Source organism: Artemia franciscana, unplaced genomic scaffold, assembly GCF_032884065.1.
Source record: "Artemia franciscana unplaced genomic scaffold, ASM3288406v1 Scaffold_712, whole genome shotgun sequence".
In the NCBI taxonomy this organism is placed as follows: Eukaryota; Metazoa; Arthropoda; class Branchiopoda; order Anostraca; family Artemiidae; genus Artemia; species Artemia franciscana.
In genome coordinates, this window is record NW_027067255.1 from 49,772 (window position 1) to 324,579 (window position 274,808).

Sequence of the window (274,808 nt, forward strand, 5' to 3'; positions counted from 1 at the left end):
TCATTTAAGCCCCAAAACAATAAGTTGAACATTTTATTGTGATCAAACAGTTCGTGGTAACGAACTGTAGTAAGGAGCGACCCGGCTCAATAGTAACCAAAACTCTAAAAAATGGAATTTTGGTACCAATAGCTACATCAAAAGAATTGCATTTTAATGCTGATTTTAAATATATAAGTTTCATCAAGTTTAGTTTTACCCATCAAAAGTTACGAGCCTGAGAAAATTTGCATTATTTTAGAAAATAGGAGGAAACATCCCCTAAAAGTCATAGAATGATTTTCTTAACGAAAATCACACCATCAGATTCAGCGTATCAGAAAACCCTACTGTAGAAGTTTCAAGCTCCTATCTACAAAAATGTGGAATTTTATATTTTTTGCCAGAAGGCTGATCTCGGATGCGTGTTTATTTATTTTTTTTTTCCAGGGGTGATCTTATCGACCCAGTTGTCCTAGAATGTTGCGAAAGGGCTCATTCTAACGGAAATGAAAAGTTCTAGTGCCATTTTTAAGTGACCAAAAAAATTGGAGGGCACCTAGGCCCCCTCCCACGCTAATTATTTTCCCAAAGTCAACAGATCAAAATTCTAAGATAGCCATTTTATTCAACGTAGTCGAAAAACCTTATGACTATGTCTTTGGGGACGACTTACTCCCCCAAACTCCCTGTGGGAGGGGTTACAAGTTCAAAACTTTGACCAGTACTTATGGGAAGTGTGCAGGGGTTTTCAGGAAGATTTTTTGGTTGGAGGCAGGGGTTGAGAAGAGGGGGATATGCTGGGGGAACTTTCCATCGAGGAATTTGTCATGGGGGAAGAAAATTTCCATGAAGGGAGCGCAGGATTTACTAGCATTACTTAAAAAAACAATGAAAAAATAAATATGAAAAAGTTTTTTTTCAGCTGGAAGTAAGCAGCAGCATTAAAACTTAAAACGAACAGAAATTATTACCTATTTGATGGGTTCACCTCCTCCCAATGCCTCGCTCTTTACGCTAAAGTATTTTTAGTAATTTCAACTATTTATTCTGCGGCTTTTGTGATTCAGGGGTCATTCTTAATGAATTGGGACAAAATTTAAGCTTTAGTGTAAAGAGCGAGGTACTGAAGAGGGGGCGAACCCCCTCATATATGTAATAAAAACATGAGAATACAAAAGTTCTTTACGTAAGCTAATTTATAAGTTACGTATATCTTTTACTTATAAAAGATTCGTAAAAAATCAAAAGTTCTAGTTGCCTTTTTAATCAACCGAAAATCGGAGGGTAACAAGGCTTCCTCCCCGCTCTTTTTTTCTCGAAATCATTCGATCAAAATTATGAGAAAGCCATTTAGCCAAAAAAAAAATAAATATACAAATTTCGTTTTAATTATTCCTCTGCTGAGAGCCAAAATCAAAACATGCATTGATTCAAAAACGTTCAGAAATTAAATAAAAAAAAGTTTTTTAAATGAAAGTAAGGAGCAACATTAAAACTTAAAACGAACAGAAATTACTCCGTATATGAAAGGGGCTTTTCCTTCTCAACGCCCTGCTCTTTACGCTAAAGTTTTTTACTGTTTTAAAATGTAGAGTTAAGAGAAAGAGTCAAACTTTAGCGTAAAGAGCGGGGCGTTGAGAAAGAAATGCCCCTTTCATATACGGAGTAATTTTCGTTCGTTTTAAGTTTTAATGTCGCTCCTTGCTTTCATTTAAAAAACTTGTTTTTTTTTATTTAATTTTCTTCAAAAGGAGATTGGCTGACTACTGAATTCAGTTCCTCATTATATTTATTAATTATCTCCGATTGGCCCTCCACAATATTCTTCAAAACCAGAATTTCAGATTTAACTGTTGCGAGTTCATTCTCAAACACATTATTTTTATTTTCTATCGATGTAACACGATTGGTCACTGCACTTATATCAGATTTTATCTCCAAGACATTATGTTGGAGTGCCTCAATGTTTGTATTTATGGACTGCACCATTTCCAGAATTTTAATAATATTTTCAGCATTTGTTCTCTGACAATCAGTGAGAACGTTACCATCAGAATTATTTGTCGAATTCATCACAGGGTCTGATAAGCCCGCTTCAATTTGGTTACATTTACCACTGCCTTTCTTTCCCATAGTAATGGTAAGAAAATAAGACTATTCGCCTACCTTTATATAAACTATATTTATATTTACCCACACTAGTTCCAGCATGTAATGTACATATGCGTTAAAAGGGCACGTCTTACATTCAAATAAATAGCTTTCTTAAAACAGAAATCGCTGGCCAAAAATTACAGGATACAGGAAACTCCTTCTTATCCAATTATCAATTAAAGTTATTTTAAGCTATCACGAGTATAAATGCATACGTTAAATGCAGTCAAACAAGTTCACTCATTGACTGCTGAATGAGAAATCCTGCTAATTTGGTGTTTGACTAACTTAACAATGCACATACCAATGCTTTTCTCAGTGGCTCATAGGGTTTAATAAACGTGCCCGGAGTTGATGAAAAATTTAGGGAAATAATTTATTTGAAAGGGGTATGATTTGAAAGCTTCTTTTGGACTTAATTTTAGCACTTAAATTGCTTTCTGTCATTGTTTCTTTTAATCAGTTTTTGGGTAGTTCTTGGTTAGTTTTCCAGCGTGATTAATGCAATCAGTATTTTCCCAAGCAAGTTTTCTTATAAGCCTTTATTTTAGTTTTAGTTTTTTTAAGAGAAAGAGCAAATGAAAGTTAAAAACGAACAAAAAATTACTCCAAAATAGGAGTTGGACTAGCACCCCACTAAAAATCCCAAAGGCTAGAGTGTCAGGACAATGAATGAGGGATTAGTTTATCCTTTGCAAGGAGTCAGGCACCAGCTTAGACTCAGCTTGTTTTTCGAGAATGAAAGATTGTTGTCCTGACAAGGCTATATAGTTTTTGCTGAGCATACAATGCCTACGTGCAACCTAGTTGCCTATTTCCGGCATGCAAGAAGAGTTTGAAGGTACACTTCTAGCACGGTAAAGGTTGTTCACTGTTTTGAGTTTTAGCTGTAAGAATTTTCGTTCGTAATTCCATAAATCCTTTGATGCAAGAAGCATTATAGGTTGATCCTTTGAAGGAAAATTATAATCTCTCTCTCTCTCTCTCTCTCTCTCTCTCTTTTTCTCTCTCTCTCTCTCTCTCGCTCTCTCTCCCTCTCTCCTGTCCACTATTTTACCATTCATCTAATAATGTAGTTTTTTATTCGCTCTCGATTCATCCAGGTTTGAAATAACGTAACATAACATAAATAATAAAACCAAAAAAAAAAAAAAATCAAAAAAGTTAATATACTTCAGTGTACTCTTGACAATTCTGTTAGCCTAGCTTGATATATTGAACTATATTTGCTGTTCGGAATCAGAAAGCCTAGTCGTAAGCAAGAATGGTTCGTTAGCATAGCAACACTGATTGACTTGTTCTTAATTAATTACTACTTACGTTTAGAACGAAAATTTTCATAATGCTACAGTGATATTTTATATTTTACTCTACAAGCTATCCAAAGAGACGCTGCGTATTTAAAAATGGACGAAAAGATGCATTAAAAAACCATAGTGGCAACTATTTTTGGTATAATCCCATCCTTTTGCTTTTTTTATTTTCAACTCTTTTATACATTAGTACCTTACCAAACACTATCTTAATAAACTTAAAGCTAATTCCCTTTGTATGAGATATTAAAAAAATAAAAATGTTTGTGAGAATAAGCAAGACTTCTTCACTTTGTTTTTTGACCCATTAGCTGAAGTTTCTAAATTAAAAGTATATGAGATACAACATATGTTTTGAAAAAATATCTCAACTTCCAAACGATAAAAGAGGGTAAATTCAAATACATAGAAATATTTTCAGACATTCAAACTACTTAACGGTAAAACCGGGGCAAGTTACAATTAAAAAAAAAACAACTTAGGCACTGTAAACTGCTCCTTTCATGAACTTCTCATTTCCGTTGGGCCACACTTTAACTGAAACTGGACCTACAACCTTTTACCGAAAATAACAAATGAAACTTTGTTCCTAAGAAAGAAAGGGAGTTCAAATAAATTTATATCATAAGGTAAGGCCCTCATGCCTTTTTGTTTGTAGTCGTGGTAACCTCACTTTATAAAAAACATCACTTAATACCTAGATGGACTTTAAACGTTTTTTTTTTGCTGAATGGATTCTGCCTTTCAAACCCTCAGTGTTGTGCCCTGTAACTAATAACCCCTTCGACAGTGTTGGCACTTCTTTTACTAACCTTTTTAATTTGTTGTGTTTTCTAAAGTGTTGTTTTAATACAGTTGTTGTTTCATATTTATTTTTTTCTATTGAGATACTGTAAATTTGTACCTGCTGTTATGACACCTTGCAAATGTGTCAGGAAATGCCGAAATATAGTTGACAATATAGATTTCTATTTTTGCTGTAGTATAACTTTGTCCCTTGATTGTTATTTCTGCATTAAAAAAAAGTAAATGTGACTTTTCATTTCTGAAAAAGCTACCCTTCAAGTTCATAAAAATCATAAATAAAGCTGAAAATGATTGTTGGAAATAGGAGTCAGTTACACTATCGTGATGCACAGAGATGTGACAATTGAAGAGGACCACGCTAATTTGGTGTTTTACTAACTTAAAATTTCAGGTACCAATGCTTTTTTCAGTGGCTCATAGGGTTTAATAAACGTACCCGGAGTTGAAAAATTTATGGAAAGAATTTATTTGATAGGGCTATGATTTGAAAACTTCTTTTTGCTTTGAACATCGAGGATGAAAGATTGTTGTAATGACAAGTTACTTGTACTGACAAGACTAAAATATTTTTAGCTGAGTATTTAATGCTCACGTGCAACCTAGTTGCCAATATCCAGCATGCATGAAGCACAGTTATTCAAATTTTATATATACAAAAATATGGATTTTTAGTAATATAGTTATTTACTTTTGTTTTTATATCACATCCTAGAAATTACTAAGCTATTTTGCCATTCATCTAACAATGTAGTTTTTATTCGCTCTCGATTCATCCCGGCTTGAAATAACTTAATGAAAAGCAATAAATGGAGAAAAACGAGTAATATTTTCGGCCAGTGATAAAACAGGACATACTGCCAATATTTTGGACTATTTTGGACAATATTTCAGGTTTGCTATTTTGCTTTAAAGACGATGAAATAGAATTATGATGTTGTAGCAATCTCGTTTTTAAATTCTGGTTTTTACGTCCCACATAAGAGCTTCCACAAGTACATGGGATTTTATAAACCCCACTTTGTTGCTCTACGGAAGTCCGATCCTTTCCAGAATTTAAAAAACTAGCCAAAGTATTACTATCTCTTAAAGCTACCTTTAAGCCATTATTTTGTAAAGTTCTTTTAAGTTTTCCACTCAAACCTGGAACATATGGTAGAGAACAAAAAATATACTTCTTTTCTGTTGTTTCCAGAATATCGTCCGAAAATTCTAGAAATTGTTTCCCTCTTTTCGAAAAAGTCTGGTCAATTAACCAACCCGGATAATGGTTACTTATTAAAGTCTCTTTTAACAACAATAATTACTCCTCAATTAATTTTGGGGAACAAATTCTAAAAATGTTGTCAATTAAGGATATGATTAAACCAATTATTACTTGGCGAGCATGACCGGAGAAAAACGACAAAAATCTGTTATTGTTAGTAGGTTTTCTGTAAATCTTAAAATCCAGACTATTTTCATTTTTTAAAAGAAGGACATCCAGAAAAGGAAGTTTATTATCCTCTTCTAATTCTATTGCAAATTTCAAATCACCTCTCCAAAAATTAAGATGTTCTAAAAAACTTTTTAATTCCTCCACCCCATAATTACATAGATGTTTCTGTGCAGAAATACGGCTTTTTTCAAGGAAATTGGGGAAATCTCAATTTTAGATATCTGCAACATTTTCAAGCGCATTTTTCTAATGATTGCCCTTGAGCTTTGTTGATGGTGATTGCAAATGCTAATCGAATTGGGAATTGCAATCTTTTAAATTGAAAAGGCAGATCCTTTGGAATCATGGGAATGCGAGGAATAAGAAAAACCTCATCCTCAAAAGGCCCTGTCAAGATTGTCGGCAAGTCGGCAAGATTTACGGCAAGTCGGGTGCCATTGCAAAGCTTTGGTCGTTTGATGTTTTGTAACAGTATTATTGGTACGCCTATTTTTAGTTGTAGCACGTGTGGTGGAAACCCTGGGAGATCCAGGGAATTTAGAAATTCAGATGGATAACTAACCGCTTCATTTGGCTCTAGAACTGTGTCAACTGACTTGCAAACGACTGCCTGGTCTCGAATCTTGGTCAAAATAATATTGGTATTTTAGTGGACGTCTTTATTCTTGGCTGCCAGAATTGCTCGTTCACTTAGCCATTTATGATTTTTATAATTGGTTAGAATATTCGGAAATACCTTTTCAACCAATTAATTTTTGGACGTCACTAAATTACAGAATTCAGCAAGCAGTTGTATACGTCCTGAAATTGAGTCTACTGGGAGCTTTCCGTTGCCAATTGTCAGCAATTGATCTGAAAATGTTTGACCAGAGTCATCGTTTTGCAATCGGACATGGATTTTTGATTTGGGCACCAAACGACGTCATTTGGAAACATGAGTTATATTTTCTGATGTTTAACAAAAAACACTTAGATTCTGACGTAGCTCCAGTATGCAAAGTCTTCAATGGCTCTGGTGGTGTAGCCAGTTGAGGAAGTTTAACTTTTCCTCAGGCGCAATACATTCCCATTGTTTCACCATTAAATTTCAAGGCCTTGCAATAGGGGCAAATTTTAGACATAGTCCCGATTTGAACACATCTACTCAAGCTATAATCATCGAATGAGCTGTACCTGAATGCCAGGGGATAATTTTCAGGCAGCTCTTGTGATTCCTCGCCAAGCTTCCTTTTGGCATTATCTCTTTGAGCCTCAAGCCTGTTTTCACGTTGTTCTTGCGATTCCTCGGCACGCTGTCTTTTGGTAATTTCTCTTTAAGACACAAGCCTGTTTTCACGCTGTTCTTGTGATTCCTCGGCATGTTTTATTTTCTTACTTTCTCTAATAGCCGCAAGCCTTTTCGAATTATCTCTTTGAGCAGCTTCCTCGGTTGTTTTTTTGCCATTTTAGGATTTATGCTAAAATTTCTCTTTGAATTAACTCTTTGACCAGCTTTCTCGGCACGCTTTCTTTTGGTAATTTCTTTTTGAGACGCAAGCCTGTTTTCACGCTGTTCTTTTGATTTATCGAGACGCTTTCTTTTCTTACTTTCTCTATTAGCAGCAAGCCTTTTGGCTTTAACTCTTTGAGCAGCTTCCTCGGCTGTTTCTTCTGCCATTGGAGGATTTATACTAAAATTTCTCTTTGAATTAACTCTTTAAACATCTTCCTCGGCTGTTTCTTCTGTCATTGTAAGATGTATACTAAAAATTTCTCTTTGAATCGCCTTCTTATATACTTATAATGACGTCATATACAAAACTCTTGACGTCATATACAAAGCCTTTGACGACATATACAAAGACTTATATACTAATAATGACATCATATGCGGACAAACAACACACATATGCAAACAAACACAAAACATTGACAAACTTACAACTTATTTTTACATTATTTTTATATACTTTCTTTTCTTACTTTCTCTATTTGCCGCAATTCTTTTTGCATTAACTCTTTGAACAGTTTCCTCGGCTGTTCCTTCTACCATTGTAGGATTTATACTAAAATTTATGTTAGAATTAACTCTTTGAGCAGCTTCCTTGGCACACTTTCTTTTGGTAATTTCTCTTTGAGACGCAAGCCTGTTTTCACGCTGTTCTTGTGATTCCTCGGCACACTTTCTTTTCTTACTTTCTCTACTAGCCGCAAGCCTTTTGGCATTAACTCTTTGAGCAGCTTCCTCGGCTGTTTCTTCTGCCATTGTAGGATTTATAGTAAAATTTCTCTTTGAATTAACTCGTTGAGCAGCTACCTCGGCACGCTTTCTTTTGTTAATTTCTCTTTGAGCTGCGACCCTGTTTTCACGTTGTTCTTGTGATTCCTCGGCACGATTTTTTTTTGTAATTTCTCTTTGAGACGCAAGCCTGTTTTCACGCTGTTGCTGTAATTCCTCGGCACGCTTTCTTTTCTAACTTTGTCTATTAGCCGCAAGCCTTTCGGCATTAACTCTTTGAGCAGCTTCCTTGGCTGTTTCTTCAGCTATTTTAGGATTTATACTAAAGTTTCTCTTTGAATTAACTTTTTTAGCAGCTTCCTCGGCTGTTTCTTTTGTCATTGTAAGATCTATACTAAAAATTTATCTCTAAATCGCCTTCTTATATACTTATAATGACGTCATATACAAAATTTTTGACGTCATATACAAAGCCTTGGACGTCATATGCAAAGACTTATATATTTATAATGACGTCATATGTGGACAAACAACACACATATGCGGACAAACACAAAACATGGACAAATTTACAACTTATTTTTATATCTATAGAGTTAAATGTCATCCATCTTGGGACGAGATACAGTAACTTTTACTTCCTGGATAATCGCTGATTCATAGACAAGACCTTATATCCCGTGTCTTCCGGCAAAAGTTGCAATAACTAATAAATTTCATAGTAAAACTTAAAGTGTTTAGGCCAGTGCGGTGCTAGGTGTACTCAGTGGAATGGCAAAGCGAGGAGTGCCAAACGCATTTCATAAAATTGCTTCTAATGAGACAGACGATGTGATTTCCACTGAAATACATTATGTAAATGTCGATAGGGGCTTACAGGACATTTTGATAAAAATATGATGCATGGACTTTGCCATGAACTGAATGAAAATTCACCATGCATGGACAGAGGAAGTTGCGCAAAGCAATATTCCCGACTTTTAGTACCTAATACGATTACCGGCAATGATGGATACCCTATATATAGAAGAAAGTCTACCAAAGATGGTGGAAAATCAGCAATCATAAAGCCGCGTGACTGTTAAATAAAAGTAGATAACAAGTGGGTCGTGCCATATTCACCTTTTATACCGAAAACATACAATGCGCACACAAACGTGGAATATCGTAATTCCGTAAAGATAATCAAACACATATGTAAACATGTCAACAAAGGCAGTGACATGGCAGTATTTGGCTTGCAGTCCGAAATCAGTAATGTCGATGATGTCGTACAATATCAGGTTGGGAGATACATAAGCAGTAATAAAGCTGTGTGGCGAATTTTCATTTCCAATAAATGGGCGAAGTCCACCTGTTGTTCACTTAGCGGTACATTTACAGAATGGTCACTGTGTTTATTTATCAGAATCCAACATGCAACAAAGAGCCTTGAATCCACCGGAGACAGCTTTAACTACTTTCTTCGCCTTATGTCAAAATGACTTATTTCAGAAAAAACTGTTGTATTCTGAAGTGCCTACAAATTACACGTGGAATACTAATAAAAAATCATTTGAACGTCAAAGTTGGGGTGAGACGGTCGACGGCCAACCTAAAATCTTCAAAGAAACCACGATAGGAATAATCTACCCCATTCACCCCAATCAAGACGAATGCTTCTTTCTCCGCCTGTATTTGGTTAATGTACCCGACCCGACGTCCTTTGAGCATTTGAGAACTGTAAACGGAAATATACATGACACTTATCGAAATACATGATGAGCTCTGAATTTATTGGAGAACGAACAACACTGGGATAATTACATCAATGAAGCATGCGAAACGTCAACTCTATGTCAAATTCGTGCATTGTTTGAAATCATATTGACAACTTGCTCTCCTTCATCTCCTCCAGAGCTACGGGAGAAATACAAATCGCGAAGCGATGGTGGGTTAATATTTTTGCAACAGTATTATCGGTATGCCTATTTTTAGTTGTAGCACGTGTAGTGAAAACTTTGGGAGATCCAGGGAATTAAAAAATTCTGATGGATAGTCAACCGCTTCATTTGATTCCAGAACTGTGTCGACAGACTTGTAAATGAATACCTGGTCTCGAATTGTGATCAGAATAGTATTATTGATTCCGTGGACGTTTTTGTTCTTGGCTGCCAGAATCGCTCGTTCAGTTAGCCATTTATGATTTTTATAAGAGGTTAGAATATTCAGAAATACGTTTTCAACCGAATCATTGGTTCACGTCACTAAATTACAGAATTCAGGAGGCAGTTGTATGCGTCCTGAAATTGAGTCAACTGGGAACATTCCGTTTCTAATTGCCAGAAATTGATCTAGATATGTTTCACCAGAGTGATAATAAAATAATTTATTATTCAAACAGGACTTACATCTTTAGGTTGGATACCTAAAAGCATGAAAATAAAGGAACCATAAAATACTAAAAACAATTTAATGCCGGCAAAAATTCCTATAAACACTGAATAAAGAACATGATAATCTTGGATTATAGACATTTTACAAAGAACATAAAGAATATTCAGTATTGCAAACAGAAGCATATATATTAAATCTATTTGATATGCTTTTGAATAATGTTTATATGCATGTACGCAATCAGAAAACCAATAATCTAAGTGCAAGTAGAAGATCCATCCATAGATCATTTTGAAAGAAGCTAGACCGAAAACAGGCAGAACTATCCATTGAAATGGTGGTATTATATTTTGCAATATCACAGTATAGCTTAATAGCATTAATATAAACGCGCTTTGCAACATGTGCAGAATTAACTCAATGACAAGAAGATTTCCTATCTTATCTTTAGACAATGGCTTAAATATATCAACCGTCATCTTTACTTGTATTTATTTAAACTACTTTGCATTGTAATATCACATTATATTCCTTAGGTTATCTTGATGATAGACCAGAAAGAACCCTTGCATAGTTTTGTCTCATGAATCATAACTATTTTGTGGGTACATGAAATGGAATTGATTGCATAAGGAATAATTTTTGTATTTCTCGAATAATAGTTTGAGATTCAGTTATCCTGATAAAGAACGTTGTTAAGCAACATAATAACTATAGCGTAATTTGTTTCAGGTATGTAGGTAAGTAGTTCTCTAACCGCTTTGCAAAATTACAACCCAATGGATAGCAATTCCAGCATTTCGACTTCTACGGATCTATGAAATCCGAACTCTTATTTACAGATGCGCTGCCATAAAAGTGAAACATCACGCCAATAGCTCTTTTTTCTTGTGAAAATGCTTCGGATGTACGATTTACCATTCATTCAACGAATTGTGCCGATAAAAGTGCCGATTCTAAAAATTAAAAAGCAACCTCCTCAAAAAAGCCCAAAGTGACGCAATTGCACCCCATATGGCCATTCTACTACAGATGTCCAACTGAAATAATTTTGTCTGTGCTACAGATAGAAGAGCGCAGTTGCAGAATTTACGGTAAGAGCATAATTCCATTAAAAATGTCATATTCACCTTCTCTTTATAATATTTACCCTAAATCATCAGAAAATGCTGCTGCAAATGGTAATTTTTGGTAAGAGCCTAATCCTATTGAAAATGTTAACAAATTATTTGACATTTTATAACAAAAAATTGTTATATTTGACATTTAACAAAAAATTACCAAAAAAAAGTCAAATAATCCCCCAAGCGTAAAACTAGCAAAAAAACATCAATAAATAAATGAAACCCAAAACAAACAGAAATTGTAATGGCTTCTGGTTTAACCCTGTCATGTCGAAAAAATAAACGTTCAAATGGTGATAAGTCCATTTATTAGACAGTGAAAAATGACACAAAAGTCTGGATATTTTGATCAAATATACAGTGATCGTAAACAGAAGAAATACTTAAGCATTAAAACTAAAACTAACATATTTACACAGAACAAAATAATTAAGTTTCGGTTCATTCCCTAAATTGGTTTGAGAGAGTTCAAAAACAGGATTCATCCAAAGTTTCGATTTGTACATTTTCTTCTCTAACATTACCTAAATGTAAACTGAATTTCCAATGAAGGTGGTAAAGTCCTCACCATCTTCTAATTGCAAAATAAATGTTGTACTTATAGTTATATCCTTGATCGGTAACATCTTCCCGTATATACGACATGTTTCGACATAATACCTTAAAAAAAAATTTCTAAGACCACACTGCCTATCTATGACGAACAAATAACCGTTCAATTGGGGATGAGTCTATTCATTAGACAGTGAAAACAGATAGAAAAGTCTGTATTTTTTTTAATCACATCTATGACGATGGCAATCGCTGTATATGCAATCGAAATATCCAGACTTTTGTCACATTGATGAACTCTATCCTCAATAGCACAGCAAGATTATTAAAAGGACACGGAATCAAATGGAGGAGTAAAACTCTCATAGACTTTATTATTGAAGTCTTTTATTAGACTTTATTATGATGATTTCAGCATCCCAGATGAATATGTCAGGAAAATGAAAGAAGTTTTGGAGGTTTTACGAAAAATGGAGTAGCTTTTGATAGATGTTTTCGGGGTAAATTGCCTACCGAGTTTTCTGGTCGAGCCAACTGACTTACTGTATCTCAAACAGTAAGATGTACCAAAAATGTGGCTCAGCTCTGCGTTCTAGGTTTATAATGAGAGAAAGGCGGAGGTGGCTAGGACAAGTTTTGCGGAGGAAGGATAACAGATTCTCAAAGTTTTTCCGTTCTGTCTACCGTCTACGGCTAAACAAAAAGTAGATCACCCCAAATTTGGGTGGAAGGATATCGTGAGAAAAAGATGTAAGTGAAACGGACGTTCTTGGGAAGTTATCATGAGGGAATCATTAATCGGGACGGGGGAGCGTGCGTAGCTGTATTAATATGAGGTGGGTTGGTGCTACCATAAGTTGCTAGTAGTAGTAGCAGTATGCGCCTTGTGCACTCTCTGTTTTGGGATCAGGGAAAGTCCATTAGACGGAGAGTGTGTAACCTCTATGGAATATTTACCTCTAGTGGTACAACAGTTAATCTCCGTTCTAATAATGTTTTAAGGGGTAATTCTGGCGAGTTAAGGGACAACTCTTTCATATGATTAACTTCAGCTCAATTTTGCTTAAATATATTTGCTCAACCCCCTCCATCCGAAACCTTCAAGAGACATAAAAAATAAGTATTATAAAGGCTGTAATTTAGTGTAGCAGTACCAAGTCGCTTGGCACATTTACACTCAGCGGTTATTACTATTCATACTATTCATATAATTTACTATTTACTATCTACTATTCGTATACTTATTATTCATATAAATGACGAACGGGACACTCAAAGAGAAATTACAGACTGGGACATGGGGAAACAAATAACGACCGGGACACAGGGAATATAAATGACGACCGGGAAACAGGGACACAACTACAACGGGGACGCCTGGGGACACAGGGGGGATATATAAATGACGACCTGGAACCAGGAAATTTTCGATATATATATATATATATATATATATATATATATATATATATATATATATATATATATATATATATATATATATATATATATATATATATATATATATATATATATATATATATATATATATATATATATATATATATATATATATATATATATATATATATATATATATATATATATATATATATATATATGTATATGGTGGTATACATATATATTTAATATTTAATATATTTAATATATATATTGGTGGGGGCCCTTTGCGCCCCCCAAGCCCCCCCGCACGCGCAAGTCGTTACGCGCCATATTAGTTACGCGCCAATGTAGTTGTGCCCCTGTGTCCCACCTGTGAATATAGATATATATATATATATATATATATATATATATATATATATATATATATATATATATATATATATATATATATATATATATATATATATATATATATATATATATATATATATATATATATATATACTAGCTGTTGGGGTGGCGCTTCGCGCCACCCCAACACCTAGTTGGTGGGGGCGCTTCGCGCCCCCCCCAAGCCCCCCCGCGCGCGTAAGTCGTTACGCGCCATAATAGTTACGCGCCATTGTAGTTGTGTCCCTATGTCCCACCTGTGAATATAGATATATATATATATATATATGGTTTTAACTACGTAAAACTTGCGAATATACAACATTCTTTGCTGTCCCATTGTCTTTGCATATAAATAGATTGTCAGGTTATCCCCCTGTTTCCCCCGGTGTCCCCGTTGTAGTTGTGTCCCTGTGTCCCGGTCGTCATTTATATTCCCTGTGTCCCGGGTCCCGGTCATCATTTGTATCCCGGTGTCCCGGTCTGTATATACATTCGTTTTTTAGTTTTGTTTTTCTCCTTTATTTTTTTCCTTTTTTTTTCTTTTTTAGCTTATTTAGATTTTTAGATTTTTTAGTTTTTTTTATTAGTTTTTAGTTTTTATTTCTTTTTAGTTTTTTTGTCCCGGTCGTCATTTATATCCCCCTGTTTCCCCCGGTGTCCCCGTTGTAGTTGTGTCCCTGTGTCCCGGTCGTTATTTATATTCCCTGTGTCCCGGTCGTCATTTGTATCCCGGTGTACCGGTCTGTATATACATTCGTTTTTTAGTTTTGTTTTTCTCCTTTATTTTTTTCCTTTTTTTTCTTTTTTAGTTTATTTAGATTTTTAGATTTTTTAGTTTTTTTATTAGTTTTTAGTTTTTTTTTCTTTTTAGTTTTTTTGTAGTTTTTACCTTCTTTTTAGTTTTGTTAATTTTTTTTTTTACTTGTGTCCTGGTCGTCATTTATACTCCCTGTGTCCCGGTGCTTTGTTGATTGCTAATCGAACATTCCTTTTGTCCTGGTCGCTTTCTCTTTGAGTGTCGTCATTTATTTTTTTCTTTTTTAGTTCTTTTAGTTTTTACCTTTTTTAGTTTTTTTTTAGTTTTTAGTTTTTTTAGTTTTTTACCTTTTTTTAGTTTTTTTAGTTTTTTAGCTTTTTTATTTTTTTTATTAGTTTTTAGTTTTTTTGTAGTTTTTGCCTTTTTTTTTAGTTTTTTGTCCTGGTCGCTTTCTCTTTGAGTGTCGTCATTTATTAGTTTTTTCCTTTTTTTTTTTAGTTTTTTATTGGTTTTTACCTTTATTTTAGCTTATTTTTCAGTTTTTTCCTTTTTTTTAGTTTTTTTTTATTTTTTATTTTTTTTTAGTTTTTTACCTTTTTTTAGTTTTTTTAGTTTTTTTAGTTTTTTAGCTTTTTTACTTTTTTTATTAGTTTTTAGTTTTTTTTGTAGTTTTTGCCTTTTTTTAGTTTTTTCAGTTTTTTTTTTAGTTTTTTATTGGTTTTTACCTTTATAGTTTTTTTAGTTTTTTAGCTTTTTTATTTTTTTTATTAGTTTTTAGTTTTTTTTGTAGTTTTTGCCTTTTTTTAGTTTTTTCAGTTTTGACGTCACCTAATCCAGTTTTTTCAGGTGACGTCACCTGACACATCCATCCACACATCCATCCACACATCCACAGACAGACAACTTATTTTTATATATATAGATATATATATATATATATATTTTTAACTACGTAAAACTTGCGAATGTACAACATTCTTGGCTGTCCCATTGTCTGTGCATATAAATAGATTGTCAGGTTTACCGACTCTTGAACATACAACATATAATTGTCCATGGGAAAAACAATCTGTATTCAGATCTATATCTCATTATTCTAATGATTGTCCTTGAGCTTTGTTGATGGTGATTGCTAATCGAACTTTCCCTGTGTCCCTGTCGTCATTTATATATCCCCCTGTGCCCCCGGCGTCCCCGTTGTTGTTGTTTCTCTGTGTCCCGGTCGTCATTTGTGTCACGGTGTCCCTGTCTGTAATTTCTCTTTGAGTGTCGCGGTCGTCATTTATATTCCCTGTGTCGCGGTGTCTCGGTCGTCATTTTTGTCTCGGTCGTCATTTGTGTTCCGGTGTCCCGGTCTGTAATTTTTCTTTGAGTGTCCTGGTCGTCATTTATATTCCCTGTGTCCCGGTCGTCATTTGTGTCCCGGTGCTTTGTTGATGGTGATTGCTAATCGAATATTCCTTGTGTCCCGGTCGTTTTCTCTTTGGTCGTCATTTATATTCCCTATGTCCTGATGTCCCGGTGTGTAATTTCGTCAATCAACAAACATGACGTCACTCGACACACAGACAACTTATTTATATATATATCTTCTATCTATCTTCTATATATATAAAAATAAGTTGTCTGTCTGTCTGTGGATGGATCAGGTGACGTCACCTGAAAAAACTGGATCAGGTGACGTCAAAACTGAAAAAACTAAAAAAAGGCAAAAAATACAAAAAAAACTAAAAACTAATAAAAAAAAATAAAAAAGCTAAAAAACTAAAAAAACTAAAAAAAGGCAAAAACTACAAAAAAAACTAAAAACTAATAAAAAAGCTAAAAAACTAAAAAAACTAAAAAAAGGCAAAAACTACAAAAAAACTAAAAACTAATAAAAAAAATAAAAAAGCTAAAAAACTAAAAAAACTAAAAAAACTAAAAAAAGGTAAAAAACTAAAAAAACTAAAAACTAAAAAAAACTAAAAAAAAGGAAAAAACTGAAAAATAAGCTAAAATAAAGGTAAAAACCAATAAAAAACTAAAAAAAAACTGAAAAAACTAAAAAAAGGCAAAAACTACAAAAAAAAACTAAAAACTAATAAAAAAAGTAAAAAAGCTAAAAAACTAAAAAAAACTAAAAAAACTAAAAAAAGGTAAAAAACTAAAAAAAATAAAAAATAAAAAAAAACGAAAAAAAAAGGAAAAAACTGAAAAATAAGCTAAAATAAAGGTAAAAACCAATAAAAAACTAAAAAGAAAAAAAGGAAAAAACTAAAAAAAATTTTCATCTAAAAAACTAAAAAAAACTAAAAAAGGTAAAAACTAAAAGAACTAAAAAAGAAAAAAATAAATGACGAAACTCAAAGAGAAAGCGACCAGGACAAAAGGAATGTTCCATTAGCAATCAACAAAGCACCGGGACACAGGGAGTATAAATGACGACCAGGACATAAGTAAAAAAAAAAACTATCTATATATATAAAAATAAGTTGTCTGTGGATCTGTGGATCGTGGATCAGGTGACGTCACCTGAAAAAACTGGATCAGGTGACGTCAAAACTGAAAAAACTAAAAAAAGGCAAAAACTACAAAAAAAAACTAAAAACTAATAAAAAAATAAAAAAGCTAAAAAACTAAAAAAACTAAAAAAAGGCAAAAACTACAAAAAAAACTAAAAACTAATAAAAAAACTAAAAAACTAAAAAAACTAAAAAAAAGGCAAAAACTACAAAAAAAACTGAAAACTAATAAAAAAAATAAAAAAGCTAAAAAACTAAAAAAACTAAAAAAAGGTTAAAAACTAAAAAAACTAAAAACTAAAAAAAACTAAAAAAAAGGAAAAAACTGAAAAATAAGCTAAAATAAAGGTAAAAACCAATAAAAAACTAAAAAAAAAACTGAAAAAACTAAAAAAAGGCAAAAACTACAAAAAAACTAAAAATAGTAATAAAAAAAGTAAAAAAGCTAAAAAACTAAATGACGACACTCAAAGAGAAAGCGACCAGGACAAAAGGAATGTTCGATTAGCAATCAACAAAGCACCGGGACACAGGGAGTATAAATGACGACCAGGACATAAGTAAAAAAAAAATTAACAAAACTAAAAAGAAGGTAAAAACTACAAAAAAACTAAAAAGAAAAAAAAACTAAAAACTAATAAAAAAACTAAAAAATCTAAAAATCTAAATAAACTAAAAAAGAAAAAAAAAGGAAAAAAAAAAGGAGAAAAACAAAACTAAAAAACGAATGTATATACAGACCGGTACACCGGGATACAAATGACGACCGGGACACAGGGAATATAAATGACGACCGGGACACAGGGACACAACTACAACGGGGACACTGGGGGAAACAGGGGGATATAAATGATGACCGGGACAAAAAAACTAAAAAGAAAAAAAAACTAAAAACTAATAAAAAAACTAAAAAATCTAAATAAGCTAAAAAAGAAAAAAAAGGAAAAAAATAAAGGAGAAAAACAAAACTAAAAAACGAATGTATATACAGACCGGGACACCGGGATACAAATGACGACCGGGACACAGGGAATATAAATGACGACCGGGACACAGGGACACAACTACAACGGGGACACCGGGGGAAACAGGGGGATGTAAATGACGACCGGGACACCGGGACAGGGAATGGTCGATTAGCAATCACCATCAACAAAGCTCAAGGGCAATCATTAGAATCATGAAGTATAGATCTGAATACAGATTATTTTCCCATGGACCATTATATGTTGCATGTTCAAGAGTCGGTAAACCTGACAATCTATTTATATGCAAAGACAATGGGACAGCAAAGAATGTTGTATATTCGCAAGTTTTACGTAGTTAAAACCATATATATATATATATATATATATATATATATATATATATATATATATATATATATATATATATATATATATATATATATATACATATATATATATATATATATATCTATCTATATTCACAGGTGGGACATAGGGACACAACTACAATGGCGCGTAACTATTATGGCGCGTAACGACTTACGCGCGCGGGGGGGCTTGGGGGGGGCGCGAAGCGCCCCCACCAACTAGGTGTTGGGGTGGCGCGAAGCGCCACCCCAACAGCTAGTCTATATATAAAAATAAGTTGTCTGTCTGTCTGTGGATCAGGTGACGTCATGTTTCTGTGTTGACTGACGTCATGAAATTAGTTGTCGTCATTTTTGCTTTGACGGTGACGTCATCTATATATATATAAAAATATCATTTTTGCTTTGACGGTGACGTCATTCAAGATATTTAAGACATATGTTCACGTAGAAATCTATTAATGTTTAAGTTTAAAATGACTGATGAACTTACAATGGCAAAAGCCGATGAAGATGCTCAAAGAGTCTATGCCAAAAAACTTGCTGCTGATAGAAAAAGTGAGAAAAGAAAGCGTGCCGAGGAATCAAAAGAACAGCAAGGAAACAGGCTTGAGGCTGATAGAGAAAGAAAGAACAGAAAGCGTGCCGAGGAATCAAAAGAACAGCAAGGAAACAGGCTTGAGGCTGATAGAGAAAGAAAGAACAGAAAGCGTGCCGAGGAATCAAAAGAACAGCAAGGAAACAGGCTTGAGGCTGATAGAGAAAGAAAGAACAGAAAGTGTGCCGAGGAACTACCAGAGCAACGCGGAAGCAGACTTGCTGCTAAAAGAGAAAGTGAAAAAAGAAGGCGTGCCGAGGAATTACAAGAACAGCAAGAAATCAGGCTTGCTGCTGATAGAGAAAGTAAGAAAAGAAAGCGTGCCGAGGAATCACAAGAACAGCAAGAAATCAGGCTTGCTGCTGATAGAGAAAGTAAGAAAAGAAAGTGTGCCGAGGAATCAGAGCAACCTGAAAGTTATCGCCTGGCATTCAGGTACAACCCAGTCGATGATTATAGCTTGAGTAGATGTGTTCAAATCGGGACAATGTCTAAAATTTGTCCCTATTGCAAGGCCTTGAAATTCAATGGTGAAACGATGGGAATGTGTTGCACCTCAGGAAAAGTTAAACTTCCTCTATTGGCTGCACCACCAGAGCCATTGAAGACTTTCCTTACTGGAACTACGTCAGAATCTAAGCGTTTTTTGTCATAAATCAGAAAATACAACTCATGTTTCCAAATGACGTCGTTTGGAGCCCAAATCGAAAATCCAGATCAATTTATGTCTACTTTCAAAGTAAAAGGGCAAATTTATCATAGAGCAGGGTCCCTTCTACCATTCTCAGGCGAGAATCATAAATTTTTACAATTGTACTTCATCAGTGATAGAAATTCTGAATTGAATGCACGTAGCGAAATTTCTCCCAACGTTGAAAGGACAATCGTTTCCCAATTGCAACATCTTTTCCACGAAAATAATAATTTAGTGCGAAACCAAACTTGCACCTTGATTATTCTGCATTGATCCTAAGATAAATCTGAAAATGATTTATTTATATATATATATATATATATATATATATATATATATATATATATATATATATATATATATATATATATATATATATATATATATATATATATATATATATATATATATATATATATATATATAGCTTGTATATACATATATAGAAGTATATTTACAAAAAGTGGGCACATTTGGTTATAATTTCCAATCGAACTTAAAAAAGGAAAAAAAATATATTGTGTTTAGGTCTTGTGGCTCCGTATAAGTTAATATACTTCAGTATACTCTTTACAATCCTGTTAGCCTAGCTTCATATATTGAACTATATTTGTTGTTCGGAATCAAAGCCTAGTCGTAATCAAGAATGTTTCGTTAACATAATAACACTGATTGACTTGTTCTTAATTAATTACTAGTAACGTTTAGAAAGAATATTTTCATGATGCTACAGTGATATTTATATTTTACTCTACAAGCTATCCAAAGAGACTCTGTGTAATCAAAAATGGGCGCAACTGTTTTTGGTATAATTTCATCCTTTTGCTTTTTTTATTTTCAACTTTTTTATACAGTAGTATCTTACCAAACACTATCCTATTAAACTTAAAACTAATTCCCTTTGTATGAGAGTAAAAATGTTTATGACAATAAGCCAGACTTCTTCACTTCGTTTTGAAGCTTTTGGAGAATTTTGGTTTTTGACTCATTAGCACAAGTTTTTAAATAAAAAAGTATATGAGATATAGCATATGTTTTGAAAAAATGTCTCAACTTCCTAACGGTAAAAGAAGGTAAATTCAAATAAATAGACATATTTTCAGACGTTCAAATCACTTAACGGTAAAACCGAGGCAACTTTAAAAAAAAAACTTAGGCACTGTAAACTGCTCTTTTCATGAACTTCTCGTTTCCGTTGGACCTCACTTTAACTGAAACTGGACCTACAACTTATTTCTGAAAATAAGAAATAAACCTTTGTTCCGAAGAAAGAAAAGGAATTCAAATGCAGTTATATCACAAGGTAAGGCCATTTTGCGGGTTTGTTTGTGGTCGTGGTAACCTTATTTTATAAAAACATCGCTTAATAACTATATAGACTTTAAACGCTTTTTTTGCTGAATGAATTCTGCCTTTCAAACCCTCGGTTTGCTAACCTTTTTAACTTGTTGTGTTTTCTAAAGTGTTGTATTAATACAGTTGTTGTTTCATATTTTCTTTTTTTTCTATTGAAATAGTGTAAATTTGTACCTGCTGTTATGACACCTTGCAAATGTGTCAGGAAATGCCGAAATATTAGTGACAATAGGTTTCTATTTTTGCTGTAGTATAACTTCGTCCCTTGATTCTTGTTTCTGCATTAAATAAAGTAAATGTGACTTTTTATTTCTGAAAAAGCTACCCTTCAAGTTGATAAAGATCATAAATAAAGCTGAAAATGATTGGTGGAAGTAGGAGTCAGTTACACTATCGTGAAGCATAGAGATGCCACAATTGAAGAGGACCCTGCTAATTTGGTGTTTTACTAACTTAACAATGCACGTACCAATGCTTTTCTCAGTGGCTCATAGGGTGTAATAAGGTACCCAGAGTTGATGAAAAATTTAGGGAAATAAGTTATTTGAAAGGGCTATGATTTGAAAGCTTCTTTTTGCTTTGGACATCGAGAATGAAAGATTTTTGTCCTGTCAAGGCTAAATATTTCTCCCTCATCCCCTCTCTCTCTACAGATTTCTCTCTCTCTCTATATATTTCTCGCTCTCTCTCTATATTTCTCTCTCTCTCTATATTTCTCTCTCTCTATATTTCTCTCTCTCTCTCTCTCTCTCTCTCTCTCTCTCTCTCTCTCTCTCTCTCTCTCTCTCTCTCTCTCTCTCTCTCTCTCTCTCTCTCTCTCTCCATTATCTATCCTTGCTCTCTCCTGTCCGTATCTCATGTAATATTTGAGACGTTCCTCTTAATTACCTGTGAAATCCTTTGATAATTGTTGCTGTTTCCTACACAGTATATTTACAAAAAGAAGGATTTTTAATAATATACTTACTTACTTTTGTTTTTATATCACATCCTAGAAATTTTACCATTCATCTAACAATGTAGTTTTTATTCGCTCTCGATTCATTCCGGCTTGAAATAACTTAATGAAAAGCAAAAAACGAGTAAAATATTCGGCTAGTGATAAAATAGGGCAAACTGCCAGTATTTTGGACTATCATTAGCTTAAAAAACATTAAAGAAGGTATTAAAATGACCTTAACCACCTGGTCAAAAAATGATCGGAAGAGCCAATCGTCTTACCAAGAGGAATAACATAACTGAATTTTGTTGGGCTCTGCCTGAGAGTGCTAATTCTCTGTTCATTTTAATATATTTGATGTTTTACATGTGAAATCGGCTGACACCTCAGTTTTTGTAGGATTTAAGTTATCTGAACTGAAATAATAACTGTGGCTTACTGAGTCAATTTTTCTGCTGGGCACTTAGTTTTAGACCTGTAGGAGCATAGTTTGTATTTACAGCATTGAATGTACCCCGTTAGGCTGAAGGCAATAAAATCGTACATTGTCTTATAAGGTAGAATTTTGATACAAATACAATATCATTAAAATAGAATTATTTCATTAGGTTCATTAGGGTCAGATAAATGGCCTAACTGGATATGGGCACTAATTTTCATAGCTATAGCTGTAACTGTGGTTGCTCTCTTTGCTGTTGGTTTTTACTGTCAGAAGAAACACAAAGGTAAGATTAATTCTTTGTTTGTTTGTTATTTTTGTGTGTTTTTGGCATAAGATAAAATATAGAAAAAAATATATACATAAAAAAGAAATATATGAAACATAATATATACTACTGCATGTCGACAAAACCACCCTTCAAAAAAAATTTCTGTAGAAATTTTACTTTATTTCTTTTTTTATTTTTTGTTTTTCTTTTTTTCCATAGGCTATAGAAAAAAAAAAACACAATTGAAAATTAACCAAATTAGAAAAGACTTCTTTTTTTTATAGCAGCTTCACAAAGAATAACCTCATAAATACGATATATTTTCAGAGGAATTGTATAAGGTTAGTTTAAGGTACCCATTTGATGTCAAACAAAAGGCTGTACGGAAATTGTGGTTCACTCCTTCTTTCTAGGGCTATAATGAAAGAGGTTAAAGCGGTTAGGCCAAGTCATGCGTATGAGGGGTGGAATATCTTCTGTTTTCACGGATAAATAAGCAAGGTTCATAGTATGGGAACAAACTCAATGCCAAGGATAAGTCTGGTATAGGCTGTAGTACCGGGTAACTGAGCATCGCTCGTTAAATTGATTGTATTAATGAATACTATGTCTTCTGTAACCCCCTACCCGCGGAAAATCCCGCCATAGAAATACACTTCCCCCATAACCTGATTCTCTTGAGACAATTTCTTTTTTTTTTATAGATTTAGCTGTGTTGACTTCCTTTTCTTTTTACTTAGTCAGTTTATGAATTGGTGCCCTGGAATTGTACAAAATAAAAACAAGCTTACTGAACTAAAGAATCTAGTCCAAAATAACAAATATTTAATTGGATATTTTTCTAAGATCATGCTCAAAATCAAATTGATCTGTTGTGATAATCTGCAAGGTTCCATGACCTGCAAGGTGGGTAATTAATTAAGCAATCACTACATCCATATCTGATATAAACAGGAGATCAAACAGAACGCAAAACTAACTGAGTATAGATATCAAGGAATTAGGTAGCTTTGGCCAGTTTAAGTCTGATTTATGTGTGGAGGTACTCGATGGGTATACTTTTGAAACAGAGTAACTAAAATAAATTTTCCATAGTTTATTCATTTGTAATATATATGTATTTTTTGTATGTTATTTTTTTGTCTTGGGGTCACGCAAGGTAATGCATTGTTGGTTTTTTTTTTTTTTTGTTGTTGATTTCGGTATATGGTCTCATTCTCCATATTCTTTCTTTATTTTCCTTGAACTTAGCACGGCCTCGCAAGCTTCGCTTATGTTATGCTAATGATTAAGAAATGTTTATTTCTAATAAAATTGTTCTACTGCTACGCTTCTACTACAAGGACATAACGTTTCAGAACAGTAATGACGTGGTTGATATTCACTCATTCTTGTCCAACTGTCAATCTTCAGGTAGCAGACGATTTAAGAAAGAAGTATTAAGGGAGCTGAGAGAAATAATTGAGTTTTTCCAACTCAATTCAGAGATTATAAGAACAAGCTGGCGATCATAGACAGACCAACGGAAGTTCAACCAACCCGAAAAGTGGCAAACATTAAGTAGTCATCAAAACATCTAGTATTTAGTTGTCAGTGGTGCTAAATTAAAAACGGCCTTAGGCATAAAAACAATGATAAGTTTGTAAAAAAAAAAAATTTTTATTCCAGGTTCTCGGTGCTGCTCTTCTGAGGAAGATAAGAACAGCGGAAGATGCCACAATTGAAGAGGACCCTGCTAATTTGGTGTTTTACTAACTTAACAATGCACGTACCAATGCTTTTCTCAGTGGCACATAGGGTGTAATAAGGTACCCAGAGTTGATGAAAAATTTAGGGAAATAAGTTATTTGAAAGGGCTATGATTTGAAAGCTTCTTTTTGCTTTGGACATCGAGAATGAAAGATTTTTGTCCTGTCAAGGCTAAATATTTCTCCCTCATCCCCTCTCTCTCTACAGATTTCTCTCTCTCTCTAAATATTTCTCGCTCTCTCTCTATATTTCTCTCTCTCTCTATATTTCTCTTTCTCTCTATATTTCTCTCTCTCTCTCTCTCTCTCTCTCTCTCTCTCTCTCTCTCTCTCTCTCTCTCTCTCTCTCTCTCTCTCTCTCTCTCTCTCTCTCTCTCTGTCCTTGACAGGACAAAAGATTTTTGTCCTGTCAAGGCTAAATATTTCTCCCTCATCCCCCCTCTCTCTACATATTTCTCTCTCTCTCTATATATTTCTCGCTCTCTCTCTATATTTCTCTCTCTCTCTATATTTCTCTCTCTCTCTCTCTCTCTCTCTCTCTCTCTCTCTCTCTCTCTCTCTCTCTCTCTCTCTCTCTCTCTCTCTCTCCATTATCTATCCTTCCTCTCTCCTGTCCGTATCTCATGTAATATTTGAGACGTTCCTCTTAATTACCTGTGAAATCCTTTGATAATTGTTCCTGTTTCCTACACAGTATATTTACAAAAAGAAGGATTTTTAATAATATACTTACTTACTTTTGTTTTTATATCACATCCTAGAAATTTTACCATTCATCTAACAATGTAGTTTTTATTCGCTCTCGATTCATTCCGGCTTGAAATGACTTAATGAAAAGCAATAAACCGAGAAAAACGAGTAAAATTTTCGGCCAGTGATAAAATAGGGCAAACTGCCAGTATTTTGGACTATCATTAGCTTAAAAAACATTAAAGAAGGTATTAAAATGACCTTAACCTCCTGGTCAAAAAGTGATCGGAAGAGCCAATCGTCTTAACAAGAGGAATAACATAACTGAATTTTGTTGGGCTCTGCCTGAGAGTGCTAATTCTCTGTTCATTTTAATATATTTGATGTTTTACATGTGAAATCGGCTGACACCTCAGTTTTTGTAGGATTTAAGTTATCTGAACTGAAATAATAACTGTTGCTTACTGAGGCAATTTTTCTGCTGGGCACTTAGTTTTAGACCTGTAGGAGCATAGTTTGTATTTACAGCATTGAATGTACCCCGTTAGGCTGAAGGCAATAAAATCGCACATTGTCTTATAAGTAGAAATTTGATACAAATACAATATCATTAAAATAGAATTATTTCATTAGGTTCATTTGGGTCAGATAACTCGCATATCTGGATATGGGCACTAATTGGCATAGCTATAGCTGTAACTGTGGTTGCTCTCTTTGCTGTTGGTTTTTACTGTCAGAAGAAACACAAAGGTAAGATTAATTCTTTGTTTGTTTGTTATTTTTGTGTGTTTTTGGCATAAGATAAAATATAGAAAAAAATATATACATAAAAAAGAAATATATGAAACATAATATATACTACTGCATGTCGACAAAACCACCCTTCAAAAAAAATTTCTGTAGAAATTTTACTTTATTTCTTTTTTTATTTTTTGTTTTTCTTTTTTTCCATAGGCTATAGAAAAAAAAAACACAATTGAAAATTAACCAAATTAGAAAAGACTTCTTTTTTTTATAGCAGCTTCACAAAGAATAACCTCATAAATACGATATATTTTCAGAGGAATTGTATAAGGTTAGTTTAAGGCACCCATTTGATGTCAAACAAAAGGCTGAACGGAAACTGTGGTTCACTCCTTCTTTCTAGGGCTATAATGAAAGAGGTTAAAGCGGTTAGGCCAAGTCATGCGTATGAGGGGTGGAATATCTTCTGTTTTCACGGATAAATAAGCAAGGTTCATAGTATGGGAACAAACCCAATGCCAAGGATAAGTCTGGTATAGGCTGTAGTACTGGGTAACTGAGCATCGCTCGTTAAATTGATTGTATTAATGAATACTATGTCTTCTGTAACCCCCTACCCGCGGAAAATCCCGCCATAGAAATACACTTCCCCCATAACCTGATTCTCTCGAGACAATTTCTTTTTTTTTATAGATTTAGCTGTGTTGACTTCCTTTTCTTTTTACTTAGTCAGTTTATGAATTGGTGCCCTGGAATTGTACAAAATAAAAACAAGCTTACTGAACTAAAGAATCTAGTCCAAAATAACAAATATTTAATTGGATATTTTTCTAAGATCATGCTCAAAATCAAATTGATCTGTTGTGATAATCTGCAAGGTTCCATGACCTGCAAGGTGGGTAATTAATTAAGCAATCACTATATCTATATCTGATATAAACAGGAGATCAAACAGAACGCAAAACTAACTGAGTATAGATATCAAGGAATTAGGTAGCTTTGGCCAGTTTAAGTCTGTTTTATGTGTGGAGGTACTCGATGGGTATACTTTTGAAACAGAGTAACTAAAATAAATTTTCCATAGTTTATTCATTTGTAATATATATGTATTTTTTGTATGTTATGTTTTTGTCTTGGGGTCACGCAAGGTAATGTATTGTTTGGTTTTTTTTACTGTTGTTGATTTCGGTATATGGTCTCATTTACCATATTCTTTCTTTATTTTCCTTGAACTTAGCACGGCCTCGCAAGCTTCGCTTATGTTAGTCTAATGATTAAGAAAAGTATATTTCTAATAAAATTGTTCTACTGCTACAGCTTCTACTACAAGGACATAACGTTTCAGAACAGTATGTCAATCCTCAGGTAGCAGACGATTTAAGAAAGAAGTATTAAGGGAGCTGAGAGAAATAATTGAGTTTTTCCAACTCAATTCAGAGATTATAAGAACAAGCTGGCGATCATAGACAGACCAACGGAAGTTCAACCAACCCGAAAAGCGGCAAACATTAAGTAGTCATCAAAACATCTAGTATTTAGTTGTCAGTGGTGCTAAATTAAACACGGCCTTAGGCATAAAAACAATGATAAGTTTGTAAAAAAAAAATTTTTTTTGTTCCAGGTTCTCGGTGCTGCTCTTCTGAGGAAGATGAACATATTTTTCATACCTAAGTTTCATACCTAGCTTTTGCTCTTTATAGTAGAACACAATTATTCACTGACTATGAACACGGGAACATTTGATCATCATTCCATTTTTTTATGTTCTTTTTTAACTTTGTATGATTATCTAGTTACTGCTCTTGTGGCATAGTTATCAATAAATAAACATGATTTTGCTTATCTGTGTAGTACTTTCATATTTTATCAAAAGATGGCCAGCCTTATCGGAATTTTTTTTTAACTTGTTAAAAACCTATTCAAAATCAAATATTTCTAATATCAAGTTTTAGCTAATGCTAATTTGAGCCAATATTTTTCATAGGATTGTCCGGAAAATTCTGATTGGCTCAAATTAGCGCTAGCTAAATCTAGAAATTAGTAAAATATCATTATAAATTGATCTTGAAGTAGTATATGGTTCGTGATTCAGAACTTAAACCGTTTCTATACTGCATTGAAGTCTTATTTACTTCTTTGTAAAACTGAATTATTGCGATAGACAAAACTTAATGCAGAAAACTCAACTTGAAACTTCAGTGGAGGCCCTGAAGTAAAGAGAAGAACCCCAACCTCGAAGAAGATGGTGTAGTATTTCGTTTTGGGTAAAGATACCCACACCATCTTTTGTCAAGACGAAGGCAATCTGAAAAGTAAAATCCTTAGTAAATGTTCTCATCAATCTTTCCAGTAGTAATTTTCCAGTGGCAGCTAAGGTAAACAATTCTAACTATCTTTTATTAGTAATCAGTACATCTACGAATTATTCTGAGTACCCAACTGACTGACCGTATCTAAAATAGTAATCTGTGTGAAAAATAGGGTTCAATCACGCTTTATAGCGCTATAATGAGAGAATGGTTGAGATGGTTTGGACACGTTTAGCGGATGAATGATGACAGATTGCCAAAGACCGTCCTTGTCGGCCAACCAGCTAGAGTCAGACGAAAAGCACATTGTCCCCGAAGGGAATGGAAGGTTGTAAACGAAGATTTAAGGGAAATGGGAAACTTTTGGGAGAAAAGAGGGCTTTGAATAGATTTGGGTGGAGGAAAAGATTGCGTAGCTGTGTTCGTCTCAGGTGGTTTAGTTCTACAGTAATAATTAGTAGCAGTAATCTAATGTCTAAAATCTATTGATCAGTGTTGTAACTAAAAAAAATTTCGGTGCTGGGTAGACTGTAGTTTTCTTTTTATTTTATTCTCAAAAAATGCAAAAAAGTAAGAAAAAGAAGGCTAAATCGACATATTAATTTAAAAGTGGATCTTTCAGTGAAAGGGTTTTGTTTTCTGCCAAAATGGGATGACAATCAGTAGGAACGCGGTATCTAGGGCTAAAAAAAGAAATCTAGTAGTCGGAAAAATATAATCAGAAATGAAGCACTACTAAATTAAGCAAGTAAGAAAACTAGCTTAGAGCTCAAACTAAGACTTACTGAGAACTCGCATTTTCATGTAGCAGATTTGAGAGCTTTCTCGATTGACATGATGCCCAACAAGCTATTACTGAAACTGCTCGGAAATGTGGGTAACATAAAATTTGTCACGTGGAATACTACCACTCATTAAGGTCATGCCCCTTTTCTTGGAATTCTGAAAATGTGATATGGGTTTTGTGGATTTTAAGTAAGCTCTGATGTTGTTTTAATAAGTATTTTTTCCCATTTTTTCGCTCACAATTCGTTTGTTTCTCAGGAGTCAAAATTAGTCAGTAAAGTCCCTTTTTATGCAAACAGTCCCCAAAATCCCCTATTTGGGAGCACGGTATATTAGAATACTAAACCTTGATATGCTTGAAATATTCTCTTTAGTTTATATAGCTTCTCCACTTATACGGTTGTACCAATCTCTTGATTACGCCGTCGTAGTTCGGAAAGAAGCAACAAAACAAAGGGAACTTCTGTCTGTGGCCAAAGTGTCTATTAACTGTTGAAAACATAGGCATCTAATAATGGCACAAAATTGACCTTTGTGTTGCGTGTAATAGATGGTTACACTGTGTTACCATTCAAGGATAGAGTGACATTGGTCTATAAGGGGGATGGGATGGATTGGTTATATTGAGGTAAAGTTCAAGAATAGATATTTCCCTGGAGCTTCAAAAATCGAAAATTGCTCGAACCGACTTGAATTCCAATGGCACAAATTATATAGTATATCTCTCTAAAGGTTTGTTGATAAACTACTTCTAGGTTGAGTGAGAAGAGGAGAATATCATGGATGGAATATTCAGAGGCCAAATTTTTATTCTCAGTGTTTTTCCTGATGTATTTAAACTTACTTGTCTTTAGTGTATTTAGGACAAATTTTGGATTGGCAAGTACAAATTTTGCCAATTCTGGTTAACTAGAGAAGACACGAGTGGAAGAAAGATAAATGAATGGTGGAGGATTGGTGATGATGAGTTTTCTTTTTACTACAAAATATGAAAGAAAAACCTTAGCTGTCATAAAGGCTTTTACACCTTGAATCAGTATGTTTTGTCGGACGAGCACAAGAAACATATTGCGATCCGTCTCACTTCCCTATAGTTACGATTGTGTGGATCTGCTAGGTAACAATGCCTCAATCAGAACAGCCATCAGCTAGTAATGGAAGTAAATCTTTTGAGATGTTTTGTGACAAAGATGCTGCATAAATAATCTGAGATCATCTGGGTACTCTAATCCTTGCGATATTCTATGTCCGCAGTTCTGTGTGATGGAATCAATGATGTCTTTGAAGCCATATTCCTTAAAAAGCTACCGCTCGGGATGTCGATGAGCTCAAAGAAAGATATGTGCTTGATAACTGATGCATTTATTTGATTTCATCTAGCAGGGCCGAAATTCTACCAACAGGCGTCACAAACTAGTAATTTTATACTGGTGTTTCATCTGTTTCTCTATCTACCATACATTCAGCTCCAGTAAAAAACAAAAAAAGCTTTAACTTCTTTCGCGAAATTTTATTCTATCTCAAATACGACTTTTTTACTTTTATGTGGCAAATGGTCAAGAGTGAGATAGCGGAAAATGATTAATGGGCAAATATTTTCTCGATTTTTTATTAGGATAAAATTTCAGAGAATCTAAGGGTGATTTATTTTTCATATTATACTTTAAAAATACTAAAAAAGTACTTCCTAACTAAAACACGTATTTTCAAAATTCCAAGCGGCAATAATTTCCCTCTTCTTCTCCTCCCACAATGTTGCCCCTTGTTTTCGTAACAAAGCTCCACGCTCTTGAACTATCAATGAAGTTAGGGTAATATAATGGGGTAAGCAGTTTGGGGGTAATGCTTTCTTATTAAATTGACCTCTTGTGAAGTAGCTTGATCTAGTTCAAAAAATTTTTTCGATATGAATATCAATTTCCGAAATCTCCACAGGGCTTGTACGTAAGACTTTAGGCCCTGAAAGTAGTATGCATATGGGAGTGAGACACAACCTTATAAAACGGGAAATCATAGAACAAATAGTAGATGTTATTGGAATAATTTCAGAAATCTGATCTATTTAGGGTAATGGTTAGTGAACCAAGGTGATGAAAATATCACAGAACGCAGATACTGGTCCCCCTCTCACCGAACTAACTACTTGGAGTGAGGAAATCAAATGGATGGAACAGAATGTTTACCTAGGAAGTGTGCCGACATCCACTAACGACTCCTCAAAACATATCAACTGCCTCTTGCCTCCGCATACTCTATTTCACTGCGCTCTTTTTAGAAAAATAAACACCAGAATTAAATACATTTCATTATTTTCGAGATTCTGTCTGCTTCCGAAGTTCCCCTTCGAAACAGTCAACTTTGACAAAATTGATGGACGAAATCCTGCTTTTCTTTCCAGAATCGCTCTCTTGAGTTTTTAGAATGTGGTTGCTCAAACACCTCCAAAAACATAACACAAAATGAGAGTCCAACTAAAAATTCTACCGAAACCAGACTCTGAAGGCCTTCTAACGATTTTCAACCAAAAATCGACGATGTCATCCAGTTTCCTTGAAAAGAAAAGTAGAAACAATGAATAAGTTACGCATGATAAGTCTTTCGGGTTGACCACTAGCATCATTTCCTATACCAAACTTTACCATTGGTAAAACCCTTCAAATATTGTATTTAAAAAATCGCATTGGTACATTTCTTCAAAAATTGATGAAGCTGCGGTTGAATTATATTAGTTTTGTTAAACTAAATAGTGTTTTTGATTTTTTTTTTTTTTTTTTTTTTTATAGCATAAACAATGTTAGATATTCATAAATTAAAATTTAATTTGTTCTCTATTAGTTGCAAATTTTTAATCACGAATATTTTATAAAAAAAAAAACTAACTAAAAATTAGGTGCAGGACTTCCAAGGAAAGAATTAATAAAGTAATGAACTGATTGGAGGGGTTGGCTACTCCATAGTTGAAATTCATAAGTTCTTGCGGTAAAGTGTTTTTGAAAATGAAACGGGGGTCAACAGAATATAATATTTTAAGCTTAAGGCTAGCATAAAAATCGTAAAAAATAATTTGTTAATTTTGGAATTACGAGTAAAGTTGGCAGGTTTAGGCTTCAAATTCTTAGTCGTGGAAATTACAAAAGAAACACTACTAAAATAAAAATGTAGAGACTACTATAAAAAAAAGTAGAAACATGAATAAAATAAAGTTTGGCTTGGAAGAAGGGAGAGGGGAAGATTATACAATATGTAGAGTAGGAAAAGTATGATCTATTACCCCAAGCCCTTTTATATAAATATTCTATAGGTAGTTAGGAGGAAAAATCCAAATGCTTTCATTTACTTTTGTCCCAATTACTCTAGCAGCAAAAAGGTTTATATTTGACCTTTTGACCTAGTAAATCAAATAGTTCATGGTAATAAACTGCAAGTACGGAGCGATGCGGCTCAATAGTAATCGAAACTGTAAGAATCAGGGTCTTGATAATAGTAGATATATCGAATGAATTGATATTTGATGTTTATTCAAAGTATTGAATTCATGAAGTTTTATGCTACCCACCGAAGTTTCGTGCCTGAGAAAATTTGCATAATTTTTGAAAAGGGGGGAAACGGCCCCAAAAAATAGAATTTTTTTTCGATATAAATATTAATTTCCGAAATCCTCACAAGGCTTGTACGTAAGACCATTGAGCCCTGAAAGTGGTATGCATATAGGAGTGAGACACAACTTTGTAAAAAGGGAAATCATACAACAAATAGCACATGTTAGTGGACTAATTGGAGAAATATGATTTCTTTAGAGTAAGGGGTAATGGACCAAGGTGACGAGAATATCACAGCAGGCAGAGACTGGTGACCCTCTCGTCAAACCCACTACTTGGAGTGAGGAAGTCAAATGGATGGAACAGTTTATTTACCTAGGAAGTGTGCTGACATCCACTAGCGACTCCTCAAAAGACATCAAACGACGTCTGGTTCTTGCCACCACATGCTTTATTTCACTGCTCTTTTTTTAGATAAATAAACACCTACCCTTAAAACTGAAGATGGAGCAAATCTGAAGTCCATGGAGCAGAGACATATTAAAGCCGATGACAAGCACCGACTGGCGACATTTGAAACTAAATCCCTCCGAAAGGTCCGTGTTACCACTTGCGTTGACCGAGTAACAAACGAACAACTACTGTCCTCCTTGGATTAACCACAAAACGTCATGTATATCATCCAACTCCAAAGTTTCGATGGTTAGGACACGGAAATTAATTAATTACTATTAATGAATAAATATGATTAATTACTATTTCTTATCTATTATCTATTTCTTAGGTGGTCGCCTAAGAGGACGACCACCCAAGCACTGGCGGGAAAATTTTTGTGACCATCCACCTCAGTACTGCTGAGGACTACAAAAAACATGAAGGCATATCGAAAATATTTTAACACTGCAATTAGAGGATGCCATCGGCAAACCCCGCGAAGTAGGATGCCATCGGCCAACCCCGCGAAGTTAGCAAAAAGAAAAATGTAATATCACTTGTGTATTCTATATACTCCTAGATTTTAAAAGAGATGAAAAGATAAATATTTATCACATATTTGACCTGTACTGGATAATTGAGAGTAGAAGTGTAGAAACATATCCTAATAGTGGTAATATTTTTTACCGTAATATTACCAATATATGGTAATATTTTTTACCATAAAGTACTTTTATTGCACTTTAATAGTAAGAAAAAGTCCCTTTATGGTACCAAATATTTTTTTTCAGTTTTTATTGTCACTTGATTTACGAAAATTGGCTCCAAAAACATATAAAAACTGTCATTCATTTTTTCTCCTTGATGCATGATAAGTGTTTTCCTTTTTCTTGTTTTTTTTGCTTTATTAGAGCCTAATGACACAAAATTAGTGGGGGGGGGGGTCAAACTGTAGTCCATCGAAGCTGTCTTCAATAAGACATTTTGTGTGAGGTGTGCAAATCAAAACAGTTTGTAGTAAAGAACTTTAAGCAAGGAAGGATGTGGCTCAATGGTAATAGAAACTCAAATAAATTTTACCAATCACAAGTTACGAGCCTAAGAAAATTTGCCAAATTTTCAAAAAGGGAGAAAACCCCAAAACGTCAAGTGATTTTAATGAAAATCAAATCATCAAATTCAGCACACCAGAGATCTCTACTGCAGAGGTTTCAAGCTCCTATATACAAAAATGTGGATTTTTTCAGCATAGTAAAAAAATCTATTAATTATGTCTTTGATGATGACTTGAACTCCTAAAGTCCCCGGGGGAAGGGCTGCAGGTTATGAACTTTGCCCAGTGCCTGCATATAGTATTGGTCAGTTGGGAGCATACTGACGTTTTTAGGGTAGATTTTTTTTGTGGATAGGGGGGGGGTCTTGCGAGGGTCTTTACATGGATATATTTGTCACGAAAGAACAAAATTTTCTATGGAAGGAAAGCTAGATTTGACAGCGTTTTCAACTGAAAGGAAAGAGCAATATTAACACTTTAAACGAACAGAAATTATTGCATATAATAGGGGGGTCGTCCCCTTGGTAGTACCTGCCTCTTCACGCTAAAGTTGTTTTTAGTACTGATAAAAGAGCTTTTTGTTCTAATTAAACAGCCTTTGTTGTTCTTAAAGAATCTCATTCTTAAGGAATTGGGACGAAATTCGAACCTTAGCGTAAAGAGTGATGTATTGATGAGGGTGCGACCCCCCTCATATATGTAATCATTTCTGTTCGTTTTAAGTTTTAATGTTGCTCCTTACTTTGAGTTGAATTTTTTTTTATTTAATAATGTTATTTTATTTTATATTTTTCATTTTTTATATTTTATTTTATTTTTTTTATTTTATTTAATAATAAACACAATCGACAGTTTGATTTCTTTAGTTTATTACTTTGATTCCTTCTTCATGAGTCGTTTTTCTTTTTACAAATTCTAAAAAATCTACTAAAAAATTTTCATTCACTAAAAAATAGTCATCAAAGGGAGTCAAACCCCGAATGATCAATAATGGACCATGTCCATCAACAAACTTTTTATCGCTAAACATGATTTTAGTTTAGTTTTGTCACTCGAATATTGGTAAATTAAAAACAAGAAACTGAATGGTAATTTTAGAGACGATTCTGTTACTTTCGTAGAGACAAGGTAACCACATAAGAAGCAGACTAATCTCGATCAGAGCTTGTTAGACCCATTTAGAAATACAAATTATAAGGTTCATTTATAGTTAATTATATTTCTTATAACTTATTTTTGAATAATTGTTGTTTATTTTTATTATTAATTTTAATTTTATGTTATTGTTATTATTTTTTTGTTATTCTTTTGATTACTTTTTATATTATTTTTAGTATAACTGTTTTTATTTTTACAGATATTATCAATGTTTATCTTCTAATTTATCATTTATTTTTCAATTAATATAAAATTAAGATTTACAATAACAGAAATTTAATCTCAAGTCATCACTAGGCACAAGTTACCTCTAGTTTCCACAAATTATAAGAAAATTTATTGATCCTAAGGACAATTCTTAAAAACTTTAGAAAACTGAAAACAGATCATAGATCATAAAAATAGATACTCGAATAAATTGCAAATAAATAAATCCAATTATAGTAACTAAAATACAATAAAACCATTGATAAATAAGTGACTTCAACACTTTGATTAATACAGGCTTGGTATAATTATAAAATAGACTTACCGTAACCTAGCCTAAACTATAGGCCAGAGGCTTGATAAAATCATAAGGCTTATGTTGGACCTTCTTTTTGCTATGTCTTTCTTGTCTATCTGCACCATTAATAGAGGTCACTGTACGGTATTCAAATTTTCGGCCAAGATTATTTTTTGACGGGCTCTGCATTTGGTTTTTGAGTGGTAAACCTGGCAGTCCAAAGTGGTGGCATTCTGATACATAATAGATGTTGTTTATTGTTGGTTTTATTACCTGAAAAGACAGAGAATTTAAAAAAACTTCATACGACTACATATTTATGTAATTTTTTTTTGGAGAAATCGCCTTGGAAAGCAGACTTGTTAGTGGTATTAGGGTGGGAATGTAAAATGTTAGTTCTAAAAAGTGCTAAAAATTGAGCCACGCTTATCAAAATCTGAATCTTAAAAAATCTTTGTCCTAATTACTTTATGTATTATTTGAATGAATAGATGTATGTGCTCTATTCGCCACTTTAAAGGCACAAAAGTAAAAGTGGGGTAATGAAAAAAAAAAACAGGAAAAAATCCGTTAAAAATACTAAAGATTAACACTAATAAATAAAACAGACTTATATAAAAAACTCAATAAAGAAAAATGTAACTTATCCATACTCTGCCAAAACTTAAGAATTATTTTCTGTATACCCAGATACGGAGGCTAAAAATGGTAAATTACACTTATAATGGAGTCACTTTATCACGGAACAAAGATAACAGAAACTTTTAAAAATGATAAGAACTAGACCCTAAGGTACATTTATTTTTATGCCTTACGGACTTCATTCAAATCAACTAATAATAATTTTCTTTAATAAATTATTTTTTTGTATATCAAATTTTTCGACATACAAATAAAACTATTTTTAAAGGACAAGAAATATAAGCAACAATTAAATCCACGTTAAATTCTAAAAGAAGCATTTCATTTTTGGATTGCTAAAATTGTCTTTGACTTAATTTACTGTCTCGTTTGGTCGTCTAAAAGCGGGTTTATGATATCAAAATGCCCATTACTTTAATCAGGGGGGCTATAGAGTTTGCCCCCTCCCCCTCTCTGATATGTTTGTCGGACTCATAGAAACGTAAAAAAATGCGTATAGACAAACCTTCGACCCGTTTTTTTTTTCAGCGGACTTTCAGCAGGTTTATGAGATCATCATACCCAGTGCTATATCCAGAGAGGTTATGGAGTTTGACCTCTCTGCCTCCTCCGAAATGTTGGTTGGACTCGCAAACACGTAAAAGAAAATGCATATGAACAAACCTTCGACACGTTAAAAAAAAATAATTATGTAATCCTCTACCAAAACAACCATCCTGGTATGGGCCTGCTAGTAAAATATTTAAATTCTGAATATTTGTCATTCAGGATTTAGTGTCAGAAATGACACTAGATATAAAGTTTTACTTTGAAGTGATTAAAACTGTCGAACTACCTTTTGGTAACTAACAGAGTTAAAACAATTATACTAAGCATGCTTAAGTTGAGTAACTGTTATAGTGATCACTAAAAATAAATATTAAATTTTATGTCCTAATTCATTGGTACTAATTAAATGTAATTGCCCATAAATGTCCCTTGTTTAAGGAGAAATTTACCTCTAGTAATAAAAATGACCTTCCTTTACATTGGTTACTGACGTAGCAGGACTGTGTCAATTTGTGTATGTAAGAATTTTAATTAAGGCATGTGAACGATTGTGTATAAAATAATGTAAAGTACTATGTAGTAGCTACATAAATATGATAAAATATAAAATTAAGCCTTTGCAAAATTATTGCTTAACACAAGTTTTACTATTAAATATATTAAAAAAAAATAAATATGTTTATATTAAAAAAAATGGTAAGGCTATACAACAAAATTGTGATTACAAATTGCAGCTCATTATATTTATGCTTGATGCTAGTTGTATTGTAATAAAGTAAACTTTGTAAACCGTCATGTAGATTCTATAGTTTCTAATATTTTATACTGCCTACTAGAGATAGTTCATTATATTACAATTCTATAAGAATTATGGATCATCAAAAATAATATTTTTAACCATTATGTCGTTGAAATTAGAAAAGCATCAAGGGTTTGAAGTACTAGTTAAGTTCATGACGTGTAATTGAAACTCAAGTATTATTTAAGTTACTATTTTGGAGTGCTTGATGCTAAGTACTTAACGTTAAACTGCAAATGTTTTTTATTAATTACCATTAATGAATTAATATTATTAATTATTATTTTTTTTATCAATTAATTTCTTTTATAATTTTTATTACGTGGGAGGATCTTTCCATGGAGGAATTTATCATGAAGGAAGAGAATCCTGTGAAGGGGGCGCAAGATTTTCTAGCATTATTAAAAAAAAACAATGAGAAAATAAATAGAGTTTTTCAACTGGAAGTAATGAGCAGCATTAAAACTTAAAATGAGCATACAAATATTACGTATATAAGGGGGTTCGTCTCCTCCCCAATACCTTGTTCTTTTCGCTAAAGCAATTTTACTAATTTCAACTGTTTATTCTATGGCCCTTGTGATTCATAACTGTGTCATTCTTAAAGATTTGGGACAAAATCCAAGCTTTAGTGTAAAGAATGAGGTATTGAAGAGGGGGCGAACCCCCTCATATACCTAATGAAAATCACAGATATTTAAATTCGGTACGTAAGTTATTTTGTAAGGTACGTATGTTTATTACAAAGAAAAACTGCCTCACCGTGGGAGCTCAAGAGCTCCCAGGGTAGAGCTCCCAGTTCTGGGTGCTATAGGTGTTCTTGAGTCTCCATTCTTTTAGGGGCCTCATTCCTCCCTCGTCTAAGAACAGTATTTCCATTCCATTTTAGGATGTTCCTCTAAAATGAAAAATTTTGAGACCTTATAGGGGCAAATCCTTTCATTTGGGGATTTCAAGGATTTCTAGACACAATACTCTGTCTGGTGGGGGAACGCGATTCAAGAGACAATGCCCTGTGTGAAGGGAAAAGAGAATCAACAGGGAATTCTCCATTTGAAAGGAGAACAAGAATTACGAGAAAACAGTCTGTGAGGAAGGAGAAGTCTGGAGCCTAAATGTAAATATAACACAAAAACCCTGTGATTTACCATCTCAAAGTTTTATCTTCGTTGATACATTCGGAGAGTCTGAAGTATGCCATTCTAACAACTTAACTAATAATTCCTTGGTCTACATATTAGAATTTTTCAAAGAAAAATTAATTTATTTAGTCGATGGTTAAAGTGCATTCTGTAAGATATTTTGGTACAAGGAGTTGGTACGGTGAAAAAATCGCGCCGAGGAATCAGAAGAGCAACGTAAAAACAGGCTTGAGGCTCAAAGAGATAATGCCAAAAGAAGCCGTGCCGAGGAATCGCAAGAGCAACGTGAAAATTATCTTCTGGCATCCTGATAATTTTACCTTCGTCATATGCTGCCAGTCCCCGTCATGCATGAATATGCTCAAGATGCTATTGCGTATGTTCGTCTCTATGGTCGTCCAGATTTATTTATTACATTTACATGTAATCAATCTTGGGACGAGATACAGCAGCTTTTACTTCAAGGACAATCGGCGGTTCATAGGCATGACATTACGGCCCGTGTCTTCCGGCGAAAGTTGAAATCACTGATAAACTACATAGTAAAACTTGAAGTGTTTGGGTCAGTGCGATGCTGGATGTACTCAGTAGAATGGCAAAAACGAGGTTTGCCACACGCACATATACTAATCTGGCTACATAAAAAAATTACTTCGAACGAAATTGATGATGTGATTTCCGCTGAAATACCTGATAAAAATGTCGATAAGGGGTTACATGATATTATTGTTAAAAATATGATACATGGACCTTGCGTTGCACTGAACGAAAATTCACCATGCATGGCCAAAGGAAGGTGCACAAAGCAATATCCTCGACTTTTAGTATCAAACACAATTACTGGCAATGATGGTTACCCACAATATAGAAGAAGATCTACTGAAGATGGCTGGAAGATACATAAGCAGTAATGAAGCTGTTTGGCGAATTCTTTCATTTCCGATACATGAACGTAGTCCAGCTGTTGTTCACTTAGCGGTACATTTACAGAATGGTCAACGTGTTTATTTCACGGAAACCAACGTGCAACAAAGAGCCCTGAATCCACTGGATACAACATTAACAGCTTTTTTTTCGCTTTGCAAAAATGATTCTTTTGCAAAAAAAACTGCTGTATACTGAAGTGCCTTCGTATTACACGTGGAATACTAAAAATAAAGTATTTGAACGTCGAAAACAGGGTAAGTCAGTCGACGGCAAACCTACCATCTTCAAAGATACCACGATAGGAAGACTCTACACCGTTCACCCCAATCAATATGAATGCTTCTTTCTACGCCTGCTTTTGGTGAATGTACCCGGTCCGACATCCTTTGAGTATTTGAGAACTGTAAACGGTACTATACATGACACTTACCGTAGTGCATGCCAAGCTCTGAATTTATTGGAGAATGACCAACACTGGGATAACTGCATCAATGACGCTTGCGAAACGTCAACCCATTCAACGTCAACCCAAAGTCAAATTCGTGCATTGTTTGGCATCATTTTAACAACTTGCTCTCCATCAGCTCCTACAGAGTTATGGGAAAAATATAAGTCAAAAATGTCCGAAGATATACTCCATCGAAAACAGTTAGAGACGTCAGATATGACTTTTGATTTTACATCAGAAATTTATAATTACACTTTAGTTATTATAGAAGATTTGTGCGTACGTATGGCAAACAAACCTCTTCAGGATTTGGGAATGCCTTCACCTAACCGTATCGCTGCTGTTTCGACATGTGTAGAATTGGATCGTGAACAAAGTTACAGTACGAGTGATCTATTGTCGTATGTACAAAATAACATTTCCAAGTTAACGTCGGAACAAAAAGACATTTATGATACGATAATGCATTGTGTCGATAACAACGTTGGAGAAATTTTCTTTTTGGGTGCACCAGGAGGTATTGGTAAAACGTTTGTGATAAAACTGATTCTGGAATCAGTTCGATCAAAAAATGATATAGTGTTGGCAATTACGTCGTCCGGAATAGCCGCAACATTGCTGCCTGGTGGAAGAACTGCTCATTCCGCTTTGAAATGGCCTCTGAATTTGAATTCTACAGAAACTCCCACGTGCAATATTTCCAAATCATCTGGGATGGGTAAAGTATTGCAGCAATGCAAACTTATTATTTGGGATGAGTGCACAATGGCACACAAAAAATCGCTCGAGGCTCTGGATCAATGCTTCAAAGATTTGAGAGGGAAGTCGAAACCCTTTGGCAGCACATTAATATTGCTTGCGGGAAATTTCAGGCAAACATTACCTATAATACCTAGATCAACTCCTGCAGACGAAATGGATGCTTGCCTGAAAAATTCTAATTTATGGGCACACGTAAAAACATTAAAATTAACTACAAATATGCGTGTCCGATTGAAAAACAATGACTCTGGTCAAACATTTTCAGATCAATTGCTGGCAATTGGAAACGGAAAGCTCCCAGTAGACTCAATTTCAGGACGTATACAACTACCTGCTGATTTCTGTAATTTAGTGACGTCCAAAAATGAATTGATTGACAAAGTATTTCCGAATATTCTAAAAAATTATAAAAATAATAAATGGCTAAGTGAAAGAGAGATTCTCGCACCCAAAAATATAGACGTCCACGAAATCAACAATATTGTTTTGACCAAGATTCGAGACCTGGCAGTCCTTTACAAGTCAGTAGACACAGTTTTGGAACCAAATGAAGCGGTTAATTATCCATCTGAATTTTTAAATTCCATAGATCTTTCAGGGTTTCCACCACACGTGCTACAACTAAAAATAGGCTTACCAATAATACTTTTAAGAAATATCAACCCACCAAAGCTTTGCAATGGCACGCGACTTGCCGTAAAAAAAAACAATGGAAAACCTAATAGAGGCCACAATCTTGACAGGTCCTTTTGAGGGTGAGGCTGTTCTTATTCCTCGCATTCCCATGATTCCAACGGATCTGCCTTTTCAATTTAAAAGATTACAATTCCAAATTCGATTAGCATTTGCAATCACCGTTAACAAAGCTCAAGGTCAATCATTAGAAAAATGTGGTATAGATCTTAATACTGATTGTTTTTCCCATGGACAATTGTACGTTGCATGTTCGAGGGTCGGTAAACCTGACAATCTATTTATATGCAGCGACAATTGGACAGCGAAGAATGTTGTATATTCGCAAGTTTTACGCAGTTAATTTGTATTGTATCTACCTATCTATCTATCTATATAAAAACGAGTTGTGTGTATGCATGTTTGTTTGTTTGTAAAAAGAGCGTTTGCATATGACGTCATTATTAGTATATACGGCTTTGTATATGCACAGACAATGGGAAAGCCAAGAATGTTGTATATTCGCAATTTTTACGTAGTTTGAAACACATATATAAATCTATCTATATTTACAGGTGGGACACAGGGACACAACTACAATGGCGCGTAACTAATATGGTGCGTAATGACTTACGCGCGCGGGGGGGCTTGGGGGGGGGGTGCGAAGCGCCCCACCAACTAGGTGTTGGGGTGGCACGAAGCGCCACCCCAACAGCTAGTATATATATATATATATATATATATATATATATATATATATATATATATATATATATATATATATATATATATATATATATATATATATATATCTGTCTATATTCACAGGTGGGACACAGGGACACAACTACAATGGCGCTTAACTAATATGGCACGAAAAAAGCTAAAACAAGGAAAAACCTAAAAAGATAAAACTTAAAAAAAAGCAAAAAAACAAAAAAGGTAAAAGACTAAAAAAAATCTAAAAAAAAATAAAAAAAAGCTGCAAAACTAAAAAAAAGAAAAACTAAAAAAGAAAAACTAAAAAAGAAACTATATCTATATCTATATATATAAAAATAAGTTGTCTGTCTGTCTGTCTGTGGATGGATCAGGTGACATCACCTGAAAAAACTGGATCAGGTGACGTCAAAACTGAAAAAACTAAAAAAAGGCAAAAACTACAAAAAAAACTAAAAACTAATAAAAAAAATAAAAAAGCTAAAAAACTAAAAAAAACTAAAAAAAGGCAAAAACTACAAAAAAAACTAAAAACTAATAAAGAAGCTAAAAAACTAAAAAAACTAAAAAAAGGCAAAAACTACAAAAAACTAAAAACTAATAAAAAAAATAAAAAAGCTAAAAAACTAAAAAAACTAAAAAAACTAAAAAGACTAAAAACTAAAAAAAACTAAAAACAAAAAAAAACTAAAAAAAAGGAAAAAACTGAAAAATAAGCTAAAATAAAGGTAAAAACCAATAAAAAACTAAAAAAAAAACTGAAAAAACTAAAAAAAGGCAAAAACTACAAAAAAAAACTAAAAACTAATAAAAAAAGTAAAAAAGCTAAAAAACTAAAAAAACTAAAAAAAGGTAAAAAACTAAAAAAAATAAAAAATAAAAAAAACTAAAAAAAAGGAAAAAACTGAAAAATAAGCTAAAATAAAGGTAAAAACCAATAAAAAACTAAAAAGAAAAAAAGGAAAAAACTAAAAAAAATTTTCATCTAAAAAACTAAAAAAAACTAAAAAAGGTAAAAACTAAAAGAACTAAAAAAGAAAAAAATAAATGACGAAACTCAAAGAGAAAGCGACCAGGACAAAAGGAATGTTCGATTAGCAATCAACAAAGCACCGGGACACAGGGAGTATAAATGACGACCAGGACATAAGTAAAAAAAAAAAACTATCTATATATATAAAAATAAGTTGTCTGTGGATCTGTGGATCGTGGATCAGGTGACGTCACCTGAAAAAACTGGATCAGGTGACGTCAAAACTGAAAAAACTAAAAAAAGGCAAAAACTACAAAAAAAACTAAAAACTAATAAAAAAAATAAAAAAGCTAAAAAACTAAAAAAACTAAAAAAAGGCAAAAACTACAAAAAAAACTAAAAACTAATAAAAAAGCTAAAAAACTAAAAAAACTAAAAAAAAGGCAAAAACTACAAAAAAAACTAAAAACTAATAAAAAAAATAAAAAAGCTAAAAAACTAAAAAAACTAAAAAAACTAAAAAAAGGTAAAAAACTAAAAAAACTAAAAACTAAAAAAAACTAAAAAAAGGAAAAAACTGAAAAATAAGCTAAAATAAAGGTAAAAACCAATAAAAAACTAAAAAAAAACTGAAAAAACTAAAAAAAGGCAAAAACTACAAAAAAACTAAAAACTAATAAAAAAAAGTAAAAAACCTAAAAAACTAAAAAAACTAAAAAAACTAAAAAAACTAAAAAAAGGTAAAAAACTAAAAAAAATAAAAAATAAAAAAAAAATAAAAAAAAGAAAAAACTGAAAAATAAGCTAACATAAAGGTAAAAACCAATAAAAAACTAAAAAGAAAAAAAGGAAAAAACTAAAAAAAATTTTCATCTAAAAAACTAAAAAAAAACTAAAAAAGGTAAAAACTAAAAGAACTAAAAAAGAAAAAAATAAATGACGACACTCAAAGAGAAAGCGACCAGGACAAAAGGAATGTTCGATTAGCAATCAACAAAGCACCGGGACACAGGGAGTATAAATGACGACCAGGACATAAGTAAAAAAAAAAATTAACAAAACTAAAAAGAAGGTAAAAACTACGAAAAAACTAAAAAGAAAAAAAACTAAAAACTAATAAAAAAACTATAAAATCTAAAAATCTAAATAAACTAAAAAAGAAAAAAAAAGGAAAAAAATAAAGGAGAAAAACAAAACTAAAAAACGAATGTATATACAGACCGGTACACCGGGATACAAATGACGACCGGGACACAGGGAATATAAATGACGACCAGGACACAGGGACACAACTACAACGGGGACACCGGGGGAAACAGGGGGATATAAATGACGACCGGGACAAAAAAACTAAAAAGAAAAAAAAACTAAAAACTAATAAAAAAACTAAAAAATCTAAAAATCTAAATAAGCTAAAAAAGAAAAAAAAAGGAAAAAAATAAAGGAGAAAAACAAAACTAAAAAACGAATGTATATACAGACCGGGACACCGGGATACAAATGACGACCGGGACACAGGGAATATAAATGACGACCGGGACACAGGGACACAACTACAACGGGGACACCGGGGGAAACAGGGGGATGTAAATGACGACCGGGACACCGGGACAGGGAATGGTCGATTAGCAATCACCATCAACAAAGCTCAAGGGCAATCATTAGAATCATGAGGTATAGATCTGAATACAGATTGTTTTCCCATGGACCATTATATGTTGCATGTTCAAGAGTCGGTAAACCTGACAATCTATTTATATGCAAAGACAATGGGACAGCAAAGAATGTTGTATATTCGCAAGTTTTACGTAGTTAAAACCATATATATATATATATATATATATATATATATATATATATATATATATATATATATATATATATATATATATATATATATATATATATATATATATATATATATATATATATATATATATATATATATATATATATATATATATTATATATATATATATATATCTATATATATATATATATATATATATATATATATATATATATATATATATATATATATATATATATATATATATATATATATATATATATATATATATATATATATATATATATATATATATATCTATATTCACAGGTGGGACATAGGGACACAACTACAATGGCGCGTAACTATTATGGCGCGTAACGACTTACGCGCGCGGGGGGGCTTGGGGGGGGGCGCGAAGCGCCCCCACCAACTAGGTGTTGGGGTGGCGCGAAGCGCCACCCCAACAGCTAGTATATAATAAAAATAAGTTGTTTGTAGGCATGTTTGTTAGTTTGTGGGCTCGCATATGACGTCATTATAATTATATAAGGCTTTGTATATGAGGTCATTATAAGATGACACTTATGACCGGGACACCGGGACACAAGTGACGACCGGGACACAGGGAATATACAACTACAACGGGGATGTCGGGGGGACAAGGGGATATATAAATGACGACGGGGACGCAGGGAATGTTCGATTTGCAATCACCATCAACAAAGCTCAAGGGCAATCAATAGAATAATGAGGTATAGATCTGAATACGGATTGTTTTTCCCATGGACAATTATATATTGTATGTTCAAGAGTCGGTAAACCTGACAATCTATTTATATGCACAGACAATGGGATAGCGAAGAATGTTGTATATTCGCAAGTTTTACGTAGTTAAAAACATATATATATATCTATCTATATTCACAGGTGGGACACAGGGACACAAATTCAATGGTGCGTAACTAATATGACGCATAACGACTTACGCACGTGGGGGGGCTTAGTTTGTGGTTGGCGAAGTGCCCCAAAACCTACAATAGCAACACCTACAACACCAACACCCCAACACCTACAACACAAACACCTACAATAGTTTATAATAAGCGCTACCCCAGCGCTACCTACAATAGTTTATAATAAACCTCAAAATTTTAAGTATCTGTTTTAAGGTTTTCGAATTACTTTAATTTATTGTCAAAATATATTGAAATATTTATGCAATTCCCAGTTTTTACATTTTTGGTCTCAGTTTTCTTTTTCTTCTTTATTTTTCAGACGTCATATGCAAACCCTCAACACAAAAATACATACAACTTATTTTATATATATATATAGAAGATATAATCTGGTTTATAATAAACCTCAAATTTTAAGTATCTGTTTTAAGGTTTTCGAATTACTTTAATCTATTGTCAAAATATATTGAAATATTTATGCAATTCCGAGTTTTTACATTTTTAGTTTCAGTTTTCTTTTTCTTCTTTATTTTTCAGACGTCATATGCAAACCCTCAACACAAAAATGCATACAACTTATCTATAACTTCTATCTATCTATATATATAAAAATAAGTTGTCTGTCTGTCTGTCGCCTGACGTCATTATAAGGATTGAGCTGTATGTCGTCATGAAATTAGTTGTCGTCATGTTTGTTATGACGATGCTTAGTATATGACGTCATTATAAGTATTTAAGAAAAAATAAGTTGTTTCTTTGTGTGTCTGTCTGTCTGTCCGCATATGACGTCTGAATTATTTCATCATATACAAATTCAAAAACGAATGTTTTCAAGCCGAAGAAGCTGAGTTGGTAAAGCGTTATTTTATCTATCTATATTCACAGGTGGGACTCAGGGACACAACTACAAAGGCGCGTAGCTAATATGGCGCGTAACGACTTACGCGTGCGGAGGGAGGGGGGGGGGGCTTGGGGACACAAGGAATGTTTGATTAGCAATCACCATCAACAAAGCTCAAGGGCAATCATTAGAATAATGAGGTATAGATCTGAATACGGATTGTTTTTCCCATGGACAATTATATGTTGCATGTTCAAGAGTCGGTAAACCTGACAATATATTTATATGTACAGACAATGGGACAGCGAAGAATGTTGTATATTCGATAGTTTTACGTAGTTAAAAACACATATATATATATATATATATATATATATATATATATATATATATATATATATATATATATATATATATATATATATATATATATATATATATATATATATATATATATATATATATATATATATATATATATATATATATATATATATATATATATATATATATATATCTATATCTATATATATAAAAATAAGTTGTCTGTCTGTGGATGTGTGGATGGATGTGTGGATGGATGTGTCAGGTGACGTCACCTGAAAAAACTGGATTAGGTGACGTCAAAACTGAAAAAACTAAAAAAAGGCAAAAACTACAAAAAAAACTAAAAACTAATAAAAAAAATAAAAAAGCTAAAAAACTAAAAAAACTATAAAGGTAAAAACCAATAAAAAACTAAAAAAAAAACTGAAAAAACTAAAAAAAGGCAAAAACTACAAAAAAAAACTAAAAACTAATAAAAAAAGTAAAAAAGCTAAAAAACTAAAAAAACTAAAAAAACTAAAAAAAGGTAAAAAACTAAAAAAAATAAAAAATAAAAAAAAACTAAAAAAAAGGAAAAAACTGAAAAATAAGCTAAAATAAAGGTAAAAACCAATAAAAAACTAAAAAAAAAAAGGAAAAAACTAATAAATGACGACACTCAAAGAGAAAGCGACCAGGACAAAAAACTAAAAAAAAAGGCAAAAACTACAAAAAAACTAAAAACTAATAAAAAAAATAAAAAAGCTAAAAAACTAAAAAAACTAAAAAAAGGTAAAAAACTAAAAAAACTAAAAACTAAAAAAAAACTAAAAAAGGTAAAAACTAAAAGAACTAAAAAAGAAAAAAATAAATGACGACACTCAAAGAGAAAGCGACCAGGACAAAAGGAATGTTCGATTAGCAATCAACAAAGCACCGGGACACAGGGAGTATAAATGACGACCAGGACACAAGTAAAAAAAAAAATTAACAAAACTAAAAAGAAGGTAAAAACTACAAAAAAACTAAAAAGAAAAAAAAACTAAAAACTAATAAAAAAACTAAAAAATCTAAAAATCTAAATAAACTAAAAAAGAAAAAAAAAGGAAAAAAATAAAGGAGAAAAACAAAACTAAAAAACGAATGTATATACAGACCGGTACACCGGGATACAAATGACGACCGGGACACAGGGAATATAAATAACGACCGGGACACAGGGACACAACTACAACGGGGACACCGGGGGAAACAGGGGGATATAAATGACGACCGGGACAAAAAAACTAAAAAGAAATAAAAACTAAAAACTAATAAAAAAAACTAAAAAATCTAAAAATCTAAATAAGCTAAAAAAGAAAAAAAAAGGAAAAAAATAAAGGAGAAAAACAAAACTAAAAAACGAATGTATATACAGACCGGGACACCGGGATACAAATGATGACCGGGACCCGGGACACAGGGAATATAAATGACGACCGGGACACAGGGACACAACTACAACGGGGACACCGGGGGAAACAGGGGGATAACCTGACAATCTATTTATATGCAAAGACAATGGGACAGCAAAGAATGTTGTATATTCGCAAGTTTTACGTAGTTAAAACCATATATATATATATATATCTATATTCACAGGTGGGACATAGGGACACAACTACAATGGCGCGTAACTATTATGGCGCGTAACGACTTACGCGCGCGGGGGGGCTTGGGGGGGGCGCGAAGCGCCCCCACCAACTAGGTGTTGGGGTGGCGCGAAGCGCCACCCCAACAGCTAGTATATATATAAAAATAAGTTGTCTGTCTGTGTGTCTGTGGATCAGGTGACGTCATGCTTCTGTGTTGACTGACGTCATGAAGTTAGTTTTCGTCATTTTTGCTATGACGGTGACGTCATTAATGGTATTTAAGACATGCGTTCACGGAAAAATGTTTAATTGTAAAATGACTGAAGAACCTACAATGGCAACAGTCGAGGAAGCTGCTCAAAGAGTCTATGCCAAAAAACTTGCTGCTGATAGAGAAAGTAAGAAAAGAAAGCTTGCCGAGGAATCACAAGAACAGCAAGAAAACAGGCTTGCAGCTGATAGAGAAAGAAAGAAAAGAAAGCGTGCCGAGGAATCACAAGAACAGCAAGAAAACAGGCTTGCGGCTAAAGAACGCAAAACCGCGCAGTTAGATGAAAATCCACCTGGAAAGCGAGAGTCAAAACATATCAAAACTGAAAATGATAGCGATGATGATTGGGTTTGGGATTTTGACTTGGATAAGGTCATCAATGCCTACTAGATTTAAGTTAAAAAACAAAGGTTCGGCGATATGTACTTCATAGTGACGCTGAAAAATAAAGAAGAAAAAAAAACTGAAAAAATGTAAAAAACTAAAAAAACTAAAAAGAAAAAACACTCAAAGATAAATTACAGACCGGGACACAAATGACGACCGACACAGAGGGAATATAAATGACGACCAGGAACCTCAAAGAAAAATTACAGACTGGGACACCCGGACACAAATCACGACCGGGAATATAAATGACGACCGGGACGCAGGGAAACAACTACAACAGGGACGCCGGGGGCACAGGCGGGATATATAATTGACGACTGAGACACAGGGATTGTTTGAATAGAAATTACAGACCGGGACACAAATGACAACCGGGACACTGGGACACAGGGAATATAAATGACGACCGGGACACTCAAAGAGAAAATACAAACTGGGACACTAGGACACAAATGACGACCGGGACACAGGGAGTATAAATGCTATTTATATGCACAGACAATGGGACAGCGAAGAATGTTGTATATTCGCATGTTTTACGTAGTTAAAAATATATATTTATACTAGCTGTTGGTGGTATAACACCTAGTTGGTGGGGCGCTTCACAACCCCCCAAGCCCCCCCGCGCGCGTAAGTCGTTACGCGCCATATTAGTTACGCGCCATTGTAGTTGTGTCCCTGTGTCCCACCTGTGAATATAGATAGATTTATATATGTGTTTCAAACTACGTAAAAATTGCGAATATACAACATTCTTGGCTTTCCCATTGTCTGTCCATATACAAAGCCGTATGTACTAATAATGACGTCATATGCAAACGCTCTTTTTACAAACAAACAAACATGCATACACACAACTTGTTTTTATATAGATAGATAGATAGATAGATACAATACAAATTAACTACGTAAAACTTGTGAATATACAACAGTCTTCGCTGTCCCATTGTCTGTGCGTATAAATAGATTGTCAGGTTTACCGACCCTCAAAGATGCAACATACAATTGTACATTGGTAAAGCAATCTGTATTAAGATCGATACCGCATTTTTCTAGTGATTGCCCTTGAGCTTTGTTGATGGTGGTTGCAAATGCTAATCGAATTGGGAATTGCAATCTTTTAAATTGAAAAAGCAGATCCGTTGGAATCATGGGAATGCGAGGAATAAGAACAGCCTCACCCTCATAAGGCCCTGTCAAGATTGTGGCCTCTATTAGGTTTTCCATTGTTTTTTTTTACGGTAAGTCGCGTGCCATTGCAAAGCTTTGGTTGGTTGATATTTCTTAAAAGTATTATTGGTACGCCTATTTTTAGTTGTAGCACGTGTGATGGAAACCCTGAAGGATCTATGGAATTTAAAAATTCAGATGGATAATTAACCGCTTCATTTGGTTCCAAAATACAAATTAACTGCGTAAAACTTGCGAATATACAACATTCTTCGCTGTCCAATTGTCGCTGCATATAAATAGATTGTCAGGTTTACCGACCCTCGAACATGCAACGTACAATTGTCCATGGGAAAAACAATCAGTATTAAGATCTATACCACATTTTTCTAATGATTGACCTTGAGCTTTGTTAATGGTGATTGCAAATGCTAATCGAATTGGGAATTGCAATCTTTTAAATTGAAAAGGCAGATCCGTTGGAATCATGGGAATGCGAGGAATAAGAACAGCCTCACCCTCAAAAGGCCCTGTCAAGATTGTGGCCTCTATTAGGTTTTCCATTGTTTTTTTTACGGCAAGTCGAGTGCCATTGCAAAGCTTTGGTGGGTTTATATTTCTTAAAAGTATTATTGGTACGCCTATTTTTAGTTGTAGCACGTGTGGTGAAAACCCTGAAAGATCTATGGAATTTAAAAATTCAGATGGATAATTAACCGCTTCATTTGGTTCCAAAACTGTGTCGACTGACTTGTAAAGGACTGCCTGGTCTCGAATCTTGGTCAAAACAATATTGTTGATTTCGTGGATGTCTATATTTTTGGGTGCGAGAATCGCTCTTTCACTTAGCCATTTATTATTTTTATAATTTTTTAGAATATTCGGAAACACTTTTTCAATCAATTCATTTTTGGACGTCACTAAATTACAGAAATCAGCAGGTAGTTGTATACGTCCTGAAATTGAGTCTACTGGGAGCTTTCCGTTTCCCATTGCCAGCAATTGATCTGAAAATGTTTGACCAGAGTCATCGTTTTGCAATCGGACACGCATATTTGTAGTTAATTTTAATGTTTTTACGTGTGCCCATAAATTAGAATTTTTCAGGCAAGCATTCATTTCGTCTGCAGGAGTTGATCTAGGTATTATAGGTAATGTTTGCCTGAAATCTCCCGCAAGCAATATTAATGTGCTGCCAAAGGGTTTCGACTTCCCTCGCAAATCTTTCAAGCATTGATCCAGAGCCTCGAGCGATTTTTTGTGTGCCATTGTGCACTCATCCCAAATAATAAGTTAGCATTGCTGCAATACTTTACCCATCCCAGATGATTTGGAAATATTGCACGTGGGAGTTTCTGTAGAATGCAAGTTCAGAAGCAATTTCAAAGCGGAATGAGCAGTTCTTCCACCAGGCAGCAATGTTGCAGCTATTCCGGACGACGCAATTGCCAACGCTATATCATTTTTTGATCGAATTGATGCCAGAATCAGTTTTATCACAAACGTGTTACCAGTACCTCCTGGCGCATCCAAAAAGAAAATTTCTCCAGTAAGGAAAGTCTTCAATGGCTCTGGTGGTGCAGCCAATAGAGGAAGTTTAACTTTTCCTGAGGCGCAACACATTCCCATTGTTTCACCATTGAATTTCAAGGCCTTGCAATAGGGACAAATTTTAGACATTGTCCCGATTTGAACACATCTACTCAAGCTATAATCATCGACTGGGTTGTACCTGAATGCCAGGCGATAACTTTCAGGTTGCTCTGATTCCTCGGCACGCTTTCTTTTCTTACTTTCTCTATCAGCAGCAAGCCTGCTTCCGCGTTGCTCTGGTAGTTCCTCGGCACGCTTTCTGTTCTTTCTTTCTCTATCAGCCTCAAGCCTGTTTCCTTGCTGTTCTTTTGATTCCTCGGCACGCTTTCTGTTCTTTCTTTCTCTATCAGCCTCAAGCCTGTTTTCCTGCTGTTCTTTTGATTCCTCGGCACGCCTTCTTTTTTCACTTTCTCTTTTAGCAGCAAGTCTGCTTTCGCGTTGCTCTGGTAGTTCCTCGGCACGCTTTTTTTTCTGACTTTCTCTATCAGCAGCAAGTTTTTTGGCATAGACTCTTTGAACATCTTCATCGGCTTTTGCCATGGTAAGTTCATCAGTCATTGTAAACTTAAACATTAATAGATTTCTACGTGAACATATGTCATAAATATCTTGAATGACGTCACCGTCAAAGCAAAAATGACGACAACTAATTTCATGACGTCAGCCGACACAGAAACATGACGTCACCTGTTCCACAGACAGACAGACAGACAACTTATTTTTATATATATAGATATATCTCTATTCACAGGTGGGACACAACTACAATGGCGCGTAACTAATATGGCACGTAACGACTTACGCGCGCGGGGGGGCCTGGGGGGGGGGCGCGAAGCGCCCCACCAACTAGGTGTTGGGGTGGCGCGAAGCGAGTTGTGTGTATGCATGTTTGTTTGTTTGTAAAAAGAGCGTTTGCATATGACGTCATTATTAGTACACAAGGCTTTGTATATGCACAGACATATAAATATAAATGCTATTTATATGCACAGACAATGGGACAGCGAAGAATGTTGTATATTCGCATGTTTTACGTAGTTAAAAATATATATTTATATCTATTTCTATTCACAGGTGGGACACAGGGACACAGCTACAATGGCGCGTAACTAATATGGCGCGTAACGACTTACGCGCGTGGGGGGGCTTGGGGGGGGGGGGGCGAAGCGCCCCACCAACTAGGTGTTGGGGTGGCGCGAAGCGCCACCCCAACAGCAAGTAAGTTATATATCTACAAATATTATCTACAACTTTATATATATATATCTATATATATAAAAATAAGTTGTATGTCTGTTATGTCTGTTACATTATGTCTGTTACGCCAGATTATATCTTCTATATATATAAAAGAAAACAAACTAAAATGTAAAAACTGGAAATTGCATAAATATTTCGAAATATTTTGACAATAGATTAAAGTAATTCGAAAAAAGAAAAATGGCAAAAAACTGAAAAAAACTAAAAAGAAAAAACTAAAAAAAAAATTAAAGAAAAGAAAAAACCTAAAAAGAAAAAACGTAAAAAAATAAAAAAGATAAAAACTAAAAAGAAAAATAAACTAGAAAAAGCTAAGAAACTAAAAAAAAAAAAAACTAAAAAAAAAAACTGGGAATTGCACAAATATTTCAATATATTTTGACAATAGATTAAAGTAATTCGAAAACCATAAAACAGATACCCCAAATTTTGAGGTTTAATATAAATTGTTGGAGTTTTAGCATGCTTGTTACGTAAAGGTTTTTCCAAGTGTCGATGTTAGAATGAACATTGACAAATTGAAGAAAACAAATCAATAAAAAGAAGAAACTAAAAAAAAGAAAAAACTAAAAACGAAAAAAAAACAAAAGAAGAAACTGTATCTATATATATATAAAAATAAGTTGTATATATGCATGTTTGTTTGTTTGTGGGTTTGCATTTGACGTCATTATGAGTATATAAGGCTTTGTATATGACGTCATTATAAGATGACACTACAGACCGGGACACCGGGACACAAATGACGACCGGGACACAGGGAATATAAATGACGACCGTGAATAGAGATAGATATATACATATATGTTTTTAACTACGTAAAACATACGAATATACAACATTCTTCGCTGTCCCATTGTCTGTGCATATACATAGATTGTCAGGTTTACTGACTCTTGAACATGCAACATATAATTGTCCATGGGAAAAACAATCCGTATTCAGATCTATACCTCATTATTCTAATGATGTGTCCCTGTGTCCCGGTCGTCATTTATATTCCCTGTGTCCCGGTCGTCATTTGTGTCCCGGTGTCCCAGTTTGTAATTTCTCTTTGAGTGTCCCGGTCGTCATCCCCCGCACGCGTAAGTCGTTACGCGCCATATTAGTTACGCGCCATTGTAGTTGTGTCCCTGTGTCCAACCTGTGAATATAGATAGATTTATATATGTGTTTCAAACTACGTAAAAATTGCGAATATACAACATTCTTGGCTTTCCCATTGTCTGTGCATATACAAAGCCGTATGTACTGATAATGACGTCATATGCAAACGTTCTTTTTACAAACAAACAAACATGCATACACACAACTCATTTTTATATAGATAGATAGATAGATAGATACAATGCAAATTAACTGCGTAAAACTTGCGAATATACAACATTCTTCGCTGTCCAATTGTCGCTGCATATAAATAGATTGCCAGGTTTACCGACCCTCGAACATGCAACGTACAATTGTCCATGGGAAAAACAATCAGTATTAAGATCTATACCACATTTTTCTAATGATTGACCTTGAGCTTTGTTAATGGTGATTGCAAATGCTAATAGAATTGGGAATTGCAATCTTTTAAATTGAAAAGGCAGATCCGTTGGAATCATGGGAATGCGAGGAATAAGAACAGCCTCACCCTCAAAAGGCCCTGTCAAGATTGTGGCCTCTATTAGGTTTTCCATTGTTTTTTTGTACGGCAAGTCACGTGCCATTGCAAAGCTTTGGTGGGTTGGTATTTCTTAAAAGTATTATTGGTACGCCTATTTTTAGTTGTAGCACGTGTGGTGGAAACCCTGAAAGATCTATGGAATTTAAAAATTCAGATGGATAATTAACCGCTTCATTTGGTTCCAAAACTGTGTCGACTGACTTGTAAAGGACTGCCTGGTCTCGAATCTTGGTCAAAACAATATTGTTGATTTCGTGGACCTCTATATTTTTGGATGCGAGAATCGCTCTTTCACTTAGCCATTTATCATTTTTATAATTTTTTAGAATATTCGGAAATACTTTTTCAATCAATTCATTTTTGGACGTCACTTAATTACAGAAATCAGCAGGTAGTTGTATACGTCCTGAAATTGAGTCTACTGGGAGCTTTCCGTTTCCAATTGCCAGCAATTGATCTGAAAATATTTGGACCAGAGTCATCGTTTTGCAATCGGACACGCATATTTGTAGTTAATTTTAATATTTTTACGTGTGCCCATAAATTAGATTTTTCAGGCAAGCATTCATTTCGTCTGCAGGAGTTAAACTACGTAAAAATTGCGAATATACAACATTCTTGGCTTTCCCATTGTCTGTGCATATACAAAGCCGTATTTACTAATAATGACGTCATATGCAAACGCTCTTTTTGCAAACAAACAAACATGCATACACAAAACTCGTTTTTATATAGATAGATAGATAGATAGATACAATACAAATTAACTGCGTAAAACTTGCGAATATACAACATTCTTCGCTGTCCAATTGTCGCTGCATGTAAATAGATTGTCAGGTTTACCGACCCTCGAACTTGCAACGTACAATTGTCCATGGGAAAAACAATCAGTATTAAGATCTATACCACATTTTTCTAGTGATTGACCTTGAGCTTTGTTAATGGTGATTGCAAATGCTAATCGAATTGGGAATTGTAATCTTTTAAATTGAAAAGGCAGATCCGTTGGAATCATGGGAAAGCGAGGAATAAGAACAGCCTCACCCTCAAAAGGCCCTGTCAAGATTGTGGCCTCTATTACGTTTTCCATTGTTTTTTTTTACGGCAAGTCACGTGCCATTGCAAAGCTTTGGTGGGTTGGTATTTCTTAAAAGTATTATTGTTACGCCTATTTTTAGTTGTAGCACGTGTGGTGGAAACCCTGAAAGATCTATGGAATTTAAAAATTCAGATGGATAATTAACCGCTTCATTTGGTTCCAAAACTGTGTCGACTGACTTGTAAAGGACTGCCTGGTCTCGAATCTTGGTCAAAACAATATTGTTGAATTCGTGGACGTCTATATTTTTGGGTGCGAGAATCGCTCTTTCACTTAGCCATTTATTATTTTTATAATTTTTTAGAATATTCGGAAATACTTTTTCAATCAATTCATTTTTGGACGTCACTAAATTACAGAAATCAGCAGGTAGTTGTATACGTCCTGAAATTGAGTCTACTGGGAGCTTTACGTTTCCAATTGCCAGCAATTGATCTGAAAATGTTTGTCATCGTTTTGCAATCGGACACGCATATTTGTAGTTAATTTTAATATTTTTACTTGTGCCCATAAATTAGAATTTTTCAGGCAAGCATTCATTTCGTCTGCAGGAGTTGATCTAGGTATTATAGGTAATGTTTGCCTGAAATCTCCCGCAAGCAATATTAATGTGCTGCCAAAGGGTTTCGACTTCCCTCTCAAATCTTTCAAGCATTGATCCAGAGCCTCGAGCGATTTTTTGTGTGAAAGAATTCGCCAAACAGCTTCATTACTGCTTATGTATCTTCCAGCCTGATATTGTACGATTTCGTCGAAATCTTTGATTTCGGGCTGCAAGCCAAAAACTGCCATGTCACTGCCTTTGTTGACGTATTTACATATGTATTTGATTGCCTTTACGGAGTTACAGTATTCAACGTTTATGTGTGCATTAAATGTTTTTGATAATAATAGGGAATATGGAACAACCCACTGGTTATCTACTTCGATTGTGGTACTGTTACGCTTCTTTATTATTGCCGTTTTACCGCCATCTTCAGTAGATCTTCTTCTATATTGTGGGTAACCATCATTGCCAGTAATTGTGTTTGATACTAAAAGTCGAGGATATTGCTTTGTGCACCTTCCTTTGGCCATGCATGGTGAATTTTCGTTCAGTGCACTGCAAGGTCCATGTATCATATTTTTTATAATAATATCATGTAGCCCCTTATCGACATTTTTATCAGGTATTTCAGCGGAAATCACATCATCAATTTCGTTCGAAGTAATTTTTTTATATAGCCAGATTAGTATATATGCGTGTGGCAAACTTCGTTTTTGCCATTCCACTGAGTACATCCAGCATCGCACTGACCCAAACACTTCAAGTTTTACTATGTAGTTTATCAGGGATTTCAACTTTTGCCGGAAGACACGGGCCGTAATGTCATGCCTATGAACCACCGATTGGCCTTGAAGTAAAAGCTGCAGTATCTCGTCCCAAGATTGATTACATGTAAATGTAATAAATAAATCTGGACGACCATAGAGACGAACATACGCAATAGCATCTTGAGCATATTCATGCATATGACGGGGACTGTCAGCATATGACGAAGGTAAAATTGTTAATCTTCCAACGTTTGTGGTATTACCGTCATTTATAACTGCATCTCGCAAATGAATGTATTGTTCAGAGCGGAGCTTGGTCTGATTCAGGCGGATATATAGCAAACGTTCTGATTCAATTTTAGCATACATATCAACGACAAATTGGTGAAACAATTCACGGCATTTTAAAATATAATTTTCTTCATCCTGCCGAATCATTAGTCTATAGGAATAATAATGCATTGCACTGCATTTCTTTTTCATTTCTTTGTTAGTGGCTGGATTCACCAATTTAATATTAAAGTGATAGCCGTCGGCTCCATCCCAAAAAATGATAGGATATTGTAGGGCATCGTAGCATCGATGAGTTTCAGCAATTCTTAACAACTGAGCGTTTCGCTTATGAAGAATAATATCTCGAGGTAAAAACTGATCACCGACCATAACGATTGCCACTTCGTCGATAGTTGGAGTATTGTATCTACGCACATGTTGGCCAGGAGGCGTTTTGTCAGCGGAAATAACAATTTTATGCGTATCAGTAGGCATCAAATCGATGGCTGTTTTGAACAGACGCACTAAATTATTATTTTCGTGGAAAAGATGTTGCAATTGGGAAACGATTGTCCTTTCAACGTTGGGAGAAATTTCGCAACGTGCATTCAATTCAGAATTTCTATCACTGATGAAGTACAATTGTAAAAATTTATGATTCTCGCCTGAGAATGGTAGAAGGGACCCTGCTCTATGATAAATTTGCCCTTTTACTTTGAAAGTAGACATAAATTGATCTGGATTTTCGATTTCGGCTCCAAACGACGTCATTTGGAAACATGAGTTGTATTTTCTGATTTGTGACAAAAAACGCTTAGATTCTGACGTAGTTCCAGTAAGGAAAGTCTTCAATGGCTCTGGTGGTGCAGCCAATAGAGGAAGTTTAACTTTTCCTGAGGCGCAACACATTCCCATTGTTTCACCATTGAATTTCAAGGCCTTGCAATAGGGACAAATTTTAGACATTGTCCCGATTTGAACACATCTACTCAAGCTATAATCATCGACTGGGCTGTACCTGAATGTCAGGCGATAACTTTCAGGTTGCTCTGATTCCTCGGCACGCTTTCTTTTCTTACTTTCTCTATCAGCAGCAAGCCTGATTTCTTGTTGTTCTTGTGATTCCTCGGCACGCTTTCTTTTCTTACTTTCTCTATCAGCAGCAAGCCTGGTTTCTTGCTGTTCTTGTGATTCCTCGGCACGCCTTCTTTTTTCACTTTCTCTTTTAGCAGCAAGTCTGCATTCGCGTTGCTCTGGCAGTTCCTCGGCACGCTTTCTGTTCTTTCTTTCTCTAAACAGCAAGATTTCTTGCTGTTTTTGTGATTCCTCGGCACGCCTTCTTTTTTCACTTTCTCTTTTAGCAGCAAGTCTGCTTTCGCGTTGCTCTGGTAGTTCCTCGGCACACTTTCTGTTCTTTCTTTCTCTATCAGCCTCAAGCCTGTTTTCTTGCTGTTCTTTTGATTCCTCGGCACGCTTTCTTTTCTGACTTTCTCTATCAGCAGCAAGTTTTCTGGCATAGACTCTTTGAGCATCTTCGTCGGCTTTTGCCATTGTAAGTTCATCAGTCATTTTAAACTTAATCATTCATAGATTTCTACGCGAACATATATGTCTTAAATATCTTTAATGACGTCACCGTCATAGCAAAAATGACGACAACTAACTCCATGACGTCAGTCGACACAGAAACATGACGTCACCTGACAGACCCACACACCCGCAGACAGACAACTTATCTATATATATAAAAATAAGTTGTCTGTGTGTGGATCTGTGGATCAGGTGACGTCACCTGAAAAAACTGGATCAGGTGACGTCAAAACTGAAAAAACTAAAAAAAGGCAAAAACTACAAAAAAAACTAAAAACTAATAAAAAAAATAAAAAAGCTAAAAAACTAAAAAAACTAAAAAAAGGCAAAAACTACAAAAAAAGCTAAAAACTAATAAAAAAGCTTAAAAACTAAAAAAACTAAAAAAAGGCAAAAACTACAAAAAAAACTAAAAACTAATAAAAAAAATAAAAAAGCTAAAAAACTAAAAAAACTAAAAAAACTAAAAAAAGGTAAAAAACTAAAAAAAAACTAAAAACTAAAAAAAACTAAAAAAAAAGGAAAAAACTGAAAAATAAGCTAAAATAAAGGTAAAAACCAATAAAAAACTAAAAAAAAACTGAAAAAACTAAAAAAAGGCAAAAACTACAAAAAAAAACTAAAAACTAATAAAAAAAGTAAAAAAGCTAAAAAACTAAAAAAACTAAAAAAACTAAAAAAAAGGTAAAAAACTAAAAAAATAAAAAATAAAAAAAAACTAAAAAAAAGGAAAAAACTGAAAAATAAGCTAAAATAAAGGTAAAAACCAGTAAAAAACTAAAAAGAAAAAAAGGAAAAAACTAAAAAAAATTTTCATCTAAAAAACTAAAAAAAAACTAAAAAAGGTAAAAACTAAAAGAACTAAAAAAGAAAAAAATAAATGACGACACTCAAAGAGAAAGCGACCAGGACAAAAGGAATGTTCGATTAGCAATCAACAAAGCACCGGGACACAGGGAGTATAAATGAAAAAAGCTAAAAAACTAAAAAAACTAAAAAAAGGAAAAAACTAAAAAAACTAAAAAAAGGTAAAAAACTAAAAAAACTAAAAACTAAAAAAACTAAAAAAAAGGAAAAAACTGAAAAATAAGCTAAAATAAAGGTAAAAACCAATAAAAAACTAAAAAAATACTGAAAAAACTAAAAAAAGGCAAAAACTACAAAAAAAACTAAAAACTAATAAAAAAAGTAAAAAAGCTAAAAAACTAAAAAAACTAAAAAAACTAAAAAAAGGTAAAAAACTAAAAAAATAAAAAATAAAAAAAAACTAAAAAAAAGGAAAAAACTGAAAAATAAGCTAAAATAAAGGTAAAAACCAATAAAAAACTAAAAAGAAAAAAAGGAAAAAACTAAAAAAAATTTTCATCTAAAAAACTAAAAAAAACCAAAAAAAGGTAAAAACTAAAAGAACTAAAAAAGATAAAAATAAATGACGACACTCAAAGAGAAAGCGACCAGGACAAAAGGAATGTTCGATTAGCAATCAACAAAGCACCGGGACACAGGGAGTATAAATGACGACCAGGACATAAGTAAAAAAAAAACTAACAAACCTAAAAAGAAGGTAAAAACTACAAAAAAACTAAAAAGAAAAAAAAACTAAAAACTAATAAAAAAAACTAAAAAATCTAAAAATCTAAATAAACTAAAAAAGAAAAAAAAGGAAAAAAATAAAGGAGAAAAACAAAACTAAAAAACGAATGTATATACAGACCGGGACACCGGGATACAAATGACGACCGGGACACAGGGAATATAAATGACGACCGGGACACAGGGACACAACTACAACGGGGACACCGGGGGAAACAGGGGGATATAAATGACGACCGGGACACCGGGACAGGGAATGGTCGATTAGCAATCACCATCAACAAAGCTCAAGGGCAATCATTAGAATCATGAGGTATAGATCTGAATACAGATTGTTTTCCCATGGACCATTATATGTTGCATGTTCAAGAGTCGGTAAACCTGACAATCTATTTATATGCAAAGACAATGGGACAGCAAAGAATGTTGTATATTCGCAAGTTTTACGTAGTTAAAACCATATATATATAGATATATATATATATATATATATATATATATATATATATCTATATTCACAGGTGGGACATAGGGACACAACTACAATGGCGCGTAACTATTATGGCGCGTAACGACTTACGCGCGCGGGGGGGCTTGGGGGGGCGCGAAGCGCCCCCACCAACTAGGTGTTGGGGTGGCGCGAAGCGCCACCCCTAACAGCTAGTTTTTATATATATAGAAGATATTTATATGTATATATATATATATATATATATATATATATATATATATATATATATATATATATATATATATATATATACAAATGACGACCGGGACACAGGTAAACAACAACAACGGGGACGCCGGGGGATATATAAATGACGACGGGGACACAGGGAATGTTCGATTAGCAATCACCATCAACAAAGCTCAAGGGCAATCATTAGAATAATGAGGTATAGATCTGAATACAGATTTTTTTTCCCATGGACAATTATATGTTGCATGTTCAAGAGTCGGTAGACCTGACAATCAATTTATATGCACAGACAATGGGACAGCCAAGAATATTGTATATTCGCAAGTTTTACGTAGTTAAATTTATATACATATCTATGTATATTCACAGGTAGGACACAGGGACACAACTACAATGGCGCGTAACTAATATGGCGCGTAGCGACTTACGTGCGTGGCGGGGCTTGGGGGGCACGAAGCGACTCCACCAACTAGGTGTTGGGATGGCGCGAAGTCCCACCCCAACAGCTAGTAGAAGATATAATCTGGCGTAACAGATATAGTGTAACAGACATAACAGACAAACAACTTATTTTTATAGATATATAGAAGATAATATCCCGATATAAGAACTGATCATCGACCATAACGATTGCCACCTCGTTGATAGTTGGAGCCATTGTATCTACACACATGTTCACCAGTAGGTGGTTTGTCAGCAGAAATTACAATTTTATACGTATCAGTAGGTATCAATTCGATTGCTGCTTTGAAGAGACGCACAAAATTATTATTATTGTGTAAAAGATGTTGCAACTGGGAAACGATAGTCCTTTCAACGCTGGGAGAAATTCCGCAACGTGCATTAAATTCTGCATTGGCATCACTGATGAAGTACAGTTGCAAAAATTTGTGATGCTCACTTGATAATTGTAGCCTCCTCTATGACAAATATACTATTTTTACTTTAAAAGCAGGCATAAAATTACCTTGATCTTTGATTTAGGTCTCAAATGACGTCATTTGGAAACGAGCTATATTTCCAGATGTTTGATAAAAAGCACTGCGATTCAGACATATTTCCAGTGATTCAATGGCTCTGGTGGTGCACCCAGTCGAGGAGGCTTAACTTTTTCTGAGTTGCAACACATTCCCATTTTTTCGGCATTAAAGTATAATGCCTTGCAATAGGGACAAATTTCAGACATAGTCCCGACTTGAACATCTTGAATCAAGCTATAATCATCGGAAGGGCAGTACTTGAATGCCAGGCGATTATACACGCATTGCTTTTGTAATGAAGCGATACGCCTTCGTTTCTTACTTTCTCTTTCAGCATCAAATCTGGCTTCGCGTTGCTCTCTTGGCTCCTCAACACGCCTTCGTTTTTTACTATCTCTATCAACCGCAAGTCTGGTTTCACGTTGCTCTGGTAGCTCCTCGACATGCCTTCTTTTTTTACTTTCTCTGTCAACTGAAATTCTGGTTTCACGTTGCTCTCCTGACTCTTCGACACGCCTTCGTTGACGTAAATTGAACATTCCTAATCTGGCCTTTTCTCTTTGAGCCGCAAGTCTGGTTTTGCGTTGCTCCGGTGTTTCGTCCTGGTGTTCAGTTTTTGGCAACATTGTAGAATAATTTCTCGTTGACATTAATTGACACTTTAACAATTTTTCTTCGAGCAGCAAGGATTCTAAACTTCAAAAATTTCTACTAAACTTCAAACTTTTGGTTTTCTTTTTTAAAGTTTTAAAATTTCTTTAATCAGTTGTCAAAATATATTTAAATATTTGTGCAATTGCCAGTTTTTTACTCTAAGTAATTTAATAAAATTTATAAAGAGCCTCAAGGTTTTTGGATTACTTTTTATAGATTAAACTTTTAATCTAGTAAAAGTCTAGTAATCTAGTAAAAGTAAGTAAAAGTTAGTCTTACTTACTTTTTTTTCCTTACTATAGATAACAGCAAAGTGAATTGAACTTACATCCTTCGAATTCGAAAGACCATTAAAGCGAATGTAATTTGGTAACTGTTAATACAGATTGTATTATTGAATACTTGATTAATATAGAGTGGTAGAAAAAATGAAAAAGAACTGAAACCTGTTTTTTGTAGTTTTTTTTAAATGATTGCCATTTTTTTATTTATTTTATTTTTTTCCAGTTTTTTTTTACATTTTTTCTTATAGAAGACATCTTTTTTGTTTTTTGCCTTTTTTTAGTTTTCTTTTAGATTTTTATTTTCTTTTTAGGTTTTTTAATTTTTCTTCAGTTTTCCCTTTTTTGATTATTTTTTCTTTTTTAGTTTTTTTCATTTCTAGTTTTTTTCTTTTTGGTTTCTTCTTTTTTTAATCTTGTTTTTTTTCGGGTTTTTTTATTCTTATCAGTTTTATTTCTTTATATCCGCAAGTTTTACGCAGTTAAAAATTAGCACCTTGCATACGTTTTGCTGGGGTACGCAGCGCTACAGTAACGCGTGGCAAGGGTGTTACAGCCTGTTGCTGGAGCGTGAAAAAAACCCACTGAAACCCCACGTGTTGCTGGGGCACGCAGCGTGGGGTTTCGGTTGAGTTTCTTTTGTATTGAGTAGCATGATATGAACGTAGTTTAATTAGCTGACAGTGATAACCTCGTTTGCCCTTCCAAGCTTATTGCCTTTCGTGGCAGGCGAATGGTGAATAGTGTTTGTTTTCTTTTTTTTATAAATGTATATCTCATAGTAAAATAATTTATTATTCAAACAGGACATACATATTCAGGTTGGAGAGGCCGATGTGGAGTAATGTCGTTATTTATAGCTATTTCATTGCTTGGAGCTTTTATAAAATGTTGAACGTCGACTTTTTCCCCGTCTTGTCTTTTTTCTTGAAGACAGAGCCTGTAGCTTTCCCAGAGACTAATGAGTTCTTAATGTTTACTACAATTGGATTTTCTAAGTTTTAGTGACTAATAAAATAATGTATTATTCAAACAGGACTTACATCTTCAGGTTGGATACTCAAAATCATGAAAATAAAGCAATAATAAAATACCATAAAAAATTTAATCCCAGCTATAATTCCTATAAACACTGAATAAAGAACATGATAATTTTGGATTATGGATTTGTTACAAAGAATATCGAGTATTAAAAGTATCGAGTATATCATACTATCTATTACATATAGTATGATATATAGTATATATAAATGCTCGTAATCAGAAAACCGACAATGTAATCGCAAGATGAAGATAAAATTACTGATATGTTGGAAAACCATTAGATAGGTAAGAGGCAGAAGTATCCAGTCTAACGGTGGTATTATATTTTGCAATATCACAGTATAACTTAATAGCATTAATAGACACGCGCTTTGCAATATGAGAAAAATGAACTCAATACCCAGATGATTTCTTATCCCATGTTTATACAATTTCTTGAATATATAAACATCCATCTTTGCTTGCATTTATTTAAACTACTTTGCATTGTAATATCACATTTTATTCCTTAGATTATCTTGAAGACAGACCAGAAAGAACCCTTGCATACTTTTGTCTTATGAATCATAACTATTTTGTGGGTACATGAAATGGATTTGATTGCATAAGGAATAATTTCTGTATTTCTCAAATAATAGTTTGAGATTCATGTTCTGAAAAAGAACGCTGTAAAGCAATATAATATCTGTAGCGTAATTTGTTTCAGGCATGTAGGTAAGTAATTCTCTAATCGCTATGCAAAATTGCAACCCAATGGATAGCCGTTCCAGCATTTCGACTTCTACGGATCTACGAAATCCCAAGTCTTATTTAAAGATGCGCTGCCATATAAGAGAAACTGCGCCAATAGCTCTTTTTTCTTGTGCAAATGCTCCAAATGTACGATTTCCCATTCACTCAGCGAATTGTGCCGACAAAAGGGCTGATTCTAAAAATCAAAAACGCAACCTCCTAAAAATAGCCCCAGAGTAACGATATTGCACCCCATGTGGCTATTCTACTACAGATGTCCAACTGAAATAATTTTGTCTGTGCTACAGATAGAAGAACGCAGTTACAGAATTTACGGTAAGAGGATAATCCTATTGAAAATGTCATATTACCTTCTCCTTTTAATATTTACCTAAATAATCAGAAAATACTGCTGCAATTGGTGTTTTTTGGTAAGAGCATAATCTTGATGAAAATATCATATTCACCTTGTCCTTATAATATTTACCCTAAATCACTAGAAAATGCTGCTGCAAAAGCTAATTTTTGGTTTGACGTCATTGGTTCATCACACCCAAATCTTGATATGATGTGATCTGTAACTTATTTCGTATGTGGTAATAGGTATTGGTATTCTTTGTTACTTATTCAGGGAACTTTTTTTTCACAAAATTAGTTTCTAAAAAAAAACAAGAAAAGAATTCCATATAACCAAATATTATCAAAAATAAATTCAAATAATCCCCCTAGCGTAAAACTAGCACAAATCAGCATCAATTAATAGATGAAACCCGAAACAAACAGAAATCATAATGCCTTCTGGTTCAACCCTGTCCATTACGAAAAAATAAACGTTCAAATGGTGATATGTCCATTTATTAGACAGTGAAAACTGACGCAAAAGTCTGGATATTTTGATCAAATATGCAGTTATCGTAAACAGAAGAAATATTTAAGCATTAAAACTAAAACTAACATATTTACACAGAAATGTTATATAATCCACAAGCACCAAATTCGAACAATTAAGTTGGATAAATAAATTTTATTTTGCCATTTATGCCGTTTTCTTCTTCTTTGGCGCCGAATCTTCAATTAAAGTATGCGTTTTCGGTGATTTTGACAAAATGATGCTACGTTTTCTCAGTGTCAAAACTACTTATAGTCAGTTTAGGTTGGGTTAGTTAGGTTAGGCTGGGTTAGTTAGGTGAGGTCAAAAAGTATTTAAATTTGAATTTGCAATTATTATATTTAAAAAGGCATCGAGTGGTATGTTTACTTTTTTTGTAAGTCAATAATATGACAGAAAAATTTACCGACAGAAAGCTGCATACAAGGAAGCCCTACCAAAACACGATCATAGCCAAGATTTATTTTGACCACTGATACGTCGTCATTTATATTCCTTGTGTCCCGGTGTCCCGGTTGTCATTTGTGTCCCGGTATTCCGGTCTGTATATACATTCGTTTCTGAATTGGTCTTTTTTTTAGTTTTTTACCCTTTTTTTTAGTTTTTTTTTAGTTATACTTCATGATTCTAATGATTGCCCTTCAGCTTTGTTGATGGTGATTGCTAATCGAACATTCCCTGTGTCCCAGTCGTCATCTATATATCCTCCTGTACCCCCCGGCGTCCCCGTTGTTGTTGTTTTGAGTTTTGTTTGTTTTTGAGTTTTTGTTTGTTTGTTTGTTGTTTTATTTTTCTCCTTTATTTTTCAGTTTTTTCCTTTTTTTTTCTTTTTTAGTTTTTTTAGTTTTTTAGCTTTTTTAGTTTTTTTATTAGTTTTTAGTTTTTTTTTCTTTTTTTATTTTTTTGTAGTTTTTACCTTTTTTTTAGTTTATTTAGTTTTTTTTTTACTTATATCCTGGTCGTCATTTATATTCCCTGTGTCCCGGTCGTCATTTGTGTCCCGGTGCTTTGTTGATGGTGATTGCTAATCGAACATTACTTGTGTCCCGGTCGCTTTCTCTTTGAGTGTCCCGGTCGTCATTTATATTCCCTATGTCCCGGTGTCCCGGTCGTCATTTGTGTCCCAATGTCCCAGTCTGTGAATAAAACAGGATTTCCATTGTGTTCTTGCTGGATGTCATTGTGTTCTTTCAAAGGGTCAACTTCCTGTTTCAGCACACGCACACTTACTAATGTTGTCTTTTTAAAGAGCTGCAGGGTTTGATGCAGTCTCCTGCGCAGGATACTCCATGCATCTGCAGCGCCTACGAGGATTAACATGGACTTCGAAATCAATTATTTGCCGCCAGATTAAGTCAAATATGGACATGAGTTCCTGATTGAACAGGCCAAATTTAAACTTTCATGCACGCAGAAGAGCGAGATCAAAATACAGTGTTCGATATTCCTGAGACTGCGGCTAAAGCGGTGTTTAAACAAACGTTTCCTGCTCTGGATTTACCTTTGAAAATCGTTGCTACCTCTGATCACAGTACCCTGGGAAACCAGATGAGGGGACTATTGGACGTTAATTGGTCATTTTTATATGGAGGAACATTCGCCAAAGACTCTTCTCATTTCTGGATAGCTGCCCTGCATATCTTGAGGCTGTTGGAGCATCTCCTTTTCGTAAGTTGGCCAGGTCGGCATTAATCGTGTTGACTTTGCCCATTACCAATGCGATAGCGGAATGATCCTTTTCTATGATGAATATTGTTAAGAGTAAACTCAGAAATCGTATGCTTTCACCCATGTTGAACTCAATACTTGTGTTCAGGCTATCAGGGTTGTCAGCATGCGACTCTTGCTTCTCGACGTTTGAAATTACAAAGCGTATGCTACTTTGTGTTGTTTTCAATTATGATCAGTTGTTTTCACCAAACAACTGATCTAGATGATATTCTAGCTTCTTTGAAGTCTTAAATCAATCTCCGTTTTAATGTAGCTTAGCTTTCTATATTAAACATGAGCTTATTTATGAATTTATTTTTCCAGAATAAAAAGGAGCATAAAAGATGCTTGTGAAACTTAAACAGTCAAGCTAACTTCAACTGTCAAACAAAGCAGCAATTTACAAAGGGCACAAAAATAACTAAATAAAATATAGCGAATAAAAATAACAAAAGCGTTTCTTAAATTACTGAAAAAGGGAATATATTCAGAGTTTTGGTAAAGTTTAACTATGTTTATCTTAACTATTTCCAATAGCTGTGAAATTTTAAATTTTGAAACTAATTCAGTATTACTAAAACAAATTTGGGAAGCCAAGAAAAAATTACAATATATAAAGTGACAAACGCAAATTGTTGAATAATCATAAATTTTTGAATCTTGAAGAAGAAGCGATGGATAAGGAACATGCAGGGGGGCTACTGCATTAAAAGAGTACTAGTATATGTTACAATAAATACCACATAGCCGTATTAAAGATCCAAGTACCTTTGTTTCTTGTTTTTTTTTAACTTGAACAATAAAGTAAAAAAAAAATTTCTTTTTTCTTATGATCGGTCTTTAGCTGTCCATACTCTTCCATCTTGGGATTACGAAGGCTTTTGTGTTGAGCCTTGTTCTCATGGATGCCTTGGTAGACAAAGGTACTTAGCTAAACACGATGTATAAATTCACCATGCACGCGAAACCCTGCACTTTGTCTGACATGACGAATGCAGTATTTGAGTTACACGGTGGCATGCATGGAGACACTGCTGTCTAGCTAGGCGACTGTGTCTATCGAAGCATGCGTGAAAACTGGGCTTCAGAGTTGCAAATCAGAGCTTAGCAACTGATCTGGATATTTTGCTGAAAGTCAGGCTGACCTGTGTTGTTAACGAAAATAAATTTTCAACTTTAATCACTATTATGCCAACTCCATATGAACAATGCAGAATTAAAGTGACTTAGTAACTTAAAATATAAAAAAAGAAGTGGCTCGAGTACCGTTCACATTCTTTAAGCGTGTTTTTTTATATATAAAATGTGCCATTTAATTCGTTTTTACTTCAAATTTAATATGAATGAACTGCAATACTGGAAGGATTTACTAACTGTTGCTTTCAAACTCCGTTGTTTTTCCTGTCTAATGAGGATTGGGCGGAAGTTAATGAAGCTAAACGCTCGTTAATCGAACTCAGAAAAATTTAACACAATATTTAATACGAATTTAATTTTCAATTCTTCCAGCTGTAGTTAACTCGCTCTCACCTTGAACAAAACATTAAATTTTTATTAAGTGCTATCAACTTTTGGTCGTACTGGAACACGCTCGTTATTTCGTTTGCATATAGTTGCCTGCGATTTTTACTCCTGGTGTCCTCTTTCGGACAACTCGTGAGAGACACTTTCCAGGCAACTCCTGGAAAGACAATTTCCAGGCAATGCAGGGGTCATTCTTAAGAAATTGGAACAAAATTTAAGCTTTAGTGTAAAGAGCGAGGTTCTGACGAGGGGGTGAAACCCTTTGTATACGTAATAAAAACATGAGAATACAGAAGTTCGCTACGTAAGCTAATTTGTGAGTTACGTATATGTTTTGCTAATAAATACATTCGTAAAAAATTAAAAGTTCTAGTTGCCTTTTTAAGTAACCAAAAATCGGAGGGCAACTATGCCTCCTCTCTCGCTCCTTTTTTTCTCAAAATCATTCGATCAAAACTATGAGAAAGCCATTTAGCATCGAAAAAAAAAATGTAAATTTCGTTTTAACTATTCATCTGCGGAGAGCCAAAATCAAAACATGCATCGATTCAAAAACGTTCAGAAATTAAATATAAAAAAACAAGTTTTTTTAACGGAAAGTAAGGAGCGACATTAATACTTAAAACAAACATAAATTACTTTGTATATGAAAGGAGATGCTTCCTCATCAACGCCCCGCTCTTTACACTAAAGTTTTTTATAGTTTTAAAAAGTAGAGTTAAGAGAAAGAATCAAACTTTAGCGTAAAGAGCGGGGCGTTGATGAGGAAGCATCTCCTTTCATATACGAAGAAATACCTATACGTTTTAAGTATTAATGTCGCTCCTTACTTTCCGTTAAAAAAAACTATTTTTTTTTATATCTAATCACAAACAAAAAAAGGTATAAACACAGGCGAAAACCATGCTTTTTGGCCCCAGGCAAAAGTTCTACGAAGCTTTCTAAAATGCAAAGTCATATTTATCAATCCAGCCCAATCTCCACACTTTCCGTAAAAACAGCATTGGTTAGATCCTTGCCACTTTCTAGGAATATCAATTCAATCGTGGTGCTAGGAAAAAAACACGACGAAACGAAAGTGTTGCTCTCGCAACACAAGCAGTTGTCTTTATGAAAGTAAGAACTCATTTTAACAGCACCAGCAGAAAAGGTTACCGCTGGTAAGCTGCAAATGCATTTCCTTTTTCAGCAAATAAGTATAATTGACTCATCCTCGATTAGATTTTAACGCTATCTTTACGCCGATTGCCTATATTATTTTTGGCTAAAAAAAATGTGTTCTAGTAAGATATTTCTTCTGTTTAAAGAGTAAACTTTTAGATATAACAAAAAGAATTTAAATAGCTCTAATCATTGACGAAATCCAATTTGCTATCTGAAATATTAATTGAAAAATTTTGCAAAGGCTCTTAGGGAGAAGATATTAAAAGACCTCGATACCAGGACAACACAAAGTCTGAACTGGAAAGTCACAAGTTGAAGAAGCAGCTTTGACACGTTTTGTGACAATTTTTCAGCTAAAAAGTCATTAATTAAATATGCTGAAAATATAAAAATTACATTATATTCTTTTTTAGTTAAGTCAATCCTTATATAATATTCAATTCAAAATTATTCCACTTCCCCATTTTTAGGATCCTAACCAAAGTCTATCTAGGAATCAAAGACCCCTCATTCACAGACGTTTATGAGATATCACGGGGCAAGTTCAAATTATGTAATTATTGAAATTGTAATTATAAATTAATTTCATGCATAAACTATGAAAATTATATTAGGTTTTGTATCTGCAGTGGTATTTAACATGGCTGTGCATCCAACGTGGGCTCATGTTTTTGATTTCAATCCACTTATTTTATAATCATAAAAATTGGAAGTTTTCAAATGAAGAAACGACACTCCTTCTTTCAAATCTAAAAGTTTTGTTCAGAACTGAAAACGGTATGTAATTTGCATTTCAATATTCCATAGCCTCCACGTTCAAAAACCGTCTTAAACTAAGTGCCCAAATAACGCCTACTGTCTGACATACGACCATGAGTAAATTCAATAGGGATTTTAGGTTATATTCTAGATGCAAATTATCACCAAGCAAAGGGGAAAAGGTCGTACAAAGACTTTTGCACACTGGTATGAAGTGAAAGTCCAAATATTTAAACGTTTTCTAAACTACATTTGTTGTAGTTCTAGGCAAAAATTAAGTTCAGTGCACTGAACTTCATATTTCGAACTTTTCCGTCTGCATTATTGTTTTCTATTTTGATTTACATATCAGTATTTGCCTCTTTTTTTTCTTTTAGTTCCAGAAGCTACAAAAATTAGCAACTGCAATTTGAATCCAGATATTTACCATTCTAATGCATTTTGTGCATACGATGACGACCTATTAGGCTCAAAATCCGTTTGCAAGACGGATTTTCAGGGAAATGGTGTATCATGCACAGGAAAAGGTAAAGTTAGGCCTCTCTCATATCTTTGCTGTTCACAAAAGGCTAAAAAGGTACATCTCTTGAATTTCATCTTACATTTAAAAGGGCATGATTAGTTTATTTGCTTTGTCGAAGTACCACCTTGCGTTTTATATTTTCAGTAACTGTGTTCCCTTTACTGGATTGTCAAATTGTGCAGTGTTGGAAAAGAGAAGATATGAAAGAAAATAAGATTGTTTTTCTCGTTTTTTACAAATAATTTTTGTTTTAAACAAATTTTCAGAAGGTACCCTAGTCATTAAATACTCAAGTATTGTCAATTTCTGTGTGCCTATTGTGTCTCTCTCAGTGAGGGCTCTCCCAAGCTACTCAGGCAAAGTGTATTCTCCTGATGAGCCCTTGTGTTGGGTTGTTGCCTCTGAATTATTTGTCTTCACTTTTTTTATTGTTTGATAAATGACGACTCATACTTATTGACGACATGACTGCCTGTCCATGGATTATTCTTTATGGCTCATTGTGTATGGCTATGCTTTTTGACTTCTGTAATTGTATGGATGAGTAGAGTTAAGGCCTCATTCAAGTGCAGGTCTATATTAATCACTAATTTAGGAAAACAGTCTTCCTTTTTTTTTAATCTGTTTATGCTGTTGTATTGGTGATTTCTCTTTTTGTTATATATATATATATATATATATATATATATATATATATATATATATATATATATATATACATATATATATATATATATATATATACTAGCTGGTGTGGCGCCCCAACACCTAGTTGTTGGGGGCGCTTGGCGCCCCCCCCCAAGGCCCCCCGCGCGCGTAAGTCCTTACGTGCCATATTAGTTACGTGCCATTGTAGTTGTGTCCCTATGTCCCACCTGTGAATATAGACAGATATATATATATATATATATATATATATATATATATATATATATATATATATATATATATATATATATATATATATGTTTTTAACTACGTAAAACTTGTGAATATACAACATTCTTTCCTGTCCCATTGTCTGTGCATATAAATAGATTGTCAGGTTTACCGACTCTTGAACATGCAACATATAATGGTCCATGGGAAAACAATCCGTCTTCAGATCTATACCTCATGCTTCTAATGATTGCCCTTGAGCTTTGTTGATGGTGATTGCTATTCGACCATTCCCTGTGTCACCGTCGTCATTTATATATCCCCCTGTGCCCCCCGGTGTCCCCGTTGTAGTTATGTCCCTGTGTCCCAGTCGTCATTTGTGTCCCGGTGTCCCAGTCTGTGATTTCTCTTTGACTGTCCCGGGCGTCATTTATATTCCTTGTGTCCCAGTGTCCCGGTCGTCATTTGTGTCCCGGTGTCCCGGTCTGTATATACATTCGTTTTTGAACAGGTCTTTTTTTTTAGTTTTTAGTTTTTTACCTTTTTTTAGTTTTTTTAGTTATACCTCATGATTCTAATGATTGCCCTTGAGCTTTGTTGATGGTGATTGCTAATCGAACATTCCCCGTGTCCCCGTCGTCATTTATATATCCCCCTGTGCCCCCCGGCGTCCCCGTTGTAGTTGTGTCCCTGTGTCCCGGTCATCATTTATATTCCCTGTGTCCCGGTCGTCATTTGTCTCCCGGTGTCCCGGTCTGTGTATACATTCGTTTTTGAAATGGTATATGATGAAATAAATTTTTGTATTTTTCCCCTTTTTTTCTTTTTAGTTTTTTTTTACTTTTTTTAGTTTTTTTAATTTTTTTTTTTTTTCTTTTTTTTTATTTTTAGTTTTTTTGGTTTTGTTTTTCTCCTTTATTTTTTATTTTTTCCTTTTTTTATTTTTTTTCTTTTTTATTTTTTTTAGTTTTTTAGCTTTTTTAGTTTTTTTTTTTAGTTTTTACCTTTTTCTTTAGTTTTTTTTAGTTTTTTTTTACTTATGTCCTGGTGGTCATTTATACTCCCTGTGTCCCGGTCGTCATTTGTGTCCCGGTGCTTTGTTGATGGTGATTGCTAATCGAACATTCCTTGTGTCCCGGTCGCTTTCTCTGTGAGTGTCCCGGTGGTCATTTATATTCCCTACTAGCTGTTGGGGTGGCACTTCGCGCCAACCCAACACCTAGTTGGTGGGGACGCTTTGCCCCCCCCCCCAAGCCCCTCCGCGCGCGTTAGTCTTTACGCGCCATATTAGTTACCCGCCATTGTAGTTGTGTCCGTATGTCCCACCTGTGAATACAGATAGATATATATGTATGTTTTTAACTACGTAAAACTTGCGAATATACAACATTCTTCGCTGTCCAATTGTCTATGCATATAAATAGATTGTCAGGTTTACCGACTCTTGAACATGCAACATATAATTGTCCATGGGAACACAATCCGTATTCAGATTTATACCTCATGATTCTAATGATTGCCCTTGAGCTTTGTTGATGGTGATTGCTAACCGAACATTCCCTGTGTCCCCGTCGTCATTTATATATCCCCCTGTGCCCCCCGGCGTCCCCGTTGTAGTTGTGTTCCTGTGTCCCGGTCATCATTTATATTCCCTGTGTCCCGGTCGTCATTTGTATCCCGGTGTCCCGTTCTGTATATACATTAGTTTTTGAAATGGTATATGATGAAATAAATTTTCGTATTTTTCCCCTTTTTTTCTTTTCAGTTTTTTTTTATTTTTACTTTTATTTAGTTTTTTTTAGTTTTTTTCTTTTTTCTTGTTTTTTATTTTTATTTTTTTTTAGTTTTGTTTTTCTCCTTTATTTTTCTTTTTTTTTCTTTTTTTTTTAGCTTTTAGTTTTTTTATTAGTTTTTTGTTTTTTTCTTTTTAGTTTTTTTGTAGTTTTTACCTTTTTTTTAGTTTTTTTTTTAGTTTTTTTTTTACTTATGTCCTGGTCGTCGTTTATACTCCCTGTGTCCCGGTCGTCATTTGTGTCCCGGTGCTTTGTTGATGGTGATTGCTAATCGAAAATTCCTTGTGTCCCGGTCGCTTTCTCTGTGAGTGTCCCGGTCGTCATTTATATTCCCTACTACTAGCTGTTGGGGTGGCGCTTCGCAACGCCCCCAAGCCCCCCCCTCGCGCGCGCAAGTCGTTACGCGCCATATTAGTTACCCGCCATTGTAGTTGTGTCCCTGTGTCCCACCTGTGAATATAGATAGATATATATGTATGTTTTTAACTACGTAAAACTTGCGAATATACAACATTCTTCGCTGTCCAATTGTCTGTGCATATAAATAGATTGTCAGGTTTACCGACTCTTGAAAATCCAACATATAATTGTCCATGGGAAAACAATCCGTATTCAGATCTATACCTCATGATTCTAATGATTGCCCTTGAGGTTTGTTGATGGTGATAGCTAATCGACCATTCCCTGTGTCGCCGTCATCATTTATATATCCCCCTGTGCCCCCCGACGTCCCCATTTTAGTTGTGTCCCTGTCGTGTTTTTCCCCTTTTTTTCTTGTTAGTTTTTTTTTGGTTTTTGCTTTTTTTTTTTTTTTTTTAGTTTTTTTTCTTTTTTCTTTTTGTTTTTTTTTGTAGTTTTTACCTTTTTAGTTTTTTTTTATTTTTATATTTTTTTAGTTTTGTTTTTCTCCTTTATTTTTCATTTTTTTCATTTTTTCTTTTTTTTCTTTTTTAGTTTTTTTTAGTTTTTTAGCTTTTTTAGTTTTTTTATTAGTTTTTGTTTTTTTTTCTTTTTAGTTTTTTGTAGTTTTTACCTTTTTTAGTTTTTTTTGTTTTTTTTTTTACTTATGTCCTGGTCGTCATTTATACTCCCTGTGTCCCGGTCGTCATTTGTGTCCCGGTGCTTTGTTGATAGTGATTGCTGATCAAACATTTCTTGTGTCCTGGTCGGTTTCTCTTTGAGTGTCCCGGTCGTAATTTATATTCCCTATGTCCCGGTGTCCCGGTCGCCATTTGTGTCCCGATGTCCCGGTGTGTAATTTCGTCAATCAACAAACATGACGTCACCCGACAGACCCACACACACACACAGACAACTTATTTTTATATATATAGATGTGGCGGTGTCCCGGTCGTCATTTGTGTTCCGATATCCCGGTCTGTAATTTCGTCAGTCGAAAACATGACGTCAGTCGACATACAAACATGACGTCACTCGACAGACACACACACACACACACACACACAGACAACTTATTTATATATATATATATATATATATATATATATATATATATATATATATATATATATATATATATATATATATATAATATGCATTTAAAATATCTATTAAAAACCAACTAGCCCAGAGATTGTGGTTTCAGAACAAACACTGGAACACCCGTAATCAAAGATAATAAATAAAAGAGCAGCAGGAAGAATACGACCTAACAGTAAGTCTGCTCCCAGTAACGGCCAAATACACTTCGACCAGTGAGACGTCTTCTAACGACCCAGTGAGTTTCTTACTGTTTTAAAAATAGAGTTAAGAAAAAGAGTCAAACTTTAGCGTAAAGAGCGGGGCGTTGAGGACGAAAAACCTTTTTCATATACGGAGTAATTTCTGTTCGTTTTTAAGTTTTAATATTGCTCCTTACTTTCACTTAAAAAAAACTTGTTTTTTTTATTAATAATAGAAAAAACAGGTGAGCTAAGTTAATGGCAAAATCCTGAAATTGTACGATAGTTCATGTTTCGTCCCTTTTGCCAATGTAAAATTTATTTCCCCGGCACATAAAGTTCTTTTGCTTCCTGAAATCTATCACTTCAAGATTAAATTTTCTTCCTTTAAAACTTTCAAAAGTTTTATGTAAATGAATACACCCTAGTCATTTTCAAACAGGATAAAAACATAATATTCGAAAAATTTAATAAATGCAGAAGGTATATAATAGCAACGTACGATAATAAAGATAAGAAGGTATAATAAGAACGTACGGTGAACATAATTTCCAGAATAAAAAGAAATTATCCAAAAAGAAAATAAGACTTAGTGTTTTCGTAATGATATTTGCACTATAACTAGATAGGTCACGTCGATTGTATCTTGGTCATGGAAGCTGGTAGGGGAGGGGGTTTTCCCATCCAGAAATTCTTTAATTGCTTAAATATTTAGTTCCAATGCTTGATCGAAAGTTATTCATATCTCCAAAGTCCCTCATTTGTAATTGAAACGCGTAATAAGCGCTGATTAAGTCATATTCCTTATGTTTTGGATTCTCATACTTACCCATAAATGTAGAACTGCCTCTATGCATAATAAAATGCGGACTACTTGCTATTTTCAGCTCTCTAGATATTTCTTTTAAACACCACCAATAAAAAAAATTGACATAAATGTACTGAGGATTATTGCTGTTATTAGTCGCATTTCACACAACGCAGGCACTAATTGTGGGACATTTTATCTCTGTATTTGCCTGCTGTACGAACTGTCTGCTGCAATTAGGATAAAGTGAATTCGAGTAATATAGGCATTTTTTTTCACAATTTAGGAATTTTTTGCGCATATATAAGTGGTACCAACTCATACCCTCTTTTCTATTTTTATTACTTTTAACATGCAACAGTTGGAGACCAGGTTTTGCTGGTCTCCATGATAATGGTAATGGTTATGGTAACATAATGTTAGGAATTATTTGTTGGTCTAGGTGGTAAACGTGTCGTTCCATTTGGGAAAATCTCCGGTAAGATGTTCGATTCACAGAGCGGACCGACACCTTTGCTGTCATCGGTACATAAAGGTATATAAATTTGACCCGCTACTCTAGAGCGCAAAACATCACGACTATTGATGGTTTGATCATCACTTACGTTGAATGAAGGTACAGTAAAATGTGATTTCAAGTTTTGGACCCATTTATGAAACTCATTAGTGAGCAAATGACTTCCAAAAAAAAGGCAAACCAATTCATCTTGAAATTGTTTTGATGGCAATGCAATTCGACCATGCAAACAGCAGTCTGCACATAGATTACCCTTGCTTGTTACAATCTCCTCGGAAAATTGAGTGCTCCACAGTGAAAACAAGCAATGATGAAGGGTCCCAGTGTCTTATCTATAGCATTACTTAGTTTATAGCATCTTTGTAGGTTGGTACTGGGTTTTTGCCACACCATGTTGGTGCCGAAGATTGTGACGACGCTGTTCTTCTGACCTAATATTCCTTTCTTCTTTACTCTAATTCTTAACATGTTCTGATGCTCGCGGTCACATTTGTTCCAAGAAAAGAGAAAAGAGAAAATAGTTTTATATTCACAGTTGTCTTGATAGATCCAACTAAGTCATATTTTCCAGGCTTCTGTGAAACGCAAAATTTCTTTTTTTTTTTGTATGATCCAATTCAATTTTTCAATTTGATTCAATTCAATTTCATTCAATTTTTATTTATATAAATGTTATTCCTGCTTTTTATATTGCAGGGTTATAAAGGGGACGGGTACGCATGCAATCCTCTTGTTAATTGTGACGATGATCCAAGCATTTGCGACCAGAATGCAAGATGTCAACTTCGACAAGCTAGTCCTGCTCAATGCGTTTGCAGGGAAGAATTTATTGGAGACGGTTTTAACTGTACAGGTAGGGATTGATGATTTGTATCTGTAGTTTTCTCTTTTTCTTAGTTCTTTTCTCTTTCAAAGGAGTTTTCCAAGTATTTTTTTATCTTTTTTTTTGTTAAAGAACCAAAAAAAGATAAAAAAAAACAAATTAAAATGCAAATAAAAGACGTCCAAACGTTGATCCTGGAGAATTAATCTTCTAATTGGGTTGCTTAGGAAAGCACAATCTAAAATGGAACAGCTAATAGAGTAAGTCATGTAAGAGTGAAAGAAAAGAGAAAATAGTTTTATATTCACAGTTGTCTTGATAGATCCACATATTTTCCAGGCTTCTGTGAAACGTGAAATATCTTTTTTTTATGATTCAATTAAATATATAAAATATCATGTCACTTGTTTGTTTATAATCTTAGTTGGATACAATTTGCGCTTAGAATAGCTAAGACTTGATATTCTGGGGGGCTATCGTCAGCTCAGTTTCAATTCAGAATATATTCAGAATTGAGGTAATTCAAAAGTAGCTCAAACTTTCGAAAGATATTTCTTTCAAATATAAGATGTCTTCTGTACATTTTTTTAATTTCATTTTATACGTTCATTTTAAAAGCTCATTGTTTTTAATTTAATACTTGTTCTTTTTCATGTGATTTTCAAGAATGATGGGATTGTTAAAGGGCTACTGCTACTCTTGAACCCCAATTTCTACACTTAAGCTCTTCAGCTTCTAATTAGTTATTCAACATTTCAACCCGATTGCAGATCTGAGAAGTTCGATCGATAGCATTTTAGCCCTATTTGGGCCTTAATGGTTGATTTGTAGTAAAAAATGGCAGACAACGGCAATTGCTTAAAAATCACACTAGAAGTGTAAATTACAGTTCAAACAAGCTCTCTGCCATTATTCTATACTTACCGGTTCGATAAGGTCACTATTAAAAATACAAAAAAAAAACAGATTAACCTAAGTTCTTTGACTATTTTTATGAGGAAAGCATTGAATTCCGCATTTTTGTCGGTATAGGCTTGAAACTTCTGATTTAGGGTTTTTGTATTGAAATTTAAAATGCATATTATATCAAAATCATGCCCCTTGGGGGTTGTATTATTGCCTTTTCGCTAAAATGGCACAAATTTTTTTTAGACTATTAACTTATGATAGGAGGGGGAGCTTAAGTGACAAGTCACTTAAGAATGACTAGTTAAATTACCTTTTCTAAGCCCGAATTGGGTGTCACTGAGTAGGCCATGTTTTGTGAGGTGGTAATATAGACGACGATGAATCACATTTTCGAGAATTTTTAAAAATAGAGGCAGTTTCGAAATTGGTCTCCAATTACCGGCATCTGACCTGACACCCCCTTTATAAAGCGGAATAAATTTAGCTTGCTTCAGCGCTTCTGGAAAGGTCCCTGTTTCCAAAGACAGGTTGATAATATGTAGGATACATGATAGTATATACGTCATCACAGCTTTAAAAGTTTTAAGATTCACGCCATATACCCCAGCAGACTTCAATTTTATGATTTTCCTATCTTAATCACTTCATCATTTGAACACTTTTCAAGGTGGAACTCAACACTTTCGCCACGAGAGTCCTTGAATTCCTCACTGAGTACTTTTTCCCTGTCACATCTTGCACTTCCTTGAACAGACAACCCTTTTTTGAGATTAAAACTGACCAAAATGATTCGCAACTATATTTTTATCACTCACAGAAATTCCTTTTATGTCAATGCAAGGCGACTGGCTATTTTTCTTATTTCCCATGAACTCATTGATAACTTGCCATGTAGCTCATGTATCTCCCTTATCATCAGAAAACTTTTCCTCAAAGTACTTCTTCTTTGCTTGCCTTCTCATACTATTCACCTCATTTCTCACTCCCTTGAATTCTATAAAATCTGCGTCAACCTGACTATAAAGATATTACTCATATAACAAGTTTCTTTTGTTTATCAAGTCTATTATTTCCTCCGTAATCCATGGCTTTCGGGGATCGTCCTTCTTTTGCTTTACAAGTCGCAAAGGTCATGTTTTCTCATAAATCGGTTGTTAAATTGACATGAATTGGTCATAAGCTATAGAAGAATGACCAGAATTATCATGGACAGAGTCCCACTTAATGCAACTCAACTCCATGGCAAAGTTTATCAAATTCTGCTTTTTTAGTCCACGTGTCAGTATTTTCTTTGACGGGATATGTCCATTTCTGAGACACATCACATGAGCAATTACCGGAAGATGGCCCGAGCCTGGATATACGATAACATCAGAACATCTTTGACTCAAATAACTATGTCCCACGAAAATGTTATCAATTAGGGTCGCAGAATGACTAGATTTTCGGTTAGGTACACAAGTTAAAGGGTAAAGATCATTCAAACCCATATTATTAAAAAAACTCAAATTATCACCTGAAAGTTCTAAGGGATTAAAGTTAAAATCCCCCGTACAAAAAAGAAAAACATTCTTGTAGACGAAACCAACCTGATCAACTCATCAAAACCTGTGACAAACTCATCCAAGCAAGCACTGGACGGCTTATACACCAAACATGGACTACAACGATATCCCTTTTATATATTTCAAGGGGTTAAATTTGTTGTTCCCTCCTATTTTAAGTTGAAGGAACTAACAAATAATTCATGACCATTAATGACAATTGAGTTTTGGAAAACACCAGTAGCGGGGATTAATACACCAATAACGGGTACTTAAGTAATAATACATAAATACTATCATTTTTTACTCCTTATATGGGAAGGAAGATCGTAAAAAGCTAGAGAAAGGCTGTTTCGGTTACAAATTCTGAGCTCTGTTGTGCTTTTTAATTCAGAAGAGAAATAGAAGAGCAACCAGTCAGTCGTCGTAAATGGCACTGGTTCCACATTTCAAGGTGGCAGTTTTAATTTAAATGATCAAAGGATCTTAGAAACATACTCTGTGAGCACCATGACACGGGGTCACCAGGGGCAAGTAGATGGAGTTACGCAAATAGCCAACTTCAACAAAGCTAAAGCTTCATGAACACACATTAATAAAAAAGGCTGGCATGGCTTTTGTACCTTGTAAAATCAGAATAATACAAGTTTGATAAGTCTGCGTACTGGAAACGCCTAAGTGTGGCCCAAGCTTCGTCTATGGTCTACCTATTTCGAATCACGGTCATTCAGTGATCATTTTGGAAAATTATTAGTTTTGAAATTCTTAAAAATCAATTGCGTTGGGGAATTACCGACATTGACAAATTATGCTACAATGTAAAATTTAAGGGCATTTAGTTTTGCAGAAGGTATCAGACTAATCCTGCAGAAGTTTGCAGGAAGTATCCAGCCCTGCTATTAATTCTAATACCACTACTACTCCCGCCACAACTAGTCCTACCGTAACTACTCCCACGATGAATCTTATTAACCCGATTATATTTAAAAGGAAAGAAGCTTTTCTAACAAAAAATAACAGATAAAATAATTTTGAATAGAAACGGTTTTAAAGCATTTTTTAGAGAATTTTAAATAGTGATTTTAAACCCTAGTCTTAAGATTGATGAAACTAACTGAGCAATAAATAAACTTTTCATATCGTTAAAAGGTTTTAGGAAAACACTCGAGCATATACTATTCATGTAGGCCCGCACGTTATCCCGACGTCAGTAGGATTAAGGTGAATTATTTACATTCTTTAACCTTATTTTATTTATAAAGATGGGAGGGGTAAACTTGTTCCCCTTGAATATTCAGTCCCCTCGACTAATTTGTTCTAAAGAACCAATATCGAATTTAATATAACCTTGGCCCTTCCTAGGCACCCTCTATAAAACAAGAGCTAAGAGCTCATATGGCACTTGTGATGAGGCGAGAAGAGCTAAGAGCCAAGATATCATATGGTATGAGCTCTAACAAAATTCTATGAATTAATAGATTGATTTAAAAAGGAAAATAAGAGGCTTAATTCCGGTCAGGATTTAAAAAAAGAGCTCTGAGTCACGATGTCCTTCTAAATATCAAAATTCATGAAGATCCGATCACCCACTCGTAAGTTATAGATACCTAATTTTTTTCTTATTTTTCCTCTCCCTTTAGCCCCCCATATGGTCGAATCTGGGAAAACGACTTTATCAAGTCAAATTGTGCAGCTCCCTGACACGCCTATCAATTTTCATCGTCCTAGCACGTCCAGAAGCACCAAACTCGCCAAATCACTGAACCCCTCCCCGCAACTCCCCCAAACAGAGCGAATCCAGTACGATTCTGTCAATCACGTATCAAGGACATTTGTTTATTCTATCCACCAAGCTTCATCCCGATTCCTACACTCCAAGTGTTTTTCCAAGATTTCCCCCTCCAACTCTCCCCAATGTCAAACGATCTGGTCGGGATTTGAAATAAGAGCTCTGAGACCTGAATTCTTTCTAAAAATCAAATTTCATTTAGATCCGATCTTCTATTCGTAAGATAAAAATACCCCAATTTTCACGTTTTCCAAGAATTCCGGTTTCCCCCTCCAACTCCCCCCAACGTCACAGGATCTGGTCGGAATTTAAAGTAAAAACTTTAAATCACAAGATCCTTCTAAATATCAAATTTCATCAAGATCTGGTCACCCTTTCGTAAGTTACAAATACCTCAATTTTCATTTCCCCACCCCCCACCTCCAATTCCACCAAAGAGAGCAGATCCGGTCCGGTTATGTCAGTCAAGTATCTTAGACAGGTTTTTATTCTTCCCATCCAGTTTCATCCTGATCTCACCGCTTTAAGTATTTTCTAAGATTTCCGGCCCCCCCCAACTGCCCCCCCCCAATTACGCTTGATCCGGTTGAGATTTAAAATAAGAAATCTGAGTTACGAGGTCCTTCTAAATATGAAGTTTCTTTAGAGATCCGATCACTCCTTCGTAAGTTAAAAATACGTCATTTTTTCTTATTTTTCAGAATTAACCCCCCCCCCCCAATAGATCGGATCCGTTCCAATTATTTAAATCACGTATGTAAGACTCTTGCTTATTTTTCCCACCAAGTTTCATCCCGATCCCTCCAATCTAAGCGTTTTCCATGATTTTAGGTTCCCCCACCCCAAACTTCCCCCAACGTCACTAGCTCCAGTCAGGATTTAAAATAAGAGCTTTGAGACACGATATCCTTCTAAATATCAAATTTCATTGAGATCCGATAACCTGTTCGTAATTTAAAAATACCTCATTTTTTCTAATTTTTCAGAATTAACCCCTCCCACCAACTACCCCAAAGAGAGTGGATCCGTTCCAGTTATGTCAATCATGTACCTAGGACCCGTGATTATTTTTTCCACCAAGTTTCATCCCGATCCCTCCACTCTAAGTGTTTTTCAAGTTTTAGGTTTCCCCCTCCCAACCCCCCAACCCCAATGTCACCAGATCCGTTCGAGATTTAAAATAAGAGCTCTAAGACACGATATCCTTCCAAACATCAAATTTCATTGAGATCCAATCACCCTTTCGTAAGTTAAAAATATCTCATTTTTTCTAATTTTTCAGAATTACCCCCCCCCCCCCAACTACCCCAAAGAGAGCGGATCCGTTCCGATTATTCCCGTCAAGTTTCATCCCGATCCCTCCACTCTAAGTGTTTTCCAAGATTTTAGGTTTCTCCCCTCCAACTCCCCCAATGTCATCAGATCCGGTCGGGATTTAAAATAAGTGCTCTGAGACACAATATCATTCCAAACATCAAATTTCATTAAGATCCCATCACCCATTCATAAGTCAAAAATACTTCGTTTTTTCTATTCTTTCCGAATTAACCGGGCCCCCCACTCCCCCCAGATGGTCAAATCGGGAAAACGAGTATTTCTAATTTAAGCTGGTCCCGTCCCTGATACGCCTGCCAAATTTCATCGTCCTAGCTTACCTGGAAGTGCCTAAAGTAGCAAAACCAGGACCGACAGACAGACAGACCGACAGAATTGGCGATTGCTATATGTCACTTGGTTAATACCAAGTGCCATAAAAACCTAGTCTGAGTTTTTTTTTAACACTTTTTTGAAAAAATATAGAATATAAACCTCACCCCGCTGCCAGCGGGGCTCATGGAGCTTCGCTCTATAGATAATATTACCCGTAAGCAAGCCCACTTTACGCATTTTAGTTTCATTGAAGGGGGATTTTAGAAAGGTAAAAAATAAATGCGCTTCTCTAATAATGACAGAGAAACAATATGCGATCATCAGAATCTTGCTGTATGCAGTAATACACACTTTAGAAAACTTGTGACGAAACTAAACATTTACTCTAAGCTGAAATAAACTAACGAAAGAGGGGGGGGGGTAGTTTCAGATAAACCACCCTGATGTTTGGAAAGACCATAAAATAATTTGTTACTTAGGCCATGTAACATACCAAACAGTCGAGCTGTTAGCTGAATGTACGATCTGACCAAACCGGTTTCATAGCCACAAGGACAAATGACGGGAGACAGAATGCATTGGACTTGTATGATTTGCGCCAAATATGTGTACATCAGGTGGGTGGGGGTAAGGTTAGGTTTTTAACCCATTTCTGAGATATATTCTCCCCCCCCCCTAATTTGCAAATATATAGCCCAAATTATACAATTGTATAAACTAAAGTATATTTACACATTAAGGGGGGGGGGGTAAAATATAGGGAGCTCCATGCAAAATCTGTTTGCTACAATTGTTATGCATATTGTATTCTTATCATGCTTCCTTCTCAAACATGTTTCCTTCTTAACTCGTAAGTTAAAAATACCTTATTTTTCTAATCTTTCAGAATTAACCCTCGCCCCCACTCCCCCAAAGAGAGCGGATCCGTCCCGGTTATGTCAATCACGTATCTAGGACTTGTGCTTATTTTTCCCACAAAGTTTCATCCCGATCCCTCCACTCTAAGCGTTTTCAAAATTTTAGGTCCCCCCCTCAATTCCCCCCAATGTCACCGGATCCAGTCAGGATTAAAAATAAGAGCTCTGAGACACGATATACTTCCAAACTTCAAATTTCATTAAGATCCGATCACTCCTTCGTAAGTTAAAAATACCTCATTTTTCCAATTTGTGCAGAATTAACCCTCCCCAACTCCCCCAAAGAGAACGGATCCGTTGCAGTTATGTCAATCACGTATCTAGGACTTGTGCCTATTTTTCCCACCAAGTTTCATCCCGATCTCTCCACTCTAAGCGTTTTCCAAGATTTTAGACCCCCCCCCCCTCAATTCCCCCCAATGTCACCAGATCCAGTCGGGATTTAAAATAAGAGCTCAGAGACACGATATCCTTCCAAATTTCATTGAGTTCCGATCACTCCTTCGTAAGTTACAAATACCTCTTTTTTTCTATTTTTTCAGAATTAACCCTAGACCCTCCCCCCAACTCCCCAAAACAGAGAAAATCCGTTCCGGTTACGTCAATTATGTATCTACGACTTGTACTTATTTTTCCCACCAAGTTTCATCCCGATCCCTCCACTCTAAGTGTTTTCCAAGTTTAGGGTTTCCCCCTCCCAACTCCCCTCCCCTGTCACCAGATCCGGTCGGGATTTAAAATAAGGATTCTAAGACATGATATCCTTCTAAACATCAAATTTCATTGAGATCCGATCACCCGTTCGTAAGTTGAAAATACCTCATTTTTTCTAATTTTTAAGAATTACTCCCCCCCCCCAACTACCACAAAGAGAGCGAATCAGTTCCAATTATGTCAATAATGTATCTGGGACTTGCGCTTATTTTTCCCATCAAGTTTCATCCCGATCCCTCCACTCTAAGTGTTTTCCAAGATTTTAGGTTTCCCCCCTCCAACTCCCCCCAATGTCATCAGATCTGGTTGGGATTTAAAAAAAGAGCTTTGAGACACAATATCATTCCAAACATCAAATTTCATTAAGATCCCATCACTCATTCATAAGTTAAAAATACTTCATTTTTTCTATTTTTTGCGAATTAACCAGCCCCCCACTCCCCCCCCCCCAGATAGTCAAATCGGGAAAACGACTATTTCTAATTTAATCTGGTCCGGTCCCTGATACGCTTGCCAAATTTCATCGTCCTAGCTTACCTGGAAGTGCCTAAAGTAGCAAAACCGGGACCGACAGACCGACAGACCAACAGACAGACAGAATGACAGACAGACAGATCACAGAATTGGCGATTGCTATATGTCACTTGGTTAATACCAAGTACCGTAAAAATTCATGGAAGACTTATAAAACTTGATCATCGTCATGAAATCACTAAGGGACTGAGTGAACTAAAAAGAAGGATATCTTACGCTGTTCTGCGATAAAATGTGCAACTAAAATTATATTACTAACATAGTCCACGCTAGAAAAGATTTGAAAGCCTCCTTATTCATCATAAGTCCTCCCTGGATTAACAAACCACCCTTCTTATCAAAACCAATAAATTAGAAATTACCCATTTTAATCTCATATAACCATAGAACACGAATGTCGAAGACTCCTAACAATTCTACTTCAAAACGTTTAAATTTGTTAGTCAGAACTACAGTTTGGTAATTGCCCCTCAACGTTGCTATGCTCCATGTCACCAGATTATCTTTATCTAGAATATTGACAAGATCAGAGCCTTGAGAAAAACAAACAATTCCACCAGCGCAAATCAAAGACAAATAAATTCTTATCAATTCTATGCAAAGCACATATTCTGACTCTGCAATTCCATTTGAATTGGTACATGTGCAAGCCTGTGGTCCATCTCGGCTTCGGTTACTGCGTGGTTTTAAGCGCTTGACAATGTTCTTCTTTCTGTAAGAGTCGGAATCCTGTACAAGTATTCCCTAGCACGATAATAATATCTGCGAATATTGTAATACGATGGGGAGGCAGCCCAGAATACACTAATACAGCAAGAGGAGATTACGTAGCCCAAGAAAACAAAAATTAGAAAACTACCCGACTTGTGAAATTTTCTCCGTTACGGTACTATAAGGCATGGTAAGGAAGATTTACCTTTCAGTCATAGGTATGGAGAAAAGGGCTTATAATGGCGCAGAAAACTAAAAGTATCTCACAATACAAGCGCATCTGAAACCTCTTACGCTCAGCAAATCCTCGTCAGGTATATTAAGTTGGGGCCGAGTTGTCTAATAACAACAAAAACAGCGGAAACTAATTTCCAGATTTTAAATTAGTAACACCTCCCAAACCTTGAAGATATTCGTTTCATTTTTTTTTTTTTCATAAGGTTTGTTTGAGCAAAAATTGTTTGCAAAGTCAATAAACATTACCCCTTGCTAGAAAAGCCATTATTTCCTCAGAAATCATTTTAAGTTACTAACAAAATAAGACACATCATAATACGATTAAATGGATGCAGGCTATGGCTTTATCAAAACGCTCATTAGTAAAAGCAGGGCTTTCTTAAGGCACACCTTTTGCACTTATAAGGTGGTGTGCTCAGAAGGCCAGCATATCAGTTAAGTTTAATACATAGTATTAATTAACAGCATTAAACCTGTGCTGTTTTTACGGAAAGTGTGGACCTCAGGCCGGATTGATGAATATATAAAATTACATTTTGGAAAGTTCCGCAGAACTCTTGCCTGGGGCCAAAAAGGATGGTTTTTGCTTGCCTACGAGCCAGAGCCTATGGTGTGTGAAGTGAAGTGGAGTTATGTAGCCTATGTCAGAGAGGAGTAAATGAAGTTGTGCAGCCAAGCTTTCGTTTCACCAAAGCATGTTTCTGCTATCGAGTGGAAAGCTCCGTTCTAGCAGGCAAGCAGGCAGGTGCCACTTTCAAATTGAAGATGACTAAAATCTATATGTGTTAAATATATGCGGCAGTTACCCGGCCCCACAGCCAAAATATCTTCTTTGAGTGATAAATAGAAAAATTTACAGAAACAAAAAAGCGGCATTTTCCCACGGGTCCGAAAGTGCTGCCGTGATTTTCGCTAGGTTTATCATTTGTTTTTTCGGACTTAGGATTGAGGTAGAGAAATGGTATCAGATATAGATCTTAAACTTTAAAAGTTCTGTTATTGCTAAAGAAATTGGAGCTTATCCTTTGCTCCTTTCTAAGTGGTGACGCTAGAAAGTTGGCCTACGGCAAAAAAATCAACTTTCGAACTAAGACAGATAGAGTTTTTTTTCGACGGCTCTTGATGAGCTGATCAAAGTATATGTCATCCATTTTTTGATTAAATAAAAAAAAACTAATTTTTTTAGCTGTAAGTAAGGAGCGACATTAACACTTAAAACGAACAGAAATTAATCCGTATATGAAATGGGTTGTCCCCTCTGCAATCCCTCGCTCTTAACGCTAAAGCTTTTAATTGTTTTAAAAAGTAGATTTGTGGCAAAGAGTCAAATTTTAGCGTAAAGAGCGAGGGATTGCGGAGGGGACAACTCATTTCATATACGGAGTAATTTCTGTTCGTTTTAAGTTTTAATGTCGCTCCTTACTTTTAGCTAGAAAAATTAGTTTTTTTTTATTTAATTTCTTAACGTTTTTGAATTAATGCATGTTTGGTTTTCGCTCTCCGCGCATAAATTATTAAAACGAAATTTGTATATTAATTCCTTTTTTGGCTAAATGGCTTTCTCTTAGTTTTGATCAGACGATTTTGACAAATAAGAGGTGGAGAAGGAGGTCTAGTTGCCCACCAATTTTTCGGTTACTTAAAAAGGCAACTAGAACTTTTAATTTTTAACGAATGTTTTTATTAGTAAAAAATATACGTAACTTAAGAATTAACTTATGTAACAAACTTTCATAATCTTATATTTTTATTATTTATACGAGGGGGTTTGTACCCTCGTTAATACCTCGCTCTTTACACTAAATCGTAAGTTTTGTCCCAATTCTTTAAGAATGACCCCTGAATCAGAAAGGCCGTAGAATAAATGCTTGAAATTACTAAAAAATACTTCAGCATAAAGAGCGAGGTATTTATCTCCTCCTAAATACCTCGCTCTTTATGCTAAAGTATTTTTAGAACCCCTCATGTGCGTAATAATCTCTGTTCGTCTTAAGTTTCAATGCTACTCCTTCCTTTCATTTAAAAAACATTTTCATGTTTATTTTTCATTATTTTCTTATAGTAATGCTAGAAAATCCTGCGCCCTTTTCATTGAATTTTTCTTCCCTCATGACATATTCCTCCAAGGAAAGATCCTCCAACATAGCCCCCAACCCTCAGCCCCACCCCCAAACAAAATAAAATCCCCCTGAAACCGTCTGTACACTTCCCAATAACCATTACTATATGTAAACACTGGTCAAAGTTTGTAACTTGCAGCCCCTCTCCCAGGGATTGTGGGGGAGTAAGTCATCCCCAAAGACATAGTTATTATGGTTTTCGACTATGGTGAACAAAATGGCTGTCTCAAAATTTTGATCCGTTGACTTTGGGAAAAAATTAGCGTAGGAGGGGGCCTAGATGCCCTCCAATTTTTTTGGTCACTTAAAAAGGGCACTAGAACTTTTCTTTTTAGGATTCGTTGCTAGAGGACTGAAACTCCCTTAGAAGAAGTTTGACAACGGCTTTTGCAGAACTACTTCTGCTGATAGGCGTTCCAAACGACAACCCGTCGTCGGGTGAGACTTTTTTTTTTACAGTAACTCATATTGACAGGATTCATAGCGAGGGAACTTGAGCGGGGATGCAACGCGCAACGTATTCTAATCGCTGCAATTCAACTTTATATTGCATACCTCAATGAAATAATAGTAAAGCATACCCTTGAGGCCTTGTCCACAAACAAACCCGAGAAGAATTTCGTAATCTGGACTGTGAAAAACCGCCGCTCCCCTGACAATCTAGATCATAAAAATACCGTTGTAATGGCAATCGGAATCTGAGTTTACAATCTAGATGGTAAATTGGACAATCTTGCTGAAAACAATGATGTGGTTGGGGAGTAAGGGTTTATAAATTTTGCTTTTTCATAGTTCACAATTCAGCAATCCAGAGTTTGATAAATTCTCTGTGCCGGTGATAATTCTGAATCTTGTTCACGGGTCTAGTTTGGCATCAGAAAGAGCCTTTATAGAATGCACACATGTTTGCGATGCCAAGAACCACTGGGATCAATTAAAAAGGTTCTATAAACTATCGACAGAAGTTGACGCGCTTCCAGCTTAATTTGAAAACAGTAAATTAGAGTTCTGTAAATCTTTGGTGCCATTGCAAAAATGGCGAAACAACGAAGTGGAAAGTTTTGTTTTTCTATCACTGGTGAAATTTAGACATTTCTTAAATCTAATCTATAGCGGAGTGTGGTGGCAGTAAAGGTTGTTCTTCTCAAATTTAAATCAATAAAAATCATAGATACAAACAGTAAAGTTTAAGAGATTATCGTCTTCCCAGCGTGACCCTTCGGTCTGAAGTAACTTTACACCCTAACTGACATCTGATTTAGCACATAAAATACTTTTGTGAACCGCAAACGCGCTCGAGTTTCGGAACACTACTTGGGAAATATCAAATTGAGCAAAGTGGTTATGGTGTTTAAAGCATTTTATATTACTAGTTAATAATTAGAAGGAAACACATTTTTCTGGTACATTTTCATAGAAATGTTCAAATGTTTATAGCTCTCATCGAACCACTATGAAAACAAAATTTGATTCCACCTACGAAATAACTAAAATTTGGATGCACTGGTTCTATGAAGAGTCAGTGATGTTTCTAAGAATACTCCTGATAGATTTTTTATAACGAGAATTTTTCTTTGGCAGGAAAAAAGTCTTAGTGGCGGATAAAAGTACTGGACTGTATAGCGGATCAATTGAAGTGCCATTTGGTGGCCATGGGAAACTGTACGGAATTGTAGCTGTACCAAATTCTTGCCCTACAGGTACGAGTTCTACTGTAAATCGAAACTTAAATTTAAGGTTTCGATTTAAAATTCTTTTAAGTTGATGAAACCAATTAAATTAGAACATCAACTGTAAACTTGACCGAAATAATTTTACTTCTACAGAGGAACACCGTTTTCACATTTCCTGCAGAAAATTATGCACTCTGAACTGATATCTTATGCTTAAATTTATATTCCAGCTTTCCTAGCTACTTTTGAAGTTGTGCTTAAATTCCCAGCTTAATTCAGGGCTTATAATGTCTTCTTTTTTACGACTAAAAAATGAGAAAGATTAGCGTGCTCCGAATGGCATCCGCATCTGATAGGCTACTCTCAAGCAAAGACAGAGAGATCTGGTCAAGAAATTAGAATCTGTAGGGTCATGAATGGAATTACGTAATCCTGGTCTTTGTCAGTTTTCAAGTCGTAAACTAACATTAAATAACTAAAGTGTTTCGCATAATTAATCAATTAATTAAATAATTAATAATCTTTCGCATCCTTCTTCCTAACCAACCTCGTTCTTTCTCTAGGAATTTTTGTATTATGCTATATTTTAAGTCAACCTCTTTATTTATTTTTATTTTTCAGTACTAATGTTTAGAAGTATCCATTTTGAAATTTCACTTTTCAAAGTCTTTTTTATAATCCTTAAGCTTAAATTATGTTGACAAAAGGATTGCGTCTCTATCAATGAATTATGAAAAAATTGACATAAATATGGTTGATTTTAAAACAAATTAAAGAAATAAGTACAATAACTAGTACACTTAACCTTTGAGAGAAATAATGCAGCTTTTACAAAGTTTTTCACAAGACTTCATTATTTTCCAGAGACTAGCCCTTTTCATTTTTCCATCTATTTTAGGTTTGTGATCTGCCACCACCTTTGAGTTCTGAAGCTCTTATCAAAAATTTTATAAGTTTATTCTCGTCATAGCTTTTAAATTTTATGTTTAATATGGATACCAGCTGCCATTCTTGAATAAGAGTCAAATTACAACTTCTTTTAATTTGGAAATTTCAATTATAAACGCGTTTTTTAGTTTTGGTTACTAGTGGCAGTGGTTCGCTATTTACTATATTGCAGCTATTGCTACAATCACGACCAGCCGAAACATAATACAAGTTGTGGCTCTGATAAAATGTCCATAATGGGCATTAAATATAAATACATCTCTCTATTATTACTGCTTACAAATGAAATCTTTTAAGAGAAATTTCAAAGGCACTTTATATACTCCCTCCTTGTTTACAGATATCGGTATAAGCGTTAACAGAATAAAAACCTTATTAACAGTTTAACGGGCATATTTTTTTAACTTATCACAATGAATCCACTATTTTTTGCTGTTAAATATCTCTGAAGAAATACCATCTCTCATTCATGCATGTAAAGCATTCAAGAGTGGCCATCCTTTTTATGCTCTTATTTTCTAGGTGATAGTCCATGCACACAAGCCAATGGAGGTTGTGGCTCTAATAAGTTGTGCACAACCAGCATTCAGTTTGCACGTGTCTGCCTATAATTACTGCTTAGAAACTGAAGCTTCTGTGAGAAATAAGGAAAAACTATTTGTTAAATTTAGATATTTTCATAGGTGTCAATAAATCAAACTAAATGGGTATTGTGAAAATTATGTGTCAACTCTCACACTATAGCAGTTATTTTCAACGGAGTAAAAACTGAATTTGAAAATTAATCAAACGATAAATTAAACTAAGATATTTTTTCTTTTACTTGTTTAAAATAGTTCTTAAATAGACTTCAGAAAGAATGATGACCATTTTAATCCCACCACTTCCCCTGGCAGCTTCCAATACTTAAGCTATGCAACATCCAGGATAATAAACCATAACAATAAAGACTACACAACAATGCAAAGACCAGGAACTAACACAAAAATCCTAAAGTTGCGTTTTTTTATTATTATAAATAATAAGCTATTATTATAGCTCTAAGTTATATTGATACAGTTATATATTGATTACTATATCACTAAGTTAATTGATACAGGGGTGCCTGTTAACATTATTAAAAGATTTTGACTTGATGCCTTTTTTTATGTTCTTTGCGAATATAATAATCGTTTCTACCCCAAATTCAAATTTAAAAACTTTTTGACCTAATCTAAACTAGCCTTATTATAAATAATAAATGCTAAGGCTGCCTGTGCTTTTCAAATGTAGCTCTGTATCACTATTCCGCTTATGGGACCAGTTTTTTGTGTAATTTACTTATTCGATTCCATTCACGTGACGCTCTACATTTCTAGTAACTTTGATCAAAACGAAAGCTCTTGAGTTGTAAGACCCCAAATAATGCAGTAAAAAATCGTGTTAGTAATTTACCACCAGTAAATTTTAGTGGCATCAGCAATTGGCGTTAGTATCTCAGCAATTTGTCCATAAGAGCATGATTTTCTGAAGTTCATAATTTTCATTGCTAAGCATTTTTTACAATAAGCACAAACGGAACAGCCAACCATAGAGTTTCGAATTAACATAGCAATAAACAGAAACGAAATCGAATTTTACAAATCAATGAAGAATACTTGCTTGGAGCAATTTATTTCCGTCACATTAAAGAAAATACAAAATTGCTAAACAAATATTCAGAAGCTAATTTTTAATTACCTCGTAATAATTTCTGCACTATTTTGAAACTTTTTCTATTTATCTCTTGTGTAAGTACTGTCATAGGCTAGCCTTTTACTCCTTTACCCCAACTCAGGCACATACCCAGGGAGGATTTCTTCAGGTCCAAAAAATTCAGAATTCTAATAATTTTTCTACTTGAATAATACCAGCATTATGAAAGAATCATACAAGCTGAGACTTGGATGTTCGTGGTGTAAAATAATTGGCTAGTTTATTCAACAACCAGTGAAAAGAAGAAAATGATGGTGCAAGGGTTCATTTCAGGTTTATTCTTTATACAGTATGGTAACAAGCAGTAAAAACATATACAGAAGGCGCTGAATAATTTTGATGGTATATTATTATGTATTTGATGGTGTCTCGTGTAAGCCACAAAATTCCAAAAAGACTTAAAATTAAGAGCCTTGAAATTAAAAGGCTTAAAAACGGCTTAAAATTACTTCATCCCCAAAACAAAATTCCAAAAAGACTTAAAATTAAGAGCCTTGAAATTAAAAGGCTTAAAAACGGCTTAAAATTACTTCATCCCCCAAACAAAACCAAATTTCTTTTTGTAACATTATTAAAAATTAAGATTTCACATTCATAGAAAAATTAATAAAAATTTACTTGTCGTACATTAATATTAATTCGATTGTTATTCAAATAAGAAAGAGTTCTACCATGGGAATCACAGAATAGCCAAGTTTGTTTTTCAGACTTTAAGATCCTAGGCACACCGTGGTAACAAAGTCTGCTTTCTCCACTCATAATTAAAACATCCCCGCTTTCTAATTTGATAATAGAGGGATCTTCTTCTTTTGTCAATCCTCCTAGGAGAAAAAGCGCAGATTGACCGAAGCTGCAAAATAAGAAAAAGAAAAGGGATTACAAGAAAACTTACATATGCATTTTTTCTCGTTGTTGAAATTAGTTTCTTTGATTAAAATTTTTATAAGGAGTCAATAAACATTATTCGTTCCTGGAAAAGCTACAGTTTCCTTAGAAATAATACCAAGTTCCCAACAAAATAAAGCATATCATAAAACAATTAATCGGACACAGTCTCTGACTTCATTAAAATATACATTGGCGAAAGTAGGGAATTGTTAAGGAAAATCTTTCGCACTTAAGAAGGCAGTGTGCTTAGGAGGGCATTACGCCTGTTAGACTTGTTACATAACATTAACTAACCAAATCAGATGTGATCTAAAATCGTACCAGAAGTGGTATTATATTTTTTTTTTTACTATTGATATCCTTTTTTTACTTTACTATTGTTTTTTGTTTTTGTTTTTTTTTAGCAAAAGTTAAGTCAGATCTGCTACCTTACTATGTCTAATCCTTTGTGAGAAACATTCAAACAATTGCTTATGATTTTGTTTTATCTACTGTCTTGAAGGAAAATAATAACAAACAATCAATTTCCATTAATTATAATTCAGTTCTGAAACCCACCTACGTTTAGTGGCCATTAATGTTAACAATTTTCAATATTGAAGGAGAACATTTATTTTAAATGAGTTCTCAGAAGATCCAATGACCAAAATGGCTATAAAGCCAAAAAAATGGTGAAATAGACATCATAATAACAAGACGCATTCTTTTAGACGTTGCAAGCCTACATCAGGATTGCACCCTAATGTCAATCAGGGTGCAGCCCCAGGCCCTGGGAATGAACAGATTGGTAGGTCTTATGGATTTAAATCGCTTTCAAATTTAACCAATTTCACCTTAAATTCTACACATTGGGCCCGGGTGATTGGTCCAAAAATTTTGTTTCTAGAAGTTATTAAAAATCGCCAATTAAGAGATTCCTCATGTCAATCAGGATGAAACCCAAGGTCACTGGAAATGAACAGATTTGTAGGTTTTACGGATTAAAATCACGTTCAAATTTAACTAATTCATATCTTCTGATTTATCTTCATGGTTCAAAGTGGCAACACTGACGATAATACGGTACTGCCCAAAAAACATCATAATCTTGCAACGACCAAAGGAAAAATCTGGAAAATAGCGCTTTTTACGTGGGAATTACCTATCATCGGTGCAGGAGAAAAATAATCAGTTTTATTTTGATGTCCTTGGTGCTTTAAGAACGCAAAATTTTATTTAAGTGGATCTTAACTGAACAGTTATTTTCTTGCATAATTGGCTTTTTTTTTAGCATAAGTTTAACCAGGAATTCCATATTTTAAGTGAATTAAGTTAAACGGTACCTTTTAAGGAGTTTATTATGTGACAGTAAGCTTATAAGTAGCAATTTTAAGCCAAATCATGTGATGATTACTAGGCTAGCAGTCTCAGGGATCGAAAACGGTTTAGGTAAATGTAAGCTCAAAAAGTAGCCAAAAGTAGCCCAAAGTAGAAAAAAGAACTTTGATAACAACTAATAAATTAAAAGAATTGGCTTTTAATGCTGATTACAAATATATAAAATTCAATAGGTTTAATGTTACCCAACAAAAGCTACGAGCCTTAGAATACTTGCCTGATTTTCGAAAAAGGGTAAACATCCCCAAAAACCCATGCGATCTTAATGAAAATCACACGAATAGATTTAGCATATCAAAGAACCCTAATGTAGATGTTTAACACAAAATCAACAAAAATTGGAAATTTAGCATTTTTTCCAGAAAAAAATTACGGATACGTATTATTTGTTGTTTCTTTTTCTCAGGGATGACCGTATCAAACTAATGGTCCTAGAGGATTGGGAGAGGGTCATTCGAACCGAAATTGCAAATTCCAGTGCCCTTTTTCAGTGACGAAAAAGGTTTTGCCGCGGGATAGTGGAGTTTTCCGCCATTCTGTGGCATAAAACTACGATTTTGTCCCCAAGAAGGGACAAAATTGCAATTACAATTCTGAGATTGGACAATTCTGCAAATTGGGCCTTGGTGATGGTTCCAAAAATTTTTCTTCTTAGGAGGTTTTGAAAATCACCAATCAAGAGATTCCTGATGTTAATCAGGGTACAACCCAAAGCCCTTGTATATTTTTTGTACTATCCTTCACATTGCTCTAATTAAAAACACGGTCAACAGCTACATACACTAATGTCAAACTATAAACTCATTAACCTTATATTGAAGCAAACTAGATTAACTGCAAAAGTTTACTGGCTATAGCCAGTAACTTTATATATGGACGTAGAGTTTAATTAAACGCAATTAGAAGAGTGGAGATATATGACCTTTAGAAACACACCATCAAGGTAATCTCAACATCTAGCAGAGAAATGTCTTCATGCATGTTCATTTTGATGAAAAACATTCCCCTCAGGCTTTATATTTCCTCTGTAGCTGGAACGTAAAAGCAACAGAAGGGATCCAATATCTTATTGAATAAAAAACAATTTTTTTCAGCTGAAAATGAGGAGCAACATTAATAGAAATTACTTCGTGTATAAAGGGGATTGCTTTATTATTTTTGTAAGTTTTTTACTGCTTTAAAAAAGCTTCCTAATCCAATTCAAAACCTCTTGTGTTTCAGCAGTTCTTCTTAGAGAATCGGGACAAAAAGTCAAACTTGGCGTAAAGAACGAGAGGTAAAAGAGGGGGTAGTCCCCTCATATACGGAATAGTTTCTATTTATTTTGACTTTTAGCGTTGCTCCTTACTTTCAGCTGAAAAAACTTGTCTTTTTTATTTAATTTCTGATCGTTTTCAATTCATACCCAGGCATAACCAAGATATGATGCGGGGTACAGACCCTACAAATTCTCGATTTCTTGCTGATAAATTGCGTATATCAACAGCTGTAAATTGAGTCGGAATTTTTCATTTTTTCCACTTAAGAAATAAAATGTCGGATTTTAATTGAAATTTTCAACACAAATTGAGCATTTGTTCAAACTTTTTGACGAACAGTAATTTTCTTGAATAAGTCCTAAATAACACTTTTACTAGAGAATTCCGGGTGGATGGAAAGGGATAACATTGTTCGCATGGATGGTAATTCTGCGTGACTTTTTATCTTCTACACAGCTGAAGCCATCGCAACCTCTACAATAGGGTTTTATGATGCTTAAATACAGCGTAAATATATATTTAAATACATAGAAACAATACATAAAGAAAGAAAAAGATAAATATTAATATTGAAAACCAACGAAAATAAAACTCCAGACAAGCACAAAAAATCGATTCTTTTGAGGTATCAATTGCTGTTTAAATTCCTTTTTTAGAGTTTCGGTTACTATCGGCCCGAGTCACTCTTTATTTGCAGCTCGTTACTACGAAATGTTTGATTTAAATGCCAACCTACAACGACTGTTAAGAGAGGGAGAGAAAGAGACAAAAAAAGAAAAAAGCTTTGGTCAATATTGGGTGCACATAATTTGGGCGTATATGATTTAAACTACTAAAGGCAAACATAAAGAATAAGAATAATGAGCCTTAGATCGTTTGCACGTCAAAGGCATGTAATGCTATAAAAGCAGAAATTTTAATTTTTTCCATATTTGTTTTCATTCCAAACTTTTTATTTTGTATCACTTCCTCTCTTTCACTTATTTCGGATATGTTTTAAAATATTCCTAACAGTTAATCTTGTATTATAATATTTGGACTAATGTCAATCTATAATTTTAATGTTCCTGGAAAAGTCGTCAATTCTTGAAGAAGAAGGAGAAAAAACGACAGCCACAACAACAAACCAACTCGGAATCTTAGAGTGTGTCCCAATTTTAGACATTTTACAAAACAAATTATAAAAATCAATAGTAAGATCGTGTAAATCTCGATTATAAACTTTAGAAGTATATACTTAATTTCGTAAAGACTATTTTGTCAAAAAAAAATTATTGCACTTACTAATACTAGCCGAGCAGAATTATATTTTAATGGAAATTCATTAAAAGTAATAATTATGTCTCAAATGATTTAGCGACAAGTAGTGACTGTTTCTTAGCGACTGCATGTAGGACTAACGAATATATTTAAGAAAACCTTTACCTAATAGAGAAAAGAGGAGCATCTTTGTTTAATTCTGAATGATCTGTATGCCCACTTAGAGTTGAATTCATATGGTAGTAATTTATAATCCCTGCTTCAGCTACAAAGTTGTAAAATCCTAGTATTTCAGCAAGTTTCTCAATGAGACGCTTCAAATCTGGAGGAAAATGTGAACGATTATCATCTCGGTAAACCTACAGGAAAGTATAAACTTGGAAAAAGAGCGATTTGCTAAAGATGAAGAGTGAAATAGAATGTATCTCGATTTTAATTTAAAAAGTCAAGAAAGGAAATAATAATTAACAGGGACGTTGAATGTACACCGGTACAGTCTTTTTTTTTCTTCTTCTTCTTTTTTTTTATCACACAATATCAAACTTTTTTTTGTTTCAAAGGAAGGTTTTAGTAATGACACCTGTTCCGACTTATCTTTATTTTTTGTTATTATAATAAAACATGTAAAAACATTTCGTAAATATGCTCATGTAAATTGGCGGTAGAACAACAAATTGGAATCAGGACTATCAGGAATATCCTTAGAACTGACATCAGCAAAGGAATCTAAAGTCTTCCAAACTCCTACCTCCCCTTGTCTCTTCCCCTTGTCTTGAATTCTTTCAGAATAGACGCAGGAAGGTATTTTTCACACAAACAAGAGTGTAAAATCAGGTAAATGTACATAAACCCATAAGAGGAGGAAGGGGATTGGGGAAAGTTCCTCAAAACCCCAGAAAATAGGCGAATAAAACTCAAAATGTGGGGAGAAATCTAAGCATCTAGACATTTCATAAGAGCCCTGACCTGAAAAAGTCTTCTGCATACATTCCTGTATGGCATCATATGAAGGAGGAAACACAATTAATCAATACATCTACTCGCTTAAAACCTTTACTTTAAGGAAACTATCTGCTAGAATATGCTAAGAAGCGCTTCCCGTCTCAACACATACGATATTTTTTAGAGGGATTTGATCCCTCTAAGATTTTGTGCTGTAGTCTAGTTACTGTTACTTGGCTACTTTGGCATTTTTCTTGTTCCTCAATATTCCCTTCTCTCCTCCTGCTTCTCAATTTACGCTTCTTTCTTACTCTGTTTCTCTTCCCATTACTACAATTAATCATCCTTGACACACACCTCTTCAGCTTTGACTTTTTAAACGGTGTAAATGGTAAAACGAAAAAAATAAGTGCACTTAGATTGACCAAAATATCACTTAGCATATTTGATCTTGCAAGCCACCTTTTTTGTCGGTCTTAAGGCTTGGTCAAATTAATGGTGGTTAAGAAGTCACGTATTATGTCATTAGGCTACAACAGCACATTAAGGAAATGAACAAAATGATTGAATTGTATACATTTTAAACATACAACCTTTGTATCCCAATCATGATGATAGCCAATTGTAGCCCAGCGTAGTCTTTGATAATCAGCCCTGAAACATAAATCCCAAAGTAAATAAATAAAGCTTGTCTCGATTACTTCAATTAATATCAGGTGATCTTCAACTTTTTCACCGATTACATTGGGTTATAGCACTTGGTGCATCGTACTTGCAGCCTTCCAACTGTAAACGACCATAGTAGAGCTAAGTCAATAGCATTTCTCAGAACATTTTCAGTCACTTCACGAATGCGTTACATTTCATTCATCAGCGCAAGAAATATCAGTTTTGTAACCAGTGCCAGCCGTGATGCCAATAGTGTGGGTCTTGCAGCCCATGGTCTCTCGCGGACTATATGTGACAGATCACAGACTTCTACAAATTCTAACCTCACCGGAATTTGTGCTGCAGGGTGACCAGAACGGCTACTACAAGTGTACTATCTATGCACTGTAAGTGCCAAAGTATTTGTCACACGGTGCCACAAGCCCATAATCGTCCATCCTAAAACATTATCTTCCCTTGGGGAAGATATCCCAAAAAAGTATTGGACTTCTTTCCTACTCCCCAAACCACTCATTTTTCTCTCTAGGGAACTCTCTTACCTAGTGGAATAAATGATAGAGAAATTATATGAAGAAAAGTGAAACAAAGTGTTACTATTTACAGATCAGATCACAAAAACATACTGAACTAAATTAAAAAGAGCACTCTGACTCCTGTTTGGCGCGTGAAGCGCAATGGAGTACGGCTTAAAGTAATTTAGCCAATCATAAGCATCAAAGAGTGAAGCACGCGCGAACCTGCAAGCCCAAATCAATGGCTTACGCTCTCCTTTACTACCCCATTGTCGTTAATCGTAAAACTCTGGTTTTTGACCAGCCGATGAGTCACCACCAGACTATTAATTTTTTAGGTAGGTAATTAACGAGACTGCGAGAATTTAACAAGGAAAGGAAAAAGAAAGATTACATGGTACTTGAGAATAAACGGGGGAGGGGTTAAACACAGAGTCTCAAAGCGGGAATGAATTTAGCTTACAAAAAACGACATTTACTCTATATATGGATATAATTTATTAATATTTTTGTCGAGATAATTTTCCTTTAAATATTTTCTTACGATCTCTTTCTTCGCCATTAGGGAAAGACCTGCTTTTCATTTGGTTCCAGATAAATAGACGAAAATTACAATCTTTAGCAATCCTTCCTTCATCGTCCACAAATTTTGTCCTAGCCGTCTCAACTTTTCTCTATCGTAAACAATTATTTTGGAAAACAATGGACAAATTTTCATATGTCTTCCAAAGAACCCCGGTTTCAGAACCATACTTGAATATGTAGATAGCAGTGGAGTCAAATGTATACATAAATGAACAATATAGGACAAAAAACTGTTTTAATCAACTAATAAAAACAATATTACAAAACAAATCAAAAACAAATTTCGAATTCTGAAATTCGAAAAAAAACGAAAGACAAACAAGGAAATAAAAAAAAGACTTACATGTCTAAAGTGCCAATGTTTGTTTTGCTTGGAGATAAAGGATATGAGTAAAGGCATTGAGAAGCCCAATATGTTTCGCCATCTACAGTAAAGCAGCCTTTTACTAAGAGTAGGCCTGAAATAAACAAACGGGGGATTACACTACAATCTTTGGTAAAGAATTTCAATTTTGAAACATAATAATTCATCATCATGTAGTCTATACAATCAAAAGTAATCAGACTGATAGAACCGCAATATGATTGATGGTTGGTGATTTCCCTTTAGTCAGATTTTCTTCCGCCATTTTTCTTTTTGTTTACAAATGTCATTCTTTTTTAAAATTTTGATTCTTCCAAAGTTTCCTTCCTTCTTTCGTCAATCATTGCACAATTTCCTTCTCATCTATTTTCCACTTCTCTGCACTGATCAAATTTTATATTCCTAAAGGAATTAATGATAAAACATAACTGATGAAACCGAATTTTCAATATTCGCAGTTATTTTCAAGCTATTTTTATAAAGCTGTTTTTTATGCAATTATAGGAAGATTCGTTTTTAGAGTCTCTGAAGTACCAAGGACAGTAAAAATTACATCTGATTATTTGAACAGGTCAAGTGGAACTATACATCTTAAAAATTAGGGAAAACCAGGAATTCAATTTTTGACGAGAACAACTTTTTGGTACTTACAAGTTTTGTAGTTTTTTTGGCAGTGGCAGGCGCCAAATCAAGCAGTTCGTGGCAATGATCTACAAATAAGGAGCGACTTGAGATAATAATAACCAAAATTTTAAACAGTATACAATCGGTAAGAACTAATTAATCAACATAATTGGCTTTTTATGCTGATTAAAAATACATAAATTCATTAAATTTAAAGTTTTTCTTATCAGAACCTGCGAGCCTGACAAAATTTTCAAAAAATGGAGTAAACACGCAAATGATCTTGACAATCAATGCTTGACAATGAATTAAAATAGAATAGTTGTAGGCATCAAGTCATGGCTAACTATAGAAAAAGCCATGACATGTTAGGTTAGGACAATCATATCATCAAATTCAGCATATCGGAGAACTCTGTTGTAGAGGTTTCAAGCTCCTAAGTACAAAAATACAACATTTTGCTTTTTTTCGCAGAAGAACGAATATGGATGTGTGTTTATTAGGATGTTTTTATCACATCGATCCAAAAGTCCTAAAAGTAGGGTAAGGGGAAAGTAAAATTCCAAGTACCATTTTTAGAGTCTCTAATAGCCAAGAAGATTGTGCCACAAGAAAGTGGCTTTTTTGCCATTTTGATGCATTAAATTGGGATTTTGCCACAAGGAGGACCAAGTTGCCATAGATTAAAAATTCTGAAACAGCCAGCCAGTTTAAAAGTATTGAAAGCAATATAATGAGCTTTCCCGTTGCAGAGGAAGTAATGCCACAAGGTGGTACATTCGTTCCTGAAGAGTAACGCAGTCCATAAAATTAAATGGTCAATATATACACTTAAATTAATGCTTTTATTTTACTAGGTTGATTTACTTGGTTTTTCATAGAATCATGTTCAGTGATAATTGCACATAAGCTATTATGAAGGAGAGCGGTAGAGTCATTGTGTAGGCGGGGATGGGGGAGAGATAACTCAAAGAGTACATCTCAATAATCAAATTATCTAAGTCTGAACACACCTTCAGATAAATATAGAAAGTGGTGTGACTGGTGTAGGGATTAATGACTCATATCTCTTCATTTAGACTAAGCAATCCTTCTTAATTATCGGGAATGTTTTTTCGCGAGTTCTTAAAAGTTTTTTTTTAAATCTGTCTTAAAAGTTTTGGGGGGTGAAAGCGTCCCTCCCATTGAGATAATATTTTCCATTTAGGATAAAAGATTCCATTCACATGCCTACCAGCAAAGAGTTAGAAAAATGGGTATGGGGAATCGTGAGCCTCTCCAGCGGATTTCTTCGAGGGGGGACAAGTGCTATCAGGGGCTTTGTTTTCAGAGATTGTATATGTCAATATTTATTATCCCCTGTTTCCATACAATGTTTAATGTCACTTTGATTCCCGGGGGCATTGCCCCCCTATAGACATGCAAAGAGAACAAATCTATAAAACAGGTTTTTTGAAGAATTCGTCTTTAAAACCTTTGAAATGAGACCCTATAAATTATGTTTGACGTCTCAAAGCCACCCTCCTAATAAGTATTGGAGGGGCGCATTCATTTAGGGATAAATACCGTTTTCGAAGCATTATTTTACGATTATTAAACTTAAATATAAAAAGAGTAGTTGAAGGAGGGAGAAGTGGCCCTCTTTCACATTCAAAACAGCCTTGGGTCTAAGAGCTCATAAAAACGAACTCTAAGCGGTCCTTGTCAATAGAAACTGAAAGTCCAAAAGGTTTCGATTGCAGCCAATGCAACTACAAAATATATTATTCATGCTGATTCTAAACATTCAAAACCTGAAAGCAAGCTTTCTAAAAATGAGAGTAAATAGAAACATTAAAACTTTCAAAGAACATAAGTCGTTCCGTATAGCAGTGGAGCTGCCCCCTCTTCAACAACTCGCTCTTTACTCTAAAGTTTTATATTGTTTCAAAATAATTTTTGAAACACTAAGCGAACTTGTGTTTGAGCACTTTTCGTTAAAGGATTGTGACAAAGAGTTAAACTTTAGCATTAAGAGAAGGGGTTGAGGAGGGGGCGGTAACCCTGATATAGAATAATTTCTCTTCGTTTTGAGCTATAATGACACTCTTAACTTTCGTTTGAGAAAACTAGTTTGTTTTTTTTTTATTTAAAGAAAGAAAACATGGGTTAAAAATAAGCAAAAATAACCAAACTATAGACATCACCAAACAGCTGAAGAAGATGTAGTTTTCTTTTGAAGGTGTAACTGTCACTGGAAATCAACAGATTGGTAGGTTTTACGGATCAAATTCGCTTTCAAATTTACCTAATTAATTTCTTCTGATTTATCTTCATGGTTAAAAGTGGCAACACTGACGACGATATGGTACTGCCCTCAAAACTTCATAATCTTGAAACGACTACAGAAAAAACTCAGAAAATAGCGCTTTTTACGCGTGAATTGATTTATCATCGGTTCAGGAGACAAAAAAAACCTGTTTTATTTTTATGTCCTTGATGCTTTAAGAACACATAATTTTATTTGAGCGAATCTTAACTAAACAGTTATTTTCTTGCATAAATGGCTTATTTTAGCATAAGTTTAACCAAAAATTCCGTATTTTAAACGGATTAAGTAAAACGGTAACTTTTAAGGAGTTTATTACGTGACAGTAAACTAGTCAGTAGCAATTTTAAGCCTAATCATGTGATGATTACTAGGCTAGCAGTCTCAAGGATCGAAAGTGGTTTGGGTAAATGACTTAATTTATGCAAAGTCTGTATACTGAACTATTATAGCATAAAGATTATTTGCCTAAGTATATGTATTACACTGAAATACTTTTTTTGCTAGTAAAATTAGCTCGTTTTACGAGGAAACTGAATAGTGATTTTATAACGAGTAAAATGATTATACTACCAGTTTAAGGACCTGGGACGATTTCAAAGAGTTTCCTAGCTTCATTGCATTATACCACATTTGCATTATACTATATCATTTTTTTACAGTTCGTGGTAACGAACTATAAGTGAGGAGCGACTACGCCCAATAGTAACTCAAAGCAAAAAAAGGAAGTTTGATAACAATTAATAAATTAAAAGAATTGGCTTTTTGTGCTGATTCCAAATATGTAAAATTAAATAGGTTTAATGTTACCCAACAATAGCTACGAGCATGAGAATATTTGCTTGATTTTCAAAAAAGGTAGACATCCCAAAAAGTCATGCGACCTTAATGAAAATCACAAGAATAGATTCCGCATATCAAAGAACCCTACTGTAGACGTTTAACACAAAATATACAAAAATATGAAATTTTGCACTTTTTCTCAGAAAAAAGATTACGGATACGCATTTATTTGTTGCTTCCTTTTCTCAGGGGTGACCGTATCAAACAAATGTTCCTAGAGGATCGGGAGAGGCTTATTCGAACGGAAATAAAAATTCTAGTGCCCTTTTTCAGTGACCAAAAAGGTTGTGCCGCGGGATAGGGGTGTTTTCTGCCATTTTGTGGCATAACTACGATTTTACCCCGAAGAAGGGCCAAAATTGCCATCGATTGGCAATTCTGAGATTGAAAAGCAATTATGAGTATCAAAAAGCTATATATTGAGTCCTCGTTTACAGAGAAAGTAATACCGCATGGCGGTGTATTCGTTCCTGAAAAGTCACATAGTCTAGGTAATATAAGATAAACGGCAAATATGGACATCCTTTAGTTTAAAGCTTGATTTAACGAAATTAATACACTTGATTCTCCATGAATTTATGTTCAGTGATACATAACTGCGCAAGCTCTTATAAAAGATAGACGACGGGTCTATGTGCAGAGAGCGGAGAGGGGGGGGGGTATCTCATGCCTAAAAGAGAGCAATTAAATGCCCAAATTATTTAACTACCTAAAAGCCTTCACATGCATATTGAAAATGGAGGTATCACCCTGCAGGGTGATACCTCTCTTCTTATTACAGAAATATGTTTCTGACATTTAATTTAACGTTTCATTTAATTGATTTGATTTGCTTCACAATACAGTGTTGTATAGATTTATTATACGTTGATATTATACTATTTTAAAAGAGGTCCAATGGATTATTGTGTAGGTTATGGCCCTCCCTCAAACGTTTTGGCTTGTTACACCTCTGTTTGGCACCAGAACGATTTCGGGGAAGTAATTACTCGAATTTCTTAGTCACAGCCTGTTATTTCGGTGCATTTCAATCACAGGGCAATTCTTCTATAATCACAACTAATTTCACAGTTTTAGATTATTTTCTTTAACCTTCAATTTACCCTGACATCATAGCTCAATACCCAAAAAACGGGAAAAAATTAAAACAATGAAAATGCAAAAATAAATACTGTATTAATATTCTACACCATACATTCTGCCTGCATTTTGGAAAATAGGTAGAATATTCCAAACTCCATCTTTACTTGTAATACATTTATCTGTCATACTTTGTTTTTTTAGTGTTGGGTGATAGTTTGATTAAACGATATATCGATGTTTTTACTTTCGATATTCGATAATCGATATATGGATTTTGATATTTCTTATCATTTTTTTTTTTTTTTTTGCTCAGATTAACTTTAGTGTTTGGCAAAATTCAATAACAAAAATAGTATTTTGTACAATTTTTTTCCAAAATTTTGAATAAATACAGAATGTCTTCTACTATATGAACGAATATTACAAAAACCCTGATAATTACTCGGGCTCAGGATAAAGAAAAATAAGCTACTGGCTATTTTTGACTATTCAGATCAACAACACGTCAATATTTTCACCTAAGAATTCGCTCAGCCTTTCAGTGATTAAACAAATAAAAAAAAAATTCAACTGAAAGTAAGGAGCAACACTAAAACTAAAAAAAAACTAAAAATTTACATATATATGAGAGGAATAACCCCCGCCTCAATACCTTACTCTTCTCGCAAAAGTTTTTTTCTGTATTTTAACAATCTCCTTACTCTAATTAGACGGATCTTGTGTTTCAGGAGTTGTTCTTTAATAGTTAGGACGAAAAGTAAAAACTAGTGTAAAAAGCGAGGCATTGATAAGGGAGATTTGCCTGATATACAGGATAATTTTTGTTCATTTTAATTTTTAATATCACTCCTTAGATTTAGTTGAAAAAATGTATCTTTTTATTTAATTTCTGATCGTTTTTCAAATAATGCCAGAAAATCCACCTTTTTTTCCATGGAAAATCCCCCCCCCCTAAGAAAATTCCTCCTTGGAAAGTTTTTTTCATGTAAGACAATTCCATCCTTGCTGAAAAGTCCCCAAAAAAACTTCGTGCGGACAATTCAGCCAGGAAGATTATTTTTAGCCTACTTTCATTTCAAAGAACACTTCTTTTTCTTCTAATTTCTTACTGTTTTTCAAAACATGTCAGAAATCTTCCCTCCGTGGAAAGTTTTTCTTGGAGATTCCCCCCTCCCTGTGTCTCCATGGAAAGTTTTTCCTGCGTGAAATTCCCCAATGGAGAATCTCACCCACGGAAAATCCCCCAGACAATTTCAGCTCCTTCCCCCGCGTATGGTTTCCCTTTGAAAATTCTTCTTCGGAAACATACCTCCCAATGAAAAATTCTCCCCTTGGAAAATCCCCCGCACAGATATTCCCCCAATACAAAATTCACTCTCCCCAAAAATGTCTGTTTACTTCCCAATAACAAAAACTATATTTAAGCACTAGACAAATTTCATAAATTACAACCCTTTTCTCCAGGGACTTGCAGAGTCGTGTCATCCCCAGAGTCATGATAGATGAGCCATGACCTTTCAACTGTGCTGATTAAAATGGCTATCTCAAAATTTTGATCAGATGATTTCGGTAAAAAAGGAGCATAGGAAGGAGGGGTATCTAGTTGCCCTCCAATCGGTCTGGTCATGAAATAGGGAACTAAAACTTTAAGTTTAGCTCGAGCGAGCCCTCTCCTGATCTTATATTAGTCCTGGTGTGTGTGAAAAAAGGGCCTAATCGGGAAGAAATTGCAAGAGAAATCTTTCTTTGACAACCCGGCTCAGAAAAATGTGCTGATTCCAAATATGCAAAGTTTGCTCATCTATTTGTTTCACAAATATTTTTTTTAAGTTGAGGTTGATTTTGAAGGGGTGAATTTCTTGTTTCCATATATAAGTGTACAACAACAAAATTAATGTCTAGGATGTGTTAATAGATCAGTGATTATGAAAATCACTTATTTGAACATAAGATTAAAACTTAGGTTTTTTTAGGCTGAGGTTGATTTTAAGGAGGTGAAATTTGTTTTTCCACACAAAGACGTTTAAAATCAAAGTTGATATCTAGAGTAGGGTAAAAGATCATGGTGATTTTGAAAATCACCTTTATTTTAACGTAAAATAAAAATTATATTTTTCTTAGGTTGAGGTTGATTTTGAAGAGGTAAAATTAGTCTTTCCATGTAAAGGCGTACAACAACAAAATTGATGTCAAAAGTGAAGTATAAACATATCATCACATATCATCATGGTGAATACGAGAATCATCTTTATTTGAATTTAAAATTAAAACTTTCATCTAAATATTCCATCAGTTTCTTAATCTGGTAAGCTTAAAAAACCAAGAATTGCAAAAAATGTTCCCTATTACCCTTTTAATACATCGAGTATTCTATTAGTCTAGCACGTTAATTTTAGAGAAATTAAATCAGATTAGATTTAGCTATATTCTTTTTAGGTTGAACGACAAATATTGAGCAAGCTACTTTAAGCTTTAAATTGTCGATAAGAATTGTATCATTTGTAAAGAAGAAATAGTGGAGGTGTCAGCAAATGGTCGTTTTAGGAGAGGTCTTACAGAAATGCAAAGTATAGAGGAAAATCTGTCTCTGGCAGGAATCGCCAAGAAATTATCTTCTCTTAAACTATCACTTTCGAAAAGGTCGTGTAAGGGAAAACTTTGGATAAAATATATAGAAATGATAGACATATTGAAGAAGTTTATCAAAACAGAGCTGGACAGGATCCACAGATCCAAAAAATTTGGGCGGGTCTGTCGGCAGATCTGGTCATTGAGCAGGTCCTTATGCGCTCGTTGAGAACTAACGGTGGCCTTATAAGGGGAAGTGGCATGGATGAGTTGCAGAGGCTGACTTGGTTAATTTAGGCACCAACTTGCAGTGTAATTAATTTGTCGACGCAAAATTTTGCCGGGGTCCAATACGAGACATGCGAACAGCACAAGGAGTTACAGAGTCGAAGATAGAGTGCGAAAAACATGACAATAACAAGCTTCTTTGCTTTCTAGTTGAGATTACCCCTTTCGCAGAATACCCGATCTTGCGAACCATTGCTTCTGGTGTTAAGACTGATGAAAAATTTAAAGTCGACACAGCTAGATCCATCGGACAGGAAATCATGAATAGCATGCGGGGGAAAACGTCAACACGTACACATTCAAGAAAAGATCAGTGGCCAGTCACGAGTCAGTTGCCGTTGATCCAGCATTGATGGACAATTGGTGGACAACTGGTGACAATTCCTGGAAACAGCAACGATAATTTGAAATCATACTCTAAGTATGAATTTTGTTCACCACCTTCGTCACTTTTTGAAGCAAATGGAATTCCACGATTAGCCAATAAGCCCACCTTCATCGATGCAATGTGGCGTCTAGTTAAAGAGCAGCAGCCAAAAACTGAAGATTTCGTATAAAGATTTAAGTGACAAGCATACAGTTCTCGTTGGTGGGGCACTGCTTCAGCAAATCCTTTGGGGAAAAAATCTGCTTATGATAGTATCTCCCAGAAGTACGTTGACTACGTTGCACGGAAGGACGTTGGTGTTTTCAACGGATACAACCAAGCACCTTCAATCAAAGAGATAACCCATTTGAGACGGAAAGGGGCACGATCATACCCGCAGATCAAATTAACAGGAATATGGTCTTTTCTACAAAGACAGAAGTGTTCCTAAGCAAATTCAAGAACAAGCAAGCAACCATAGCTATGACCAGTGAGTACCTGACCAAAGCTGGGCCTCAGGTATACCAGGCAGAAGATGACGCTGTTCTTCTCATTTTACTAACTGTAGTTCGATCTGCTTCTTTTATGCCAACTGTCCTGGCTGGAGACAACAAAGATCTGCCTATACTCCTATGTTATGACGCACAGACAGGTAGCCAAGCGATCTACTTTTACTCTGAGCCTCGAGCTGGAATCTCAAAGAATAGAATTTGGGATGTAAATGCAACGAAACCCAAACTTGGATCTCGTATCTGTAGCACAGTCCTATACGTCCACGCCTTCCTTGGGTGTGGTTCAACTTCTCGTGTCTATGGAATTGGAAAGTCAGCAGGACTACAGCTTCTGATAAAAACGATGAGCTTTACGAATGCACTAAAGCTTTTATCGACCCACTATCCACCAAGCACAACGTTTCAGCAGCTGGGGAGGAAGCAATGATTCTTTTATATAAGTGCCCAGGCTCAATTCCAACCCTCAATCAGTTGTGTCATCTCAAATTCATCAAGAAATTCAAAGCATCAGCTTCGTACATTGAGTCTGAAGTTCTCTCTCCACCACCAGAGATGATTGCAGCTTCCACTCACTTCGAGTTTATTAGCAAATTAGATCGTGGAAAACCGCGGGATGTAATCTTGACCCTACCCAGTTCGGTTGGTTAATTCAGAATGGACTATACTGCTCTATTTTCGATGAACTCCCAGATGCCCCCGAATCTCCCCTTGCTGTTTTTCACTGTAACTGAAAAAATGACTGCTCAAATATGCGATGCAGCTGTAAAAGAAATAGCATGTAATGCACCTAGGCCTGTGGAGCTTGCAAGGGAAAAAGTTGTGCTAACTGTGTTACAACTGAGTTTCTCGGAGTTGATGATCTGGAAGATAACGAAGATCTATGAATATTGATATTTCGATTTTTAACATATTTGTGTATTATATAACCGAAAAAGTTGAGACTGTTTTAGTTGTTAGTTAAAACATCGAATTGGGTGATAGTCGTCATTTTACATTTTGAAAGCGGTTACTTTCAGGTTAAGCGTGGTTTAACACTGATGGAATATTTTAATGAAAGCTTTAATTTTACGTTCAAATAAAGATAATTTCCATAATCACTGTGATATAGTACCCTATTCTAGATATCATTTTTGTTGTTGTACGTCTTTATATGTAAAACCGAATTTCATCTCCTCAAAATCAACCTCAACCTCAAAAAACCTAATTTGTAAGTTTAATGTTAATAAAAAGATGCACCCTGTTCTAAACATTAATTTTGTTGTTGTGCGCCTTTACATGGAAGCAAGAATTTAAATTCCTTAAAATCAACTTCAATCTCAAAAAACCTAAGTTTCAATTTTACATTCAAGTAAAAGTGATTTTCATAGTCACTGTGATCTATTACACTATTTTAAACATCAATTTTGTTGTTGTACGGTTATATATGGAAACACGAAATTCACCCCCTTAAAATCGACTTCAACATAAAAAAAAAAATATTTATGAAACAGCTAGATGAACAAGCTTTGCATATTTAGAATCAGCACATGTTTCTGAGCAGCATAGTAAAAGAATTATTTCTCTTGCAAGTTGTTCCCGGTCAAACCGTTTTCTTCATGGACTATATGACTATTTGTTTTATACAATCATTCAGGCAAAAAAACATAGAACAGAGCAAATAAACACGCCTCCGTGATCTTTCTTCTGGTAAAACTTACAAAATTTCACATCTTTTCAGATGGAAGCTAGAATCCCTTACACAATGGTTCTCTGGTATGCCAAATCTGTAATTTTTATTAAGATAAACTGAATTTTTAAGGGCGTTCCCGGTCTTTCTAAAAAATCGTGCGAATTTTCTCAAGATCGTAGCTTTTGATGGGCACATAAAACTTGATGAATTTTATATATCAAGAGTTGCCATAAAAATCCAATTCAATTGATGTATCTTTTGTTTTAAAATTCCGTGTGCAACAGTTTTGCTTGCTATTTGGCCGGTTTGCTCCTTACTTACAGCATGTTACCCCGAACTATTTGATTAGCTAATCAGGCTTGGAATTCACTCTCAGAAAGGACATTGGTGACGGGCATGGATAATAATTTCATGACAACTTTGTATAGGTGTTTCTGAGACCTAAATCACAAGACTTCGACGACTTCAGTGGATCAGTTTTTCTTGGAACTAAAAACTTCCTCTTCAAAACTAGACAGCCGTGATAGATGCAGCTGCAGACGAAGCTTGTCTTCCATTGTCTACTGAAACTTAATCATGTGAACCCCACAAACTGGCTTGATTCTAAATTCTGCAATTGCATCTACTGATACATATTCCAGTAAGGCCTAATCCACGTATCCTGCTATTTTACTCTCAACTTGGAGAGGATCGTCAGGGGTAATATATAATTTCTATAAACACGGATTAAGGGATGTGGCAATCATGAAGAGTGTGATCTGAACAAGGCCTATAAGCCTAGAAGGTATTTTATCTAGCCAAGCCTTTTTGAGGTTCTCGGCAACATTTGAAAGCCCATCCTCACTAGACACAGTTTGAGAACGGGCTATACAAACTTATGGGTAAATTTGCGCATATTGTGTACCAGCATGTATGAGGCAGTACGCTATATTATTCTTCTTCTTCTCTTCGCAATAGATTATTCTTCTTCTCAGCCATTTGCGAAACAATTTTCTATGTTGGATCTTTTCTGTTGGACGTTCACTGGTATATAATAGAAAAAGCCAAAATAATATCGTTTCGATATTGATATTTAAGTTTCGATATTCGATATTTATGCGATATATCGATATCCAATATTGTCCAAAACTCTTTTTTGGCTGCTCAGTTTTGCTGCGACTATATATGGGGGAGGGGGACTTTCCGGCCGAGAATTTTCTGCGGGGGAGATATTCCGGGAGAAGGGGAATTTCCACGGGGAAGATTTATTAGAGGGGAACTTTCACAGGCAGGCGGATTTTTCACGTTGAAGGGAGAATACCCCAGAAGGAATACGCCTAACTCCCTATCTACTATCTATTTTTACTTTGGTATTTAACCCAGTGTTGTAGGTGGAAATACTATAGCACTATGGTATATACGCCTGTTAATCTAGGTTCTATCCTAAACATGTTCTTAAATAATGTAAAATTCTTACCTTTATGATGACGAGAGGTATATGCTTTCCATAAACTTGGCTTTTTCAGTCCCAGTTCATTTACTGTTATTCCTTCTGTATGACTCTAAAAGAATAAATAGTAATTCTTATATCTATCTATCTTTAAATTACAGCTCTTTCCTAAAGAAAACGCATGTAAAAACCACTGGACAATTTTTTACTGAAAGCTTTTGTAGATGAATAACAGATTCCCCGCAATACTTAGTTAAACCTGGTATAGTTTGGCTCATTCCACAGTATTTTCTTTTTTTGTGACGTATAATTCTGTTAACAAACAACTGTGATAGAACATCAAAAAAAAAAAAAAATAGAAAAAAGATAGAAAAAAAAAACGAAAAATTATACTCATAGCACAAACAAAAATAATTTTACGGCTTGTGCAAAGAACTCACTGAGTTGCAAATAAATTTATGTGATTCTGGACATCTTAGATATTCTCAAAAGTCTTTCAAAGATTACGCGCGTCCATTAAGCCTATGGACAACACATGATGATCCTGGTAACCCAAGTGAATGATTCCCCAAGGTCCAATCTGCATTTGACATCTCACAAAATAGCAGAAGAGCCTATGATATCAGTACATTCATCAAATAGATTCCTATATAACAAGATTTGGGAATGTGCTATCATCTACTTTTTTTGCAGTACACCTGTATCACATGCAAAAATACTTACGCAAAATATTCAATCAAATTATTTATAACTCACCATCATGGCTGCAGCTGTAGCTGTAATCTAGCTGAGAGCAAACCACAGCACATGGTAGGCTTTCAGGAAATTTACCATCATTATCTGCCATTGGTGCCTTGTATACTCCAGAAAATTCTCAGAGGAGCCTAAACACTGTCCTTTCGAAGTACACTAGGACCACCTTTGTCAAAATTCGAAAACCCATGATGAAGTACTCAACATTCTGATAATCCACTGATTTTAATAAGTGACAAAAGTTACGAAAACTCTACTAAAGTTCAAGGACAAAATGGTTAAGGTAGCTGCAATCACAGAGGGGTAAAACACATAAAGTTAACTCTAGTTCAATTTCACTTGACCAAAGTCGAAGATTTGAACATGCTAGAGTATTTGGCGAAAATTCATATTATTTGGTCCATTAGTTTAGGAGTACATCAAGCATATACAAATACACAAATATATAATATAGGTATACACACACATACATGCATACCCCAGCACTCGGGGGATCATTCCCCCGATGATGATGATTTTCTTAGTGCCTCCAAAGGAATTGGGGAATTGATTGTTCATAAGATGAGCATTGGAAAAAGGAGGGCCTCCCCCAAGCACTAATGAAAATCACATTCCTGGGGAAGTTAGCAGAATATCAGGACTACATCCAAGTTTACACAGACTACTCAAACACAGAAACAAAATGCAGTTGTGCAGTAGTTAATCCCTCCCAGAGCCTGTCTTTTTCCTACCGTTTACCCCCCAACCTGACAATTTTCTCTGTCGAGCTTATGGCAATCAAGTTTTCACTTCAAGCCATATCAAGCAAAACAGAGATCAAACATCAGAAGTATATTGCCTGCACTGATTCACTGTCAGCTTTGAATTACCTCTCACAACAGCAACATCAAGCAAGAAATGTTGCCATTGAGATTGAAATTTTGGTTACACAACTTGCAAAAAAAGGTATATCTGTTCTATTTATATGGGTTCCAGAATACTGTGGTATAACCGGAAGCGAATTAGCAGATCAGGCTGCAAAACAAGCCTCCCAACTGGGCCTGATTGCTAAAATCCCTATTACTGGTCCTGAATTTCTGTCTTCAATCAGTTTAAAAATTTTGGAAGAAGAAGAGGCTTCGCTCCATTCTTCTCATACCCAGCTCCTGGATCTCTATGATTATAAGCAGCCATCAAAAGAAATGAACCTCACATCTTGCATCCTTTCTAATTGCCTATTTCTTCTTATATGTGGCCAAGCAAAGACAAAATCAACCCTATTCCAGTAGAAAATGGCCCCATCCCCCGACTGCGACACATGTTGAGTGTATGAAGACATACCTCACATCATCTTTAACTGTAGAAAATATAAAAAGAGAGGGAAGTATTAAGAAATTGCTCTGAGAAGGCATTTAAAACATTCACAATGCGTTCTGTTCTGGGACACCACACGTCTCCTCCTTGGGCTAAATGACTAAGCACAAACATTTTAGGTAGATTTGTTAAGACTAGGTTTAGTTCATTACCTTTAAGTTGTTGTTTTTTTGTTTTGTTTTTCACCTATATAACAGTTGATTTTAGAGTTATCCTATTTATTATTTTAGATATATTTGATCTGATTAAATTTTTATATTTGGTTGTATGAGACAGGTTTTAATGTGTAAAATCGTATTTTATTATAATTGTGCTGTATATGTATTTTAATTGCTGTATGACAATGCATAGTCGCAGTATTTTGTCTCTTGCTTCTCAACGCAGGCAGTTACTGCAGGTGAATAACCCCCATACATTAGTAAGTTAAGTGATACATGTTCTGGTCCAGTGAATATTGACTGAAGTGAGACCGAAGCAAGCTAGTGATTACAGAAGGCACATAATAATTGAGTAATACGAACGCATATGACCTCTTAGTCAAACGCGTCAAACTCCAAACAACAACAACTAACAGAGGTTTATTGAAAATAAAATCGAGACACATAGGTACAGTGAAAATAGGTACAGTGAAAATTAATTAACGACTTATCTACTGAATTTCGAATTACAGAGGCAATTTTCAGGTCATTCTGACTTCCAGAGGTAAAATATAACCGCAAAATTCTTTCGAGTTATGCATGTTTTTTCTTTAACTTAGACAGGTTTTTATAAGACGATTGAAAATAATTCGGTACATTGAAGATTTCGAGTTATCGAGGTTCGAGTTATTGATAGCCGACTATATATATACATTTATACTAGACCAAAGAGCTTGCAAGGTAGATGGCCTTTATTGTGACAGAAAAGTTTAAACCAGAGATTCCATTTGCAGCTTCCAGTCCATGCACAGAGTCCATCCAAAGTTTGGAATAACATTTTAATACCTAGCGCTAACATCCTTACTGTCCGTTATAATTTCTTAGAGCATTCACAACACATCTACAATTCACCTGTGTTCAAAATTATTAGTAGCATCCTGTACCCAGGCCACTCAGCGCATCCCCAGGTAACGGTTAGGGTAACGCCTTACATATACATAGGGTGCTTCCATAGGAGGCCTGGACCAAGGGGGGACCTTGTCCCAAGGGATCCATTGTAGAAACATGGACACCCTCGAATGGGGGCATAAATATAGGCAGAGGAGGAAGAAGGTCCCCCAAATGTACTCTCAGTAGGGCCAAGCAGCATATGGACACGTCCTGTGAGTGACAAATTTCTCCCTACAATGGGTAAAATTGCACAGTGATGCAGAACACCATTGTGGGAGGATCCTCTATAAGATGACAACTACAGCAGGGCACAAGATCCAGATCTATGGACAATAGCCTCTGCAAAGGGCTGCTTGAATTTATAATTCGATTATTAGACTCGTTTCCAAAAGAGTATTTTAATTTGTTTTTCTGACCTTAGCTTTTTTGAGAAGACTTAAGTGATGCTGATGATGAAGAAACAATGCCCATAACTTTTGCATTTTCTTGAGACAGCCGCTAATGCATCTAGCCAGGTTTACTTGCCCCCTCCTCCCTAGGTTTCGAAAAATACTGTTAGTGGGGTAAGTTCATTAAAAAAAATGCAATAAAATAGCAAGTTCCAAAATGTGTGTCTTTTTACAATTTATTCATATATCCCTTGATGAAGAAAAGTTCTACTTTACTTTTCAACCCTTACTCAGAGATACTTTTTTCTGTTGAATTTGCAATGAGCACATTTTAACTCTCAATCAACTATCTCTCTACTCAAATATACCTGAACTCTAGTCTTTTTCATTAAACAAAATTTCAGAAGGGGGTCATTTTTAAATTAGGGACAAAACAAAAGAAAAAGAACAGAGCAAAAGTAGGAAAAGTGAATTTTAGAATCCAATCTTTTGTAGGAGTTCAAACCTTAGAAGAAATTTATTTTTCTAACTTTTTTTTTGTTTGCCAGAATATAAGATGGCATTACTTCTTGAAAACAATTTCCCTGAAGTCTCCCATTCTTCAGCAATGCATTAATATAAACATATTAAAATGAATGATAAAGAGTATATTTAAGTCTTAGTGTTCACTTATAGTATCAAAGACCATTAACACTCCCAGAACTTTCAGTCAAATTACAGTCTCTCACAACAAAGAGTCAACCCTCAGTAAGTAATTTTGTGGCTTTCCTGGGGAAGTTAGTAAATATATTCTTAATTATATTTGATTTCATACCTGAAGGTGATCATTAATTGATGTGTCTTCCAGTAATTCTAGCAAGTCAAAGGGATATTTAGACTTTTCTTTATATTCCTGTGTAGAGAGCTTCCTTACATTCTTAAACTTCAATTTGAAATTGTCATCCATAGATCTAAAACCAGAGAATTCACATTAGAATAGAATATATTTGTTCACTACAATAGCCGGAGCTAGCATTAGCATGTCATGACAAAAATAATTTATACCTTCAAAAACACTCACAGGAAAATTTAAACAAACATTATATTAATCAAACATTAAATATTAGACGTGTCAATATTATTAAAATGACGGGTAAAATATGGGACGAATGATTTATGATATCTCCCAGTACTATAGGCTGAGCAAGTCAGAAACTGTGGACAGTTCTTTTTTATTTGTCAGAGTCTAGTAACTGGTCCTTCAGTGGGGGGGCTCTCAAGGTTGGGTAGTAGACGACAATGAGTTGGGGAATTCAAACAATTTAGTCCAAATCTATATGTTAGGCCATGTCTACGACTATCAAGTGAGTCCAAATTGAGTTGTTTCAGTGCATCCTCGTAAGTTGAGTAGTTTTGTCCAAGTATAATTTTCACAGCTCTTTTTTATATCGTCTCAAGTCTATCTGTTTGATCTTTTGTCAATCCTGGATGCCAAGCAGGACATGCATACTCATGAGAAGGTCTACCATAGCTGCAGTATATAGACTTTAAAACCTCAGTTGGTGTACTAAATCTTTTTAGGTTTGAAAATGAATGTAAAAGCAAGGCGCTTTTTTAGTCAGATACTCAACGTTCGAGTTGCATCTTAAATCATCGTCCAAAAGTATCCCAAGTATTTTAACAGTTTTCTTTGTTGGCAGTATGGAATTATGAGAAGAGTGGTTGTTACCCTTTAGGAAGGAAAACGTCATATTAGAGCTCTTAGTTTCACTGACCGTCGGTTTTACCTTTCCTAATTCAGCTTTTAGATCATGATAGATTTCGATCAAGTCAGACTGTTCAGTAGTCGGAGGGCTTAGTCGCAATGATAAAACAGTTAAATCATCAGCAAAATTTAAAACGCTCTAGAATTTTTGTTAAAATACGGTTAAAAACAATAAGAAAAGAAAGCGGGCCTAATTTAGTCCCTTGTGGCGAACCACAAAAAAATATTTACAAATTCAGATGGCTCATGATCAGGGAGATGGACACACTGAGATCTTTCAAAAAGAAAACTAGCGAGATTTGTACAACAAATGGACGGGCACCCATTGCCTTTGCTTCTTCCACAACTACATTATGATCAAGACTATCAAAAGCCTTAACTATGTCTGCAAATAATGGATCAACATCGGCCCCATTATTTTCTAAGTGCTTAAGGATAGTATCCAGCAATGCAACCAAATAATGAACAGTACTTTGCCCGGATCTAAATTCAAATTGTTGGGAATCAATATTTTCATTTATGTCATCAAATAAACAATCGAAAATAAAACTTTCAAATACTTTGAGAGAGCTGGTGTTTTCGAAATCGGCCTTATATCGGTAATATTTTTAGGTGCCTTGCATTTGGGGATTGGCGTTACATACGCCTGTTTAAAAATACATGGGAAAACATCATCAATAAAACATAGGTTAAAAATTGCCGTTAAAGGAGTATATAATAGATCAGCATACTCAATAATCAATTTAATCGGTATCTCACTAGGATAACTGGATTTACGAGAATCAAGTGCCTTCAACTTTTTAGCAACTAAACAAATCTCTAGTATAGGGATATTTGAAACTGAATCATTCGGTGGTAATTTTCTTAGTTGCAGATGAATTTTACAAATTGATGCAAAAAAGTAATTCATTTCATTAGGTAACAGGGGTTTACAATAGACATCTCTCACTTCAACTCTGGTTGCTTTTTTGCCAATAATGTTCTGAACTAAATCATGGAACTTCCTTGGGTTGGATTTATATATTTTGCTTATTATTTTAGACCCATACTGCTTACGTGAACATCTTATTTTATATACAATTAAATTTCTCACTCTTTTGAAATCTTTTACGGGTCCAGTTGAATGCAGTTCGTTTCTCACTTTTATCAGATTTCGAATCTCTTGAGTAATCCTTGGTTTATCATTAGATTTCACATTTTTTTTTTTTTTTTTTTTTTTTTTTGTGGGAAAATTTCACAGTATTTTTCTTAGAGTTCCTTATAGAATAAACTTGCCATTTTGTCACCGTCAGACAGTGAGAGAGTATCACACCAGTCACGATCTGTGAGCCATTTCTTGTAGAGGTTTACTAGTTCAGGTGTGAAAGGCCTGTACACCACACTATTTATTTGTCTATTTGGGATGAAATGATTGATGTTCCAAGCAACACACAGGTGATCACTCAAACCTAATGGGGGTAAAGTAACTGGAGTATTATAATATTCAGGACAGTTGCTAAAAATGAGATCCAACATATGGTTACCTCTTGTGGGCACATTTACAACCTGCTTAAGTGATAGTGAATTACTTAGCCATTTGGCATCTATGTCATTAAAGTCACCACACATTATGATATCAGCGTTAGGATACAAGGATTGTACATTGTTAGTGCAATTCTGTAAGTAATTCACAAGGTTTTTACAATAGGGGCCACAGGGCGGATAGTAAACAACACATATCACCAGTGATGCCACTTCCTTGGGAAGCTTCTTAGACCTGTACCACAACCCTAATACTTCAAAACCATACTTATTTGGTATATTACTGAAAGTGAGAACTCGATTTCTTATAAACGATCGACAAATAATACCAACACCACCACCAAGTGTTACTGTAATATCATTGGGTGTCATTTTAGGTTTGAAATAGGTATCATATCCCTCAAATTCGACAACATCTTCAGTCAGGGACCATGATTCACAGATACAAGCAATATCAACCAGTTCATTCTTCAAGCAAAGTTCAACCTCTTCTAATTTGTTCATAAGTGACCAGATATTTGATAATAGTTTTTTCAGAAATACATAGGGATGAAAGAACGGCTTTACACTGCAGTCTCGAATCTCCTTGCCAGCACATTGAATAGGCAATGCATAGAGCACCCCCCAAAAAAGTCCCCCCGGACCCTACTCCATGTACTACAGAAAACGTTCAACCTCTTGGCTGGTCAAGTCAACTTTCTCAAACCTCACATGAGGGATCATTGAATAATACAATGGTGGGGCGTATGTCATTATACAGGATGATAATTAAACTCAATTTCAAGAGGTCCTATCAAGAAGCTCCAAAAAAAGGAAAAAAACTCCCCAATCAAAAAATAATACCCCTCTCCATGATCCAACATTCCCCTCACAAAACCTTGGAATATACTTAAAAAACACTCCAGATGCCCCCTTTGAGATAAAAAAGATAGCTCTCTTGAGGGTTGCAATCTTTAAAGTGTTAAAATCAATGTTCTCATTAAACATTAACCTTGATGGATCTCTGCTAATAACCCTCCAAGATTCTAAATCAGCAGATGCATTACGGAATTCAAAATCTCTTCTTAACATACCAATAAAATCTGTTCTCTGGACCCCAAACCAAAACCCAACTAAAATAGTAGTGTACAACATCCCTCCAGAAATTCCTATTCAGGATCTAAAAGAAGGGCTTTCTGACAGAACTGGTAACTCAATCCCAGAACCTGATGTAACCCAATTGGGTAAACCAGATGGCAATGGCCAAAGTTAATTAAGTCTTTCTTATTCACACTAAGAGAAGAAAATAATAACCTGGATCAGGCATTCCCTTTTGGACAAAGGAAACCCCACAAGCCAAAACCTATCCAATGCCGAAAAATGTTTAAAACTAGGACACACAAAAAACACATGCAGTGAAACATTACATGAATACAATTCTTATAAAAGCTCCCACCCCACTGGAATGACAAATTGTAAAAACAATCAGCTAAAAATGTATCAACTGCAATGGTGCCCACGATTCTACAAGAAAAACTTTATGCCCTATATAAAAAACGAGCACTAACACTCCAAATAGCAACAAAAAAAAAATATACCTTACCCATTGTGTGCAGCAATGGAAGCAAATCTAGCTCAATCACAGCTGACCGAAAACTCTATGAAACCACCCAACCCTCTCACCCATAGACCAACCATTCTACGAAAAGCATCAAGCGCCCCCAATAAGACTCCTTCCTCAAGACAACCCAGCTCACACTCCTATAAGAGAGATTCACCCTGGACAAACCATCTAGCCTCTGCAAGTAATGATAGAAGATCAGAATGGGCACCTCTCCCAAGTAGAAATGAATCAGAAGTATTATTGGGAATTAATCAAATTATCAACAAAAAGTCAGATGAAAATCCAAATGAATTAACTCCTAACATGTGCATTTCTATATTAAATTATAATGTAGTACAGTCAATGAACCTACAACAACCACAAAAAAGCAAAAATCATAAGCGAATTGGCAATATTGTACCTACCCAATCAACAAAGCAGCATATCTCAATACTTCAGTGGAATGTAAGATCACTTTCAGAAAATAAGTTAAATGAACTTTTATCTTTTATGAATAATAATTCCATTGATATTGTTTGCCTTCAGGAAACGCATTTGACTAAAAACCAACAAACAAAGTCTCCAGGATATATAATCCTGAGAAAGGATAGGTCTTCACAGAGAAAAGGAGGTGGCGTAGCTATAATGTTAAATAATAATATTAAATTTTGTGGTATTAATTTCCCAGATTTCTCAAATGATGTTGATGTTATTGATGTTCAATGTCTAGATCAATAATACAAAAACATATTATCCTCTTTAATGAACCAGCTAAAATTCTCCCACATATCCCTAAATATGTCAACACTAAAGCAAATTGGACCATATTTAGAAACAAGCTTAATGATGAAATTCTAAATTTTGCCCAGAATTCACATACCTCAGTTGTAACAGCAGACACACATGTTGAAGTTATGACATCTATACTAACAAATACAGCCAATCATGCTATACTCAAAACATCACCTAGGAAAACAATCCCTAAACACGCCCCTAAAGCAAGGTGGACAAAAGATTGCCAGATTATTTGGAGAATAAAAAATGCAACTAGGAGAACATACCTAAAAAACCATCCCCTACTACATATTTAAGTGAATTACAAGCAGAGGCTAATCTTAAGAGAACAATAATTAATGCTAAATATAATTATTGGAATAATTTTGCAAACAGTCTTTCCAGAGAAACATGTGAGCCAATCATACATAAACTTATAAGCAAAATCTGTGGGAAAAAACATCCCCCAACCCACTTCTGTATGAACTAATGCATGAGAATACTCACTATGATAATGACATTGAAAAGACAAAATTATTTACTACCCTTTTCTCAAAAAAGCTAACATCTAAAAATAAAATTTCACTACTCAAATCTTGACAAATCCAATTTACCAGCTCCAATCAGGAACAGAGTATATAAACTGCCCCTTCTCAGTACATGAATTGAATAATGCAATATAACATACCAAGGCCACTGCTACAAGTAGCTATGATAATATACACCCTACATGGATAAAGAATCTTACCCCTTTGTATAAGCAGGAGCTCCTAAATTGCTATAGCCATGCAGGCCACATCCACATTCCCAAATATCTGGAAATGTTCATCTATCCTACCAATTTTAAATAAAAATAAACCTAAACATGACCCAAGTCATACAGACCTATAATGATTACTCCTGTGCTGGGAAAAGTAATGGAGAAAATGATTTACCATTGGCTGTTATGGTTTGTTGAGAAGAATAATCTGATACTACATTCTCAAACTGGCTTCAGGAAACACCACTGCTCAACAGATACTTTCATATTGTTAGCAAATGCAATAAATGAATCCCTATCAAACAATAATGTCCTAACTGCTGCATTCCTAGACTTTGAAGGAGCATATGACAGTGCTGACCACCAGATTCTTTTAGTTAAACTTGCAAATCTTGGACTACCTCCCAAACTTGTATCCTTCATAGAAAACTGAAGTTTCATTGTTTGTGTAGGCTCAGCCTCTTCACCCAAAACTTCAATAGCCAAAGGCCTTCCACAGGGTGTAGTCCTGAGCTGTCTCCTTTTGTCCCTATTTCTCTAGGACATGAACCTCCCACATACCAATCTACAGTATGCTTATGATCGGGCATTATGGGCAACTGGCAACACATTTGAGATTGCATATTCAAAGTTGCAAAATGAACTTTTCCAATTTGAAAAGTTTTCTCAGAATTCCAATTTACCTATTGCACCCACAAAGTAATTCTTGGAGTTTTAAAGTGTTTGCTTCAGGAGAAGAAAAATGCAGCACTGACGCTCAAAGATAGTTTTTAGACAGGGTAGGGGTGAAGATGAGTAAGCTACCTCAAAATACCTTCCAAGGTGATTGTTCAGGATCCAGATTCATTCCTAAGAGTTTTATTTTCACCATAATCAACTACTTTATAAACTACATAGAAGAGTTTTAATGTTTAACCACTCCTCCTAGAAAATAAACACAGTAAAATTCTGGAAACAACTTTTCAGAATGCTAAAATACTTACTTATATCATTCCTAAAAAGCACTTCAGATTATTTTTACTTCTACTTTTCTTAATGTACAAATATATAACCTAAATTATAAATTCCCTATGGAGTTTTCTATACATTACTCTTTTATTTAAATAGATTTAATGGCAAAGAAGAAATATAAATAAGAATGGGAAATAAAAAAAATATCATGAACATATAATTTAAGCTGCACATTTGCACATTCAGAGAGGAAAGAGGTGGTGTTGATGGCAGCTGTGAAGTGTTTTTAGGAACAGTTATACTAAATATGACATTTGTTTCTCTGCAAATTCAATTTTAAGCTCTTACAAAACTAAAAAAGTAAAAAAAACTAAAAAAGGTAAAAACTACAAAAAAAATTAAAAGAAAAAACTAAAAAAAGCTAAAAAACTAAAAGCTGAAAAAGAAAAAAAAACTAAAAAAAAGGAAAAAAACTGACAAATAAAGGAGAAAAAGAAAACTAAAAAAAACAAAAAAAAAAAAAAAAAAAAAAAAAAAAAAACTATAAAAGGTAAATGTATTCAAGCCGAAGTAGCTGAGTTGGTAAAGCGTTATGTTCCAGGTTCTAGGTCCGAGAGGTTCCACGTTCGAACCTTGGCTTTAGCATTAATACAAAAGAAGAAAAAAAACTAAAAAGAAAAAAAAACTATAAAACAGGTAAAACTACTAAAAAAACTAAAAAAGCTAAAAAACTAAAAAAAAATAGTAAAAAACTAAAAAAGAAAAAAAAACTAAAAAAATTAAAAAGGGTAAAAACAGCAAAAAAACGAAAAAGAAAAAAAAACTAAAAACCAATAATAAAACTAAAAACTGAAAAAGAAAAAAAAACTAAAAAAAGGAAAAAAAATGAAAAATAAAGGAGAAAAAGGAAACTAAAAAAAATTAAAATAAAAATAAAGTAAAAAAGGCAAAAACTACAAAAAAAACTAAAAAGAAAAAAGAAAAAAACTAAAAAGCTAAAAAATAGATTAAAAACCAAAAAAAACTAAAAAGAAAAAAAGGAAAAAAAACATAAAATTTATTTCATCATATACCAATTCAAAAACGAATGTATATACAGACCGGGACACAGGGAATATAAATGAGGACCGGGACACTCAAAGAGAAATTACTGACTGGGACACCGGGACACAAATGAAGACTGGGACGTGTGTGTCGAATATATATATATATATATATATATATATATATGTTTTTAACTACGTAAAACTTAAGAATATACAACATTCTTTGCTGTCCCATTGTCTGTGCATATAAATAGATTGTCGGGTTTACCGACTCTTGAACACCCGAGATATAATTGTCCATGGGAAAAACAATCCGTATTCAGATCTATACCTCGTTATTCTAATGATTGCCCTTTAGCTTTGCTGATGGTGATTGCTAATCGAACATTCCCTGTGTCCCCGTCGTAATTTATATATCCCCCTGTGCCCCCGGCGTCCCCGTTGTAGTTGTGTCCCTGTGTCCCGGTCGTCATTTATATTCCCTGTGTCCCTGTCGTCAATTGTGTCCCAGTCTGTAATTTCTCTTTGAGTGTCTCGGTCGGCATTTATATTCCCGGTGTCCCGGTCGTCATTTGTGTCCCCGTGTCCCCGTCTGTAATTTCTCTTTGAGTGTCCCGGTTGTCGTTTATATTCCCTTTGCCCCGGTCGTCATTTGTGTCCCGGTTTTCCATGGGAAAAACAATCCGTATTCAGAACTATACCTCATTATTCCAATGATTACCCTTGAGCTTTGTTGATGGTGATTGCTAATCAAACATTCCCTGTGTCCTGGTCGTCATTTATATTCCCTGTGTCCCGGTGTCCGAGTCTGTAATTTCTCTTTGAGTGTCCCGGTCGTCATTTATATTCCCTGTGTCCCGGTGTCGTGGTCGTCGTTTGTGTCCCGGTCTGTAATTTCGTCAGTCGACAAACATGACGTGAGTCGCCAAACAACTTCATGACGGCATAATGCTCAATCCTTATAGTGACGTCAGTCGACAAACATGCATGACGTCAGTTAATACACAAACATCTTATTTTTACATATATAGAAAGAAGATAGATACTAGCTGGGTCCCGGCGGCTTCGCTGACGGGCCCCAGCATGGCACGTGGCAGGCTTCTATATATGAATTATCATTTATGGAAAAAACTAGCAAAAATAGAAACTCCCAGGAAAAAACCAGCAGATAATATTCTGAATTTAATAAAAGAAAATCATAACGAAATATATTATGGATTTGTAGTACCAAAAACTAAAATTCCCCCAAAATCAATGCAGAGAGTGCAAATATCTCAAATGTTAGAACCTATTAATGTTAAAAATGAAATTTGGATAGTCTCACCGTTGGAAGATGTCCCAAAAAATGTAATCTGTGAGAACAAATTATAAGCTACGAAAAGGGTGAAGGTTACATTTGGATAACGAACACTCACGCAAATGGCCTGATTACCCTAAGCAAAGGAACATGCTTAGTAGAGATACAAGTGGTATCGGAAACCGATATAAATAATTGAAAAAATTCGGAGAAAAACTTAGTGAATAATATCAATATGCAAGTTGACAAGGAATACCCCCTTACAATATCTCAATTTCTTGAAAAATTCGAACTAAGTCACATAATGGACATCCCATTGAAACAAAAATTATGCGACTTATTATGGGAATATAAAGATGTTTTCTCGACATCTCAAGATGACATAGGACTTATCCCATTTTATGAACACGCAATACAAACTACGGGACCACCAGTGGCAAAGCAGCCCTACCGTAGTCCTTATAAACATAAAGATGTGAGAAGAAAATTGACAAAGTTGGTTTTGGAGATCTATACGAAATCATCAAGAAGCAGATTTATGAAAGCACATACTTTAGTAAGCCATAAATCATTTAATAAACCATAATTAAATTACTTCTTCAAGGCTTTGGAACTTAAAAAAAGAAATCTAATTAAATCGCTATAGAAATAGCGTCGATTATATGGAAAAGCAGGAAATAGGTAAGTGCAGGAATCAGAAGATCACTCAAACTTCTTTTTCCTTGGTTGCTGATACTCTTCAATTCACTTATTTACTGAGGTTGCCGAGATTGTCAGGATTTATACGTTTATATTTTTGTAACAGTCCAAAGCCCAGTGAGTTGTTTGAAATTGTAAAAGCTAATGGAATTAAAAGAACACCCAGTTTTGAGACATATAGCTACTCAATGGTTGTCTAGACAAGTTATTGTAGCTCAATATTGGGAACAGTAGGATAGCTTCACTTTATTCTTACATGTAGAAAGGTCTTAGTGTCCATATAGCCTGTCAAACAAAAGAAAGATCTGGTTTCATTGATTTTTTTTAAAGCTTCCTTTCCCTTCATGGTATATATTTACCTTTGCCTTAGGTCTTCAAAATATATTGAAGACCTTAAAAGGCTGTTTTAAGCAAAAGTTGCACAGATTCACCTTGCCCATAAAATTTTTTCTAAATTGTACAAGAAAATAGCACCTCAGTTTGTTTTACCTATTTATTCCAAAAATGGCGATTCCCGCTTCATTTGCCCATATAACACAAACTACTGTTTCAATTTTGAGGATGTAGATTATGAGGTTATACTGGAAGTAATATTTACCAAAGAAAAGGTATCTTGGTCTACTGCAGTTTGGTATGAAACATTTTTTTGTCATTTTTCGAAAAAAGTGAAAATTTTTCATTTTGCTCTGTCAGGAGATGTGAAAGCTTTTTATCAACTCCAAAATTTGTCAGTGATAAACTTCAATAGGCTTGATCCAGGTCATGCTGTGGAAATGGAGTAAAATAAGCCAAACTTGGCACCAGTGTTGTTTCAGTTTCCAAATTTACTAAGCGTCTATGACCTAGACGGCAGTGTCTAAAAGTGGAAGAGATTGTATATTCGCCCAAAGCTTGGTAATTTTGTTGACTTAAACCCTACCCTGTTTTTGGCTCGGGTTTACAAGCAAACAGATATTAAAAGCAAGCTGCTTTGGTATTTTTGATATTAAATATAGAAAAACCCTTTTCCCCTAAAGTTTTAAAAACACCGTCTTTAATCTTCAAAAAAAAGTTTAAGAAGTTTTTTTCTTATTCATTTTCCGTATTTCCATGGTTGGGTGTTCTTAGTCGGCTAATTATTTAAGCAGCGCTGATTTTTGTAAATCGCTGCATATACAATTTATTAACCCAGTTTTGGAGCGGCTAATTATAGTTTTTGGCATGATTTTTATTATCTCTTGGATCAAAGAATAGTGTCAAAATAAAAAATGAACTGGCAATGAGAATATTATTCGCAAATTATAAGCCATAAATAGTAAAAAAAATACATAAAACTTTTTTATCGAAAACTTTAGATATCTTGATCAGATATGCTATTCAGAGAGTCGCAATTCCGTACATGCAAAATATACAGAAGAAATTGGATTTAGCCAAAATGAAATCCAAAATTTATTGCGATGTACTAGGACAAAAACAAAAGTGATACGTTTGTCTATGTGCCTTATCTTACAACGTCAATAAGGGTAGGATATCCGAGGGCCTTTTAGGCTACTTGTAATGATGCTATTGCGTGCTAGAATCTTGAAAACCCCTCGGAATCCTGTGCTATGCCAGCATAAGCATCAAATGGATCGATACCATAAAAGTATTTCAGTTCGACGTCAGCATTACCTACATTTTGTCTACCAGGAGTCAACAGCAAAAATTGTACTAAATGCGGTAAGAAAAAAATACAATAGATGCCAGGCTGGAAAACTGTAATTCAAATTCCTAGCAGGAGCAAGCCATATGTTTATGGAGAATTCTATTCTTAGTCCTGAAATAATTGGTCAAATAAGATCAGTAATAGCTAAAAAGAAACCAAAATCAGTGAATGATCTTACATCTGAATTTTCAGAGTAGGTTTGTTTTCTTATTTTTGCCATGTAATTGATGTAGCTTATGGTTGATGGAACTAGCCTTGCTTGGGACTTTTTCTTCGTCAAATTAATTTAGGCCGAGCTAAGAATAAAAAAAACTAGATAAAGGTTTGGCAAAATTCTGGTATAGCTACTTTTTGGCATTTTGGACAGGGGTTAGGTAAGGAGAATGAAACTTTAAGGGATGAGTCTACAGATTAATGTATGTCATGGGGAGGTATTTTCAAGTATATACCTCCAACCCGCCTCCCTCTAGAGGGCAGTGACCCTTGATGACCTTTAAAAATCCTTTAGAAAAGTGAAACCTTGCAAAATAGATCTTGTGCTTAAATAAAGTAGCCCACAACAAAACTATTTTTAGCTTCACATCTTTGCTCAATCCTAATTCATGAGTTCCAACAAGATCTACATATGTGTTTCCTAAATCTATGGAAAAAACATTGATATGACTTAAAATTCTACTCAAATCATAGGAACTATATTTTCAAAACTAAAACCAGAGAAAATAAAGTGATTGGGTAAGACAACTGGTACTGAGACACTCTAATCACTCTGCCTATTCTGGGACAGAAACTTTGATTGGATTACAACATCTCCAAAACTGAGACAAAAGACTTTAATCTTGGACACCCAATCTATACATTTTTCTGGGTTGCTTCCAAAAAAAACCTGTTGCCTTTTGTCCCAGTATTGGAGATGTTGCAATCCAACCAAAGATTTTGTCCCAGAATAGGCAGAGTGATTGAAGTGTCCCAGTACTGGTTGTCATACCTTAACTGAAAACTTGTCAAGTGAGCAATTGCCTAAGACTTAGATTTCAGGAGAGGGTTATTATAGAAGTTTGGCCCCCCAGAGTATGATATTGACCCTGAATTTATTACTGAAAGTTTCATTTTCCCAACCTAATCCCTTTCCATATTAATATAAAGTAGTTGGTAAAATTATAGCAGTTCATATTACTGGGTTTCCTACAAAGTGAATATACCACTTGATGCCTTTTTTATGCTCTTTATAAATATAATAATTGTTTCTACTTTAAATTGAGATTTAAGCGCTTTTTGAGCTCTTAAAAATGACAGATTTAAAAAAATTATGACAGTTCATACAACTGACTTACCAATAAAGTGAACATACCACTTGATGCCTTTTTTATATTCTTTACAAATATAATAATCACTTCTACCAAAAATTCAATTTAAGCACTTTTTGAGCTGTCAAAAGTGACAAATTTTAATTAAAGTATGACATCACTTGTTTTCCACAAAATAATACTATGTTTTCTCAGTGCCATCTATTCCATCATTTTGAAAAAATAATGCCACATCTTCTCAGTGCTAAAATTATTTATAGTAAGGTCAGGGTAGGCTAGGTTAAAAAGTGCTTAAATTTGAATTTAAGGCAGAACCAATTATTATATTCATAAAGAGCATAAGAAAAGGCATCATGATATGTTCATTTTATAGGTAAGCCAGCTATCGGAACTACTATAATTTTACCAAGTAGTTAAAATAGAATTTTCACCTTCACATAACTTAGTTAGAAAAAACGTAAATATACCATTTGATGCCTTTTTATGCTCTTTCTTAATTTCATAATTGCTTCAGAAACAAATTCCATGAACAAGGCCAGAATCCAAGTACAACATTTGTTTTGGTCACAAACTCAATTTTAACCTATTCTAATGTACTATATCTTTTCTAACCTTAACCAAATATAAAGTCCATGTTATATATTTATCAAGCATTTATTGAATTTCAATTTTAAATGTTGATTCAATTTACAGCAAAAGTAGTTTCAACAAGATTGATGCTAACAAAGTGTATAAGCTGTATCTATAAATAAGAGAAAAAAAGTCATCTGATTCAGGAATAGGTAGGCCTATACCCAGGAATGTTAAGAGCTTAAAATTGAATTTGCAATAGAAACAAATGTCATATTTAGTACACCATTCATAAAAATTCTTCACAGCCACCATCAACACCACCTCCTCCCTCCCTAAATATGCAAATGTGCAGCCTAAATTATATATTCTTGGTGTATTTTTCTCTTTCTTGATTTTATTTATAGTGCTTCTTTGTCATTAAATCTATTTGAATAAAAAAGTAATGTATAAAAAATTTTATAGAAAATATATTGGGTCATGAAGATGCCTAGATTAAAGTTTCAGAACCAAGAGAACCTCGACTGGAAAAAAATCTGGTTGCATTCTTTACATCCTATTCTTGTTTTTTAATAAGGAATGCAAACTCTTTTTAATCAGTAAGCTCAAAAGGCATTTATTGAAACAAAAAAAAGGAACAATAATGGGTAGAACAAAGTACAACATAATGTGATTTTATATTGAAATGGTCAATTGATATTTGGCTGCCCACAAGATATTGTGCAAAAAATGCGCTAGCAAACTAGCAATGCTACTTGGGAGTTTTCAAATTTGTTGGCAGATTTTTTCTGAAAATACTGATTTTACATATAAATTGATTTTTGCTGAGAGAAAAGCTGTCAAAACTCAAGTTTTTCTCTGCCATGCAAAAAGTGGAGCATCATATCAGCAATGCTACTTGGCATTTTTCATGGCCTAGTAAAATTTGTTGGCAGATTTTGTCTGAAAATACCAGTGCTTTCACTATCCCTAAATTTTGGGGGAAATCCCTTAACTCTATGACTATCTACTTTGACTATCCCTTAGTTATATGACTATATGTTATAAGGCCTTACTTATATGGCTTTTCACTCAATCAGACTATCTGTCTTGGCTTTTGCTACAATTAGCCATGGCTTGATGCCCAAAACTACTTGATTTTGAATTAAAATTTTTGAATTTCTTTGAAAAATTTTTGTGGAAAACCTTTTTAAAGATTAATCTTAAAAAAAAGGAGGAAACAAAGACAAAATGACTAGATTCTATTTTTCTTGTATGGCTGAGCCTTTTTTTTTTCTTTTTTTGGTACTCTCTGTTTGTCTTTTATTTAACCTTTTTTTTCTAACTAGACATAATTTTGTGGTGCATTCCTTTTCTGACACCAATAGATTTTGCAGATTAATGCTAAATATAAATTTTATCAATCACTAAATGCTTTTAGTCCAAAGGGTTTTTTCTATAAGTAATTTTTTCTCGATCTTAGGCAACACAATAGCACTAGTGACACTTTAGTATGATGAGTTAAAGATAGAGAGAAAAAGCAAAAAAAACATTTTAGACACAATAATGTATGCCCATTCTAAGTTTCAATATTGCTCTTTATTTTCATAAGAAAAAAACTTGTTATTTTCTCAAATAGTCCTACCCCTAATAGGGCCAAATTTTATCTGCAGACATGGGGTAAGACTTCTATTGATTAGGAGAATAGCATTTGGAGTTGTTATTTTCCCTATTTTAAATTTCTCTCACTACAGGAAGACATCAATTGCTAAAATTTAATCTAATACTGAGAAATAAAAACCCACAAAATGATTGAAGGCTCCAATTGGTAGTTAAAATGTTCAGTTATAGATCAATACGCATAAAATTAAACTGAGCAAACAATAGTTATTTCCTCCAGAAATTGATATTCCTTGAGTGGTAATTTTTGTACCTTTAATTGGGGTAAATTGAATTCATCTTGGAAAGTCATATTTTGTTTTTTGGGGGGTCAAAAATATATAAATCATGTCATTAAAAAACCAACTATGGGCAACTCAAAAGTCATAATAGTTCAATCTGGCCAACAATCAATCAAGTTATACATTTTTATGCAGTTAAATTTTTACTGTGTCAATTCGTTACCTATCCACTTGAGAAAATACACATGGATGTGGTTTATGCCCATTCCATAAAAACCTCATATGCCCTCATGACATAGCTTGCAACCCTATTCCCATGGCGTTGGGGGATTGTGCCAACCCTAGAGGCATTATTATATGTTCTTTGGATTACTTCGACAAAATCACTATCTCATAATTTCAATCAGATACGTTTGGTGAAAAGAGGGATTTTAGGGGGGGGGGTGCCTAAACGCCCTCCATCACTTTTGACACTTAAAAATGAACTAGAGCTTCCAATTTTCAGCCAAATGAGCCCTTTCTAGAGTTAAAAAGCCATCCCTTCCATAAAACCTTATATACCCAGCAGCATAACTTACAACCCTTGCCCCAGGCTCTGGTGGTTTGTATCAACCCCAAAAGCCTTGTTACACGATCTTTGGACTATTTTGAATAAAATGATTGTCTCAATATTTTTATTTGATGTATTTTAGGACACGACGTGTTGGGGGAAGGATAGCAGCCCTCTGATCACTTTGACTCTTAAAAAAGGCACTAGAAAATCAGATTACCAATCCAATGAATCCCCTCCGAAGTATATGTGACCACCTATTCTATAAAAATCTTATATGCCCTGAGAGCTGTGGGAGCAGGGGTATCTTCCTCAAAGACATAATTTCCAGACCCCTCAGCTACAATGAACAAAATTGGTATCTCTAAATTTTGATTAGATGTCTCTGGGGAAATGATGAGCTGGGGGAGGGGGGTGCTCCAAAATCACTTTTGACTCTTAAAAGGGGCACTATAACTTCCAATTTCAAATCAATATGTTATATGATATTTAGACTATTTTGAATAAAATGGTTATCTCAAAATTTCTATTACATGCATTTCTGATATTTAGACTATTTTGAATAAAATGGTTATCTCAAAATTTCTATTACATGCATTTCGGGAAAATATGACGTGTGTATGCAAGGGGTAGCTGCCTTCCGATCACTTTGACTCATAAAAAGGGGATTAGAGTTCCTGATTACCAATCCAATGTGTCCCTACAAAGTTTATATGATATGACCACGCTTTCTATAAACACCATATATGCCCCCAGTGCATAACTTAAAAATCTTGCCCTGAGGGCTGGCGGAGATTCGTTATCCTCAAAGACATAATTTCCGGACCTTTCTACTATGTTGAACAAAATTATTATCTCCAAATTTTGACTGGAAGTGTTTGGGGAAATGATGGGCGGGGGGGATTTTCCCTCTGATCAATTTTGACTAATAAAAAGGGCCCTACTCCTCTCAATCTCCAATCGAATGAGCCCTTTTTGAAATTTCTATGACAATGCTTTCTATAAAAACCTAACATGCCCCAAGGGGATAATTTACAACCCTTGTCCTAAGGGCTGTGGGGAAGGGGGTTATCATGTTTAAAAACATAATTTCCAGTACCTATTAAACAGGGAACTAACCCTTCAATTTCCAATCAAATGGGCCCTTTTTCAAGATTTTACAACAACATTTTGTATAAAAACCCTATATATCCCAAGGGCACAACTCACAACCTTTGCCCTGATGGCTGTGGGGGGGGTTATCATCCTCAAAGACATAATTTCCAGACCTTTCAACTATGTCCAACAAAATGGCTATCTTAAAATTTTGACTGGATGTTTTTGAGGAAATGATGGGTGTGGGAGGAGGGTTAATTGCCTTCCAATCCCTTTTGATGATTAAAAAAGGCACAAGTTCTTTCCATTTCCAATCGGATGAGCCCTTTTTGAAGTTTCTATGGTAACTCTTTTGATATGAAGTGCCCTGGTCTAAGACAAACAAACAAACCAAAAAAAAACATATCAACTTCACTCTGAACTCTTTAACTTCAGAGACAGTAATGGTGCGTGGTGGCGAATTTGTTCTTTATTCTGCTCGTAGGCAATCCGAACTAAACCATTAATAGTGATATAAATTTTAAAGCTTCATGTACCTAGGTTTATTCACATGACGTTTGATAAAATTATGTTTAGTGATATACAATTGTGGATAAGCCATCAGCAAGATGTGCCTGGTGCATCTTTGTGTAGGTGGAGCTTGAATCCTCAAAAACCATGGTTTGTGTCCAAACTCTGAGAGCCTTCAGGTAATTTTTTTTTTTGGGGGGGGGGTGGAGGGGAAGTTAGAAAATAATCCCTCTTCTTCAAATTCAATGAATTTACTGTTATTGGCAAGTTTGTTTGAATGATCAATTTAATAAATCCAATCGATAGAAATTAATCGCTCTCTGCGGAACATTTTATGGACTATGTCTGTAATATTGGTGTGGGGGAGGAGGTGTAATAGCTCCCCTCTTATTGAAGAAACGCTTTTTCTATAAAACATAAAAGATTAAACTTACATGCCTCCCTGCACAAAGAGGGAGGATTTGGGTAGGGCTACGAATCTATTACTGATTTCTGATATTTCAAGCCCCCTTCCTAATAAATAGTGGTAGGGATATGTTTTTTTTCAAGGATGATGGCCATTATCAAAGCATTTGTTTTGCAAATATTATACTTGAATATAAAAACAGGGAAGGAGTTGAACAATGGGGTAGTAAACTTCCTTCTTATTTAACAGGATCTTAGATCAAACAGATCGTAGTAGCGAACTGTAAGTAAAGAGAGATCCACAACTAAAAAGAAACAACAACTAAAAAAGCGCTTTGATTACAATAAATATGACAACAAGCTCCTCTCATACAGAGTGGATGATTGCTTATTTTTGATAATTAAAATTAAAGAGCTGTGTTTGAGGGGGTTATAGTCCTCCCCACATTTAGGCTAACCTTAGGTAGGCTATTAAAAACGAACAAATTAAAAATAAAGATAAAGACAAAGTAATTTGTCTTTACTTTGTTTTCTAAGCAAAGTAAAGAGTGAAGTTAAAACTTAAATGAACTAAGAAATTATCCCATGTATGAGGGGAGCTGCCGCCTTCTCGATCCCTCGCTCTTTACGCTAAAGTTCTCCTTTTTTCCTAATTCTTTAAGAGCCACTGCTCAATCACAATCCCGATCCCTTTTATGTCCCATATTTTTTACATTCTTGAGAATTTTTTTTTTCATATTTCAGGCCTCTTGTTCCCCAGAAAATTTTTGGGAGTGTACTTGTTTCAGAGATGGTTCTATCACATGCTGTGAATATTAAAACTTGAATATAAAAACAGGGAAGGAGTTGAACAATGGGGTAGTAAACTTCCTTCTTATTTAACAGGATCTTAGATCAAACAGATCGTAGTAGCGAACTGTAAGTAAAGAGAGATCCACAACTAAAAAAGAAACAACAACTAAAAAAGCGCTTTGATTACAATAAATATGACAACAAGCTCCCCTCATACAGAGTGGATGATTGCTTATTTTTGATAATTAAAATTAAAGAGCTGTGTTTGAGGGGGTTATAGTCCTCCCCACATTTAGGCTAACCTTAGGTAGGCTATTAAAAACGAACAAATTAAAAATAAAGATATTGTTTTCTAAGCAAAGTAAAGAGTGAAGTTAAAACTTAAATGAACTAAGAAATTATCCCATGTATGAGGGGAGCTGCCGCCTTCTCGATCCCTCGCTCTTTACGCTAAAGTTCTCCTTTTTTCCTAATTCTTTAATAGCCACTGCTCAATCACAATCCCGATCCGTTTTGTGTCCCATATTTTTTACATTCTTGAGAATTTTTTTTTTCATATTTCAGGCCTCTTGTTCCCCAGAAAATTTTTTGGGAGTGTACTTGTTTCAGAGATGGTTCTATCACATGCTGTGAATATTAAAACAGATAAAAGTCACATTGTATAAATAATACCCAGTTACCAAGCCTAGGAAGCCGTTAGTCAAATATCCCTGGGAATTTGTCAAATGGTCGTGTCCTAACAGTTTTCAGAATACACATTTTGAAATGGTTTTGGTTTAGTTGTATTCTACCTAGCAGGTACTAGAATACTTGAGTATATAAACATTCCATTTTTATTGCAGTATCCCTAAGAAAACCTTGATGAGTATATATTCACTAGAGATACAAAGAAGAACGAAATACCAACACTTTATATTGTCTCAACCAGGAACTATTCAAGCTATGTACAATAGGTAAGTACCAAAATCAGTAAAAGTTTCTAATCTCAGTTTAAAAAGGAGAACATTCCGTAACAATTAAGAATCATTTCAGAAAAAACACTCAACTTTCTATAAATAGGCTATATCGTCAAATAATTTAAGCCCAAAAATGTGGAAAATTATTGTTTATAACTATTGGCATATCTGGAAAATTTGAAATGTAGGCTAAAACTTGAATTTTTTTTTTTGGGGGGGGGGGGGTGGGTCAAATCGGGGCCTTATATCCGTATAAATCTGTAAGTAAAAATAATTGACTCATTGTCTCATTTACTACTCAAGTCTGCTTTTTTTCCAGCAGATACATCCAATTGATGAAATAGTTGCAAACAATTAATCACTTTCTATTAAATTGTAGTTGATTTTTTACGCAAAACTGTTACCATTAAAATACAATCATCTTATTTATTGCAATAAATGCATTAATTCCTCAAGAGGAAAACAATTAGTCTTTAATTGGGCCATCCCAACATATCTTCTCCTCTAAAGATTTTTTAACACTGCAGATTGACCAATTAGTTTTTAAGTCGTGTTTCAGAATCTAATTTTTCGGTCATTTTCTGCTTGTAAAACAGGCCAAGCAAAAATAAGTAATTTAGGATTGGTGATACAACAAACAGTTACGAAGAAGACTTGTAAATATTTTGCTTTGCCCTAAAATTCTCATAAGTGAAGCAAATGGCTCCAATATGTCTGTCAGTTGCTTCTAGGGTACACATTTATAACAGGTACACATTTATAACCTCTAGCTCCCCTCCCCCCCCCCGCCAACTTCGTGCATATAGACTTCGTGTCCGTTTTCAATTGTGATTATGCAGGGATCATTTAAGACATTGTTGTGAGCCTTTGGTCATTGTTTACATCCTTTATTTTCAAATATTGGAAAGCTGGCCGACTGTTATTTGTGAGAAGACAAGAATTGACTAGAGTTGGAAATTAAATCCAGCCCGCTCGTGACAAGCGTTTTTCGTTTTAAATTCAAACTATTAGTTTCACAACTTTAATAAAACTTCCAATTTCGATTTTTTTTTTCTGCATTTTATTGTCAATTACTTAAAATGAATATTATTTTTGAACAACTTACAGAATTATTATTAAGACCAATTACTAACCTAAAAATTCATTATGACATTGGAAGCGTAGTCATTTTTTAAATGGCTTGCTTTTCTACTCGTTATTTGCGACTGGCCAGTATAATTCTCAGAAGCCATTTTATAAGACATCTCTGGCCTTTTTATAAGACCGTTTTTTGTCGCTAAGACATAATTTATTGCAAATTTGAAGTCACTAATTTGAAAAATGGAACGGAGATTTTAATTTCAACCATAAACCTACCTTTATCCCCTTATGCAAAGGATCCAGATTATGAAAACAGCCAATTTGAGGTAAAGTATTTATAGATAAAGTGTTAGCTGAACAGTAGGAATGTAATGCCTTTTCGAAATTATGATTATACATAGATTGGGTCTACATAACTGTAGGGCCCATAAACCCAATTCCTACTCAAAATCCATATGTATAAGCTCGTTGCACCTCTTACAATTTGCCTGCGTTCAGAGACCAATTTGAGCACAGTCTTGAATGATAAGATGAAATTTTGAGATGAATATGATAGGCTATGATTTATCAGGAATTTCAGAAATCCTGAAATTTCCGGATAAATCCCGAAATTTATCTAGGATTTCAGTTTGGAGGGGGGGGGGGCTACAAAAAAAATTAATAAACGCACCAAGAATCTGCTTACATGTGTTTTTGTTACGTTTTTGCGACTTGGACAAAAATTTCGGGGGGAGGGGTTCAAACCTAGTAACCCCCTCCCCTGGATACAGACATGCTATTCAAACATTTATACAAGAATCATATTTCTTCTAACTAATAAGCATTTTAGTTCAATTATATTAGAAGACAGTCAGCAAATAAAAGACTTACAATTATCGACTGGTTGGATTTGTTCACTAGCTTGCTTTTCTACTCGTTATTTGCGACTAGCCAGTATTGCTTTCTGTAGAATGCTTTCTACAGTGCTTTCTGGAAAACACAAGTCAAACCTTGGCTTATTTGATGGGTTGAGGAAGTGGCAACCTGTTTCAAGTATAGAGGATGATTTCTGTTTGAACTTGTTTAAATTGCAATTTGCTTTCATTAAAAAAAAAACTTTATTTGAAACTAAATATCAGGTTATTTTAATGCACACATTATTATCAAACCACCTTTTCTTGTTTATATCAATTTACAACGTGATCTAGCTAATAATGAGCCATTGATTGTTTTCACCATTTGCAATCGGTAATGCTAAAAAAATCACATCGGCTATTGTTGACTGGTACCAATAGAAAATATTGACCCTTAATTCACTATTCAGCCTTTTTATTTCACTATTCAGCCAAGTTTTAAAATATTCAAAAAAATTAAAAATTAGAGCTGAATTTAGACAGTAGAAGTAGAAAAAAAATTGAATAAAACAAATCCATTCATATTGATGACTCATGTATTATCATGAGTAATATGCTATGAGTTTGGTTAATTTTATTCTGAATTGGTAATGAACTTGTTAATTCCCAATTGCAGCATTAGCTATATCTTGTGAGGCTAGGCCTTTAGAATTAACAGAGATTGTTATATACCTGCAATTCATTAGAATGAAGGTTTCTATTTGGTTTACTACTATGATCTTCATCAGTATGAATGCATTTGTTTTATTTAATGTTTTTCCTCCCTCTGTTGTCTAAATTTAATGGTCTTTAAATGAGCAAATATATTGTAATCTCTCTTTAAAGGGTCCACCTTAGTGGATGTAAAATAACTAATAAAATGGTACTTAGCTTTTTAAGGTAGGTAGGTAGGTAAGTTTTATTTTATCCACAATACAAACATAAATAAAAAAATGACAACACTAATAAATTGTTGCAGCAAAAAGAAAGTCCTAAGGACTTGTGCTGCAATTTCATATTATGATTTACATCTTATAAATAAATATCTAAACATAACATCTCATGATTAACCACCTAGCCTATCTTATATATAAAAAATAACAACACATACACATGAACAAAATACAACAAAATAATCATATTAAATATCATTTACCGGTATTCAGTCCCCACCCCACATCAATAAACTGCAAAAAAAAAAAAAAAAAGACACCAAAAACCTTCTGCCCTTCAAAACCTATTACTTAAATAAAACATTTTCAATTTATTTTTAAACCCATATAAAGTGACAGACTCCCTGATGCCAGCCGGCAAACTATTCCAAACAGAAGGCCCCAGATTCCGAACCACATATGATGATCGAACTGTTTTTCTTTGTTCATGGCTTAAAAGTTGTGAATTTCTTGTATCATAATTATGGTACTCCTGATTCATGGAAAAATAATCATGAAAATACTCAGGGCATATATGTTTCATGCTCTGGAACACAAAAATTGATGCCTGGTAGTCACGAATCTGACCAACATTTAAAACATTACACCGGGAAAAGCTAGCAGTAGTTTTGGATTCAACCTGCTCTTTTATGTCCGCAATCAATCGAATGCTTTTATTTTGCAAAATCTGGATCCTTTTATAATTAGAGAAGAAATTACTAGCCCAATGAACACAACCATAGTCTATATAAGGATGAACAAGGGAAAAATAAATGATTTTTAAAATCTTGAACGGAAAAGTTTTTTTTACACGCCTCAAAATTCCTAGACCCCTAGCCATTTTAGCACCAATAACACTGCAATGCTTTTTCCAACTAATATTATTATCTAAATAAAACCCCAAATACCTAATTTCAAAAACTTGTTTAATGGGTAAATGTCCAAAAAAAATGTTATTATTATCATTAAGTAACCTACCTGTTCTACTAAATATAATGTAATTTGTTTTAGATGCATTAACTGCTAGGGAACTACCTATTGTAAAACTGCGCAAACGTTCAAGTGCCAAATTAGCCTTATGTGCAACCTGCACCAAACAACTACCAATTACTGTTATCGCAGTGTCGTCCGCGAAAGAGGTCAGCGCTTCAACTCCAACATGTGAAGCCAACGAATTAACATAAATAAGATAAAGTAGAGGTCCCAGCACGGAACCTTGAGGCACTCCACACTTAACACCGAACTCTCTGCTTGATATATCTGATAAAGCAACTTTGATAGTCCGGCCATGCAAATACGATGAAAACCACTTTACACAAGTACTACCTAACCCAAGCCCACTTAGTCTACTAAGAAGAGTATTAAAATCAACAGTGTCAAAAGCCTTACGGAAATCTACAAAAACAGTTAAAGGAATCATATTATTTTCAAATGCATTATCAACAAAACTTAAAAGATGGTGTACTGCATGACTAGTGGAATGTTTACTTCTGAAACCAAACTGTCCATTATACAAAATTTTCTTCGAATCCAAAAAATCATACAATCGTTTATAAATAACTTTTTCATAAATTTTACTAAATAAAGGTAAAATGGAAATTGGTCGCCAATTACAGGGTTCTGAGGGGTCCCCACCTTTATGTAAAGGTATGATTTTAGATTGTTTCAGTTCCGACGGGAAATGCCCTTTAACCATTGAGAGATTAATTAAATGAACCAGTACCGGTAAAAGATACACCGACACATAATTAAAAGCCTTTAGGTTCAATCCATCTACACCAGAAGAATTTGATTTAAGGCTACAAACAATTTTTTCAACTTCTTCTACATTACATGGTACAAATTCAAACCCATTCTGCATGCTTGAAGGATTTACCTTAATTTTGACGGCACAACTACCTCTAGACACTTCATTCTGTATAACACTACCAATTTTCGAAAAATAATCACCCATGTAATTTGCTATTTCCAATTTATCATGAATAATTCTATTACTAGTTTTTAAATTAGTTATACACATATCTTTTTTTTCACATCCTATCACTTCACGGACAATTCCCCAAGTATCTTTTATATTACCTTCCTTAATCTTCAAACGGTTTAAATAATACTCATTCTTTGCATTTCTTTTTGAATTATTTACATAATTTCTCAACTCTTTAAACTCATTTAAAATCATTTCAGATGGATTATCAAGATATTGACAATACAACTTATTTCTTTGTCTTATTAAACTCAAAATTTTTAACTTAGCTTTATTTAATTTAATTTTGTACTTAGCTTTTTAAGCTAGATAAGTAATCAAAAGAAAACAAGTTTGGTGTGGATGGCAATGTGATTTTTGTTCGTATCGCCGCTTTACTTTTTTCAGGTATGTTGCAGCTATCAAGAATAATGAAGAACCAGGAATTCTTCTCAGAATAAGTGCGGAAGCAAAACTACCTCCTACAGTGGTAGCTCGTCGGATCTTGGAACAATACTTACTTACTGTAACAAATGCAAGTAAAGCAGGTGCTGTAGACTATATTATAATTCTGAGTTATCAATAATAATATTCCGAATTTTACATTTAAGTTAATCTAGGGGTTCCTATTTCCTTTCATTTAAGAACAAGTTGAAAGAAGCAAAAATTCATAAAATTACCCAAAAAAGAGTACAAACAAATACAAATATGTACGTTTCTTGCATTCAATAATTTGTTCAAGTGGAAAACAAGATATAAAAAGAGCAGCTTTGTTTTCAACAAAGCAAAAATTAGAAAGAAGTAATATCCACATAAAACCTCTATATCAGACGCGCATTTGTTGATTTTGAGGATCATATCTGTTTCCCTTTTTTCCTCTATTTTTTTAATTTTTTTGCTTGTATGAAGTCTAGTTTTTTAATAGAATCAAAATATTAAAATTTTATTTATTATTGTTTTCACTGTCTTTTTTAGAGCATTTTACTTCTTTTGTTTTTTCTTGTATTTTAAGGTTCTTTTTTTCGTAAAATATAGTTTTTATTTATTCTGCATTTTATGGTTTGTTTTCCTGCCGAAAAGATTTCCCTGAAACCTAAATGTTTCAAAGCAGCTTGCAGTTGTTTTTCACTTTTCACTTCTTTTTTTTTGTGTGTGTGTGTTTGTGTTGAGAAGGCTATGTGCTTATAAAACCACCATTCAGTAATATATTTGCAATTCATTTGAAAATATGTTTGTTTAATGTACAACTTCCTTCGAACAAAGTTATTCTGGCTTAAAAATAAATAAAAGTCGGGGTACAATCTATAGTATGTGAGATACTCTATTGTATGAAAATTGGTTTAAGAAAGGATTGAAAAACGTTGCTTTATAATTAAATCTTGTTTTGTGGTAAGTTCCGACGCACTGGTTAAACTCTCTTCCAGCATATACCACCAGTTGCTGTCAAGGTAGAATGGGAAAGGTTCTAAATCCACGTCCTATTTTGTGGGTGGAGGCAATGTCCAACGTTTTTTTTTTTGCCAAAAAAAATTAATGTTTGTTTTTCAAAAAATTTTTACATCAATGGTATCAAACCCTGTTCTCAAGATCTAGTAGGTTGTTTTTTCGTTGGGTTTTTACTTTCAAGGAGCTTCGTGGTTGAAAAAAAACAAAGAGGAGATATGCTTAGAGACATCTTGTTTTTAGCATCTAAGAGTAAAAAAAAGATTTTTTGAATTGCAAGATGTACCCGCTCAGTTGAAATTTTTATTTGCATGGTTCTGTTGAATTCAGCCGCTGAACTGTCATGACGCATGAACTTTCGATAAAAGTGTATGAAGTTCAACAGGAAACATAAAATGCCGCTTTCTCAACAATGTGCTTGTTTTAATCAGCAAAATTAAAACAACCTTGGGCTATAGTACACAGTTAGGAATTTTGGGGGCTACTTGAATTAAAATCAAGTTCCTGGCATCAAGCCATGGCTAATTGGAGATACAGCCTAGACAGATTGTCTGAGTTAGAGGCAAAACTAGCTTAAGCCTTTTTCAGGATCGTATAAAAAAAAATCAGCTGTGATCTTGCTGAGATCTTCACGCTGTAATTTTTCAAACATTCTCTCAAACTATTCATGATAATGAGCGGCTAGTAAATAATGATCCTCGCGAAAATCTACCAAATCTCTAGATAAATGGAAAACTATATATATATATATATATATATATATATATATATATATATATATATATATATATATATATATATATATATATATATATATATATATATATATATATATATATATATATATATATATATATATATATATATATATATATATATATATATATATATATATATATATATATATATATATATATATATATATACTTCTGATTCAAAATTTTTGAAATCAAGCCATTTTCTATATACATTGTTGCATTTAGTTCCTTTTTTTTACTTCAGTTAGATCGTTTCTTTGTTGAAAAAGACGCTAAAAAGAGATTTGGATAGATTATTGTAAACCGTATAAGAAAACGGTATTACAAATCATTCCTGTTATGCGAAAAACACTTGCCTCCATCACTAATGTCATTTAGATTTTTGATATCCTATCATTATAGAGCGCAGGCTACTCCGTTATTTTGTGACTGCCTTTATAACCCGAGGGACTTACTTACGGGCGTTTCTGAATTTATTGCTATAACATTTAATTACTATTTCTTTTGGATTACGCTTTTAAACTAATTGTTGAATTACTTGTAAATCTCTAAGAACTTAGCAGGAAGAAAGCAGAATATATATATATATATATATATATATATATATATATATATATATATATATATATATATATATATATATATATATATAACGCCAGACGCTAGATGGTATTGGTGATGTTTTAACACTAGTAATGGTTTCCACCCTTTTAAGTTGCCTATTTTCTTTGGTCCACACTTCTTGAATTGTGTTCGTGGCTCCGCTTTGATCCATGGTACATAGCTATTTTTACAATTACATGTAAGGAAAACGTCAAGTCAAGAAACCCTGAATTCAACCGTTTTATTTTCGTTTTTATTGCATTTTGTTTCTACTATTTGTAACTAGGGATAAACCTACCCTTTATTTTACTCAGCAAAAAATTTAGCGATTAAGGAAATTCCAATATTATTAAATAAAAATCGACACGATTAGGCTTAGTGAAAGTAATGGCAGATACTTTAGAGGAATGTGTAGAGCCAAAAAAGGAAATATGGAGAAAAAAAATTAGAAATGAAGAAGATAAATAAACTAACGACCTACAAAACGCAGACTATAGACCTGCAAAGTGAAATAAAGGAAAACTGAAAGTAAAACAAAACAAGAGCTAAGAGCTCATATAGCACTTGTGACGAGGCAAGAAGAGCTAAGAGCCAAGAGCTCAGATGGTATGAGCTCTAACAAAATTCTAAGAATCAATAGATTGATTTAAAAGGAAAATCAGAGGCTTAATGCCAGTCAGGATTTAAAATAAGAGCTCTGAGTCACGATGTCTTTCTAAATATCAAAATTTATTAAGATCCGATTAGCAACTCGTAAGTTATAAATACTTAATTTTTCCTCTCCCTTTAGCCCCCCAGATGGTCGAATCTGGGAAAGCAACTTTATCAAGTCAATTTGTGCAGCTCCTTGACACGCCTACCAATTTTCATCGTCCTAGCACGTCCAGAAGCACCAAACTCGCCAAATCACTGAACCTTCCCCTCAACTCCCCCAAACAGAGCGAATCCAGTAAGGTTACGTCAATCACGTATCAAGGACATTTGCTTATTCTATCCACCAAGCTTCATCCCGATTCCTCCACTCCAAGTGTTTTCCAAGATTTCCCCCTCCAACTCCCCCCAATGTCAAAAGATCTGGTCGGGATTTGAAATAAGAGCTCTGAGACATGAATTCCTTCTAAATATCAAATTTCATTAAGATCCAATCACCTATTCGTAAGATAAAAATACCCAATTTTCACGTTTTCCAAGAATTCCGGTTTCTCCCTCCAACTCCCTCCAATCTTATAGGATCTGGTCAGAATTTAAAATTAGAGCTTTAAAATACAAGATCCTTCTAAATATCAAATTTTATTAAGATCTGGTCACTCTTTCGTAAGTTACAAATGCCTCAGTTTTCAAAATTACCCCCCCCCCCCCCCAACTCCACCAAAGAGAGCAGATCCGGTTCGGTTATGTCAGTCACGTATCTTAGACAGATTTTTATTCTTGCCATCCAGTTTCATCCTGATCTCTCCGCTTTAAGTATTTTCAAAGATTTCTGGTCCCCCCCAACTGCCTCCCCCCCCAATGACGCCGGATCTGGTTGAGATTTAAAATAAGAGATCTGAGTTACGAGGTCCTTCTAAATATGAAGTTTCATGAAGGTCCGATCACTCCTTCGTAATTTAAAAATACGTCATTGTTTCTAATTTTTCAGAATTACCCCCCCCCCTCTCCTCAATAGAGCAGATCCGTTCCAATTATGTAAACCACGTATCTAAGACTTCTGCTTATTTTTCCCACCAAGTTTCATCCTGATCCCTCCAATATAAGCGTTTTCCATGATTTTAGGTTCCCCCACCCCAAACTCCCCCCAACGTCACCAGATCCGGTCGGGATTCAAAATAAAAGCTTTGAGACACGATATCCTTCTAAATATCAAATCTCATTTAGATCCGATCACCCGTTCGTAAGTTAAAAATACCAAATATTTTCTAATTTTGCAGAATTAACCCCCCCCCCCCAACTACCCCAAAGAGAGCGGATCTGTTCCGGTTATGTCAATCATGTATCTAGGACTTGTGCTTATTTTTCTCACCAAGTTTCATCCCGATCCCTCCACTCTAAGTATTTTCCAAGATTTTAGATTTCCCCCTGCCAACTCCCCCCCCCCCCGATGTCACTAGATCCGGTCGGGATTTAAAATAACAGCTCTGAGACACGATATCCTTCCAAACATCAAATTTCATTTAAGATCGGATCAACTGTTCTTAAGTTAAAAGTACTTCAATTTTTTCCGAATTAACGGGCCCCCCACTCTCCCCCAGAAGGTCAAATCAGGAAAAAGACTATTTCTAATTTAATCTGGTCCGGTCCCTGATACGCCTGCAAAATTTCATCGTCCTAGCTTATCTGGAAGTGCCTAAAGTAGCAAAACCGGGACCGACAGAATTTGCGAATGCTATATGTCACTTGGTTAATAGGCCTACCAAGTGCCATAAATATACACCTACTCAATTGTGTCTGATATTGAAATTGGAATAGCCTTTTTTCTATTGATTAAAAAATTTTATTTTTGCATCTATTCAAGTTTTAATTTTGAATACAATTTTGTATTTTTAGTATTCTAAACTTGCTTGAAAGTCAGGAAAAATAAGGTTTAATCTTAAGGCTGCTATCTCGATTATTCTAAACGAAATGAGAATTCTTATGTTTTCAATTCTTTTCCTTCTAGTTAACGACGCTTCTTGGCTGCAAATGCCTTTACGTCGACCCTATGACAGTTGCTATATGACTGGGCATTGTACTTCTAGGTAAAGATTTATCAACAGTGCCATTCCACGACAATGTTTTCAAGTCAATTGTTCTAGTTGTCGTTTGGACTCTGGAAATGTCTGAAGGCTGTTCATTTGTATATAGATTAAATTATTTAGTGCGCGGTTCTATATTTTCTTAGGTTTTAGTTATTTTTTTTCAGGATTTTAGTTCTTCTTTTCATGTCTCTGGGTTTTTAGTTTTTTTATAAGTTTTTCTCAATTTCGTCTTTTTTTTGTGCTGAAGACGGACCGCGAATATCGGATAACATGGGTCCCAAATATCTGCCATTTCTGCAAAATATCTGCCAATTGTCTTCCAACGTAAAATTTCGGATTCTTTTATAGGTTGTGACTGGCCAACTCAGTCTAAAAAATTACATATTGATATCAAATTTAAGCTTGGATAATCAGAAACTTTTCACCACTAGTTCAAAATCGTCACTCTGGCTCAAGATCTGTTCGTGCAGTGGTTGCAATCCAAAGTAATGGCCAACTCGTGCTTGATTAACGCAAGTAATAGATTAATTACTGGCCTGATATGAGAAATGAGTATATAGTACGAGGCAAAGACAGATATTAATTTTATTTTTCTTCTAGTGATCAAAGCAACAGTAAGTGCTAACTTGAAGAATTCCTCTCTTATACAAGATAGGGACTTGGCTTTGGAGGTCTATCTGGTAAGTTGGTTCATATTAATCTATAATTACTTTTACCGCAATACTAACCTGGCAAACCGTACCACAATATTGCTAATTACCAAAAGAGCAGCTACAGCAACAGAATAGATGATAGCAGCCAGTGAATTTTGCCAAACACCTAAAATTTCCTTTTCTATAACTTAAAATATACGACAACAAGCATTTGCAGACCAAAGTCAAGAGCAAATCATAAACTTACTGAATTTATCTCATAGATATGGTAAGGGTAGTTCATTCAATCAAACGCTCTTCACGTAAAAATTTACATAGTGCTTTCCTGAAAGCGATTTAGATTGCAGTAAGTTTACCCAGTTACTATTTGAAGGAGTTTTTACCATTACTTCTAAAAACATGAACTGAAACATTGATCTATATAACTGGTTTTGTAGGTGACTCCCAGCCAATCACTACGGTTGTGGAAACAATATGGTGACGTTATAAAACGGAACCCGAAGCAAAGAGGCTATTTCTTATTATCAAGTAGTCAGTAAGTTATCAGTAGTTTTAAATGTAGTTTTGGTAAGTTTACCCTACTTTGTCTCATGATTCAGGGGGGTAAGGAGACTTTGAATTTTGAGTCGGGGGAGGGACATATCTTCTCTGATTCTTACAATATAAGTATACTCCTTGTGTTTTACTTTTTTTTTTGCCTATCATCTGACGGGTTCTTTGGCTTGTTTATTGATAAAAGTAAATGCAACTTACTGAGTACTTTCAGTCTCTTACCACTACGATGAAATAGTAAAACTTTGAACAACATTGCACTTGTTTTAGAGCATTAATTCATGTAGCTCTGAGGTATAAAATTCAAACTTTGGAGTAAAGAGTAGAGTGTTGGGGGGGGGGGGGGTCTACATGTATGATGATTTCTATTCGTTTTCAGTTTAGCGTTCTTCTTTAACTTAAATTGAAAAAAAAAACTACTTCCCTTTTGAAACCCTAATTTCTATTCGTTTCTAAGTATCCTATTCAAAGTGGTCCACTAGATGTGTCTGGAGAGGGAAGGGGGGCTAAAACTGCCTCAAACTCCCCCTTTTTATGCTGGAATTTAACTTTTTTTTCGTGCATTAAGAATGTAAGCGTGGACTAATGTGCATTTTGTTTACAAAGTTAAATAGGTACTATTCAAATAGGTACTTGATCAAGACTATTCTTCTATTTTCAACTCAGTATTTCTGCAAAAAGAGGGAAGCTTTAAAACTTAATCTAAATGGGAGGAGGCTTGGGTAATTCTCTTCTCCCTCCTTAATCCTAGGATACAATCTTGCAAACGGACCTGAGCTTAGGCTCTTCGGAAAATTTTGCTCTTGTAGGAATCCTCCTTCCCTCCTATCCATGTCACGGTAAACATATGAATCTAACCTCTATTTTATACACAATGTTTTTGGCAATAGATGAAGAGTTGTCAATAGTAAGAGTAAAAAAAAAAATGTTTTGCAGCACCAAATGGGTGAAATCGGTACTTTGTACTTTTTTTTTCTTTTTTAGCTTTAAAGAGTCATTAAAACTTGAATTTCTGTTTTATTGAGCTTTCTCCTGATATTCTATAGCCATTGGTTCTGTATTATCACCCCTGAAAAAAAAGGAAAAAAGAATGCATTGGTGACCATCTTTCATAGCGAAATAATAAAAAAATTCATATTTTTGTACATACGAGCTAGAAACCTTTACTCCAGGGCTCTCAGAAACTCTCGGTTTAATAATTTAATTTTCACCAAGATTACGCCCTTTTTTGTGGCTGTTTTTCCTTGTTTCTAAAACATAAACGCGTATTTTTTTTTAAGGCTAGTTACTTTTGGTGGCTGAATTCAGAATTTATTAATTGTTCCTGTTCTAGAATCAGCATAACAACTAATTCCTTTTTTACTTTTGTTTTTATTGACAAGACTGCTTTTTAATATTCGTTCAGTACCTTGAACGTTCTGAAACATACTTTTCTCCATTCTTGCAATTTTAACATGTAGTATAAAAAAAGGTCAAACAACCTTGTGTGTGATAATATGAATGTGTTTTGATTTGTACTTATTTTATTTCAGTGCGTATTGAACGATGATTGCTACGGCCCAATCGCAGACGTTCTAAAAATGTATGTATTTTGTTGTACTTTCATTCTTTTATTTGTTTTAATTGAGAATGAAAAAATGCAAGCACTTCATTTTCTTTTATCTTAGTTTTTTATTGACAAAAATAGTCTCACTGACAAAACTCACAGACAAAAATTAGTTAGTAATTAAAAATAAATAGAAAATACAGAAAAGTTGCGACCAGGTGCATGCTCTGGAAGGGCATACCCTTCTTCGCTCCCCTTGTCCCTAGATAAGTTTAGTTTTTTTTGTTATTTTTTACTTCCAATTTCTTATGTTACAAATATTAAAAAACAATTGACTTTAGGAAGGTTGAAGCAAAGTAAAGGTTTGGACGAAGAAAATGGTAGAATTTAGAAGAAGGCGCAAAATATTATTTTGAGAGAACCAAGACACTCAGATTAAAAAGCAAAGAGGGAATCAGTATAATCTTTGGAAAGGTATTGCCGTATCAGTAAGACTTTGATCGAATAAGTATTCCTAAGAAGAGTTTTAAGAAAGAGGCTGTAATATGGTTAACGATTTTGAGGTTGATTTTTTGCCTCTTGGGGAAAGGACTCAGAAAGCGAGTGCCATTTTCCTATCCAATATGCGGGAGTATGAATGAAAATGTGTGTCATTAGATGCGCGAATTTGCAACATTGAAAGATTTCAAGTTGCCATCTTGGGGAGTGTGAAATGACATGAACAGTGGCCAATAGATGTGATTAGAAATGAATGTAATGGTACTATTAGGTAAATAGTAAGATCGTTCATAAATTCCTTGCTATATTTCACAATGGTTCGCTTTGTTAATAAATAGTACTATTTGGTACTTCATCTTTACACAGTTATGTTTGCAAAAATATGCTTTTCTCTTTAGGGCTCTTAAAAAAAGATTAAAGATCCTTCAGAGCCATTACTGGCGCATATGGCGTCGAATCGACGTTTCAGTCTCCGGGTCTTTTTTACAGGAATAAGTAGCAAGGTAGTCGCCCAACCATGCTGCGGCTGGCTTCGAATATTGCCAAGCAGAGCATCAATCCACTGTGCTACAACAAGGTTTAAGGCTCTTACCCATTCTTTAATTAGCCAAACCAATCTCTGATGTCTCAACTGCTCAAATTTTAACCTTATTCCAATTCTTTCGCTTCCCCATGTTCAAGAAAAACACCTTGTGGTTGTGCCATTTTATCTTCTTCATCTTTCCTGCAACTCCATTTATAGTCACAACACTGGCCACTAAATAAACTTTTCAACTGCTTTAACCGTTTTTGTACCTACCTTTAGCAAACTTCCGTAACATCCTTCTCAAAAATACTCTTGTGATTTATATTTGCCTCCGAACCTAGCTTTGCACCTTGTTTATTGAAACTATCATAAACTCAATTATAGTCTTTTAAACTGTTACCAAGTAATGTGAGCCTGTCTGCATAATACTACTACTGACAACTCCCTGCAGCAACAAGCCGCCTAAGGCCAACACAGCTACACACGTTCCTTCTCCATCCCAATCTGTTCAAAGCCTCCTTCTTTACATCTTCCCAGGAAGTTTCCATTTCCCTTGAATCTTTCCTTACAACATCCTCTCACCCGAACCGGAGTCGATCTTTGGCAGTCTGTCATCCTTCATTCGGAGAACGTGCCCATCTGCATACTCCAAGTCAGATATCATCTAATCCTTTCATCGCAATTCTACGGTGTTAGTCGCTCCAAATTCTGAATCATTATGCTTGATCACAACTCCATTAAATCTCCATTAATGTTGTTACTTTGGTGTTAAAAATTCTAGAGTTGATAAGTTTATTTGACAAATGTAAAAAAAAAATATATATATATTCTCTTCCTTATGTTTAATTATCAAAAAAGAAAAGTCAGTCAAATAAGTGATGTTTTTTTTTGGCAAAATTTTCAGTGTTGCCAGAATCCTTAACTTTGTCATTGCACATTTTAATGAAGTCCTCCTGTGGTCTGCAAGATACTTATTTCTTATTTTCAGGCTATTGAAGCCAAATTTACACTATCTAAGTGGTGTACCATTTTTTCTGTACGGTTAATTAAGTTCTGTGTCGGTGTAATGGATGAAAATCTTTGGAGCAAAAAAGATATACTTTTGGGCTAAGTAGAGCAATGTAGATCCAATAGATGAAGCAATGCACAAAAATGTAATTTCATTTTTTTTTTTTTTATACATATATATTTTATGAAAGTGTTTTATTCTTGTTCTCTGTGGTCCATTACAAGCAAAGCTTCTTGGGCCTAGTAACTGATTTACTTTTGTAATAGTTTTTCTTTTAGTATTAATAAATTGATTGATTGATTCAGCGAGCCTTTAAGCGCTTTTCCCTAAAAATTTTATTTTTTTAGGACTATAGGCCTTGAATACGAAGTTCTGTTAAAAAAGAGGCTAGCGGAAAATAACATACCCTTCTCAGATGAGCATAAACTACGGCACCAAGGCTTTGATAAAACACCCGATGTCAAGCTTGATATCCCTATTGGTAAGGTTTTAATCTTTTATCTTTGGTTTCGATTTCTTCACAAGTCTACTGAAGACTTCTTGTGTCTTTCTGCATATAGCAAACATTTATCTTTCAGTTTCTTTCATTGAACATAGGATTGAACCTTGAACTAATTGTCGGTTTTATTCTTATTTCATTCTTCCATTTTTTTTTGTAATCATAATGAAAATAGTAATAATAGTGTTGTATTTTATAGCTTTTAGGCCATGAATAAAAATATAAATGTTGCATATAACTCTAAAATTAGTAGCAAAAGATATATCTAAGTAATGGAAGGAATAGGTTTTATTTGCACAATCTCTCGTAGTCATAAAACTAAATGGCGCTTGTGCTTACAAAAAAGAAAAAAGGATTAAATCAAACGACAAAAAAAAATCAGAAGACAAATAGTTTAAAATCAACAATTGTTATACTTTGATACAAAGAAAGGGATGAATGAGTTGGAAAAACGATTTGTGCGTGAAGGAGGTGCTGCTAATCTGTCAAATTTCTTCAACCTAGTACTTCGATGTTTCACTAAAACTGGTGGTAGTATCGATCTGTATTTATCACTTCTGAGAAGATATTGGCCAAATTCAAGGATCAAACTGAGACGACGCTCTTGAAGAGAGGGAATTTGTAAAGTGGATAATGCTAACTTATATTCGGTAAAAGCATCGCACAATATTACTTTGTCTGCTCTTTTTTGTGTTGACTCAAGCTGGTCACTTAGGTAAATAGTGTTATTGACTTGTGGGCCCCATACGGGACATACATACTCTAAAATTGGTCGAATGTAAGTAAGATAGGCTATCCTTAGTTGTGTCACTGAAAAACCAAATCGACGCATTAGTATAAGTGTCCGCATCGCACTATTTGCCTTTTTGATAATTGTATCGACATGGAGGCTGAAAGAGCAGTCGATGCTAAGCAGTCTTCAGGGGATTAAAGCGAAGGATTTTAGTCTTTCCTTCGTTGATTTGGAGGCTGTTCGCAGTACATTCATCTTTGAAGTTGTTGATTATTTCGTTACAGAATTGGGGGACAGCCTCAGACTTCTCAACAATGTACTTTAGTAGGACTGACAAGTCGTCTACATACTTAAATCTTTCTTCATAGCCGGAAAGGATGAAATTTATCACTGCCAAAAACAGTAGACAAAAACAGTAATAATAGTGTTGTATTTTATAGCTTTGAAAACAAGCCTGTCTCTCAGAAATTTATCTTCGCCTGAAAAACAAATCAAAAAAGAGAAACAATTCTGTAAATAAGGCAATCTCCATCATATTTTTTTTTCGTATTTCCTAGAAGGGTGGAAATCTTTATCTTCCCAGGTTAAAGCAGCAGTTGATGGCGCTAAACTTCATAGTCCAAACTGGTGGTGCTGATCTTCGTTTCATGGCTCTTCAGCCAGGAAGTACAATGAGAGGTTTGGGGCCGGCCATCTTGTACTTTTGCACACTTTCCCCGTTTACCTTCCCCAGAATTCTCTATGTACCCATTTAGAACTGGGTCGACTTTAGCTGAGCTTACTTTGTTTATGAGCTTATAGAAATTTCCATCACAGTTTAAAGAAAATTGCTTACATTAGTAGCGTTTGCCATATTCTCTTCAAGATCTATTTCAAATGCCCCAGACAAAAATTTTTATATGAAGATGGTAGCCAACAGGAAGTGAAATATATTTTGATGATGCCTCGATAATTTTGGTTTATTTTGTGTTTTTTTCTTATACATTAACCTTAATAATTAAGGATTAAAAGATTATCAAAGACCCGAATACGTCCGAAGACCGAACCAACGAAAGACCCTAGTCATTTTGAACTACTACAAGACCTATGTAATATACAAATTTCCTTGAATATTTTTTTAAGCACTTTTACGATAGTATAACTTTGAACTCATTTAAAAACAATCATTTTTTTTCTATTTTTTTTGCTTACGCTTCAATAATCTATAGTAATTGATAAAAAGATTGCAGTAAATTTTATGTGATGGAGAAGGCAATCTTTGTATATGTTGAACTTTAAAAATTTTACATTTCCAGGTGTCGATGGGCGAGTCATCAACTGGATTGAAAGTAAAGCCCTTTTTGCAGATGAAAAACTTCATCAGCAGTACCTGAAAGATCAGTTATGGCCCTATTGGAATAGATTTGGACCAGGTATGGTCATTTACTGGTTTGGTTATGAGTTGTCGATACGAAAGAACACTAGCAGTAGCAACGCTGCTAGAATACTTGTTCGGCATGACTTTCCTGAAAAGTGTCTTGTGTTAACTCCAGATCTTATATTAAACAAACGTTAGTTCCATCTAGTTTCTGCTTTAAATACCAGCTGTTTTACCATACCAGCATTTACTGGCAAAGAAAGTATGGTTTAGAATGGGGTGAATACAACAACAGGTTTATATCTGTCTATATGAAATCAATCAGGATTACATTAATAAAATACTAAGTAGAGAAAACTTATCAAGTAGGTTACTTTGAATAAAAATGTGAAGCTAATGCTGCAAAATTCAGCAAGATTAATAAATAAGTTTTTTGTTAATATTTTTTCTGCGCTTGCATAAAATTTATGAAAATGTTTCTGGAACACAGGTTTTATATATATATATATATATATATATATATATATATATATATATATATATATAATATATATATATATATATATATATATATATATATATATATATATATATATATATATATATATATATATATATATATATATATATATATATATATATATATATATATATATATATATATATATATATATATATATTATATATATATATATATATATATATATATATATATATATATATATATATATATATATATATATATATATATATATATATATATATATATATATATATATATATATATATATATATATATATATATATATAATATATATATATATATATATATATATATATATATATATATATATATATATATATATATATGTATATATATATATATATATATATATATATATATATATATATGAGATTTTTCTATATATGAGATATATGAGAAATATATAATATATGATTTAATAATATACGATATTTTTTCTATATATGAGAAAAAATTAGACCAGAAGAGAAAATGACTTTAAAGTACCAATTGTTATATACTGAATACCAGGGGTGAAAGTATCATTAGATAGAAAGAATCCAGATATCCACCGGCGTTAATAATAATTTACTTTGTACTTAATATTTTTTCTATATATGAGAAAAAATTAGACCAGAAGAGAAAACTACTTTAAAGTACCAATCGTTATATACTGAATACCAGGGGTGAAAGTATCATTAGATAGAAAAAATCCAGATATCCACCGGTGCTAATAACAATTTATTTTTTATTTTATATTTTTTCTATATATGAGAAAAAATTAGACCAGAAGAGAAAACGACTTTAAAGTACCAATCGTTATATACTGAATACCAGGGGTGAAAGTATCATTAGATAGAAAAAATACAGATATCCACCGGTGCTAATAACAATTTACTTTTTATTTTATATTTTTTCTATATATGAGAAAAAATTAGACCAGAAGAGAAAACGACTTTAAAGTACCAATCGTTATATACTGAATACCAGGGGTGAAAGTATCATTAGATAGAAAAAATCCAGATATCCACCGGCGCTAATAACAATTTACTTTGCAATAATAATATCATATATTTACATCAATCGAATCACTTTGTTATATAGACTGGGTTTTTGCATTCGGTTGTGTACTTTAGAGCATAAGGTAACGATGTTTGAAATAAATTATATTCTATTCCATACACGTCAAAAAACAAAATATATAATTTGGTTTTAAAAACGGGTGGCTGAATTATTCAGTAGTGCTAAAGATAATCATGGCATTAAGGCAAGGGCATTTACAAAGGGGGCCAGAGAGGAAAATTTCTCCATCCGAAACACCAAAAATTAAAGCTTTTTCAGTTTTTGAAAAAAATAACGGTTTTCTGGAAAATAAATTTTTAAACTCCTTCAACCCTGGGAAATATTTCCTGTGGTTTTGCTACCCTTATGAAAAAATTATGAAGGTGCCCTTGCCCAGTAGTATCAACAAATAAAAATTTCAGACAAGAAAACAAAAAAGCACACGACAAATTTCAGCTATTCAGTTAGTGATTACTTTTTGTGCTTCTTCTTCTCTCGTGGATGTAATGGGCCGCAACGTGGGTTGAGGCGCCACTACTGACAAGAGGTTGGCGTTCTTCACTTGGGCTAAATCTTCCTGTCTCCAGGATATCGTCTTGATGGTAGTCACGAAGCACAACAATCTCCTAAGATAGTTACAATAGAGACAGTAGGAGTGAACACAGTTATAATACAGACATATACTCATCGTGTACAAAAACACGTGCGGTAGCGTAATTACGGATGGAACTAAGACGGTAAATCTTTTTCGTCCTACAGAAAAAAGGAGCAAAAACAACAGGAAATTCGTCTAACTTTTTAAATTTCGTAAAAAGCTTATTATAAAGAATATTAGTATAATATTTTGCAATCAAAAATGCATTTGTGTTGTGTTTTGTTTTTTGAATCTATTTTCTTATGAGAAGTAAGTACATTAAATGTAATTCCTCCAAACACAAGTTTCAAGATCGGGTCACAGTAAATATCACCATTCAAAATCGTGCTGCACCATGGTTCTGCTTTAGAATAATTAATGACATTCAGTAATTCTACCCACACAATTTCTTGGAAAAATGATGCTGTTTTGGGTCGCGCACATTAAAAATGGTCCAATTGGTAGGCTTGAAATGCGCTTTCAACAATTTGCCTTTTTGACCACGCTCCAGAAGTACTTAGCATTTGGCATGGGTCCAGTATCTATTTCGTAGAAGAGGGGGGGGGGGTAAATTTTGTCGAGAAGCAAGAAAAGCATATAAACTTTGATCATAAAGTGCTATGTGTGGCTCTTAGGAATTCTCATCATTTTCCGTAAAAAGAGAAAAGAAAAAAGTTGAAATAGAAGCAGATCTTATCATACATCAAGAACAGAGCAACACAAAGCAAATACTACCATACGTAGCCTGAAGCACATTCAGTTGTTTGTGGGATTCAGTTTTTCTTTTTAAATGGTCAGAATAGATCCAAAATCAACAACAAAATGTGACCTAACTTAAGATACAGCCAGCTTCAATGAAACGCTTATTACCAAGGCTACGTTTTCTTGAAACCGGCCTGTCAAGTTTAGGACAGGGGAGGTCAATGAACAATTGTCCCTTGATAGAATAGCAACAATCGCGTAGAAATGTTTTAAAATTACAAGCAAGATATGTGTTTTCATTGTATGTGATAGACGTCAAAATCTTTGATTACCCGTAAATCGGAAGGATTGATACAGGTCTTCAATGCTACGGTGACGTCAACTCACAAAAATATAGGGGGGAGGGGAAAATGTATTTTTAAGTTCTAGGGAGAGGGGAAAAATTGTCCTTTTTTAATTTTCTTTAATGATAAAACCAAAAAGCGATTTTCAATGAAAAGTCCCCACAAATGTAGGGAGCAATATACTCCACCTCACTGAAGCCACTCTACTGACGCCACTGCTATACTAAGCACACTAGTATAATTTACACTATCCGGTTCACGCTTAAAAAAATTGTCATTGCATCTTCTATGAATGTTCACGAGATTAGTTTTACATGCCTTGTCTTCTTTTGTTATGAGTTACCCTTATTCTGCCATGACTGCGCTTAAACTTCCAATTGTTTGTCCAAACGGAAAGTTGGAAATAGTAAGGTAATTCTATTTTACTTGTTTAGTGAGGATCTGGGCCTTATTGAATCGCAAGTAGTGATTTTGTCTTGGCAGTTTAGGATATAACCTGCCTCATGTCATTACTATAGAACAGAGTACAATGTAGAGATGAATTATATTAATTCGACACAAACTTTATAACAAGAGCTAAGAGCTCATATGGCACTTGTGACGAGGTCGGAAGAGCTAATATGGAATGAGCTCTAGCAAAATTCTAAGAATCAATAGATTGACTTAAAAGGAAAATCAGAGGCTTAATGCCGGTCGGGATGTAAAATAAGAGCTCTGAGTTAGGAGGTCCTTCTATATATCAAAATTCATTTAGATCCGATCATCCACTCGTAAGTTGAAATAACTCAATTTTTCTAATTTTTCCTCTCTCTTCAGCCCCCAAGATGGTCGAATCGGGAAAAACGACTTTATCAAGTCAATTTGTGCAGCTCCCTGGCACGTCTACGAATTTTCAGCACCAAACTCGCCAAAGCACTGAACCTCACCCCCTAGCTCCCCCAAAGAGAGCGGATCCAGTCCGGTTACGTCAATCACGTATCTACGACATTTACTTATTCTACCCACCAAGTTTCATCCCGATCTCTCTACTCTAAGCGTTTTTCAGTTTCCCCTTCCAACTCCCCCCAATGTCAACAGATGAGTTCTTTCTAAATATCAAATTTCATTAAGATCCGGTCATCCGTTCTTAAGTTAAAAATACCTCAATTTTTCTAATTTTTCCAAATTAACAACCTCCAACTCCCCCAAAGAGAACGGATCCGTTCCAATTATGTCAATTACGTATCTATAGCTCGTGCTTATTCTTCCCATCAAGTTTCGTCCCGATCTCTCCTCTCTAAGCGTTTTCCAAGATTTCTGATTTCTGTTTCGCCCCTCCAACCCTTTTTGTCCCCGGGTTCGTTTCGAATTGAAAATGGAGCAACTGAGACATAAGATTCTTCTATATATCAAGTTTCATTAAGATCCGATCACCCCTTCGTAAGATACCTCGATTTTCACGTTATCTAGGACTTGTGCTTATATTTACCACCATGTTTCATCCCGAACCCTCCACTCTAAGCGTTTTCTAAGATTTTAGGTCCTCCCCCCAGCTCCCCCAATGTCACTGGATTCGGTCAGGATTTGAAATAAGAGCTCTGAGACACGATATCCTTCCAAACATCAAATTTCATTAAGATCCGATCACTCCTTCGTAAGTTAAAAACATCTCATTTTTCAGATTTTTCAGAATTAACCCTCCCCCCAACTCCCCCAAAGAGAGCAGATTCGTTCCGGTTATGTCAATCACGTATCTAGGACTTGTGCTTATTTTTACCACCATGTTTCATCCCGAACCCTCCACTCTAAGCGTTTTCAAAGATTTTAGGTCCCCTCCCCCCAGCTCCCCCAATGTCACCGGATTCGGTCAGGATTTGAAATAAAAGCTCTGAGACACGATATCCTTCCAAACATCAAATTTCATTAAGATCCGATCAGTCCTTCGTAAGTTGAAAACACCTCATTTTTTCAGATTTTTCAGAATTAACCCTCCCCCCAACTCCCCCAAAGAGAGCAGATCCATTCCGGTTATGTCAATCACGTATCTAGGACTTGTGCTTATTTTTACCACCATGTTTCATCCCGACCCCTCCACTCTAAGCGTTTTCTAAGATTTTGGTTTCCCCCCCCAGCTCCCCCAATGTCACCGGATTCGGTCAGGATTTGAAATATGAGCTCTGAGACACGATATCCTTCCAAACATCAAATTTCATTAAGATCCGAACACTCCTTCGTAAGTTAAAAACACCTAATTTTTTCAGATTTTTCAGAATTAACCCTCCCTCCAACTCCCCCAAAGAGAGCAGATCCGTTCCGGTTATGTCAATCACGTATCTAGGACTTCTGCTTATTTTTCCCACCAAGTTTCATCCCGATCCCTCCACTCTAAGCATTTTCCAAGATTTTAGGTCCACTCCCCCCAATGTCACCGGATCCGGTCGGGATTTAAAATAAGAGCTCTGAGGTACGATATGCTTACTAACATCATATTTCATTAAGATCCGATCACCTATTCGTCAGTTAAAAATACTTATTTTTTCTATTTTTTCCGAATTAACCGGCCCACCAATCCCCTCCCCCAGATGGTCAAATCGGGGAAAAAGAGTATTTCTAATTTAATCTGGCCTGGTCCCTGATACGCCTGCCAAATTTCATCATCCTAGCTTATCTGGACGTGACTAAACTAGCAAAACCGGGACAGAGAGACAGACCGACCGACAGAATTTGCAATCGCTATATGTCACTTGGTCAATACTAAGTGCCATAATGATGAAAAAAATATATCATTTTTCAGGTACCAGCAAAAATAAATACAATATATTCGTACTAAGACAAAATTAAGAAAACCAGAAAGTTCGAAATTGTAAATTATACAATGTTTCATAATCACTCTTGATTGACGATGTTTATTGATGTATACCTCAGAATTGGCATTAACATTAAATATAAAAACTTACAAAATAGCAAACAAATTGGCATCAAAATAGATTTTTCCATGGTAGTATGACCTTTAGGCATTTACAAGATTAATGGCCATATCTTGCACACAAGAGAAGGGAGGAGGGAGAATTACCCTCTAGGATATAATTACAAAAAAGGCAGGGAACAAAGAATACGTATCTTGAATCCTAGCGCAAAAAACAAACAACAAAAATAATATACTTTTATGCTTCCTGTGCATGTCTTCGTTTATATATGATTGCCAAACTTATACTACAGGCGTGAGGAACGAGCTGTCTGCTATTCCAATTGGTATTCCTGGGAGGCCTAAGTTCAATTTTATTTGCGCACAGATAAAACTATACAACAATAATGGTAACAAAACTAATGAAGTAAAAAGGTTTGCAGGATTTAGAAATTAATTTGAGGAGAAAATGCATTCTAATTATGAGCTCCTACGTATTATCTGAAATTTTCATTTTTTTTTTTTTTTTTTTTTTTTTTATTGTGGTCACCCAAGTAGCAGCTCGACGAGAAAAGGTATATATATATATATATATATATATATATATATATATATATATATATATATATATATATATATATATTATTAAGCAAAATTTACCTTAAAAAAACTTGATCAATCTTTCACAGAATGTGTAATTGAAATCAATATCCTGCGAGAAAGCTCTTGAAAAAACAGTATCTTTTTCCAGTCCATCTAACAGAAAGCGAACAAAAGTGTTTGAAGATATCTAAATAAAAATATTCGTTTGATATTTTCCTTTGGGTGACGGCATTTTCAAAATACCTGTGATTGAGGCCTTCTTGTTAAACGATCATGCGTCCAGGAATTCATGGATTTGCCTGGTGTCATCATTGGTACAGCATCAATGACACTCTTTTGCGACGCTGCTCGGGACAGACTTTGATGTGAAGCAGAATCTTGCCAAATAACTTCAGTAACAGTTCTGGTGCGGGCAGAGTTGGTAGGAGTGACTAGACTCGCCGTTGAAGAACCAAGATCACTAACAGCTCCAGCGCTGGATACGACTGGATTGGTTTGTAAAAATAGAACACCGGTTTCATCTGAAAAACAACAATATTCATTTCACGTTTCGTATGCAGTAGGATTAAACTCCTTGAATAAAGATGTGGCACATGGCGGTTGAGCCAGCAAAGGTTAGAACACAGAAGGCACGAATCGCGCGGGGTAGCTTTTTTAAACTGTTTTTATTTCATGAAAATGTTAGCAAATTTGTCTATGATCTTGAAAAAGCGTAACTCGTTTACATTGTGAATATTTTTACTCCAAAATTGCTATTGAATTCAAAACAGATAATTTTCTGTTGTTAAAACCAAATTAAAAATAATTACGCGACCTTTAAGAAATCGTCATTATGCAATTAGTTCATTTCTCTACATTCCCGCAACAGTTTGAACCATCTTAAGAATAGAATCCTAGTTACACAAAGCAGCTGGTAACTTATATCTAGCCATACTGGGTTAAAGAGGAAAAGCTAGAGAAAGACACGTCTCCCATGGAAGGTTTACTACTACTACTAATAATAACTCACCGCAGCACCAAGCCGCCTGAGGCCAACACAGCAACGCACGCTCCTCCCCCAACCTAATCTATTCAAGGCCTCCCTCGTTACACCCTCCCAGGAAGTTCCCATTTCCTTTAAATCTTAATTTATGACATCCTCCAAACCCAGACGAGAACGACCTGTTTTCCGTGTAGCCCCAGACGGTTGGCCAAAAAGGACAATCTTTGCGTCTTTCATAATCTAAAACTCCCGTTTAGAATGGGTGATTTATTTATAAATTTGGCATTTGCGAACAACAAATTTATCCTCACCCCAGAAGACGTTTTGTAGTGGGCCGTAGCCTTGAAAAAAGTGAACATGGAAGGTTTATCCCTGGTACTGACAATGACAACAAATGTTGTTACTGTCTTAGGATTGCTAAACTTGATCAGTAAGGGCGCCAAATTCTGAGTTATCAAAATTTTTGAGACCTCTTTTGTGCTGGTTTTCTTTACCAGGAAACTTCTAAGCACAGTAAACTGTCAATTTCTATAATTCTGTGCTGCAAATCAAAATAATCGGCCCGAACAGGACCAAGATGCTATCGAGTAAGCACTTGAAGATGACCGAACAGTTTAGGATTATTGACATTAAAGTCTACAAGTTTCAGATCAAGCTGACGGAAAGAGACGATTTCAGGATACATAAATATTCTCACAGTCTCAGAACTCACACTGCCACATGGTGCCGCATTCGTCCTTAATGAAGGGCTATTATATAGAACGTATATACAGTGTTGTACACTGTTATGCAACATTGCTTCGCAGCACGCTTGTTATTAGGGTAGTATGGATCACTGAGGCTGTTTTCTAGAAAGAGAGCGTACACGAATCCTAAAAATGTGATTTTTGGGGGCCGAATTCTCCAGATTTCTATGAGCGACCCTGCTAATCAATGTGATGAAGGAATTCAGCCTTGAGATCCCCTCAGTTTGAATGGCCAACAATATATTTGAACTAAGCTTTTAATATGCATATTAAGGGAGAATGGTTCTTTTTATTGCAAAAACTTTTTAGGTTGAAATAGAAATTGCACCTACACGATACTATTAGGCGGCTTGGGGCACCCCTGATGATAAGTATGGACTAGCTGAAGCTAGTTTCAAGTGGTGCCTGAACCCTCAAAAATACATTGAGAGGTCCAAATTTTGAAACACCTCTTCTTTGAAACACCATATTTGGACTACATATTTAACGTGGATGCTAAGGGGAGAATAGCTCCGTTACTATCGTAGCTATATTTTTAGTGCGAAGTAAAAGATTACATTTACTATTCGGTTTCTTGGGAGACTCCTCAAGATGAGCATGTAGCACGTTAAAAACTGAAGAGTATTGTAGGCTAGCTTTTTTGTAAATCTATTTATGCTTTATGCTGATTAGACGTTCTGTTTTTTCACAATTGTTTAATGTTGGTTTTTTGAAATAACAATCGTTTCATACGCTTAACTTTGCGAATTCAGAGGAGCGGGGGAGGGGAGGGGGAGTTTACCAGGAGCAGTATTTTTAGCATTTCAGGCCCTCCTTAAAAAGATCTCAAGGAGTCATCCTTTGAGGGAGATTTTAAGTTTCAAAGCAATGTTATGCAAGAACTGAAGTTCCCCTCAAATTTATATTACACCGACTAAGATATTAAAAAAAAACAGAAATCAAATTTAAACAAAAGATCTCTCAAATGAAAGTAAGGCGTGCCATTAAAACACAAAATGGACAAATATTATCATGTATATGAGGCCGGCTACCAACCCTGAACCCCCACTCTTTATACTAAATTCCAACCTTATTCCATCAATGCTTAAAGAACGAAGGCTCTACTAGATGAGAGACATGATTAAAAATCATTTTTTTTTAAATATCTCGATAATGGAAGAGTTTATTTGTTTGAAAAAATAAATTTCTTTTGTTTATATTTGTTATGTTATACATGAATTTGTTAATATGATTTGTTTTATGTAATTTGTTATGTTTATATAAATTTGTTTACAATAAATTTGTTTAGTTAAAGTGTTTTGACAGTAATCGACGAACAGAACCCCTACAATTACCGATCGGCTATATTTTTTTGCAATTTTTTTTTTTTCAGTTAAAGACTAGTTAAACCTTAGTGGAAAGAGTGTGGGGTTGAGGGGGCAGCAGCTTCCCTGCACAATAAAACTAGTTTCTGTACGTTTTGAGCTTTAATGTCGCTCTTTACTTTTATTGAGAGAGCTTTTTATATGTGATAAACTCTGAATAATACTCTTTTTTTTTAGGATTCTTTATGAAATCCTTAACTTTACCTGAATTGACTAGTTCACCAGTGGCAGCTGAAAGGTCTTCTTCGATTGCATTTTCAGTAACATCTTCGCTCGCCTCTTCATTTAAAATTTGGAGGGCGCCGTGGATAGACTGCTCCTCTAATGTTATCTTCGAAAAGAGACACAATTGTTAAAATTATTAACTGTTACAAATGTTTAAACATTTTTGTTTTCTAATTTCCAAAAGTCCCCAATGATATCTATCTGTTTTCACTAGATGAAAGGTATCATACAAGTAACAACCATGGTAAAGAGTTGATAAAGCAACTAAGAATGCTAAAATAGCACGTTCCTTATTCAATTGTAATTTTTTGTCAAAGCAGTTTGTCATCTTGCGTAATTTTGCATGCGTCATGAACACTAAAAACGATACAACCACTCCTAGGGCAGAAAAGACGGGACCAATCATATTGTTTCCAAAATTAAGGCTCTAAAAAACTTTTCTCAAATTCGAAACCTTTCTAGATTATTTTTCAGGCTAGAAAATTCCAGGGTGCCAATTTTCCAAAAAAGGATTGGCTTCAAAACATCAGAAAAGTGAGTTTAGAGGCAAGTTCACAACAAAATGAGATGTCCTAAAGAAGACAACAAAAGTTGATTTTAGAAACTGCGACCAGTTCCTCCTTTTTTTTTAGTTATAGTCTTTATTTGCGTAGTTTGCGCTCTTTTCTGCTTTTAATATCGCTCTTAATTTTCCTTGGAAAAGCTATTTTTTTAATTACTTAAAGGGAATTTCAGCTTCTTAATTAGTTTTGAGTTTAATTGGTACTTTTTAAATTTTAATTTCATTATTAATTTTGTTGAATTTTACTTTTCAATATAAAGGATTGTTATTAGTGGATGGCCAAAATATTTCTACGTTATTATGAGGCATTAACCCTTATTTTCTAGGAATAAACTGAAAAACAAGAAGTTTATAAGAATTAATTAATAATTATTTGTTACCCGCTTGTTTTGACAATTTAAGCGGAGTAAAAACGCCAAGGAAAGAAAACGAAAATAACACAGACAATGCAATCAATACAGTCTAATCAAAGGTTGGTAAGGATACAAGCGTTGACAGGCCACAGTACCTAATCTAGCATAGTTTTTTAAAAACAAAAATAATATCAGTGGCATAAAACTTTTTAATAATCTTCCTATTTCTATAAGAGAGCGGCAGATACAATAAACATTTGCAATAACGAAAATACAGAACTCTTATATTTTGTAAATATTGATTGTTAAAAAACGGCCACAAACCGCAAAGAAACAATATAGAGTGATAGCAATATGTAGAATAAAGTCTGGATAAAGCCTTTCGTGAAAACCTACCTCGGTTCGGGACAATTTTCGCGTACCCAACTTTAAATTTACTTTTAATATCATTAAGCCCACAAGATTGAAAAGCCGATAAAGATGAACAAATACTAATACCAAGCCACCGAATCGAAGAAACGAGCTTAACTAAAAAAGAACCACAAGCAGGATCACTATTTTGATGTTGAGCATTAAAAACTAAATATTCATAATTTTCAGCAATAAGTATGAGGCCAATTTCCTCAAAAGACTTGTCGGCTGGGTCGGCTTAACTAAGCTAAATTTAGTGCGGCTGATCAAAAGTAAATCACCTGCATATACAATATACGAAAGATTAGTTAGGCCTAAGAAACATGATGGATTAATACATGGCAAAACAGAATAAAGACAAGTATTAAAAAGATAAGGGGATAGGACTCCTCCTTGCCTAAGACCAGAACGATACGGATATTACCAAGGTAGGTGTCACCTGACTTGAGTCGAACATATGAATTAGCATATCAAAAACGAAGAGTTGATATAACAGACACATTAGCACCAAGTTGGATTGAAGAATACCAAAGTTGGCTATGGCATATTGAATCAAATGCTTTTGAAACATCGTTTGCACAAAAATGAACCTCAAAACCATTTTTATGCGCTTCAAGTAATAGTGAAGCTATAGAACGATGAGCATGTTGGCATCCTATATTCGGCTTGAAGCCAAACTGATTAGATATATAATCTACTTTAGACAGGAGATCAGGTTGCAAAACATATTCAAATACTTTACTTTAAGTACAAGGAACCGTAATAGGCCTATACGAAGCGCAACTAGTTGGATCCTTACCACGTTTCGAAATTGACGTAATGTTACCAACTAAAAAAGAATCAGGGACTAAAGAAGAGCATAAACACATATGAAAAAGTAACTGCAAGTGATAAACTAATTCCTCCGAATCGGTACTGAGGTGAAAAGCGCTGATGCCGTCTATATTATAAGATTTCGATTTAAGTCTCTCCACACTTCTTTTGACACGGTCAACACAAATGGGAGGTACATGACCTTGAGTAATTTTCTTAGGCAAAAGATTAGAACCGAGGCTGGCAAAACGAGAATGAATCGCATATATCACTGTATCGAAAATCTTACTATAATGATTGATCCAGGATACATTAGGGATTCGGTCGGCCGTATGCGATCTATCGAACTTCGCGAGATAAATCACTTTTTTCCACTGGCTCAAAGTCACCTTTTTCCAACTCTTCAAAGATAGCGTTTAAGATCAAGCTTTGTTCATTGTTTAATATCGAAAACATTACCCCTTAGGGGACGGCCGCAGGCTATCCATATTTTTAGCCACAATTTAGCCCGATTTTTTATATTTTTGAGCTCTGGGTCATTCTTCCAAGTTGAACTTCTTGTCTGGGCCCGAAAACGACATAGAAGAACAGCACAATGTGGCTATAATAAATATTAAGCTGAATTCTGGCTTGTGATGACCCAACGCTTGTGCACAACAGATTAAAAGGGACTTTAATCGTTGATAGAAGGCTAACAAGCGTAGAAAAATAAAGAGGCTAGTCAGCTTTGTTCCATTCTCTTTTAGAAATCCACTTTCTAGAATTAGGACGAAGGTTCTTCTCGGCAGTAGCATTAAGGGTAACAGTGAGGGATAGGGGGAGATAGTCATAATCACGCTTATCCTGATCAACATGGACTTCGCCACAGATGAGACCAGCAGAAACGATACAATGGTCAATGTCCGAAAGTGAGCCACTATTATGGATATAGAAATGGGAGACATCTTTCTTCGAGATTCTGTAACTATTTGGTAGCGAATCTAAAAGACGCTCAGTCTACACTGATGAAAAGTTAATATTACAGTTCATATCACCGATTAATAACCAGTCCAGTTCATTATTCTCAATGCCATTCAGAAGACTTTATTAATGCGCAAGATTTTGTAAATTTTGTTAAACTTAGGAGGAATTTCTCGTCGCAGGGGAGATAAACATTAATGAGAACAAGGTTGGCAAGACGAATAGCAATATAATCACTCTCGTGATAACATAAAGGGGGTGGCGAAGACAGCGTCTTTTTTATTAAACATGTGAGGCCACCTGATGGTCTGCCAGAGGTTTTGCGTGCACTTTTAGAAGAAACTAAATGTTCATTACTTCTGCGCAGAGAGTTTAAGCTCACTAAAGGTAGGAGATGTTCCTGGAGGAATAAAACATCAAAATTTTCTAATTTTTGATCTAAAGAAACGTCTTTATGCTTCATACCATTAACATTGAAAGAGCATATAGTGAAATTAATTTTGAACGAGCATTTTCTTATATAAGATGACCGTTTCGACAGAAGTTCACGAAGAATTGATTACTTCAATGAAAATGACAAATGATTGCCTTGACAGTTAGCACATTTTGGTGCAGCCTGGCACGGAGAATCAGGCGAGAATTCATGTTGCCAGGCGCAACGGGAGCAGCGTTTTTCTTTATCGCAATTTGGTTTTAATTGATTTGGTGATTGGCAATTATAACAGCATTTGGGTGGACGTTGGAATACGTAAACTCGATATATCTCATACCCAATCTTTATACCAAGTCGAAGTGCATTAGCGAGCGCAACAGCGTTTTCAAAAAACACTCAAACAGCCAAAGAATTGCCTATTCGTTTCGTAAGAGTAACATTACCATAATCAATTAGCATCCCCTCATCAAAATTGGTCGGTATACCTTTAATGATTCCAATATATTTAGTTTCTTTTACTTTGACGTCACAATCTTTCATTACAGACGAAAGGGCATTGCCAAAGTCCCTTGCAGCAATTTTGTCAATTCGTACCACCAGCTTATCGCCAGAGGGCTTAATGCTATGAATGCATTCATGACCTGAATAGAGTCTATTATTTTGCGACGCTTGGCAGGATTATCTAATTGTGATGGGACTTTTGAAATAACAATGGTCGTCTGATCATGAATCAATGACTGAGGGCCGGGGCTGCTAAAAAGGGGAATTTAAGATCATACGACGAAATCTTACAAATTTGCTGAAGTTCCGAATCAATGCTTACAAGCTTTGAGGCGAAGCTAGAATAAGCCACAGCAGGAATAACAGGAATCTCGGCAGGCAAAATAATCACGTATGTAGGCAAAAACAAGATGTCGGTATCGTATTTCTGCAAGATTTCTATCATGTCCTTAATGAGGCGGTAATTAGCTTGATCGTTTTGGCGTCTTTGCACACGTTCACCCTCGTAAACACGAGACCAAAGTTCTATTTTAGCCGCCATAATAGACTTTTCATCGAAAAAACCAACAGCATGGTTAGCAATAACTTCATCACTTACTACTTCTTTAAGATTAGATTGTACGAAATTCAACACCGACGAATGTACATATTCCATCATAATGGTATAGCCAACAAATGTGGATAATAAGTCAAAGTCCAAAATTAAATCAGTATGCTGTCTAACAGCTAACATCCGATGAAATTAGTTTCAGAATAATCCTTTACAAAGTAACTGAATTCGTTATTTTCAGTGTATTTACTGCAACGAAACTATAATCACTTGACAGCTAATGATAAGTTTAAATCCAAAAATAAAAGGTTTTAACACCATGAATCAATACCGTATAAATAAATACTTACAATATATATAATTAAATTATATGGTATTATATTATTATATAATACTTATATTAATTGGATTCGTAATCGGACAATAAGACATTTATTCTTACAAATGAACAAAGTTCGGGGTCGATCAATCCCTTTTGACTTTAAAATGTAAGAAAAAATTAAAAACTGAATTAGTCCATTAAGATTCTAAGCCGCTCATATATCTTCTTTATGCTGAAGATATTTACTTGTCTAATGCAAATACATTAAAGATTAATCAGAATACCTGTTTGTCATAAATGGAGGCGTTACTGTCATGCCTTACAACAGATCTATGGCTCATCTGTGGCTGATCAATACTCCTACTGGCGGGAAGCGAAGCCTCTCTGTTTCTGAGGGCCAATACAAGTGATTTGAACAGCTCCCAGTCTCCGAAATTCATATTGAGAACCGGTTTTAAGTCTTCAAGACTACAAAGAAGTAGAACACGACCGCAAATATTATTCAACTTCAACACGTCAGCCATTTCTTGCAAGCGACTAGCACTCATTCCTTCTATTAACTGGATGCCATGACACAAAGTTTCTGTGGACAAGTCAACAAGACGATGGTTAAGCAGGACGTCCTGAAAAACACAAAATTAATATTTTTTATTTATAATTGCAAAACTAATGATCCTTTTAAAAGCTCAATGGCCAAAAAATTGAAAAAAGAATATGCTCAATCAGCAGACTAATAAAACAATTTAAAAACAGCATTAGAGAAGAGCAAAGCCTCAATTACCGCTTTACAACCTGTGTCTACAATTATTCCTACCAAATCTTCAAAAGAAAAAATCGAATTTGCAACAAACAAAACCAAAAAATAGCCTGTAGAAGACAGTTAAGGCTATGATCAGCTATTGGTTTATTATGTAACTAAACACAGATAGAACAATACAAATTTTCCCTCGTTCCCACGACAAATCTTAGGACCAATGATGGGTCTTCCCAAGAGCCCCTACCATACACATATGCTGTCTGAGAGAGGAGATATGCGATGACACCAGGACAAAGAGAAGACTGCATACTCCTAGCTCAATACCTTAGTTGTCTCTTAAGGCACAAGAGGATCTGCGATCTCTAGCAAGGGTTGTTTTGTGAATTTTATGTGGAGCTGATTAATAATATCCTAAGAATTAAACATACCACTAGTTTTGCCGTTTAGATGATACTATGATTACTTGGATACTCTAAATAGTATAATCATTTCTGTTGAAAATCTGTTCGACAAAGTTATCAAAATCCTTTATACTTTCCTGTATTCTCTTTTGGTCCATTGTCATTTTTTGTCACCATGGTGTCTGGCATACTTAATTTAAACAGTTTGATATGGGTTTGGTTTTTTGGCTACGATTGCAACACTCAGAATACTCTTCTGTCCTTTTATTTTAGAAGTGAAATGAAAGAAAATTTCCAAATTGTTTTAAACAAAATAAAAGTTAAAGAAAACGATTGAAAAAATCAAAACAACAAGTTTGCCCCCTCCAAGTTCTTCCTAACTTTTTGAAAAATGCATTATTATCCTTAAGGGGCTTAAGGGATAATCATCGACAAAAATGTAAAACAAAAAGATCCCCCCCTCATGTTCTGCCTAAGGTTTTAAAAAACGCATTTTGTATTTTGGGTATTTTACCCTTTCAATTTCTAAGTAACTCCAGAATGAATTTCTTAGTATCTTATTAGCTGTCCACCAAAATTTCCGATTTTTTCAACACATGTATCAACCTATAATATGCAATCGCATCAAAAGGTAATCAATCGAAATATTTAGAATTTCACATAAGCTAGAAATAACCGAAATCTTTTAGATTACAATCCTAAAGTATGCAATTGTTTAATAGTGTTTCATAAGCTCTCCTATTAATGACGTAGTTTTTCAAGTAAACAAATTTCATTCAGTGCCCATCCAGAGGCTCAAAAAGCTGCAATTTTTTGCAATTATTGTTGGTTCAAAATAGAAAAGCGAAACCAAAAAATCTAAATTTTCCACGAGAAATGTCTCCAAATTCTCACCAAATATTTTTGTTTCAGCTACTGGCTGCCCAGGATTCATTCCTGAAGGTCTAATTTAACTAATTCAACTACTTTACATAATAATAAAAAGCCTACAATCTAAAAATTTAAGCTTTGCCTATCTATGCAGGCAAAGTTAATTTGTCTTTTACTGATGTACAAAAAGTCAAGCGAGAAAATATTTATAAAGCTTCGTTGCTCTTCAAAGATGCCAGATTCAATTGAAAGCACAATGTGTGTATGCACCATTGCAATGCGTCGTACATTGCACATGCAATGCGTCAGTACAAAATCGTAAAATTGCAATCAATAAAAATTCAAACGATAAGAACTCGTAAAATTAAAACAAGGAAAACAAATTTCAACAAAGGTCTAGCTAGCAAGAATTACAAGATTCTCAATTGGAAAATGAAGGCTAAAACTATAAGATAAAAGAGGAGTCAGAAAAGGGGGGGGGGATGTTGATTCAAAATTTCAACTATGTGAGGGATGAACGTTCTTCTAGATCTTTCAGTGGAAACCCTTATTGGGGCAAGAAGGGGATTTTTTAAAACAGAACGGGGGGGGGTAAATGTTCACTAGGAAAATGAGAAGTAGTACGAGGGGTATGCGCGGCATTGTGGACAAAACGCATGGAAATTTGTGTTCTCCCTTCCTTAAGAGTGACCTAGATTTGCTTTCCGAAGAAGGGAAATGTAAGGAACTTTACCCTCACTGAAGAATTAGTTTCAAGATTTGCCGGCAGATGTGACTATACAGTCTGATATGGCTTCACTACATAAGGATGTAACAGAAATCTCTTTACTCACTGGTATTAGTGGATGTAAGCAGATGCTTCCAGCAGCAGCAAGGCAAGGGCACCTGCTTGCACTTCCTACATCTCTGATATTCCTATCAGAGCCATTATGTCGATTTATTTCGACAGAAGTGCACTTGGCTGGTCCAAAGATTGATTCTTTATAATTTTCTGAAATAAAGGGAAGGAACTTAATTAAAAATAAAACACTGGTAATGGAATGCTCGGAAAGTAATAAACAAAGATTAATAATAGTTTAATTATTAATTAATTAATAATACTACTGTCTCTAAGGACTGAAAATCATTTCTCTAGAACATCCAACCTAACATCAAATGTTAATCTTATTCTTTCTGTAAGATTCTAGGGTATTTTCTGTCTATCTAAAAAATCACAATAAGAATTAAAATTAAGCTTCTTACGCGCTATTTACCGTAATTTGGATCCCTGTTACGTTACTAAATCTGTAATTATGGGTAGACTATTTAAAAAATAATAACAAAATTAAAACGGTCAAGTTAAGCATTTTTGAAATTATGAGCCGCAGTAAAAAAAAAAAAAAAAAAAAAAAAAAAAAAAAAAGCACGAAGGACAGTAAAAATGAAATTTGATTGTTTAAATTGGTTGAATGAAAAGTTTCCAAAGAACATACGTCTTAAAGTTAGGAAAACCTGGGAACTCAATTTATAATGCAAAAGACGTTCGATGCAGTTATGGAGTTTTAGCACTTAGCGGGTGCAAGTTTAAAACACGGGCAAAAAAACAGCAGAAAATGAGCGAAAAAATATTTCATTGTGGAGCTCAAAAAGTGTAACTTTCCTGATTGCTGAGGCAAGGGACAAGCAATGTCATTAAATAGCAGTAAACGGGGTAGGAAAACATAGTGGTTGGGTGAGTAAAATTATGTAAGAATATAACATCTAACATCTTGTTACCAAATACGAATTGAAACGAAATGTATATACCATTGAATAGCTAAAATTTTAAGTTATGCATTAATTTAGATTTTTTTTTAATATTCAAGATTAAAGTATCACATAATTAGTTAATTGACTTATCTAACAAGAATATCTTTTTAGAAAGACAAATTATCCTATCTGTTGTATTTATCCTACACATATATCTATGTAAGTTTTCTTCTGACTTCAAAAATATCGCTTCAATGACTTAATATTTATTTTGTAAAGCACAGATATTTAATTCGATTACTTTCTTCATATGCCATGATGAAAATCTTCCAGACTTGATGGCGTTTGTATATCACAGGCTAATGACACTTTTTAACAGATAAGTGTAAACCATAGAGGTTTTAACCCAGTTTAAAGTAACGTGTTACTAACAAACTGAATATCGACGGACTGTCTATGTTTAAATTTTTACGAACAAAAAAAAACATCGTCAGATTTACCAAATTAGTGTAGGCTTATTTTTTGTCATGGTTCAGAATGACAACAATGGTGAAACTTACACAACAAAGAACTCTATTAATTTTGTGAAAACCAAAAGAAAAATCATAGACGACTTCAGTTTTCGGGTTTCAATAGACCAGGAGGCAAAAAATGTTTTTATTTTTGATGGCCTAAGTACTTCAAATAACCCATTATAAAGGTGAATTAACCATTAAAGTTACTAATCTTGGCAGGCCTTTTACGAAGTAAATTTGATGGAACCGACACAACTGAACTTCAAAAGCATAGAATCGACACTTGATTACCTGACTATGAACTGCGGACTGAAGTGTCTTAAAATGGGCGCATTATTTCATGTTATACAGAAAAGTCAGAGATAAGTCAAATGTTAGTTATGGTAAAGAAAGTGAAGGAATTCCTGAAATTATTGACTAGTTAACTTTAAAACTCAATAGGAGCCAAAGCTTAGTTGTCCAGTGTCATTAAGCATTATTAAACTGAATACACACTCTCTGTTAGTATAATAATTTCTTTCGCTGATTGTATTACAAAATGAATTGTGAGGTGGAATTTCTCTTAATTTAATCTTTTTAATCTTACGGAACTTACGAACATCATAATTTTCTAAGAAAATAGTTACCGAACACTGAGTTTATTTTCCCGTAAGTTACTTTTACTTTGTATTTTAGTACACCCTAAGTCGGTGTCCATGGAGCATGGCTATGGAGCTGGTGTTGGACAATAACGACGTCTAACATAATTTTAGGTTGAGAAACTACATTTCAAATACGACTAATTCCAAATGTTGCCTTTGATTTAATAATAAAAGTCATTAAAACATCAATGTTCCCAGTATTTTCAACATGATCAGTAACTACGAATAATTAGAGTACAATGAGATATGCAGCGTAATTTTGCCTGATTTTGCTTTTTTTTTTGCCTAAGATGAAATAACATATATTTAGTAGTCACGAATTATCCATTAGCACATTACCTTGTACGAACTAGTCTGGGTAATTAAAAACATTCTTGTGACCTCAAAATCATCAAAATGAACAACAAAATTTCGATTCTTTTTGGAAGATGCGTTATTATATTTACTTGCTCTATGGGCAATAGGCTTAGTAATTGTTGCAGCAGTAAAATAATAAAGGTAATTTTAATTTGAACAATGTTTTGACTTAACAACACCTTTTTTAAAAAGTATGAAGTAGGTAATTCATTGAGAAACGAGAATCTTGATTTGACTCAAGCAGTATGTTGTTACTAGATTAAGATTGGCTCGGCTAGTAAAAACTTGCAAAGAAAAATATTTCTCTCCTAAATCGAGTTATCTACTGGTCCTACTACTAATAGCCCATCTTAGTACAAGTAGGAATCAATATCGAACCAATTCTGCTACATATTTCTTTTTGTGAAAATTCGTTTTTTCAGATTTTCAGTTAAGTAATGGTATGGATGGCTGTTTTCTTACAGTAGTTACCACAAACTGTAAAACAGCTATAACAAATTTCCTTTTAGTGACACACATTTAGTAGTCACGAATTATCTATTAGTATGCTATCATATTTTCTAAATTAATAGCAACAATAAAATTTACCTTTAATATGCTTTATAAGAAAAGGATCCATATTAATTGTAAAAGGGATGAAAATCTTCAGATGAACAAGTTGTAGGTTGTTTCTACTTGATGACAGTAGGGCTTCAAGCTTTTTAGGGTCTTTGTCCAAATCAATAAAAGGATCGTTCACAGATGGCACAAGACCCTTGACCCTAAACAAAGTAACATAAAATTATGATAAAACACTATATAAAACATTATACTTACTGAATAGACTCGATGAAACTCAAGTTGAAGAAAGGAGTGTGCTAGCAACCATCGATCTCTTATTAATATCTGTAGAGACAGATCTGCCAGCAGGACAGATATGTCATTATCCTAGGACCCAATAATATCTGAGGGTCCAATGAAGTTAGTCCGTTGCAGCATACAGGAGGCATGTCGGACTTTTGTATTTGGTTGGACTATATTAACTCTATAATATCATCTTGCAGGCTGTATTATATAAAAAAGCCAGTTTTGATTTTTAAACTTAAGTTGGAAATACACACTAGCGTATGATGATAAAATCATAGCCACATTAAAAAAAAGCTAAAGATTATGATAGCTTTTACTAACTAACTTAACGGAATAATAATTGACTCGTGATGTTCTTCATATGAGCTCGGTAACTTTTTTCATTTTCAGAAAATTGCTTTAATCTGTGTTGTTATTTTTATTCAAAACCTAGTGTGCGTTCTTTCGACTTTTGCTGAGGTCAGAAAACAACTGTTTGCATTATAGACAGGCTAAAAGGTTTCTTTTTTTCGTAGAGATTTCTTGAAATTTTGTTACTTTTACAAGCGGAAGTTTGCTAGAGATAGATCTACCTTTAAAAAGTCTGGCCTCTACAACACCAGGCAAAACCAAACTACTCCAAACTTTAGATACGATCTGTACTTCATACTTGGACAACTTTCTGGGCATTTCATAACAACTTTATCAAAGACTAGTTCAATTGAGTAAATTCAAAATTCACTGGCACCTAATTCAAAAAAGATGGTATTTATAAATGGAATGCAAGCAGTACTACGTGTAAGAGAGCTGGCATACGTGCTTCAGATGAAAATCGATTAGTACCAGGTTAATTTTATCAGGGTTTAAAACAAAAGAATTGAAAGTCACGGTAGAAAATTGTGGATTTGTCACAGTTGATTTTTTTTTTACGGTTTCACACTGGAGTTGATGTCTCGAGATCGGGTTTGGATGTTTGTTCGAGCATGAGTTATGTTTGTTTCAATGAGTGGATGAATGGAAACCATACGCTACTCCTTTGCCTAGCTTGTGATTTTGAGAATTTTCGACAATGGACTTAGTATTTATTCATATTTTGTTGAAATACAAAATACAAAGTTGAAATTATTGTTTTTATTGTAAATTTTATAATTAAACAAACATATTCAGGATTGAGAATAGTAGGAGCAGTTCTTGCGTTAAATGAATCACCGGGGATATGAAAGATTTGGAGCATTTTTATATAAAAAGTTGTAAGAAATATTGCAGAAAGCCCCTAAAAGAAACACAATATGTCTATTGCTTGACTTCAAGCCTCAAGTAGAAACAAATAGAAAATAGACTTAATCCATCTTTAAGATCTTCGAAGATGAGCGAGAAAAACTAAACGGTAAGAATATACTTGGATTCTGCCAACTGGATAATTAAGTAATTACTAATACTGTGTTTAGACATAAGTAGATTCTTAACATAAAATAGACTTCACATGATAAGAAAGGGTCCCTTTAAGGACAAAATACAGGGTATTGAAATAAAATATTGGGTTAATAGTTATTCGGGTCCAAATTTGGGGTATCAGTGCAGGATAATAAATACTTAGTGTATTAAAGGCAACAGTGATCGACATAGCTAAACATGATGCAGAAGCATGGGAAAAGACTAAAAGAGAAAAGGAAGACACGCTACACATTAAAAAAAAACAAAAAACTATTCAACAATAATTTTAGGAATAAAGCCAGACAATTCCAAAGGGCTTGGGGCTTTTTGTAGGCAACATGGTACTTTCCGTTGATCCCAAACCATAGCTACTGCTGTGTCTAAATACTCTATTTTATCATAGATATGAAAACTTTTTCGGCAAGTGAGCAGGTCCTGAACCGATTCAACATCTTCCAAAATGAACGGCTCCATCGAATCGAGTGTCTCCTGTGATCTAAATGTGTCAGAAATATTCAATTACGAGTGTTGATTTCCTTGTCAACTTTTTACCAGTCAACCTATGCCCTTCTGACCAAGGATTCAAATCTTAGTGTCACCAATCCTCTAGCTTGAGGTGAGCGTTAATGATGCGACTCTGAAAGGTTAGCCGTCGTGAGTCTGGAGAGCTTACGATTAAAAAAAAATCTTACGAAACGTTTGATTTCAGATGCCATGTGAGGTAGAAAACTCCTGATCCTGCTGCAAGTACACGTAACAACAAGATATCACGTGTTTACGTCCAAGTTGCCCAGCAGACTTTTTGCTGGTATATGCATCTCCCACAACTCTCCGGTAACAACATGACTCGCGCGTTTGCTCAACCAAGACTAGCTTCCTGTTTTAGAAATAATAGGTATAAATAATAGCTTCAAAAGTTCCTCATCCTGGTGGGTAGTTCACTGAATGTTTCGCCATAACTGGCGATTAACCAAACATTGGGGAGGCTGACAATAGTCTCAACACCATCCAATGGGAATAAGGACGAAGTCATGATAAAATACCATGTGTAGCCCTTTATAAACGAATTGATTCGATCCTAGTCAGTATAGATAGATAGATAGGTGTATTTCAAAAACCCATGGGCCATATACACACAAAAATATAAATAAATAACAAACAAGCAAGGAAATTAACAACAGTACTAATTACAAACACGCACAAAAAACAGAATTCAACGCAAAAGGTGCCTAATCTAACAACAAAAGAAAATAGCAATATAAAACTTTTTCTTCTTATTAAGGATTTATCTATATATACTCCCACTCGAAATATTGTGGTTGGGTTACTATTTTGTAGAATACCTGGAAGCATCAAATTAATCCCATGCAAATAAATTTCCCGTAAATCCAAGAGCACCGGGCATTTCCGGAGAAAATGATCCAAGTCTTCATCGTCATCATCACAAAGGGGACAAACATACCGCCTATCAGGACCAACTATCATTTTATTTTTGTCGAAAGTTTTTTTCCTGTTCTGGATTGGAAGACAATTCGCCCTAAGCTGAATCCAACGACGTAGAATCATAGCCGGTAAATTAAATTTAAAATAAACTTCTTCTCCAAAATTAGGTTTTGCCTGATTATAATGTTGTAGGGTTGTAGAATCTAAAACCAGCCCTTGCCAATGCTGAATTTCCTGACTCTCTAATATAAATCGTACCTGGCTTTCTAAATTTGTTGGTACATCACTAGAGCAGACCATTATTCCATAAATAAGGCATTCCTACTTTTTCTAGTAATGATTTAATTTGGGATGGCCACGAGGTTTTTAAACCGCATTTCAACATCTCTTCATATGCCGCTCTTACTAATCTATCTTCATTACTCTCAGTTAACTTCAACCAGAATCTAAGCATTAAAATATACCTACGTAGCTTTAAAGAAAACAGGCCCATATCACCTTTCAGAATCTGTAAATGAGTTGTCTGATGTAGACCAAACACTCTTTTTTAATACTGGAGCTGAAGGGACTCCAGTTGCTGCACCGTTTCTCCACCCCATATCTCTGCTCCATATTCTATCACGGGTAAAATTTTTGTGTTAAATATTCTTTTATGCATTTTTAGGTTTTTAATCCCCATTATCGTCGGGTTTCTAAATATTGCTGACATGGCCACCCTACCTCTCTTAATTATTTCATCAACATGACTCCTTAGGCTTCCATTATCCGATAAGATAAAGCCTAAATATTTTATTCTTTTACTTATAAATAGTTCCTTATTATTAAATTTAAATGTATATTTTTCATCATCCCCAACCCTCCTTTTTTTAAAAAATAACAACTTCGCTCTTTTCAGTATTCAGCCTTAATTTTTTTATCTGCAAATATTCTTCTATGAGATTCAAAAGAGTCTGTAGATCTTGCGGTTTATTAGCCACCAAAGCAATATCATCTGCAAATAATAAGAGAGATAGTTTTTGAGTCCCTAGGCTAACTTTCGGAGCCCATCTATTCTCTAGAAAGTTAACAACATCATTAATAAAAACATTAAACAACTTAGGTGAAAGGGCGCTGCCCTGTTTTACCAGCTTAATATCAAAAAGCTTCGAAAACCTATAACCAACTTGAATGATTCCACTCACACAAGTATACATGCTCACTATCAATCTAACAAATGAATGGGGAAGGCCAATATTTAGCATGGCATCATTCAATAACTATCTCTCGACACTATCAAAAGCCTTATGGAGATCCAGAAATCCCACACAAAGACAAGTTTTACCCTTTCCATATTTATCTATTAATGCCTTTAAAATAAACACAGTATCTGTCGTCCCATGCCCTGTCCTGAAACCTCCTTGTTCCTCATGTATTAAATTATTTTTATTCAACCAATTGGAAAGCCTGGTATCTAGTATTTTTTCCAAAACCTTACTTAAAGCAGGGACAAGCGCTATTAAACGATAATTTTCATGAGCCTTCGGGTTTCCTCTCTTAAAAAGTGGTATAAACAATGATGTCTTCCAAGCGCTTGGCCATTACCCTGACGTTAACACCTTATTACAATTTCGACTATTGAATTTCCATCGTACCTGAATATTCGGCCATGGATGAATAATTTGTCACCTCGTAACTTTGCATCACGGCCGTCATTTTACGCGAGAGTCAACATTTCCTTTAAATGTTTACGGGCCTCCCTTTGTATAGCTGTGTAATCCGGAGCCACCGATAAACCAAACCTTCTTAATACGGAGCTGTTTCTTAAAATATAGTCTCTGATTTCAACCGAGTTTAGCTTTACTACTATCGGCCCTGATTTCAATCTAAAAATGTCACGTATATCACTTTGATTTATTCCGAAAGACGGCATAGTATGATTTAATAACCCCGTTATTTCTTGCTTCAGAGTATAATCGCCGAGTTGTTGAGGGGTGTAATTATAGAAGATTAAATTCGTTCTTTTCTGATCTGCTTCGAGCTTGTTGGCTCGTTCATAAGAGACTGCTAGGTTAGATTTCACATTTTCCAGCTCTTTTTTAATTTCATCATTTGTCTTAGCATTGTTAGATAACTGCGTAATAATGCTACTTAACTGTACTTGTATGGCATCAATGCTATCCGAAAGTTCAGGAATCGTATAAACTTTCTGCGAAAGCACCGGTAATAAATCCAGTTTAAAATTGATTTCTTGCAAGAACTAGGCACTTTGCATTTTCTCGGCCTCTCGTGTTTGGACTGCCATTTACACCCTTATAAACTTATCAAAGTGCAAAATGTAAAACCTTTATCACTCCTTGATTTGATCCAGTATCTTTAATTAGCAAATAAGACTTTTTTTTATCACCATTCGAAAAAAATCCCAATATTGGCTCAAAGCCACGCAGGAGAGAAGCGTTATTTCAATCTTGGTTTAAACTACTTAGTTACACAATTTGTCTAAATGTAAGCATGGAGTTTATCCGAAAGAAATGAAGTCTGGTTTTGTTGTTAACTCCTTGAACTCTTCGCTTAGGTATTCCCACCACATAGAAAATGGCCAAAGCAGAGGCTTTACGAGGGATGGGACAGAGAGGAAGAGTTGGTCAGTGTGTCGGCTTCCAAATGCTTAACACAACAATATTAGTAAACAATACTAGTGAATTCATATAATTTAAGTACAAGTGCATTTTGCAGCGCAATTTTCCCTGATTTTGTTTCTTTTTTGCATTTTCACCCGAATAACACACATTTAGTAGTCACAAATGATCACTTAACATGCCTTCTTATGCTTGCCTATTACCAGCCTTATTCGTCATGGAAAAGAGGTCGTTGGCAATCGGTCTCTTGGAAGATGACAAAAGAAGTAGATTTAAGAAGGATTAGACAGAGAGAAAGTGCTGGTCAGTGTGTCAGCTTGCAAAAGGTTAACACTACGATTTCGTAACATTAATAGTGCTTTCACAATATCCTAAAAACAATTTATAAAATAAATACTTTTGATTGTACTGCAAAATGCTATTTCTTTACCCTGAGCCAAGAAGAAAGTCAATAAAGGTGGGAGACACTTAAGGTAGGGGGAGCTTATACTCACTTGTCGTACAGAGAGCGAAGAGAAACAGAATCCTCACAGCGTTCCCTTTCCTCAACATAGACTACAATCCATGCCATTCTATACGGCCATTGTTCAGTAAGATTTATCCAAGATGCAAGATGAATCCAGTTGAAATCCACATGAAACGCTTTTAGAAGCCTCCCTACAAATCACAGAAAATAGCTTATTTCTTTAATTTCCTAAAAGAGGTTTTTCTACTGATTTATTTTGAATGTTTATTACAAAAGAGAGCATGACTGAATATTCAAATTTTTAAAAGTAAAAAAAAAAAAAAAAAAAAAAAAATTAACGGGTTTCCTGCAAACAGTTCAACTTGGAATATATGCAAAATTACCAAGTACTGATTACCCGAAACCAATTTTTGAACCTCTGATGGACATGTTGCTTTTCTAGAATTGGAGACTAATATGCTTCTTTTTTTTACACATTTTGCAAATCAATTAGCTATAATAACCGTACTAAAAAGAAAATATTGGTAGTAGGAAATCATGAAGACGATTTTTAGTTTTGTGTGTATAATGATTTAAAAATGAAAAGGTTCCGTGAAAAAAAATTCCTCTTCAATAAAAACCTAAGATTTGATAAAAATTCAGAAAAATTGCGAAAAAATTCGAAACACTACATTAATCCAGTCGACATTATTCACATGACTGACAAAAATTAAGTCAATTTGACAAATTCCTTTCTTTTTTCTTTTTTAATAAATGTATTTTTCTATTTCTTCTCAATAATCTATTTCGCTTGAATAAAAAGCCAAGTTGTCTTTTATTTTTATTAAATAAAAAAAAAACAAGTTTTTTTAACTGAAAGTAAGGAGCGACCATGAAACTTAGGACAAACAGAAATTACTCCGTATATGAAATGGATTGTCCCCTCCACAATCCCTCGCTCTTTACTCTGAAGTTTTTAATTGTTTTAAAAAGTAGAATTGTGGCAAAGAGTCAAAGTTTAGCGTAAAGAGCGAGGGATTGTGGAGGGGACAATCCATTTCATATACGGAGTAATTTCTGATCGTTTTAAGTTTTAATGTCGCTCCTTAATTTTAGTTTAAAAAAACTAGTTGTTTTTTATTTAATTTCTGAACGTTTTTGAATTATTGCATGTTTGATTTTGGCTCTCCGTACATAAATTATTAAAATGAAATTTGCATATTAATTCTTTTTTTGGCCAAATGGCTTTCTCTGAGTTTTGATCAGACAATTTTGAGAAATAAGGGGTGGGGAAGGAGGCCTAGTGGCCCTCCAATTTTTCGGTTACTTAAAAAGGCGACTAGAACTTTTAATTTTTAACGAACGTTTTTATTAATAAAAAATATACGTAACTTAAGAATTAACTTACGCAACAAACTTTTATATTCTTATATTTTTAATTATCTATATGAGGGGGTTTGTCTCCTCGTTAATACCTCGCTCTTCACACTAAATCTTAAATTTTATCCCAATTCTGTAAGAATGAACCCTGAAACAGAAAGGTCGTAGAATAAATAGTTGAAGTTACTAAAAACACTTTAGCTTAAAGAGCGAAGTATTTATCACCTCCTGAATACCTCGCTCTTTACTCAAAAGTATTTTTAGAATTCCTCATATGCGTAATAATCTCTGTTCGTTTCAAGTTTTAATGCTACTCCTTACTTTCAATTGAAAAAACTTTTTCATGTTTATATTTTCATTGTTTTTTTTTAATAGTAATGCTAGAAAACCCTGCGCCCTTTTCATTGAATTTCTCTTCCCCCATGAAATATTCCTCCAAGGAAAGATCCTCCCACATAGCCCCCTCCCCTCAACCCCACACCCAAACCCAAAAAATCCCCCCCTGAAAATGTCGGTACACTTCCCAATAACCATTACTGTATGTAAACATTGGTCAAAGTTTGTAACTTGCAGCCCCTCCCCCAGGGACTGTGGGGGAGTAAGTCATCCCCAAAGACATAGATACTGTGGTTTTCGACTATGCGCAACAAAATGGCTATATCAAAATTTTGATCCATTGACTTTGGGAAAAAACTGAGCGTGGGAGGGGGCCTAGGTGCCCTCCAATTTTTTTGGTCACTTAAAAAGGGCACTAGAACTTTTCATTTCCGTTAGAATGAACCCTCTTGCAACACTCTAGGACCACTTGGTCGATACGATGACCACTGGGAAAAAGAAAAAAAAATAAACACGCACCCGTGATCTGTCTTCTGGCAAAAAATACGAAATTCCACATTTTTGTAGATTGGACCTTGAAAATTTTTTATATTGGGTTCTCTGATACGGTGAATGCGATGGTGTGATTTTCGTTAAGATCCTATGACTTTTATGGGGTGTTTTCCAAAATAAGGCAAATTTTCTCAGGCTCATAACTTTTGATGACAAAGACTAAATTGATGAAACTTATATATTTAAAATCAGCATAAAAATCCGATTCTTTTGATGTATCTTTTAGCATCGAAATTCCGTTTTTTAGAGTTTCGTTTACTATGGAGCCGGGTCGCTCCTTACTACAGTTCGTTACCACGAACTGTTTGATACACCGTTGATGATGACACATCCTAATAACGATAACAAGCATGATTATTTGCTTCTTTTCAATAGATAAATTTTGGCTATGGAAAATCACGTGCCTCAAGGTTATTACTTTCAACCAAAGCTCAAAGAATAAGATACAGCAGAAAATAAAAACACATGTTAGTTCTTACTATTCAAAAGCATAATTATGTCTCTTAATAGCTAATTGGTTTTCTAGTGACATAATAAGTTATAGTCGTTTCCTTTATAGCTTTTATTATAATTAATTTTTAAAAAAAAGTATTTTCTGCATCTGAAACTAAGGAGCCAAATGTAAACTTAAAAGGAATAGAAATTATGACGTATATGAGGGGGGGGGGTCACCCTCTCGTCAATGCCTCGCTCTTTACGCTAAACTTTGACTTTTTGTTTTATTTATTTAAGAATAACTCCCGAGTCAAAAAGACCATTTAATTAGAACAATAAGCTCTTTAAAAATAAAAACAAACTTTAGCGTAAAGAGCAAGGCATTGAGAAGAGAGCGACCACCTTATATACGTCATAATTTCTGTTCACTTTAATGTTGTTTTAATGTAAATTCTAATGTTCTCCTTACTTTCAGTTGAAAAAAAACTTGTTTTATATTTAATTTCTGATCGTTTTTTGAGTAGATGGGAGGCCCGGTTCGCCTTACATGGAAAATCCCTCCCCCTTACGAAAAATTGGTCCGAGAAAAGATCCTCCTACGTACACCCCCCCCCCCCCTCCACAGGGAAAAAACCTTTGAAAGACTCTGTATACTTCTTTTAACCAATAGGCAAAGTTCAGAGTTTGCCAGTCCTTCCACCGGGGACTGTGTGGGTCAAGTCATCCTAAAAGAGTTATTAAATTAAAAAAAGTTTTTTTTAACTGAAAATAAGGAGCGAAATTAAAACTTAAAACGAACAGAAATTACTCCGTATATGAAATGGGCGGCTTCCTCATCAACATTCTGCTCTTTACACTAAAGTTTGACTCTTTCTCTCAACTCTTCTTTTTAAAACAGTAAAAAACTGCTTACTGTTTGTTTTGATTTTTTTTTTACTGTAATACATGTTTGATTTTGGCTCTCCGCAGAGGAATAATTAAAACGAAATTCGCATATTTTTTTTTTTGGCTAAATGGTTTTCTCTAAGTTTGATCAAATGATTTTGAGAAAAAAAGAGCGGGGGAGGAAGCCTAGTTGCCCTCCGATTTCTTGGTTACTTAAAAAAGCAACTAGAACTTTTTAATTTTTTACGAATGTTTTTATTAGTAAAAGATATACGTAACTTACAAATAAGCCTACGTAACGAACTTTTGTATTCTCATGTTTTCATTACGTATATGAGGGGATTCACCCCCTCGTTAGTATCTCGCTCTTTACATTAAAGCTTAAATTTTGTCCCAATTCATTAAGAATGACCCCTGAATCACAAAAGCCGTAGAATAAATAGTTGAAATTAATAAAACTACTTTAGCGTAAAGAGCGAGGTATTAGGAGGAGGTGAGCCCCTCACATGCTTAATAATTTCTGTTCGTTTTGAGTTTTAATGCTGCTCCTTACTTCTAGCTGAAAAAAACTTTTACATATTTATTTTTTCATTGTTTTTTTAATAATGCTAGAAAATCCTGCGCTCCCTTCATGGAAATTTTCTTCCCCCATGACAAATTCCTCGATGAAAACCCCCAGCATATCCCCCTCTTCTCAACCCCTCCCCCCAACCAAAAAATCCCCCCGAAAACGTCTGTAAACTTCCCAATAACCATTACTATATGTAAGCACTAGTCGAAGTTTGTAACTAGTAGCCCCTCCAACGGAAACTGTGGAGGAGTAAGTCGTCCCCAAAGACATAGTTATAAGGTTTCTGGACTACGCTGAATAAAAAGGCTATCTCAGAATTTTGATCCATTGACTCTGGGAAAATAATTAGCGTGGGAGGGGGCCTAGGTGCCTTCCAATTTTTTTGGTCACTTAAAAAGGGCAGTAGAAGTTTTCGTTTACGTTAGAATGAGCCCTCTCGCAACATTCTAGGACTGATTACTGTTTCTGCATCTGAAACTAAGGAGCCAAATGTAAACTTAAAAGGAATAGAAATTATGACGTATATGAGGGGGGGTCACCCTCTCGTCAATGCCTCGCTTCTTACGCTAAACTTTGACTTTTTGTTTTATTTATTTAAGAATAACTCCCGAGTCAAAAAGACCATTTAATTAGAACAATAAGCTCTTTAAAAATAAAAACAAACTTTAGCGTAAAGAGCAAGGCATTGAGAAGAGAGCGACCACCTCATATACGTCATAATTTCTGTTCACTTTAATGTTGTTTTAATGTAAATTCTAATGTTCTCCTTACTTTCAGTTGAAAAAAAACTTGTTTTTTATTTAATTTCTGATCTTTTTTTGAGTAGATGGGAGGCCCGGTTCGCCTTACATGGAAAATCCCTCCCCTTTACGAAAAATTGGTCCGAGAAAAGATCCTCCTACGTACATCCCCCCCCTCCACAGGGAAAAAACCTTTGAAAGACTCTGTATACTTCTTTTAACCAATAGGCAAAGTTCAGAGTTCGCCAGTCCTTCCACCGGGGACTGTGTGGGTCAAGTCATCCTAAAAGAGTTATTAAATTAAAAAAAGTTTTTTTAACTGAAAATAAGGAGCGAAATTAAAACTTAAAACGAACAGAAATTACTCCGTATATAAAATGGGCGGCTTCCTCATCAACACCCTGCTCTTTACGCTAAAGTTTGACTCTTTCTCTCAACTCTTCTTTTTAAAACAGTAAAAAACTGTTTACTGTTTGTTTTGATTTTTTTTTTTACTGTAATACATGTTTTGATTTTGGCTCTCCGCAGAGGAATAGTTAAAACGAAATTCGCATATTTTTTTTTTTTTTTTTTTTTTGGCTAAATGGTTTTCTTTAAGTTTGATCAAATGATTTTGAGAAAAAAAGAGCGGGGGAGGAAGCCTAGTTGCCCTCCGATTTCGTGGTTACTTAAAAAAGCAACTAGAAGTTTTTAATTTTTTACGAATGTTTTTATTAGTAAAAGATATACGAGGTATTAGGAGGAGGTGAGCCCCTCATATGCTTAATAATTTCTGTTCGTTTTGAGTTTTAATGCTGCTCCTTACTTCTAGCTGAAAAAACTTTTAAATATTTATTTTTTCATTGTTTTTTTAATAATGCTAGAAAATCCTGCGCTCCCTTCATGGAAATTTTCTTCCCCCATGACAAATTCCTCGATGAAAACCCCCAGTATATCCCCCTCTTCTCAACCCCTCCCCGCAACCAAAAAATCCCCCCGAAAACGTCTGTAAACTTCCCAATAACCATTACTAAGCACTAGTCGAAGTTTGTAACTTGTAGCCCCTCCCACGGAAACTGTGGAGGAGTAAGTCGTCCCCAAAGACATAGTTATAAGGTTTCTGGACTACGCTGAATAAAAAGGCTATCTCAGAATTTTGATCCATTGACTCTGGGAAAATAATTAGCGTGGGAGGGGGCCTAGGTGCCTTCCAATTTTTTGGTCACTTAAAAAGGGCAGTAGAAGTTTTCATTTACGTTAGAATAAGCCCTCTCGCAACATTCTAGGACCACTGGGTCGATACGATCACCCCTGAGAAAAAAAAACAAAAAAAAAACAATCCAAACAAATAAACACGCATCCGTGATCTGCCTTCTGGCAAAAAAAAATACAAAATTCCACATTTTTGTTGATAGGAGCTTGAAACTCCTACAATTGGGTTCTCTGATACGCTGAATCTGATGGTGTGATTTTTCGACATTCTATGACTTTTAGGGGGTGTTTTCCCCTATTTAATCCCCTAGGTAAGACTAAACGTGATGCAACTCATATATTTAAAATCAGCATTAAAATGTGATTCTTTTGATGTAGCTATTGGTATCAAAATTCCATTTTTTAAAATTTTGGTTACTATTGAGCTGGGTCGCTCCTTACTAAAGTACGTTATCACAAACTCTTTGATTACATTTTTCGACTATCCTAAAAGATGACTTTCTCAAAATTTTGATCGGGTGACTTTGGGTTTAAAATTTAGCATGGGAGGGGGTGGGGCTAGGGGGTCCAATATTTTTGGTCACATAAAAGGGCGCTAGAACTTCCGATTTCTGATCAAGTGAGCCCTCTCCCGATCTTCTATGACCACTGGTTCGATATGATTATCCATGAAAAAAACAACAAATAATCAGGCATCCGCAATCTTTCTTCCGGTAAAAAATGCAAAATTTCACGTTTTTGTACATAAGAGACGGAAACCTCTTAAGAAGGGTTCTCTGGTATACCGAATCTGATCGTATCTTTCATCAAGATAACTCGATGTTTGGGGTTATTTCTCCCCTTTTTTAGAAATGGGGCCAATTTTCTAAGGCTCATAACTTTTGATGGAGGGGAAAGGCTTTTTTTCCGATTTTTTAAGAAGATACAAAGGAAAAATATTTTTCAGAATCTAGAGGGGGAGGGGGCTTTTGAAATTTCAAATTTTTTTAATGAAAATACAAATAAAATGTATTTTTTAATCCAGGGGCAATTGCTCCCTCCCTCAAATGGCATCCCTGACAAGTAAATCACCAAGTCTGAAATTTTTTTTAATATAAGTTGGTGAATTAGCCAGAAAACTTATAAACTTGGATACTCTTATGTATTATACTCTTATGTACTACAGTAGCACCAGAGTAGTTGCAAATTTAGCTTAAAAAGTGAAAACTAAAAGGGGCTTGGTTAAAACTTCTATTTTTGGGTCCTACACAATTAGCGTATACAATGAATTATACACTCAACATCCGCCCAAATATTCCTTGAAAGCTTGAACTTAATTGACTAATCTCCAAATTAAAGCTTAATACCATCAACCACCCTGCCATAAAAAAAAAATGAAAAGCTGTTCACCCTCTATAAGAAAATATGATATTTAATATGGCAACAAGATATTATTCCGAAATCCACCACTACGTTAGGGGGGCGCGCACCCCCACCTGGGTCCTTCGGTAATACTTACTGTCTTGAGCAATGCCATCTTTGAGGGGTATCAGGATCTTTGAAAAAATCCTGTAAATTGGTTTTCAAAATGATATTTGACTATTAAAACTAATGAAAATAACAATTTCCATTCTTGAATCAGGTACAAATGATATTCACTTTTTTACTAAACAGTTGTTTAAGAAACCTTTTGAAACTTTTGGTTCCTAGCCAAGATGGGCTGTCCTCAGTCTCTATAAGGGCTCAAAATGGAATTTGACCCAGAAGCAATTACGATATAATTTGAAGCAATTTGACTGATGGTTCTTAGATTTCATCCTTTTTTTAACTTAATATTTTAGTTGTTTTTTTTTTTTACTCTTTTCGTTGCTTTTTACTATGATTTATAAATGATTCAATCTTGAAGCTATTCTGCTGACCAGCATAATTTAATTTTTTCTATCCAGCTTTTGCATTGCTAATCCTAGAGTGTCTATTAAGCATTAATACTAGTGAAATGCATTTTTAAACTAAGTCTTACATAACTTTAAAAGCTTATAGACACATAATGTGAATAACCTATTTATTATTGACCAAATTTTACCAGATACGGAGACTACATTCATTAGGCGGCGAAGGCTTTTGGGATTGACGTCGCTGAAGTAGTCATCCGTTAAAAGGACTTTGGTTATATCACTGTGACCAAATCCCATCAAAGCTATGCCGCTTTCCATACTGTCACTTAAATTTCTGAAATAAATAAACAAAATAAACCAATACATCAATGTTGATCAACCGTTTTATAGGATATCCCCATATGTCCAAGACCTGACAATCGATATAGGGTGTAAGGGTGTCACCATGTCTGGTGTCATCTTATTAGTCTTGTCAAATTTCATCCCGATCTCTTCACTCTAAACCTTTTCCAAGATTTCTGTTTCCCCAAAACAGAGATTTTGGTTGATCAAGATTTTGATCAACCGTTTTATAGGGGAAAGGGAAGATTTACTAGATGTTTTTCAGAGATACTGTCTACAGATTGTTCTGGGTACCGGCTGACTGACCGTATTTCAAACAGTAGGCTGTACGAAAAGTGTGGTTTAAATCCGCTTTCTAAGGCTATAATGAAAGAAAGGTAGAGCTGGCTAGAGCAACTTCTGCGGATGAAGGATGACAGATTGCCGAAGATTGTCCTTTTTGGCCAACCGTCTAGGGCTAAACGGAAAGCTGGTCGTCCTCGTCTGGGATGGGAGGATGTCATACAGAAAGATTTAAAGTAAATGGGAGCTTCCTGGGAAGGTGTAAAGAAGAAGTCTTTGAATAGATAGGGATGGAGGAGGAGCGTATGTAGCTGTGTTGGTCTCAGGCAGCTTTGTGCTGCGCTGAGTTGTTAGTAATAGTAGTAGTATAGTTCAATTCGGCTCTGTCGTACGCAAACAGCAATTTTTCTCCCTTTTCCCTCTAGAGCATACTCAAATATAATATGCTAAACTCTAGAGCATATCAAACTCCTATTCCCACAAACAGTGAAAATTTCGGGTAATTTCGTAACAAAAGAAAAAAGCCAATGAACCTTTTATAATTTTTCATCCAAACAAGGCAAATGGTAAATAGAGCAGGGGAACGATATAAAAATTACCAAGAGTTATACGAAAAGAAGATGTAGGTAAGGCAGCTTCAATTGAACTTCTAGCTTTGATCAGGCATAGCAAAGGACTTTGTTTGCCATGGGCTTAAGCACTATGGGTCATTTCCATACATGTAAAATAGATGTTTTGTATATCCACAAGCTTTTTTTTTTATTATTAAAAACCCTTTTTCTTATTTCCTGAAAAGTATAATTTTATGTTTAGTGAATTTAGTTTTATTTAACTTTGTGAATGGTCATTTTTTGGTTGGTAAATTCTTTCTTTAAGATACGGTTTATTCGTACCTATCCTCACATACGAATTTAATATAATTCCTCTTAGTAATCTAAAAGTTCAAAATAACGGAATAGTCCCCCCTCCCCAGCTCGAATAAGATTAATTTTGGTGCAGATTAAGTCAAAAGCAAACATGATCATTTTTATTTTAAAAAAGCGGCACACACGAAAAGCTTGTTTTTTTCTGTCCCAATACTAAAAAGAATAAGAAACAAAAAGACGAAGACAGTAAAAATATTAAAAAGTAAAAATGTGCCAATTAAAATAGACAGTCTAATCTGATCGTGTTTGCTAAATTACCAAAAATGAGAAACTATCTCTCGTTCCAAGGATTTATATGCCCCCCCCTCCTCAGAAAACAGATAATTTTTTCTTTGCTCTGTATAAGAAAAAATGAACAGTTTTTAGAATTTGAAGTCAATCAGCAGACAAAAATTGGATCCTATAAAATACTAACTCATAAGAATTCCATTAATTTTCAAAAATGTCAAAATGCAATGGTTATTATTTCAATCAATGATTACAGTAAACAAAATAAAAATGTGCTTCTTGCAGTCACAAATAAAAACAAAACTTTTGCGATTTCGAGAAACAAAACTAAGCACTGAAGCTTAGACCACATCAGTATTTTCTTCAACGCTTTCGTCAACCGTATGTATTATTTGAACGAGTTGTCAGTGGTTGGTAATAATTGTGAAATTGTGTTGATAAAAAGTAAATTATTTATCACTAATTGAAATTCGCCAACATCGGTATGGGTTCGTTCTAGCTGGTATATATTCATTGCTCTTTACCATTTGATAAAGAGTTACGACACCAGAATCCCCAAGCAAGCATTCTGTTAGCTACCCGAAGGCACGCGCCGCAGAAGACGACCCAAAAACACACTCCGTCGTACCTTCAACAGCGGCCTTCATCAACTTCATGCCTCCCTACAACCAGAGTGGAAAGACATTATCGCTGCCGGCAGTTACAGAGACGATTGGAGACTCTTGTTAGACGCCTTGGGTGCCTCCAGAGGCACAGGAAGATCTAAGGTCTAAGGTAACGTTATCATTTGATTGCTTTCCATAACATCTCATAGATCACGTGTTTCATCGGTTTTGCGACCCACAATTAGAGTTTTAGCCTATTTGCCCATATTTAGCCCACAAGCCATCGACAAATGGGACCAAAAACATGCAATTCTTTACCGTTACCGATTCAAGAGTGCAGCGATAAGTTTCAGTTGTTTCTTTAATGCATAAAAGAAAACCGTATTGCGTAATGTCAGGTTGTTTTATTTTTCTTTTTTTGCTTTATTAAGATGTAAACGTTTAGATTATTTTAAATGAAGTCTTTTTCCTTTTCTTTTTTTCCTTTTCCTTTTCTATGTAAAAAGTAATGCGCTTAGTTATGCCATAACCCATTCGTGTTTTCGTTGATTAACAGTGTTTATGTTTTATTGTAAATAAAAAGTTGGTCAACTCTAACAAGTACTTATGTTCCTCCGCATTTTCTGTATTTGTCTTCCCCCATAAATTGAACTCGAATAGTCCAAGGTATGAGAGCCTGATACAAACTGAAAAGGAGATATAGATAAAATCTTACTTATTTCTCACGGAGCCATCACTTTCAATGAACTGATACTTTTTGTTCAAATTTGCAGCACTACTTCGATTGTGCCTCAGCCCTGCTGATACACAGCTGCTATCTGATGGCATTCTTTTGGCTTGCTATAAGAGGAAACAAATAAGATTTTAGTAATAAATTTAATTACACTTTATTCAAATTAATTAGATGGCTGAACTAATATGGTTCTTAAGAATATAATTTCATACATCGACCTCTCAAAAAACTGTCTGCTAAAAATTGTGGATGTCTTTCGGTAACTTGTTACATTATATAAAATTTACACAAAATTAGTTCAATTAAAATTTTCAGATCTTATAAATCACACATTTGGGTTTAGTAACACGAATTTAAGTGTTTCTGGTTCTCAAATTCTTCAAGGGCATTAACCATTTCAGAACTACATTGACTATATAACTTGTGGTATTATGGCTTCCCAGGCTAGATTGTCATTGTCACTGTTACATTATGTCGGAATTAACTGTGTGTTGTAAGGACTGATGATGGAAACCTCAATTAAACATATTTTCAAAGGACATATTCTTGTTAAAAAAATGTCATAAATTGCCGGATTCATTCCATAATTTATTCAGTTAATCAAGTTTTTACAACAATTATCCAAACTCTATTTATAATAGCGAGCAGTCCAAGGTTCGTTCCTGTTTAAATTTAGGATTAAGGTTCTTAATTGAGCATAGATTTCTAATTATAAGGAATATCGATGTTCTTAAATAAAATTTTAAGGAAAAACCTCTTTTGCCTTGAGTTGCCTTTCCCTTTAACTCTATTTTTTATGTAGTACATTATTTGTATATGTGCGAGAAGTAGTTCATTTGTTTTAACTAGAGACAAACTGAATTCTGCTTAAACACTTTCACACCATATTTATTACGTTTAAAGGTTTGTCAAAAATGAATACCACTTATGCCTTTGTCTACGTCAGCAGAGCTCCGTCATAATATACTAAATATTATGACTACTATATTATGACATCAATATACTAAATACCTTTTCATACTTGACAAGAGTTTAGTTTGCGTGTGCTTATGTACTTACTATGCTTCGGTATCTACAATTTAATGATAATTAATGACATTTAATTAATGATAAATAATTTCTTTAATTAATTAATTAATGACATTTAATGATAATTTAATGACAATTTAATGATAGTGATAATTTAATGAAACATTAAAATGAATAAAATGCATTAGAAAAATAGATTTGAAGTGGAGTGAGGAAGCTTAAGCTTCTTGGTAAAAGGTAAACAAGGGAAAGCACGGCAGGTGGTCGTCCTTGAATAGTTATATAACGTGGCATTTCTGCCCCACAGTTTCGTATTTATCTTATTAAAACTCAGTTTTTGCTTAGTATGAAAAATAATATTTTTTTTTGATTTTTAGCACAATTCAAGATAAAACCTTTCTTAAGATTGTTCTTTTTTAGGACCGGCAGAGCCAAGTTTCTTTTTTTGACTGAAAGTTTATCTGACATCCCATTCTTGTATGTAACCACAAATTCTTCTTTTGTTCTTATTGTCATATTCTTATAAATGACTTCTTTCTTGATTTTTTCTTTCTAACAAGAAAACTTTAAGTTCTACAATATAGAATGCTCATGGTTTTCCCCAAAGTGACATATTAACTGGAACAAAACTCACAGACTTAACAGAGCTTGGACCAAGTCCCTCATCTGCAAGACCACGTGCAGTCAAGGCTGCCTGCTGAGAGGTCTTGATTTTCCTCAAACCTGCATTCTGGAGATAAAAGGGCAGCTGAACAATGTTGCGTAAATAGTTGCTGCCATTAAGAGGAGTTTCACTTAAGACACAGCTTACATTAGATTCAATAGCCTAGAAAGAAAGGACACCATTAAAATTGAACAGACTAAATGTTTATCAGCTAGACTGGCAACATGAAAATGATAGTAAGTGATAGGCCATTAAAACAAGTGCCAAGGTTTGTGAATAAACCCGACTAGAAACAAAATCAACCTATGGGGAATGTTGTGAATAGCATTGTAATGGCATTTCAGCTAGCATTCAGATACTCACAGTTAATCAAAACTAACATAATATGTATATATATATATATATATATATATATATATATATATATATATATATATATATATATATATATATATATATATATATATATATATATATATATTATATAATGAAAAGAGAAATCACCAATGCTACAGCACAAACACAAAAAAAAGAAAAAAAAAAAAAAAAAAAAAAAAGAGGAGACAGAAGGAGAAAAGGAAGACTGTTTTCCTAAATTAGTGATTAACATAGACCAGCACTTGAATGAGGCCTTAACCCTACTCATCCATACAATCACATAGGTCAAACAGCATAGCCACACACAATCAACCATAAAGAATAATCCATGGACAGGCAGTCATGTCGTCAATAAGTATAAGTCGTCATTTACCAAACAATAGAAAAAATAATATAGACAAATAATTCAGAGGCAACACCCAACATAAAGGCTCATCAGGAGAATACACTGGCCTATATAGGGTTTGGCCACTCTAAATTCTCTACCCAGCACAGTGTTGTGGCTAGCACAGAATATCCATGGCATCCCCGCGTCAGGTATCACCCCCAAAATACATGCCTATGAAAAAAAAAACAGCAAATGTAAAACAACCAAGTAAAACCAAAAACAATTCCTCATGACCCTACCAACTAGGCACATATAGGTTTATTTCAGAGACGGGACATATTTGTCAAAATATCAAAATCAGCGAACTGTATGAGCATTATAATAAAATACTGGGGAGGAGTTTTTAAGAAATAAGATAAGATAATATTTATTTTCAAAAGGCTATTTTCACAAGCTCTAACAGAGCCAAATTCGCTTCATATGTCAAAAAGAAAAAACGAAACAAAGAAACAACTAATACAGCAGAATAAAAGTAGAAGAAACACCAATAAAGCATAAAAATGGTCAAGAGAAAATTTAACGCAAATGAAAAAGAAAAAAGATCCAAGTACAAGAATTAAAATGAACTTTATGCGATTAATGGCCAAAAAAACAAAAACAGAAAGGGTGGAGAATAAAACAAAATGATAGGCTATAAGAAAAACATTGCGGAATTTGCATTCTAAGTCAAGTGCAGTAAAATAACAAAAAACAACACTTAAAATCAAGTCAAATTAGCTGTTAAAATGAAATATTTACAATTAATAAAATGATTGTGCTGAAGACAAGGTCAAAAGTGAAATAGAAGGGGGGGGGGATTGATTTAAAATTTCAACTATGTGAGGGATGAACGCTCTTCTATATCTTTCAGTGGGAACTCTTATTGGGGCAGGAAGGGGGGATTTTTCTTGAAACCAAATGTGGATCACTAGGGATCACACTAAATGATCACTAGGGAAAAGAGAAGTGGTACGAGCGTTATGCAAGGCATTGAGGGCAAAACGCAAGGAAATTTATGCTCTCCTTTCCTTAAGGGTGACTAGATTTGCTCTCCAAAGCAGGGAAACGTAAGATGATTCTTAGGCACCTTTTTTGAACTGCCTCGATTCTGTCCATTGGACATTGGAGATGTCAGGATGCCTAACAGGACAAGCGTATTCGAGGGTAGAACGTACAAAAGAGAGGAAAATCCTCAAACAAAGGGATTTAGGACATTTAAAATTATTAAGGAGTTTGAGGAGAGAAAATGCAGTATTTGTACGTTTTAAGAAATCATTAACGTGGCAATCCATTTTAAGTCGCTTGAGATGGTAACACCAAGTAATTTCATGGTATTAACAGACATTTCAGGGCGATAGGACCGGAGAAAGAAGGGGCAGTTTTAGGAAACAAATTGTTAAAACTGTTAACTTTAAAGGGTTGACTCTCATATCACTAGCAACAGCTTCATCTGATATTGACTCCAAGATGTCCATTGGGTTACTTTTTAGATTTTTGAAACATGTTTCTAAGACAGTTAAATCGTCAATGAATTTCCATCTATCCGGGAAATGGACACCAAGACTGTTTATCATGGTAAGAAATAAAATTGGGCCTAAGAGGGTTCCCTGGGGTACACCATTATAAATTGGGTGTCAATCAAATCATGAAACAGCAGAGAAAGAGTTTGGCACTTAGCCTTTAGGTGCATATCTGTTTCTCGAGTGCAATCCGGAAATGTCAAGAATGACTGAATAAAGCTTGATTTTATCATTAGTTAATTATTGATACATGTTTTTCCCTTTTCAAAATTTTATTTAGAAATTTGTATGTGCAGTCAATTGAAACCTGTTGATTAATGTTAAACTATTCTTTCGTACACAGATCCTTGATTTTTCCCGACCAACTACAACCGCACACCAACGGTATTGCAACCTTTCGAAGTGATCTGGACAACTAGGAAAAAACTATAGGAAACATTTCTAGGAAAAAAAAATGTCAAGAACATAAAATGAAAATCAACCCATTTGTGCTAAGTTTGCATACGATTTTCACTCCATGAAGAACGCTTTCATATCTCATTGCTACCATGAGAAGTTTTAAAAGACTGGGGAAAAATAAGAATTAAGATTTTGCAAGTTTGGCAAGTTTACCAGCATGTTCCTTACTGTGCTAAAATCAAAGTTTAATGCTAAAAATCACATAATGATAAACCAGAATTATTTATGTTTTCCTACAACATACAATTTTACCATTAGAATCGGAAATTATCATCACGAAACTTGATAATATTTTTCTCTATCCAAGGAACATTCTCTACATCTAATTTTCTAAAGACTCTTTATTTCAAGAGAAATTTATCTGCATCAATGAATTTTTGATCCTAAAAAATAGATGGCAGAAGCAGGGTAAAAAAGGGCACAAGTTAAAGTTTATTTTGCACAAGCCAACTTGACGTAATTTTGTTTTTGTCGAGACAAAAAGGTCCAAAGAATGCAAGTGATATCAAAATAAATCTGAGGACATACCTTTGACACAAGATGTGGGTCAATTGCTAGAATAACAATAAACGGTGAGTTGGGCTCTGAAAACAACAAGGATACAGCATCTAATATAGCCACTACTTGTTCTTGTCGGCAAGTGTCTAGGCCATCCAAAGCCACAGTCATCCGCGTGGTCCGACCACAGAAACTATCCAACGTTCTCACCTAAAAAATGTTTTGATTAGAGCACAATTAGCTTTGTGACAGAGAATAGACTATACTAATACTACCATTAGTGCATATGACATCTAAAACTGAATTTGTAGCAATATTTATATATGCTTACAAGAAAAAAATATGTTAAATCTGGTATATTTAACGTGAAAATCTGTAAGAATCTATCTGAATATATACAAGGAATCCGGCGTGGAATTTTATTGGCTACATAGGGTAGCGGATACTGGCACTTGAAATGATTTGTCACTTTTTATAATAAAAGTCAAGTGAACCACATTTTTCTTTATCTGGCTTGATTCTATAAGGCAGTACATGGCTTACCATAGTCTATAAGCTAATCACGGTTTGGGAAAAGATATGTGTTTGTCGTGTAAACAACAATATTCAACCTAAAGTACTTACCACAGCGAGTGCGTTTTGGAATCAACCTACATTAAGCTTTGCTAAGAGGCAAAAATATTAAAAATTGAACAAGAGAAAATTGCTACCAGGTTAGAGTTACTAGTCATAACTTGGCTCGCTGCCAACTATCTTGTGTATATTCTGCTGTTTTATGGCTGTTTCCTATGCTGCTTGACATATTTCCAAGAGTAACCTTCCATTCAAATGCATTTTTTATCTTACTTTGTCTAAAAAAAAGTCTATAACTTACTCCCAATGTAAAATCTGAGAGCAATCACGCGACAATATACAACAGGTACGTGAAGCCAAGTGAGCAGTCATTGTTACGCAATTAGCATTTTTTGTTTTCACAAGACAGATTACGTTTTTTTTTTTATCCATGTAATCTGACAGGCTTTGCTGATAATATTGTTACAATTCTCTTGACTTTTGTGTCAAATATGACACAAGTGACAGTCACTTTCTAAGATGATGGTCTTGCTCCTAGTCCATTTTCAGGCTGATAGAGACAAATCAACCCTTTCCAATAAGAAATGACAAATCCGAGTTACCTTCACCATCGACGGTTCTGAAATGCTAATATGGGATGCCCTAGGGGCACAAAACCAAAGACCTCTTTGAACCACTAGCTTTGCGGTAGCCATTCAAATCAAAATGTCTTAATCCAATTCCCTTTGATAGTCACAAATTGACCATGTGACACGTTCTAAGACCATGTGTCCATGTGAATCGTCATTTTGCACTATCAAGTTTACATTATAAAAAAAATGAAGCACTATCTTAGAACCAGCATGAATAATGTCTGTTAGATGATATGGGTTTAAGTATATGACACGACCAAACCAAATGAGATTTCTGTCACTATAATAAAGACTTCATCTTAAGGTTATTTATCTCCTATTATACCAATCTCAAAGTCCAATCGGCCGAAACAAATTAGCCCACATGCCACTAATGTCACAGAAGGATATGTCAAGTGCTCACTGCTGAAATGACATGACCAAACCGAATGGATTTCTGTTACAATAAAAAGACTTCGTCTTAAAATTATTTATCTCCTATTATACCAACCTCAAAGTCTGATCGGCCGAAACAAATTAACCCACATGCCACTACTGTCACAGAAGGAGATGTCAAGTGCTCACTGCTGAAATGTGCGTTAGAAATAATGATAGAACTTAAACATTAACATGGCTTTTTGAGAAATTACTGTTGGCTATAAAGAGGCCATTTATGAATTGCCAACAAATGTCTAGTAAACAGAGTCCTATTCCCAGCCAGAAATAAGGCTTGGTATTCATCTACTTTAGACAGCTCTAGGAAATTGACGGAACACTAATCCCACTAATTTATTATTCTTGTAAAAAAAAAAAAAAAAAAAAAAAATAAATAAATAAAAAAAAAAAAAAAAAAACAGATGACAAAAAAACCTTTCATAATGTTTTTTTCTTAACTTTCGAAGATAATAAACTGACTTAGGCTAAAAACAATATATTGTATTGTATAGGCATTGCTGTGACGTAAAATTTATACATTACCTAATTTGAAGTCAATTCAAATAGTTTCGAATCCAAATTATAACAAAATAACGATTATTATGTCAACAAAATCAAAGTGCTAAATTAACAGCACAGATCCGGTTAATATTTGATAAGGCCAAACATCAAAAAGAACATTTTAAAACCAGTATTCAGATTAAGTCTTAATAAAGTGATGGAAAAGAACCAAACATTATTAGTTTATTGATGACAAATCAATGAAATACAGAAAAGAGGCCCAAACTATTAATAGAATAATTCTCGCTTGAACAGGAAACCTCAAATTAGTAATAGTGGTGAACTCAAATTAATACCTGCTTTAATTGCAGGATGCCTTGCGGCAACAACAATGAATTTATACAAAGGACAGTACTTTAACCATTGCAAAAAAAGGGGGAAGGGGATAATTTAACAAAAATACAACGAGCTTTACTCAACAAATGGGTATAAGTACCTATTAAACACTTAGACCGTGTACGGGAGAGATGCTGAAGTTACAGACTTTAAGGTTATTTAGCGTCTAAGAAAGGGCTAAAAAATAATCCTTTCTATGGTAGAAACGCTCCCTCCTCCAAAAACAAATCCAGGGCAAGTCCCCGTATGGAGATTTAGGATTAAAAAAAGAAAAAAAAACATCAAGACAAAGAGAAAACGGAAAAAGTGCGAGAACAAAATTAAAAAGGGATAGCTTTTTAATAGTTGAATTCATATTATTCTTCAAGGTACTTACGGTATCCACAAGCTGTTTAACTTCCTCTCTAAGCACGTGCAAATGTTGTCCATCTGAACTAAGGTTTGCGAAGCGCGCCATTTCTTTCTTTAGGCGGAAACGTGGAGAAATGGCAAGGGCAAGTAACGCACGAAAAAGCCCACCTAAGCTGGCTATTAAAGAAACGGCAAAAATGACTCCACATGTAATCATCGACACCTTTACAGCTGTCAAACTTTTATCGTCGTCCTCATAACTGAAATCAGTTACAATGTTGCCTATTAATAAATTGTTGCCAAATTGGATTTTATCAGCGAGCCTAAATAGACAAGGTAATTTGTAGGGGCAAAATGTTAACATAAATGAAAGGTTAGAAAAAATAAGTTAAGCTAGTAAGGAATATATATATATATATATATATATATATATATATATATATATATATATATATATATATATATATATATATATATATATATATATATATATAACATATATATCGAATTTTCACTAATAGATTAATAGATCTTGTGTCTTAATAAGTATCTCAATCATCAGAGCCCTTTAGTCCACAGTTTTATAGATTATAAACAGGGATTTGATTCATCTCATCCAGAAGCATTTAATAGAGGTTCATTCTTTGTATTGTATACATATAAGAACATTAAATGATAAGTGTTATTTAAAAGGATAAAATCACTGGGATTAATTCAGAAAGCAATATTAGCAGTTCGTTCTGTACGGAACCAGGAGTTAAGCATAGTTGTGTCCTATCCTTCTCTATATGGATCATTATGACGAGCTCCATCATAGAAACATAGAAAAAGCAACGGGAAGACATGTTGTTGAGTGTGAAAATTGAAGTCCCCTTGTAGATTGTGTAGATGATTTGAGAGTCTTGGACAAAATGTTAGTGAAGCGAATGAATGCTTGAAATTTTTGTGTTAAAAGTACAATATTGGGTATAAACTTAAATGCTAAGAACATCAAATCGTTGACACTAGGAGTAGACGAGAATGAAGCGATGATGTAAGGTCGGTAGAAAAGTGAACAGTGGGCAGATTCGCTTCTCTGGTTATTATTATAAGTAAAGATGTGAAAAGTGAATCAGGCATTGCTCACGGAATTTTTTAATCACAGTTTATATAACTTTGGAAGAATAGACAAAATAATCTTCAAACTAAGATTAAAATATTTGAAGTCAAGATAATGATGTTGATTAAGTACAGCTCTAATATGTAGGGACTCTGAAACGTCAAATATTCTACGCTAGACATTTTACCTCAAATGCTAAGAAAAGTTAAAATAGGTAGAAAGAAATGAAAAAAAAGGTTAAAAATGCTAAAGAGGAATGAAAAAAGTTTAAAATAGCTAGAAAGAAATGTAAAAAGATTAAAATAGCTAGAAAGAAATGAAAGAAAGGTTAAAATAGCTAGAAAGAAGAGAAAGAAAGGTAAAAATAGCTAGACGTACATGAAACAAAGGTTAAAATAGCTAGAAAGAAATGAAAAAAAAAGTTAAAATCGCTAGAAAGAAATGAAAGAAAGGTTAAAATATCTAGGCTACGTTCAATGCATGAAGGATGACAGATGGCCATAAATTATGCTCTTAGGCCATTAACATTGGGAAAGTGAAAAAAAGGTCTTCCCTGAATGGGGAGGGAATAATTATTGTCATTTTGGAGCGGTATCACCAGTTATTTTCTAACAAGTTTCTGGGCTGAGTCAAAAAGTTTTTAAAGAAACAAGCTCAAACATATAAAGATACAAATAAAAGAAAACATTTAGGACTTAAAAAAAATAGCACAATTTTGAAATAAGCATCTTTATAAAAGTAAAGTGAGCACACAAGTACCTTTCTGGTAAGAGAATGTGCTGTACATAGTTAGCCATGAGACCAATACCAATAAGAGTAATATCAACCAAAGTAACAAAAACCAGAATTGACGGTAGACAGCAAACTCGGCGAAATCGCCAATCCATTGTCCCTTTTCCTGGAGAAAAAGAAAATTTCATTATTAACATATAACCAAGAATAGTAACACTCTTTATCTCTTCACTTTTTATTTCTTACTTTCAATTTTTTACTTTTTACTCTTGCTATTCTCATTTCATTGTAATCCTTATCTTTACGCTTTATCCCTTATCATTAAGGAGTTTGAGTCTAACATCAATTTAGTAAACACACCATTTTTATACCTTTGCTGTTTAAAGGACTAACTTGACAACATGATAAGCAAAAAACTTATCCATTTGTGGGCCAAGAATTTTTGCAATTCAGTCTGATGGACGGAATTCGTTATTTGATAGAAGGTTGAATTTCCATCATTATGTTTCTCATTCAAAATCTACAGTCACTATTTCTAACATCCTGGTACATCAATCTATCATTTAAAGTAAAAGGACATGCTTCGCACAACTATCAGACATGAGCTCATCTCTAGCTTGCAACCCCTGTGTGACAAGTGGGTAGTAAAGATTAACAGAAAATATTGTTTCAGATTTTGCTTCGTCTACTTTATGGACAAAATTATCAACATTAATTTTCGAGAAGATTTTGGGAAACCAAAATTTCTTTTGTGTAATTTAAGTGAAACCCTAGAAAATTCGGGGATAACAGAAGCACTGTATGATGCGGTCTGCTTTACACTATAGCTGCATAACGATGCGTTTTCTTTTTTTTAATATTGTTCTACAGCAGTTGCTTGTAATCCTAGCAAAGTACTTAAATACCTTTAATTGCCTTTTATATATTATAACAATAATCTAGGGAAAGATGAGTTTGGGTTTCATAATGTTCAAGGGTGTCAACCTGCGCAAAGAGTTTTCGTTCTTTTCGGATCCATACTTTGAAGAAAGATAGATAATTATTACAAATGGGTTCTTGATATATCTAAAACTATTGACTCAGTTGGGCATCCACAATCTCTTTATTCTCTGGGTTCTAAAGGCATTTACTTCTTGTTATTTACCTGCTAGAGTGTTGATCCAGATTTTCTTTTCTTTGTCTCAAAACTAATGATGGGCTTTATTCAAATAATTTAATCTAATTCGCACTAATCACGTAAAGTTTCCTTAATGCCCAATTTGGGTATTCAAAAATCGTTAAAAACAGAATTCAACATAACCGTACAGCCATAAGGGCAACTATTCCTCATATACTGAGACGTTTCAATTTTATTGTTTACTTGCTTGTTAACAATTTAGCTCTTTACTAAGGACATTTCCACTTTTCGAGATGTTTACTTTCCTGGTCACCATGGTATAAAATAGTAGGAAGGTTGACGTTGTTACACAAGAATCTGTTCGTGTATCCTAGTTAGAAATTTAAGCCTTGGAGCTTGAGCAGTGTTTCTAATTATAGTCCGTTTTTTTTCTACGCAGTCACTCCCCTTTTTTGGTTTATAGGTTTTAAATAAATTGTTATTATTAATCTCACTTGAAAGTATTTGGTGGATTTTAATATGCTCTTTTTTGGTATTATCGTGTCTTTTTATATACACCACACCATTTTTATCCACTATTGTTGAAAAAAAAATTCTCAAGCATACAAATAGCAAGACGAACTATGGATTCTCATAGAAAACAAAGCCGACAAGATTTAAAATATTAATTTCTTCTTCCATGAAAAAGACTATGTCAATAAAAAAAACGAATAGAAACTAATTTAAAGAACTTTTCACACAAAATAAGCTTTTCAAAGAGAAGCAAAGAGCTCCATTAAGCCAAAAATGAGAATAAAGAAACTGAAATAATCTTCCAAGTATAACAATACAACAAACCACAAGGAATTAAACAGAAATTAATTAAGGCTGACACCCCCCCCCCATGTCTTCTGAAGAACAGAACATAATTTGCACTTAACTGAGAAACACAAATGAATGTTTATTAGCAGTTTAATATACAAATACTAATATTGATTCCTCGAAGCCTTAATAATTTTTTGGTTTATTAAAGTTCAAGAGTTAAACCAGTTGAAATGTTTTTTTTTCTCATTAAAGAGCAAATTATATTCCGGTCTTCAGAAAGCATGAAGAATGTGGATTGACGGTTTAATATAAAGGTAAAGGTAAAGGATACGGCATTAGACTTTACAGTCCCTACCGGCGGTGCTGATCTCCGTTTCATGGCCCTTCAGCCAGGAAGTGCAATGGGGGGTTGGGGGCCAGCCATCCTGTGCTTTCGCACACCCTTCCTGTTTACCTTCCCCAGATTTCTCCAGGTACCCATTTAGAGCTGGGTCGACTCTGGCTAAGCTTACAGAGTCACGCCACTGACCCCCGTCCCAACTGAAGAATTGGGTACACTGGGATTCGAACCCTCGTCCTCTCAGACAAAGGATCCCGAATCCAGCGCACCAACCAACTCGGCCAGGACGGCTATACATATACTTATACTGATAATTATCCCTCAAAGTCTTAATAATTTTTTTTGTATAAGTTAAAAAGTTAAAACATTAGTTTTTTTTAGTAAAGTGCAAATTATGTTCTCATTTTCAGAAGGTAGGGGGGGGGGTGTCAGCCACACTCATCTTAACTTCTGCTCGTTTTGAGTTTGATTGGGTTATTTATTTTAATTTCTATCCGTTTTTGGTTTCATTTATACATTGAGGGTGATTTGTGGTAGCTTTAAAATTGGGAGACCATTTGACTTTATTTAAGTTCATTTTTGGTCTAATAGAGCTCTTCACTTTTCCTGGAAAAACTTATTTTGTCGGTAAAGTTTATTAAACTAATTTTTATGATAAAGCCGAGGCAACATAGCTCTGCATTCGGTCTTATAGGGACTGATTAATAATTTAATTTTGCTAATAAGAGTTTAATACCGTTAAGATTGTTTGACAACAAGTTCTAATCTTAACTATCCTTGGAACCTTTATGACCTTCTTTAATTCAAGTTTTCAAATTCCGTAAATTTAGACAATAGCTTATTTAAAGCCTAAAATAGTCAAAATCAATAGTTTTCTACCTTTTTTCTGAAGCTAAAGACCCCCCTCCTCCCGTTGACATATTGTTTTCATTATAAAAATAAGCCCTTTTATCCACACGGAGAAGACGCAAAGACCCATTACCTTAGTATGAAGAATTTTCGAATTCTCCCTAAGAGTATACGCAGTCTTTGAATTAAAAATGGAATAGTTGTTGTCATCAAGTTACGGCTAATTGTAGAAAAAGCCAATACAGGTATCCAATTGAGTGAGAAGCAAACCTGGTATTAATCCCCCCCCCCTTACTAGGATTGTATAAAAATGATGTTAGTTAATTTATTAATAGATATGCCTATCTATCCATGCGTCATTCCTAGGGCAGTAGAACCAAGGTAGATAGTCACAGAGATAAGATAGTGATAGAACCTATAGTTTTCCAAGTGTTTGGTTAATTTTTTTCTTTCGTAAAAAAAAAGAAAAACAAAGAACTAGAGTTGCATGTTTCCACAGAATAATCCAACAAAACCCTATTCGCCAGAGATTTTGACAAACGACTTTTTTTTTTTACTCTAAGCTAACAAACTTACCAACTTTGGAGCGGAAGAGTCTAGAAAGTCGTGTTGGGACACCACCATACTTATTCTCAATTTTTTCAAAAAGAGAAATAATTATTCCAAGTACTGAAACTTCACTGCTTCCTGGAGACACTTTAGCGTGATCAGCGAAAACAAACCTACCATAAAAGAGATTGATACTTCAAATTAAAGAGATACATTGATGAAGTAGAAAAAACGTCTTTAAGCCAATGTTTATTTTTAAAGAAGGGTAAATACCTTCATTACAAAAAAAAAACATTAATATTGTTTTCAGGGAAATAAATTGACATCATTTTTAGGAGACTTAAATGATAGTCATCTGGAAAACAAAATAGGGTTTTTAAAAAAAGTTATTTAAAAATAACCAAAAATTTATCGTGGGTTTATGGCAGAACTTCCGTGATTTTCAGCTGTGGGAAAAAAGATTAAACAATTTATAAGCAAGAGCCTAATTCAGCAGTTATTCATGAGCAAAATGAAAAAAACCGCCCAATGTTCGCTTTTAGAGAAAAGTAGGAGTTTAACGCGCTATGTTTTTTAAGCCATATCGGTGATTTACTTCCTCATTTGATGTTAACGATCAAAAATGAACAAAGTTAAGGATTGTGGGAAAACACATTCTGTTCCAAGAACAGAAAATTCAGTGATTGTGAGAAAACACATTCTGTTCCAAGAACAGAAAATTCAGTGATTGTGGGAAAACACATTCTCTTCCAAGAACAGAAAATTCAGTGATTGTGGGAAAACACATTCTCTTCCAAAAACAGAAAAGTCAGTGATTTTAGGAAAACACATTCTGTTCCAAGAACAGAAAATTCAGTGATTGTGGGAAAACACATTCTGTTCCAAGAACAGAAAATTCAGTGATTGTGGGAAAACACATTCTGTTCCAAGAACAGAAAATTCAGTGATTGCGGGAAAACACATTCTGTTCCAAGAACAGAAAATTCAGTGATTGTGGGAAAACACATTCTGTTCCAAGAACAGAAAATCCAGTGATTGTTGGAAAACACATTCTGTTCCAAGAACAAAAAATCCAGTGATTGTTGGAAAACATATTCTGTTCCAAGAACAGAAAATTCAGTGATTGTGGGAAAACAGATTCTCTTCCAAGAACAGAAAATTCAGTGATTTTCTGTTATGGGAAAAAGGATAAACAATTTATATACGAAATCTTAGTTTAGCAGTGATTCATGAGCAAAGTGATAAACTATGGGCAGTAACCTAACCTTTTTAAGAAATTTATCACCTAAATAGCTTCAGTGAGTTTACAACAATTTTTCCCTTTTCTTTCATGCGAATGAAGTTGAAGTTGAAGTTCACTGAACGAAATGAATTCTAGTTTCAAACTATGTATCAAAGTAAGTAAAAAATGACTACGCTAGCACAAAAGAACATATTAATCATTGTGATAGTATATTTGTATAATAAAACACCGACTTTTTTCTAGCTAAAAACTGTTATTAAGTTAAATAAACCATATGCACGTTAGAAAAAATACTTTTCCAAAAAATTTTCCTGAGGATCTCGAATTGTTTTCAATTGCTGCATCAACGTTCATGCGAAATAGCAGAAAATTAAAGAAGACAGCTGTTGGACACTTAGAATAAAAGCCAAAATTTGTCCAGTTAAAAATAGCTACTAAGCCAACTCAACCACATATGGTTTAGAAAAATTGTTTAGTTCTCCTACAATTTTTATGGAGTTCTCAGATGTCTCAAATTGCCCCTTCTTTGGACATACAAAACAAACGACAACAAATATTGAAAGGAGAAATTTCTTTGGAAACTTACTGTAAAGGCTTAGCATCTTTTTCACTTCTTGCATTCTCGTCAGGGGGATGACAGAAAAGAATCTTGTTTAGAAGAATAAATTTATATAGCCACAAATAAAACTGCGTGAACCGTACAGGTTTGTAATATGACCATTTTCTAAAAGAAAAACAAGTTTTAATTATTCCTGTAATATACATCGACGTCTAGAGGCCTAAGGAAAGTTCTTGAACTTGGTGGTACAGTGACATGGAGTGGCTTAGCACCCTTTTTATCCCAGTATTAATCCGTTTACATTACTGAAGAGACTGAGTTTTGCTCTCCATCCAAATTCCCTGTATCACCAATTTATACTGATTACTACGCTAAAAAAAATATCACAAATAGGAAGCATTTTTTATTTATTAGCCTTTTTTATTTGACTTCTATTATTATCTAAACTCTCTTCAAATGAACGGCAAAAGGGCATTATTTCAAACCTTTTTTTCTATTAAATGTTTTTGTTCGACATCAAGCTTGAATTATTGTGTAACCGCATTTGACTGAGATATATTAAGCAATAAATGAAAGATCTTTAAGTATATAATCTCTAATTATTCTGCGGACTGCAAACTCTTGCCGGAGGGATCACGACTCCTGGATTGACAAACAAAGAAATAAGCTAATCAAATTGAAAAGATGAAGATTCTTCATCGATGGGACACAGGGCGTCGAAATCGACGTTTCAGTCACTCGTTGTTTTTATAGGGACAAGTGGGAACCCTGTCACCTAGCCTTCCCAGAGCGGGGATCGATTCCTGGGTCCCCTATTGCACAACAGAACTCCATTCCACTGTGCTACCACAGGGCTGACAAGATTAAACCATTACAAAATTAATTCAAACAGAAGCTTAGGCACATCAATTAACTCACATCCAACTTCGATTATTCCATTCTCTTCGATCAAATCATGCTGAGACTGTGGACAAAATTTGAAACTTTAATATATTTAAGTATGGTGTCCATCCATATTGAAACGGATATAGGTGGACAATACGATTCCCACTATATATAATTATCAGCCAATTAACGTCCTGATATGATTAAGACCCAAGGGAAACATGGATTATATCTCATTTCTATTTGTTTAGTCTCGGAGGAAAGTTGTCCAAGCTATTCCAAGCAATAAACTCCTCAGCTGCCCAGCAAAAGCAATATTCTCGTGATTAATCTTTTTGTTGGATTGCAATTAATTCTACCAAGAGTATTTCTACAGACATTACCAAAGCCGTTTCTCACTCGAAAAAAAAAAACAGCAGAAGCCAAAGACTATATTTTAAGCAGCAACAGTTTAATTAAAACTATAATTCCCTCAACAATATAGACCGGTCATACTAAAGAGTAGCCCCCAATATGGTTCCATTGCTGGAAAGACAGCAAAGGATACGAATAAGAAAGACATCTCAATCATACTCTACAACAAGAAGATAGAGCAAAAAATAACAAAATAGATAAACAAAAAAGAGAAATCATGTGAAAATAAAAAAGGTATATCACCATGTTTGAACATTCCAAACTATATGACCTACAATTAAGGGGCTGAAATATGGTCTTAAAGAAGGAAAAAAGAACATTAAAAGTGAAAAGGATATTAGAATTGGTCAGAAACAAAAGAAAAAAACTACATCTAAGAGCCACGAGAAGATTGCCGTGGATCTACAATACAAAATTATTTCTTGTATATGTAGATGAGCATTTGCAACTACAAAATCAAGCATTGGAATGTTCTTTCTTTTAATTTTAGATCAGTTTTGAGGTAATCAAACAGTTCGTGGTAACGAGCTGTAAGTAAGGAGCAGCCCGGTGTTACGTGGGAGGACCTTTCCATGGAGTATTTTTCATGGGGGAAGAGAATTTTCCATGAAAGGGTGCCGGTTTTCCCAGCATTATTTAAAAAAGCGATTAGAAATTAAATTGAAAAAAAAACAAGTTTTCTAAACTGAAAGTAAGGAGCAACATTAAAACTTAAAGCGAACAGAAATTATTATGCATGTGAGGCCCCACCCCTCGTCAATACCTCGCTCTTTACGCTAAAATATTTCTAGTACTTTCAAAAGAGCTATTTATTCAAGTTAAACGGTATTTGTTATTCAGAGATCATTCTTATAGAATTGGAGCAAAATTCGAACTTTAGCGTAAAGAGCGATGTACTGACGAGGGGGAAAACGCCCTCATATACGTAATAATTTCTGTTCGTTTTAAGTTTTAATGTTGCTCCTTACTTTCAGTAGAGAAGACTTTTTTTTTTTTTTAAGACAGACTAGGATCTGATATTAGTGAATAAACATTGCTGGATCACAAAAATAAGACCAGCTATCGCGCACCTCTACTTGCCGACCTGAAGAGAGATTGTATCCCCGTTATACAACAATTTTTCGCTCCGTTCTATTTTTGAACAGGTCAAAATATTCGTGGCACAAATTAGAATACTTTTGGCACAAAGTAGTCGAGATGACACATATTGTCAGTTGGTGTAGAACTTTCATCTTTGGAAATGAGTTAAATATCCATTCTCTGATGTGGAATTAAATTTTTTTAGGAGGCATTCTCGGAATTATAGAAAGATATTTTTCCGTGGGCAGCGTCATTTTAAAATTGCTCGTAAATAGTTCTACTGCTCGTGAACAATCCAATAATTTTCTTTCTCGTAAATCCACACAAAATGTTAAAGTGAGAATTTCCATAGAATCATTGAACAAAACTTTAAGTGTGCGAAGGAAAACAACTTTCCCTATATATAGCTTCCAACTAAAATGAAACCCAAACAACACAAACTTTAAACCAAATAAATAGGAACTTAGGGGACCTTACCCTCCAGCATAAGCAGAGAGACTAAGAATCAAAGCCAAACTGACAACAAAGATGACAGAAGTAGATATAATGCCAGAAACAACGTTTTGAACAGCCAGACCTATAGTTAAGCCAATAACCATAGCCGTATTCAACAGAAGGAAAATTAACGAAACACTCATTCGAAAGGAAAGGTTGACACAGTCACTGCCAAAGTTCTGCAGCTCGTCTGAAAATATATTCATTTACTTTTTCACTTTGAAAATTAATCAATTGCACTAGATCTGACAAACAGAATTAATAAAATAACACCTTGAAGATACATTAAACATGAATACATTGATAAATGTTAAGGATTCTCAATTGTATAGCCATTTATTTCGCACAATTTTCGTTATGTTTACTTAGGAAAGGCAACAGATATTACAAATGTTATACAGCCTTTCAATTATGGAAATATTTCAGAAATAGCACTGCAAAGTCTCCAAGCCTATTAAAAAAGTAACTTAAAGCAATGACTTACATTGGAAGAATCGTAATAGCCTAGTTGAAATAGTGTGTATTAATAAATTTTTATTTAACTGTAACCTAAAATAAAGAAATGTTTCAGAAATAGTGCCGCAAAGTCCCAAAGCATATCAAAAAACTAGCATGCAACCATGATTTGTCTTGGAAGAATTGCAATAGCCTATTTGAAATAGTCTGTATTAATAAATTTTTAAGTAACTATATAAACCTCAGATTACTTGAAATGACGCGAAAATAAAGCTCCAAAAAATAATTTTACGAAAATTGTGTTCGAAATTAAAAAAAACTAAAATAAACAGGACAGAACATTGTAAGAGAGGAAAACTTTTTATTACAAAATAACGATATCCACTATAATTCACTGTATAGTATACATAAAACAAACAGACATATTACTACGCAAAGCGAACGAACATCTCTTTTGAAGCAAGAGACTCCGCCTGAAAATTTCTACCTCCCCCTCCCCCATGTCTCTCCTAGTCTTGTGACGTTGATTCCAACGCGTGGCTTTACCCAGGGTTTATTTCTGCTTAGTACAAGCACGATTCCATAACACCAAAAAGCTTTTAATTAAAAGAAAAATTATTAGAAACTTTTTTATTAGACAGAATAAAGTTTGGAGTTGAAAATAAATTTGAATCAGTGTTTCAGGTATATGATTACTTTGTCGTTTTTGCTGCTTTGTAAAACGGATAGCTGCAGAATTTAAAAACAAAAACATAAAACTTCATTTAATTGGACCTTCTCGTTATAACCTTGCAGATTTCTCCCAATGGGAGTAAGATAACCCACTATGTTAAGTTTGCCACATTCGTCTCATAGTATAATTCGTTCTTTTTTCTTTTTTTCTATTTTCATTCTTTTCTTTTTTCTCGTCATTCTTCCTAGATGAAATTGCTTTGCGTCTCTGGAATAGCAACTTGAATTATTTTCCAAACTGAAAAATTTAGTTAAACGCCATCTTTCTTTTCAAAAAATCAAGGCAGCAGAGTTAATCTAGGTTCCGCTTATTGTATTTTTTGCGGGGCTGAAGTATCATAGTAAACGTTTTAACACAGTAAATTGCAACAAGATCTACAGGTCTAGGATAAACAAGAAAAATAGAACGGTGATCTACTTAAACATTATTAGTGATACTCACCCATCCGTCAATTCAGACTAGCCCCTAGACCAATGAAGAAGGGCTTTTAGCTGTTGGAAAAAATTTTATTCGCCTCTTTTATCGGCATTGAGCCGTTTAAGCGTCAAACGTAAACTAAACAAAAATACAGGTAAATCTATAATTAAGCTAAGGTTGCCAACGATTAATTAATGCAATTTCTGTAACTTAAAACTTACCGATTTCATTTCGAAATTTGTTTTTTGCGTCTTCATTAAAAAAAACCTTTAATTCCCCGCGTTTTTGTAAATTGTTGCCCTCTGAACCTCTTGATATTATTATCAAGGGTTCTAGCTAGCTAGGAAGCAGACAACTGCTAAGGCCTCAACCATGCCTATTACATTTTTCCGACATCCCAACGCACGAGCAAACTTTAAAGCAAAACAAGAGCGAAAGGCTGTTTATTTGTTAACAAAATAATTGTTAAAAACGTTTAACTAAGCATGACCAAACACTCGAGTTTTACAACTTGGATAATTACAAATGTTGAAATAGTTTTTTTTTTTGTATTGCACTCTTTAGCTTGTTTTTCCGCCCTCCCAGCGAGCTGCCCGGGGCTCCAGCCCCACTTTCCGCGTCCTTAGATCTGGGTCTGCATTTCTGCAACCCCGAAACGGTATTAATTATATTAAATAAATCCTGAGCAAAGCAGAGAAATTAAAATTTATGATTCCTTTAAAAATACATTACTCAGAGAGCTAGTCTTAGGCTGGGATGGTAGCGTTATTATAAATAACCGATAAAGCTCTTGCTTCTTGTTGTACTCCAGTAAAACAGGTATTTCTAGCAATGAAAAATTAGAACCGGGAATACCCAAACTAGCTTTTAAATTACAGGAGATATAATAGAGCTGCTTACTATATCAACAAAAACGCCAAGATTTAACAATTTAACAACAGCCCACGGATCTAGAAGGGAATCATACACCTTTCTGGTATCACAGGTCCCAAGATGTGAAAATTATCCAGACTCAACAGCGTTTATCAATACACTTAACTTAAACCTTAGATCTGCCTGTATCACCAGAGGCACCCAGAGCATCAAGAAGGAGCCGCCAATCTTCCAGTATTTCGCTACTACCAGTATATCGTCTCACTGAGACTAAATTGAGGTTTTTAGGTTTCACATATCTGCTTGGCACATTCGGTGCATGGGTTTTTCTGGGTCTACCTCTGCGACATGCACCGATGGTTCCCAATTGAGCCAAGCATTCGATAGCCAATGATTATCCATACGTAGTAAGTACCAAAGGTATCTTCATGAATAAATTCTTATTACATTTGTCACAAGAGGTTGACACGTTCTGTCACGGATGGATTGGTTGATTATCCTTTGCTGCCGGTGGATGTTGAGAATTTCTCTAAGACACATGGTTTCGAAAGCAGGAACACTTCTCTCTCGTTCCTAGTTCGAGTGCCAGTTTTCAGCTGCGAAAAAGCAGAGCTAGCATGACGTTGACAACAAAGAGGCGCAATGTCAGCCGTAGAGAGAGGCTACTAGACCGCCAAACTTTCCGTAGTCTCTTGAAGGCTCCACTGGCTTAACCAGTTATTATGAGCACTCCTGTCGTGGTAGATCCTGTATTTTCAATTATGCTTCCTAGGTTTTCGAAACGGACGACTTGTTCTAACTATTGGCTTTCGCAAGCAATGCTCAGGGGTGACTCTATTGTGATCACGCATTTTATTTGTTCGATATGTATTTTTAGCCAACCTGGAAGCCACTCTCCCTCACTTGGTCTAAGAGTTTTCGAAGTCGTTGCTTGCGCTATTCTAGTACGGCTATATCGCCAGAGATGTCTTTATCACTAAGGCGTATGTGAGGATTCAAGTGGATGCCGCCTATGCTTTGCATTATAAAATCAATATTTTTCAGTACACTAAGCAAACTTTTCAACACATGGTAGGAAATAAACTTAGGTTGAAATTCGAACTGGAACAGGGGCAAATATAACGTCTATTTTAAATTGCCAACTATTAACAACTCAAATAGTTTCGAAGGTCAGTATGATGTGCGTTATGAATCAGACTTTCAATAAATTGGAGATATAATAAAGACACAACATGCATCAGGAATGATATCAACGCCAAAATCCTATATCGTGTTTCATACAAAAACAAAAAATGATTGGCGGGTTTTTCCTAACGAAATTATAAATACAGAGCACATACACCATCATGACCTTTGCACTTGTTCTTCTGAAGCTCTTGAATTGCGGAACATATATCTTTCGAACTGACAACAAACACACTATGTGCAGGCCTATCAAGCTTTTCTAGCATTTTACTTTCAGAATTATCAGAAACACTGGTATTATGGCATTTAAACTGATTTCAGAAATAAAAGCATCACTCTTTTTTATCAATTGGGTGTTTGGCCTAGCGTGACCTTTTTAGTAAAATTTTCACAACTTATTCAGGTATTTTGCAATCATTTCAGCCTTAGCTATCTTCAGGTTAAACCTATGTACTTTCACAGCCTTTTCAAAGTTCTATTTTGTGAAAAGATGCGTATTGAAACAGCACCATTTTTCGGTCTACCACAGTCATTCCACATACGTAATCATAGATTGGACGACTGACAAACTGCTTTAAGATTAGCATTTTGCAACCAACCATAAACTGGAGACATCTTTAAATTTGATTCTGGGCAATGACACCTTTTCAGCTTGCCTTAGTGCATACATTATTTGTACACAGTAAAATTTGAAGTGACATATACCACAGATTCAGCGACTCCAGGTGACTTGAGCAAATGATATGAAAAAGATATTTTATCAAGTATAAAATCCCATTCTTGTTGGTAAAACGCTTGTCCATGTCCTCCCAATATTCTACGATCTTCCATGTTTACTCATTTCTTCGGCTAATACTTAGCAACGGACCTTTTAAATATAACATCAGATATAGCAGTACATGGCTACTATAATTACCGTCTCAACCAACCTTAACTATTGAGTCAGTCGGATTTAAAAACAAAGCATGAAGTATATTTGGTTTACTTTCGGAATGTGAAATGAATGAGTAGTCTTTTTATTTGGGAAGGACAATGTATTTGCCTGGTAGGATGGTGCAGAAAGTTTCAGCTCTCTTACAAGAGGCCTAGAGAAACCAATCGAGTTAAAAATCCATTATGTAACGGGAAATTACATTGAGTTAAAGACCCAATCAAACAGCACTATTCATTCATTTCTTATACTTTTCTAAGTTTTACAACTTTCCAAGGTACTATATTCAATTTTCTTTCAAATTCATCGTCTTTGTAATTAGAAGGTAGGTACAATCCAGAGCAACCAACTCACCAGTTAAAACAGCATGATATTTCCAGTAGGTTCAGGCTACCCCTAGTAAACGTGGCGATACTGCCACTGTGTCTTCCTTTCTTTCACAGCCGTTTTAATGGTGATACATGCGCTTTAATATTTTCAGTAAATGCTAAGAAACCGAATTTCTCCTCTGTTAAAAGATGGATTTGAATGAAAACAATTTGGTTGTTGCCACACAGCACTTCCTGGATTGGTAGTTTATCTAGGACTCCTCCTTTGATCTTCCATTATACAACGGAAAATTTTTCACTTATATCTGGTTTCTCATTCACTTTTTCCGGACAGGCGTCAAGATAGCAGGTGTGGCTTTCCAGCAAATCTTACAAAATACACAGTTCATTTTTAGTTTGCGTGGTTGTGCTTCGGAGCTCGAGTAATCGGTAGCCACGCAGTTAGAACATACTTCCCTATTCCAACAGATAGTGGCTAGGTGGTCATTATCATGGCGGCGGTAACACCAGCGAGGCGATACTGGAATTCTTAAATGCGTACACACCCAAACCAAGTTTTGCCGGGTCTTTCATAGCTTTATGCAGGGCATCATTTGAGAGAATACAATTTATACAAGGGGGTTTCCCAGCTGGTCAGCCATTTCATGGTTTGGGATTAGACTAACACTGCTCGGTGTGTCATAGTCAATCAGAACGAGACACAGAGCCCCGACGATTATTCATCGATTTAACTAAGGTTTGAAGCGAGCTGTTGCTGGTTTTCATAGCAATTGCTATTTTCTGTCGATTCCTTTGATTGAACAGCTACTTTCTACTCGTCAACATCATCGCTCAAAGTACCCCAATTGGAGACAATGAAATCTTCACGAGCTACAGGAGTGACAATTATTACGGGGTATTTTTCACAATAAAAGAATAAGGTAGGAGCGAAATCTTCTGAACCACCTCTTGAACTTTAGATCCAGACTAGGAAAGAGGCCCTTATTTATGTTTTTTTCAGTTAAGTTGTCAAGGTTCCAGCGTATATAATGCATATAAAATGTGATGTAAGCAACAACTGCGCCTGAACATCCACAAGGACCTCTTAGGGCTCGTAAATTCCAAACTTGGCTAAAACTTTTATTTTTCTCAAATCGCCACAGAACTTTCACCATGCAAGTGACGGACATAAACCCTTGAGGAAATCCTCAGCCTTTCACCATATCCAGCATTTTCATATAAGCTCCACGTTATCTTTTTCACCTCAATTATACTATCACGAACAAGAATTCCACAGCTCCGTTAGAAAACATCTTCACATCAATACTCATCAGTTCTATCTGTTCGATCAGTTCAATACTCGTCAACACTACTCAATTCTATCTTCACGTCAATATTCATCGAACGAGATATTAAGTTAAAAATCAGTTTCAATACAAGTTCCTTATGATCTTTCATTTTATTGTCTTTTTTTTTTTTTTTTTTTTTTTTTTTTTTTTTTTTTTTTTTTTTTTTTTAACCAATCAACACCCGTAACCAAAAGTCCAATAGGAGCCGGAAAGTCAACTTCAGTTTACACAGAATTATTCCACTGCACGATTAATGGGTTTTCACGAGGAACAAGTTTACTGTTGGGGCGCTGAATGAATATGCGACTGGAAGGTACAAAGGCTTGAAGATGCCTTAAATGGTAATAAACAAAGCAAGAATCCAATTAGCAAGGGAAGTGTCACCCCCGTTCACTTAATCCCCATATTTGCTAACCACGTATTCAGGTTTACCAATCGGGAGCCGTCCATCTTTAAAGTATTTTTGTTTCAATCGTGATCTTGATCTTGAGCCTTTCAGCTACGTATGCGTCACACGTACTGTCTATGGTATTATCCATGCTTATTCGAATAACTGATTCTCGGATGAAGCCGAATAACCAATTCTATAAACACAGAAACAAAACCAAGGTGTAGGGTAATCGAAAACATATTTCGCCAATACGGGATCAAAAGTTTCGGGACAGTTTTGAACTTTAAGAGCTTCGCCAGGTGAATTTGGGCATTTAGCTGATCGTTCCCAGAATTGTTGATGAGTGCGGCCAATATAAAATTTCCCAAAGAGAAAGACTAAATCGTTTAAATAGCCAACTTCTCTACATTTTTATGAGCGCTATATTCCCAATAATTCAAAATATACGATAAAACAAATTAATTCAAAGGAAGTCACGTTTCAACAAAATTTCGTTTTCAAGTTTTACTCAGAACCAAAATTTGGAATAAAAAAGCATCTAGGCCTACACTTCTTAAGCTATTATCATGACTAGCTGCAACTTCCACCCGTCACTTTTCTATTGCGTTACGATGAGCTTGACTGGGTAACCATTGAAAAACAATGTATCAATCAAGTAAATTAATATGGCCTGGAATAGAAATTCTAAGAAACCTATCCACGAAAGAAACTACAGTCCATTTTTTACTTATATTGGACAGCATAACAAAAATTCAAATATTTATCGTTACGAATAGGTTTTCTCTATCACTTAATTGATCAAAAAATCAATGAACTGTTTTCTTAATGTTTAATAAATGTGTCAAAAAAAATACCTAGAAAATTTCTTATGTCAATCCAAACATTACCAAGAAAATTCTATAATAAAAAACTTATAGTTATGTTTATTGGCTACCTTTCAGCTTGCCGATGAGAAAAGACTTTCCAGATCCCCACTTAGCAAACAGACCGATTGTCAACGGCAACGCTGTCCCAGGATCAATTAGAATATCAGCCAAAGCACTGCCATACAAACCATAGCCAAGGGAGTTTTCAGAATCATGACTGCTAAACAAACGCCCTGAAATAATAAAGCATGTTATCGATCAGTCTATGACAAAGAAAATACAGTCATAACCAAAATAAGTAGCATACTTAATGTATTTTGTTTTTTTAATTTGCAAGATGGTTTGAGCAGTAGCGACTCCAGTTTGGCAAATACTACATACAATCATTTTAGTTCGTATCTGATTCAGTTTCAGTTCGAATCATTTCAGTTCGTATCTGAGCTGGAGGCACTGAATCATTTTTTATCTCAATCGTTGCTAAGCTATATATTGGTTCTCACCTGACTTAAATATTTAACTAACAAATATCTAACACCCAGTGTTTCCAGTTCTTGTGATTTAAAATCAGATCTGCTCTATTCCACAACATCTGGGTTTCTGGCTTTTATTCTTGTAATCTAGGTTTTCCATCCATTTCCTTATCCGAGGGAAAAATTTATTATTTCTGCAAATTCTTAACAAAAACATTCTAACTTCAGATCAACATAATATCACATTTCAACGTCAAACGTAAATTATTCTAACTTTACCAAATTCCATTTAATTCTTGAACTCTAAAAGCTCAATTTAATAATTGCTAAGAATTTCATTATGTTTTGTCAGTTACAAAACTGGCAAGTTTGCATGATAATTTTCCAATAGAAATTAGTAATACCTAAGAATATCTGCTCCCTTGGTAAAAAGGACGAATAAACAGTAGTATAATCAAGCTTTGGAGTCGAGATAAGTTATGACAACAAACCCAACTGCACCCCAGACAGAATCTATGTTGGGTTTTCTACAAGAGAAACTTCTTTGAATCTACTGTCGTATAAGTCCTGGTTCTAAACTAGGAAGCTAACTCTTACTCCCCCCTAAGTATGGTAAGATTTCTCGAATCCCTTCTGAAAGACATCTGGATGAAAAGGGAATAGGATTCTACTTCCCTCCTCCCCCATTAAGGTTGAATCAGTCCTTAACTTCAACAACGCTGTAACTGAAAATACAGTTTTCAGTTCAAATGCAATGAAAGGAAATGGGTAAATAACACACAGGGATTTAACAACTACATATATTGATTGCATTTCAAAATGCATTCTCTAGTCAAGGCAAGCATTAGTTAAAAGTTACCGTAAAGAGTAGAGGGTTGAGGAAGACCTAATAAATTTATAATGAATTCAAGATATAATCAAGTAATAGTAAAAACAAGAAGTAAAAGGAACCATACAAAAGGCAACTGTTGGGCCTCGACTTGCGAGGAAGCCAAAAACAATAAACAAATAAGAATTAATTGATATTATGATAACAAAGCAAAGAGAATCGATAGCCAATTTTTTTTAAAGCCATGCGTCTGGATTTGGTAAGATTAACTAAAAGCAGCAGGTAAATTTCAAGCTCTTAAATTTGATTGATCAACGTTTATTTTTATTATTTTTTGTCTGTTTGCTCATGTCAGGGTTACTTTCCATTTACCGCTTGCACTTTTTTTTACTTTTTTTTGCGCATGTTAAAGATTTAAATTTCTATTTTCGTCACACCCAATAATTAAGAGCTGATCTCTCCGTTGGGGACGTTTATTTTGGTTACTATGTCGCACTGTATTGATTTAAGTATAAATTCATTGAATCATTCATTTAATGTTTCTGTGAAGGTATCATTTTAATGACCTGACATTGTGGATTGTTGACTTTAATCATAGGCGGCGCAATAGCGCTGCGTAAGTAAAGAGCGATGTGGGCACAATGTATTATTTTTTTTTCTTTTAGACCAGGGCACTTGGAATCGAAAGAGTTGTCGTAGATACTTCGAAAAGGGCTCATTTCATTGGAAATTGAAAGGACTTGTGCTCTTTTTAATAGTCGAAAGTGGTTGGAGGGCAACTAATACCCCTTCCACGCCCACCATTTCCCCAAACACATCCAATCGAAATTTTGAGATAGCCATTTTGTTCAAAGTAGTTGAAATACCCGGAAATTACGTCTTTGAGGATGAACCCCCCCCCCACCCCAGAGCCGTCAGGGCAAGGGTTTTAAGTTATAACCTGGAGGCATATAAGGTATATATAAAAACGGTGGTCGTAAAAACTGCAATGGGCTCATTGGATTGGAAATCAGGTGTCTAGTGCCCTTTTTAAGATTAGGAGTGATCAGGGGGTGGATACCCTAACACCTCGTATTTTCCCGAAATGAATCTGATAGAAATTTTGAGATGTCCGTTTGTTGTCGTAGAAACTTCAAAAAGAGTTTCAATTGGAAATTGAAAAGGCTAGTGCTCTTTTTAATAGTCGAAAGTGATTGGAGGACAAGTAATCTCCCTCCAACAACCACCATTTCCTCAAACACGTCCAATCAAATTTTGAGATAGCCATTTTGTTCAACGTAGTTCAAAGGTTCAGAAATTATGTATTTGAAGACAAAATACCCCCACAGCCCTCACGGCTAAGGTTATAAATTATACCCTGGGGTATTTAAGGTTTATATAGAAAAGTTGATCGTATAAACTTCTGAAGGGGCTCATCGGATTGCTTATCAAAAGTTTTAGTGGCCTTTTTGAGATTCAGTGTGATCGAAGAGTGGATACCCCCCCCCCCCACACACACACACCTCGTATTTTCCCGAAATGCACCTGATAGAGATTTTGAGATGGCCATTTGTTGTCGAAAAAAACTTCGAAAAAGGCTCATTTGAATGAAAATTGAAAGGGCTAGTACCCTTTTTAATAGTCAAAAGTGATTGGAGGGCAACAAACCTCCCTCCCACGCCCACCATTTCCCCAAACACATCCAACCAAAATTTTGAGAAAGCCATTTTGTTCAACGTTAATTGGACGGTCTTTAAATTATGTCTTTGAGGATGACAAACCCCCCACAACCCTCAGGGCAAGGGTTTTAAGTTATGCCCTTGCGGTATATAAGGTATATATAGAAAGGGTGATCATTAATACTATGGAATGGGCTCATCGGATGGAAAATCAGATATTTATTGCCTTTTTTTAAGATTAGGAGCGGTAAGAGGGTGGATACCCCCGAACCTCGTATATTCCCGAAACAAATCTAATAGAAACTTTGAGATGGCCGTTTGTTGTCGTAGAAACTTCGAAAAGAGCTCATTCAATTGGAAATTGAAAGGGCTAGTGCTCTTTTTAATAAGTGAGTGATTGAAGGACAACTAATCCCCTCCAACGCCCACCGTTTCCTCAAACACATCCAATCAAAATTTTGAGAAAGCCATCTTGTTCAACGTAGTTGAAGTGTCCGGAAATTATGTCTTTGAGGGTGACATACGCCTAGAGCCCTCAGGGCAAGGGTTGTAAGTTATGCCCTGGCGGCTTATAAGGTATATACAGAAAGGGTGATCGTACAAACTTCAGAGGGGGCACGTTGGATTGGTAATCAGAAGTTCTAGTGACCTTTTTAAGATTCAGAGTGATCAGAGGGAGGATACTCTTCCCCCCATTACCCATATTTTTCCCGAAATGCATCAGACAGAAATTTTAAGGTGGCCATTTGTTGTCTTAGAGACTTCGAAAGAGCTCATTTGATTGAAAATTGAAAGGGCTAGTGTCCTTTTTAATAGTCAAAAGTGATGGAGGGCAAGTGATCCCCCTCCCACGCCCACCATTTCCCCAAACATGTCCAATCCACATTTTTGGATATCGATTTTGTTCAACGTAATTGAAGGGTCCAGAAATTGTATCTTTGAGGACGACAACTTCCCCAGGGCCCTCAGGGCAAGAGTGGTAAGCTACTCCCTGGGGTATATAGGGTATCTTTAGAAAGGGTGATCGTATAGACTACGGATGAGGCTCTTTGGATTGGTAATAAGAATTTCTGATGCCTTTTTTAAGATTCGGAGTAATCGGAGGGTGGATGAAACCCACCCCTAAAACCTTGTATTTTCCCGTAATGCATCAGACAGAAATTTTGAGATGGTCATTTGTTGTCATAGAAACTTCGAAAAAGGCTCGTTCGATTGGAAACTGAAAGGGCTAGTGCCCTTTTTATTATTCAAAAGTGATTGGAGGGTGACAAGCCCCCTCCACCCACCCCACGCCTATCAATTCCCCCAAAAAACTTCTGATAAAAATTTTTAGATAGCCATTTGTTCAGTGTAGTTGAAAGGTCTACCATTCAACTACAATGGTATGGTCTCCCATACCTTCTTAGGACCAGAAAATAATTTGTACTTTACTGAAAAAAATGGCTGTGGATTGTCAGTTTAGTATACATATACTGATATATATATGAGGTATAATAATTTTTAATATATTAAAGTAATTTTGCGTTTTACTGAAAACAAAATACTATTGAAATGTTTCCATCTTCCATACTTCCTTAAATAAAAACTTATTAAAAACTTAACAAAGAAATATCAGTATATGTCAATTTAACTGACAATCCACGGTCATCTGTTCTTTTTTTTTCTTTTTTTTCAGTAGAATGCAAATTGTGTTCTGGTCTTGAGAAGGTTATCATCCCTACTCATGTTAATTTTTGCTCGTTTTGAGTTTGACTCGGCTATTTATTGTAATTTTTCGTTCGTTTTGAGTTTTATTTATTTATTGATAGTGATTCGTGGTAGCTTTACGTTTGGAAGATTATTTGCCTTCATTTTTGCTCATTCACAGTGGGCCTTTTATGATGCTTCGGGCAAGACAAAACACATTATGAAAGAAGCTGAAAGAACGATAACAAATTAATAATATTACAATACATAGCACAATAAGATTCACTTTTTAAGCAGATATTAAAAAATTAAATATCCTAATCATCTTACTCGACCCAGAAATCATCGTCAGTATAGGCTTCTCATGCGAGTGGTCAATGTTGTATGGTGTTTCTCCGGCTTTATTTGGCTTATAGAGGAGCTTTGAGTTCTTGATGTCTTTAAGGATGAGTTCTGTAATTGGTCGATTTCGAACTCGCATAGCAATATGAAGCGCCGTATCTCCATGATGATCTGTTGCACTAACTTTAGCCCTTTTCTCAAGGAGAATTTGAACAGAATCAACATTACGAGCCTTTACAGCACACAGCAGAGGCGTATCCCCATCCTGTAAAATTTATATGCAAGTTGATCTTCAATCACATTACCTAGACCTGAAGACCAAAACAAATATAAAAGTAAGGGTACTTGTCTATTGAACGGAACACACTCAAGAATTAAACGGAACACACTCAAGAATTAAACTGACAAAAACCGGTTTGCCTCTCTGGAATCGGTTATGATTTGCTTATTTTGAGTTAGAAAACTACGATGTAGGTATATTTTAATTAAATTTTTAATATTGGGGTGGCTAGGGGTTATGTTAAGTTAGATATTTAATACAATACGTTCAACGCGTACTGCTTTAGATAATTCTTTGTCATAGTTTCCATAATTTAGTTTCTAAAGTATTATATTATCGTCAAGTTTTGGTACATTTCATTAGGATTAACTTAACTTCACTTCTTGGGTTTGTTTCCGTTTAACAAACAAATACCAAATGAAGTAATATCTCCAAACATGTTCTAACCACTACACATAAATACTTTAAACTTCCAATTCCCTTTTTTTTCTTTTTTTCAATTCAATATTTCAGCTTAAAATGACAGAAAATATGTAAAGAATGTAATTGAAAGTTACAGCAAGCAATTAAGAGCAAGTACGTTTGAGATCAAATAATGAAAAACTTTATGAGTAAAGATCTGTTTAAAACTTCTTTTCCCATGCTTTTTTGTTTCTATTATTAGGATCCATTGCAATACGAACTGAGCACTATCCCAAAAGGTGTTCTAACACTGTAGTAATAGAATTTTCTATTACATTTTGGCAAAGCTCGAATAAAACGAAACGATAATTCAAATCAATCTTAGTGGGAAATGGTGACAAACTGACATGATACTAATTCTTTACCCCTCAAACTAGACCTCCAAAGCAAAAAGGATGCAAAAAGACTCAGCAAAAGTAAAAGTAAAAATATAACAAAGTGGAAATGTCCCAATGTAGGCTCTATTTTATAATGAATTCATACCTGCAGAGACCTATTTTTCCGGCCCATAAAATAATTTTTGTAGAAATCAAATCACTGCAATAGCAACTGCACATATTATTTTTTTCTTTTCTTTGGATTTCCGTTGAGGGTTCAAAAATCATAAAAATTATCTTTGTTAGGCCTTGTTTTCTAAAATAGAAGGAAGGTCCAATAAACCAATATCGGTAAGATTACACCTCAACACCCTTCCCCCTTTTCGGTACATGGGTATGAACGTTGATTGTTTATTTTGTTATCTACAATATTTTTTTCATTATCTAATTTACCTACTTTGTTTGTCTATACATAGCCTACTTTAGTTAATTATGCATCATAATTCACCAGAGGCTTAGATCACCAGATCACCAGATTTTTAGATCAACAGAGGCTTACAAAATTTGAAACAAGAAAAGAATGTCTTTCAAAATAAAAACAAATGTAGGAAAGCTCTTGTCAAAAAATAAAATAAAAAAAACACTATTTCGTGAAAAAAAATCAAGGGAAAAAATAACTTTTTTGCAGAAATGAAACAGTAGCTCATATTATTATTTGATCTCCTCAGTAGACTTATTGAATTATAATTTGATTAATGGAATCAAATGCTGAGTATATATAAACAAATAAGTAAAGAAAAACTTACGTCTGAGAAAATTTCCAAACTGGGGCTAACATTCAAAAGTAATTTCAGAATTGCTATGTGATTCCTAGCAATTGCCCAATGAACTGCTGTTTTCCCATTTTTTCCCTGAGCATCTACATCAGCATGCTTCTTAAGCAGCTTCTCAACAATCTGTCGGTGTCCACTTTTAACAGCATGGATAAGTATAGTATCGTTATACCGATCATGACAATTGACAGTAGCACCAGCATCTAGAAGCAGCTGACATATTTCAATATATCCCTTTTTGCATGCTATTGTAAGGGGCGTGTGTCCATCGGCATCCATTACAGACAGGTTAGGTTTCTTCTCCAGTATCTTTTTAACGACACTTCGATAATTTCCTTCAACAGAAACCAGTAGAGGGGTCCAAGACTTCATTCCGACAACCTCTATTTTTGCTCCAAATTTGAGCAGGAGTTCGACAATTTCAAGATTCCCTTTTCGTGCTGCCCAGATAAGTGGAGTGTTGCCATGCTAAAATTAAACAGGGGAATAGAAAAACTGTTAGGGGGATAACAAAACTGCTAAAGAGAGTTGAAAAACTGTCTTTTCACTATTGAGGGCAAAAACGAAGAATTAAAAACGCTGTAACATATCTATGAAAATAAATGTTCTGCAGTGTAAGAAGCGATGAGGCGTGTTGCTACAAGATGGCTAGCAAAATATAACAGATCAAATTTCCACAAAATAATACCTATGTACTTTGGGTCATTTAACTTGTAAAGGCCTTTGCGATTCTGTATAAAAAAAATTCAAAAACTATATTTCACGCATCAACAAAAGATTCTCATCTTAAAATTTTGCGATCTCTTTTCACCGTGCATTCTCAAAGGTAAAATGTAAGGAGTGTGCCCCAGTTCCCAAGATGTAGCTTATCAGGGTGAACGACACCAAATAAACTGGCTAAATACTAAACTTGCTACAGCCAATACAAATATGTCGAAACATTTTAGTTACTTCCAGCTGCATACCCCTAGACCGTATCTTTAAATTAAATTTAAAAAAAACTAGTTTTTTTTAATGAAAGTAAGGAGCAACATTAAAACTTGAAACGAACAGAAATTACTCCGTATATGAAAAGGGCTTTTCCTAAATATATGAAAGGGGCTTTACGCTAAAGTTTGACTCTTTCTCTTAACTCTATTTTTAAAAAGGTAAGAAACTTTAGCGTAAAGAGGGGGGGGGCTTGAGGAGGAAAAGCTCCTTCCATATACGGAGTAATTTCTGTTCGTTTTAAGTTTTAATGTTGCTCCTTACTTTAATTAAAAAAAACTTGTTTTTTTATTCAATTTCTGGACGTTTTTGAATTAATGTATGTTTTGATCTTGGCTCTCCGCACATAAATGATTAAAACGAAATTTGCATATTAATTAATTGCAATTAATCGGATGATTTTGAGAAAAAGGAGCGAGGGAGGAGGCCTAGTTGCCCTCCAATTTTTGGATTACTTAAAAAAGCAACAAGAACCTTTAATTTTTTACAAACGTTTTCATTGGTAAAAAACATACGTAACTTACGAATTAACTTACGTAACGAACTTCTATATTCGTATGTTTTTATTGCGTTTATGAGGGGGTTCAACCGTCTTCGATACCTCGCTCTTTACACTAAAGCTGAAATCTTGTCCCAATTCCTTAAGAATTACCTCTGAATCACAAAGGCCGTAGAATAAATAGTTGAAATTACTAAAAATACTTTAGCTTAAGGAGTGAGGAATAACGAGGAGGTAAACCCCTCATATACGTAATAATTTTTGTTCGTTTTAAGTTTTAATGCTGCTCCTTACTTTCAGTAGAAAAAACTTTTCATACTTTTTTTCCTTATTTTTTCAAATAATGCTAGAAAATACTGCACCCCCTTCATTGAAATTCTCTTCCCCCATGAGAAGTTTCTCCATGGAAATATCCTCCCACGTAACCCCCCTTCAACTCTCCCCCCTAAACCAAAAAAAAATCCCCCTGAAAACGTCTATACACTTCCCAGGAATCATTACTATATGTAAACAGAGGTCAAAGTTTGTAAATTGCAGCCCCTCCCACGGGGACTGCAGGGGAGTAAGTCGTACCTAAAGACATAGTTATTAGGTTTTTCGACTATGGTGAATAAAATGGCTATCTCAGAATTTTGATCCGGTGACTTTTGGCGAAAATGAGCGTGGGAGGGGACCAAGGTGCCCTCCAATTTTTTTGGTCACTTAAAAAGGGCACTAGAACTTTTCATTTCCGTTAGAATGAGCCATTTCGTGACATTCTAGGACCACTCAGTCGATACGATCACCCCTGGGAAAAACAAAACAAAAAAAAACAAACAAAAAAATTAAATAAACACGCATCCGTGATCTGTCTTCTGGCAAAAAATGCGAAATTCCACATTTTTGTAGATAGGAGCTTGAAACTTCTACAATACGGTTCTCTGATACGCTGAATCTGATGGTGCAATTTTCATTAAGATTGTATGACTTTTAGGGGGTGTTTCCCCTTATTTTCTAAAATTAGGAAAATTTTCTCAGGCTCGTATCTTTTGATATGTATAACTGATCTTGATGAAACTTATATATTTAAAATCAGCATTAAAATGCGATTCTTTTGATGTAATTATCGGTATCAAAATTCCATTTTTTAGAGTTTCGGTTACTATTGAGCTGGGTCGCTCCTTACTACAGTTCGTTACCAAGAACTGTTTGATAGTTTATTGAATTTTCGTTTCAAGGAAGAACGTTCAATTTATTTAACTTCAACTTTTTTCCCTTTTCTGAGTTATTTTGATTGATAGACTGTTCCTAGTAATTTAGTTTACATAAGAGATCCTTTCGAAACTCTTATTATCCCTGAAAACAAAAACTCTAATACAAAGTTGTAAAAACAGTGCTAAAGAAAATGACATAAAGCGTAGCGTTGTTGGTCAGAGATCCTTTCGGAAAAACCGCCAATAGAAAAAGAATACTGAACAAAGTGGTGAAATTTATCTCAATGTTTGTGCCACCCAGTCGATATAGGTTCCTTGTTTCTTAGATTGGGCATCGTAATTTTAATTCAATACGATTTTTCCAATGTCAAAAAACTGCGAGCAAATCTTGATTTAAGAAGATTTTTGACTGAAACTATTTCTCATAAAAGTTTCTTTTATCACTTTTGTAAAAATATTGTCTCTGGAATTCTAATTCTTTTGCTATATTGGGAGTAAAACATCATTTTTAATTCTAATTTTGTTTTTACTATTAGTCATAAAATTTGCGGTAGAGACTTTTTTGAATGAACTGTTGCTTCTTTAGTCTGTAGCCATTACAATAATTTTGGGTTATAACTTTAAATTCCCAGTGTTTTTGCTTGGTACCATTAAAGTGTTGGGAGCAAGCCATCTTTGTCGACTCTCATCAACGAATTTGTTTCAGTATCACTGTAAGTTTCAAAGCAGTAGCTTCATTAGGATTCATCAGATCTATTCCAAAAATTCAGCGCGAGCAAAATTGGGGATGCACCTCAAAGAAAGCTCTTTGATTATATGTATCACCAAGACCAAATTAAAAAAAGAGAGGGACAAGTTGTCTTGATACTTTTTTGCATACCTTGTCAGGTCTATTCGGATTTGCTTTAGACTCCAGTAACATTTTTAGAATCACTCTGATCCATCACCAAGACCAAAGTAAAAAAAAAAGAGAGAGACAATTCGCCTTGATACTTTTTTGCATACCTTGTCAGGCCTATTCGGATTAGCTTTAGACTCCAGCAACATTTTTGCAATTTCTAAATATCCTCTTCCACATGCCCAAATTAAAGGTTGAGCATTATGATGTCCACTGCAGTTTACGTCAGCTCCTCTCTCTATCAGGCATCGTGCAACATCAGTCTTACCTTTATAAGACGCCCACATCAAAGCAGTCCATCCAACCTAGAAATTAGAAAACCTGTTAGCTGTCTTTTTTAATTATTTCTAACAGTCCATAGAATTAGATAGATTTTGTGGAAGTATTTAGTTTCTGGATGCAGGGTATATTTGTTCTGCAAGAAGCACCACAACGATTAACCTTAGGTAAATAGAAAATCTAATCTGTTTAACCTATTCCTTTCTCCAAGGCTGATTGAAGGCATATTGTGTCCATATGCAGGAAAACTATGAGCAGTGAAAGCTGTTTTCGGATAAATTTTGGTGGTTGCTTAGATGATTCTTTAGAAATTCCCAGCAGGATATTTTTGCGGGGCGACTAACGGCTAATTAAAGTGTACTGCGTTTATTACGTTCTATGGATTGCATGTGGGTATTTACGCACAAAGGAATTGCTGGACTTAATTATTTGGGATTACAATCATACTTAAAACTTGGAATTGTAATCTAATTTTGCTTGTTAACCTTTTGTTAACAAGCAATATTGTCACTTACACTGTTTATGGTCTCAAATCATACACATTTTCGCTGCTTTTGTGTTATCATGGTTGCAGATAGCTGCAATCCAGGAAAGAGCAACCACGGCCCATAGCGACCACTAGTTTCACGGTTCAAAAACAAACTGTCTAATGATAAAAAAAATTCATTTGTAGCTGATTCAGGAATGGTAGCTATTATTTCGATCAATTTTAATAGTAAAACAATAACTTGAAAAAGAAAATTGTATGAATACTAAAAAATAGCCTGAAACCCCTCAAAAATGGTGTCGGATCGAAACAAAAGTTACACTGATGAAATAGCCATCGTCAAAAACCTTGCACAGACCATTTGCATCCACCAGCTTTGAACAACAAGGAAAACTGCTTTTTATATGGACAGCAGCATTGATGTGCCCTCTTTTTCCTGCTTTTCATAACACAGATGGCGGGCCACTAAACAACATAGAGAGCTGTTTAAGGGCTCCTATAAAAGCTAATTTTTATACATATTCCTTTACATGCTTGAAATAATCAGAACGAGATTACCCTATGAGCTACTATAGGTGGTAAGCAAGGAGCCCAAAGCTTGAGAACCTATTCATAATAAATATTCATCGCTGTACAAAAAAAAGAAAATAATCAGTGAAATATTCAAACGCATGATTGTAAGACACTAAGTTGAATTAATTTATATGACAATTTAAGGGGGCGCAAGAGGCCATGCACGCATCGAATGTTATAAATCTAGCAAAAAGTAGTTTCTAACTAACTTTAAATTGTGGTTATTAAACTCTGCAGTACATTTTACTAGCTGCACCATCTCCCATTTAAACCAATTTAACCGAGCTTGAATCAAAGCGTTAAAGAGAAATTACTAATTAATTCTCTTTTCGGGAATCAGCCATTGTACTGTCCATCATGGTTGTGGTGATACCTGCAACCCAGTAAATAGCGATCACCGACCCTTAGTAACCAAAAATTAAAAAAAAAGCATTTTTAAATAAATTTCAAAATGTAAAAAATCGCCATCTGAAAACTATTCAGGAATGGTAACTATTATCCATAGTTTTGTAGACGCAAGGAGGAGGGAGGGGGATTAAACTAACTCCATTTTTAAATCTTTGTAAGAGTCCTTGTATTTTATCTTACCAATCGAGCAGCGCTCAGGCCAAACCGGTTTACTCGACGTTTAAGTGTTGATTTTAAGGCACCTACTGGTACAATGATGTTCCCAAGAAGAGAATATGCCGAACCTCTGTCTAAAAAAACAAACCTCTGAAATTACTTACACATTGACAACGCTAAAAATAGGGTAGTTTTATTTAAAATACAGCAAAATTATCGATGATATCGTACAAACTAAAACATTCAGGGAGGAAGGGCGGGGTTGATGTATGGTTATAAAGAAAAACTAAACGAAAGAAAATAACAAAGAAGTGAATATACCGAATCTTTGTACTCAATATCTGCAGAAGCTTCAAGTAAATCAATGCAAATCTGTGCATAACCCTCTCTGGCAGCAACAATCAAAGGAGTAGCACCATCCTAAACAAAACAAAAAATATACTCGAGTAACCAAAAAGAGTTGATAAACTTCCATTTAAAAAATAAAGTTTGATGATAGGACACCTTTGTTCACTATAATGCCCCAAATATAGTCTGGGTGTGTGAATAAAACAATAAACGTTTCAAACGCAAGTAAATGTTTCTCCAGTCAACTTGAATGGTTAAATGACAATTCAAACACAGATTTTCTCAATAGCAAACAAAAAGCCATTCCACCTCACATCAGGCAGGGCATGTCTGTTGACTATCTTCAATTTCCTCAAACCGAATAGTCAAGACTGATTTACTAATTGCCTAGTTTACTGCGTTTGCCTAGAGGCCAATGGTTTTATCACGAAAAAGTATACTATCCACATATGGCAGGAAGCTGTTTTGCTTGAAAAAAAAATAACAAAAAGTTGGTTTTAATATTACTGGCGGCCGCAGGCAACGATGCATAAGACGTCCCAGTGTCTTTTCTCTTAATTTTCATTAACACTAACCTATATAAAACAACATTTATGGGGCTTAATTGTTCTGAAAAAAACGGCAGCTGTTTCGTGAACAGAACCTCGATATTTGTTTGAACTTGAGTAATTAATATTTTAATTTCGAATGTTTTTTCTGTGGTCCAATTATTGTGACTGAGTTTTAATGCTGTTCCTTATTTTCAGCTGGCATATCAAAAGTTATGAGCCTGAGAAAATTTGCCTTATTTTTAAAAAAAGGGGGAAACATCCCCTAAAAGTCACACAATCGATCAGATTCAGCGTACCAGAGAACCCTACTGTACAGGTTTCAAGCTCCTATCTGTACAAATGTGGAATTTTGTATTTTTTGCCAGATGAAAGATCACGGATGCGTGTTTATTTGTTGTTTTTTTTTCCAGGGTGATCGTATCGACTCGGTAGTCCTAGAATGTCACGAGAGGCCTCATTAGAACACATACTACAAATTCCAGTGCCCTTTTTAAGTAGGCCCCCTCCCACGCTCTTTTTTTCCCAAAGTCACTGGATCAAAATTTTGAGATAGCCATTTGGCTCAACAGAGTTGATAAATCTAATAACTATGTCTTTGAGGACGACTAATCTCCCATACTTCCCGGAGGCTGGAAGTTATGAACTTTGCCCATTGTTTACATATAGTATTGGTTATTGGGAAGTATACAGGGCAGTATACATTTTCAGGGAGGATTTTTCTGTTGGGGGGGGGCGGAGGGAGAGGGTTACGTGGGAGGATCTTTCCATGGAGGAAGAAAATATCTGTGAAGGGGGCGCTGGATTTCCCAGCATTATTCAAAAAGCAATCAGAAATTAAACTTAAAAAAACAAGATTTTTCAACTGAAAGTAAGGAGTAACATTAAAACTTAAAACGAACAGAAATTATTACGTATTTGAGGGGGTTCACCTCCTCGTCCATACCTCGCTCTTTACGCTAATTTTTTTTAGTAATTTCAAAAGAACTATTTATTCTAATTAAATGGCTTTTTGGATTCAGGGGGCATTCTAAAAGAATTGGAACAAAATTCGAAATCCCCCCTACCCCCTTCATGTGACTTAAAATTTCAGTTCGTTTTGAGTTTTAGTGTTTCTCCTTACTTTTAGTCGAAAAAACTTGTTTTGTTTTTTTTTTATTTAATTTCTGATCGTTTTTTAAATAATGCCAGGAAATCTGATACCACCTCCACGGAGAAACCCCCTCGCCATGGAAATATCATCTAGACAATTTAATCCCGGTGAAAATGTATCCTGGACAATTACTCTTAACCACTCCGCATAAAATTGAGACGGAAAAGAGAAAGCAAGACACATAAAAAGAATTGTGTATAAGAATTCTGGCAAATTCCCGCAATGTATAATTTCCCCCGACAAGTGCACTCCCTGGAAACTTCTGTCCCCACGAAAACTTCCCCCATGGAATAATCCCCAGCAGAAAATTTGTCCCAGCAGAAAACTTGAAAAGATATGCATGCATCCCAATAACAAATACTATGCGTAAACAATGGGCAAATTTTATAACTTAAGACCTTTGCCCTGAGGCTATGGGGGAGGGGGTATGTTATACCCAAAGGCATAGTTAATGGACCTTTCAACTACAATTAACAAAATGGCTATCTCAAAATTTTGATTAAACGAACTTGAGAAAAAAGCTGCGGGGGAGGTGGCATAATTGCCCTCCACTTATTTTGGTCACTTAAAAAGAGCACAAGAACTTTTAATTTCAGTTGGAATGGCCCTCTTCCGATATTCTAGGACCACTGGGTCGATACGATCGCCCCCTGACAAAACAGACAAGAAAAAACAAATAAAAACGCATCCGTGATCTTTCTTCTGTCAAAAAACACAAAACTCCACATTTTTGCAGATAGGAGCTTGAAACCTATACAGTAGGGTTCTCTGATACGTTGAATTAGATGTTGCGATTTTCATCAAGATCACTAGACTTTTAGGGGGTATTTCCTTTTTTTCGAAAATCGGAAAAGAAAATTCAGGCTCGTAACCTTTAATGAAATTTACATATTTGAAATCAGCATAAAAAGCCAATTCTTTTAATATATCTCTCGGTATCAAAATTCGTTTAAAAAAACGTTTTTTTTAGATTTCGGTTACTATTGAGCCCCTCCTCAATATCTCGCTTTTTACACTAAAGTGTTTGTGAATTTGTAAAAAGCTTATGGAGTCATTCTTAAATAACTGGAACAAAAAGTCAAACATTAGCGTAAAGAGTGAGGTACTGAGAAGGGGGCAACCTCCTCAAATACGTAATAATTTCTGTCCCGATTTAATTTTTAATGTTGTTCCTTACTTTCAGTTGGAAAAAAATCTGTTTTTTACATTTAATAACAACCACAAGCCGAAGACATACAATATTTTTAGTTCATTATCACCTAAAAATCATAGCTAAGAAACTGCTTGAGATAGTATTAAATGCTAAGATTGGTCAAAAAATAATACAAACGAATTATTGTTTATATCGGCCATTCTTTAACAAAATTATAACTTTATCGTAAAGAGCGAGGTACTGACGACGAAAAGAAACCCCTCATATACGTAATATGAAGGAGTTCGCCTCTCGTCAATACCTCGCTCATTAGGCTAAAACTTGAATTAAGTCCCAGTTCTTAAGAACGACACCTGAAATACAAAGACCATTTAATTAGAAAACTAGACCTCCGTTGCCTGTGCAACGGGAAGTGTTGCAGCAACTGTGCCCTGTTCCTTAGGGCACAGTTGCGGAGCAACACGTGCAACTGTGCCCTACGGGACACAGTTGCGGAGCAACAGTCTCCATTATGTCCTTCAGAGGACATTTTTCTAATGCGGCTTCGATTGTTATCTTGAAGCATCTTTGATATGGTTTTATTTCGAGCTCCTACTAAACTGAGTTTGGTAAAATGTTTAGCTGGTCCAGAAATAAACGAGAATTATTTTATCTCTAAAACGTTTACTTCCGAAACTAGGGCCGTCTTAACTTGACGCCAATTCGAAGTATTATGTTTCGAGACGCACATTTCGGGAATTATTTCCGGGAAATCTGAAAGAGATACGGAAATAACGTCTTATAGTTTTCTGCTTAACTTTTGATGGTCTAAACTAGGAAAATATAAAACAAACCAAATTCACCAAAAAATTTTAATTGCCCCGAGGGCATGACAAAACTTCCAAATAGAAAAACCCAAAGAAGGAATTTTATTTCGGAGAAACTATTGTAAGCTCCAGTTGTTAGGAGATCGAGACCTGTCGAACCGCGTTGGAAAAAAAATTCTAGCTGGTCCAGAACAGAAGTTACCTCTAGAACGTCGAAACTTCGGAAATTATTTCTTAGAGAACGAAGCAACTTGGTATATAGAACACTTCACTTCTTCTTGCATACTTTTCATAGCACTACTCGATAAAAATATAAGAAACATCAAAATCGAAAATTTGAGAAAATTCCAAAAAAAAATCGGAACGAGATGGACTTTTCCGGAATTATTTCCGGGAAATCTGTAAGAGCTACGGAATTTTGTGCTCCGGTTCTCGAAGAGACAAATGAAAGTTCTGCATGAGTTCAGCATAACTGTATTTCTAACAAGTTTATTTCCGAAGCTAGGGTCGTCTTAACTTGACGCCAAACATCGAACGCACAGTTTCTAAGAAAAAAACGGTTTATTTTTTTTTATGGAAAACTGTTAGAAATTTTAGGAACTTCTCTGGAACTTTTTTACTCTGTTTCATGTTTCCCTTCCCTCTGAAAAATCTCAAATTTTTAACTCTTACCACTTCGGAGCTACAGGTCGCTGATCACGGTGAAAAAAAAAACAAAAACAAAAAAAAACTACGAAAGCAGTAGTGTTGCTCCGCAACACAACTAAGACGCTTTTTTAAAAGTACTTTTTCGCAAAGAGCTAGGTGTTGAGGAGGGGGCTCTCCCCTTCATACACATAATAATTTCTGCTAGTTTTAAGTTTTAATGTTGCTCCTTACTTTCGGTTGAAAAAACTTGTTTTTTTCATTTAATTCTTAAAGGCACCTCTGATATCCGTCTTATTCCAAAGGAAAAGACGATTTTATTGGTTTGTGAATACGGATAATGAAAAAAACATTTAAGTTGAAGCTACTTTTTCCAGTTGAACAAACACAGGCCCTACTATTGATCGAAATAAAAATCGGGGGTGGCAATTTTATGCCACTTGATTAAGTAGAAAATATTAGGGGAAGTGTGAGTTCCAGAACGACCCATATATTGTCCAATATTTGATAAAATTCTTCCTTCAAAGTTATTATTATTCATTTTGGTCACTGTATTAGTTCCAGGACTTAAGGATTAAACTATAACTGACAGATGTGGGAATGTCATACCACTTGCAGTAAGGAGAAATAATCTGGTGGAGTTTGTGGTGCGAAATGGCCTATTGTTTTATCCAATGCCTGGTGAAATAGAAGATCTTATTTATTTTCTTTGTTTTTGCAATGGTTTGCAGGACTTAGGAAAAGAATTATTTACGATGCCTTTAGGCGGAAAGGATTGATTAAAACGAATCCATTGACATGCTGGTATTTAAAACGTTAGTATATATGTATAGATAGGCATATAGCATAGAGAGTATAATCCTTATTAATGGCTTAGAGTATATTTGTTTTTATAGCCCATTTTCTTATAGCCATAAATTAACAAATTAATATCAAGCTACAACTTACATCATCTTCAGGGTCTGGGTCATCCAGAGATGCTAAAAGGTGCGCTATATACGGTGTTAAACCAAGTCTTACAGCAACATGTAAAGATGATAATTGACTCTACAAAAAATGGAAAATAAGCTAGTATAGACTTGCATTAGATCATTTGCTACAATAATAAACTAATATAGCCATATTCACTATTTGCATATCCACTTTTATTTATGAATTATATTCAAATAATCTGTTTCCCAGTTTTCTCAATGTTTCACTATCTTAAGATACACCTTGAGAAAGTATATGACATCTATCTCAATGAGTCACTTAAGCTCACCAGCTCTCCTAAATATGAAAGCTGGTGAAAATTAACTTTATTGCACAACTTTTGCTCTTCCACAACTTTTTGTTGTTGGTTTTTTATGGCACTTGCCCGTTGGCGAAGTACCATATAGCGATCGCAATTTCTGTCCGTCGGTCTGTCGGTCCTGGTGAATAAGGCTTGGAAAATAAGGCTTTCAAAATTTGAGAATTTTATTTGAGTTTTTTTCCATAGGGGGAAGGAATTTCGGTACTCATATATTATGTGCCGCTGACTCAAGTTTACGCTGAGCAAAACTCGAGAACAAACCAGTTTCTTCGTCAGTCTTTTTTCTTTTGTTTTAGCTTAACGCCGGCCACCAATGTAAATAGTGGCGACATTACTTTAAAACGACATTTGGAAAGCTCAGGTGCATATACTACTTATATAAACAAAACAACACAAAATGAATAAATTGAATGTTATCCTCAAGAGATTCTTAGATAAATACTTGCAGAAGTTCATCTTGCCAAGTTCTACAGTGTGGTTGTTGATGAAACAACAGATGTGTCACACAAGTCACAACTAAGTGATACCCTTTCCTACAATTACAATTGAACATGACGTGAGGATTTTGTTGATTCTTAGACCTAAACAAAACATATTACTGACAGCATTGAAAACTACAAACCAATAATTAATGGGGATACAATCACTAAAAGGGATGTAGTAAATGTTGTTTTGGATATTCTTATATCTCTTGGTCTAGACTTGGAAAGTTGTGAGGGCATAAGCACTGATGGATGTAATATGATGGTGTCAGAAAATTGTAGTGCTGTAAAAGAAGTTCAACAGGTAGCAAAGAACGCCCTATGTTTTCCAAGTTTCAATGATGCTCTAAATTTTTCTGTGCCAGAAATTTGTTCTTCCCAGAGAGTTAAAAACTCCATTGGGGCAACAAAAGAAAAAGGCCAGTTCCTTTTTTTGGTGCTTCTGCAAAGCGCAATTATGTTTTAACCAGAATAATGTATGCACAGCTATCTGGCATGTGGGAAACATGCTGGATTCTAAAGCATGATTCCTTATTCTGTTTCATGTTTGAGCTCCTTAAAATTGAGTAAGGTGATGAGATAACCCGTGGCTGGGCAGAATGCACAACTGCAGTAAGAGCAAAATCCTTATCGACTAAGTCACACACTCTAATCTGAATGTAGCCATTGACACTCTTAGTAATGTATCTGGACTGATTTTGCCACTTGGTTATTCATTTCAGAAGAAGTGCTTGGACCTTGTATCTACAGCAAGCCATATTAAGGACCTTCTAACCCTGTTGGATGTCCACTATTGGGAGAGTGAAAGCAAGTTCATTAAAACATTTCACATGGTAACTAAAGTAGCAAAAAAGGCTGGGTTTAGAAATAGCAGGCCCGCTGATTACAAAAAAAAAACAAATCAGATTAGTATGCCATTCAGTTCACACAAGGAATAGTACAGATGGTCAGTTGTTATTCCTGTGTTAGGCATGATCATTTCAGACTCAGAAAGTCATTTTTCATAGAAACCCTGAACACATTTAAGCTCAGTATTTTCTTGGCAATAAATTGTATGGAAAAGAGCAAACCACAATTTACTAATATGATTTATGACTTGTTAGTGCAACACTGGTCAGCAATTGGTTTCCCCTGCCAATCAGTTTGTGAATCTGCCCTGACTGGAGAAGTGACAATATAGAAAACTTGATGACTTCATCTGAGATAAAGCAATGCAGGCACAGGAAGAATACCTAAAACACAAGGGGAAGCTTTATAGAAACACAACTGCAAGGCTGATATTTTCCTGAACATTTCAGCACTCTTGCAGAGCCAAGTGACCCTTCCTGTCAATGTAGCAAGGGCAGATCCAGAGGAGACCTAAGATTTTTTTGTTCCCACACCCTCCTCCTGTTTTTTACTCTTTTTTAAATGGAAGTTGTCAATTTGGTCAATTACTAGCACTCTTATCACATTTCCTGCCCCCCCCCCAAGGTTTTGCTCTAGATCTGGCTTTAGAGAGTATCATCAGTTTAGTGAAGTGTTTCTATGAGAGGATTGAAAACATAGCTATGAAAAAAAAGATAGAGGAAAGACTTGCCCTTCTTTATGTTGACTGTGATATTGTCACATAAGTCTAGAAAGTGTTACTGATCGATTTGCTGATATGATTTTCGCTGGTATAGATTTACTGATTGATTTTTGCGGTTCGTGGTAACGAACTGTAGTAAGGAGCGACCCAGATCAATAGTAACTAAAACTCTAAACGAGAGCTAAGAGCTCAGATGGCACTTGTGACGAGGTCGGAAGAGCCAAGAGCTCATATGGTATAGCTCTTGCAAAATTCTAAGTATCAATAGATTGCTTTAAAAGGAAAATCAGAGACTTAATGCCAGTCAGGATTTAAAATAAGAGCTCTGAGTCACGAGGTCCTTCTAAATATCTAAATTCATTAAGATCCGATTGCCCCCTCGTAAGTTAAAAATAACTTGATTTTGCTAATTTTTCCTCTCCCTTCAGCCCCCCCCCCCCAGATGGTCGAATCGGGGAAAACCACTTTATCAAGTCAATTTGTACAGCTCCCTGACAAACCTACTAATTTTCATCGTCTTAGCACATCCAGAAGCACCAAACTCGCTAAAGCACTGAACCCCACCACCTAACTCCCCCAAAGAGAGTGGATCCAGTCTGGTTACATCAATCATGTATCTATGACATTTATAAGCATTTCCCAAGATTTCTGGTTTCTTCTCCAACTCCCCCAATGTCAGCAGACCTGGTCGGGATTTGAAATAAGAGCTCTGAGACATGAGTTCCTTCTAAATATCAAACTTCATTAAGATCTGGTCACCCGTTCTTAAGTTAAAAATACCTCAATTTTTCTAATTTTTCCAAATTAACAACCCCCAGCTCCCCCAAACAGAACGGATCTGTACTAATTATGTCAATCTCGTATCTATTATTGTGTTTATTCTTCCCATCAAGTTTCATCTCGATCTCTCCACTCTAAGCGTTTTCCAAGATTTCTGGTTTCCAAGATTTCTGTTTTCCCCCTCCAACCCTCTATGTCCCCGGATCCGATTCGAATTGAGAATGGAGCATCTGAGACATAAGATTCTTCTATATATCAAGTTTCATGAAGATCCAATCACCCATTTGTAAGAAAGAATTCCAGCTTCCCCCTCCAGCTCCCTTCAATGTCACCAGATCTGGTCGGGATTTAAAATGAGATTTCTAAAGAACAAGATCATTCTAGATATCAAATTTCAGTAAGACTGATCACCTGTTTGTAAGTTACAAATACCTCATTTTTTCTTATTTTTCTAAATTACTCCCCCCCCCCAACTCCACCAAAGAGATCGGATCCGGTCCGGTCAGTCACCTATCTTGGAATTGTACTTATTCTTTCCACCAAGTTTCATCCTGATCTCTCCGCTTTAAGTGTTTCCAAGATTTCCAGCCCCCCCTAATGACAATGGATCCAGTTGGGATCTAAAATAAGAGCTTAAAACTTCTTCAAATAAATACAACATCCATACTTAATTACATGCGATTCAAACAAGTGTCATTAAACATATTCCCCTGTCAATTGCCTGCTAAACAACACCACCCGTTGACACATCCAGCAAAATAAACATAAAAATAAATAAAAGAAACCAAGAACCCTAGAGAATGCCCTGCTTCAGTATCATCAAAAACCAGATAAAATGGGAACAAACTTAACATCCCAAAGGCAACCCCCACCAACCAACAACAATTCACTTATCACAAAAGATTTCCATAAATCAACATAAATTTAAGTTTTTGTTTAGCTGTTTTAATTGATTTTGAAGTATCCAATTTAAACGTATAAATATTCCATTACCGAGTTTCGAAGCGAAAATTTCGACCTTTCATTTATTATTCTTGGCTGATATAATCTATTAAAATTTCTAGTTAGATGTCCATGGTAAATTCTTTTGAGTGGGAAAAGGTTCGAGGAACGAAAAAACGAGGGAAGCAAACCACGGTCATACTTCAGTTTGAAGAGGATAGATTCAACCGTCACAAAATGTCTTAAAGGAAGAATATTAAGGAAGCAATACAGAGATTCAGCTGATGACTTTGCTGGATATAATTTAGGGGAAGGCAAGTAGCTCTTAAGGACCCGCAAAGCTTTGTCCTGTTGTCTCTGAAGTGATGTAATATGAAAACTAAATGTGTTAAGGTAAACAAGTGATGAAAACATTAAATGAGAATGAATAAGTGCATAATAAAGTGATCTCATTGCTTCAAAGGGAAGGGACGACGTGAGTATTTGCATTATCCCTATATTTCTCCCCAATTTCATCTGCAGAATAGATATATGAGGCTTCCGTGATAGATTAGAGTCAAGGAGTACTCCAAGGTATCGCATAGTTGCTGCTTGTGAAATCTTTATTTTGAAATCACTTGATTCAATTAGTTAAAGTTCAGGAACTGCAGCATTACAACGCGAGAAAACTAGCTAGGTAATTTGACTCAAGCCACAATAGGAGATGGTTGAAAGCTTCTTCCAATACAAGTTTCAAACAGCTCACATCTTTCCCTGCGACAGTACACACAGTGTCATTCACAAATTGCAAATTTAAACCAAATATTCTCATTGAATTATTCAGGTTGTTCACATAAATTAAGAAAAGTAGGGGACCAAGTATTGACCACTGCAGAACACCAGCAGTATTAGATTGATGAGTCATTTCAGCTATTAACTAACCTGAGCATCTAGATAACTAGGCAATACACAGTTTTGTCAGAGTGATTGATAGCAATACTGGATGGAATATTATTTGAAATGATCTAAAAATATAGAAACATGATATACTAATCTGATTAATGGAAATAGCAAATTTGCATGTTGCTAGGATGAAAGTAAATACTTACATGATTTGATGCCTTTTCTTATACCCTTTCATACATCAATAATTATTTCTGTGGCAAATTCTATTTTGATTCTTTAATGGTACCCTTAAATGTAAAACAGTCCATACTAACCAACAGTTTAAAAGCAAGTAACTAGAAGAAACTGGCTAGTGAGAAAAAATTGTCATTTGCAGCTGATCCAAGAGTGGTAACTGTAATTTTCTTAGTCTTCATAGTAAAATAATTATTTGAAAAAAAATTTGACAAGTTTTCAAAAGAGCCTGAAGCCCCTGAAAATGATATCCCAGCAAACATGACATCATTTTTTATGGGTTTCTCTTTATACAAATTCTACAGATTTGCTTTTATACTAACATTTTGCTATTAAGACTAATACAAAAAAAAAATATAATTACTATTCCTGAGTCAGCTACAAATGGCATTTTTTTTTTCTCTTTGACCTTAAATTGCCTTAAATTGCTGCTTGGAGCAATCTAAGGATTTTTCCTTGTAGAAACTCCAGAGTTGATAAAACATGACACTTAGTTGAATACTTACACTTGACTAGTGGTTTGATGTTGCTGATTCCAAGTGCTTCCCAGTTATACTTCCATTCTTTTGCTGACCATTTGTTGTCAAGATGGTTCTTAAAGCTGTCTGTGGTTTGGGAAGCAATTGTATCTGGCAGTTATTTGTTCCAGAGGTGGGCCACATGGTTGGTTAGAAAACGGGTGTGTTGCCACTTTGAGGAGAAATGCCTGGATAACTGCAAGTTATGTCCCCATGTACAAAAGTCCTGAGACGCCAGAGGAAGAAGATCAGGAGGTGCCTTTGAGTTAATAAGTTTATGAACCAGAATGGCATCACCCCGTCTTCTTCTACAAACCAGAGTTAGGAGTTTCAGCTTGCACAGCCTTGTAGGGTAAGGGAGCTCATGCAGTCCACTCACCATCCTAGTGGCTCTTTTCTGGACATCTTCAAGAATTTTGACATTTTTTTGAAAAAGTGGTATGCAAGGACCATGCCTGTCTCAAGCCTTGGCCAAACAAGTCCTTTATACAAAAGGCTCAGAATTTTAGGAGAAAAGGAGGAAATTGTTCTTTTTATGAGCCCTAGTAATGAGCTAGCTGATGCTGCTGCCTTCTTTGCATGAGTGCTAAATTTAATATGATTGTTGACAATTACTCCTAGGTCATGTTCTTCCAACACTGGAGAAAGGGACAAACCGTATTGATATTCTTGTACCCAAAGTGTAAAACATGACATTTTGACAAATTGAAAGTGAGTGGCCAAGGTTTTGCCCACACACTAAGGACATCAAGGTCTTTCTGAAGTTGGGAAGTATCTTCAAGAGTGCTAGCTGGACCAATTACCTTGAGATCATCAGCATATAGCATCATCCTGCTTTTAGGTGCTAGAGGAGCATTGTTTATGAAAATATTGAACATGGTGGAGCCAAGAACGCTACCCTGTGGAACCCCACTGATAACATTCTGAGAGGAGGAGAGAATAGGATTACCATCTGTATCAAACAGTCTTATATGCTGTACACAATTTCTCAAGAAATCAAGAATCCATTTAAGAATTTTTTCCTCCAAACCCATAGATTGTAGCTTAAGCTCAAGTCTCCTATGACAAACTTTGTTGAATGCTTTTGAAAAATCAAGAAGGATCACGTCAACAGGGATTCCTAATTCCAGTAGTTTTGAAATAAAGTCATATGACTTGATCAGATTGGTGTCAACTGATCTGTTGCATTGGAAACCATGTTGAGAAGGTGATTCTGATCAAGATGCTCAATAACTGCCTTGTTGACAATACATTCACTAAGCTTAACAACAACAGAGGTGATACTGATAGGCCGGTAATTTTCTGCAGAATCTTTCCTTCCCTTTTTGTGAATGGGGGTAATATGTGCCACTTTCCACTCTGCAGGAAGCTTTGAGCTATCAAGAGATAGTCTGATGAGCTTTGAGAGTGGATATACTATTTCTGTTCTGCACTCATGCAAGAGACAGGATTGAAGGCCATCTGGCCCTGCAGATTTATTTACATCCAACAAAGCAAGTTGTTTCAAAACAGACTCCTCAGTCAGCTCAAGAGGTGGCATTAGTTGAGTAACAGCATATGAGGGAGGAGCTGGGAGCTGACTAGCAGTTTCTGGTGTGAAAGCTGATGCAAACTGGTTATTTAGGATCCTGGCTTTAATAGTCAGGTCAGAAACTGTCTGACCATGATGGGTCAAACCAGGGACAGAGTGCCTATTTCAACATTTAACAGAAGCATACTGCCAAAACAGCTTGGGATTATTTTTTATATTTTAGCTAACCTTTCTTCATGACTCTTCTTCAGTTATTTGATGGAATTGGTGGCCTCATTCTGTGCCATTTGATACTTCTGATAGTTTGCAGCTGTTTTATTTTTTTTTAAAGTGTTCCTAGGTTAAATTCTTCCTATTCAGTAGTGTAGAGTTCCTATGTCTCAAGTTGATTTAGCTCTTTATTAAGACCCAAGCACCTGTAAATATAACAACATAAGCACATAACAAAAACAACACTAAGCTGATAAGCAAGCAATCTCAGCAGGATGCTACAATAATATAAGCACATAATAAAGCAACACTAAACTAATAAGCAAGCATGCCCAGCAGGATGCTACATCTTCCTTCTTCTGAGCGTGCTATTGTCTCTATAAGTTTAACCTGGTGGGTTTGATTATTGTTCTACCCGATCTTGTTTGCGTCACTCCGCCTCTGTCCGGGACTGGTTTTGTTTGTTGCTGTGTTACAGCGCTAGTAGGGACATTGACAATATTTCCATTGTGTTTGGGGGGGGGCTGCCAGGCTGGGTGAGGCTGGACGCTCAACCGGGCTGACTTTGGGTACCAACTCAGACGGTTGGGTAAATTCTACATTTTGGTAGTCTTGTTTTGAGTGGATTGCTTCGTCTGAATTCCTATGGGAGAGTCTGACCCTGTTGCGTTGGAGCGTTGATCCGTCATCAGTAGCAATTGTGTAGGATCGCGGCTGCGGGCACACTTCGACAATGGTTCCTCTCTTCCAAGGACTGCTGGGTGTCATTTGGACACTCACTCTTGACCCTACCTGAATTTTGGGTAAGGATTTAGCGGTCCTGTTGTAGTACTCCTTCTGTTGCACCCTTGATTTCTCTCTGTGTTTCTGAAAGCTTGCTTTGGACACAATGTTCTTCTCTAGGTGCTTCTGCGTGACAGGGAGGACTGATTGCAGCTGTCGGCTCATGAGCAGCTGGGCTGGTGCTGCCATACCGTCTACGGGAGTGTTCCGGTATTCTAGGATACTGATGTATGGGTCCTGTCCACTGATCTTGGACTTGTTCAAGATTCTCTTACAGGTTTGCATGCATTTCTAGACGAGCCCGTTTGCTGTGGGGTGATAAAAGCTAGACGTTTGATGTTCAATGCCCCAGTTTTCTGTGAATAGCCTGAATTCGCTGGAACTGAACTGTGGCCAGTTATCAGAAGTGAGAATTGCTGGTATTCCATGGTGAGCAAAGTGTCCTTTGAGTTTTGTGACCACATGAGAAGTGGTGGTGGAGGTTAGGTTGTCCACCTCAAAATAGCAGCTGTAATAGTCGACTGTTATTGCATACTGCTTCCCATTCCATTCAAACAAATCACATCCCACATGCTGCCATGGTAGTGACAGGATCGGCGTGGGAATCATTGGCTCTTTTTGATTGTTTGACATTGTGTGAGTGCAGGCATCACATCTTTGGATAAACCGTTCAATGTCTTTTCTGATACCTGGCCAGTAAATGATCATTCGGGCTCTTTGCTTGGTTTTTTCAGTGCCCAAATGAGCGGAATGTAGTCCCTTTAAGACGTTGTCTCGTAGACTGGTAGGAATGACAATTCTTGAACCTTTGAAGATCAGGTCATCATGTGTTGAGAGATCTTGGCAAATACTCCAGTATTGGACTATGGTGTTTGGGCATTGTCTCTTGTTGTCAGGCCATCCCTCCAAGATGACCCTCTTCAGTGCTTGGAGTTTGTGATCTGTTAAGGTCTCCTGTTTGATCTCCTCCAGTCTACTGCCCGTGGCGGGTATGGATTTTACAAACGAATGTACAAAGATTTCAATCTCTTTGTGTAATTCTTCATCAATGTCAGGAAGATGTAGTCTTGAGAGTGCATCTGCGACAGGGATTTCTGTACCGGCTTGGTACTTGAAAGTCAAGTCATACGGCTGTATGTACATCATCAGGCATTGAATCCTTGGTGGTGCTGTATGGAGGGGTTTGATTAGTATAGATTCGAGTGGTCGATGATCCGTGATGACTTGTACTTTCCTTCCATATAGATAATGGTGGTAATGCCGGCAACCATAGACTATGGCAAAGAGTTCCTTTTCTAGCTGTGAGTAGTTCTGTTTAAATTTACTCAGTGATCTTGATGCATAAGCAAAGATTTTACCATTCGCGGATATTTGTGCCCCTAGTCCATGTTTTGAGGAATCAACTTTGAGCTCAAGGGTTGGGCTGGAGCTGTCAAAGAAAGCCAGGTTGGTTACTATGGACTCTTTGAGCTGGTTGAGACATGTAGTGTGGAGCTCTTTCCATTCGAACTCGTTAGCTTTAATCAGATTCCTTAATGGTTGGTTCTGTGTTGCCAGGTTTGGCAACACAGCAGGATGCTACAAGTAGTTAGACAAGTCATGAAGGGTAGTAATTTAGCCTGTCCCCTCCAAAATGTTCTAGTGTGAGCTTTGTCAAAAACTAGCAATACAGCTTTGAATTTCTGCCAAGATTCTTTGATATCTGAAGTGAATATGGTATTCCCAATCAAAGTCAGCAACTATCCCAGAGATATGCTTGTAGTCAATAACTTTGTATTGTTTAGGAAGAGGTTGAGTAGTAGACAAGCACAATTCTGTGAGGATAGCAGCATAATCACTGTTACCAATAGGAGCAAGAAATTCATTTTTAGTCCACAATCTGGATTATTAAAAATAATTAGGTCCAGTATGTTAGATGTATGACCATCTCTGTATGGTGTAGGTTGGTCAACAGTTTGGAACAGCAAAATGTTCAGACAGATAAGTAAGAAATGGAGATTCCTGTTCTTTGGCTGAAAATCAGAACCATCAACCCAGTCATAATTGGGAAGATTGAAGTCTCCAAGAATCACCACATGTTGGTTGCAAGAGTCTTTCAAGAGGATTCAAGGCAAGAGGGAGTATTAGGACTACAATGAACCACTCTGACCACTATTGTATAGTTACCACACTGCAGTCTAACCCAGACATTCTCAACCCAAACACAGCAATGGGAAGAAGGAATCAAAGTGCTTACCTTGAGACTGCTTTTTACATATATTCCAACACCTCTCCTGCAGGCATTGGACTCAATATTAGATATGAGTTGGTATCCACTGATTTCAAGTGCTTGGGCTGTAAGAGGCTGTTTCACATTTTAGGGGCATATAACAGATATGGCTGCAATAAAAACCCCTTCTTTAGCTAGGCAGAGATGGAGCTCTGGAACTTTGTTGAAGGTTTGCACTAGCATTTGCACTAAGAATCCTTAATTTTCTAATATCATTTGCATGATGAGTTGCACTGTGCAGAGATGATTTTGTAGCAAAAATACACCAGCAGAAAGAGGCTCAGTTGATGAAGCACCAGAAGAAACTGTTGAATTAGCACTGACAAAATTGCAACTACTTGAAGACAACTCACTAATACATGAAATATTATCATCAACTGAAACAAACTAACTATTTATACTCTTGCCTGGTGACAATAGTCTGTCCAGATCAGAAACATCACAGCTTCGTCCAAAATCATCCCCTGCTGTGGAACTGTGGTCTGCAGCAGGTCTGCATTATTTTTTATGAAAGTTTCATTTAGAAACACATTTCTAAATTTTTGATTAGGGTAAACCCACCTGTTGTCGGTCACAGACTAAATCCCGGGCAAAATCTTTGATTGGATTGCAACATGCCCAATACTCGGTCTCTCGAGCACCCGGTACTCGGTCTCTCAAGTCAGAGAATTGCTTTTTCTGAGTCACTTCCGAAAAACCTGTTTAGACATTCTTTGCTGAGATCTATGACTCAGGCTCTTTGTCTGGTTATTAGACATTTTAATGTCTTGAAATTTGTTATTTTAAATTCGATTTTCAGAGAGAAAATAGTGGATCCAGGATTTTCTTTGGGGGAGGGCATAATAGGTTGCTTAGATAAACTTGCAAAAAAAAAAAATGCCCGCAAAATAAAGGGAACCTCAACAATTATGCGTTGTAGGGTAGAGGAAATAGTCTAAAGTATTAAAGAGTTTGGCCTTTATTTTAATGTTTTAAGATGAACAGAGGAGGTGATATGTTGTATAATGCGGAGCTTTGATTAGATGAAAATAGGCAGTAAAGTGGCCATCATTTCTCACAAAAACTTAAATTAATAAATTTTGCGCTTCTCATGCATTTATTTTCTATTATACAAATTCGCTAAAAAACTACTAGGCTGTGTTGTAAAAGCCATCCCTCTTTGCAAAACAAGCAAACCCAAAAAACCAAAACAGACTACCAAAAAAGTAATGATAGGCCTATCAATTTCTTTGCCTTAGTGCCATAGCAAGACAGACTCAAAAACAAATTTTTGACAGTAAAAAGAAGTTATGATTTTAATTTCTCCTCCTTGTTACTACAAAATGAAGATCTTCGCCTTGCAGTTGGCTTTTGCAGTAATACGGACAGATTCCGTTGATAAACCTAAATTTAATTAAATAATTTTTGGCGGTATGCGACATTAGTAAAACTTAACAAAGACTGCACAAAGTGACTAAAATCTTCTTTCAAACTGGTTTACAAAAAAAAAAAAACAGTCTTAATATTGAAAAATTTATGAAAAACTCAACTATTAAAAATCAATTACAAAGAAAAATTACTTTCGTCCAGGCCCAAACCAGAGCAAGCTGTCCCAACCAAAAATACAACATCATGTCATGGGGGGGGGGTGCTCCCGTGCCCTCCTTGGATCCGCCCCTTTTCTGAATGAAAGATTTAGCTGTCATTTGAAGACTGGGCTGCTTTGAGGTGAAGACGCTCACATGAGTGAATTTCAAATGCTTAAAACAAATTTAATCAAACAGTTTATGGTAACAAATCGTAGTAAGGAGCGACCCGGCTCAATAATAACCGAAACTCTTAAAAACGGAATTTTATATAGCAGTAGTTACAACGAAAAAATCGAATTTTAATGCTGATTTTAAATATATAAGTTTCATCAAATTTAGTTATAGGCTACCCATCAAAAGTTACGAGACTGAGAAAATTTGCCTTATTTTAGAAAATAGGGGAAAACACCCCTTAAGAGTGATAGAATCTTAACGAAAATCACACCATCAGATTCAACGTATCAGAGAACCCTATAGTAGAAGTTTGAAGCTACTATCTACAAAAATGTTGAATTTCCTTTTTTTTTTGCCGTATTTTTTCCAGGGGTGATCGTATCGACCCAGTGGTCCGAGAATGTCGCCAGAGGACTCATTCTGACGGAAATTAAAAGTTCTAGGGCCTTTTTTAAGTGACCAAAAAAATGGAGGGCACCTAGGCCTCCTCCCACGCTCATTTTTTTCCCAAATTCACCGCATCAAAATTCTGAGATAGCCATTTTATCCAACTTAGTCGAAAAACCTAATAACTATGTCTTTGAGGACGACTTACTCCCCCATAGTCCCCGTGGGAGGGACTGTAAGTTACAAACTTTGACCAGTGTTTACATGTAGTAATGGTTTTTGGGAAGTGTATTGATGCTTTCAGGTGAATTTTTTGGTTGGGGGAGGTTGAGCGATTGTGGGAAAAGTTTCCATGGGGGAAGAGAATTTCCATGAAGGGGGCGCAGAATTTTCCAGCATTTAAAAAATATGAAAAACTTTTCAACTGAAAGTAATGAGGAGCATTAAAACTTAAAACGAACAGAAATTATTACGCATATGAGGGGTTCACTTCCTTCTAATACCTCGCTCTTTACGCTAAAGTATTTTTAGTATTTTCAACTATTTATTCTACGGTCTTTGTGATTCAGGGGCCATTCTTAAGGAATTGGGACACAATATAAGCTTTAGTATGAAGAGCGAGGTATTCACGAGGGGGCGAACCCCCTCATATAAGTAGTAAAAACATACGAATATAGAAGTTCGTTACGTAAGTTAATTCGTAAGTTACAAAAACGTTCGTAAATAATTAAAAGTTCTAGTTGCCTTTTTAAGTAGCCTCAAATTGGAGGGTAACTAGGCCTCCTCTGCTCCTTTTTCTCTAAAATTATCCGATCAAAACTATGAGAAAAACATTTAGCCAAAAAAAAAATATAGCCAAATTTCGTTTTAATTATTCCAGTGTGGAGAGCCAAAATCAAAACATGCTTTAATTCAAAAACGTTCAGAAATTAAATAAATAAAAAACAAGTTTTTTTTTAACCAAAAGTAAGGAGCGACATTAAAACTTAAAACGGACAGAAATTACTCCGTATATGAAAAGGGCTGTTCTCTCTTCAACACCCCGCTCTTTACGCTAAAGTTTTTTAATGTTTTAAAAAATGGAGTGGAGAGAAAGCGTCAAACTTTAGCGTAAAGAGCGGGATATTGAAGAGAGAACAGCCCCTTTCATATATGGAGTAATTTCTGTTCGTTTTAAGTTTTAATGTCGCTCCTTACTTTCAGTAAAAAAAAATGTTTTTTTATTTAATATATCTTAAAACCATATAACAAATGTATCTTCACAAATTTAGGAAACATCCAATGCGCTAATTCAGCCACATCAAGGAGTTCTCACCACCTGCCAATGATCTATCTTGAAGATGCAATTAAAGAGATTTAAACGAGAAATAAAACCTAGTAAGAGCTGGCTCGACAACTTATGGTTGATAGTATATCTTCCAACTTAAAAAGAACAGAAAATATTCTGTATATGAAAGGGATTGTCCCTCCCTCATCGCCCTGCTTTTTACGGTAAAACTTCGTATAAGAATTCTAGCAAATTCCCTTGGTGTTAAATTTCTCCTGAAAATTTCACCCCCTAGAAACTTCCCTCTCATTGGAAATTCTCCCCGTGAAAAATTTTAGTAGCAGAAAATCTCCCCCACTCATAAAATGTATGTATACTTCCCTATAAAAGACTACGTAAGCAACAGACAAAATGTATGACTTAGACATATTCCCAGGAGGATCGTGGTGTTACGGCAAAACTTCGTGTAAGAATTCTAGCAAATTCCCCTGGTGTAAAATTTGTCATGAGAAATTTACCCCCTAGTAACTTACCTGCCATGGGAAATTCTCCTTGTAAAAAATTTCACTTGCAGAAAATACTCCCGCATTCAAAAAATGTATGTATACTTCCCTGTAATAGGCTACGTAAGCGACGGGCAAATTTAATAACTTAGACCTATTCCCAGAAGGATCGTGGTATCTCGAAAGGTATAATTGTTCGGCCTTTCAACTATTCTGAACAAAAAAATACTTCTACTACTAACAAATTACCGCAGCACCAAGCCCTCTGAGGCCAACACGGCTAAGCTCAGTCCTCTTCCAATCCAATATATTCAAAACGTCCCTCTTTACACTCTCCCAGAAAATTCCCATTTCATTTAAAGCTTTCTTTATGAAATCCTCCCACCCCAACCGTGGATGACCAGCTTTCTGCTTAGCCCTAGACCGCTGGTCAAAAAGGACAATCGTCGGTAATCTGTCATCCTTCATCCGCAAAGCGTGCCCTAGCCATCTTAACCTTTCTCTCATTAGAGCCATAGAAAGCAGGATGCTATCTCAAAATTTTGATTGGACTATTCAGATAAAAAAAATTCTAGTTGTGGATTCCTTCCAGAATTCTTTTTGCATAGGCTACGAATCCACCTCAAAAATAGCCTACTTATATTTGAAGAAAGATCTGTTTTCACTCAAGTTAATTACCCTATTTATTTATCTGACGGTTCAATGAGAGCTGGGATGTTTTGACATTAAAATGCACTGTTGTGAATCATCTCCCTGTACGAAACAATCAGATAACTAATCGCCTCGCGGGTGATATGCTATTGAATATTTTAAACCCAACAAGGAACCAAATAATTGCACATGAAACGACAACAGTAGCTTGTTGTCATTTCCTAGGTTAATTGAAATTCATTTGTTTAGCCTGAAACTTTGTGAAATTTTTAATTTCCCAATGGTTTCTTGGGATTTCTGGCAAAAATAGGACGTTTATTAAGAATTAGATACATTTGTGAAGCCTTTTTTGGGGGATTTTACAGCATGCAATTATCCGGTCAAGTCACTGCCCAATTATTAATACGTTTTCTGTCCAACTTTTTACCCTCTTTGAAGTAATTAGCAATTGTACTGTTGTTGTTTTTTTGTAAAGAGAGTTTGCTTTCCACGGCAAAATAGAATTATCCTTGATACTAGGGCGTTTATCCCCCCTTTTCAGGATAAAGTACAGCTTTTATGGATCAATTTTGGAAACTATTATTTTTCATTAAAATCTACGTTTTTGCATTAGGAGAACTACCCCCTGCAACACCCATATCGCACTGTTAACCCTAAAATTTCCCTTTCAGTGGGATATAATAGATTAATCACTGATTCTAAATCGCTATGAACACAACCTGAGCCTAAAACGTACTTTTGAGGCTCCAGTCTTCTTCCCCCCATCCGCTACAATACTACAAATTAAAGTTAATCTGTATTTTCCGATATACGTGCTTTTTGCATTACTAAATAAAAAATTGCTACTTTATATCTGCTGTTTCGAGGTTCCCCCCCCCGAAAAAAAAAATTGCGTACGTGCCTGCTATATATATATATATATATATATATATATATATATATATATATATATATATATATATATATATATATATATATATATATATATATATATATATATATATATATATATATATATATATATATATATATATATATATATATATATATATATATATATATATATATATATATATATATATATATATATATATATATATATAAATCCTCCCCATATTCCCCATGAATCCCCATATTTCTTCATGAAATCCTCCCACACCAACCGCGGATGACCAGCTTTCTGTTTAGCCCTAGACGGCCAGCCAAAAAGGACTGTATTTGGTAATAATTCATCCTTTTTCCACAAAGCGTGCCCTAGCCATCTTAACCTTTCTCTCATTACAGCCATAGAAAGCAGGATTCTATCTCAAATTTTGGATTGAAACATTCTGATAAAAAAAATTCTAGCTGTTAATTCCTTCCATGTTTTTTTTTGCATAGGCTACGATTCCAACTCAAACATAGGCTACTCTTGTAGCATACTTATATTTGAAGAAAGATCTGTTTTCACTTAAGTTGTGATCCTTTTTAAGATCATGAGGGATCCCAACGTGCGACAAATATTTTCGGGAAATCGGAAAATCAGAAAATCCGATATATATATAAATATATATATATATATATATATATATATATATATATATATATATATATATATATATATATATATATATATATATATATATATATATATATAAATATATATATATATTTTTTTCTATTCATTTTTACAAGCTAGAAAAAAAAATTTCTTAGAAAAACAAGTTAGAAAAACAGTCCCCTCCCTCCAAAAATTTCTCCAACACAAAGACGTTTAAAGTATAAAACGTGCGAGATCCAACGTTTAATGTATAAAAAATTTTATGGTCAGGGGAAGTGGGATACGTGAGAGGATGTTTCTATGGGTGAATTTACCACAGGGAAGAGCATTTTCATGAAGAGTTGCTGGATTTTACAGCATTATTTAAAAAAAAAACATTTTTGGTTACTTTTTAAGTAACCAAAAAAAAATCGGAGGGAATTCAGGCCCCCTTCCACGCTCATTTTTCTCCCAAAGTCAACGGATAAAAATTTTGAGATAGCCATTTTGTTCCGCATAGTCGAAAACCATAATAACTATGTCTTTGGGGATGACTTACCATATCTACGTCTTTGGGGAGGGGCTGCAAGTTACAAACTTTGACCAATGTTTACATACAGTAATGGTTATTGGGAAGTGTACCGACATTTTCAGGGGAATTTTTTTGGTTTGGGTGTGGGGTTCAGGGGAGGGGGCTATATAGGAGGATCTTTCCTTGGAGGAATATTTCATTGGGGAAGAGAAATTCAATGAAAATGGCGCATTATTTTCTAGCATTACTATTAAAAAAACAAAAAAACAATGAAAATATAAACATGAAAAATTTTTTTCAATTGAAAGTAAGGAGAAGCATTAAAACTTAAAACGAACAGAGATTATTACGCATATTAGGGGTTCTAAAAATACTTTAGCACAAAGAGCGAGGTATTTAGGAGGAGATAAATACTTCGCTCTTTATGCTAAATTATTTTTAGTAATTTCAACTATTTATTCTACGGCCTTTCTGATTCAGGGGTTATTCTTAAAGAATTAGGACAAAACTTAAGATTTAGTGTGAAGAGCGAGGTATTAACGAGGGGACAAATCCCCTCATATATATAATCAAAAATATAAGAATATAAAAGTTTGTTACGTAAGTTAATTTTTAAGTTACGTATATGTTTTACAAATAAAAACGTTCGTTAAAAATTAAAAGTTCTAGTTGCCTTTTTAAGTAACCGAAAAATTGGAGGGCAACTAGGCCTCCTTCCCCACCCCTCATTTCTCAAAATCGTCTGATCAAAACTAAGAGAAAGCCATTTAGCTAAAAAAAAATTAATATGCAAATTATATTTTAATAATTTATGTATGGAGAGCCAAATTCAGACATGCATCAATTCAAAACTTTCAGAAATTAAATAAAAAAAAATAAGTTTTTTGAAATGAAAGTAAGGAGCGACATTAAAACTTAAAACGAACAGAAATTACTCCGTATATGAAAGGGACTTTTCCTCCTCAACGCCCCGCTCTTTACGCTAAGGTTTCTTACTGTTTTAAAAAGTAGAGTTAAGAGAAAGGGTCAAACTTCAGCGTAAAGAGCGAGGCATTGAGGAGAAAAAGCCCTTTCATATGCGGAGTAATTTCTGTTCGTTTTAAGTTTTAATGTCGCTCCTTACTTACCGTTACAATAAACTTTTTTTTTTAATTTAATATTCAATGAGATCCCAGTGGTCGATTCTTCTCGGCGAGTTTATTTATATTTGGTTATATTGATGTTAATGATAGTCGAAGATCACCCCTTTTCACAATGTCAAGTCTATTGCGATCTTTTGATAACATTTGAGAAACACGACTAAATGCCGCTTCAACAAGATAAGACGTAGGAAAAGCAATAACGTAGAACTGCGCTTTATCCCAGAGCAAAGGGTACTTTGTAGCAATGTCGGTTGTTTTCCATATATTGTACTTTTCACCTTTGAATTTTGCATGCATTATTTCATCACTTTGTATTTCGTTGAGGGGCTCATGCAAAGATATGTCTATAAGGAGCAGCATTAAAACCTCGTTATACCTCACTCTTTCCGCTAAAGTATTTTTAGTAATTTCAACTATTTATTCTACGGCCTTTGTGTTTCAGAGGTCATTCTTAAGGAATTGGGACACAATCTAAGCTTTAGTGTAAAGAGCGAGGTATCGACGAGTGTTGAACCCCCTCATATACGCAATTAAAACATACGAATATAGAAGTTTGTTACGTAAGTTAATTCGTAAGTTACGTATATTTTTTACCAATGAAAACGTTTGTAAAAAATTAAAAGTTCTAGTTGCTTTTTTGAGTAGTCAAAAACTTGGAGGGCAACTAGGCCTTCTCCTTCGCTTCTTTTTTCTCAAAATCTTCCGATTAATTGCAATTAATTAATATGCAAATTTCGTTTTAATTATTTATGTGCGGAGAGCCAAGATCAAAAAATGCATTAATTCAAAAACGTTCAGAAATTAAATACAAAAAAACAAGTTTTTGTAACGGTAAGTAAGGATCGACATTAAAACTTAAAACGAACAGAAATTACTCCGTATATGAAAGGGACTTTTCCTCCTCAACGCCCCGCTCTTTACGCTAAGGTTTCTTACTGTTTTAAAAAGTAGAGTTAAGAGAAAGGGTCAAACTTCAGCGTAAAGAGCGAGGCATTGAGGAGAAAAAGCCCTTTCATATGCGGAGTAATTTCGGTTCTTTTTAAGTTTTAATGTCGCTCCTTACTTACCGTTACAATAAACTTTTTTTTAATTTAATATTCAATGAGATCCCAGTGGTCGATTCTTTTCGGCGAGTTTATTTATATTTGGTTCTATTGATGTTAATGATAGTCGAAGATCACCCCTTTTCACAATGTCAAGTCTATTGCGATCTTTCGGTAACATTTGAGAAACACGACTAAATGCCGCTTCAACAAGATAAGACATAGGAAAAGCAAAGGGTACTTTGTAGCAATGTCGGTTGTTTTTCCATATATTGTACTTTTCATCTTTGAATTTTGCATGCATTATTTCATCACTTTGTATTTCGTTGAGGGGCTCATGCAAAGATATGTCTATTTCGGCAACATTAACTTCGAAAGGAATTGAAACCTAATCGGTATATCCATCCCGAGTAGGTCACTAAACCGAGTTTGCATATCCTCATGTATATTTTCCAAATATTCACAATATAATGCAGATCTTCATCTTGCAAATCAATGCTAGCACAGGCCAAACAAGGAAACTGTTGAAATGCACGACGCCTGATATTATTCTTATACAGCTGTAGTTTCCTTAGAAAAGTAGCAATAGCACTTTTACTAGATATCAGATCAGAATTGTTTTCTTGAAACTGTTTTTTAAGTGAATTAAATTTTTCAGATATATCTATAAGTAAAACTCATCACATGTATTTGCAAGCAGTTTTTCTCCAAGTTGTGTGTCAGCAAGAAAGGAAACAATAGAATCCCAAAGCGTAATGAAACGCTTAAGACAATTCCCCTTTGATTGCCATCTCACCTCTGTATGTAATACAATCCGCCCAAACTTTTCTCCATTTTGCTTACAGAATTTACGAAAAAGGTGGTCTCGGAGAGAATTTGATTTACTATGGTTAACTACTTTTATTACAACAGTAAGGGCATCATGCAGACATGCACTCATTTTCTTTGCAACTAAGTGTTGACGGTGTATCAAACAGTACGCACAATATAAAATGAACAGTAAATTACAGTAGAAAATTGAAATTTTAAAAATAAAGGGCGTTCTGAGTTTGTTTTCTTCATGGACCCCCAAAATATCATTGTGGACCCCCAATTTGTTGTGTTTTGCCTGTAGACCCCCAAAAATATTACATGGACCTCTAGGGTCCATGTGGACTCCGGCTGAGAACCACTGGTCTAGACCCAAACCAGAACAAGCAGTCCCAACCACAAATCCAACACTATGTCATGGGGGGTGCACCCCCGTGCCCTCCTTGGATCCGCCCTGTAAATATGACAAAAGTCATATTTTAGCGTAAAGCTCCAGGTATTGGGGAGAGGACAGTCCCCCCTACATTAGTAATAATTTCTGTTTGTTTAAGTTTCAATGTCGCTCCTTACTTGCAATTAAAAACTTGTTATTTTTTTCTAATAGCATAAAGAACAAGATGCTGAGGAGACCACAACTTCTTACAAATGTAGAATAATTTATCTTTGCTTTAACATTTAATGTTACTTCTTTATTTTAGTTAAAAAAGAAAAGTCTCTTTTTTAATGTTCTACGTAAATCAGACATCCTGATACAGTCTTTAATTCAACGCTGACTAGCCTGTTCAACGCCTCTTCAATTATTTTCAATGGCATATCTTCGACCTATAGCATACCCTAAAAATTTTATTTACAACAATGTAACATCCAATAACATACATATATTGTAGCTTAATATAATGAAAATAATTCCTATATAACAATTTTAAAGAATAAATTTAAGAAAATCTTCCGTTTTCAAACTTTGGTGGTCAATGGCAAATTTTTCGATGAAATACTCGATGAAAATGTAAATGAACTCCTGTTGAAACTCGTAGTTTGTTGAAACTTGTGGACTTGAAGATCTAGTGATGGACTCATGATCCACTTTATAAAAATGTAGTGTTCCAGTAGTACCCTACGGTGCATCATCGAAATATAAGCTTTTCTAAAAATCAATAGACAATTAAAATCTAGGCTTCAAATCTAAGCAGTGGACTTGGCCAAAATGGAGTTAAAATATCATTGAGTGAAAAATTCCTCATTTCATTCAGTGGCAGTTCTATGCCTGGGGGTAGCTGCCCCTCCCCCAATTTTCTGCCATAATATTCTTTTATTTTATGTTTTCTCTCTAATGGCATACCTTACTCAGTTTAACTCCATTTTGTTACACTCCCCCGCCACGGTGAGGCGCCACTGATTTTGGAGGAGAAAATGGGGTGTGGTCTCTGTGCAATGCACCCAACTTGTGCGGACCACGTCAGTCATTTGGTCAAAGTATATGTCAAATTTTTTCGTCTGTTTTCGTAAATCTAGAGTCAAAAGTGTCTTCGTCAAAATCTTTTTGGGTCCACTGTTAACCAAAAAAAAAATAAGCCAATAATAATTATTACCAAAAATAAAGTTTCATCGTGTTTAATTAAACCAATAAGGACAAATTGCTAAATTAAACCTTTATTCAGACGTAACTAAAACAAAATAAAATGGCAAATTTCGCTAAGACTGAAACAAAATATAAAGATATCTGTCGTAGGCCTACGTAGAAAAATCCACTCTTAAATTTTTAATGGTTGGATTTCCCAAATTACTGGGGACTATTGACTTTTATATCGCTGTAGCCTATATTTTTTCAGCATTCCAATTTAATCGCTTACTACATCACACTTTACTTAATATTCTTTAGTCCAGAGAGCGTAATTAAATGTATGTATTTTGCTTATATTTTTTATTTTGTATTATATTGATATATATTGTATTTGTGAATGTTTTACTCGTGTAGGATATTCAAATTATTTTAGGACAAAAAATATAATTACGCTTGCTATAGATTGAAATAAACGACAGTATATACAACCAAATGATTTTTAGTATTTCAACATAACGTACTACCCAATTTAATTTTTGAAATAGACTAGACTTTAGCCCTGCATTCTTTTAATTTAACGAAATTCTTTACGCAGCAAAACCTTAGTTTAGTAAAAATATGTTTTCAGGACTAATCTATTGGCCCTGTTGTCCAGACAATGGTCACAGTAAAAAGTTGTCTGTTTATTTTTTAAGTACCTGTCTAGATCTACTTTACCTGATTGACGAGCGAGTTTCTGAGTAATACAAAATCTGTGCATCTTTGAGTTACAGTCATCTTGAGAGCATTCCACCCAATACTCACCTTCGGATCTGTTGCGCTCCTCCTTCCATGAATCCACGACATTTCACACATACCCAATTCTCTTTACGTTTTTTTTCCTCTCTCCCTATCCTTAAGCCATGAAATCGTCATCTCTGAAGATATGACAGAACTTGGATAGACAGATATGGTATTCCTCCTTTTTGGTTTGATTTGCTACTGGTACACTAAAAAAATGTTTTGTGGGGGTAAGTCTTATTCTCTCGGTTAGGTTATCGACACTGGCTCTTACACTCAGATCTTCGGCCTTTCTTCCTAGGACTTTCTACTGCTCGACTTTGTTCCATTCTCTCTATTTCTATGACACACACGTTTCTCATTTTCACTAAACATAGGCCTACTTGTTTGGATATCCGAAGGGAAATGAAATTCTGACGCTATATCAGAAGAACACGAAGGTAATGTGATTCTAGTAAGAAATTTCTCCCGAAATGGAAAGGGGTTTCACTCGAAGATAAGAGGTTTTTTTGGCTGATTTGCTACTGGAACATTAAAAAAATGTTTTGTGGGGGTTCTTATTCTCTCGGTTAATTTTATCCACAGTGGCTTGCATACTCATATCTTCGACTTTCTTCTTAGGACCTTTCTACTGCTCGACTTTGTTTTATTCTCTCAGATTCTGTGACACGCACGTTCTCAATTTCACTAAACATAGGGAAATGAAATTCTGACGCTATATCAGAAGAACACGAAAGGTAATGTGATTCCACTAAGAAATTTGTCACGAATGTAAGGGGTTTTCACTCGAAGGTAAGAAGTTTGCAAAGGTGTTTTTATTGGGTGAGATTGAAGGACTCTCTTGAAGTGCCTCATTGATATGAGCAGGAGACATCCCTCTGTCAAATGTCTGATTGGATGACGAAGTGGTTTCCTTCGACATCAATTACCGGTACAGCTATTGGGGGCTAGCGGCCCTTCCGGCAAGTGTGGCAGGTTAAAATCTACGCGTGGTATCGACGACAAAAGGTGTTGAAGTACAGAGTTTCATTATTGAGGTTGCTCGTACTTCTGACTGATACTCATTTTCCACAGACCTCCAATAGTCATATAGACCAGTCATTTCTGTGGCACCTGTCCAAATTGGTCCGTCATTAGAGACAAAATCCCGTAATGTACATTGCTCAATGCTTCTCTCTAAATGATCTTTGATTATTTTGATTTTGGTTTGTGGAAGTGGTTGGCCTATAATTATAGAGTTATTTATTAAACCCTGGCTGTTGTTTGTTGTGTTGTTGTTTGTGGCTGTTGTTTGTTGTGTTGGTCTATTCCAGCATATTCTGGTAAAATTACACTCTCTGTAGGCCTAGGTACATCCTGATTAGACCTAAGGTCAGCTAACTTACTAAAATCTACGTTAAGGGAATTCCATGGGAAAATCCCACTTTTCCTAAACGCATTTTTACATATCTCTGGGGTCATTGTTTTTCTAAAGATATATGGAAGATGCTGACAAAAAGACATCTTCTTAAACCACTTTTTGGAGGACCACTATTGATAATTTCTATCCTATTGCCTTTTTCATCCACGTGTCCTTTTGTCCAGAGGTCTGCGTGCTTCTTCCAATTATTTTTAAGGGGCTTAAATATACCTACGTCCTAAGGGCTGCAAAAGGTGAGTGGCATTCGGTAATATGCACAATAGGCGTGATATTTTTTTTCCTTAGCAAATTCAGATACCTTCAAGGATATATGACTCGTGTGGCCATCCATTATTAAAACAGCCTTTTCATAACCCTTTGCAGCTAGCCATGGGTAAAATACTTCTTGCATCCATTTGAAAAATACATCCTGCGTCATCCATCCTGATTCGCTATTGAATGCCACTACATCTTGTGGAAACTGTTTCGAGGAAATTTTTGTTTATCCTAGTACCCTTGTACACAACCAGTGGGGGAGGATACTCACCTTTAGGATTAACACAGGCCAACACGGTTAAACCCATTCCTTCTCATTAACACAATTTTTAAAAAACATTTTTAGATCCTCTCTGTGCTAAAAACAGGCAAAGGTGGATCGTACCTTATCATCGTCTCGTCGCAGTTAAACCACAAGTCAGGATTTGTAAAGTCATTCTCAGTAAGTTTTTCGTCTCTGTCAGAAGTTGCTCTTTTTGAGTAGTGAAAAAATTGAGAATTCTCTCTTTTTGTCAAGGGTCGCCCTCCCCCCATGTGTCGGTTCCGCAATACGTACTGTCAGGTCATTGTTTTCGTTTTAAAAAGTTGCCCATGAACCTTTCTCCTGGTATCCCATCTTTTGAAAATTTATGAGACAAACCCTTTTCTTTCGCTACCTGTCCCAAAGTGCTTCGTAATTGCTGCTTTGTAACTGGAAACCCAACTTTTTGGCAGTCCTTCACCCAGGCTACAGTTTGTGCCTCAATATCTTCACCAAAAATAGGAGGAGGTCCTCGTTTTGGCTTTATCCATGGCTCCTCCCAGCCTTTCCCCTCTTTTTTCATTTTTTTAATTTGGTCAGTCAGCGTACTTCTTGGAACTTTATATAATTTAGCGACCTCCCTGATTGACTTACGATTTATAAAATGATCCCTTATCGCTTGCTGGACTTGTTCTTCATTATATTTTCGTTTCACGGTTTTGGGCCCTTCTTTCGGTAGATTCTACGGACTGGGTCCCTGCTGCTCCATTATTGGTTGTATCCAATGTGTTGCAAATATCATCTGTTTCAATTTCTGTGATCGAAGTATTATCGCTAATGAAAAAATAAATATTAAAAATTCTAAATAAATTAATAATTTTACGCCAGACACTCGGCTACACAAGGCTAACCCATGAATTTGCTTCAGTGAGGATTAAATTAGGTTATCTGGTAAATGTTTTTTTAATACTGTAAAGGAGCATAAATTAGCCTAATACGAGTATGTTGGACAACCCCAAAGATTTCTCAAGACCAGAATATAGGCTAAGTCTAGCTTGAATTTTACTGGAAACAAAATAGGATAGCATATAGGCTATTTAAATGTTTTAACTTTTAATGGGTACACAAACCCGTCTAATTTAATCACTTCAATCGGTCTAGGCCTAAATTTTTCACTATTGTTCTTGACACAGCATCGTTAATTCACGTGTAATTACAGGCAAACAACCGTCTAAAGTCTAGTTGGGCCCATCTGCAATGAGTTTCAGGCAACGCGATTGATTTCAATTCATAAACTTATAGCCTACCTAGGCTATATTTTGCACTACGCTAATAGCCAAGGCCTAGGTAGGCTACCAGTCTGTGTTTCTGTCTTGGGGTTGATTGTCCTAGGCTCCCCCCTCCATCAATGATAGGCTGATATCTGTGGGCACCAATGGTTGGTTTTGGCCCTTAAAATGCTAAAAATAACCGACAGTAGGCCTAATTGACGTTTTCGAGCCACGAAAACCTGGCTCTCCTTTGCATCATAGGCCTTACCCCTACAAATGTCTATAGTCTTATGCTAACCAAGGATAACCTCGGCCTATGTCTATCATAGCCTAGGAATAACTTACTGTGACATGTCGCAGCGGAACTGTCCTAGGCCTTCACTTGTTCCGCTGCTGGGGTCCCAAGCTTCATCTGCCATCGGGATCGCCTAAATCGCCAAAGATTTACTATGATTTTAACAGATAAGCTTTCAAAATTTTTTTAAACAAGATCAAAGAATTTTTAGTTCTTTAATCTCTAACTATCAATTTTGAACTGATTGTTTAAAGAGCACGGACGAGGGTGTTTAAAGGGCACGACGAAGGCTTTAAATTTCCCCTCTTTCATTCATTGCGTGAAATAGAAGTTTGACTTCCAATGCAATTACTTGTCAACAGAATTTTGACAAGCGAAATTCATTTGATTCGTGGGAATTTGATTGAACCGGAAGCACTTTGGGGATAGGTCATAAATAATGAAAAGATGGGATACCAGGGGAAAGGCTTATGGGCAACTTTTTTAAAACGAAATAACGACCTGACAGTACATGTTGGGGAAACCGACACATGGGGGGTAGGGCGACCTTGATAAAAGAGAGAATTCCCAATTTTTTTCACTACCTCTAAAATAGCAATTTATGAATTGAATCAATCGCGTTGCCTGAAACTCATTGCAGATGGGCCCAACTAGACTTTAGGACGGTTGTTTGCCTGTAATTACACGTGAATTCTATCCTATTTTGTTTCCAGTAAAATTCAAGCTAGACTTAGCCTATATTCTGGTCTTGAGGAAATCTTTGGGGTTGTCCAACATACTCATATTAGCCTAATTTATGCTCCTTTAAAGTATTAAAAAAAACATTTACCAGATAACCTAATTTAATCCTCACTGAAGCAAATTCATGGGTTAGCCTTGTGTAGCCGAGTGTCTGGCGTAAAATTATTAATTTATTTAGAATTTTTAATATTTATTTTTTCATTAGCGATAATACTTCGATCAAAGAAATTGAAACAGATGATATTTGCAACACAATGAATACAACCAATAATGGAACAGCAGGACCAGTCCGTAGAATCTACCGAAAGAAGGGCACAAACCGTGAACGAAAATATAATGAAGAACAAGTCCAGCAAGCGATAAGGGATCATTTATAAATCGTAAGTCAATCAGGGAGGTCGCTAAAATTAAATTGAAGTTCCAAGAAGTATGCAGACTGATCAAATTAAAAAAGAGGGGAAAGGCTGGGAGGAGCCATGGATAAAGCCAAAACGAGGACCTCCTCCTATTTTTGGTGAAGATATTGAGGCACAAGCTGTAACCTGGGCGAAGGACTGTCAAAAAGTCGGGTTTCCAGTTACAAAGGAGCAATTACGAAGCACTTTGGGACAGGTAGCGAAAGAAAAGGGTTTGTCTCATAAATTTTCAAAAGATGGGATACCAGGGGTAAGGTTCATGGGCAACTTTTTTAAAACGAAACAATGACCTGACAGTACGTATTGCGGAACCGACACATGGGGGGGAGGGCAACCTTGACAAGAGAGAGAATTCTCAATTTTTTCACTACCTCAAAAAGAGTAACTTCTGACAGACAAAAACTTTCCTGAGAATGACTACAAATCCTGCTTTATGGTTTAACTGCGACGAGACTATGATTAGGTACGATCCACCTTTGCTGGTTTTAGCACAGAGGGGATCTAAAAAACTATGGTTTTGCTGCGTAAAGAATTTCGTTAAAGTAAAAGAATTGCAGGGGCTAAAGTCTAGTCTATTTTCAAAATTAAATAGAGTAGTGTGGTATGTTAAAATACTAAAAATGATTTGATTCTATAAATTGTCGTTTATTTTAATCTATAGCGAGCGTAATTATCTTTTTTGTCCTAAGATAATCTGAATATTCTACACAAGCAAAACTTTCACAAATGCAATATTTATCAATATAATACAAAATAAAACAAAAATAAGCAAAATATATACATTTAATTACACTCTCTGGGCTAAAGACTATTAATAAAGTGGGATATAGTAAGCGATTAAATTGGAAATGCTGAAAATATATAGGCTACAAGCGATAGAATAGTCAATAGTCCCAGTAATTTGGGGAAATCCAACCATTAAGAATTTAAGCCTGAATTTTTCGATGTAGGCCTGCGACAGATATCTTTATACTTTGTTTCAAAGTCTTAGCGAAATTTGTCATTTTATTTTGTTTTAGTTACGTCTGAATTAAGGCTTAATTTAGCAATTTGTCCTTATTGGTTTAATTAAACACGATGAAACTTTATTTTTGGTAATAATTCTTATAGGCTTGCTTTTTTTTTCGTTAACTGTGGACCCAAAAAGATTTTGACGAAGACACTTTTGACTCTAGATTTGCTACGAAAAACAGATGAAAATTTTTTGACATATATTTTGACAAAATGACTGATTTAGTCTGCACAAGTTTGTGTGCATTGCACAGAGACCACACCCCATTTTCTCCCCCAAAATCAGTGGCGCCTCACCGTGACGGGGAAGTGTAACAAAATGGAGTTAAACTGGGTAAGATTTGCCATTAGAGAGAAAACATAAAATAAAAGAATATAATGGCAGAAAAACTGGGGGAGGAGGCAGCTGCCCCAGGCCCTAGAACTGCCACTAAATAAAATTAGGAATTTTTCACCCAATGATATTTTAACTCATTTTGGACAAGTACACTGCTTAGATTTGAAGCCTAGATTTAATTGCTTATTGATTTTTAGAAAAGCTTTATATTTCGATGACACACCGTAGGCTATAGTGTTCACGGTGGAACACTACATTTTCATAAAGTTGATCACGAGGCCATCACTAGATCTTCAAGTCTACGAGTTCCAACAAGAGTCCATCTACAGTCCAAGCATTTCATCGAAAAATTTGCCATTGACCACCGAAGTTTGAAAACAGAAGATTGTCTTAAATTTATTAAATAAAAAAAAACAAGTTTTCTAACTGAAAGTAAGGAGCGACATTAAAACTTAAAACGAACAGAAATTACCCCGTATATGAAAGGGGCTGCTCCTTCTTCAACGCCCTGCTCTTTACGCGAAAGTTTGACTCTTTCTTTTAACTCTACTTTTTGAAAACAGTAAAAAACTTTAGCGTGAAGAGCAGGGCGTTAAAGAAGGAGCAGCCCCCTTTCATATAAGGGGTAATTTCTGGTTCGTTTTAAGTTTTAATGTCGCTCCTTACTTTCAGTTAAAAAAAACTTGTTTTTTTTTAATTTAATTTCTGAACGTTTTTTAGTTAATCCATGTTTTGATTTCGGCTCTCCGCAGATGAATAATTAAAGCGAATTTGCATATTTATTTATTTGGCTAAATGGCTTTCCCATAGTTTTGATCGAATGATTTTACGAAAAAAAGGAGGGGAAGGAGGCCCAGTTGCTCTCCCAATTTTTTTGGGTACTTAAAAAAGGCAACTAGAACTTTTAGTTTTTACGAACGTTTTCATTAGTAAAAGATATACGTAACTTACGAATTAGCGTACGTAACAAACTTCTATGTTCGTATGTTTTTATTACGTATATGAGAAGGTTCGCCCACTCGTCAATAATTCTTTGCATTAAAGCTTAAATTTTGTCCCCTGAATCACAAAAGGCCGTAGAATAAATAGTTGAAATTACTAAAAATCCTTTAGCGTAAAGAGTGAGGTATTTGGAGGAGGTGAACCCCTTAGATGCGTAATATTTTTCTGTTCGTTTTAAGTTTTAATGCTACTCCACACTTCCAGTTGAAAAAAACTTTTTCATATGTATTTTCTCATTGTTTTTTTAAATAATGCTAGAAAATGCTGCGCCCCCTTTATGGAAATCTTCTTCCCCCATGACAAATTCCTCCATGGAAAATTTCCCCCCCACATAGTCCCCTCTTCTCAACCCCCTCCCTCCCGACCAAAAAATCCCCCTGAAAACGTCTCTACATTTCCCAATAACCATTAATATATGCAAACACTGGTCCAAAATTTGCAACTTGCAGCCCCTCTCACAGGGACTGTGGGGGGAGTAAGGTCCGTCCCTAAAAGACATAGTTTATAAAGGTTTTTTGACTATGCTGAATAAAATGGCTATCTCAGAATTTTGATCCGACTACTTTGGGAAAAAATGAGGGGTGGGAGGGGGCCCTAGGTGCCCTCTGATTTTTTTTGGTCACTTAAAAAGGGCACTAGAAATTTTCATTTCCGTTCGAATGAGCCCTCTTGCAAAATTCTAGGACCACTGGGTCGATACGATCACCCCTGGAAAAAAAAAACAAAAAAAAATAAACAAACAAATAAACACGCATCCGTGATTTGTCTTCTGGCAAAAAATGCAAAATTCCACATTTTTGTAGATAGGATCTTGGAATTTGTACCATAGGGTTTCTCTGATACGCTGAATCTGATGGTGTGATTTTCATTAAGATTCTATGACTTTTAGGGGGTGTTTTACCCTATTTTCTAAAATAGGGCAGATTTTCTCAGGGTCGTAACTTTTTGATGGGTAAGTCTAAACTTGATGAAACTTATATATTTAAAATCAGCATTCAAATGAGATTCTTTGATGTAACTATTGGTATCAAAATTCTGTTTTATAGAGTTTTGGTTACTATTGAGCCGGGTCGCTCCTCACTACAGTTCGTTACCACGAACTGTTTGATTCTTTAAAAACTGTTATATATAAATTATTTTCATTATATTAAGCTACAATATATGTATGTTATTGCATGTTACATTGTTGTAAATAAAATTTTTAGGGTACGTTATTGGTCGAAGATATACCATTGAAAATAATTGAAGAGGCGCCATTTAAAGGCCATAATTAAAGATTTCCGCCTCCCCCCCCCCTAATGATACTGGATCCGGTCGGGATTTAAAATAAGAGATCTGAGTTTTGAGGTCCCTTCTAAATACGAAATCTCAGTAAGATACGATCACTCTTTTCGTAAGTTAAAATACCTCAATTTTTCTATTTTTTTTAGAATTAAACCCTCCCCCCCCCAAACTCCCCCAAAGAGAGCAGGATCTGTTTCCGATTAATCCCGTATCTAGGACTTGTTCTTATTCCCCCCCCCCCCAAGTTTCATCTCAATCCCTATACTCTAAGTGTTTTCCAATATTTTAGGTCTCCCCTCCAACTTCCTCCAATGTTACCGGATCTGGTCGGGATTTAAAATGAGACCTCTGAGACACGATATCCTTCCAGACATAAAATTTCATTAAGATCACATCACCCGTTCGTAAGTTAAATATACCTCATTTCTCTATTTTTTTCCGAATTAAACCGGCCCCCCACTCCCCTTGCCAGCTGGTCAAATCGGGAAAACAACAATTTCTAATTTAATCTTGCCCGGTCCCCTGATATGCCTGCCAAATTTCCCACCGTCCTAGCTTACCTGGAAGTGCCTAAAGTAGCAAAACCGGGACAGACAGACAGAACCGACAGAATTTGTGATCGCTATGAGTGACTTGGTTAATACCAAGTGCCATAAAAACTATCGGAAAACACTTAGCAAAGTGCTATTACTGCCTAGGCGTGTTATATAACGCTCATTTCGCTTTTCTACTGTACACACTGGACTAGCTACTCCGTAACGTGAAGACAGAGTTGCATTACTTTATATATAGAATTACAAAGACAAACAATTATCAGCATAAAAATGATAAGAAGGTTCTTAAATAACTTTATTCGTATACCATCAACAACCGGACCAGTACCAGCTTTTAAATTCTTAAATACCAACTTAGTAAGTCTCTTGGCCATTCACATCACCCACTTTGTTATCGAAACACACACACTTCAAAACAAGGAAAATTGATTCTTATCTTTTCGTTTTCATCCTTTTAGAACGGAAACCTTTCAAACTTAATTTTCAGTCGAAATTTTGTTCATCGGGTTTAATTATAAATTCATTTGTTTAGCTCGCTAGCAACTGAAAACAATCTTTTTTAATGTTATTTTCTGAGTAACTAATTTGATTTTAGCGTTGGTAATTTAAACTTAAATTTTGAAAGAGGACGAACAAAATTTTTCAAAAGAATGTAAGGACCGACATTGTAATTTAAAACGAACATAAATTAGCCTATTACGTGAGGGAGGTTGCTCCATAATGCTTTCTTATTATGAATAGGCAAATAGGCCTAAGTGCTTCTGAAAGTGTTTAAACGAGGATTCTATTTTTCGTTCGGGGGAGGGGGGTATTTACCCCTGGAAAATACCCCATGGTTGATTGATCTCCAATCACTTTTTACTTATAAAAAAAGTACTAGGTCTACTTCTTTCAGCACAAAAGTTTTTCTGTTTTTCTTAAGTGAGAAAAAACAAAGAAGTGTGGGCATTTGGACGTAACCGTACCGGATTCGCTCTCCTTGGGGGAGTTGGGGGAGGGGTTCAGTGATTTGGTACTTCTGGACGAGCTAGGACGATGAAAATTGGTAGGCGTGTCAGGGAGCTGCACAAATTGACTTGATATAGTCGTTTTCCCAGATTCGACCATCTGGGGGGCTAAAGGGAGAGGAAAAATTAGAAAAATTAGGTATTTATAACTTATGAGTTGGTGATCGGATCTTAGAGAATTTTGATATTTAGAAGGACACCGTGACTCAGAGCTCTTATTTTAAATCCTGACCGGCATTAAGCCTCTGATTTTCTTTTAAATCAGTCTGTTGATTTATATAATAGAAAGTAAATGTATGAGAAGTACAAAAATTATTAATTTAAGTTTGGATTATTGTGGTGTCACGAAAATGACACCATCAGATTCAGCGTGTCAGAAAACACTACTATAGAAGTTTCAAGCTCCTATCTACAAAAATGTGGAATTTTGTATTTTTTGCCAGAAGACGAATCACGGGTGCGTGTTTTTTTTTTTCTTTTTCCAGGGGTCATCGTATCGACCAAGTGGTCCTAAAATGTCGCAAGAAGGCTCATTCTAACGGAAATGAAAAGTTCTAGTGCCCTTCTTAAGTGACCAAAAAAATTGGATGGCACCTAGGCCCCCTCCAACGCTCATTTTTTCCCCAAAGTCAACGGATCAAAATTTTGAGATAGCCAATTCGATCAGCATAGTCGAAAACCTTAATAAATATGTCTTTGGGATGACTTACTCCCCCTCAGTCCCCAGGTGAGGGGCTGCAAGTTACGAACTTTGACCAGTGTTTATACACAGTAATGGTTATTGGGAAGTGTACAGTTTTTCAGGGGGACTATTTTGGGTTGGGGGGAGGTTGAGGGGAGGGGGATATGCGAGAGGATCTTTCTTTGGAGGAATATGTCACAGGGGAAGAGAAATTCAATGAAGGGGGCGCAGGATTTTCTAGCATTATTATAAAAAATCAATGAAAAAATAAATATGAAGAAGTTTTTTCAACTGAAAGTAAGGGATAGCATTAAAACTTAAAACGAACAGAGATTATTACATATATGAGGGGTTCATCTCCTCCTAGATACCTCGCTCTTTACGCTAAAGTATTTTTAGTAATTTCAACTATTTATTTTACGGCCTTTCTGATTCAGGGGTCATTCTTAAAGAGTTGGGACAAAATTTAAGCTTTAATGTAAAGAGTGAGGTATTAACGAAGGGATAAACCCCCTCATATACGGAATAAAAATATAAGAATATAAAAGTTCATTATGCAAGTTAATTCCTAAGTTACGTATATTTTTTACTAATAAAAATGTTCGATAAAAATTAAAAGCTCTAGTTGCCAAAAAATTGGAGGGTAATTAGGCCTCCTTCCCCACCCCTTATTTCTCAAAATTGTCTGATCAAAACTAAGAGAAAGCCATTTAGCCAAAAAAAGAATTAATATGCAAATTTCATTTTCATAATTTATGTGCGGAGAGCCAAAATCAAACATGCATTAATTCAAAAATGTTCAGAAATTAAATATAAAAAACTAGTTTGTTCCCTTCTCGGATACGTTCGGATACGTTCTCTTTGGGGGAGCTGGGGGTTATTAATTTGGAAAAATTAGAAAAATTGAGGTATTTTTAACTGGATCTTAGTGAAATTTGATATTTAGAAGGAACTCATGTCCTAGAGCTCTTATTTCAAATCCTGACCAAATCTGTTGATATTAGGGGGAGACCGGAATTCTTGGAAAACGCTTATAAATGTCGTAGATACGTGACTGACGTGATCGGACTGGATCCACTCTCTTTGGGGGAGCTAGGTGGTGGGGTTCAGTGCTTTGGCGAGTTTGGTGCTTCTGGACATGCTAGGACGATGAAAATTGGTAGGCGTGTCAGGGAACAGTACAAATTGATTTGATTTCCTTGATTCCCCGATTCGGCCATATGGAGGCTGAAGGGAGGGGAAAAATTAGAAAAATTGAGGTATTTTTAACGTACGAGTAGGTGATAGGATCTTAATGAATTTTGATATTTAGGACCTCGTGACTCAGAGCTCTTATTTTAAATCCCAACCGGCATTAAGCCTCTGATTTTCCTTTCAAAACAATCTATTGATTCTTAGACTTTTGCTAGAGCTCATGCCATATGAGCTCTTGGCTCTTCCGACCTTGTCACAAGTGCCATATGAGCTCTTAGCTCTTGTTTTCATGTGTATCCCAAATGACCAGTAAATTCAAGAAAAAATTTCAAGAGAATTCAAGAGATCCAATGAATTAAAATCGAATAGTTGCTGACGTCAAACCATGGCTAATCAAACAGTTCGTGGTAACGAACTGTAGTAAGGAGTGACCCGGGTCAATAGTAGCCGAAACTAAAAAACTGAATTTTTATAACAATAGTTACATCAAAAGAATTGCATTTTAATGCTGATTTTAAATACATAAGTTTTATCAAGTTTAGACTTACCCATCAAAAGTTACGAGTTTGAGAAATTTACTTTATTTTAGAAAATAGGGGGAAGTACCACTTAAAAGTCATAGAATCTTAACGAAAATCAAACCATCAGATTTAGCGTATCAGAAAACTCTACAGAAGAAGTTTCAAGCTCCTACCTACAAAATGTGGAATTTTGTATATTTTGCCACAAGACAGATCACGGACGCGTGTTCTCTTTTTTTTTTTTTTTCCCAGGGGTGATCGTATCGACCCAGAAGTCCTAGAATGTTGCGAGAGGGCTCATTCTAACGGAATTAAGTGACCAAAAATATCGGAGGACACCTAGGCTCCCTCCCACGCGAACTTACCTTGGAGTAATTTTTCATGGTGGAAGAAAATTTCCATGAAGGATTTTTTGCATTAAAAAAGAAAAAATAAATATGAAAAAGTTGTTTCAACTGAAAGTAAGGACCAGCATTAAAAATTAAAATGTTTATGTTAAATTGTAAATGTAAATGTAAAATTGTAAAATTAATTACTTCAAAATAATGTAAAATTAATTAATGTCTTAAAATGTAAAATTATTACGCACATGAGGGGTTCACTTTCTCCTAATACCTTGCTCTTTACGCTAAAGTAATCAACTATTTATTCTACGGCCTTTGTGATTCAGGGGTCATTCTTAAGGAATTGGGACAAAATTTAAGCTTTAGTGTAAAGAGAGAGGTATTGACGAGTGGGCGAACCCCCTCATATACGTATACGAATATAGAAGCTCGTTTCGTAAGTTAATTCGTAAGTTACGAATATTTTTACTTATAAAAATGTTCGTAAAATTAAAAGTTCTAGTTGCCTTTTTAAGTAACCAAAAAACTGGAGGGTAACTAGGTCTACTCCCCCGCTCCTTTCTTCTCAGAATAGTCCAATCAAAACTATGAGAAAATCATTTAGCCAAAAATATAAATTGATATGCAAATTTTGTTCTAATTATTCATGTGCGGAGAGCCAAAACCAAAACATGCATTAATTCAAAAACGTTCAGAAATTAAATAAAAAATAAGTTATTTTTAACTGAAAGTAAGGAGCGACATTAAAACTTAAAACGAATAGAAATTACTCCGTACATGAAAGGGGCTGTTCCCTGCTCAACACCCCACTCTTTACGTTAAAGTTTTTTTTACTGTTTTAAAAAATGGAGCTGAGAGAAAGTCAAACTTCTGAAGTTTATTCATGTAAGCCTCCTCGCCTCAAAGCCGCTCAGTCTTCAAATGAGAGCTATATCTTTCAATCTGAACAGGGGCGGATCCAAGGAGGCTACGGGGGTGCAACCCCCATGCCATGGTGTTGGATCTGTGGTTGGAACTGCTTGCTCTAGTTTGGATCTGGACGAAAGTGATTTTTTTTTTAAATTGATTTTTAATAGTTGAGTTTTTCAGAAATTTGTCAATATTAAGACTGTTTCTTTTTGCAAACAAGTTTGAAACAAGATATTAATCACTTTGTATGGTCTCTGTTAGATTTCACTATTGTTGTATACCGTCAAAAAGTGTTTAATTAAATTTGCGGGTTTTGCGTATTACCGCAAAACCCAACTGCGAGGCAAAAATCTTCATTCGTAATAACAAGGAGAAATTTAAAATCCTAACTTCTTTAGGCTGTCAAAATGATATTTCAGGATTGTGCTGTCACAACGGGACTGAAAAGCAAAATATTTTCTTCTTTTTATTGTCAAAAATTTGTTTTCGAGTCTTGCAATGGCACTGAGGCAAAGAAATTGATAGGCCTATCATTACTTTTTTGGCAGTCTGTTTTGGATTTTTGGGTTTGCTTTCGTGTGAAGTGTGGTGGCTTTTACAACGGAGCCTAGTTGTTTTTTAGGGGATTTGTATAATAGAAAGTAAATGCATGAGAAGTACAAAAATTATGAATTTAAGTTTTGGATTTTTGTGAGGAAATGGTGGCCACTTTACTGCCTATTTTCATCCAATTAAAGATCCGCATTATATGACATATCACCTCCTCTGTTCATCCTAAAACATTAAAATAAAGGCGAAACTCGTTTAGCACTTCTACCATTTCCAATACCTACGACGCATAATTGTCGAGGTTCGCTTTAAATTGCGGGTATTTCTTTGTTCGCAAGTTTATCTAAGTGATCGTAGACCTCTTGAAATGAAACAGATTAACAATAGCTCGTTGTCATTCCCGTTCATTCTACTGAGTTATAGATCTCATTATAAATTCATTTGTTTTGCTGGCTAGCAACTGAAAACAATCTTTTTTAATTTTAGTGTTGTCTGAGTAATTAATTAAATTTTAGCGATTGCAATTCAAACTTACAATTTGAAAGAGAGAACGGAGAACAATTTTTTCAAAAGGAAGTAAGGACCAACATTAGATTTTAAAACGAACATATATTAGCATATTACGTGAGGGGGGTTGCTCCAAATTGCTCCCTTATAGGGGGGTTGCTCCTAATAGGCTAATAAGCCTAAGCGTTTCTGAAAGTGTTTAAACAATGATTCTATTTTCTGTTCAGGGGGGAGGGAGTATTTACACCCAGAAATTACTTCCATGACTCATAGATCTCCAATCACTTTTGACTTTAAGTTCTTCATAAAATTTTCAATAGAGAAAATTTCTGTGAGAAAATTCTTGCTCCAAATTGCTCCCTTATAGGGGGGTTGCTCCTAATAGGCTAATAAGCCTAAGCGTTTCTGAAAGTGTTTAAACAATGATTCTATTTCTGTTCAGGGGGGAGGGAGTATTTACACCCAGAAATTACTTCCATGACTCATAGATCTCCAATCACTTTTGACTTTAAGTTCTTCATAAAATTTTCAATAGAGAAAATTTCTGTGAGAGAAATTTTCATTGGGGAGAGGGGGATTTCCCGAAAATATTTGCCACACATTGGGGTCCCTCGTGATCTTAAAAAGGGTCATAACTTAAGTGAAAACAGGTATTTCTTCAAATATAAGTATGCAAAAGGAGTAGGCTATTTTGAGGTGGAATCGTAGCTTATGCAAAAAAAATTCTGGAAGAAATCCAACCCTAGAATTTTTTTTATAAGAATGGTCAAATCAAAATTTCGAGAATATTATTCTGCTTTCTATGGCTGTAATGAAAGATTAAGATGGCTAGGGCACGCTTTGCGGAAGAAGGATGACATATTACCGAAGATTGTTATTTTTGACCGACCGTCTAGGGCTAAACAGAAAGCTGGTCATCTGCGGGTGGGGTGGGAGATTTCATAAAGACATATTTAAATGAAATGGAATTTTCTGGAGAGTGTAAAGAGGGAAGCTTTGAATAGATTGGGATGGAAGAGGACTGAGCTTAGCCGTGTCGACCTAAGGCGGCTTGGTGCTGCGGTAATTTGTTAGTAATAGAAGTATTATTCTGTTCAGAATAGTTGAAAAGCCAAACAATTATACCTTTCAAGATACCCCGATCCTCCTGGGAATTGGTCTAAGTTACAAAATTTGCCTTTTTGCCTACGTTGTCTATTATAGGGAAGTATACATACATTTTTTGAGTAGGGAGATTTTCTGCTAGTGAAATTTTTCACGGGGAGAATTTCCCATGTGAGGCAAGTTTCTAGGGGGTAAATTTCTCATGAGAAATTTT

General features: G+C 34.9%; 3 protein-coding genes and 2 long non-coding RNA genes across 10 annotated transcripts; 3 read left to right on the forward strand and 2 right to left on the reverse strand.

Moving 5' to 3' along the window:
* The first annotated feature begins 20,096 nt into the window (after positions 1–20,096).
* LOC136043547 (uncharacterized) lies at positions 20,097–27,680 on the forward strand. Its single transcript, XR_010621639.1, has 3 exons — positions 20,097–20,953; positions 25,728–25,844; positions 27,460–27,680. It is a non-coding gene; the product is annotated as an uncharacterized LOC136043547 (long non-coding RNA).
* A 63,159-nt stretch (positions 27,681–90,839) lies between these two features.
* On the forward strand, positions 90,840–92,928 carry LOC136043548 (uncharacterized). Its single transcript, XR_010621640.1, has 2 exons — positions 90,840–91,299; positions 92,743–92,928. It is a non-coding gene; the product is annotated as an uncharacterized LOC136043548 (long non-coding RNA).
* Positions 92,929–94,209: 1,281 nt separating this feature from the next.
* LOC136043544 (nucleic acid dioxygenase ALKBH1-like) lies at positions 94,210–124,505 on the reverse strand. 3 transcript variants are annotated; one of them, XM_065728465.1, is made up of 7 exons: positions 124,449–124,505; positions 117,899–118,034; positions 113,529–113,613; positions 101,790–101,904; positions 100,274–100,334; positions 98,904–99,097; positions 94,210–94,804 (listed from the first exon to the last, which is right to left on the reverse strand). In XM_065728465.1, exons 2-7 carry the CDS (start codon positions 118,028–118,030, stop codon positions 94,558–94,560), a joined length of 834 nt encoding a protein of 277 aa, XP_065584537.1. In that variant the 5' UTR covers positions 118,031–118,034; positions 124,449–124,505; the 3' UTR covers positions 94,210–94,557. The 3 variants fall into 3 exon arrangements, with proteins under 3 accessions (XP_065584537.1, XP_065584536.1, XP_065584538.1); XM_065728464.1 differs by lacking the exon at positions 124,449–124,505 and adding an exon at positions 124,149–124,234; XM_065728466.1 differs by lacking the exon at positions 124,449–124,505 and adding an exon at positions 122,357–122,648.
* A 4,433-nt stretch (positions 124,506–128,938) lies between these two features.
* Positions 128,939–155,170, forward strand: LOC136043543 (CDAN1-interacting nuclease 1-like). Of its 4 annotated transcripts, none has more exons than XM_065728463.1 (7): positions 128,939–128,960; positions 137,091–137,201; positions 142,460–142,599; positions 148,191–148,270; positions 150,328–150,377; positions 152,722–152,855; positions 154,902–155,170. In XM_065728463.1, the coding sequence occupies exons 2-7, from the start codon at positions 137,110–137,112 to the stop codon at positions 155,159–155,161; spliced, it is 756 nt and encodes a 251-aa protein (XP_065584535.1). In that variant the 5' UTR covers positions 128,939–128,960; positions 137,091–137,109; the 3' UTR covers positions 155,162–155,170. The 4 variants fall into 4 exon arrangements, with proteins under 4 accessions (XP_065584535.1, XP_065584534.1, XP_065584532.1 ...); XM_065728462.1 differs by lacking the exon at positions 128,939–128,960 and adding an exon at positions 129,077–129,156; XM_065728460.1 differs by lacking the exon at positions 128,939–128,960 and adding an exon at positions 129,168–129,335.
* A 1,469-nt stretch (positions 155,171–156,639) lies between these two features.
* On the reverse strand, positions 156,640–243,254 carry LOC136043550 (kinase D-interacting substrate of 220 kDa-like). Its single transcript, XM_065728467.1, has 23 exons — positions 242,877–243,254; positions 236,464–236,562; positions 231,184–231,282; positions 229,067–229,264; positions 225,356–225,850; positions 223,479–223,755; positions 218,574–218,738; positions 210,979–211,186; positions 208,150–208,287; positions 206,348–206,493; positions 202,689–202,827; positions 200,856–201,090; positions 197,994–198,173; positions 194,712–194,903; positions 193,031–193,155; positions 190,121–190,266; positions 182,018–182,180; positions 175,795–175,967; positions 172,799–172,956; positions 170,222–170,560; positions 165,012–165,138; positions 161,959–162,236; positions 156,640–157,174 (listed from the first exon to the last, which is right to left on the reverse strand). The coding sequence occupies exons 1-23, from the start codon at positions 243,252–243,254 to the stop codon at positions 157,013–157,015; spliced, it is 4,620 nt and encodes a 1,539-aa protein (XP_065584539.1). The 3' UTR covers positions 156,640–157,012.
* Positions 243,255–274,808: the final 31,554 nt, after the last annotated feature.

What these genes read in the sequence shown, in the direction of transcription:
- LOC136043544 (XM_065728465.1), bottom strand. Translation starts at nt 118,030, where the DNA reads ATGGATGACAATTTCAAATTGAAGTTTAAGAATGTAAGGAAGCTCTCT. An exon ending in ATCATGATTGGGATACAAAG is followed by an intron (nt 99,098 to 100,273) that starts GTTGTATGTTTA and finishes ACTTTCCTGTAG; the next exon opens with GTTTACCGAGATGATAATCG. An exon ending in GCTCCTCTTTTCTCTATTAG is followed by an intron (nt 94,805 to 98,903) that starts GTAAAGGTTTTC and finishes CTTATTTTGCAG; the next exon opens with CTTCGGTCAATCTGCGCTTT.
- LOC136043543 (XM_065728460.1), top strand. Translation starts at nt 129,226, where the DNA reads ATGTTTATGGAGAATTCTATTCTTAGTCCTGAAATAATTGGTCAAATA. An exon ending in ATTCAAGCTATGTACAATAG is followed by an intron (nt 137,202 to 142,459) that starts GTAAGTACCAAA and finishes TACTTTTTTCAG; the next exon opens with GTATGTTGCAGCTATCAAGA. An exon ending in TGGCTTTGGAGGTCTATCTG is followed by an intron (nt 148,271 to 150,327) that starts GTAAGTTGGTTC and finishes ATTTTATTTCAG; the next exon opens with TGCGTATTGAACGATGATTG.
- LOC136043550 (XM_065728467.1), bottom strand. Translation starts at nt 243,254, where the DNA reads ATGGGTTTGGAGGAAAAAATTCTTAAATGGATTCTTGATTTCTTGAGA. An exon ending in AAAGATGCTAAGCCTTTACA is followed by an intron (nt 206,494 to 208,149) that starts GTAAGTTTCCAA and finishes CTTTTATGGTAG; the next exon opens with GTTTGTTTTCGCTGATCACG. An exon ending in CTTCGCTCTCTGTACGACAA is followed by an intron (nt 175,968 to 182,017) that starts GTGAGTATAAGC and finishes TACTTTGTTTAG; the next exon opens with GGTCAAGGGTCTTGTGCCAT.